A 251,769-nucleotide genomic window follows, 5' to 3' on the forward strand; every position below is an offset into this window, starting at 1 on the left:
CTCCCCAGCAAGAGTTGAGGCTGCCTCATTTCGTTGCAAGCTCACTGGCCTACACCAGTTGCGCTCAGACAGCAGCAGATCCCAGACAGTCCCTTCCCGGGGCAAAGAGGGTAGTTAAAGGAGAACAAACACTACAAGCATTCTGCAGGACCACCGCAGCTTGGCAAGGCTGGCACATCCCAGCATCTTCTCTCCTTTCCAAACTCTTTTAACTTTCTTCCCAACCATGGCAGACTTGCATGGAGTAGCCAGTAAACAAATGGGGCACCAACCAGCTAGCACTTCCAATCCAATACCCAGCTGCACACTGACACAATTGGAGTCATCTGCGAGTAATTAGAAAATATAAACACTCACAACAGAACTTGGGTTCCTATACTCAGCAAGACCTTAATGGGCTTTTCTTCAGCCAGAAAAATCCTTATTACAGTGATAAATTATTAGCCTTTTTTCCTAAACCAGCATGAAACGTTACAATGGAAAAATGACAAAAGGAGAAACATGCCCATTTTTGGCAGCGCCGACAGAGAGAAGGATGGGGGAGCGAGAGCCAGCTCAGCACGGTGTGGGGACAGGACGGAGCCCACCCCGGACCTCCTCTTCCCTAGTGCACCCTCACCCCTGGGTCCTCAGCCCCAGGCAACCCACATCACCCACGGGCACAGCAGCCAGTATGGGCCAGTGCATGTCTGAGCCTATAGCCAACCATGCCACAGCTCAAGCAGAGCCCAGAACAGCCGTGTGGCTTCTCCGCTAATATAGCTAAGCAGGCTCAGGAGCCCCCTTGCCCTGCACGAAGGGCACCCCAGAGACTCACTTGCCCCAACATCTCTTGCAAACTGTGTCCCTCTGCTATGGTCATCTGAAATGAGCCTCCAAAAGCAGACAGCAATCGCACAGTCCTTATGAAACGAGGATAACAAAACTGAAGGCTGTTTTAGGATAAGAGTGGCCCCAGTTTGGCACAGGACAGAGCATGAGAGATTGCAGGTGGGTCTCTGAGCTGTCACAGCCTGAACAAATGCAACCAGGAGATGCTGGAAGCTGTTGATGCCTCCATGCACATCCCTGCCTAGACAAACCGGTGCCCAGCCTGGCACTGCCCCACACGTTTGTATATAGTTTGCACATCCATGGGATCCATGGAAACTCAGAAGGAGGCATTGTGGTTTGGCTCCCAGAGGCATCCAAAGAAGTGTGATCTTCCCTCACCCCAAAACAAGTCAGGGAAATTCATGAGAACAGCCTTTCTTGTGGGTTATTCTGGCAGCGGTGGGGCTGGACAGGACCAGGAGTAAGATGACACAGGGCCATAAAACATGTCAGAGCAGCAGCCACATGATACGAGTCTCTGCGCTGGGTGCTCAAGCCTGACCACAGCCTGAGTCAGCCCATCACCACCGACCTGCCTCCAGCACACTCTCAGCTTTGGCTCAGGCAACGCAGTACCATTAACCATCTCCAGTCTGAAGGATGTCTCACCATCTTCCAAGACCAAGTTCTTGCACTTGTGCTGGTTGGGTGGGTGCCTCCCGGGTTCTAGGTGCAGGCACCAGCCCTCCCGCAGAGCCACCCCTGGGCCAGCAGCCGGCCCCAAAGCCCACCCCAGTACCCAAAGCAGCAGAGATACAAGAAATCCTGTGCAGCCCAGCCAAACACCAGCCATGCCCAAAAAAGCACTCGGTGAGCCAAACCTACCCCCTGCCCTGTTCCTTTCAGCCTGAGCCCATCCTACAAACCACTCTCCTGGAGAGGAGAGTCTCACCCAGGGTCTGCAATTATCGCTGGTCCCATGTGTTAAATGACAGAGCATTTAATGCCTCATCTTTAGGGCTTCACGCAAACGAAGAGAACAAATGACTGCCGGGGGAGATATGGTTTGCATCATTTAATCACCATTTCCAATAAAATGGTACAGCGGCTCTGCGGAGGGTAAGACAGCCGAGTTCAGCAGATTTTATCAATAACATTGCAGGATCCCTACTGCGCGGCTAAGAGAGTTGCCATGGTTATTATGACAGATTTACTATCATTGTAACTTAATGCACCATAATAAGTATCTGCATAGTTATTATTGTTTTACAATGATAACTATAATTCAACCGCAGCTTTATGACTAAATTTGTAACATTACTACGATGTTCTGGGAAGAATTGGAAGCAGGATAATTCACATGCTTTCTCAGAATATAGAAAGAAAGAGATCCTGGTCGGTGTCTTTTTCTTTCCTTTTTGATTGCTGCTTTGAGAACAATTTTTGTGGTTTGGTTACTGTTGGTTTGGGAGAGGGTGCTCTGTCAGAGGCAATGCACAGAGGTAGATGAAAAATGGGATTTTTCCACTGCAAAATTGATCCTGGAAAAAAAATCCCCATAGCCTTTCAACATAAAGTTGCTAAAAAATTCCCAAGTGCTGCCAATCAGGAAACAGATACAAAGTGCTGGCAAGATGAACAAAAATGGTCAGGTTTTGTTCAAAAAAGAATGACCAGATCATCAAAAAATGTTGCTGAAAGTGACCCTGGTAATCAGTGGAAAAAAATTGATGAAAAAAAAAAAGTCTCTGGCACCCCCAGGACAGAGCCAGCCTCATTGCAGCCACACACCCCTCCGCTCCAGCAGGATGGAGAAGGCTCTCCACCAACTTTGAGCCGGCACAGGCAAATGCTGCAGAGCAAAGCCAAGCATCTTCTCCCAGCTCCGTGGATGCAGCCCCATCACCTGTCCCACTGCAGAGCCCAGCCCACCCCAAGCTCCTGGCAGCCCCATGGTGAGACAGTCCCCTCCTAACAACTCAGCAAGCACAATGTACTGCCAAAAAGCTTGAACTGCGTTTACCAGTGGATTAGCCTGCTCAGACATGGAGTGATTTGAGGAATCAAAGCTTCAGATGAGGACTTTTTGGCAGTCCCCAGGGCACAGGACCCACATCAGGGGTCCCCCACATCTGCAACCCCAGGAGGGGAGAACAAGTCCCACCTCGGCTGAAGCCACACAAGCAGTTGGTCCTCAAGGGAAAGCAAAGGAGAACCTGAAACACAACCAGGGTTTCCAACAGGCTCCCTTGCACGCTCCTCCCAAAGCTCTCCCCTCTGTGAGGACTTCGCTCCTTCTTGTGTTTCATAGCAAGTGCAATGCTGCCAATTACCCCGCAAGTTTATGGGGCAGTCTAGGGGTTTACATCCCTCTCTCATTCTGCCCATGCAGCCCATTTCCCCCGGTGGCTCTGGGGATGGTTAACACTCCCTGTATACAAGGGGCACCTACACTACCTAGGCTGGCCAATTTAAAGCAGAAAAGGGGCTCCAGCCCCTTCTCACTATCCCCATTATTCTGCCCACTGGCGCTTTAACCTTAACACATCAAATGCATTTCCTGGATGGCCAGCCCATTCCCTCCACCCTGCTTGCAGCAACAGTGACAGCATGGTCAGGGCTGTCCCCAGATAACCTGAGCCATGCCTGCCTGCTCAGCCCCCTCCTTCCCTAGCCTTCGGGTTGGTAACACCATACCCCCTTCCTCCGGAAGGTCCTATGGACCCTTCCTCACCCCAGCACCATCATGGCTGGTGGCTCGCATTGGTCACAGGCAGAGCCTCAGTCACCTTCAAGCCTCTGGGGAAGGATCCAGAGGTTTTCCAAGGAAGGTAAACCAGGCTGTGCCACCCATGTGGAGGGCCTCCAGCTCACACCTCCTGCAGGCACCCCAGACCCAGCTCCCTACCATACATCAGCCTTCTTAAACCAGCACTAACACAGGGTGGACAAGTCACACCACTTCTGTTGACCAGAAGCTGGCACTGCTCAGACAAGGCTTAGGTCAGCTATCTGGGCTCTGGGACTTGGAGTCTTTTGGATTCCCAACTCATTTGCTTTCCTGAGTGATTTATGGCCTTTTCCCATTTCTCATCCTGATTTAACCAGGGATGGAAGTTTCCATAGTCCCCCGTCCTGCAGGATGGGACACCAGACAGAACAACCCTTACCCTATAGCATCAAGTGCCCCTTTCCAAGGCTCCTCAGCTACTCTTCCTCCACAGGGACTTCAGAAGTGCTCCCTTCTGCATGGGGAGCCCCAAAGCTTCCTCACATCAGTGGGAGAAGGTGGGAAGACTGGTGGAGGCAGGACTGATACTCACAGCAATGCTGGGCACTCATGCCCTCCCCTCCCAGCAGTGATGTGTGTCAGACCAAGCTTACATCATGCTCCCCCGCCGCCACCACCACCTCCTGCTCCCGTGGCTGATATATGAGAGTAGATATAGGAAAATCTACTCATAAAATTAATGGAGGCTGCATGAACTCACAGATCATAAACTCAGAGGGGTTTGCAGCTTGCCTTTTGGGGAGGGGGAAGGGTGAGGGCTCAGAGGCAATTTAGCAGAAGGGACTAATTCACAGCAGCTGTCCCATCACATCCTGCACCCCCTCCCCACACTCAGGAGGATTTAGGGGAACACAGCACCGAAGTCTCACAAACACAGCACTGGAGCTGGCATCCGTCAGCTTGAGGTCAGACTCGGCATGGCTGAGACACTCGGTCTGCTCCCAGCCGAGGGATCGTAGCCAAGCTGTGCTCTCAGTGACAGGCCTCCTGCCCAGAGCATAAATCACAGACACTGAAGGCCAAAGCATGAGCAGATCCATCCCATGCTCTGGGGGCTGCAGATGACACGACATATGTCTTGGGTGGGGGGTTGCAGGGAAGTAGGCAGAAGAGGTCTTCCCAGGGTGATGAAGAGGACTACATCATGGTCCAGCAAGATGAATCCAAGTTCCTCAACACACCAAGCACTGGGTTCCACACTGGGGATGAAGCTGATGATGCTCTTCTCTAGCCTAGCTTGGGAACCTCCATCTGAAACCCGTTTGATATAATCAGGGATATTTGGGACCAACCCTCCAGAGGGAGCCTTACAACACATCCTTAAAGCCCATTACAGGATCCCAGTTCTGGGGGCCACCAGCTCTTCCCAGATCAAACACCAGCCCCAGGGGCTGGTTTTCACCTTCATCCCATCCACAACCCAACTTCAACACTGAAGACCTTTGCCCACTGCTTGGTCCTGAACCACCTCCACACAGATCTCCATACCTCTCCGCAGTTATTAGCCCTGGCACCAGCGAGGCCAGTCCCTGCTTTCAGGCACTGTTGCTCTCTGCTGGGTTAGATGTCTTGTGGAGTTACCTGGGCGTCCCATGGCACAGCCAAGAGCTTCAGGCAAAGGGAAGAAAACAACCACTACTGCTGGAAAACCTTCCCCCACATCCCATTTCTCTCCAAAACATTGGCTTACCCTGCCCGGGAAAAGGCCAGCCCCATGGATGGAGCAGGTCCCCAGGCATCCACCTGCCCAAGGCAACAGCTCAGTGGAGTGGAAGAGGAGGAGCAAGCCATTTTCTACATCAACACAGCCCAGGACTGTCCAGGCACTGAGACCTCCCTCAGCCACCAGCCTTCGGGAGGGACACAACTGTTCCCTCCCATTCCCCAAGCAGCCTTTTGGCCTGGCCCTGCTCAGGTTTTCTCTCAGTGCCAAGTGCAGCTTTTGCTCTTTTCTGTCAAAAAGCATCTTGGCACCCGGCTGCTGCCCCAGTGGCTCCAGCAGCCATGACTCACAGGCTCTGCCCTAACCTCAAGGCTCCTGCTTGCCTCCTCCACTGACTCAGAGGCAGAAACGATCAACAGCCCTGGCACCTTTCAAGTGGTTTGGACAGCCAGCCAAGGCACCATGCTCACCAGAGCACCCAGCCACCTCCCACCCTGGGGGGCTCACCAGACTCATCTCTGGGGCACCATCCTGTCACCCGGCTGTGCCACCACTGCTGGCATGGGGAGCAATCACCAAGCAGTAATGGCATCCAGGTCCTGGCACATCACCCCATATGCTTTCTGCCTCTATTGCAGCCAGCAGTCCCCTTCAGCGCACCCCCACTTCACATACCTGCATCCTCAAGGCACCATTGGACCACCCCTGCCACGGGGTGCCCCTTCTGCATCCTCCCTAGCTGGCAGAGGGGACTTTCCAGTAAGAGCATCCCTGAACACCGTAGCCTCTTCCACAAGGGCAAAGCTGATAAAACAATGCTGAAAATAACCCACGCATTCCCTAAAGGGGGTGATCCCCTCCCTGGGGAGGCTGGCTGCAGCCCCCCTTGCCCCATCCTCCCCCAGCACCCACCACTGCCATACCTAAAAGAGGGCAAGTCCTCCTCCCTCCCCTTTTATATCATCCCTTAGGTGACTCAATCAACCTCTGCTGGTGCCTGGCCCAGGGATCATCCTGCTGCCAACCCACACCTGCTTTGCAGGGAGTTGATTTACTCCCCAGGTGGACTTGATTCTCCGGTGAAGCCCCAAGGGCAAGGGCCTGCCATGCTGACAATGGGCTGCGGTCTCCAAAAAGAATAGGTGAAAAGGAGCAGGATGGCAGGCCCTCTGAACAAGAGCTGGTGCTTGGACAGACAGACTTGCCCCCTCCTCAGACAGGATCCATAAAACTCTGAGATACATTCCCGAAACCCCCACTGTTTCTGCTCACAGGCGCCCATGGGAAGGGGAGCCGCGCTGCCTCCCGGCTCTGGACAGTGGTGAAGTTGGTGGAGAGACATCTGTTCCCCATCCAGCAGGCAGTGTCTTCCTGATCTGCCTCTTAAAAATTACAAGGCAATTTGGAGTTTCTATTTTGTACTTTTGATTTGCCCAAACACCTGAAACATGAGCTCTCAATCCAGGATCAAAGGCTCTCTCTGGAGCAACACAGACGGCTATATCCACCGCCGTATTTATGCATGATTAGGAACGCCTGCATTGGAGAGGGGATTTGGCACGGGTGCCTGCGCTGCAAAGCCTGAAACTCCATCTCCTCCAGAGAGGGAGAAGGGAGGGAGCCAGGGGCAATGTCCTGGCAGGTCAGGGTTAGCATAAGCCCCTTCGGCATGGGGCAGCGCCTTGCAGCGGGGGTGGCTTGCCTGTGTCACTTGTCCCCTGTCACCCCTGCTCAGGTCCCATGCCTGTTTGTAGGACTGAGACCTCTTTTCTGGGTGGGATCTCTTATCCTTGCTTTGCTCCGTCTCAGGGAGTGTCTGGGTGGACACAAAAGATGCAGTCGGACGCAAAGGGACACTGCAACATGGATGTGATCCTGGTGTTGTGGGATGAAAGGCACTGGGGATAATGCCAGGCCAAGCAAAAGGTTAATAGCAATTAATAAAAGTCATTAATAAGCTGGAGGGGAGGGGTCTTCCCAGGCTCTTTCATTCCAACTTGTCCTACTTTGAAAAATCCCAGACCCTGGGCTCCCAAGGGCTGGGATTTTCCATCATCTAAACTGGAAGAGGTTCAGGCTTGTGAACTGATGTGGCCAAACCCCTGCTCCTGTAACGAGCGTGGCTGCGTTGCTCTCGATAACCGATTTTAAAAGCAGAGGATCCGCCACCTCGCCCGACACCACTGGGGTGAGTGCAGACCTGGTCCCTGGAGGGACCCTGGCTCCGGATCTGGGTTTCTGCTTCTTGCCACCATAAACTGCTTCAGAAGAGCAAGATGGGGTTCCCAGAGTAAGGGAATAGTAGGCAGGGCACATTGTTTATGGGAAAGGCAGCAGTAAAATCAGGAGGATGTACAGAAACCTGCCCTTACACAGGTAGCAGGCCAGAAAACATCCACACGTGTCAGACAGAGGAGTGCCTTCCCCTTCTTTTCTTCTCCTTTCAAATCAATTCAAAACATAGGGAAATGCAATAAAATGCCAGATGCCTGTGCCTTATGGACATAATTATTTTTAGAGAATGTGTAATGAATCAGCTTAAGTCAAAGTTACCTTAGCCTAAGGCTAAGATACCTTTAACTCCTCCCTTTTCAGTGAAAGCCTCCCTCTGGGGTACTCGCTGTTTGTAATGAGTGTATGGTCAACTTTCATTATGCCGAGGAATAAATCAGTACTAACAAAAGGTACATTAAATGGGTAACGCGTGACAGGGCCGTCCTAGAGCTGTCTCCCCCAAAATCAGCCACCTCACGGGGATTCACTCTCTGCTGCCATAGGAGGGAGCAGCAAGTCACCCCATCATCCATAAACGTCAACCCCAGGATGGGCAGGGACAGCTGAGACAGCAAGGTCTCTATGAAGTCTTTTCACTTTTAAGCAAGTCAAGCTGATGGAGATGAGTCGCACCTTCCCATTATACCACATCTCCATTTACAATCAATAAACTGTCACTAAAACAGTCTGAAAGTACATGTGACGCAACCCCGGGCGCTCCTTTATTGGGAAATTTGTTGGGGTGGGGCTTTTTTTGCCAGTTTCTTCACACATTGAGGGACCTTCAGAGAATTGCTGGGAAAAGGCACCCAAGAGCTCCGCAAATCACGGCGTGCTCGTGCCCTGCCAGTTCGCAGGCATTTTGCACTGGGAACAAGCTGGGAAGAAATTTTGCCACAAATATTTTCAGCAAATTATAAAGTCTTGGAAAAAGCAGAATTCCCTTCTACTGAGAAGCTGCTGTTTTGACAGATGTTTTAAATATTTTTTTTTAAGAATTTTATTTTTTTATTGAAACTGAAGGAGGTCCTGAAACCAAAGACTAGGCCAAGAGAAAAAACCTCAGAAATATTCTGCTTTGAAAACGTCTAAGCAAAACGTTTCCCTTTTCCCCCACTTCCCCAATTCAACAATTTGGGGAATGGAGATGAATTCACAGAGTTTCTCCTTCTCTAAATCCATCCTTTTCACCTGGAAAATGTTTTTGACCAAGAAATGCCTTTCATGCCCCATTTAGTCTAAGTCCTTTGAAGGCCCTAGAGAGAGTGGGTCTTCCACCTCCAGCACCATGGTGTGGTTTCCATGTAAATCGCCTGAAACCAGAGATTTCCGGAAGGTCGGAGATTTTATAAAACCTGCAGGCTACCAGCTTATCACATGCAGAGCAGCACCCGGGGCAACGGGTTCACCCATGCCGACCCTCCCTGGGGCAAGTAACCGATGACACAATCGCCCCCCACAGCCCATCTCAGCCCTGCCTTGGGACCGGGCAGCTCATCGGATGTATCCTGCACCCCCAGCTTGTCGCCACAGTTTCTCACGCACCAGTCTCGGGGTTCAGGGCCAGAATCAGAGGTGTCAGGGTGAACTCGCCGGCTCCAGAGCATCCCGCGGTGCTGTGACACCTCCTGCGCTCGTCGCCTGCTCGGCAGTGCGGCACACGTGCTCACGAAAGGAAGCCTTTACAATCTGCCACTGGAAACTGCACGGTGTTATTCAGTGGGTAGCTGCTTTCCTTCAACGGGCCATAAAAATCCCATTTGGAAATGCAATTGCCTTGCTCCCCTCCTGCATCACACTGCTATTTAAAGTGGGCGCGTCCGACACATTAAAACACACGCACACACGCAAAGAAGGACCAGGATCTACTGAACCTTAAAACAATTATTATTCTTTGCAACCCGTACGCCTTCCAACACTAACATTATTCTAAGATGCAGGTAACATGTGACACGTTTTCTTTTTCTCTCCAAAGTGCAACACCCTTCCCTTCTTCCATCCCTCCTTCCCAAATATCAATCATCAGCAAAGACAAGGCAAATGAACTTTTAATCAATAACAGCTACTGTTTCTTGTACCGGGACTGTTTATGATTTAAAATGGGAAAAAAAAATTAAATCAATCCTGATGTGAACATTTTCCCACTTGGAAAAACAGCCCAATCCTATATCAAAAGGTTTGGGTTTTTATATGTTTTTAAAAGGTTTAAAAGCTAAATTAATTTTAAATTGTTTTTACATATCTTGCCTATAGACAGAACCACATCATATGATGAGGAAGGGTGGTCCATGGTTTATTAACGTTCCCAGTAAGTACTTTAGCACCAGTCTGTCTGCTTTACACACATTTAATACCATTGCCATCTAAAAATCAAGACTACTCTAACCACAGTGTGTCTGTCCAGGCGTGCTAGCTGGCAGCCTGTCCCCTTTCCGTCCAGACCAGGTACAACAGACCACTTCTGCTATGTCTGCAGACAAACTCCACCGTCTTCATACCAATGCCGGCAGCATCCAGGGAGTTCCTGACACTAAGTGATGTTTTTATCAAGAAAGCACCAAGAAAAGGCCCACTCCTTCTGGCTGTGTGTTCCCTGGTCAGGACAATGCTGAGTATATGTCCTAAGCAAACAAAAAAAGAAGCAGGAGCTTGTTCCAGTATCAAGGGAGTCCATAAAAGCTCCCACAGGAGATGGACTTCTAACATACCTTTTGGAGCTGGACCTTATTATCTAAAAAAATGAAAGACTGCAAGTAAGGCTCCTAACTTTTTTTTTTTCTTTCTTTCTTTGTTTTCAAAAGCTTCCTATTCCCAGGGCCTGAACAGCCAAGAGACTGCGAGTTCATTTTCATCTTCATATGCCACATCATTTGGAGTAGCTCAAATGGCAACATGCTGGCTCCAATCCAGATTTATCTGAATGCGAGACACGAACCCAAATGGTATATGAAATGGCATCCACCAAGTTTTATGTGAACCCCAGCTGGGTTCATGTTGGCCCCTTGCAGCAACAGATTGCCCTGCTGGGCAGTCGCTCTGACCTTTTTGTGCATTCATCAACAGAAGCCATGCTCTCTCTGTGGCCCCACCTTCCCCGGTCCAGGCAGTTTTGGGGGTCCCATGGCTTCTTGTTTTTACGTGTTGAGATATCCTGTGGCCACATGCAGCTTGCTGTTTCTCACTAGGCTCTTTCCGTGAGTGACGCATCACCATGACTGACCCCCTCAGGGCCAGGTTTGGGACAGCGAGAGGAGAAGTCTCATTTCAGCAGGGTGATGGAGCAGCCCAGCCATGACCGGGTCTGTGCAGGACAAGCCAGGAGCTCTGGACACACCTGTGGGGACAGCAAGTAGAGGGATGCCACGTGTGAATGTGCCTGAAGCAGAGATGCTGAGGTCCACTGATGGCGGAGAAAGGGGCAGGCTTCACCCTCACAAGGATGACTCGTGGGGAGAGGATGTTCCCCAGATGGCCAAAGGGAAGCGGCTCAGACATGCATTCCTGACGGCCTCTGAGTCACTGGCCAGGGATGTCCCAGATGGAGAAAGCGGGACGTGGCCAGGCCGGCCCGGGGCATGTGGCCGGTCCTGCTGGTGCCAGCACTGCAGGACTCGCAGCCCTCCCCACTCACCATGAGCACACGATAGAGATCCCAGCAGGGAAAGTGGTTTGGTCCCTCCATTTCCCTATAGATATCAAAACACATTACCCCCACCTTTACTAGGTACATCCCCTCTGCCACCACCCTCACACAGTATTTTGCCCCCACCCTCCCTTCGTGATGTGCCAGGGGCCAGGTGCGTAGTTTGCATGGGGACAGAGAGGCATATGGGGTTGTGGCCGTTCTTGAAGCCCTCTCTTGCCCCACCTGCCCACCAGCCCTGCAAGCCAGCCCCAGGAAGGTAGGAAGGTCATTTGCTCAGTTCATGACCAAAGGACAGTCAAGAGGGAAGACAGAAAGGTGAATTCTAATGTTTCCCATGGTACCATGGGATCAGTTGCTGAACCAGAGACAGGACTTTGTGTTTCTTCATTTCCCGCTTCTTCCACGAGGCCTCCAACCCCTGGTGAACATCTCATGCTCTTCTGTCCCCCAGGGCTCTTGTATCATCATCCCCATGATGAATGCAAACACCTCCCAGTTGTGCACCGAGGTGAGTACTCACAATGTACCCGCTTTCTCCTCTCAGCAGAGAGGACACACCAGGCAGCTTTTTAGGATCAGAAGAGAACAGAAGAGAATAGAAGTTTCTCCACTTACAATTCTGCCAGACTTTAACCGGGCTCCAATTTTCCATGCTGGGTTTCTGCCTCAGGCTGTGTTTTGTTTTGTATTTTTCAAAAAATTCCATGACTCCATTTCCACCAGCCCTTTGAACAAGGTTTAGGGAGGTCTTTTCTTTTTTTTATTTTTTCTTTTGCCCATGTTAAAACATTATTACAACCATTTTACTGAGAAGCAGCAGTGCCTCTAGGCTTGGCAAGAAGTGTCCCTTGAGTGAGAAGACGGGCCTTTCTCCATCCCCGTGACAGCACCCGAAGTCGGTCAGATCACGAGCCTCCAAAATAGCAGAGGCTGGTTGGAGTTTGGCAGACGGATGAAGCACAAGGTCCATCTGCACTGAGCACTCTCCATCTTCTAACGGACCTCAATCAACAGTTTCACAACAACACATTGGCCAACTGCATAAACACAGGGTACAGCTTAAATATAGTCCTTGCCTTGACGAACAATCAGCGCTGAAAGAGAAGAGCATCTTATGCAAATAAACAAAGGTCCCGCAGAGCTCAACTATTTGGACCAAGGTCAGAGGAGAGAATTCATGATAGGGGAAAATATTGAACCTAAAAGAACACAAAAGTTTTCAGATATGGATTTTGTCTGATGCGAAGTACTAATTCAAGTGGACTGGACCCCTCTGTGGCTTTGGGCTGAATCCAGCAGATCCTAAATCCAAACAGTCGCAACAGGAGAATGGAGGAGGAGACAGGGAAGTGAGGAAGGCCAAACCAAAACGCTTCGTTTGGGGCAGATCGATTAACCTGAAACCCTTTTTTGTTTGCTTCACCGGGAAGATGGATGTGTTCTGCTGACTTGGCAGGACGTTTTCTTCTTCAGAGCTTTGAATCCGCCAGTAAAACAAAAAACCCTGCGGTTATTCCGGCAACTGCAGCTGAAGTGCGATCCAGGTAGCCTTTGCGCCCGCAGTAACCGTAGCGCCCCGTGGGACCATCAGCCAGATCTTGCATCCACAGGTCTGTAAGCATCATACGCACCACCAGCAAGAGCCCGCTGGGGCCGTGGGGGTCAGACCTCCCCGGTGCAACTCCAAGTGGATCAAGAGACCAGTTTTGGCTGCAGGACCCAGAGTCTGAAATTAGAATTGCCTGATGATGTGAAACAGAGAGGGAGAAAAAGGCAAAAGCAGCAGCAGCAGACAAACCAACCCCAAAACCCCAGCTTGGGGCTCCAGGAAAATCAAATGGGAAGAAATGTGCCTGCTTTGAGGTAGGCTGAGCAAGGGTGAGGGGCGGGGGGGAAGGGGGCTTTGACTAAGCCCAGCTCAGTGAGAGTGAGACCTCTTCCGAAGGGTTTAGTGGTGAATGGAGGGGCTTTGGCATACCTCTGTGATTGCCAGGCAGGAAAGCCCCAGCACTGGAGGCTCCTGCTCAGCAGAGAGCAGCCAGGCCCCAAGAAGGGATGGCATCTTCTGGCAGCTCCTGGGGGCTGGGTTTCAATCCGCATGGTCCTAGCTGAAGTCCATGTTTGTCAGTCAGTGCACAGACAGGAATATTCCTCTGCTCTGCTGGAGAGGTTGCAAGGTGGCCAGAGAGTAGGAAAAGCCAATGGGTAAAACAGCTGCAGCCTTACAGTACACAGGAACAGGGTCATGTCTTGCCTTTAGAGCAGATTAAATTTAAGACCTGTCAACCTCAACAGCACCTAGGTCAGTTTTTTTCCTCTGCCTTGACGGGGAACAAATTTGAAGCCCTGAGGTGTCATTTCTGCACGTCATGCTTTGACTTGCTCCCTTCCTTTAGCATGACAGACCTGTTCCATTCCTGAGGATGATCATTTTTCAGCCAAACATGTGGTCGTTCGCATTCCTGAGTTATGGAGCACACAGCTCACCAAGGGAAATGTGTCCTGCTGACCCCACAAATGCACCGTAGAGCTACTGGCCCCCACAAATGACACCACTCCAGGCCAGGCCATTCCCCAGGGGAAGGGGCTCACCCCCATGGAGATGCTGTGGTGGGTCAGTTACCTTCTGCCTACCAACTTTCCACTTGCATTCACTGCTCAGTATGGGCAGATGTGTCCCAGCCAGGCATGGAGTGGTGTTTCTACAATGTCAAACCGCTGGAAGCTCCCAGGCTCAAAGGCACCATGTAAAGCCAGAGCTGTTTCCTAGACTGACCTTTTCCATGGCCTGCAGGGTTCAGCAATTCCCTTTTTTAAACCAGGGTTTATGGCCTGTGCCCCACCACCAAGTTGAGATACTGCAAGCTACTCCTACGATGAATGAGGAATGAAAGTTCATATATGCTCAGCGATTATACATGGAGAAGAAAATTCTAAAGGAGGTCTTTAAGACTCAAGAAAAAGATTTAGGACTCCAAAAAACATAGTAGGTTGAATAATTGGGCTCTCAGCTTCCACGAGCGTTTGTCCCGTCAGTTCAGAATGTACTTCTGGGTGCAAGCATTTGATTGTAAATACCACTGTTGTGGAAACTTGGCTGAAGGGAATAGAGAGACTGTCACACGCACTGAAACGGACATGATCATTATCACGACTTGAAAGAATAAAGGGGCATGACTGGGAACAGATGGTTTTGAGCTGATACGTGTGTGTGGGAGCTCTGGGAAAGACGCACAACTCTTGCTATCACAGGCACCTTTGCTTTGGCTGATAAATCCCATTGCTCATAAGCCTGAGAGGGTTGGAGAGAGCTACATTGACCTGAGGATCTGAACTGACTTGCTGTGGTGCCAGGTGGCCAAATCTTCAAGCTACAGAAGACCCCCGCATGCAGCTGGGTTAAGACACATACTGTTGAGGGGAGTCTTCCTGGCCAGGCCAAGGGACCCATGCTGTGTCTAGACGAGGTTATCCCAGAACGCTTCCCAAATCTTAGATCTGGAGGCATGCTTTGGCTGCATCCCAACTCCAGATTGGGTATGTACCAGCAACCCCAGAGCCTCAGTTTGCAGACAGAGAAAGCCCAGATGGGAATGCTGGCGCATCGCAATAGCTCCCTACTCTGCAGGGTCTGGAGACCAAGAGGCAAGGACTGGTTAGCATAGACAGAGCTCAAGTGACCTGTCTGGGCACGTAGAGCTTTACCCCTCTCCCTACTGTCTGCCCATTTCTCCAGCAACGATCAATCCCTCTTATTAATCGGACCCCTGCAAGCTCCCATAAGGAACAATATCATCCAGGCAACATCTCAAATTTCCAGCTGACTCAGTCATAGAGCTGTAAACCCAACCCCAACTGCACTGGTTTTGTACAGGGATGATTTTTTTTCTTTTTTTATTGGGATGACATGCAGACCTAAGTCAAGTGCCACACAAAAAGCTGAGCGGATGATGCTACCTTGTCAGCTAAGGTCGTTATCCCATCACAAACAGTAAAAAGGCTCTATTTTCTCTGAACTGCAGATGATTGACATTAATTACATGACATACAATGAATCTGTATGGACTGTGCTCCATAAACTGTGTTCCATATTGGTTTTTCTTATGATCGCTCTTTCTGGATCTACATCCTGCCAAACATAGCTTGCTTTCATGGGCCATCTTATTTACTGCCCTATTAGTCTGGTGTTAGATTTTCCCCCCAGTCCTCTGGAACTTCCCCAGAGTTCCCAGAGTTGTTTAAAAATCTCCACTAATGGTTCAGAGAGCTCTTGGGCCGATTTGTTTATCCTTTGATGCAAGTTATCTGATCCTGCAGAATGTCTAACTTTAATCACTGCTGTTTAATATTCGGCTTCGTCACTGGTAGAATACAAAGTGTTTCATTATCTCCGTAAAGTATGAATGTGTCATCCTACTTCTTTCCAAAGAGAAAAATAGACGTTGAACAAATAACTTTGTCTCTTCTACACACAGGCTGAACATTTTCCCATTATTGTCTGGGATGTCATTATAGAATTTGGCTTTTCTTCATACATTTAAAAGATTTCTTATTATCATTAACCCTCGTGGCCAGAGATTTTTCACTCCTGCCTTCAGCTTCACTTCCCAGGTGTCTGCATGTTCACACCACTATCAGACTCCTCCTTTTTCATTTACCATTAACATCAACCATTAACATGCATGAACACCGGTGCTAAATATTTATGCCCATAATGCTGTTTATCTAAGTATATATATACGCTAAACCTACAATACCGCTGCTTCCATCTTCTCTCTTAGCTGGGCTCGCTTAAGCAAAACAGCATTCACGCTTCCCAGATTAGCAGTTATCTTACAGCATCTCACAAAACAGCCTTAAACACTTCCCAATTATCATCCATTCAATTTTGTTTAAATAATTCGTTCTACTCCTTAATTTTACTCCTAATTATTTGCAGGACAGGCAAGTTGTTCTTTTTTTCCAGAACCAGGGGCTGGAGCTGGGCACTTCTGTGCTTTTAAAAATCCGGTCCCTCATCACATATAAATAGCACTGGTCAGAGTTTTTCTGGGTTTGCACGTAGTGTCATGCTCGCTGGCAAGGAGACAGCTTGGGAATAGGTTATGGAGTCCTTGCCTATCATGAGATCGGAGAGTTGCATACCTAAAAGGCAGAGGAAGCTGGTTTGGGTTGTTTTGGTTTTTTTTTGGGGGGGGGGGGGTTGGGGGGAGATGTATCCCTCCTCTGCTCCCAGGCTCAAGGAGAGGGGGAAAAGCCACCGGGGACCGAAGACAGCTTTCATCAATTGAGATGTTTTATTTTGTGTTGGCTTTTTTTCTTAAACATCCTTTGTTTTCTAACAATAAATCATATCCTGAGGCAAAAAGCCTTTAAAAGGACCGGGCATGGAGTCTGCTTCCCTTCCCTGGCTGGCAAGGCAGGCCACCAGCTGACAGCAGTCATCAATCTGCAACTCAGCGATCAATCCATCTTTATCTGTCAGCGCGGGGACCGGCGCAGGAGGACCCCAGCTGTGCCAGCCTGCCATCCCCCGCCAGCTCTGGCAGTGCCCAGGGGGTTCACCAGTGCCCGGGCCCAACCTCCCTCACCTCCCACTGCCCAGGAGCAGGCTCCCACCATCTCGGGCACCATCCACCCCCATGCCCCCTCCAGCTCCCCGGCATGTTCTGCAGTTGGCAGGCTGAGCGCACAGCGGCTGAACCATGTAGGCCTCAGAGTCCCCTCCCGTGATCCACCAGAGAGCGGGCACCCCACCCCCTGCCCTTCCGAAAAGTCATCAACGCTAAAGAAGGCAATAGCATCTTTTCCAAACAGAGGGTACGACCAACAGCCGACTCATGGGTAAATCATTCCATGACGTTTCAGAAATCCCAAGCCATTCTTGTTTTTTTTCCATCGGTGGCTATTTCTACCTCCTGTTGTTTACTGCCCAAGCTTCTAGGTTTGCTTTTTAACATTTGTGCTGCCAGGAGTCAGCAGTTTATGGTGGCGCCTACGTCTTCTGTTTACCCTCTTAATATTGTTCCCCAAAGATGTTCCATTAAAGCCCTCTTAACTGCTCTACCTCATTTGTTATCCAGAATATTGGTTGCTCTCCCAGGGAGATGGAGGTGGTCCAGCTCATATGCTCCCTCAGAAAGTGGATCCGATGCTCCATGAACTAAAACACCTCCGTTTTACCTCCCCTTTACCCCTTCTGCCCCTCGGTGGTCTCCCTCCCCTGTCTGCTTTTGCTTCCAAGATGTGAGGAGGGATCTTGCCGCCAATCGTCTGAACTTTCCTCTCCTTCAGTTCCCTCCTGAGATCCCTCAAGTTCTTGCTGATCTGAGAAGTATTTTATGAGGCAATTTCGTTCATGCCAAATGTGTCATAACCAATGGATCCCTGCCTACAGTCATCAGAGCCCCGTTCAGCCTCTCAGTGATGTGTGTTGTGCTGGAGCCAAGGAGACCGCACACAGGCCCGTTGTCTTTCTGTCCCCTCTTCTGCATCTGGCTGGGCAGAAGATTTGTGTCTGCCTGCATACGTTTGCTCCATCAGCCATTACTTGCACTCATACTCCCCTTGAGTCTGCAGGGATCACGCTCAAAACAGGCCACTGGAGACTGTGTCTATCCGATGCTGATTTGGGATCAAAAGCTGCTGGTCCAAGAGCCATGCTTCAGTACCTCATGTCTTCTCCACTAGCACAGGCAGTGCCTTGCCCTCTGCCCACTGGCTTCCATGCAGCATGAAGAACGTGGTACTTTTTCCTTGGGGGTCCCTGCTCAGACCCCATCCCCTGAAGTGTTCCAAACCAGGCTGGATGGGGCTTTGAGCAGCCTGGTCTAGTGGGAGGTGTCCCTGCCCAGGGCAGGGGGGTTGGAACTAGATGATCTTTAAGGTCCCTTCCAACCCGAACCATTCTGATTCTATGAAATGGCCTCAGAGCTCTGGGGCACGTTCCCCTGCCCCCTTGCACTGCTGCCTGACACCATCTATGGCAGCCACAGCCACCAGACCCATCAGTTGAGATGATTTGTTCCCCATCTTGTTGCAGTGAGACTGCAAACATCATGTTTGCATCTTGAAGTGATGTGGCAGTAGACTGGAGAGACTTACTGTCCCAACGGGGCTGGCCAACCTAGCCATCCCTACTTCGTGGCATGCTATCTGTGCTTCTCCTTCCTTGGCCAGGAGAAGACAGAGCCTGCAGGTGGCATTGATTGCTTCAGGAACCAAGCACTGTAGCTGCTGCCCTTTCCCTAGGTTTTGTGACTCTGCAGGTCCCTCATGCAACAAGAAGGATGGTGTCCTCCATCACAAGATGGGGTCATGTCTCATGGGATGAGCACGAACCTTCGTTCTATAGATGAGGCTGCTCTCCTGCCCCACTGCAGAGCACTGACATGGCAGGCATCACCCAACAAGTAGATATGACACGAAACCCAACCACGAGCATCCCCCAACCAGGACTGCATGTCCTGGCATGTCATGGATGACCAAGGGCTGATGCTGCCCCCAGGCAGGGTTACGGCAGAGGGCCCCCAGTGACTCCCTGATGCTACTGATGGTTCAGATCTGCCCTTGCAGTCCTCAAGCTTTTCCTCCTCATTGGTGCAGGACCGTGTCCCAGGAGAGCTCTGTCCCGCTTAGAGAAGATAAGGCAAGGAGGTTTGCCCCATCTCATAACCCCAGGAGAGGGATGGAACCACAACAAGGTTTCCTCTGGCCCTTGCTCTGTGATGGGGTCGGAGAGGATTTCAGTGTTGTGAAAGCACCCGCTCGGGGTGGGCATTTCAGGGCTGGGGATGGTGGAGCAGCGGCAGCATGGGGATAGGAGGAGGTAAGAGCTCCTCGAGGAAAGTGAGAAACCTCCAGCCTGTAAACCCTTTTGTTCCTCCTGGGGCAGTTCGGGGCAGGGGGGAAGGCACGGTGGGATCTTGACATGGAGCTGCCTGGAGCTGATGTCCTGGCCTCTCTTAAAATGTCCTCGAGCGCTTGGATTTGCCTCAGATTAAGTCCAGTTGCCCAGGCTGGCGTGTACCCCTACACGGGCTAAATGAGAACCACCCGTCACACCTCCCGTCCTCCTCGTCCTCCCTCCTCCTCTCCCGCGCAGGTTCATTAAGGCCTTCCCCAGCGAAAACAGGCTGCATTTCGGGGGGAACGCTGAAGCGTTTGATATTTTCCACTCTGCGTGTCAAGGGCATTTACAGTCGGCGTCAGGCTGTTCCGTCAGTCTGAGGGAAGCACTTTGAAGTGTTTGTGGTAGAGGCCACATGTGCAGTCAAGATGTGCTGCAGCGGCTGGGCTCCCCAGCCTCTCGCTCCCTTTGCATTCCCAGCACCATGTGACAATCAACAACACGGCTTAACCCTTTCGTGCCGCTGGCTCGTCCCACTTGGAGATGGGGGTCAGGGTCCCCATCCTCTGGTGCGCCTTGGTGGCCATGCCAAGGAAGCCTGTGGCCACCCTCCTTCGTTTCAGAGAAGCAGTGGCACAGCTCAGACAAACACGTCCGGTGAAGGTGATGGGACGGAGTTGGGAGGCCTCGAAGCTTCTGGTCCAAGGGAAGGATCTGATGCTAATCCCCACACATGCTGCCAGAGGTCCCGCTTTGATGATGAAAGTAGCATCGCTTGCCACGAGCAGCTGTGGAGCCAGCTCCCATCCTCGCCCGTCCTGCAGCAGGACCCAAGAAGCCACATGGAAGGAGTCTCAGCGGCTGTGACACACCAGGGATGTCCACGATGATATTACTGCCTGTCCCTCCAGCGTGACGGATGGCACGTGACGAAATGGGCAGCAGTTGGGCTGCATGGCTGCTGCCCGGGGACCTTCGGGCATGGGGTGAACAATTGCAGCCACTTCGCCTCGGAGGCACTGGTGTGAGCCCAGCGGTCTTTCGAGGAGCTCTATGCAGGGGCAGCGGTCAGGAATGAATCTAATTTCTTTGGGTAAGGCTTGCACAGTAGTCACGTAGCTACAGGCTTTAGGTTATTTTCATGCTTAAAAAGAAACACGGGGATCAGCAAGCACAGCTGCTCTTTGAGGGAAGGAGAGCAGCAGCCTCCCAGGCCATACGTCTCTCCTCGGCTCCCTAAAAGTAGTGTCAGAACAGAGTGGAGAAATTCAAGACACATGGTGCCACCAAGAGATGCTTCCCTGGTGCCTGGGAAGCGCCTTCTCTCCTGGCTCTCCACAGCATCCCCAGGCAGGAGGAGAGTGGGCTTTGTTCCTCGCGGGTGGATTTCCATCTTCTGTCGGGAACCTCTGGCTGGTTATTGGGAGCTGGGGTTGGCTCTCACCTTTGGAAATCCCTTAAGACAGAAACTCAAGCTTCACAGCCCCACAAGCCTGTCTCTGCCGGGGGCTGAGCTACAGCCTCCATGGGGTGGTTTTAATTCTGAGCAGATTCCCAGTCTGATCTGCACAGCCTGGACCCACTGCAGTGATAAAAAGGACATGGAAGGCAACAGGGGAGGAAAAAGCGCAGTGGAAAAGGCAGAGGCCTTTCTGTGCAAGCTCAGAGCTCAACAGCTATGAGCTAAGGAGACAGGGATGTGAGCTGCGGAGAGGCAGATCCCACCCTTTGCTGCTGTCTCCAGCACAGCAGTGGTTTTCGGAGGCCAAGACGGCGCTGCTCCATCCACTCGACCCTGCATCCTCGGAGCAGGGAGCAGAGCCAAGGCTGCAGGCACGTTCCTCCACGGCACTGCCAGTCTGCCGTGGCAGCGTGGATCCACCACAGGAACGCCGCTCCAGCAGCTGCAGCGTTAATGCGTGGCACAGAAAAAAAATAATCTTCCTTTTCAATTATTGCATTACAGAGGGTGGAGGCCCGGGGGAAGGGTGTCATTGTACTGGCTCTCACTTGGCAGGGAAAACAAGTCTTTTGGGCCGCAGCTTCCTAGAAAAGTTGAAGCCAAGGTATTATCCAGCATAACTGACCTCTCCTCCTTCCATGAAAGCCCCCTCCCTGCAATTAATTTGCGTCCTGGAAACCCCTGCCTTCCGCCCTGATTTCCTAGCCCCCAGCAAAGCGTCTGACGCATCCCTCTTGCCACAGCTCTTCTCTACTGAGACAACTGACTCCATCACCCAGGGAGGACTGCGCTTTCCTGTTATCAAGACGATTGATTAGACAGCCCCGTCCCTGTATCTCTTTGTGTGTGTGTATGTGTGTGTGTGTGTTTTCATGTGCTTTTGTGCTCAGCCGGCACCGGGACAAGAGGTAGCTTGAAGTTACAGTCTGCTCTGATTCATCAGACCACTTTGAAATCCAAAATCCTTGAAATCTGCAAAGTCAAAATTAAACAAGTGACTCCTGGTGCTGCCCCTGGCACACCACCCGTACAACCTGATTAAAGGAGGACCCGTCCATAAAACTTTAGCCATCCAAACATCACCTGCTTAGCCTGAGTTCATCATCGGCGCAGTGGCGAGAAGGGGATGCAAGATGGCTACATCAGGTGGGAACGGCTGCCCCAAAACAGCCTTCTAAACACTAGGCAACTGGAGCGAACACTGGGCTGGCTGGAGCTAGGAGCCCCGCGCTGGGCTGCCTTGCAGCTTGCGCTGGCTGTACACGGTAGAGCTGGTCTCTGCCGCCCCTGGGAGCTGCTGCTCACCAAGGAGCTTCAATGCTGAGCTGAAACAGGGCAGGTGGAAGGGGGCTTGACAGGTTTTCAGGTCAGTTTCCTAAGGAAACACCACTGATGCGCTAACCCTCTATCTGGGCTTCCTTATCAGTTTTGAACTGGTTGGCAAGTCTTGAAACCCATTTGGTCAAAGGAGCAGACATCTCAGAAGCAGTAAATTAATGACAATAAAATACCCTTATGGTGGAGAGAGATCCAAAGTGGGGGCCCAGGTGAAAGGAAGATGAATAACCTCACTTTTATTAGGCACCAGGAGGTAGACATAGGAAAGCTGGCTTCATCGATTTCGCAGACCCACTGGCTTTTATAGCTCTGCTTCAGTGTGAAGGGGAAGACAAGTTTCAAAACTTAACCAAATTAGTAAGTGCGGATTAGGCCTGTTTATCATTCTTATTCTGATCCTAAACTCGTCAAGGCAGGAGTCAGAGCTTCCTATGAGTCTGCCAAGAGCTACCTGAGTCACACAGACACGGGGATGGATTCTGCCCTTCTGATGGCGACCCCGGAGCAATCCGGAAGCAGATCCACAAGCCCAAGGAGCAACTCCCTGCTCAGGGCAGCTATTGGGGCTGTGAGCCAGCAGTTCCCTGACCTTACTCCTGCCCACGGCTCTACACTGCTTTCCAAGTCGCTGTTGACGACTCAGTGCAAGCCTCATGAACTAAACCCAAAAAAAGGCAGAGACACCATGTAAGCAGTAGCCGGTCACGCCTGCAACACGTTAGGTTTTTGGGTTTGAGGGATCTTTCTGATTAGGCTTGTTGTCCATTTCTGCTGGAATTCATACCTGGGGTAGAAATCAGTTTCTTTAGAATTCTTCTTTTTCCTCCCCCATTCCCCTCCCCTGCTCTGCACGGCACCAAGGGCGGGTGGATTTCCTTCTACCTTGCAAACCCCAGTGAGGCTGGCTTCCTAAGACCCTAATGTGCCACAGGCCCCATCTGTCCATCACCCACCCTGAGATTCATCCCTGTCAGCACGCCAAGCCAAGCTTCGATGCCAAGGATATGCGAGATAATTCTGGTTCGGGTCATGGTTGGGGAATGAAGACAGCTTCCCCCATCTGTGCTCATGACACATCGTACCCACTTACAGCCCAAAAGGTGCATACAGCTGCAGTCTGACCTTCTGGTCGCCAGCACAAGGTGTATTAAGGGCAACATTTCACCCTTGAATAAACCCTTTACTCAGAGGATCACAAAGTGCTGTGCAAATGCTTGCTTATTAATCCTCACCATGGTCTGCGAAGAAATAAAAGACACAGGGGAATCACCTCATTTGCTATGGAGAGGGGGGACTTTCTGGGGTGAAACAGAGGCAATTAAAAGATGAGAACAGTGCTGGTCAATATAATGCACCAACCAGAAAAGAAATGAATGGAATTAAAATCATGGTGAACGAGGGGAAGCTTGGGCAGGAATCATGTCATTAATCACACTGAAACTTGGCTAACGCAACAGCGAAAGGCGCCATGTGATTTTTATCAGGCTGTGTCAGTGCTCCGTTCGTACCCCGGTGTGACAGGTAATGCAGCATCCCATGAGGACAGGCTGGGGTGGCAGGATCAGTTACTCAGCTTGGGAGGGCAAGGGCTGGGCAAAACTTCCACAAGCAACAGCGTTATGGGTTGTTGGACATGACCCACTGCTGTCCATCAGGCCTCGGGCGGATGCGCAAGGCAGCACCTCTACTGATTCACCGGCTGTAAAGTTCTCGCTCCTTGTGACTGCAGGGACGTGGGGCTCTCAGCCCATAACCCATGACAATGTTGTCACCTGCTGTTTGTGTCACACACACACCCCCTCCTTGCACCAAAGTGCTTTTTGCCATTCCCACCGCTGAACTCGTGTTGTTTCAGGCAGACAAGACAAAAGTATGCCTGGTCTTTACCTGCAGCTTTATTTTCTCATGGAATCTTTGCACCTTGGACTGCCTACCTCTCTTCAAACCTACCATTCCTTTTGAAAGGTCCTCAGCCCAGCCATACCCTCCAGTAAGCTGCACTTGCAGATCATTTGCACAAAATCCTCACTACTGATGAATCTCAAGGTGGTTTACAAACAATCCAGAAACTATACTCTTCAAAGTGGGATTCTCTGAAAAGCCAACTCTACACAGTTGCAAGATGTACACTGCCTGGTCCCCAAAACAGAAACATCCCAGATGACAATACTGGCAAGGAAGAAAAGGTCAGTTAGAGACAGTTTTCTCTCCAAGATTTCATGAGACATGGATTTGCCAATCCTTCCGTTCTAACAACTCGCTTCAGTGTAGGTTGTACAAGACTGAAGGATACTAACAGGGACTGGGCGCACTGTGTAAACGTGTATCATTTTGCAAATTCTACCAAATCAGCTCTACACGATGGCAGGAGGTGGAGGATGAGATCGTATAACTTGAATAAAGCAAGAGCTCACAGGTTTTTTTTCTGGGCACTGATAGCTCTACTAATTATCAGTGCCAGCTCTGCCAGCCCTGTGCCTCTCTCCAGGCCACATACCACTCTGAGGTGGCTTTTGTATCCTCATTGCAATGAAGTGTTTTATCCCACTAGGGTTTATTATTCTTTTATAGACTGAAGGGCCTCAGCCTAATCTTTCAACAAACAAAAAGAATCTTTCAACATTTCAATGCTGTTGTAATTGGCTCCAAAAATAGTACCCTCAAAGCCACATTTCTTAAGCTTCTCAAGTCCAAGGATTAACCTTTTTTCAGAAAAAAATAATAATCCAAAGACCAACTTGTATGTTTTTCATACATCAAATCAAATAAACAAAAGACTAAAATTTGAAAGTTAATCTATAGTAGCTCTAATTTTCTCCCATTTTGTTTGCGTGCTTGCTTCCGTGGCTGTCGGAGGGGAGGAGAGAGGGTTTACTATTGTTTCACGAGCCACCACTGGATGTTTTATAGACCACCAAAGGCCCATGGATCACAGCCTGAGAAACACTGCTTTAGAGATAAATAGGCTCGTTACGGGAGGCCCTTGCTCTCTGCTCTGCTTTATGGCTCATGCTGCAGCAGACTGCCACACTTTGCCTTTAACTCCTTCACGTTGCCCACTGAAGGGCACCAGTTGCCTCCCCTGGGGACCAGGTGCTCTGCGCTGCTCAGTTCATGCCGTCCTGTCCTTGCAATTATACTGTGCAATCACTTTGTACCCCTGGATCCATGCCATGCTCCATGTACTCCACCCAGGTCAGCTCCATCGCAAAGTACCCTTGCCCAAGGGATGCAGAATAATGCCAGCTTGTTCTTAAAAAAGACAGTACGTGTCTTCTTGGAGAGGATGAGTTGTCTCCACTGCTCCTCTGTTATGGTAAATGGCTTTTTCTGCCAGGAAAACTGGCCTCGGTGCAGCCCTCTCTAGGACACCCACAGCTCTCTCCAAATTTTGCAAGCAGACACCTTGGCATCCCCACTTGCCTTCGGACTCTGTTAGTGTTGGCTGGCTGGGACTGATAGCTTCCCTCTTCTTTCTCCTTGTTTCATTAACTGTCACGTTGGGGGGTTTGATCTTCCCTGGAACCAAGCCCTGCCAAAAGATTTACCCTACTGCGGTGCTCCGTTTCACATAATTGCCAGAGAAAGCTGTGCAGTTGGTAATGACCAAGGTAAGGAAACACACTAGATGCACTCAGGATATAGTGTTCACATATTGTACTTTCATAAAGGTATAGCAATGGAAACATTCCCTATTTTGATTGTCCCAAAGCCACAGGAAAAAGGGAATTAAGGGAATTGATATGTCTGGGATAGGTGCCAGCTCTGATTTACTCACATTTTTACCCTGATCTGAAATACCTTGGTCAGAGATGGAAAATTTTTATAGAAGACATGAACCAAATCAGGCCCTGCAAGTGCTGGTATCCAGCTAAGAGCTATCATCTCAGCTGGCACAGTCTGAGAAACATAAAAACAAAAGAACTGGGAATCCAATGGCCAACAGCAGCTCTGTAAGAAATTTCTTCTCTTCCTGCAGAGGGTTTGGACATTCCAGCATCACCACGGCTAATACCCGCATTTGCAGTCTGCCTTCTGACCACAAAGTGCCTAAGGTACCAGAACACCAGTGAGTTAGGATGTAGGGGTTGGCTTGGCTCCTGGAAAGAGGATGTGCTTTATCATCAAATCCCAGCATGATTTGGTATGGAGAGGCACAGAGCGGTCAAGCCAGAGTGGTGAGCCCAAAACAGGGTTGCCTTTGGAAGCAGTATAAAAAGAAAATATCTTTGCTAATATAACCTCGCCTTCTAGTTTAACCTCCATGTTCCCTCAGAGAGTGCAAACATGCCTGCACATATTTTAGGCACAGCAACTCACTTAGGAAGACTCAGATGTAGCGTAAGTCCAATTAAAGCAAAATGGAATGAAAGTCCCAAATTATTTCAATGTGTCAGAGTGAGGAGTTTGCAAATCCACTGGTTATTGCAAAGTTGTTCTGGGAAAAATAATTTCTATATAGATTCCATCCCACTATGCTGAACTCCATGGGAGTTTTGCCATCAACTTCAATGGGAGAAGGACCAACATATATAAGCACGCTTTAGCCATGCATTAATTAATTGTGCTTCAGGCCAAATGCATTTGCTCTTATGCCCAATCCTGCAATGAATTTTCTATAGAAAGATCCCTGTCCCTGCAGTGGTATCCACTGAACTTGCACTAGCAAGGTCTAATACAAGATCCCATTTGATTGTCCAGAAACCCATAAGAATATATATCTGCATTAATCTTGCTGAGATTAAAATGAGTTCAATCAAGAGTAGAGTTTGATGAAAAGATCTCACTACATATCAAGCTGGAAAGTACATCAAGGCTTTTTTTTTAGCTCACTAATAAAACAAAACAGAAATAGCACTGCAGAGGAAGTAGCTTGCTTGTTTGTGATGGCTCCGTGCTTTGGGAAGGTGAGCACAGAAACCACAAAATTATTACTGCTAAAATAACCAAAACAAAACACCAAATTAGACAAATCCTTAATGCAGGATATCATCCATAATCCCTTCTCTCATTAAAATTCCCAAACATCAGACAGTGTGGATGAAGTGTTCTGCCCACATCACTCACCTCCAACCTCTGTTCAGAACAAGGGAAAATAATGAAGGTCTTTTCTTGATTTATGAAGCAAGGGTTGTGGGTTTTTTGCATGTATTTGAATATTAACAGAACCCCAAATTTCTCTGTGTGCCACCCCAAAGATGTGCCCATGGCTCCTCAAAGGCTGTGCTCTGGAGTTTAGCTCTCTGCTCTCTAAGGCTTTCTAACACAGAGTTACCAAAGGGCAGATACCGGCATGTTTCTTTAAACTTGCTAGAAAGCCATTTGCTCCCTTAAATGTGATTTATGTCGTTCAGCTAGAAAGTTTGTTTTCAGTACAAAATACTTTTTAATCACCTCTGTTAAGTCTTTCTACTTCATCTCATCTGGTTCCTATGGAAATCGTAAGTCTTCCAGAACTGCAAATTCTGTTTCCCAGCCAATGTTAGGAAAACTGATTTTTTCCACTACCTTCTGAGATAGTATTTGCATATAAATACCGTTCAGATCTCAGAAAATATATTTGAAATTATTCTTATTAGTCATTATACTGGAGACCTTCCATGTTTCCACAAGCAGCCGTTTTATTTTTTCTCCGTTTCCACGTAAGCAAAAAAAGACCTCCCGTTTGCTTCTTCATTAATCCTCAACTCCTTTTTACATGCAGCTCTCCTTCACCGGAGTTCTTGTTATATTTAAGAAATCAAAGAGAAAATGATAAAAATTGGCATCTTTTTGTCCCAAACAGAACTTCCCACCCTTGATCCATGGATGGGTGGCAAGGTTATAAAAGTTTGTAGTCGGTCTGGAGAACCAACTATTCTTAAAGACGCTCTATTCAAAGTTTAACAATGAAAGTGTAAGTGCTCCAAAAGACATAAAGAAGGTTGACAGGGATCTTTGCCACAGTTTGGGAACCTCTGTGCCAAGAAAGAGAGAAAGAGCTGTATGTCTTTTCTGTGGATGACAAGCTAGAGTGAGCTGAACAAAACGACAGATTTCATTGCAAGGGTGAACATCTCACGTGTTAATGACGGGTAAAAAAGACTCGAGTCAGCCAGAATCAGTAAGGCTGCTCTCTGCTACATATCACGCATTTCACAAGCACACACATTATGCATTCACTGAGCTTCCTGGGCTTGTTGCTGGTGCTTTTGCTCACCTATTCTTTCTCTCCGCTGTCTGCCTGTCCTGTTTTGGGGGCTCCATCTCACTGCTGTGTACACACTTAGGATAGCACTTTCAGGCGTAAAATGAGGCTGAAACACAGGAAGGGACAACACTATCCAGCAGGCATGATTACAGGTGGATAACAGAACTGTCAATGCAAGCGATGTGCAAGCCTCTTCTTCCAAGTCTTGTGAAGAAGCTTCCTTCACCTGTACTTGGGAGGAGGACCCAGAAGGGGAGATGCAGTTGGAGCAATCTGTTTAGCCTGGGCAGGGTGGGAAACAGGAATATTCTTGCTCTCCCCTATATGGATCACTTTTGAAAATCCCACTTGTTCTGAACACTGTCCCAGGCAAGAAGCAGGCAGAACACAGCACCATATGACAGCCACACGCTGAGATCAAGTGGTGAAAATCTTTTCTGGGTCTCTGCGTCTCTCCTGCAGGGCACCTGAATACCAGAGATTCATGAGCATTTGCACAGGATTTACTTTCTCAGCATGATCATTCTCGAGATTAGCACTGAAACTTAACATAAATTTCAGCTGTCCCCTTATTACTGCCTCACGCACCTCGGGATTCTTCAGGTTCTTCTCAGTTGTTGACAAAGAAGTTCTTCTTTAAAAGAGCAGAAAAATCTGGTTTGTTACTGTCCTCACCAGGTTGTGAGATATAAAGAATTCTTGAGAAGATCATCCCCTCTATCCCTATAAGGCAGCTATAGCACTAGCAAACATCCTGTGTCTTTTTGTCTGCTTCCTTAGCCACATTTTGGAAATTTTCAGGGCTTGTGCAGCTGGGAGATGGCTAAAACAGTGCTAAGAAGGGCCATGGGTCTCTGGGTTTTGCAGCCACAGCACCCACGGAAAGAAGACCTGACATAGATGCTGGCAGTCATGGGTGAACCTTCTTTCAGAGGAAATGGAGACGCGCTGGGAACATCCCAAGAGAGCAAAAGAATGCTTCCAGACAGTCAGGTGGAGCAGCCTGCTGGCTCCATCAACCTGACGGACTTGGCAGCCTCTCCTGCTCAGCTGGCCAAGATCCTCAAGTCTGCAAAGCCGAAGGCAGAATTTCTGAATTATTGGGAGAAAACAGATAGCTGCATAAGCTTATACACAGTGATACACACACACATATATATCTCTCTATATACCCATGCACATACCTTTATACACATCATAGAGTAAGCAGCACCTCCTTCAGTAAGCTTGCAGGATATATGAACTCCTAGTAGGACTTAAACCGCTATGCCTTATCCTATAATGATTAAGTTGGTCTCTGTTTTGGGCATGTTAACTCTGCAGGAGAGCTCTGACATCGTCCTGGAGGAGACTTAAGGATGTATTTTTATTAGCTTTTGCAGAAGAAGCACTGCCTAAAAGCTCCTATCTGAAGCTTGCCCAACAGCCTCACATTCCCTGGGTTCCTCTAAGTCTGAGTCCTCAAAGACTTTCTGTAGCAGAGTCCAAATCCCAATTCCAGCTCCAGCTGAGGCACCAGGCTTGCCTTGCAAGGCTCTTGACTTCTTCAGCCCAGAGCAGAGTTCCTGCTTACGTCAGCAGTAGTTGGCCAAGAGAAAAAGAGAATAATACAGCCTTTATATATTGACAATATTTCAATTTACTATAAATTATGCAGTATATACCATGGCTCAGGGAGTAATTTGTCATTCTTTGGGATCCTTGCGTTTTTTATCCTGTCTTTCTCTTCCTTCTCCACCTTCCCTTTTTCACTTCTCCTCCCTTCAACTTCTATCTCTTTACCTCCTTTTGTCTCTCCTTTCTGCATTTCCTCCCTTCCAACAGTTCCAACGGCTCCACTCCAATCCCTACCTCTATGTTATCTGCTAAAATCACTGACAACAGAACATCTAAGCGGAGATGCATTCCAGTGTCCTGGAAAGGGATGCACAGAGCAAAGAGAGCAGGACTCGAGAGGTACGAGGACTGAGATACGCAAGAAGAGTTATAAGCAGGAAAGTCCTGGGGTACATACATTGGTACAGGCAAAGGAGAGAGCTCACCCCCAGCAGTGGCTAAAAGCACTCTCTACAGCATTTCTGCCTGGAACTGTCAGTTCAAGAATAATTATATTTCATAGTCAGAAGGAGAAAAATAAATAGAAAAGTGTTTGATCTTTGCAGTGTTCAATATTTGATCTTATCTGAAATGAGTGTGTGTGTACATGTGTGCATACGTCACTGTTGTTATTTTATTACAGACTGCTGCATAAATCTTCCTTTTCAGACATGTGGTCACCAGTTTAGGGAATATTTACTGTTAAATGCCTCAATTTTTGCAGACCCAACAACTACTTGGCATAACCAGAGCCTTTGCCACAGATGTCCCAGACGCTGCTCTTAAAAAAATTATCCTGGCCAAAATTGGTGCTTTGGCCTGTGTGAACTGCTAAACATCATCACAAAACAGCAATAAGGCTGTAAGTTACTTTGCCTCTTCAAAACTTAATATTTAGGTCACATGGAAGAGTGTAGTTATGGACACAAAAACAGCACTCATAGATTGTGCCATATTTGTTCAAACTCATCTTTGGTTCTCTTCCAAAAGCCAGCCTCCCAGCTAACATTTGATGTGCTGCTCGCCTTACCTGGATGCCTACTCAAGGAAGGAGAAATCCCTTCTCCACAGCAAGCACAGGCCTTGGTCAATTCACTCCAGAACTTGAGCCTCCACCATTCAGGAGCCAAACGACTCCAGTGCTGAAAAGGCCCAAGTTCCCTGTGGACTGGCCACCTGCAACACCAGGGAGCTGCTTGTCCCAAGCCAGGACCTGGAAGATGCCATGCAACCTAGCAAAACTTGACTGACCCAGTTACATTCCCATCTAGCTACCACAAGGTAGCCCTTGTCTTGTTAAGTTCTTGTTCTGTCAAGGTTATCTGACAAACAAAAACACTTTCAGAAAAGAAAACGCCCTTGAGCTCATCCATTCTGTTCTTGTGGTCAATGCCAGCCCATGGTCCCCTTTGCTCTTTCCCAGTCACCCAGGACAATATTTCTACGCCCCTCATTATGTATAAGGACATGCTACCAGGTCCCAGAGGAAAGCACAAACACACACAGACTCACTAGTATTAAAGGTATCCTGCAAAGGATGGAAAACCTTCAGGACAGTCAGAAGAGATAACAACAGACAAGATTAAACCCACAATCTGCATGCCCAAGGCCCTGAGTGCACCGAAAAGCTCTGCAGTCTCTTCCCTTTCCCTGGGGTTCGGCAGCCTGCACTACAGGCCAGGTCCGATACAGTGCAACCGCAAGCTGGGATCAGACGGCTGTGAAAAACAATATGAAATAACTGCGAGCAGCCTCTACAGGGCCCTTTCCCACTTCATGTGGAAGCTGCCTTCAAATTCGGGCCTTTGCCCTTGGTCTTTGCCTCAGATACCTTGTAGGTCTGCCTGTGCTCATACACCTTCTTGATCCTGATCCTGGTTGTGGGGGGAGAGGTGTCCCCTACCGCCCTTGGAAGCAATCAGATCGAGGAGCTGATGCCCAGGTCCTCCATGCTGCAGTGCACTTACCCTCCTTGCTGAACAGCAGGAGGAGCAATGTAAGCAGTCACACTGGTCCAATCGCAAGCGGGTGATGATCTTGTTCTTGAGGCCATCTTTTCAGACTGGAATTGACCCCAGGCAGAACTGTTCATGACACAAGCCACTTTACGTCTTCTCCAGGACGGAAGCAAGCTGAAGATCAGACCGTTGCCTTTCAGAAGACACAAACAGGGAACCGTGTCAAATAAAATCACAGGGAACTTAATTTCACCCTCATTCTTCCTAAAATCACGGGGCTCTTTGTGCCAATGTTATATTTTGACATCATGTTTCCTTTTTTTACAATTTTCTTTTCAGCATAAAGTGATATGAGAGCACAGAAACCCACTATAAGGATTGGAGATAGTGCAAGCCCTTCTGGATCATCTGTTTCGGAGCAGGTCTCTATCCATCCCCCAGTTTTCACTTGCTGGAAAGTTACCCAGCCATATGTTTGCAATTAAATTCTCAGTTCCTCACAGGCTCATGGCAAATAGTCTGCTTCACCTGGGTCACATCTCTAAAGGGAATTCCCCCAGACTGGATTTGCAGGCCATATTCGGTGGCAGCCCTGACACAGGTATTAGCCATAATGGAATCCATGTCAATTATGAGTTCATCCATTCATTTTTCTATCCAGGCCTCCCACTCAAATTTCAGAGATCTCCTTCTAAAACGCAATTTGACCCATTTTGGAATGGAGAGAGTTCCTTAGTCACTCCATTTGAGACCAATTAGGCTGTTTGATTTGGGATCCTTTATCCCTCAGCGCTCTTAGCCTGTCTGTTCCAATAAACGTTGCAAAAAATCCCAGTGTCTGAAATCCCTGCATGTTTCACAGACCCTATTTCCTACCCCGTAACTGCACTCCCATTACTCCTCTTTCACCGACCTGAGTCAATCGCAGACTCTGGGGTTACTTTGTGCGTACCAGCTCCATCTCCTTGAACTGCCCTTCAACTTTGTGCCTGTGGAGGCCATGAGGCTGAGGAGATGTGATTGACTTGTAATGCTTTCTCCTGGCTTAAGAGCTCCAAGCAATCTCTTTTGCCACTAACCCCCTATGCGAACGTGCTCTCAGAGTTCACTTTTAATCCACCTCAATGATTTGCTTGGAATATTGATCAAATCATAAATGCTGCCTTCCCAACCATCCAATGGACAGTCCAGTCAGTCCATGAGTTTGGGGAGAATTCCAGCTTTCAAACCAAGGAGCAATCACAGATTTGTAGTGATTATTGGAGCTCGAGGCTTTTGTTTTGTGTGTCATTCCCAGTGTTTCCAGCCCCTCACACCCCTGTAGAACAAGTCAATGGTGTGGATTCGAGGCTGATAATGGAAACAAGGTCACAGGTTGTGAGAAGACATCTACCTGCTTTAATTCAACAGTCTTTAGAAGTTCTCCACATGTTCCAAACCAGAACAGCCTGCAAGGTTTGTGAAATCAGGGTGCACCTACAGTACAGAAATAATTTAAACCTAATATAATGTAAACCTTTGATTGAGGAATGAGCCTGAGCACATATTTAACTGTCATCACAAAGAAGACGGCTTTCCTCATTAGGGGCCCAGATGAATTGTTACAGTAAGTCCAAGACCTGTTAGAGGAGAAGGGCTGGAATGAGCACTTCCCTCCTGAGCCTCTGGGAACGACCCTGAACTTTCGGTGAGGGAAGTTTTGTTTCAGAATCCAAACCTGAACCTGACTCTGAAGTTGGATGCTTGCCCCCTCTTCCGCGCCGCAGACCTAGCCCAGCCGAAGGCCTCCACGGCCTTGTGCTACACAGGGAGTTCAACATCCAGATTTGGATTTTGCAGCCTGGGATCATCTCCGACTTTCCCGGCTTCAGAACCGCAATTCCATTTGCTTTACATCACTTGCCTGTTTGCTTTGGGGGAATATATTAAAAAAAAACCCCAACCAGTAACAATCGAAAAGACAGCAACGCTGTCCCAGCAACATTCCTCCTCGCAGAGCAAGGAAGAAGACAATTAAGCCCAGCAGTACCCACATCCTTAGCCCTTTGGGCCTCACAGCATTTTCTCCCTCTTTCCTCTGTCTTTGTTTTGGGGGTTTTATTTCAATTTTTATCACTTTGGCTCATGCTGCCGGAGAGGCAGGGGACCTCGGTGGTGTCCTTGAAGTGTTTACTCAAGACTGGAGCACACCCAAGAGGTGGTTTTCAAGGCCCCTGTAAGCCTCTGAAAGCCCACACTGCGTGTGTGTTTTGCAGAAGGGGACGGCTGCAGCTGGCTCTGCTGAATTTGCCCTTGGGGACAGGTTTGCCTGCCAGTGACGGAGAGGTGCTGGGAGCAAAGCACGTCATCTTCATCCTCCTCCTTTGTCAGCGCTGCTCTGGTATTTGGCCGTGGAGAAGTCGTCGTGCTTGAAACCAGGCTCTGCCCCTATTCTGGAGGATCTCCAGGTTTCCAGCAGCGCACAGGAACAGTGCTCCTTAGGTTTCCTGAGTCTACAGCGCTGCCTGCTTCGGGGGCCCTCCCTGCACCTCCTGAAACCAGGAGCTCTGGTATCACCCCACGGAAACTGGACCTCCAGGCCTCTGTGTCTTGCTCACGCTACTAATCAAAGCACACATATCCCCACCCCTGCAGCCTTGTAGGAGCTCTAAATTAGGGATCATCTCTTCAGTGACATGACAGTCCAAGCCCATGACATGCAGGCTTTGCAAAATTTTTTAGCACTGTTACTGGTAGGTTGCGTTCTGGTAGGTTGTGTTACTGGTAGGTTCCCCACACCAGGGAATCTACCCTGCAAGCAGCTTCATCCTGCTTTTGTCCCTTTTCAACCTTGGTGGCTCTTCACTGTTTCCTTCTGCTTCCTTCCTAAAGCCTTCTCCTCTGTTTCTCTTCAACGCAACCTGCATTACTCTTCTTTCTGGTCCTCCTGCTCATGAGCTTTTTCCATGATTCGGAATTCCTTTGCTCTTCCAGAGTGGGTAAAAACATTTTATACTGGTGATAAGGTAATATTTTGAAAATAAACTTCTCATAGTCAAAGTATATTGATAGATACATGAGCACGTGTTACACTTTGACGCTGATTTTCTGAAACATTCAAAAAATATAACCAAATACATTTCATACTGGAAAATACAAAATTTCAGAACACTCAAAACCTCTGGAAACAGAATTTTCTCGCATTATAAAAATGTTTAATTTTGGAAAAGACTAGGTTTACTTTGCTTTTCTTTTCTCCAGAAAAAATACTCAAAACAGGTACTTCTTAATGTTTGTGCAAAAAATAACATGTCTTGTTTAAAAATCTTCTAATGAAAAATGTCCAGTAGGTCCCAGAGCTGGGTTCATTCCATGGTCACAATCCCTATTGATGGTGGTGAGGTTAGTTACGCTTGGTAAGAGATACAATGAAGAACTAACAAACATCCTTGCTGTTCTGCGCTTCTCCCAGCTTTCCTCCACTGCAGGCCCCCCCCCGCGCTCTGATCTCTTGGTAGGAGGGAACACAGTATTTGTTATTGGTTTTGCACTGACCATGGAGCCTCATTTCTTATGCAGCCTCCCAGGACAATCCCGGGTTCTTATGCGCAAATGAAATATGGCTCTGTTGGTGCATGCTGACGGGCCCTCTCCATGGGCAGCTTGCAAGGAAACTCACCCGTGGCATTCTGGCACCATTCTGAGCCCATTACCTCTGCTCCTGCTGCTTCTGCTTCCTCTGGCATTTTCAATGTTACCGTGGAATGAGGAGTGAGCCCCAGAAGAGGCACATACCTAGAAACACAGCACTTGTTCCACTGCTGCTAATAACTACCGACACTTGGTTTTCCACACCTCCACATAGATGAATTAAGCTTTTTTTGTTGTGCAGAAGAGCTCAAGCCTAACCACCAAAGCGAACGGAAACTGGATTCTGGTGATACTTGGATCCGAGGCTGGAGCTGCACCTTTGATACTGCAGCTTAAACCCGTCTGCACAAACAGACTTGGCTCTCTTCCCACTGCAGTTTTCTATGCTGCCAAACTCAGCATTGAATTAGGAGGCCGGCACGAAGAGCAAGAGAAGAAAGAAAAAGAGAGAAAAGAACAAGAAACGTGACATGTTTTTACTGGTCTTCTAGGTTTTGTTAGGCTTTCAGGTGCAGATGTCTCACTGTGCTAGAAATTTCTTCTGCAATCAGAAGGGCTAGGAATATAATCTTGAAAAATGGAAAACCTGAGAGATCTGAATAATCACACACTATCAATGACTCATGAATAGCCCCAAACCTGATAATGCACCTCTAGTTAGCAACATCAGGATCTGTAACATTTCCCCATCACATCAGTAAAAAATGTTTTCTGTTTGCAGAGCAAACTTGCATCCTTGAGGTAAGAAACACGTGGTAACGCAAGGGTTGTGAAACATTTGTCAGCAACCTCTCTTTTAAATAGAAGTCAGCATGTTGCAGCGAAGGCCACAACCATTTTGCTAAAAAGTGAAGTGATTCATGATGCTAATATGCAATAATTAAAAATTACTTATTAAAGGGGATTATGAGCCAGTTTTGACTTGGGTAGGGTATTGCCTAGTTGGATCGAAAATCTCTGGGATGTTCTTTAGGGATGCAGCAAGGTACAGGGCAGAACTGGCCTTTGAACAAGGCCCTGTGACTCTATTGTAACAACAAAACATAACAGAAGTAATCACATCTCAGCAAGAGCTCCGGTCTTCTGGTCAGAAACACTAAAAATCCTGAGCACTGAGGGTCGAATTTCCACAGTCACCTTGTATCAGCCTGACTCTGCTCTCACGGCAAGATCAGTCACTGGTGGCAGGAAGAACAGCCTGTGCTTCTGAAAATCCCCTCTCGGATTTACTTCAGACTGCTATAAAATGCTTTTTTAACTTTTACATCAGCCTAAACATCCATTCTTCAGAAATGGCTTTGTTCTCCATTCAAACTTTGCTTCCCAGCTATCGGAGACACAGGAGCAAAGTGGTCTTTGGCCATCAGAGCCAGGAGTTTGGTTCAAAGCAGATCCCTTACTCCACCATAGGGCCCAAGCAATGTCAGCTAACGCACCATGCCCGAGCTCCTCATCTCACTTGCTGGTGCCAGTCATTGGGAGTCCACTGGCCAGGATTTCAGACATTGTATTTAAGCTAACAATGAGCTCAAAGGCCATTCCTCTGAATGTCAGAATTAAGCCCTCCTAAAGAAGCCATGAGCAGCGCTGAGGAAACTCAGAAATCCGTCTTTGCAAACTAGTGCAGGAATTTTCCCTTAGTAACAAACCCCTTAGCATCTTTTGTTTTGGAAAGTATGAAAATGTTTCCGTATAAATTTTTCCAAAATGAAGCCCTCAAGATTCTCATGTTGCCCCGATGCTGAGAAATCCCTCTGCTCGCCCCAGAAAAAATAAAAAAAAAAAAGGATGGCCTGTGGAGTGTCTGAGAGATGGCAGCATCCTCAAGCATCCCTAGCCTTGGGGTAAAAAGCTAAGCCTTGTTATCCCTGTTTTGATCCCAGGTTCCCAGGGCTTCTTGCCAGGTTGTTGGGGGTCTGGCATCTCTGGGGGGTTCGTCTGCATTCTGGGGCAACGCTCCGGATGTCTGTGGGCTTCCCGTCCCACAGCAGGATTGAACGCAGCACAGGGGCCCCAAGCCCTGGAAAACAAGGCAGCCGGCTGGCAGGAGAGCAGGCTGCGCTCCCGCAGACTCGTGGCTGGGGCCGGGCTCACCAAAACAGAACCACTCTCGAGAAGGATTTCAGCAATGACGAAGGACGATTTCCTGGCCACGAGGAAAGCTTTCCATTAGAAATGTCCCAGACAGTCCCAACCCGGAGGCAGGATGACGCTCTGGCAAGGTGGAAAAGTCCCCCGCGCAGCCCAGCAGCTAGACCATGAAAGCACAAGGCTCAGGGCTGGTGCTGGGCAGACTGGGACCCTTTCCAACCAGCTTACCGCCTACCAAAGCCCTGGGGTTAGCTATCGAGTTGTTTTGGCTCCCTCTGTACCTCTCTGCAGAGATGCTCCCTCCTAGGAAGTGAGTCACACCTTACAGAGAGGCTGAGAAACCCTCTGGAGGTGCCTGTCTGTGTGTTGACTCAGAAGGAAGGAGATGGCATTTGTCTGCCAACATTAAATGTCTGTATTGGGCTGTGCTGGGGCAGTGGGTTCACGCTGTGCCGACCCTAGGCAAGCATAGGGTGCCTGGCTCACCCAGCCCACAGCGTAACAGCTTTTTCCCCCTCCAGCTTTTTCACACCTCCCCGTTTGCCTGCACCTCAGCATGTGCTCGCACATAAACAGCACGGACGGCGGGTGGGTCCCCCCGATTACGAACAGGGCCAGACTAGCAGTTTGAGCTCATCACAGATGGCCTCCATGCTCTCCTAACAACAAGGAGAGCACGTGGGCGGCAGCCACCACGTAGGGAAGGGAGTTTGCTTCACAAACTCCATAACTATCCAATAACAAAAAAATGACAGGCCAGGAACCCCTCCAGGCATCTCGGGTGGGTTTGTAATGCAACATTCGGGCAGAATCTTTGTTCCAGGTTTTGCTTTGAGTTGATTTCTTAAGCACATACACATCCAAGCTTGGGCCACCAGCCCCCCGGCTTGTGCAAGAGCTCTTTTGTATGTGAAGTCCCAATGTCCATGTTGCAGAGCTCTTCTGCACTGTACGGTGGGCTCTGCACAACGCCTGGCAGAAAGAAACGGTACAAAATCTAATGATAGATCATCTGTGGAAGGCCTGAACTCCAGCCAAGACAGATAAAAATAAAAGAAATTAAAATAGTTGTGTGTGTGTGTGTGCGCGCGCGCGCGTGTGTGTTTTATGAAGGGAACATTTATATTTTTAAACTAGGAGTAATTGTATTCTGTATCTGAAATGGCATCTGAAAGTGATTTAGTGGAACAATGTGGTTTCTGATTGGTGCTTGAACTAGTTCCAGAACATTTTTTATAATAAGCATCATAAAGATCCCAATTATCTGATCCTTTTTCCTAACATGGTCAGAGAGGATGTTTCCAAAGAAACGGCTTTTGGGTTGTTTTTTTTTTTCCTTTGTGGCACTGATCCTGCAAACATTTACATACACGCTTAATCTTGTGAGTAGCCCCAGAGAAGTGAACCAAGGCAGCCCTCAGCAGCAAAGCTAATCGGAGAGTAAACTACTAATGTTCAGATTTGCTAATCAGGGCAATCCATAGACTTTCAGGGAAAGGTCTGCTTGTTATTCCGAGAGCTGTTCAGGATGCATTTACGATTCAATAAAGGAGGCCCCAGCATTACCAAAATAATTACTTACTCAAACAAGCCTGTAAAACTCAAGGACTGCCCCAAATAAAAGGAGGCTTCCCCCCCTCCAGTTTAATAACATAAATCTAGTGAAATGCATCTTGCTGCCATAAAATCAGTTCTACATGCTTTAGAAACCATTGATTTACTAAGTGGCCAGGGAGGTCAGATCCTGCTAGGGACTCAGAGGGCTGAACATATGGAGAGAAGTTTTAAATCTGAAAGTTTTGTCCACCCACAGAAACAGAAAGCAGTTCATATCTTACCCTGTAACTTCACTCTCCAAAATAAGACACATAAAAGCAACAGGCAACGCTACAGATTAAAATGGAGCCGTTTTAATGATCACTCAGTAAAGGGGATAAGCAATGACCCTAAAACCCACTGCCTGTCCCAAGGGGGATTGTCCCCGCCTGACTTTACGTTGGCAGCATCCCCCTTGCGCTGTGCCCCTTGCAGGAGGGCTGGCTGTCACATCCTGGGCCATGCCTTTCCCAAGCAGCCCTCACCAGGCTACAGGCACAACTCCCGCACCGCACAGCACCCCAGACCTCCTGCCACGGGCACTGCAGGGCCAGGCGTGGACCAGGACGGCAGCAGTTACTTAAGGCAGCAGGCTGGTAGGAGCAGCGACAGGGCCTGCTACAGGACAGATGATTTCTTCCTGACAGAGACAAGAGTCTCTGCCATCTTAGAAACATCTCTTCCACTTTTCACATCACAAAAAAAGCCCTTCTTTCCTGAACTGACTGGCTTTGGCTATGTCCTTCCTTCCACACAGCACAACAGGGGAACCACAGGTCATCCAGGTGTCTGTTCTCCTTTCAAGGACCACCTCAATTTCCTTCTGTTTTCAGCAACATGGTGTTTAATGTGCTGCAGAGGACAGTTGGTTGCCACCCCAATAGCCACATGTGGTAACGAAGAACCTGCAGAGGTTCTTGTGTTAAAAAGGGTTGCATGTGACATCACCCTCAATGTCCTCTTTCTCCACTTTGTTCTTGCCTGGAAGAAGGAAACTCTCCTCTACACAGCAAAGAAGAAATTTCCAAGAAGAGAGCAAGGGAAACTTCCAGGCAGTTGTCCTCATTCAGACTAGCTATAGTTATGGGAAGGTGTGAGGTATTAAGCAGCCTCATGCAGCAGGGCAGCCAGAGCTCCAGCAGTGGGTTTGCATTTGTAGTCAAGAGGAATAGGAAAACAGCTTTAAAAAATGCCAGCTGACTGCTGGTGGGTATGAGTTGATAGAGGCCATAAACCATTCCTCACAACACTGCTCCACGCTCTCTGCAAACTCACACTGAAGCCTACTGTGGTTTTGCAGTACTTCATCCCCTGTCCCGCATCCACCCCACCTATGAAGTGTTGTCAGACCAAACCCGGAAGGTGCTCAACCCACGTAGCCCCCAGCACTATGCAAGGGTAATTAGCCTGAGTGTTTGGGTGGACCTGGAAGTGTCACCTAACTGCGGCAGCCACCTCGCTATCAGGCTGCCCCTGGTCGCTTGGATCATGTTCTGATGATGTGTGAACACAGAGGTGGCCAAAAATAAATAATAGAAGACGCCTTACTCCCCTGAGCACAGAGGCTCTCATGCCAAGAAATATTCTCGCTTCTTGCTGCCTCTTTTTGTGGTGGTTTTCCTGAGACTGAAAACGCTCCTCCACTACAGAAGATGCAAAAAAATTCCTGCTGACCTCAGCATTGAGTTTCATCTTTTTGAAGCTTTGTTGCGCCTCTAAGATAATTTATGAGGTGTCAGGATTTTCCGACCACAAATGTCTTGAACGAAAACCGTTTTTATACTACAGATGCCATGAAAAAGAAGCAATTTCAGTCTGTTTTTTCTACGGCACTGTCTGTGTCCACAATGAAGCATGGGTTCAGAGCTCCTGGAGATTATTTGTGTAAGAGTTGTCCGGGCCAGCGCTCCACTGAGACTCAGGCTGGGTCTGATTCCCCACCTTTGCCTCATTGCCCTGATCTTCTCTGTTGGGAGGGGAACTCCCATTTCCTGGTGCTGTGCCACGAAAACACACGCTTGCCAAGTTATTCTCTGTATGTGTGTATGTGCGCGTATGTGTTGAACAAGCCAGAAGTACCAGAAGTAAAAAGATCCATTAACAAACCACATTTTGCAACATCCACAAGGATCCCCAGATTTCTTGTCTGTGGATTTCTCTTCCCCGTGCTTTAGATTTTCGAGGGGAAAAAGGAAACCAACAAAAAACCCCAAGAACCGAGCTTAGCCGCCTCTAATCCAGTATGCACCTCAGTCTCCATGAAAGTGTTCTTGGGACGACAGCAGTATTTCCCTTGGCTGGAATGCCCAGCCTCCTGGCTCCTCCGGAGCTGCAGAGCTGTAGACATTCCGCTGAGTAGTTTGCAACCCTGCCTGCCAGGAAAACCCAATGTCTCCATGGAGAAATCTCAGCGGAGGAGTTTGATACTCAATCAGGGATGGAAAAGAAGGGAGTTTATGCCTCCCTGAGACCAATCCCTTCCCTAAAAAGAATTTAAAAGCAAGAAGAAAGAAAAGAAAAGGGATCATATTCTTACAGACGTGGGCCCAGACACCCTAGTAGTATTGGTGTACAGTGTATTGCTTTGTGTCAGGATGGGCCCAAGTCATGGAGGCTTGATCCAAATGTCTGTTAAGGTCAGTGGGAGTCTATCGACTTTGGATCAGGCCTAATGTTTGGATCTGGAGCTGAACTTCCAAAAGTCTGGGCATGCTTGCATCTTCTGGTGAGGGGGGGGCTTGGTTTGGCCTGGCTTTGAGATAGGAACCAGCTGCAAATGTAGGCCTCCAAACATGTTCTAGGAAAGAGGTTATAAAAGATCCCCTTCTTGCTCAACGCATTTATTCCCCATGGGCTAGATTCTGACATCTTCATTAACACTGAGCAGAACCTCGCTCCAAGAGCAGTTACATTGATTTCAATGGGGCTATTCAAGGAGTCAGCAAGTACCTAATGTCAGCAAGGGCAGAACTATCTAAGGGTCACATCTGTTTGCTTCATTGACATAAATAAGTTTTTTCTCTTTCCTGCTATTAGCACACAGTGCTACAGAAAAGGCACATTGGGTTCCCTTCTTCCTGGCTCCTCTTCAGCAAAACGCTGGTTGCAGATTCTTCCTTACTGGTAACGTGGTAAGAAGCAAAAAAAGTGCAGGAGCTAAGCTTATAGTTCTAACAGCTAGAAAAATCCTCCTGTGAGAAAAGAAAGCTGTGATGAGAAGGTCAGAGCATTGCCTTCATCACCTTTAGTCTGCCTTCCCTCCCAGACTGAAAAACAGTGCCTGCATGTGAAGGCAGAAGAAGGATGTTACTGCCTACCTACACCTTTATGCAGCCATCCCTTTCTAGAGGTCATTCTTCTGTGAGCCACAGCCCTACTTAGTCACTTTAAATACTAAGTTTGCTGTTTTGGATCACTTTTACAGAACCGGGTAAGGGATTACTCCTGTGATTGCTGATAGAGGCAACTAGCCTTCTAGCATAGTGCTTGCGATGGGCAGGATGTATCAGCCTCATGACTTGCCTGTCTTGCCACCCTCAGTTCCGAGAGATCTGAAAACTAGCTAGTTCTGAAAACTAGCTTTGAACTGGGCGCTTAAGACTATTAGACAGCTGAATGAATCCCAGATTAAGACAAATCGGTGTATCTGATTCACACGACTTAGAAGTTGTGCTCCTAACACTTTTGAAAACCTCACTCACAACACCCAACACCTGCATATGTGATTTTCTTCCTTCCAGGACAGTGACCAGCTCTTAGCCCTACCTGTTTCATTGATGACTAATTGCAGAAGAGCAAAGCAAAGCAAAATCCATCCCCTCTGGATTCTCACACCATTTTCTCCATAACCGCATCAGGTCACCTCCCAGTCAGGTAACTAAGGTTTGTCACAGGTAGATTTTCTTTTTCCTCTCCTTTCTCCAGGGACGTAAGGGTATTTGTACTGTGATGTTAATATGAATCATCATAACTATTTGCATTATACCTCCTTAGAAACAAGGCTGCTTAAACAGAGTGGCTGTGTCTGTAAGGACAGCCTAGCCAGTGTTAGAGTCTCTTTCCAGTCAGGAAGAATGCTAAATGTGCAGCTCCCACAGGCTAGCATTTGCAGAATAAACGCAAATGATTTTACTAGTGTCAACAATGATCTGGTACCTGATAGTTGTGTGCAGTGCTGCAGTGAGCCCAAGCAGTCCCCAGTTCACCTTACTGAAAAGGAGGGAAAAAGTCTCCACACTTAACGGTTGTCAGCTTTCCTCACACTTCCAGCAGTTTGCATGATTTTTTAACTCCTTTTGTATAAAACTCCTTCTTTCATGACATTTTTCTTGGACTTCTACACAGTGTCCTCATGTATTACAAACAGCTATCCAAGAGTCTGCTGCTTTTCCAGCAGGAACTTCAGGATATCATGTGGGCAGCAAATTCTCCGTTTCCCTGGTCTCCCTCAGAAAACTAACTTGACAGTGTAACGAGAGTAAGTGATAGACTGTTGTTTGTCAAGAAGGACCTTCTGGGAGAGGTTAAGAAGAGGATAACCTCTGCTCTTTTAGGTTCTACTCTGAACGGACAGATGAGCAGAAAACAGTTGCCAGTCCGTGGAAGTACAAGGTCTGAAAGGGAACAGCTGAGTTCTGGAAAACCGCTAGCAGCAAAACTGGTCATTTATAGGTTGGGAGCGAACACAGTGGCAGGACATGGAAGATGATGAAATACTTTGTTTGCGTAGGTTTCACATGCAGGAATGAGTTTTATATAAGCAAAATATCCTCAGGAGATGGTTCCTGCTTAAGACTTGAGATCTGTCCCCATTTTAGGGGATGTGGAGGGATGGGATTCTAGTGTTAAACCCTGGTCTGGTGTTCCCAGAGCCCAAAGGCTTTGCAATGCAAGTTCCAAGGGAGCTGGAGACTAATATATGTAAACACAGGGAGAGCTGAAACACTTTTTGGAGACGGAGAGCAGGTTAAGCTGTTTTGTAAGATATGTAAGCTAATGAAAGACCATTGTTGCCCTGAGGAGAAAGGAAGGGAATTGTATTATTTATGTATTACAAATGCAGCCACTAAGGCATAAACAAAGCAACTTGCACAAAACCAGACAAAGGGGTTCGCCGCGAGTCAGCAGTTTCAACTCAGGTTTCCTGTGTCCCAAACTAGCACTTTAATCATCTTCCTTTGCTGTGAGAGAGAAATGAGTATCAGAGAACAGAGTAAGTCTCCACATTTTTCTAGCCCAAGACAGAACTGTGTCCATTGTTGGGACTAGCCCCCTAGGAGGAATTATTTCTATTCAATTTGTGTGTGTCACAGCCAGATAATGCACTGGGTGGTATTTCCCTCTCTTCCCCCAATCTTTCTCTTTTATGACCACATGACTTCACCCCCTCGTGTGAGTGACAGTACCCATTAGACTAGACTCTGATGCAAAACAGCTGTGTGGAGAGAAGGGGAGGAAGGGAGTGGGGAACAGCAATTTAGAAAACAATTAAGAACATCAATTCCAATTCATTTGCTTGGCCAGGATAAGTAATTTCTAAGAGGTAACTTGATCTGTAGCGGACCGAGATTAAAGGCGAACTCCATTATCTCTAGTTTACAGTCTGGAGGAATTTGTTTTAACTGGTTACCAAGGAGGCTGCATAAAAAAAAAAAAAAAGAAATAAAGAAAAAAAGAAAAAAAAGAACCTTTGCCTAAAAATGTCTGAAAAATCCTCCTGATTTCTTCTGTTAAAGGGCACGCATGGATTTATTAACTCTCTCAGGGTACTGTTGCATTGCATTGCAGGAGGACCAGTTCAGCTTTTGAAAACAGAATCCCTGCCTGCAGGAGCTCAGAGATGCATTTTATCAAAACCAGTTATGCCAGTTTTAAACTGCTGTTTAGATTTTGATGTAAAGGTAGACTAGAAACATAAGACATGGGGTTCAGAAGCAGATTCATCACTCTGCACAGGTAGCAGCAGGGTCTGCAGGAGAACACAGTGAGCTGAGCATCAGGCAGCCCCAAGTGTTCTCCTTCTGGCTTTGACACTGCCACACTCTCTGGCTGTGAAAGGCGATTCCCCACGCTGTTTTAGCAGTGCTGTGAGTGAAATGGTGGTAAAGTACTTGGACACCTCTCAGAAGCGCTGTGAGACTCCATGAGTAAATACCCCAACATCCCTTTGAATACTGAGGCACAACATAGCAAGGGGTTGTAACCCAGCAGACACCAAGTTTTCTCCTGTATTCACGCTAGCACATGGGATGACATGAAAAAGCAAGTATGTGACTGGGAGAGCCACTGTTTCTCTACCATGAAAACCCCCCACACTTTAGTGCTCTCCCCTTCCACCTTCTTCAGCTCTCAGCACTTTGCCACAACCTTGTGTCTCAGTCTTTGCTGCAAAGCCTGCAGGCCTTGATCCCTCATCCTTATTTTGCAAAATGCAGTGCTGTCAAGAAGCTAAGGTGCCCTGCAACTCCAGACCATCAAAATGCTTTTCAGACCATTGGAGTTATCTCTTGGAAAGCCCTGGTACTCATCCTGGGCATTTCTCCTGGCAACCCAGAAACATCAGCCCTTGTGCTTACAGGAACATAGAGGCCACATGTGTCTCTGGATCTGATGTGAGGAACTCAAGGGTGGGGTAAAAGCAGACATGGAAAAAACCATCCGTGAGCTGGCTCGAAGTTCAGAGTTGGCCTTGGGTCTGCATTTCCCTGGCTGGACCCAGACTTCTACCTCTCCTGTGCAACTTTGTTTGTTTTAGGGACAAACCGCATTGCTGCCATCGTGAAACAGCCAGCCTGCACTTTATACAGCTGCATCCCTGTTAGCTAGCTAAGACTCCGGGGTGATGTAATCACCTCAGTGGAAATAGGAGCTGAAGAATGTGATGTGACGAATTTTCCCGGACCACCAAATAAATTAAAAAGTAGGCTCCCAGCCCAGAAAGGTTACTCTCCCAAATAAACATGTCCCAGCCTCCCTTCCTCACACACACTTACCTTCTTCCATACCAGGAAGCTGAGCTCCTCACAGACTCCATTACAGACCCAGAATGAACAGGTTCTTCCAGCCAGTCGGCATCTCCCATACAGTAATTGCTTCGGTATGGGCATCTGAGAACAAGACAGAACTGTATACACTAGAAATATTCTCTTTGCATAAACTTCTCAGTAGACTTACTTTTGTCTTCTTGCCAGGAAATGTATTTGGGGCCTCTTGCTAACTTCACATTTCTTTGATTAGAGGGACATGGGCAGTTTGTTCCGACAGTTACAGGGAAAACAGTGATGAGAGGAACTGAGAAACTGGAAAGCCCTCTCTAAGGACATCAGTTCTTCAACAGCACCTAAGACCACCCTACTCCACCATCCTTCTTGTGACAGCCACAATTCCAAGGGTTGGAAAGGAATAGGAGGAACCCATCTTGCAAATGTGCTTCTCCAGAACAGGGAATGTCATGGTAGATAACCTTACAACCTGAGATCATTTAAACAACACAATGCAGTGAGGCCCAGGGTGAAGGAGGGGCCATTCCACAACCAAGAGCAACAAGTGACTAGGGGGAAGCAGCGAACAGTCAAAATTGCTTGGTTGGGTGGGGCAGGAATTTAAGAAAGCAAGAATATAGTCAACCAAATTGGAGTGCGGCCAGGAAACGTGAGTTAACACCTTTCCTCTGCCAAAGAACACCACTAGGTCTGTACTGACAGAGAATGGCCAGGGCCTCACAATCTGCTCAAAAACCTGGGTAAGGTGGGACATGCCCGTTCAGATTATGATTACTTTGCAGCATGAGGCAAGGCACTTGGCTTCTCTCAACCCCAACTTGTCTGTGTGCACAGCTCCCTGGGTTAGTGCTCACCTCCCTCCTGAGGCTCAGTAGCACTTTGTTAAATGCCTGGTTCTCTTAAGGTGATCCAGACAGTGCAAAGTACTGTAGTTTTTGTCCTGGAGAAACCAGACCCTTTCAGAGTCTCACTCATTAAGACAGCAGCCGTTGTAATCCAAGCTCCTTTGATGGAAGGGGTAAGTGGAGAGATTGCCAAAGGGAGGATTAGCTGATGGATGTCTTGAGCTGCAAGAGTGTCTCATATGGATTTGTGCAGGATTTTCACCTAGCCGTCCTGGCTGGAACTCCTGTCCTACCGTACCAAGACACTCTCCTTGCAGGCCCTGCTCTGCCTCTAGCAGCAGCGAGGCCCTGGCTGAGCGCTGGTTGCTAGCTGTCATTCTCAGCTCCCTTGTGAATTCCCTTGGCAGTGTAATGATAGGACACGGGGTAATGGCCTCAAACTGAAAGAGGGTAGATTTAGATTGGATATCAGGAAGAAATTCTCTCCTGTGAGGGTGGTGAGGCACTGGAACAGGTTGCCCAGAGAAGCTGTGGCTGCCCCATCCCTGGAGGTGTTCAAGGCCAGGCTGGATGGGGCTTGGAGCAGCCTGGTCTGGTGGGAGGTGTCCCTGCCCAGGGCAGGGGGGTGGAACTGGGTGATCTTTAAGGTCCCTTCCAACCTGAACCATTCTGTGATTCTGTGGCTCTGTGAAGGAAAGACACACAGCATGCCAAAGAAAACCTAGCCCCAGCCTGTGAAAAACTTACTTGTACTCATAGGGAAGTGGCATCTTTGTCCGCAGACAGGACTGATTCAGGTGGGATTCGTAACTTCGCGACTCAGTCATGCGATGCTCCGGGACATTGTTTTCACTCCTACAGTAGGGATTATCATATGCTCCTCTCTGCACTGCACCCTTTGTGACCTATGAATGAAAGTGCTGTAAGATGCTTTGTGCTTTTAGGCCTAGCCTTGCATAAAGACATTCAGAAGGTGCAGTTCCAACACATCTTCCTAGACGATGCGATAGGCAGCAAATACCTCTCTATTCCCCAGTGAAAAGGAGTGGCACAATCCCTTGTTTTCTCCTGTCTATGACTCTGCCTCCTCCTTACTTGTCACCTTTGTCTTGATCTTTGATTTCTGCCATTGTGCTTGTATGGATACATCATGCTGTTTGTTAGCACTCATTGTTACGGGACAGAAAAGAAGGACAATCTGCAAAGGCAGGTTAGACCCACTTCTACATTCTCTAGTTATGTGAGAATTTTCATTTTGAAATAACAACTTTCTAACCTTTGCGGTGCAGTTAAGCCTTAAAGGGTGTTAACTACAAACCCAAGATCATTATTTCCCAAAATGTCATTATTTGAAAGCCATTTTCACAATGGGGTGTTTGAGGATGAAAATACTCCAGCCTGTCAAGTCTCCTGCTTTCTATGTCAAACATCCTGCTCCTTTCCCGTTACCACCTTTGCAACTCACACATGCCCAGCATAAAGCCACAGCCTCTTCTTTCAGGCTCCTGATCCCAGGTGCTAGATGCTGCTCTGTCCACTCTTGGCTGACAAGGAGCGCACAAAGCTGGAGGGGAGCGAGGCACTCTGCTGCTCTCTGTGTGCCGCCAGCTGCCCTGGCGCTTCTTTATCACACAGGATTACAAACCCATCCATGGGGGGGTGTCCACTCCTCTGTCACAGGACGCAGTGAAGCAGGGTATAAGACTGCTTGTAATGTTATTGTTAAGAGGTTCCCTTGGGTTGTTTTGAGCAGAAATTTGAGTTGCTTGTTTTCCAGCAAAGGATCAGTTACAAAAAAAACATCAAGCAGAAAGACTTTTTTTGAGACTGAGGGCTCTGTTTACTGTGTTAATTTCAGGGAAAGTTATTTGGGAGAAGGGAGGAAGTAGTTAAATTCTTGTTTACTATGCTGGAAACCCAAATCCCCTCAGTTTACACAAATAAGAGAGAAAATGGCTTGTGGTATGAGCACATGGCTGTGACTAAGGAGAGCTGGGTTCTGTTCCCTGCTCTATTGCATACAACTCTCTAAGGCCCTTCTCTCAAGGTGAGATTCAACTCATTTAACGTTAGGTATATGGTCCCAGCTGAAAACCAAATCACTGATCAGCAGAGAGAGACAGGATATTCCTCATATCAGATTTGTCCACTAGCATCGGATGGACTGAAAAGGCTTGCAGAGGCCTTGCTTCCCTGATTATTAGGCAGTCGTAACAATCAGTAGGACTAAACAGCTGAAGTAAAAAAAGATGAATGTAACTCTTGCTTTCTGGGGTTCCCATACATGCAATGAAGCTAAATAGTCCCTCCCCAACTGATAGTAGGGTAGAAAGGATCAATGTGATAATCAATCAATTATTATAACATGCTCTGATGCTGAAATCCTGGAGGCTATAAAAGCCTGACTGTAAGTAGATTTGTCTACCTGAGAAGGCAGCGATGGAAAGCAGTCCGCTGGTTCTTAGATCCTTTCTGTTTGGTATGTGCGCCTGTCCTGGCTGTTGCAGGGTTGGTTTGGGTCACCGCAATGATGTGCTCAGCCATCTTTTGTGAGGTGGTATTTCTCTCCTTGCTGTAGAGAATGCAGGCTGCTGGGGGAGACAGGACAAAGCCACTTGTGCTGAAAGAGCCCGGAAAAAGAGATAATTAGTTACTGATCTCAGCTATGTTACGGCAAAGGCAGGGTTTGCTCTGCCCACTGAAATCAAGAATTACTGCATGCTGCAAACTGAAGGCGCTACCAGACATCAGTCTGGAGATCTGCAAGATCTAAAAGAGAAAGAGACAGACTGAATCCTACCTGAGCAGTGAAATGAGTGTAGGGTGAGAAAGTACTCACTTGCTCAGGGTCCCTCTGCCTTGGCATCTAGACAGCCAGGGATGATACACAGCCTAATCACAGGCAGGGAGCAAGTCAGACAGCAGAGTGGCTCTACAGACACTATCCAAACAGAGGCCTCTTCAATGGCCTGTGTTTTGCCTTTGGTAAGTGGTCAGGGCTGCCTCTCTCACCAAATCAAGGCAGCCCAAGTATGGTTCCTCTGGGAACGTTAATGTTTTACTGAATGGCTTAGTTTCTCTTGATGATTGCTGCTTCAGAGTCTCAGTTGCTGGATCCCAGTGGGGATTTTGTTGATGGGGGTTTATTGACTTCTTGTTACCTTGAAGTTACTGCAGTGGTGGAAGTCACAGGTAACTCCTGAGGTCTGTTTATTTTATGGGTTGGATTTTTAAGAGTTTGCCAATGGTACCCTGATTTTAGGAGAAACCACTTGTTTATTTAGCAGTGCACACATGTACTGATCCATAAATAAGGCTAGTGTATTATTTAATAAGACCCAGTAGAGGGTCAGCCCTGGCTTATTGTTAAACTGATCAATCCAGAGTGCAAAAAGCACCCCTTAGGAAACTCATCGTGTCCATCTGGGGGAGGTACAAGTCAAACATCAGTATAATTTTGTACTCCACTGAGGAGTATCCGTGCTCATACCTTCTGAAAGGAAAATGCTAAAAGGTCCAAGATGGAGTAATTCCCAACTGCCTTCACTTTGGTCCTCAGTGGAGGCTTTCAGAGTTGTAAGATTTTTACAGCTGGGGCTGCAGATCTGAGTTGCACATCTATGGGAGAAAGAATAGATTTGAATGCACTGAAAACTAGTCTCACAGCGGGGTCCATGAATTCCCACACATTTGAGATGGAATTCATCTCACCTCACTTGAACACCTAAGAACGACTTGTATAAACCTAAGAGAGTCCTGTAGGCTCCTTCTGCAGTTGAGTATATGGGATAACCATTGCGGGAGGGAAGAAGCTTTCTGGGCAGAGCTGATCTCTCCCCAGTGACAGTCATGGGAAGTCTTGACAATTACCTTAACCTCAGACAAGTGTCTCTTAGATGTCCAAATTAGGTGAGATGCATCTCACACCTGGTGTGCCCTATGATTACGTGCAGCCATAAAGAAGGGAGCCACAAGGTCATTACCTCATTTTAGCTGATCCTACAAAAATCCTTACAAAATCCTCGCATGACTGAGAGGCAACTTAATTCAAAGAGGCTAGGGCAGATCCGCGTGAGTTTTACAAGTGAGACATGCCAGGTGTCACCCAAGGGATCCTGCCATGGAGTCCTGGAATGGAGCCGGGTTGAGCAGATGACATCCAGTGCTGATCCAGCAATAGTTGCCCTGGCAAACAGTGTTGGATCATTCCTTTGTGTGGCTGGGGATCCACATTACATAGCAGCCCCTGTTTCACTGCAGCAGATGTCTTGTGACAAGCAGGCAAGCCACACATATTCCAAGGACTGCAGGTCACTTTGGCTAATAGAAACTGCGTATATACTACGTGTATGTGTATAGATCTGTAAAACTTTTAATGGTGTGTGTACACACACAGAGAAATCTTCCAAACAAAGATTGTGAAGCTAGATCTGTGATTTTTGACTTTCTGATGATGCTGTATGTTTGTTATTCTGTTACTGGAGGAGCGTGGGAGGGTTGCCACACTGGAGTATGGTCCCAGCAGCAGTGGCAGCAGGAACTGAAGCTGCTCCCAGCAGCATCAGGCTGCGTGTGCACAGAGAAGTTGTTGCGTACCACTTTGTAGAGGCTTGACAGCACTTCGGGCATGTGTGCCATTGTTTGGGAATCTCTGATATACGTCTGGAAGAGAGTCTCTGAATCAGGGCATTGTCAGAGGTTAGGGAGAAGGGAACAATCAAGCATAATGTACCTACAAATCAGTTCAAGTCGCTGTAAAGTGGTGCAGTTCAACGGAGCTTTCAGAAGGACTTTGCTATTGCTTGGATCTGTAATACTTCTATCCCGAATGGGATGAATGCATGGGCCTGCCATGACTGTCTCCTGCATGGGCCAGTTTTTCTCCACTGACTGTAAAAAGAGCCTAGACAATTATCTTAGATGAGACATCTATATTTAGGTGTCTCAAATCAAGTGAGATTATTTGTACCTAAGATGCCTACATCTCCCTGAGGGGTTTTCAAAGACATGCTGATGCTAAACTTTGATTGAATTGGCCAAACGCTTTTGAAATCCCTCTAGATGCATACCTTCACTGACAGGCACTTAAATGCATTCAGATCTGGTCTCCTAGATAATTCTGGAAATGTAGTCTTGTGTGAAGCTGAGCCAAATCTTCAGAGACTTACAGGCATCCAAAGACACCAATAGGTATCTGCTAAGCCACAGTGCACTTAAAAGACTTCTGCATCTTCAAATGCCTCTAAAAATGTTATAGTCTCAGAAGCCTGAAGATACCACAACAGGTTGAAATGCCTGCAAATTCAACATTTTTGTAAGAGAGATACAGGGAAGAGAGACCTTCCACCAGTTTTCAGTCTTTATTTTTGCTGCAGACATACATCAGGTTGTTCTTCCAATGCTTTGAAAGGAACAGAAGCTGTTTATGTTCGTAAGCACAATGTTCAGCCTGAGCCCTCTCTTTGCAGGTCATATCAGGTTGGCCTAATAAGCAGGCTAATAACAACCATGCTGTTTCAATCTGCGGGAAGCATAACCAGAATAAGTTTATGCCTGCCTGCAAAACACTCTGTAGTTCCTGTAGTGGCCTGATTTGTGGAGGTGCTGATCACTCCCAGCTACCACTTAGGTAAAGCTGTAATGTGGCCCAGATCACCCATCTATGCCTCAGTTTCCTTATCCCAAACACACTGATAACGCATACTGCAAGGTCTAGGGTTGTATACTGTCATAAAAATATTGTTATTTATGGTGATGATGAGAACGTGAGCTTTATTTGGTACAAAGGTCTGTGAGTGCCTACTTGACATCAACTGAAAGAGACAGGTATTAACCTGTATGTTTGAAATACAGCGTGTTGTTATTGCTCTTAGATAAACAGAATTACCTCCTCTTAAAATCAAAGGTAATCTGTTTTACTTCAGTGAGAGGTGGTGATGTCCACAGAGAACAAATCATTTTTGGCAAGTGGAGGAGGGATTTTCTTGGCAAGTTGGAAGAAGCATCAAAGGAAGAGAAGAGGGATGGGATGCAACACAACTGGTTTTAATCAGACATAACAGTCAAGTTCCTCTGGACAGGTCTGTGGTCTGATATTCCATTGTAAACGCTCTGGGGAGCCTGGATTAAGAGAATGGAAAAAAAAAGTGAATGGCATAAAGGTACTCAGGGCACTCAGTGGAATAACTGGCAAAGCTTTTGTCAGTTGGCATTATGCAGTGATATATTGCTCCCATTAATGTAGTGCCCTGGGACCACGACTTTGATTTTTAATGGGTGTTTGGTTATCAAATTCCCCATGCCTTTTTCTGGTTTCGACAGTCACAGCTCCTCAGGACACGCTGCACTTCTGTTTGACATTAACGACGATAATACTGGATTGGTTATAACAAGGATGCACTTTTATTCCCACTGTCCAACCACCAGGGAGAGTGGATACTCTCTGAAATATCAAGCCAGTTCAGCTCTGAGGTGGTCTGAATTGCTCTGGAGGTGCCAGCTTCTTCTTCTTGCCTGTCAAAGAGCCTAAAGTGGCTGCTGCCTAGACCAGGCACACGGCAAGCTGCCTGAATGGATGGTCTACGTCTGGAGAAAAAGGGTTTGGGCAAATACTTCTTGACAGGACTGTTCCTCTTGAAATGACTGTTTCCTCTGGAAATTGCTGACTCGTTTCACTGAATTTGGGGACAGGGAATGTACTGTATTCTGTAGGAAACGATCGTTTCACTTCAACTATTACAATATTATATCATGTATTATATTATCTCATATAACATGTCAGTTTAGACTAGATTGTATAAACATCCAAACAAGAAAGTCAAACTAAAAATATCTGATATGATCATTTCAGTATTTCTGAAACAAAATATTTTACAACATCCATTCAGTGGTATGTTTCAAAATGATGGCTCTCTCTTCCAATTAGGAATGAAAGGACATTTGTAATGTGTGAGTTGCTTTCAGAACATGAACAGCTTCAGCTTTGATGGCTGGTGGAGCTGCAGAGTTGGGACTGCTGTTCAGACTGCTGTAGTAACTGCTTCCTTACATTTTGTTTGGGTTGCAGTAGCATTTGGGGGCTACTCTCAGGGCTTGGGGATCCCTTTTGCAAGGAACCTCATATTCATATAATAAAGATAATACTTGGCCTCCAGTCACACAGAATAGAAGCACCGGACCTAATATGGGGAAACGAAGCATTGCCAAGAGCTTTAGTGGTGACATGGCAGAAGTGGGCTTTATTGCACTTTGGCTAAGTGTTTACTTGAGTAGTGGCTGCCTGGGAGAAACATCCAATTGAAGGACTAATTGGGAATTTCACTAATTACCCATCAGTGGTGAATGAGGGCTTGAGCTTGAAGGACCTTGAATGTTCTGTGAACCTTGCTTCAGCCAGGGTCTTGATCTTGGATTAAATTTCTGGTCAGGAACAAATTTTAAATGAGCACCAAACAAATGGGATTCAAACTCCCACTGCAATCTGATGAGCTAAAGACTTCTTTAAATGCATGGTTTAAGTAACCTGAAAGTTGAGGCAGAGCATCTGAGTTGATTAACCGGTCTTTGAACACCAAAGAGCAACTGATACATAGATGATTTCTAAGCAAGATCTTCTGTTTGAAATTTGTGATTCATTATTATTATTATTATATACTATGGTAAAGTCCAGAGAGCCCTGAACTTTTAAGCCAAGAACGGCCCTTACCCAAATTCACGAACACTTAAGGATGGCCTACACTGGTTGACTGGGAGTTCTTGAATTAAAATATACCTTGGAAAAGGAGGAAACCAAAATATTATTCAGTCTGCAGCAATCTCATGCATTTAAGCCCCTGGAGGGCTTGTGTTTCTTTACTCCTGAGGTTTATTATGTCACCAGAAAAGCTTTAATATTTTACTGTGGAAGCAACATAGCCATGAAACATTAATTTCCAGGAATGCGGGGAACATGACATATGGGGTTTCCTACTAGATTAAGATTTTACTCGTCTCAGTTCTCACATAGTTAAGGGAACCAATTTTCATTATGTGTTTATGTATATGTATTTCACTGATAACAATACCAGTCATTTATATTCTACCTTCCATCCTAAACTACGTTACATTCTATATCCATCTTGGAACGACGTCTTTCATTACTGAACTGCACCCACTCTGGCGTGTTAAGTGAACAGTTGATATATTCTGCCCTGTGAGATGTGGCAGCTGTTTAGATTTGTATAAAATTGTCTACTTCCCTATTTCCACAATGCCATTCTCTCACCATTATAGTGACCAACACCATTCAGATATGCCTGGCAGAGACACGATTGTACCAGGATCTCCAGCAGTCCCCAAGTATTCTGCACCATGGCAGACGTCTTTGGATGAAAGAAGAAAATGGTGAAGGACAAATTAATTGGTAATCCACATAAAGGTCGTTTAAATATTCTCCTGTTATTGCTAACCAGTGTTACTAACTATAGGCCAGATGCCTCTTTCCTGTAAAACAAATGACTGTGTTTCCTTCAGATATCTGCACATACTCATATGCACGCAAAGATCACACCAGCTTTTAGCAGCCTCGGCAGAATGAAAGCATTGTGGTGGCTTAAAGGGGGATACATTTCTGTAGGGGCTTAGTTCTGGGGACAATTCCAGAATCTAACTGTTCACCTAGGGTTTTTAACAATGTTATATACTAAATTTACGTCCATTACCAGTTGATTAAAATGGAAGAATTAGCCAAAACATTCCAGAAGCATCTGTGTCATGGGAATCATAGGCTTCTAGGTTATATGACATGCCAGAATATTCACCAAATCACCAGGGTTGTTTTCCTTAATGCTACAATTAGCGATGGCACATTAAGAGAACAATTACTGAATAAGATTTGACCGCAGGAAGCCCTCTGCCATAAATTGGAAATTCTCAACATATGCAACCATATTGCTAGAGAAGATGAGTTATACAATTAAAACCAAAACTGGAGATTCATTATCAAAGGATGGCAAAGTGTACTAAAATCCAGCTGAGAGGTTCCCTGATCTCGTTATCTTCAGGCTTCTATGTGAGTTAATCTAACACAGATGACAATATCTGACAGAGATAATTGTGCCTACAGTCATGCGGAGGATGTTTTACAGAACGTCTTTCCATCACAACATGGAGGTTTGTCATAACGCAACCCTTTGAAAGGTCTGCTAAGTTTTGCCAGAATTTCATTTCAGGGGAATAAAACATGAAAAAAATTCTGATGGAGTCAGAACAGTCCATTGTAATGTTATCATTAATTTCTAAAATCTTGAACATGCCCTATTTAATTTTTACTGCATTTAATAATATTCTAAGTGCAAATTATTTTAAAAGTCCGATTCAAAAGAAACATTTGATTTTGTCCGAATGAAAAATTTTAATCAACTTGGAAAACTCTGCGGTTGTGTGGTTTTCCTTCATAAAGAATTTCAAAATTCTCCCTTCTTGTCCTCATTCAGAATGAAGCAGAATTTCAAATTCTGAATTTTTTTGCAAAATGAACTTCTGTCCTCCCACAGCATTTTCTGCGCCTACATGAAGGATACAAGAGGCTTAATGTGTAATTTCGGTGAGGCTTAAGGAGATGGTATGTGTGTTAGTATTTTCAAATCCAGGCTTATACAGCTGCTGTTTGAATATAAATCATAGATGCTTTTGGGTTACGCTAACACCCTCTGCAGTTTAGTACAGTTCTTAATTAATACAATACTGTATTAGTTCTTCATACAGTCTTACTATTAACACCCCATGAAATCCCATTAGCTCTGCATATGGTGCCAGACTTGTTCTGAATGTGGGAAAGAAAGAAATTTACAGTGGTATGAATAATAAAGAGAAGCTTTCAAGTGGTTTCCACTGTGAACATTTTGAAAAAATATTTTCCAGAATGTAATTTGCGGGGCAGTCTTTTCACAAAATTTCAATGCAAACATGCATATACTTGTCATCTAAGTTTTCCCCTGGAGTGTGAAAACCCTTACGCACCACTATTGTTCTGTGACAGAAACATCAGGAAGATAAAGTAGTTCCTAAAAATGGAAAATTAACCAGGTTGTCTTATTGTCCAAACTGACAAACACGGAAAAAAACACCCAAAACTGCATAGCTGATGCCAACAGATGGGTAAAACTTTCCTTACATTTTTCGTTTAAATATTTTAAAGTACAGATAGTGTATAGTCATGATAGTGATGACAGTCAAAATTTGGGTTGGTTTTCCAGAAGTTATTTGAATTTCCTGCTTCAGTGATCAGACAGATCGTTCTTGAATTCCAAGAAGATTTAAGTGCCATAGTAAAAAACGGGTTTATTTGTTAACACCTCGTACAGAACACTCCAAAATGTATTAGCCACTACAGAAACTTCAGACCTAATTATTTTCTATATTAGTTGAGTTTTGTCCAGTATTGACTCCTTAATGAAAGGGAGATCTGACAAGGAGCTGTTAGAAAGACTTTTAAAAATGGAGAGAATGATGAAGCAGGCAGGATTCAGAAGCAGACTATTCCCTGGAGAAGATGGCTCAATTGTAATTCCCCCTTGTTCCTTTAGGAGTTGCTGCCCTAGATTTGTAGTAGTAGCAGTGCATGGTTAGGAGGATTCTAGTCGATGCTTTTCTCCTTCCCAGTCCTGCGGTTCATCCATAGTCCAGTCTCCGCAGTCTCACTATGCAATCGGGAATGGCCAGGGCCTTTCTGCATGGCCAACATCCAGACAGGCACACACTGCTCAGGGAATCCCTCCTGCCTCTCCTCTTGTAGGATGGTGAGTCCACTCATTTCAATGAGGCTGTGGAGGATGTTCAGGTCTCGGATCACACTACTATCCAGACAATCCAGGGTACAGCCCTCCCTGGCTACATTGTCCTTGAGAATGATAACACCATTATCCTTCAAGCCATTCTGGCACCGGATGAGAAACTCCAGGAGATCTTTATCTGTCAGATATCCTACAGATGAAAAGACGGAAAATAGATCACTATTAACCATTCAAACAGACTCCCTCTGTACACATCAGAATGGTGCCTTGATCTGAGTCTCCATACCCTGTTTCTTGCAGGAGAAGTTCTAGTCCTGCCAGATTGAATTATGAAATCTTGGAAAATCAACGAGATCAGCAGTTACAAACTCAAATCAATATTTAGGATCCATATTAGTAGTAGCAACAGATGTGGACAGAAGTCAATGGGAATGGTGGAGAAAATACTGGGTGCTGAAGGGTTCTTTAATCTGGCGGTTAAAGTCATAATAAGAATCAGTGGCAGGAAGCTGGAGCCAAACAAATTCATATTGGAAATAAGTGACAACTGTTTAACAGTGTTAAGTAATTACCCATTTGAAACTACCAACAGAAGTGGTGTTTACCACCTCTTGAAGTCCTCAAATCAAGCATGGTTGAATTTCTCAAGATATGTTTTAACTGAACACAAACTACTGGCTCAGCACAAGGGCAATGGAATGAATACGACAGCTTGTGATATGCAGTAGGTGAAACTAAATAATCTAACAGTCCCTTCTGTCTTTTAACGCTACACATCTCTATAACTTTGTGTGACATTATGTACCCATCGAAGGAGTTCTGGATCAAAGACCCAGTGAGGAATGCAAGACCTTCCAAACTGACAAATAAACTCTTTATATTACCCCATACTGTTGTGATTTTTGCATATACCACATATATTTAAAAATAGTGCTTTTTTCAAGATGTTATTGAGAATGTGTATTTTATCGTTCCTTCTCAAAGATCAGTACTTCTGTTACGTTGAGATCAGTAGTGCAGGGCTCAGAGAAGAGCAAAATGAGAACTCTCACATGTGAAACATCTAAAATGAATTAACAAGGACAGGTGGTCAGAAACGGAATGAAAAACTTGAAAAAAAAAATCGTATTTTCTAGTCAAAATATTTAGTTTTCTTGATGGAAGATTTAAACATTTATAAATGGAAGTTGTCATTTCAAAACCACATTTTGACACAGCATGTCAGGTTTCTTTATCCACCCCCGCAAAAAAAAGAAAAAAGTCCCAAAGCCTAAAGCTGAATACCTTTCAAGTTGAAGGAAAATGGTAATTTCTATATGAAACGTAAACTTGCATTTTTATTTTTTCATAAAATAACAGTCTGTGCTCGTATACTTATGCATACATAAGACAAATCAAGATTGCATTGGCAAGATTCATTGAAGCTTTTGAACACCTAATTTGGAACTTAATGTTCTCTGAACTTATCTTTTATCCTACTTCCATAAGAAAACGAGATCTTTATGGTGTTGCTCTCTATCAGGTAGCTCTGCCCTCGCTCCACCAAAAAAGCAGTGAGCTTGTTGGCATATTTCAGCCAAATTCAAGATAGGGGTAGAAGTCTGATTAATACTTAAGATCACTACATATTTAATTGAAATTGATGGAGGAAGGAGATTCAGATCTGTGTCTATGCTAAAGAAAAGGCATATGCTCCCTTCATTAGCAGCGACATAGCTGATCAGCACAGCCTCAGACAAGTCTTAGCTCATTCAGTCTCATGTTGTCTCGGATTTGCTTACAAGATGAGGCAGGGGCTACACTTACTGCAATGACTGGTTGTTCAAGAAAAGCAAAAATACAAAGGAAAATGATACTTTTCTGAAGCAATTTGCTTGTACAGCTATAAAGACCTATCCAAAGCAGCTCAGTTTCATTAGTTTTTAAGACTATGTGTAGAGGACAAATAAGCGTTCCTGAATAAAACCATCTCCTGTGCTACTCTCTCTACCTTTATCTTTCTTTTTGCCTAGCAAGAAACTGTCTCTGGGGTTTTGTGGAGAAGGAGTTGTTCAGGCCTCTTGTGCTTTAGAATAATGACTTCTGACAGCTGAAGCTGCACCACGGACACTTAGGTTCACAGATTAGGAGAAAATCTTCTTTCTGGAAGGACAGTTAGGCACCTCAGCAGGTTTTCTAGAAAAAATTAAGATTTTTTTTTTGGTGAGGAACATAGCTCACATTATTTGATCACCAGTCTGCTGCTCTTAATGCTGCAGGGCATTCACTGGGGTGGCTGCAGGAGAAGAATCAGATATCTCTCATATGAGGGGGCACTGTGGGACATAGCTAGGTGAACCTGTTTGATAATCACCGGTGCACGTGTAAGACATGATCTGGTTTATAGGTATTGGTGATTTCACTATGGCTTTTTTCACATTGTTTCCTGAAATACCCCCAAGTCTTGATAATCATCAGATTCAGATATCCCTACTCCCAGGTGAGGACAACGCTGTGTATCTGTCTGCAGCACTGGCAATGAAGAAGGAGGATCCCTGCTCAAGAAAACCCATATATGAGGCCTACTCCTCAGCTGCACCTTAGCATGCAGGCTACTCTCCAAGAACATGTAACTTCCTCCAGTACATGACCTGAAAAAAACCAACTTGATTTGTACCCAGAGTGCATGTGGCTGAGGAGAACTCTCAGAAGTCTCTTCTGAGATTTTAGGAAGCAGTCCCAAAGATTTGAGAACCTCCTTTTACAGCTGCACCATTCTTTTAACATAAACTCTAGCATAGGCTGTATAATTCTCTGAGATGCCAGGCTGGATGAATCATGCTGAACTAACCTGAAACCCACTGAATCCAGATGACATCATATCTCTGTGGAGCTGGAGTAAATTCCTGGAGGCTTTTGCAATAATACATCTCTACTCTGTCCTCCTTGCCCTGCAGGTAGTTCGGGACCTCAGCCAGGAAATTCTCCATCATATCCACCAGTTCCACGCTCTTGAAAACTGGTAACAGGACGTGCTTGCTGATACGACCTATCCCAGAGCCACAGTCCAGGGCGCGGTTGGTGCCAGCTTTCCCCACCCCCTGTGGGATACAAGAAAATAATTTGAAATCTGAAAAATATCACCTGAAAGATCACAGCAACTGCGTTACCCACTTTAGGCTTCAGTCTACCAAGCCTACTGTCTTATTGGTGCAGGGCTGTTGCAAGATTGATAAGAACTTGGGACAGTACCAATACAGCTTTGGGTACCTATGTGTGAGCCCAGCTGGGCTGCTATGCTCCCAGGTTGCTCTTGATGGGACTTCCTTATTGCAGCCCTGCATTTATTGCTGTACAATAAGTTTTTGCTTGGTATAAGAAGAGACATTATCTTTCACAAGCTCCTCGCTTTCTCAGAAGATCCACTGGTCTTTGTAAAGTCCTTCCAATTTCATCTGTCAAATATTCATACCTCACAGCCGACTACGTGGCTAGATAAGCCTCTGAGCCCTGTAAACACCTAACAAAAAAGTAAGCGTATACCAAATACTGCATGCAAAAAGTAACTTCTGCAGCACAAAACTCCCAAGGTGTCCATGGACATGTCTGCAGATATACACAGCGTAGAATCATAGAATGGTTTAGGTTGGAAGGGACCTTAAAGATCACCCAGTTCCAACCCCCTGCCCTGGGCAGGGACACCTCCCACCAGACCAGGCTGCTCAAAGCCCCATCCAGCCTGGCCTTGAACACCTCCAGGGATGGGGCAGCCACAGCTTCTCTGGGCAACCTGTTCCAGTGCCTCACCACCCTCATAGTGAAGAATTTCTTCCTAATATCTAATCTAAATCTCCCCTCTTTCAGTTTAAAACCATTACCCCTTGTCCTATCGCTACAATCCCTGATAGAGTCCCTCCCCATCTTTCCTGTAGGCTCCCTTTAGATTAGAGTGCATCCTTGGGATCAGGGTGCAGTTTTCAAAACAAGCTGTGTTTCAACAAGGATCTTGGAGTTGTAGGTAACTTACGACAACTTGAAGAGTTTGGACTGGAGCATATACAGAATTTCTTTCTTAGGCATAGAGACAAGAAAGATGATTGAGTGGATTTTGCTTAACTGATCTTTTTTTCTTCATAAATATCATCTCTGGACAGAGATCAGACATGAAAAAATGTGGAACAAAGGCTATGTCTATGAGAAAATAATGAGTCACTGTAAAAGGAGCTTTATAATGAAAGCTGTATTTCACCCCTAAAGCTTCCATTCTAGCTATAAAAAGGCTCTTAAGAGCCTACTGCTGCTCTGTAAAACAGAAATTTTAAGTCTGTACATGCACTGACTGTGGGATTGCAGCTCCCCTGGCCAAAGTTATCTGTTGAACAAACATATTAAAAGCAAATGTAAACACCTTTTCCCTGTCCCCTGGAACTGAGTGTTGAAGTGAAAGCTATGGGCCACAGTCCCTGCTGCAACTTCACTGCTCTTAAAGGAAATAAGCCCAGGAAGAGTCTTGCTCTTCCTGCTTATTGGGAGACCCCCCTCTGTAATGACCACGCATAAATCACATAACTCACCGCTTTTTTTGGCCTTGCTTCAGTGGGTAATTCAGCAGATTATTAAGGTCAAAGGACAGTACTGTCAATGACATGACTATGAATAGCCCGGCTGAGCATCTGGTTACACAGAGTAACTGTAGAAAGAGCACAAGGACCTCAAAGGCTCTCACTAGTCTCCAGGGTTGCTGGTCACAATTTGTATACCTAGGAAGATTAATCTCCTGATGTGTGCAAGAGTCCACAGGCCTTCAACCCTATTGGACTCTGGAGACTACCTGTTTGTAGTTAGCCAGAAAATGTGAGACATTCTTCATTCCCAGGCTGCACTTAGGAGCTGGTGGCTTTTACTGAGAACCAGGCTAAACTGTAATACTGAGGTCATGAAAGGAGAAGGAACTGTATCTTGGATCTTTACAAGGTGGATTTCCATATTGTTTGCTGGCAGATACAAACAGGCCTACACTGATGTGCTTAAGTAAAAATCTTTGAGAAAGCTGGTGAGAAAACCAGGATGATTTACCAAAACAATAACAGAATTCAGCAAAAAGCCATATAACTTCTTTGACGTTTGTGCTTCAGAGAACCTATAGTCACAGTACCTCACTTAAACCGGGGAATTCATCTCCCATGATGTGTCACAGAAAAGACCTCTGATGACACATCTCCATTTGCCATCGAGAAGAAGGAAAGGGAACAATCGTGGGAGACGAAGCTTGATCCCAGACTTCACTGAAAGGGAGCAAGAGCATCAGGCAGTCAGTTGAGAAGCCCTTTGAAGCACCACGGCTCCATTTGTAATGAAAATGTTGACATAATTCCATGTTCAGCTAATATATTTTCAGTTTGGAAGTGCTCAGAGCTTTGACAGGGTATTAACATTTTCTTTGGAAGGCAATCATTTTCCCAAAAGCCTAATTGAGTTGAAATTCAGACTCCTTATTTAAAAAAATAGTGTAAAGGGAAATTTTAAGCCAAAACAGGCTTCAGAATTTAAGAGTGACTGCTCCCCTGATTACCTGCTTCCCACTACTCTGAATCACTATCATTTAGGGCACATACACACCCAAAAATTCTTCTGTAAATCTAAATAGGGCACTCACAAATTTCCTTAGGGACAAAAGAGCTGTGGAATATGTTCCTGATGCTACTTCAGGTCTTGGAAGGGCAAGAAGGCAGTGTAGATATGTAGGATGAAAAAGAAACCAGAGTCCAAGAAACAGAAAAAGAAAAATATCACAGTGGATTTCTTTCTAAATTAAAAACAAAAAAATAAAAATCACATTTCCAACAACGTCTCTTCCATCCCCTTGATCAAACAGGAGAAGAATCACTTTGGAGAAGCTTTTCAGCAAGTAACCAATCAGGCAGGTGAACTGAGGGCAAGAAAGGGAGAAAGGGTTTACGGCAGAAAGGGAGCTATAAAGTTAATATAATCTTGGTCTGTATTATTCCACACACTTAAAGCTCACAACTGCTCCTGAATTAATGACTTCTTTGTTTTCTTTATTTCCTTTTTTTACACATTACGTCCGGATTAGGCACTTGAAAACACAGTGTCTATGTGGACATCAAGGCTTTAACTGGCATTAATGCATTGCCATAAATATGCAGTGTTAGAGCTCTGCTGATAACCCTTCAAGTATGACTGTACCTAAGACAGACTATAGCTTGTCTGTACAGCACTGTTGGCTCAAGTAATGTTGCTTTTGGTTTGAGTTCTGCCCACACACACATAAAACCTCTTAACTTGAGCACAGTGGCACTTTTAACTCAGTTTTGACTCGCCTGGGAAGGAGGCAGGCTAAAATACAAGTGAAGTCCTTAGTCTTTTCTGTAATTCCTTCCATGTGCCCAGGCAAGATAAATTCTCCAACGGTAAAGAAATCTGTAGCTCAGTTTACAGTGGTGCTAAGAATCATGCTAAGAAATGCCATACATGAAGGTATGCAACATCAGTCATGTAAGGGAAATGTCACTGTGTGGCATTTCCACACCAGCCAAACTAACTCAGGAGGGGTAATTCGAGTGGAACTGGGCAACTGTTTTTTAAGAAGCACTAGTTTTGCCAGAAAATAAAGTTTTGGAAGAATAAAACTCTCTGTGAAATTGATATTTCAAATTTAGAGAATAGTTATAGCCAAAAAACATGGGAAAGAATGTTGAAAATGTCAAGATACTTTTTTTTCACGACTTTCAAGGAAAAAAATATAACTTGTCAACTTTTCATTTCTAAACAGCATCTTTTTTTTGGAACTGACTTGAACTCTTGAAAACAAAGGGGAAAGTTTTTCAGAGTAAAACAGGGTAAAACAATAAAAAATTTAAATGAAGTATGTTCAGCTGATCTGAAACTAATTTTTCTAATTTCTGATTTTGTTAAACTTCTCTTTAAAAAAGAAATTATAGTTTATATTAGGGTGAAGCAAATTGCTTTTTTCTGTCTTGATCACCTTATTGGAAAAAAAAATTACTCATAGAGCCATAAACTTGTGAAGACATAACTCAAATTAGCTTTACAATAAAGCTACAGAAAGCCAGTAAATATCTGTATCTGGTTAAGTAGGATTCAAATTGCAGTAGTAAGAATGGAAAATAAACCATAAGTAACATAACCAATTGACGGTATCTCAACAGGGGACAGGCTTTAACCAACTAAATCAGAATCAGCAAAACGTGCAGATTCCTTTCTGTTCCTTTTTTATTTTTCCTGTTTGATCTTGTCCATTCAGAGTATCCTTTCTAACCCTGGCTAATAATAGGAGTAGGAACACTGCTCTGGAGTATTTTGTATCTGTCATCACACCTGATGCATTGGGTATGATTTCTCTTTGGCATGTGAAACTCCGCTACAGACTGTACTTCTTTCCTTTTCAGGTCTTGGAGATGAGAAAGTGTAACAGTGTGATATAAAACTGCCGTTCAGGAAACTGAATCTATGATGTCTAGGAAGCGTGAAATCTTTCCCTGAGTACACGCTTATGCACTACTCGAATTCCACCAATGTCCTTCAAACAAGACTTATGTAAAATTTATGGAACATGCCTTGAGCTGGCTCTAGGCTTATAAATTGCATTTAATTTTTTTCTGAAAATGCCATTTTACCATCAGGTTCAGCTGCTTTGATGAATTTCATTTGTATTTTCTTATTTTGTGTTTGTAGAAAGCCTGATACAGCAAGGCTTTGAAATGTTGTGAAGCCTTTTTGCATTTGCATTAATACAAAGGACTGTTAATAAAAGAAATGTAGCTGTTCACTTGTGTTTTGCCAGCTCAGTGCTCCAAAAGCCTCGCTCTGTCAGGTACAGCAAACTTTGCCATCAATTGCCCTTCACTGCTATAAGGATTTCTATCTGTTGTTAAGCCACACTCATTTTCCATCCCAATCCATTTAAACTGCCCTTTTTTTATACACAACATCTACTGAACTTTTTTTTCCATAGTAGATCATTAATACTACAAAAAGGTCACCTGGCTATTCCAAATTTTTACACTTGAGCAGAAAATGAAAGATCTATGGTAGCATTATATAGAACTAGTCATTTTGTGAGCAGGAGAACTTAAGAAATTTGTTTTTCTGTAGCTTTGTAGGTTCTTTAGCATCTAATACTGTTGTTGAGCTAATTTAGTGGGCTTTTCCCCTGGGAAGACGGAAGGGCGGTCAGAAAACCATCAGGCAACACTTTTAAAGATTTGCAGATTCCCACAGACACATTTAGCCATCAACAGGATTTTTTGAAACCTAAGTGCCAAAGTGATATTGCTATTGTAGGTGCTTTTAAAACACCACTTGGTATCTCTTTGCGTCTCAGGTCAAAACAGACCTTTGAAGATGTTTACAGACCTTTAGAAATCTGCCTGCAAAGGTCCCCAGTGACACTTGAATGTTCAAGAAAAAATGGTTACGGGTAGCTTATTCTATATATTCCTAATGTTTGGGGCGGGGGGGAGGAGGAGGAGGGCTGGGTTTTGTTGCAGCATTCTCAGAACTATCTATAAATAAGCAAAACAGAAACTTGGCATTTAGTCTCAGCTACTTTCCCAAATGGACTGCAGGAATTTGCACAGACAAATCTCCCACTGAAGCCAGCAAGGATTTTATCACGAAAGGTCCCAGACTTGTGTTGAGAATTAATCTCCCACCCAAACACAGCTATAAGAACTCCTTGCACAATCCTCTTTGCAGCTTTGGAGCATAAGAAAAGGGTGCAAACCAGGGAAATAATGACATAAGGCCAGGCAAAATGTGCATTCACGATGACACAGAATACACTACTAGACCCAATGACAGTCAGTTATGACCCGTAACTGCGTATCAAATATGACATATGGTGCCATTTAAAATATATGTGACCAGGCGCAGTGCATGTCATTTATGACACATCACCACTGGTTTTTTGCAGAAGATGGGATTAAATGACTCACCCCAACAAACTTCCTGAGAAACTCCCTGGAGGATTCAATGTCTGTATTGGAGAGCTCAATGTAGTCTCCCATCATGCCCTCTTCTGTGGCTGGCACCTCCCGGTAGAAGTGTTTGGCCCTGGCGTAGAACTGCATCTCCCCATTGATAACTTGACTTGTCAAAGCGTAAAGTTTCACTGCAAGCAGATAAATCACTATTTTATTCTTAATGACAGATACTTCTCGTTTAGTTTATTGCTCTGGAGGCATGACCCCAGATCTATAAAATTAAGTTGAGCCTTCAAATCACCAAACCTCTTTCTCTAAAGCAAAGACGGAAGGTAAGGTGTTGGATTTAATCCTGCAAGACCCTGAAGTGGGACAGCCCCCTTTGGGTAAATTCAGTGCCTCCCAGGCTCAGACATTGGTTTTGCTGTCACACTATGTCTTCACATCAGTGAAAAATAATTTCAAGTTTGAAGTGAACATGCATGCCAAAGAGAACAAGGGGTTCGATTTGCTCCCAGAAAAGCTATGGGCGGCACTTATTGCTATGCAGGGTCATAATTTCCACTATCACAAACCTAACCGTTTTGCAGATTTCCATATATGCTTTCTAGCCATTGACAGCTGCATGGAGAGTGCACCAAGAAGAGAGTGGATGAATGAGGCACTTGCCCTGGTTTATTTTTAGAGATACTATACAGTCTGTGGCACTGCCAGTAAGCTGAACCACAGAGCAGATGGCAGTCTCAGGTCTAAATGAGTATACTGGGGGGGGCGGGGGGAGACAATTTAGAAGAGACAGTCCTAAATTGTCATCTGTCAGAGATCAAGGGGCAAGATAATCAGTGGGTGATATACTGGAAAGTTCCTGTGTGCCAGAAGCTTGGTTGTTTCTTTTCCTTGCTTGGCTATTTTGCTGGTAATATACAGCAATCATAAGTCTGAATCTGTTTTATTAAAACTTGTGAGCTTTGCTGGGTAAAGGGCTATTTTCCTCTATTCTTTAAAAAACTGAGGTCTATCCTCTGCATCCTGTGTTTTTCTATACTTGATGTGCATCAGCATATCAAAAGTAATTATGTTTTACAGCTCAAAAGTTTGGATGGAGGCAGGCCATAAGCAGTTTGCTTGGAAACCAGTACCTCTTACTATCTCATGCCCACATACAGGTGTCCGGGCACGTTCCTTTGTGTCCGACACACAGCTGTTGCCAGACAGACCTTCCAAGGAAAACACAACTACAAGCCTGTCTATGAAAACTAAGCAATAAGGAGGGATGGAGTCACGCTGGGAACAAATCTTTGCGAGCACCACCTTGCAGCGTGAGACCAGCTCTGCTGCAGATTCCCAGCCTGCTCATGGAACTGGAAATGAGCCGGCAGCAAAACATCTTTTGGGTTAATAACAATGGAAAGGGAGAGCTCCCTGCCAGCTGCGTACACAGAAGGACCAGGGAGCAGTACTTTGTCACCGCATCTTTAAACATCCATGGGAGGACTGCTGGTCGCTCTAGGAAGGGTCTGAACAGGCCATGCCTTGCTTATGCCGGCTGGGGAACAAGCCCTCCTCACAGAGGATGAGAGCTAGGCCAGAGGCCCTGAATATGAGCCTGGAATGTATTTATTGAGGGCAAGCAAGCTCAGCAGGGAATGATAAGTGTGTGCCTGCCCATCCTCAGCAGGAGAATGACATTTTGGAGGCAAATGAGGGGGGGACAAAGGAAGTAGGATGAGGAATAATTACCACCAAGGACCACTCGGAACAGAATAGTGCTATTGGGTTACACATAAGCAGCATGCCTGGCATATCCTTCATCCAACAAAAGCAGCATTACCAGCCCCTCTTGTCATCACCTGCTTAAGTCAACTGCCGAACGGATACTATTAAAGCTTTAATCCATTACACATTTATGTTATGCCTGAGAAATTTATACCACGAGAAGCACTGAGCCCAGCAAGGGTCAAACCTGGGAGTTTTACACACTCCACTGATTATATTCACATACTCAGAAGAAAACATTTAGCTGAAGAAGTTAATACCAAGGGGGCAGCAGCCAATCCCCAGCATAACTTGGCCAGGGTGGCTTCCAGAGTCTGGGAAAAAGACTCCATCGGTGGCTGTGATTCCTCCAGTAAGTGATGTCCATCTTCCTCCAGGAGTGGCACCATCTTGTTTTCTCTGTGTCTTTTTTTTCTCCATTCCAGATGCCGGCCTGTCTGGTGAACAGAACTGAATCCCTGCACGTTGGCTTTGCAAGATCTTCCATATAAGAGTCCAGCGATGATTTCTAGGGCTTGTTCAATGGACCTATCAAGGGACAGTGATTTAGCCCTTTCTGCTAGACTGAAGAGAAAGGCATTTACAGGCTGTTTGCACACTAGGACAGGGTGCTGCAGGCAGCTGGCAGCATGAACAACAGATATTCAGAGTCCTTCTACTCCAAACACGAGCCTGACCCGAGGCAACACATGGGGATGATACGCTGTGCAGAATATCAGATCTGTAGCATGTGCTCTCAGATTTCTCACTCAAAACCAGTGTCAGGCTCACAGAATGCCTGCCAGGACTTGCATGCATACACCAGCTGACTGGGCTCCTCCCGGGCCAGCTGGGGCCCCAGAGCCCTGCCTTACGTGCTGTCATCTGAGACCGGCTCTAGTCTCAGCATCCATAGGGTTTTCTCTACCCATCAAATTTTGTAAAGATCTTTTAATGCAAGTCTCCCACCTGAGGGCATGCAACGATACTGGCTTAAGTAAAGGGTGGCACTGTACCCCAAGTCTTCTGTGGACCCCCAGAGTCTCACTCATGCAGCGTGCAGATCTGTGCAGATGATTTCCACCTCTTGCTCCCTCAATGTTACTCCTCCCTCTCATAAATTTGCAACGCTGCCAACTCTCCCAATGCACAACCCAATTTTCCTGACTCAGCCAGTCAGTCCCAACTCTGATCTGCCTCGCAGCTGTGCCTGGCATGCAGGCTCCAGCAGCAGGACCAGAGAGAGAGGGAGGTTTGCCAGCTTGCAGGAATCTACCCTAAAAGAGAAGTGCGAGGAGGCACACATGTCCTTGGTGGCAGTTAGTATTGCAGCTCTGCTCCAGCGTGCCTCCTTCTCATCACAGGACTTGTCTAGCCAGAGGCATCTCCCTTTCCATGAGCCATGTGGGACTATCTCATGCATCAGGAAATTAAATACTTGTTACAGATACACAGCCTGATTTCAATGAACTTTGTAAAGTAGGGCACAGGCAGGACAGGATGATGGAGGCTGCAAGTCTCTCAGAGACTGGGCGCAGGAAGAGCAGCTTTCTCTCACAGACAAGGTTTTCAGTGTTAAGGCAGGTGACTTGTAAGATTTAAGGTTAGAAATGCATTTCTAGTAAAGTAAGAAGAAACTTTTTTCATGGCGCACTTGGTCTCTCAGCCTAATCTGCTGGCAAGTCCTCTGAGTGGAGATGGCTAAACCAAACCCACTGCAAAAGCAGGCTGAGAGCAGGAACTGGCTCCCTAAAAGTCACTCCACAGACATGAGATGTTAATTTTCAGTCGCTGCAAGCACAGTCTGGATGCAGAGTGTTGATCTACAGCTGAATGCCAACCCCTGGTCTAGACAGAGGGTATCTACCTAAGCCCTTTTGCCCTGCAAAGTCCAAAACATTATCTCTAATATTTTCTTATGGATCAGTTCAAAATTTTGTTTTCTAGTGCTTATCTAAATCTCTAGAGAAATGGACTGCTTAATACGTAAACCAGGGTGCAATCACTACCTGCAGTAGACTGTCTTACAGTTCTTGGTTGCAGGGTTTACTCGGCTAAATTTCCCTGGCAGAAGTAAATGTTGCAACTAATTTTTTGAAGTTTTTATTTGTGAACATTATTTTGTGGCTGCAACTGCTTTCTGCAAGATATTGAACTAATTCCAGTTTGGCTAAGCATTCCATTTTAAATGCAACATCTGCTTTGTGCATCAGTTGAAAAATAGTTATCTGAGTATAGGGTAGAATTCACCTCTCCATTGTGGCCTGAGAACCATTTAAATTCTGTTTTATAGAAGATTAACATCAGCCCACCCCCAAAGCAAATTTTACTTACACGTGCCTCACACATGGGAATATCTGTCTCTATGGACCGATCATCTAAGTTTTCCACTGCAGACCACACCCCACTGGCACCGAGTCCCACAGCCCGTGTAAACACATGCATAATTTCCAGCATCTGACCAGCTCTATTAAAGTCCACTGGGCTTAAGGGCATTCACACACATTTAAGTACATTGTTGGATCAGGGCCTAAAGTTACTCATGTCTTTTATTTATAAATGTTACCCTGTTCTGTAAAAGTGACATATTTCTCTTAACAGGCTGTGATACCAGATACGCTCAGCTCCTAAGCAAGCATGCCTAAAAGCGCTGCACCACTGAACCTAGCAATGGAGTGGGAGGAGCATGGAGTTAGCATAGCTTGAAGCAAGCTTTCTACCTTGCTGACCCTGGGCAGCACCGCAAGTTTCAATGTGAGGCTTGATTTCAGTGTTATTATTCATGTTTAGGGTTAAGCACACAACTTAACTGCTAGGTCACAGTCTTAGTGTTGCTTTAGTCGTTTAATACTGTTTACACAGAGGTATCTGGATCTAGTCTTGAAGCTTGAGAAGTTCAGTTCATTTCTGCTTGGTTCCACTCTGAACTGAACTGGAAAATGTCATTCTGCAGAGATATTCAGACCCACCACATTCTCGCCTCTCCACCACAGAGAGCACTGGATCACAGGATAATCCAGACTGGAAGGGACCTAAGGAGGTCTCTAGTCCAAACTTCTGCTCAAAGCAGGGATAAGACATGAGGTCAGATGAGGTTCATCAGGACTTTATTCAACTTGGTTTTGAAAGCCTCCAGTAATGGAGAACTGTAGACCTCCCTGGGCAACCTGTTCCAATGCCTGACTGTCCTCAGGGGGAAAGAGTTTTTCTGTATAGCCAGTCTGAAATTTTGTTTCCATTTACGCCACTGTCTCCTGTCCTCCTGCCTCACACCACTGTGCAGAGCTCAGCTCCATCTTCTTCATGATCTTGCAGGTACTGGCAGGCTGATATTTGGTATCCCTGAAGCTGTCTCTTCTGGCTGAACATGTCCCATTCCCTTAGCCTCTCTCCACAGGGTATGTGCTCCAGTTCCCTCACCATCTTGGAGCTCATCCAACTCACTCCATGTCATTTCCTGCATTGGGAGTTCAAGACTCCATGCATATCGTCTAAAGACTGCTGCATAAAAAGGAATAATCACTTCCCTTGATCAACTAGCTATGCTTTTGTCAATACAGCCCAGGATACTGTTGGCCTTTGCTTCCAGGACACACTGCTGGTTCATGTTCCGTTGCTGTCTACCAAACCCTTATCAGCAGGGCTGCTCTCCAGCCAGCTACTGCCCAGCCCGTGTTGCTGTTGCCAAAGGTTCTTTTTTTCCAAGTGCAGGACTTGGCATTTACCTTTGAATTTCAGTGAATGTGAATTTCACTAGGTTCCCACTGTCTCCTTCCTCCAGCCTATTTAGGTACCTCTGGATGGCAGTCCTGACCTAGAAATTGTGGACAAGTCCTGACAGTTGACTGCAATCTGCAAATGTGATGAGCAAGCAGTCTTTCACCTCCTCCAGGTTATTGATAAAGATATTAAACAGGATAGGTCCCAGGACAGACCTTTGCGGTACCTCCAGTGACCTCAAGATTTGACCACAACTTTCTGAGCCCAATCACCCAACCACTTTTTACCCATCCGATTGTCCACCCATCCAGACCATGACATCCTAGCATCCTGTGAAATTTCTTGGATGTGTATTCAGAGCGCCCAAGCTACCCCACATTACCTGGCCTTATGTACACTTTTACTCCATGACAATAACTGTGGAGTAACAGACATACTGCATCTTCACATGAAGGCTGGACTCACAGTATCTTTTCCACAGAGTCAAATTAATTTGGATATGCTGCCAATAAGCTGGAACACTTTTTAGTGAAGTTTTAATGATTCAGGTCATGAAAAACCTAGCAGAGGGGATCTTTAGTCTGACAGGAACAATTTATGAAGCTTGTTGGCTAGCAATGGAAGTTCAAATAAAATTCAGACAAGAAATAAAATACAGTTTTACAAGAGTGAAGCAATTAGGCCCGCAAACAGCTTAATGATGGACTGATGGATTCTCAGTCATTTGCAGCCCTTAAACCAAGGTATTTTTGTCTTCATAAATATATACTGCAACCCAGTCATAAGTTACAAACATGATGCAGGAACTTTTATGTGAAATTCTAAGCTAGATGTTCATAATGGTACCCCCTAGCCTTAAAATAATCTATTAGTACTTACACTAATAGTTACATTGTAGGAAGTCCAGATCAGTTTCTAATACGTTATTTTTCAAAACAAATGAAAGAATAACATTTTTGTAGACTTCTTGAGATTACAGCAACCCATAATTGACTTTCCTTCCTTTCTATCTTTCCTTCCTTTCCATCGTACACAGCTACCTACCACTAGGGGTAGTATTATTTACCTTCCATGTTTCATTTTAAATGGCTGCAAATATTGCTGTATGTAAAAAGCCACATCAAAATACTAAAATAACACGGAAATGCTTTTTCTCTTTATAGGACTCATGAATTCTACCATCTTGAGCAGTTCTCTGTGGAGTCTGTATAGTTTCACACAATCAGGTAAAATAATCTACTCGTCTAAATGGATCTTTCAATCAGGAAGAAGCTCTCAAGAATTCACTGTGAAGAGCACATCTTTTCCATCTCCAAGACGTACAATTCTCAGATTGAGTGGAGGCTGAATAATTCTGCTTAAAAACTGCCATGCTAACATAATACAGACTCAGGTGAAATCTACTTTTTGGCTATAGTCTCCTGGGGAAATTCTGGCTCTTATTCAGGGTCAAATTTTCATAAGAAATGCACATGCATTTTCTGCAGCTAAAAAAATGTCTTGGCATCCTGTACCTGAGGCTTTCGCTGAAATTTAGCTATAAACAAACATTTTAGAAGCATTCTTCTCCCAGATAACAAACAGCCTGCCGCAGAGATCTGGATTACAGAGACCGTTTAAAAAAATTTTAAAATCGTTACCTTTCAAGCACTTGTCCAAAACAATACATATGACAAGGCCAAGGACACACTGAATGACAACAAAACAAGGTATCAGGCAACAGAAAGTAAGGCCTGTCAGCTCTGCTAGTTTTGCATTTGTCCTTCTGAATTCCCAACAGGTCAATTAATGTTTTACCTAAACGGTGACAAAAAAAGGTACCATCATCCCCAAACCAAACTTTCTTTTACTCTTGTGGTGTCTCCCTTTCCCCCCTCTAACAATCTGTGGAGTATTTAGGTAAAACAACAGGGTACTGAATAAGAGGGAGCTGAGAGAGAGAGAGTACCAAATGGTTTAGCTAGCACTATATTCTCTCTAGCCAGGCTTCTCAAAACTACTACTTATTGTCATTAATGTGTCTGCACTCAACCATCTAACATGATACGTCTTTCCAGAGCACAATCACACACACACACAAACGCTTCTCCCCACCAGCTACTCACCCAGGGGAAGCTTTTCCAGCAGATAAAGGTAACTCTGAAAGAAGTCATTTCGGATCGCCCTATGCAAGATGAAGGACATACTGTGCCGACAGAGTTCTTCGTCTGTCTTGTGCCAGCGTGACTTAAAGGCCAAATGTGCTGCTTTATACGCCATGATAAAGAAGTTTTTTGCAAGGGTGGACAGTTTCTGTGGCTGGTGCTCTCTGGAGGATCTGTCCTTCCGAAGAGGCAGAGACAGCGTCATTTAAATTGTGGCAATGTGCTGTCATTCTATATCGGGGTGTGTGTCTAGCGCAGTGCAGGGGGTGGAGGCAGGCAAGAGGGGAGTGAGAAATGCTGGCTGTTGGCACTGGCTCAGAGTAATCTCTGGAGTGTCGCCCTCTGAAACGAGCAGGTGCTGGAAAGTGATAAAAAACTCAACCAGGAAATTGCTTAGCCAGGGTAAAAGTATATCTACTCCAAAAAAGAGTGGCTTTAATTCAATTACACGTTTCCTAATCTATTCAGCTTTCACTTCAAAGGAACTCAGATATAATCCAGGATCTCCCATTTCCCTCTTTTATATCTCACAGGGCAATTTTGTTTCTCTGTCTCCCCTTGCTATTTGTTTTTCAGTCCAGGGCACCCAAGAGGAAGGCCAGGAGACAGAAAATGGACATGTCTCTACACAAACTGTGTGTCCTAACAAACTCCATGCTTTGCCACTGTGTATGGCAGGGCAGGTCACTCTCTGTGCATTACAGTCTGCCCGGGTTCATTTAGTCTGTTTAAATGGTACAGACTATCTCATCATCAGAGGCTAGCTGGAAGAAATTGCTGTCTGGGAACACAGGAATGGTAAAGCCAGGGAAGGGTAAGAGCTTCTTCCTTTAGCTAACAAAATACACAGAAAAACAAAAGGACATAAACTGCCCACTAACAAACTTAGACAAATATATTAGCTGGAAAAGAGAAGGAGGTTCAGGCCACTACAGCAGGCAAAATTCAAGAAGAGGGGGAGTAGGGCGAGAAGATGAAGGGCTTCTAGGATGGAGAATGCTAAGCTGCTGAAGGGGGCTGTATATCACTCATCCCAGAGAAGGATCAGGCCCTCAAGGGACAAGGAGAGACAGGTACTGCTTCAAAACCTTGTTTGCCCCTTGGTAGTTCAGACACTCAGCGTCGTAGAGCTTCAAGCCTCCTGAGTTGCAAAGGTACCTGGCAAAGGGATGGGGACTTTGTACTGGCTGCACTGACCTCCACACATTGTGCTTGTGAGGCTTTCCCCTTTTCAAGCTGTTTATTCCAGCTGTCTGCAGTGTAGGCACACTATAACACAGCAACATACGATCAGAAAGTTGGATGTTTCCAACACAAAAGGGCTGCCATATGTCCTGAGCAGTACTGCAATTCCTGACAAACATCTGATCAAGCTTCTGCGAAAAGAACAAAGAAGATCCAGCCTTCACCAAGGAAAATAGCCAGTAATTTGACTGCACCAGTGCATTCTTTAAAGGGACCCCTTTTCTACATTGGATGATGCTAAGCAGAATTTAGCAATGCGTCAATTAAAACATATTTTCCAACATGACCTGCTTCCTTGGAGGAGTCAATCTCTGTATCTCTGCTTTGATATTACTTATTAAAAGTATTTAGGGGCAAAACCATCCCTAGGTATTACTACCTTTCTTGTTTCCCCAACTACCATCCTCGTTCTCATTGGCACGCTGCTCCCCCAGTTGTTACAGTTTACATGACAGGGCAAACGTGTTGGAGAACAGATCAGTGAATAAGATAATTCAGAAAAATATATTTATTTTTCTTCCAAGTTGGATCAGTTCTCCAATCCAGCCAACAGCTGACATAAGGGAATTTGTCATGTGCTACAATATGGGGGCTGGAACATTCACCTGGGATGGTGGTGTGGAGGAGGCAGTCATACAGCCACAATACACAGCGGCGTTATCTCCTCCCTGTATCGTGTCACAGAGGTGTGCTAGAGGTGGTTCCATGACAGCCAAAGGTAATCTAAGTACTGGAAGATATGTTTCTACGCTCCCCCCTCTCCTTGCTCACCCATTGCTGCTGTTGGGGTCTCCGCTGAGCCATTTCAGCTTCCTACATCAATTGGCTTTTTCTGTCTGGTCAGCACTGTGAACCAGCTCAGTGCAGAGCTTACAATTGCCAGCAAAGTGCAGGAAGGGAGGCAGAAACACACTTTGAGTATGGGGTGGAGAGAGTGGGGTCATGGTATTGATTATATCAGCTCTGGAGCCACTGCACCAAAGTCTGAGCCCTTCCTCAAACAGAGGGCTCACCAGCCTTAGAAACTTCAGCCATCCCTTTAATTACTCAGTCTCAAATTTCTGTCTGGCTATGTATCTATCAATCAGACAAGCATAAGGCTCTCTCCAACTAATTTTGAAATATCTGGACCCAGACACAATCCTGGTGTATCTCTTGGTCTTCTCACAAATCTGGCCCTTTCACTTTGCTTATCTATTTTCAGCCACTTGCCAGTTAGTGTGCCAGGAATGGACACGTCAAGACAGCATGTTAATGCTTTGGAAAGATGTTGCACAAGCTCACTTTGTCACCGACAAAAGACACCCAGAGGACCTCAGAGCCCATTTGACACCGCATTTGTTCCACATTTGACACCACATTTCACATTTGTCATGGCCGTAGTTTTGGCAATGCCCATTGTGTAACAAAGTGACCCCTGTGCTTGGAGTTAGCAGTGACTCCAAGCATGAAACCTAAGCCCTGACGTGTCCTAGTGGAGTCAAACGCTAGGACAGTACTATGTCCCAGCTGGGAGGGTGCTGGGACCACAGCCCCACGGCTACCCATAACTTTGACACTCATGAGGTCCACAAGCGCCTGGGCCTTTACATTTACTAGGAGGACGTGAAGTGCAAAAGCATAAAAGGGCACAGTTTCTCTTGCCTTCTGTGCACGAGTGGGGCTTAACTATCTCTTTGGGCTCCCTGGTGCCTACAAAGTGCCACAGTGACTGTGCCTCCCATGAAGTTCTGTCAACTTACACCCACTAATAATCTGGCCAGTTAGCACAGAGAATACATACACATGGGAAACAGGGCATATTTCAGGGTCACTCCCTATCTTTTTAATGCCCTGCTAGTGATCTTCTCATAACATACTCCTAGCCCACTTTCCTTATGGAAAAAGATATGTGCAATCAAGTTGTGTACATCTCTGTCTATGACTTCTATTACCCCATCACCAAACAACATTTAAACCGATCTATCTCAAACAAATCTCAGAACTACGTCAAAGCTTGCATCAAAACAGTAGTAGACTAGAAACAGGTCTCATCCTGGTGTCACTCAGCAAAGTGAGTTTTGCTCTTTTGAAATACCGTAAAACCCATAAGGAGGGATGAGTACATCTGCAACTCTCTTTCCGAGGTGCAATTCTCAGCCATCCAACGCAAACATGTCAGAAACAGCAGTTCCCAGGATTAGTTTTTCAGGCTAAATGTAGTTATAACTCTTTTTGATAAATTAGTGGTGGGTTTGACTCACAATAGTCCTGCCCCCCACAAAAAGAGTGAAGATCTACAGAAGGCTGCATAAACACTAATTCTATTTATTGTTTGCATGTGATCAAGACTAAATCCTTGTTCCAAACAGCTCTGTAATCTCTGAGTTACCGTGAACATGCACTCAGTCCTCAGATACTAGTGCAGCATCAAGTACATCACAAGAGCATCAAGCCTTTTAATGCACTTTCAAAGCACTTCCTATTGCTGTTAAAGGTTAGGCAGAAACATAAATGCCTGAAAAACACCACAGAAATAGTAGTTTTTTTCAAAAAGTGGATGCTGTATTCTCTGCCTATTTGTCAACAGCAGGCTCTTAATGTCTTCTGCTAAGAACAACTCACAACTGCTTCATGCTATCTTCTGAACAGAATTAGTATTCGTCTACCCAGAGGCTGCAAACAATTCAAGCACTATTATATACCCTACCTCTCCATTAACAAGAAGTGCAGGGCTTGAGTATGGGCATAAGGGTCCCCATACTACTTGTAGGATCACTGCTAAAATGTGAGTAAGCCCACTTCTTTAGTTTTCTTTCCCAAAAGGCTGTTTGATTTTTTATGAAGTTGAAGCCCGCTAGCCAGCTTTTTTCTTGGTAGTAGGGATGCTGGAGAGTCTGAGCCTCTGGATAAATGGAAGCCCTACACTACAGTAACAGTAGACACAGCCATAATACACGACAGTCATTGCCTGGAACAGCTTCTGATCTAAAATATGAATATGCTTGTATTTATGTGTGGAATCAAATAGTTCCTCCGTGTGCCGTCTTCTTCCTCCCTGTGAGATCAGGCAGTTCTAGTTTTATCACAGATTAAAATGAAGGATCAGCTAGAGTAGCTTCTTGTTAAAATACCTGCAGCTGATCTCTGCCTGAGGGTAGCAGGTTTAAATGAAGGTATTAGATGGCTTATGATGAGTCACTGCAGGATCCAAGGCAGATCTGACTGTTGGAGCATCAGGGTATTTAAAGAGAAGCTGCACTTACTTTTATATTAGTAGGTAACTGTCTCTGCAGATCTGAGCTAAACACGCTACTTCTGAAACAGATCAGCTGCACAGAAGAGAAAAAGAAAAACATGTGCACTAGCTCCACATATCATGCAGGTCGCAAAAGGTCAATTTTGCCTTTAAATTACTGTGTTCTGCTTACAAAACACCTGGTATGCAATCTGATTTCCACACAGACAAGCCATCAGGATTACTGTAAGACGTCTCTTTATCTTAAAAAGGCCTCTATATTAATTCTTCTCCCTCACGCTCACGCCTGGCATATGCTGTCAGGAATAATGCTGTTAAAGCAAGTAATTTTTGTTTTATCTTTGATAACAAGTTTTTTAAAGTTCCTGAAAACCACAGGATCATGTTGATAGAAGAGGCACAGGCAGAGAGCACACGTGCAGTTATGAGGGCAGTGAAGAACAGCTGCAGGTTGGATGGCAGGTGGTAACCTTTACAGCCGACTTTGCTGCAGCCAGAAAAGCAACTGCCTGTACTGTACTGACTGCAGCTTCAGTGGCTTATTCAGAGCAACAGTGTCCGCCAGTGCCTGGGTGTCAAGCTGGGAAATAATAAAATGACAATGGATGCACTAATTGTCTGACTTGCTGAAGTCCAGAACTCTTAGTCACAATCCTCACCCACCTAAACTCTGCTCATGGGTACAATTAGACTCAGCAGTCTTCAGAAGTATTACTGTGAAAATAAGCTGGTTTTGAGTTGAGTGTGGAATTGAGAAAAAGTAGTGTTTTGGGTTGACGAGAAACTGAAATATTTCTCTCTTCTCACCCCCAAAAAAAAATTTCTGTGTCAGGCCAAACAAAATGTTTTGTTTTGTTTGCAGGGTTATTTCCCTTCTTTCAGTTATTTGTTTATTTGTAATTAAATTTAGGTAAATTTAGTTTCAGAGTATCATTTACAAGTGCAAACAATAATAATGTTGTTGTCACCAGCAGACAAGTCAGTCTTGCAAAATCACTCTGTGGCAAAAGGACCCAATGAAATGCAGAGCAAAACAGGTCCTTAGGCAAAGACCCAACCTTAGGATAGGACTTCTGATCTCTCATGAGAAACCCTTGCTTTGAATCACATTTCCTAAGCTGAGTTCACTGCCTGTAGGTCAGGATGACTCACGCCCTTGAGGGCATATACTGCACAATTCCTGTGCGTTTTCATGGGTGCAGTCACAGCAGCAATCTGCTATCATTTATACAATTGGAATTTAGCAATCTGGAGTTCCATCTAAAGCAACAAAACACAGCATGTGAGCCCTATGGGTAAATACATTATAATTCATGTAAATTAAATTGGCCAGAGCTTTATCCCTATGGAGGGAATACACGGTTCTTCCCCTCTAATCCTCCCAGCTCTGGAGCCAACATTAAATTACATTTTTAAGGGAATGAGTGAAGCTACTCTTAGGTAGGAGTGGGAGCCTGTCTCATCATGTCTCAAGCACGGCGACAGTCACAGCGGGACCCTGATTTGGAGATCCATAAACAGTATGCTAACGTAAATAGCGATATTTGGGGAGGACTCCTGCATGCTTTGGCCGTGAGGATTTTATTTGGTTCTGGTTAGGGACTCTCAGTAGTGCTGAGGCTGAAGAGAAGGAAGGGCAGGGTTCCTGATGAAACTGCAGCAGGGGCTGCTCTGTTGTTCTTGATAAGAAGCATGACAGCTGTGCCCACAACATCTGGTTTTCATTGAACCCTAGTGAGAGTTCCTTGCTGAGTCTCTTCCACCCCATATGTGGTGGTTTAATTGATGGAGCCTGAGAAGGTTTTAGGTCCAGCATGGAATGCCGTCTTTCACTGTGATATGTGACTCCAGATACAGTAAGGGCTGGGCTGCTTAGAGTCATCTTTTAAAAGCATTTCTTCTCAATATTGAATTTTGTGTATATTGCCCTCTGTTGGCTCAAGTGCATGATAAAGCTCCTTTTCTAGGTGAAAGCTAACAAAAATCTCTTTCTGGCTGAGTGGCAGGGTTTGTGGGTTTTGGAAAATGCAGGATCAAGTTTGCTGTATAGCCTTCTGCGTGCGTGTATGCATAGTTCATATCCCCCCATAGCTCTGCATTTAAGAATTCAGGCGCAGCTCTTTAACCAAGGAGGAAGGGGGCCTGGAGACTGGGTGTCTCAGCCATTGTGGACTGCACATAAGAACAGAGTTTTAAGGAGTGACCAGAGGGGATAGTGGTTTGGTGAGCCAGGATAAGGAGGATGTTGCACACTCAGGAAACAGCGAAAAAAGCAATAGAGAAATGCCTGTGGGATAACTGGGCAAGTGGGAGATAAGTTAGTCTTAAAGTCTTTCAGCTCTGGCACGCAACTGCCAGAAATGCTTTGGTAAAAAGTCTCTCAAGGCTTTATTTTCAATTCCAAAGCAAAAGGAAGATGGCAACTCACACCATCAAAGCTCCTTCTGCACACAACACTGCCAGAAAAACATGCCTTTCCACTTCCTCTCAGCTGGATCCTTACTACCTAAGGCATATGACTGACCCATCTGCTCAGACCAAAAAGCATCGGGCCCAGTTATCTTGTCTCTGACAGCAAACAGCAGCAATGCCTAGGGAAACAGTCTAAACCCATTAGCCAGGCAATGTGCTTTGGCTGGTTCTTAGCACTTACATTCTGCTTCTGCACAGAGCCAGACCAGGTATTTTCCTGAACCCTTAAAAGGCCCTGGCATGAAAGGCCCCATCCTGGGTATACCAGGGCACGTGCTAGTGATGTGACATGAAAGTGGGGTGATACCAGGAGGGGACAGCCTTTCTTTGGTGTGTGAACATCATCACAAAACAGAAACTCCAACCCGAGGTAGAGAGTGCAATGGATAACAACATATCTGTAGAAAGAAGTGATGTGGGCAGACCACGCGTTAGAGAAACCATTTAACCTTTTGCAATATGTCTCTCTTATTAGAGAGGCTGAGATGTGAAGAGCCAGGCTTTCAGATCTGGAGCTCTGTGGACCCCTCCTTGCTGTCGGTTAGGATGGCAAACATCAGACTGGCATTTCCCTGATCTGGTACAGCAAGACATTTCATAGCAGTGGTGAAGAACATCTTTTTTCTTAGGGTAGTTAAAACTAGACTGGAAAATGTGTTGTTCCGTAAGCCACAGAGCAACATGACACTTAGTTTCTTTTAGATTTGTGTCTTACTGCTTCTACCTGAAATAAGCCACATGCCTCCTCTCACTTGCCATCTATCGTGAAAGACCCACCCTGGACAAGAAACTCCCTGTGCAGCAGCCAGTCTGGAGCTGCTCCAGGACACCTTGGCCAGCCTGTCCATCTGTGCTGTCTGCCTGGCTAGCGTGCACAGAGTGACCGACCCCTTGCTGCTGCCAAAGAGCTGAACTCTGCTTAACTCTCCCTCAGCGCAGTCCCTATCATGGGTCTCTCTCATCTACCTGGCAGCCAGAGCACACGAACCTCTAGGAACTTGATTAACTTTCAAACTCTGTGCACATCTTTCAATGGCGATTGCACTTGGCCAACATGTCATGAATTTATTAGAGGGAGGAAGAAGAGACCTGATGAATGCATGGATAGGTAAGGCAAGATAAAACTAATTTCCTGAGGAAGCCAAAGGAAAACAAGCTGAAAGGAAAAAAGAAAAGTTGACTGTAGTGAACAAATCTGACAAGTGACCTTGAAAGGCCTCTTCCACCTTTAGGTCCTGAGAAGGAACGGTCTGGCAGCAGCCGTGTGTGCGTGTCGGTGCACACTGGGGAAATTAGAGGGATTCAGGGGCTGTAAGCAGCATTTTTAGTGGATCAGTAAAAATATCAGGAGTGTACTACCCCCTGCATTTCAGATACACTGTATTGGTGACACTGCTGGCTTGGATAGCCTTCATCCTCAACTCATCTCTGAGCTGTGTGGAGTTTCACAATACCACGAACTAGCAGTTAATTCCTGTGCATGCCTTGGAACATTAGACTCAGTTTCTGGAAAACTAAGTGATAAGTATCAAGGGGCAAGAAAACTAGATTAAGCCCAACTCCTGGACAGCATAAACAAACAGGAACATGGATTGCAGAGACTATAAACACACCTCTTCTTGTGAAATACTGCTCTTACACAGAGGAGTGGCCCAAAATTTGCAAAAAACCACCTTTGTTCAGAACTGAAAGTAGAAACCTAAATGATCACGACTGGAAACTATTTGCTTTGCAAGAACACTTTCTATCTGAGCTCCCAGACTAGAGCCATTCAAAAGCCAAATGTATGTGTGTTGTCCTTTGGAACAAAAAAATAATCAAGACATGAAAAGTTTGAGATGGTTAAATGTTTCCTCCAGAGGCTGGGGATTAGAAGTCTGGGCAAGTAGCAGAGGAAGAAAAAAAGAGTAAAATAAAAGAAGAAACTCTTAAGTGACCTGACAAGGGAAACTTAAATCTTATTTTTAAGGGGTTAGGTTGTACTAAAGCTTGAAAAATTAAATCCACAGCTGTCTCCAGAGGACTATATCTCACTAAGAAAGCTTCAAGTAAGTTTATCATGTATCCAACACCTAGACATTGGACCTTGGGGACCACTAGGATAATATTTCCTCTGGATTAGCAAGAAAGCTAGCAAGTGACATTTGTATGAGACTAAGTTTAAGGGGTTTTCTTATTATAAAATGATAAATGAAGAATGAGCACACTGGGAAGGAAAGTTCTTGCAGTTTGTAAATCTAACACATCCCCACTATTTCTTTAAAAATGCACTGTTATCTCCTAAATTAGTTTTATTTGGTGACATCAGTAATTTGATGTTTTTACATCTATGATCCTCCCAGTGAGGATCAATGTGTTCTTTATGAGCAATATTTTTAATCTCATAATCCTCTTTATGAGGAATGCTTTTAATTTCAGGGACCATGAGCACTGGCATTGAGACAATATAATATATATGGAAAAAATTCAAGAACAAAACTTTAGGAAACACGGGATGGATCTGGCACAATTACAGTGCTTTCCTTCTTCTGGGATTCTTCACTACTAGCCAATAAAGCCCAGGATATGCTGGAATGCTATTAATTAACTCACCTCACTGTGCCTTGCCACGACAACTGATATGCCCCTGGGTTCCAGGGAAATCTTATGAATCATACAAGATGCAATACTTAGCCGGAGCTGGGTGAACTAAGGACAATTTTAATATGTTAACTTTGAAATCTGAAATCCAACAGCGAATTGAGATTTGTACAGAAGGCACAAAATAAAACTCAGATATCTACATAAATGCCAATGTTGGAGTTCTGTAGGATAAAGCACTTTTTATTTATGTATTTCGCACTTTCTGTGTCTGTCTAAAACATACCAGTGTGAGGAACAGACCACAGGTCCCCACAGAAAAATGCCTAGAGTCTGTGGATGGGCTGCAGTAATCTAGCATTAACCCTTTCTGCCCAAAAGCACATCAGTGACAATTGTGTTTTCCAGTTCTATGGAAAATCCTGAGTTACACACCCATGTGCTAGTCTGTGCCTGTACAGATGCATATGTAGGAAGTGTAATGAAGAAAAGGCACACATAGCAAAATTAAATGGGGAAAGTGAAATGAGGGGAATTACCTAAACAGCTTACAGATGGTAACTAAATTAGTTGAAAGCTGAAGGATTGTTTTTTCAACACACAGCTCAACAGCATTGTAAAACTTCCATTATTGTAACCCAGAAGCTCATGAGAAATAGTAATTACCAGAGCTGAACTCCTGGGCTGTCGTATTTTCTTACTCATGGGCCGGACGGAGCAGCCCCCGATCCTTCCTTCCCCCAGTGCTTTCCAGACTCCTGGAAAGTACAGCTTGGGAGGGTGAAGAATATTTCTGTGTTCCCTTCCACGTCTCAGGTCTCCTGTTGTCCCCCATACACCTTATTTTGAACACCGTCACCTTCCTCTTCTGATACAGTCTCTTCCAGGCACCCATACACTTTCCTGCCGTTACTTCACTGCGTTTCATGGCTAGCAATCCCTCTGGCTGTCTCTGCGCTGAGCTGGCTAGGACAGCACCTGGAATGCACTCTGCTCTAGAGCTCAGGCTGCCTGCAAATCACATCCACTCTCGTCAGAGGCATTTTGGAAAGCTCCTCAGGAAAAGATATCTTGCCTGATATCATTCCACCCAGAACTGATGGCCTAGGTGGAGTACGAGGTCTAGGCAGCAAGCAAGGGCAGCCTTAAGGCTCTCCTAACTGTGAGGGAAATGCTGCCACATCCCCCATGATGAGCCTTCACTCTCTGCATCCTGCTTGTCATCAGCTCCCAGCTGATTGTCACATAAGTTAACATTTTTTCTTACAACTCTCTCTGTTGTATACATTCTTCCAGTTTCTACCCTAGCCACATTGCCACAGATGATAGTTTTGGGAAGACCACTCAGGGTGAAGGTGTAAGTGCACTAAATTGAACAGAAGTACAGCATCTGCTTGGATTCCCAATGAGTCTAAAATTGACACATCATCCTTATCAATCATGATGTAAATAAAACAACTTAGTATAAGAACAGAACACATGAAAGAATTTACTGTACACTCATCATCCACATTCTCCTTCTTAGATTTAAAACCAGGAGGGACTTTCATGACCATCTAATTGACCCTTCAGTATAATACACAACAAAGACTCCCATCCCTTGATCCCTGCATCAAGACCAGCCTTATCATTACTAAGCAGAAGGATTACTTCATCCCCATAAACAATATGAACTCATCCTTCTTACCTATTCAGCATTGGAAAGACTTCAGGTGAAGTACTGTATCCAAGTATGGGCATGGCTCTTCAAGAAAAACACGGGTTGACTGAGTAGCTTTGATACAAAACCAGAATGGTTTTCTTGCAATAACAGCAATTCAGTCCTGGAATAGATTCCCCAGGAAGACTATAATGCATATCACTCAAGGTGGTATTAGGAATAATAGGGGTACAAATTATTTGGCTGGGGGCAGGGAGATAGGCTGAAAGAGGTTGCTTCAGCACAATTTGCTATAAACCTATGAGTCTGTTGAAGCTGAAGCATTTGTTTCACAAAGGCATCTACTCCTGACATAAAGACTGGTAATAATGGGAAAGCATCCAGTCGTAAATCCTAAGGTAAGTTATTCCATTGGTTAAGTGCTATCCCACTAAAATTTTATGCATGATTTCACCTAGCTTAAATGTTTCTCCTTGTGCTTCCACTCTGCTATGATTCTCATGTGCTTTGGTTAAAATTAAGTGGAAACAAATACAGAAATGCTGTTATCTGCAAAATGAGCTGATTTGTCATGATATGAAGAACAAGGCTAGTGTTGTCCAAGATAGTTTAAAAACTTAATGAAAAAGACTTTGGCTGTAAAGTGCTGTGCAAAAGCTTCACTTCTTCTAAGGAAATAGCCATTGTCTGAAATATTTTTATTACTGGAAATGGAAATTTCCCTTTTGAATCTGTTTGAAATGAGTAACTTGCGTTAAATCTGAGCAACACCTGAGCAACACCACTTCAGCTGAGGTACTCATTCCTTACTCTCTCTTTGCTTTTTTTTGACAAAAACTGAAAAAAAGGCAATTATTTTTGAGCAAAGTAGAAAGAATTTGATTATCACATGCAGAATCCTTTTCTTTTGGAGGGGAGGGATGAGGAAGAGGGGGAATTCCTGATTTATGATCAAATATAGACTTGTTCAAGTGTAAAGGAGACCCCTTCTTGAAAACACTTAAGCTGGCGCTTAACTTTATTACTGTGGCAAAATTAAGCATGTGCTTGAGTGGTTGCAGAGTCAGAACCATAAAATGTCATAGCCTTTATAGCTATGAGTCTGCTTTCTGCCTTCTGCATCTAATAAACATTAAGAGGTGAAATTCTGTCCCCATTGGGGTCAATGGCAAAACTCTCATTGACTTCAGCAGAAACAGGATTCTGCACAAGAAATCTCCATCATAGTCATGGGGGCCCGCAAGATGATATCGGCAGAGAGAATCAATCTGCTGACTCTTGTATGGACACTTTTATATTTAATCTATCTTTTCCTTAGTTTAGTTAAAATTAACCCAAAGTGAAAGCACATCATTGGCTCTTTGGATAGGGATACTGCATTTCAGGTTTTCTGTCAGAAAATAAGCAGAAATGAAATACACAAATTCTAGTGCAGCATACATACTGAATGCACACAGACACAAAACATGCTGATGTGTAGATGTGTCACTTAGGGACACAGTTTAGTGGTGGACTTGGCAGTGTTAGGTTTATGGTTGGACTTGATGATCTTACAGGTCTTTTCCAACCTAAATGACTCTATGAAAATACACAACATGTTGTTCTGTGTTCCTCACAGCAAAATTCCCTCTTAAAGGGAAAGCTCCCTCCCTCAAGGAAAGAAAAGGTGATGTAGCACTATTACAGTACACTTTATATTTCCCAACACTTCTTAGATCATCCTTGCTTAGGACACGGATAAACTGGTATTTTTTGCCTAAGTAGCACCCCTCAAGTCTCGAGTCAGACACTGAAAGTCTATGTAGATGGTTGTTTCGCCACATCACGAGCTGCAGCTGAGCTTGGGTACTGTATTCCTGCCTTGCAGGTTTGTGCAGGTCTGCACACGCAGAGTTTGTACCGCTCCAGCTGCTGAGGAGCACTGAGGCACAAGATGGCAGAGGTCAGTTTACCACCAGCTGGATATACTCACTCAGCCAAGTGAATGAGCGTACAAGGCCATCAAACAAGATCACTTTCATGGAAGTGAGTAATTCTGATTTGAATAAGCCAAGGGAGAAAACAGTACACCCTTTGCTCTATAATGTCTAGTTGAAAGAAAGCTCTGCTTCTCTACAAAGAGGTCTGCTTCTTTTCACATCTTTAAATTTTTCTTTCTACATCTGAAACAATGAAAACCTACAGTTAATTTTCTTCACTGGTTTAAATGAGCCACAAATTTACTTAGGTTGGTGTTGAATTAGATATATTATAAAATACAAATCAAGTTCTCGATAGAGACTCCTGTTTTCATTTTTGTGAAGTCTCATGTTCAAGGATAACAAGAGCACCCAGTATTTACCAGCACGATCATGTGTCATATAGAAAATACCCTTCTCTTGCGCAGATGTCCCTGTCACTGCTTATCAAAAAGGCATTCAAGAAACACCTTGATCTGTGTCCCAAGATTAATTTCATCCAGAAGAGTTAAGCCAGACTTTCACTTTGCATATCAGATTTTGCTTTGCTTCGTCTCACTTCTTCCTTCCAATATAAACTTTTAAGCCCAGGGTTTATTATCTCCATACCTCCATCACTTACTATGTGACAGCACATCAGAACATCACCTCTGTCCCCCACTGAGCAGCATAGTCTAATCACTTAACATGTTTCTCTGAAAGTCATCCTTTCAGATTGTTGTACTTTATTTTAGCAAAAAAAAGGCCTTAAGGAGTTTATACGTAGTTCATTTTTACAAGGTCTAGGAAAATATCCCGTATTCATTTTTCCATTGAAATCCACCCATATTCTTTTTTCCTGAGAGCAAGATGCAATCTTTGATGGCGAGATTAGAAATCTGAGGGTTGCTTTGGTTTCTTAATTCTACAAGACAGAAATTAATCTATTAGATTTTAACAATTCCACTTGCTATAGAAAAGCAATGTTGGTTATTTTGTTTGAGTTTTTTTTTCACAGTGATGTAAAAAATCTTTGTAGGATTCAATGAAACTTTGAAAAAATCAGACCCCTAGGCATTTTCAACATGCATTCTCGTGGTTATATACCAAAGGCCCGTAGAAAGCTCACTGAAGACAGTGGAAGCATCTTTTTTGAATTCAAAATCAGGCTCAGCATGCTACTTTTCAGTCAGAATGAATTTGTTTTATACTAAGAGAACAAATAGGAAGAAATAAAACTAAGTTACCATAAGACAGTATGGTGGATGTTGCTCCGATGTCACAGAGTGTATTCTGTTAAGAACATCAGGCCACAGCTTGAGAAAAAAAAGGAAAAAAAATCTCAATTTTTTTTCATAGAAGTGTGCTTTCTCAATGACATTAAGAAGGCTTTTCACTTTTTTAATGCAAGCAAAGAAAAAAAATGTTCATTTCTTCATCTACGCTTATTCTACAAAAATATTGTTGTCCATTTCTTCTACACTTATTCTATCATATATTTCACTTGAGAACACTCGACAGTTCCATCTTTCCTCTTGTTCTGCCTACCCACCTGTTTCACTCCTCTCTCAACAATCTTCTCTTCATGTAACTTCCTCTACCGTACTCTTCCTATTCTGCTTTTCTCTGCAACTCCTGTGCTCTTTTCCACCTTTATTTATATGCCCTCACTAAAAAAAATCTTTTCTTCTATCTGACTCTAGAATAGTATTTCTTACAACTACTCTAAGAAAAAAAAAACAAAACGCAAACCCACCCAAACAAAAGAAAAAAGGAGAAACACAGAAATAGTGCACATTCCAGCTTCTATTTGCAAACTGATCACCCTTCTGCCTCAAATACGACTCTTTCTTTCTCCTTGTGTATGCTTCTAACACGCAGGTGAGGGGAATCTCCAGTAATTCCATAACCCTCATCACACTGTAACAAAAGGGATGTAAGAAATTGTGCAAAGCAATGTCAACAGCTCAGGAAAAGGCTATGGAACTAGACCTTGGGCAGCATTTGTTTTACAATTTAATTTTAAAAGAATCTACCATGTTTTTAGTGCTCGCACCATGTGGTTTTCTAAACCCAGCATCAACTGGTTATCATGGACAGACGAAATTATCTGATCTTGGCGCTGCTTGTGGCTCAATTGCTACAAGGCTGAGGTGTTTTCATTTGGATTCTGTCAGGCTGAGACAGGCTCTGCTGTCCTTTCAGGCCCTGACAAACAGCCAGTTTTAGCACAAACATCGTGGCACACTTAACTGCAATAAATGCTCCTTTTCTCCTGTTTTTCAGGTCTCACATTCTTTTGTATCAGTCTCATCTTGTAATCTTTGACCTAGTTTTTCACAGGTGTCTAAATTCTCCATTTGTACGCATATGTGACCAGATTAAAAAACAAAATTCTCAGTGAAATAGATGCAGATTGTCAGGTACTTAGTACTCAGGAAACATCAGCCTATTTATTTATATGACTTCAGAGTTTAATGTTTGGCTCATGCTTATCTGAAGACCTGAAATCACGGAAGAACTGTTCTCTGATCAGGTAGTCATATATACTTTTTTCTTTATGACAGCCATTAATATAAAATGTTACTGTGATAAAAAATAGAACAAGGGTAGTAACAAAAGTGTTATGTTCTAGCAAAGTTTTGTAAATTCATTGCTTTAAGGTAGCACTTTATATTTCATGGGGCACTTTCTTTTTCCATTTTCGGTTAAAACAAAGGCAGGGCACAGTACGGATACCACAAAATATTTTTTGCTGCTCTGTTGCAGGTTATGAAAATTTAAGAAATCTTAGTGTTCAACAGGATCAGTAAACATTAAGTATTTATTCTTATTATTTATTTGCCACAATAAAAACAAAAGCTTAGTTACCTGAGTATTATTTATTTCTGTATTACCCCTATGACTCTGGGTAGACAGCCATTTCAGCTGTATGTAATGGAGCTGTAATACAGCAAAGAGCACTCCAGCAAACGACACATGCATGGATATGCCCTGCATCTTACATTCAACTGCTGTTAGTTGCTGCAGACCAGTATTGTCCTTTTATTCTGAAACCCAAAAAACTACTCCTGCTCCTCAGACAACTCTTGAAATAAACGATCTCTGACAACCCCACACAGTTTTATTGAGTTTCACAAATATAAGCAAAAATGAAACCCCTATTTCGAGAAAGTACAGAGAGAGTCATAAAGCCAGAAAGACACGGTGCCTCTAGTTCTACGTGTTAGTTTCTAACCAGATGGAGAACAGGAACCTTAGGCAGCTGAGGATGGGCCTGCTTTACCTCTATCATGGATATTAGAACAAATAGCCTAGAAGAATCTCCATTTGGGACTGGATGCTGCTTTTGTACAAACTTTAGTTGAACTACAACCCATTAAGATAATTTCTGATACCTCTTGGATATGATGCTGTTTGGTGGTTCTTTAAAGTGACTGGGAAACAAGGTAAACACACAAAGGAATCAGGTGCTGGCTGCAGAGTGTAACTTTTCCGACATGATTTTGGATTTCCAGCCACTTGCCTGAGGCTGGACCTACAGCAGTAACGCCCCCATCCCTCCTGCATGTCAGTGGCTGAGCAACAGTGCTGCTGACCCAAGAGGAAGATTACACTTCAAAACACCTTGCTGACCAAGGCTGCCTTAAGGTCGGGCTTTGCTAAGAGGTGGTGCTGAGGAAAAGTGACAGCTCAGATGGCCATAATGGGGCGGGACACCACAGCAGCCCTTCTTCAATTGTTCCCTAAATAATGTAACCAGGAAAATAAAATGCCCTTATTCCTGCTGCTTGCAGCTTCCTGAAGTACCAGGCATGAAAAAGCTGGGATCTTTCTGCAAGGGAACAACTGTTTCTTGACTCCCTCATGGCTCAAAACCCCGTGGCCGTGCCCCACCTGGGCCCCACTCCCCTCAGCACCATGAACTTTGCTGGGCGTCCAGCCTCACCCGGCCAGCCCTGCGCGGGGCCTGCAGGCCGCCGTGCCCCAGTGTCTCTCCCGTGATGGCGCGGGCAAACCCTGAGGCAGCGAGCGCGGCTGGCAACGGCCCCACCGGGGTGCCCTCGGGGGGGTCGGCTACACCCCCTGATCTGCGAGGGCCCTAGGCCCGGGGAGCTTACCTAGCACGGCGGGTGGAGGCCGCTGCCCGGCCATTGCACCCTGGAGGGGCGCTGGGAGCACAGCACAGCACGGCGCCTCCACGGGTGCCAGCGGGGCGGGGGGAGGCCGCCTCACACCTCCCGGCCGGGGCTTGGCGGGACAGCGCGTCCCCCGCGCCTGCAGGGGGCGCCCCGCCCGCCTCACCCCGCCGCGCGCTGCCGGCACCCCGTGCAGGCTGGGCGGCGGGGGGCGCACTGCGCGTGCGCGCGGGCCGCGGCGGCGCGTGCGCGGTGAAAGGCGGCGGGGCGGGGCTCGCGCTCACCCTGGTAACAGCAGCGCTGCGGGGCCGCGCCCTGCCGAGGCCTCTCCCCTGGCCGCCATGCAGGGCGAGGACGCCCGGTACCTCAAGAGGTAACCGGGGAGGCTGACGAGGGTGCGGGGAGGGGGTGGCTGTTTTGGGGCCGAGGCGCGGCAGGTTGTGGTGGGGGTTGGAAGGGGGCTGAGGCGCGGCAGGTTGGGGCGGGGGAGCTGGGCGTGGGGTTGTGAGGGGAGGCAGGTTGTCCTGAGGGGGTGGCGTGGCGTCGGTGGAGTGTGGGGGGGTTGTGGGGCGGGGAAGCACAAGGGTTGTGGGGCTGAAGTGTTTCAGGCTGTGGTGGGGGCTGAGTGGGAGGTTGTGGAGTAAGGGGGCAAGAAGGGGCTGTGGGGAGGTGATGGGGTGTGGGGCTGAAGTGTTGCAGGTTGTAGTGGGGGCTGGCCTGGGGATGGATGCATGGGTGGGGAGATGAGAATGGAGAGCGTTTTGAGAGGGGAAATTATGAGGTGACTGGAGGGACTGGGATTGAGGAGTGACTGGTTTGGGAAGGAGGAAGATAGGTGCGAGGTGTTTGGGTGCGTGGTTTAGGAATAGGTTTGTTTGGGGCAGGCTGAGGAGTGGCTCTCTAGTGTGGTGGCCAGGATGCTTGGATGGAGACTGGGAGGAGGGAGGTTTTGTTAGGTGTGAGTGAAGGTTTTTAGGTGGGTTTGGAATAGGCTATGGGATGGGTGGTATGCTGGTGGTAACTGTTTGGGGGAAGGTGGTAGTTTGGAGGGATGTACTGGTTTGGGGATGGCTGTGGTGGCATTTTACGGTGTACATTTGGGATGAGGCACTGAGGTGACAGCAAGTGGAGAAGAGAATAGATGTCATTAGGAGATGAGTGGGGAGGGTCATGTGGGTATTAGGGGCTTGAATGGGGCAGGTGGTTGCTTTGGGGAATAGGCAGGCCAGGAAGGGGATGTTAGGCAGTAAGGGTGGGTTCTGGGTGCAGCTGGGAGAGATGAGCTGATTTGGGGGAGGAGATAGAGCATGTCAGATTGGGGTGGACAGGTAATGAGGTGGGACAAATGGAATGGTTTGGGAGTTGGGATGGTAAACTGAAGGTGAGAGGATAAGTGTTGTGAGAAATGAGTTGTAGTATGAATCCATGTAAAAGCAGATGGGGAGGAAGGATGGGATGAGAAGGTGAAGAATAAAAGAGTGGATGGGGACTGCTGGAGTGGGTATGAGCTGGTTGTATTGAGCAGTGGGAGGGTAGGCTGTGGTTGGAGGAGAGGGAGCAGAGTATGATTTAAGGCTTAAAGATGATAAGGTGACAGAATGGGTGGCAGATGTAAAGAATAGCTAGGGATGGGTTGTGGAGGGGAAGTGTGGCTAGATGTTAGCAGCACAGGTAAGAAAAGATAGCAGGTGGAGAGATGATTCTGAGAGGTAACCATGGTGTATTAAGTGGTGATCTGTGTTTGATGTTAATGATGTGGTGATGAATGGTGCCTATATCTGTTTGGCAGTGAGACCATTCAGCCTAAAGAATAGTGTCTGAGCAGCCAGCTATTGGATCTCCATCAGTTGTTTCAGGGCAAAAGTGCTAGCAATCTCAAAAGATGTCAGACCATTTAGGGGCCTCTGTTAAGATCTGAGGTGTGAACAGTGTCACTTTCTCCTACCATGCAGGTGACTTTATTCATCACATCTTGAATCCTGTGGAGTTCCTGGTCTCTTTTTTTTTTTTTAACTTCTTTTCCATCTGATTAGGATTTGCAGAATTTGCTGTTTAGGCTGTCTGGGTTATGCTTCCCCCTCATCCCCCATGCTACATATTAAGACACATAATCAGAAACAGTGGGGGAAAAAAACCTCTTGATAATCTGTGAACACTAGTTCTGTCATATAAATGTGCTAACAGGTAAAAATCAAATGGCTGCCTGCAATTAAATGAATAGCTGTCACTTTAGAGCAGTGCCTGTTTTTATCCTTGTTTATCCTTTATCCATGTTCTGTTTGTGCCATTTTATGTGATCTTGGAGGAGTCGTCTTTATTTTGTAGTCATCCCCACAGCAAGCATAGTTTTCTCTCTTTTAGGGAGCATGAACCAAAAAACATCTGTGCTGTTTAACATGACTAGGTTTGTGTGCAAGTCTGGTACTTCTCTGATCCCTATTTCCCTTTGTCATTCTCCATGAGCAGTCCCCCTCCCACCAAGTCTGACTTGCTAGAATTTGTTATTGGATTTTCAGTCTTATCCATGTGCACAATTCGTGCCACTTGTAATTGGGATAGTTTGGTTTTGCTTTTTCCCCCTGAAGGAATTAGTTAATAAATTAGCACTCTAGCTTTGGTTATGTGAGCTCAGCTAGCACAGCTTTTGTCTGTAGAAAAGGCCTTCCTCTTTTAAACCTTTAATAGAGCAGGATTCTTGTTGACAAAGCAGGCAGTGAAGTGAAAGGATGGGCTCATGTGTGTGAGAGCTCCTCAGTGCATTGCTGTTTATACTAGTTATAAGAATGTCTGTATTTTTAAATGTTTTATAAAATTACTAGATGCTTACAAACTCAAGATGGACAGAAAATCAATAAAGTAGATGTTTGTTGAGTGTGGGGGGATTTTTTTTCTCAAAATAAAGATTTAAATTTTTTTGTGATGCTGGCAATCTGAGTGCAGTGGTTTACAAATGGAAAACATCTTCAGTGTCTGGGCAGTGCATTTAAGTGTAGGTCTTCAAGCAGTTCACAAAGTAAAATATTTTCAGAGGGGGAACTTGAATGTGAATTGATTTGTGACTCTTAGCTTGGAAACAGCTGAAGTAGGGAGGATGGTTATCAGTGTGACAGGGCAGAAAAATCACTGCAGCTGTAAGTTCTTCAGCTTACCCGTCTGTCCCTCTTAAGGAAAAAAACTAAATATGGGAAATGCTAAAACTGTTTAAGCAGTCTTAGGCTGAGGATTTGCTGGTCACTAAGCTCATCAGTAGTTTACTGCTGGCAAAAGGAGGAGGTCTCATGCCTTCCTCTTAATCCCTGCTCGTAGATAGAAGTGTTATTTCCTTTCTATAGCGCGCTTTAATTCTGTAAGCTATTAGTTCAGCTTAGTTCCTGTAAAATGATAGCAAACTCCTTCAGGCCCACTTGTTCTCTAGCCATCCTTTTCTTTATACCTGTAAATTTTACCAAGCTGTCACTTATAAGAGCTTTGTCTGTCAGGAGGAGCATTTGCAGTTGGGATCTCCTGGTAGGTCTAAATATGGGGGAAATATATTTGGGGTGGAGGACTGAGTGCTGGTTTCTTTTGAAATAGATTTGCCATAAGCTTTCTGCCCTGCAAGGCTGGACCTTGTGAGAACAAAGAACAGACTGTAATGAAGCATCTACTTCAAAGTACTATCAAAGGAAAAAAACGATAAGTCTCTTTAAAAAAAAAAATCTTAAGTGATAAATGGAGTTCTGCTACAATCTCATCAAGCAAGATGTTGCTCTTTAGCAGTGAGCTATATTTGTTTGCCCTGTAGTTTTGCATTCTTGTAAGGCTAGTAGTTGAACTAGATTTCATTTCCCACAGCAGACCTTTCTGTGGGTTTTTTTGGGCAGCTGTATCTCAAGAAAAAGGCATTTTTTGCACTTGTATTCTGCAGAAGGGAAGGCAGCCATCATAGCAGCTGCATAGATGGAGGCACACATTTCAAATGCTTTCTGAAGAGAGTGGTTACACTGAAGGCTGCTTTGGGATTTGCTCACATTTCCAGCTCTGTGAGTCTGAAGTAGTTTTCCCTGGTCTAATTGACTCAATGCTATAGCTGGCTGCTATCTCACTTATGCTGATACAACTACTGGTGAAGCCACCAATAAGTCTGTTTGTTGACATGATCCATGTGGAAAAAAAACCAACCAAACAAAAAAAAAAATCCCAACCCCCCCCCAAACAGACAAACAACCCCCCCCCCCCCCATGCCAAAAACCAAACCTGCATTAGGGACTTGTTTTTAATCTGCAGTGTTTTAGCAGCCTGGTTTATGGCATGACTGTATGTACTCTATTGGCAGTACCAAGGGAAAAAGGGGCAAGTGTCAGCTTTACTACCAAAGACAGAAATGTGTAACTGTATTCTCTGGCTGTGTTTCTGCCATCACTTGAAAACAGAAATGAGGTGTATCTTCATGGCCTTTATTTTAATCCAAGGCCTGTCTTCATGGCCCTTGTATCTCTGCATGGAGACGGAGCTGCTGGCACAAAGGAGGAGAGAGCAGGACAGGCCCTTTTGTCAGTGATGTACCCAGAGTGCTTTCCTGGAGAATGCTTTTCCAAAATATCTGTAGCTGTAGTAAAGCAGTTAGACATGCTTGACTTCTGCCTGTTGATGGCAGCTGTTGATCTGGCAACAGACACGAGGTGAAGAACAGTAGCAAAGAGATTTGTGCTTCAGGAGAGAATAGTTAAGTTGAAATTCAAATTATTTGCAATTCATTCTTGGTAGATTTTTAACTATAAAAATTTAGTGAAGAGAGTCTTTAACGAAAAATTTCCATTTGTAAATGACCACACTAGATCAATGCCATTAGCAGAAGATTTCTCAATACTGACAATGTAAGAGGGAATCAACTAGGAAATTCACCTTCTCTGTGAAATGCATCTTTTTCCTGATTGTAGTTCCTTAAGAGAGTTGGGAGACTTAAAAATTAAAAATTTATCCTGTTTCTTCCGTACTTTACTTCTGTGACTAAGGCTTGACCAATGGCTTGGTTGTTTCTGTATGGACAAGAATATGCCACTAGCACTAAGCTTTGGTACAGTTTTGTGAAATTAACTATGGTGTGGAAGGAGGGCAGTGCTTGGGTTTAGGGTTTGAACAGAACAGGAGGCAGGTTATTGTTACTGATCTATGTGCTGGTATGTTTTCTGAGCTTATAATTTGATCCATAATTAATTTTATTTTTCTTCATTGCAGGAAGGTAAAAGGTGGCAACATAGATGTGCATCCATCTGAGAAAGCCCTCATTGTCCACTATGAAGTGGAAGCAACGATTCTGGGAGAGCTGGGAGACCCCATGCTGGGGGAGCGCAAGGAATGTCAGAAAATGTAAGGTCATAGCAAGTTCTGATAGTTTTGTCTGTTTTTCATAGAGTCATAAATTCAACAACTCAAAGCACTAACAGCCTGTAAGAATTAACATGTTCTAATCTTTATAAAATTTAGTGCTAGGTTAGCAGAGAGTTTAGAAGCCAGGAAATAACATGTGCCTAGGAAAGTTAACATCTAAAACACATGTTGTAAACTGTTTTTCATCCATGTACTTAAAGGTGTTTCGTAAAGAAAAGTGATTATTCCCATTTTATGTGATGGGAACTTGAGGTAGGGAAAAGTGAAGTGATTGGTTCCTTCTCAAATGGCTGTTAATGTTGGAGCAAGTAATGCTATTGAACCTTTTGGCAGCCTTATGGTCTAGCTGTTGGCTCTCCTGTTGTTTTGATGTCACCCCTGCTAGTGATTGTACTACGGTATCTGCATTTTAGTTTTGCCTGGTATTTTTCTTTTAAGTGCATTAAAACATTCCCCATTGGAAAACACCCCAAAAGTTACCATAACTCTAGTTTCCAAGCTGCAAGTTTGGACCTTTCATAGATTTATCTTATGTCTATACTGAATTATTTTTGAAAATTTGAGTTGAAGTGGCTATCTGTGTGAGTGCATGTAAGAAGAATAATTGAGGAAGAAACAGAGAATCGTTAAATTGTTTTGGATTTTTGAAGATATCAGAAATGTTTGTCTGTTTGCAGATGCAAGTTATGCTGATTCATCTGAAATGTGGTGGAATTCCTTTTTGATCCATCTTATTGCTAATGCCCACAGAGATTTCTTCCTGCTCATTGCTTGTGGCTCTAACTGCAGGTCTGCCAGAGCAGAGAGAGATTCCTGGAAAGAGACACTCCTGGCACTGTAAAAGAACCTTCCTGTGTAGTCAACACCCGTAGCTGTTTCTCATTTTGTATTTTTTAGGTACTCAGTACTCCTTTACAGTCCTGTGCGCTTTTTTGGGGTATATTGCAAATAAATTACTGTCTGCTGCGTCTTAGATGGTTATAAGGGATCTGTTCATACAGCTGCATTTAGTGTTGCTGCTTGTCAGCTGATGGACAGTTAAGTTTTGTCAAATCTGTTTGACAGTGAGTTCCCATTTGGAGTTGTAGAGAGACACTGCTTTGACATTACCTTTGTAAGCCATGGCACAGGTGTTGGGGGTATCAGGATCATTTCTACTTCAAGAAATTAATGGTTAATTCGTTCATAAATCAACGGACTGAAGATAGAAAAATTTAAAAACTGAAGAGACCTATCTGTGTTGCAGCATTCGGCTAAAGAGTCTTAATGCGAATACAGACATTGCTTTCCTGGCTCGAAAGGTGGTTGAAGAATGCAAGCTCATCCACCCCTCCAAACTTGCAGAAGTTGAACAGCTGTTGTACTATCTGCAGAATCGCAGAGATGCCTCAGCAGGAAAAGGTAAACAATACAGGAGTAAAGTAGCCTGGGACTGGGGTGCTTCAGCACTGAACAACTACTGTGTGAGGTTTTTCTAGCTGAGGTCCTAACTTGCTTGATGTATCAGTTCTCAGGAGATAATGAGAGTGGGGAAGATGTATAGTTAAATCACACTTGGAAAAAAATATGATCTTGGAGCAAGATTGGAGGGAATTCTTTTAACAACCAAAGCTTTTTTGTTTTTGTTTTTTTTGTTAGTTGAACTTGGTATTGATGCTTCTTACTGGCTGCGATAGGACAGGAGGAAATGGCCTCAAGTTATGTATGCCAGGGGAGGTTTAGATTGGATATTGGGAAAAATTTCTTCACTGAAAGGGTTATCAAAGATTGGAACAGGCTGCCCAGGGAAGCAGTGGTATTGCCATACCTGGAGGTGTTTAAAAGATGGGTAGATGTGGTGCCGAGGGACGTGGTTTAGTAGTGGTTTTGGCAGTGTTAGGTTGATGGTTGGACTTGATCTTAAAGATCCCTTCCAACCTAGATGATTCTATTATTAATGTTATTTATATGTGTTGATTGTAACTGCTTGGTGTGTTTTACCCTCTTTTATTCTGTATATATGTGTCTTGGTGTATTGCAGGGAAGCTTTGCCACAGTGTACAAGCAGAATCAAAGCTGCTAAGGTATCTCACTGTGGAAGTGAGTTTTGTCAGTCTGGGCTTGCACTAAGATTTATTACCCTTTGTCTCCCCAGCTGACTGGACTGTAACTGATCATTTAGGCTGAAGAGTCAAAAGGCATCTGAGGGTTTATTTTGCTCCCAGTGGGCTGTTCATCTTCAGAAACCTGACATACCTTAGCTGTGTTAGTCTGACAGGTCAGCTGGACACAAAAGGACTTTGACCTCGATTTAACCAGAATGTTTACTATGAGAATACTGGATATGGTTTTTGTCTGTGAGTATGCATAACTTAACTGCAACCATGTCTTTTTCTTTATAGAAAAGAAAGAGAAATCTAGTAAGCCAAAAGATCCACCCCCGTTTGAAGGAATGGAGGTAAATATTCGTGTTTGAAGAGAAATGCAAACCTATTTACTACTTAAGCAGTTATATAAGGCGGGGGGGAGAGGAAGGATTCTGGGGGTTTTTTTGCTTCTTGTTTTTTAAACAAAGAACTTGGTTTGGAAATATTGCACAATGGAATAAAAATCATCTCCATAAAGGGTAAAATATTTGACTTGCATATTTCCCCCTCCAACTATAGCACGCAGCAGGACATCAAGTGAGGTCTGGAACATCGGACAGGATGCAGGGAGTCATGTCTGAACATCTTTTGTTTTTTGTAATTAAATCTTCTCAGATTTCCTGGTGTTCATTGGCAGTGATTCTGGATGTGTTGATTTTTTTTCCTTGTATTTTTTTCCTAAGATCTTAATCAAAGCTGTGCACTCTTTTGTCTTGCAATTGAGTAATGTCGTGATTGATTGTCTTGAGTTGACATCTCTTTTTCTCTGTGAAACCCCCGCTTATGACTGCTTTCAGATTGATGAAGTTGCCAATATCAATGACATGGATGAGTACATTGAGTTATTGTATGAGGACATTCCTGACAAGGTGCGTGGCTCTGCCCTCATCCTGCAGCTGGCTAGGAATCCTGATAATTTGGAAGAACTGCTTATCAATGGTAATTTTAAAAACCAAGGGTAACTTTTCTTAATGTTGTGCTGTTTATTTGTGGTGCTTTCTTCTCATAGGAAAAGTAGTTCACCTTTTATTTGGTGTTTTCTCTAGTTTACGAGGCTTTGCTTCTCAATACGTAATAAGCTGGCTGTCAAAGCCCAGTTGGATCTTTCTACAAATGGGTGCTTCTTAGACTGTTCTTAGGTGGGCCTAACAGAGAAATCTTCCTGGCCTCAATAGGCTTCAGCTGGCTTTTTTCTGATCCTAGTTATTTTGATGCTAAATCAACTTTAGTTGGCATTGCTGCTGGAGACAGGAGAATGTAGAGCTGTATCCTGAAGATCAGTAAACCTGCTTTGAAAATGGGATTTGCAGGCTGACCTAAGTATAGGTGTCCAGTTTCCAAGAGAAATAATAAATTGGATGTGGATGCATCACCAAAGTATTTCACTAGCACACCATACTCTTTTTGTTTATGGATCCATTTTGAAGTCTTATCAGAATGCACAATAGGACACGTTCACACTGCTGTCAGTTTGTGTCTGCATACATACGTGCTGTGCCACATGCGTTTTGAGAGCTACATCAGTGTGGAATAGTGTGTGTTTTGTAAATATGTACGCGTACATGTATATACGTTCTCATTTACTGTTGCCCCCTCTCTTCTGGGGGGGGGGGGGGGGCGAAAAAGGGACCTTATACTCTATAAAGGTGTCAGACAAACAAAAGGTAAGGGCAGTCCAAACCAGACCTCCAAAGTAATGGTAGGTTCATGTCTTGTTAACTTAGTCTTTTTTTTCCCTTGCTTCCTTTGTATCTTTTACTCTTCTACTGAGCCGTTATACCCCCACATTCCTTGAGTAACTGATGACTTCAGTGTGTACTCTACCCATCCTGCAATGTCAGCAAGCAAGATTGTTATAAGAATTGGAATGGGAGGGGAATGGCAAGCCATCAAATAATGGCTTGTCCCCATGAGTTGTTGCAAATGTTTCAGTGCTTGAAATTACCAGTTGCTGCCTTTCTCGTTCTGATCACATAACATAGTGTACGTGAAGAGGGACTGGATAGGGGAAAGTGAATGGAAAACATAAGTGATTTGGAGAGGAAAATTAAGCTGAAGTATGACAAGAAGAAATATAAACCAAATTATTAAATAATACAAAGTTGCTACAGGGGTGAAAATAAATACAAAGAAGTGGATGAAAATGGATAGTTGTCAAGGTAAAATTTAAAGGGGATTTGGAGGCGAACGTGGTGATGTTCTAGGTAGGGGCCACAGTGTAATGTGGAACATACAGCTGGCAGAGGCCAGAAGATCTTAAGGTTGGTGGTAGTTTTAAGATGACCTTAGTATTTGGTTGCAGTTTTCTTGTGTGTTGGCCCTTCTTAGGGTTTGTGATTGGATGACCATCTCCAAACAGAGCTTGTGAGCAGTGTTATATGTTAAAGTGAGATACCTCTGAAAATCTTCCATGAGAAAATTGATAGATGTAGAATAAGGTGTATTCAAATCCTGAGTCTCAAAAGACGAGGGAAGTGAAATGCTGATGCTTATCTAAATCTTGTTTCGCTTCAGAAACTGCCCTGGGTGCATTGGCTAGAGTGCTGAGGGAAGACTGGAAGCAAAGTGTGGAACTTGCTACCAATATAATTTATGTTTTCTTCTGCTTTTCTAGGTGAGTGCAAAGTCCTTGTGTATAAGGGATATAAGAACTTCTCTCTGCTTAATGGCTTTTTATTTGTTTTCTGCACTGCGTTACAAAACCTCACTGAAACAGGGAAAAAAAATAGTGGAGACGGGAACGCATTTGTTATAAATGACAAAATTGAGGCACAAAAAGAACCCCCATGGTGAGGTAGTGTGTAGTAGAGCTGAGAATAAACTAGTAAAGATTCTGACCCATAGCTTATAGGCTGAGCTGACAACTTCTATTTCCCTCAGCATTCCTACAGGGAAGAAATGGTATTCAAAATGGAAGTGAGTGCTTGCTCTTATTTAGATATGCCGGAGATTCAGCATACCCTACTTAGAAATAATTTGAACAGAATTTGCATTGTAACTTGATTTTAGACTTCTATTATGTTTCTCATGAGTAGTGGGTCCTGTAAAGCACTTAGAATATGAAAAGTGGGGCTGATTAAAAAACATTTTCCTTTACGCATGAAAATTGGAATGTGTTTTTATTTTGACTTGGAACAACACACTGTTGCTTGTCCTTTTACAATTTTGAAAAAAATTATTCATGTTTTCAGGAATTGTTTTTGTTTTGAAATAATTTTCCAATAGAGAAGTGTTATAATGGGGCACAGAATAAATACCTTTTTTTTTTTTTAATACTTCATGTGGTGCAGTGTTGGGACATTGCTACCATAGAAGTCAAAACAGATTTGAGGTTTGCATTTATTATTTTCCTCACGGGTGTGTTTGGTTTTTTTCTTCAATGTAGTTTTTCTCAATTTCATGGAATAATCACACACTACAAAATTGGAGCTCTCTGTATGAATATTATAGACCATGAACTGAAGAGACATGAGCTTTGGCAGGAAGAACTTGCTAAAAAGAAGAAAGCTGATATCCTTTTCATATGCTGGGGCAGCTTGATGACTTCTGACTTGTCTTGATAGCTGTTGTTGAGTTACAGGAGGTGAGCATACAGAAACTTCTGTGAAAGCAGTAGAATTTACTAGAAAGTGCAAAATATAATTGCAGATATTAAGAAAATCAAGAGTGAGAAGTTTGGGCTGCTGAAAAGATTAAGCTGAAGTTACTAAAACAACACAAGAAAAAAAGGTTTTATCAGCAGTATGTTTTAGGAACATTTTTGCTCTCTGTTGCTGAGGTGGTGTCTTTCTACTGGCTATTCCATAGTTTTCTTGCTTTTTACTAGTGATTGAATACAACTTTGAGGACAGTAGTCATCTAGACTGTATAACTTTTATCTGAACTCCTTAACTTCTGCAATTTACTTGATGAAGATCCTGAAAACCAAACACTGAAAAAGGACTATGAGAAAACTTATAAGAAATATCAAGGCCTGGTTGTCAAGCAGGAACAGCTACTCAGAGGTACCAAATCAAAATAGCAAATTATTTCCTTGTTGGTGAACATGGATAGAGGGTTCTATTGGATGCTTGTTACAATCAGGATATGTTAGACATATTGAATGTGTGGATGAATATGGAAGAGCATTGCCAAAGGATAGGGAGGAGATGAGTACCTTAGAAATTGTTAGCATGCTGTCAAACAATCTGATTATGTGATTTGTCAGTCTTAGAGGAAAAATAACAAAAGTGGTCCACTTAACTGCTCTTTTGCTCATGATGTTGTTTGGGAGGAGTTGGGTTTCTTGTTGTTTTTTTTAACTTTGGCTAGCAGCCTGTATCTGACTCAAGTTGAATAGCTTTCACTCTATCTCAGTTTTTGTACAAAGATATGTTTAATGTTAGATTGAAATGATCTGAGTGGCAAAGCTTTCCTGGAAGGGCATTTTAATGGTTCCCACTGGAATTGAAAGAAAAAAAAACATACAGTGATCATAATTATTTTTTTCAAAGCTGTTATTAGAATTAATGCTTTCTAAACAGGAATAAAAAGCATTCATAGTCAGTTTCCTTCAAAATGCATTGGGAAGGGAGTGGAATGCTTCTGAAAGCTTTGTCTTAAGCACTTAATGTGTATATAGAGACTTGTTTAGTTCTATTGTCTTTGATCTGTTGGTATGATTTGTATTGGACTTTGTTAGTTGCACTTTACCTGCTTCTAAATCTTGCTGAGGATACTCGCACTGAGCTGAAGATGAGAAACAAGAACATTGTCCATATGTTAGTGAAAGCACTGGACCGTGATAATTTTGAGCTGCTTATCCTCGTTGTATCTTTCTTGAAGAAACTCAGCATTTTTATGGAGAACAAAAATGATATGGTAAGGCTCATAGCACTTTACTGCAATATTGGAAAGGTATGGACTTTGAAAACTTTGTGTGGTTGGAGGGAAGAGGGAGACACTCTGTCCCCACCCTAAATATCTGTAGCACTTTTGTTACTAGTAAAATGAGCAAAAGGAAAGTAGTACAACATCCAGCCATAATGTACTGCAAACATTTTTGAAGAACTGTAATCCGAGACAGTGAAGCTACCTCAAAATATGATACATGAAATTCCAAATTTTGAAGTCAGCACCCAAGTCTTGTCATACCCCCTCTTCTGGAGATGCTCATGACCCTTCCCCCAAACTAGGTTATTTTGAGAGCATGTGTGTTGTCTCCGCCATGTATTGTCTTGGAAAGTGAGGTAGTTATTCTTTTGCAGTTTGCTAGACTAGTTTACTTATTTCCTAGGTCAGCTTGGTCTCCAAAGGCACCTCACAACTGTTCCTTCATGTTGCCAGTAGCTCCTAAGAACTGGAGGCAGTGTTATTCTTCATAAGCTTTTCTTAGGTGAAGTCTCAAACTTCTGAAATTGTAGTGGGTTTTTTGTGACTTTAACCTCTAGCCAAGTATCTCCTTTATTAATTCCCCATGGCTTTTAGTAGATACATGTTTTCACTTTTGTGCTTTTATGCCAGTTGGTTAAATGAAGATGATAAATTTTCCTTATCCAAGGGGTAATCTGAGATTAATGTTACATTTAAATTGTGAGAGGAAAAGATCTGTGTGAATGCAATAGAAAATTAATTGCATCTTTGTTACTGGAACTGTCCTTCACATGCATACGCACTGAACACTGCAGATGAGTTACCTCCCTTATTTATATATGGGTATCCTATTTCTTAACAAAAGTCAGACAGCAAGCATGCGTTTTTGGGGAATGTAGACTGTTTATCAGGTGATTGGTCATTGATTTAGTTTATACTTGTGTAGTGCCCTGAAGGACTTTATTAGGGAAAATAAGGATTAGCTCTCCAGCCCACTGATTTGCTGGCATACTTGCCGCATTCCATTTGATTTAGTGGAAAGACAAATGAAACAAATTGTTGAATTTATTGCAGCATGTTTTCAACAGTTTTGAAAAGACTTTTGAAAAGGTTTGTATGCTTCAGGTCATCTGTCTGTTTGAGCGTTCCTTACTGATAATAAAGATGATACTTTTTTTCTCCACGGTATTATTAAGGAAAGCTACCAAGAAAGAAGGAGGTGTTCTAATGTTTATATCAGGCAATAACACAAAAATGTCAAAGGCAGAATGAACCAAGATTAGTTGTGCAATGCCTGATTCTAAGTAAAACGGAATAATCCACATATATTTATAGTACATTCTTTCCTTTGGTATCCAAAGTGACATATTAAATTCAAAGCAGTGAAGTAGGAGTTCTTGCTATCTGATTGTTTTTGATCAAAGGTGTCCAGTCAGTTGTTTGATTATTGCACTATGTCATGTGGGGAGTGCTGTAGTTTCTTTTCTTTGTATTTATTCTGTGTGTATTTATAACTGGAAGGCTAGTTACATACATGCAAAAGTTTTAAGAATGCAAAGTAATTTTATGTGCCGCCTCCTGGCCAAAGAAGGTTCTGGGAAACAAAAAATGAATGCATTTAAAAGATTATGTCAATAAAAGCAGAGAAATGTTGCTTAAAAGATGATAAAAACTTTCTGAAGTCTTGCCAGTCAATGCTCAGATGTCTTTTCTGGCTGGTAAAGCGAACATGATCTCAGGAACTGATACCACTTCTCAGTTCCTGGATTCCACTTCTTAATTTGAAAGTGATACGTGTTTCAAGATTACTTTCATGCTTTTATTAAATTAACGTACAGGACAGCATGCTGCTTCTGAGAGCACATGCAAAGTTCTGTCTAGGGGTTCATTTGAAATTCATAATGAAAGGTCTCAAATTCTTTTTGGATGCCAATTTTCTGCCTTTTTTTGGTTGGGTATCTCTTTGACTCTGATGTCAGTTGCTCCAGGGTTGCTTGTGTTTTAAGTTTAAATGAGTTCCCCGCCCCCTAATCTAGTCTTACAAGTGATGACTTGACCACATTCTTGCAGTATTCCAACTGTGAGGAATATTTCCAAGACATCTGAACTGTTCAGCTCAAAAACTTTTTTAATCAACATTACCCAGTAACCCGATCTAGAAGAATTCAACCACATAGACATAAGCAAAGCTGTTTCAGATGAAAATGCACTGACAGTTGCTATTATGGGTACAAATTGGATATGTATTTGCATACATGTGCATGTGAATATATAACACACTGAGAGGGGTTTTATATTGAAGACAAAGCTAAGTTTGGATGAATTATGGATTTTCTTTTTCTTGATATACAGGTTGAAATGGATATTGTTGAAAAACTTGTGAAAATGGTACCCTGTGAACATGAAGACCTGCTGAACATCACTCTTCGACTGTTACTGAACCTTTCCTTTGACACAGGCCTGAGAAATAAAATGGTACAAGTTGGTCTGCTTCCCAAACTCACGGCACTTCTAGGTATGTTTTCTTTTGTTCTAACATGAACATTTCAGCAGGGACAGTGAAGCTGTTTGCATCATGACATAGTGTGCTTAAAAGTTGCTACATCACTCTTCTCTATGCCAAAGAACTTTCTCACTACTCCCAACTTTTTGTCATTCAAATCATCTTTTCAGATGCAGGTTTAAATGGAAGTTTAAACTAACATAGTTCCCAGTAGATTTATTCCTGTGTTCTCTTAAACTGTTGAATGAGTCTTCTGGTCTTTAAAAATGACCTTGACAGCTACCTGAAAACCATGTCAGCTGACACATGGGTGATGTTTGTAATTTTGGGGGAGCACCTAGGAAATATAGCTAGCAACTTCAGAGCTTAGCTGATGGAGATACCAACTATCTCTCTTTTTTTTTTTTTTTAAATGAAGCTTGGTATATGTGCTGCCTCTTATCACCTTAATGGTGCAGATAGATCAGAAATTTCCCAGCTTTGTCAGCTTCAATTCTAGGCAGACTGATTTTTAGATTTTCAGCTTGACAGTCTGTAACTTGTGTTAAGATCACGCAGGTACTTCAGATAGAAGTGAAACTTTTTGTTGTCCATAGGGGAAAGCCATGGAGACAATAAGGAGTTTGGAAAAAGCAGAAGATGTCTGATTTGGTCATTGTGTGCTGGAGTTCTGAGGAGGAAGTTTTTGTTGCTTCTTGTGTACTCTTTTGTTGATACTATTTAGAGGCCGCTTAAATGTTTAGCAGGATTTGGCCATAAGAATTGCTGAGTGCTCATTCTTAAGTGAGAGATGAAGATCTTGTATTATGGAGCCCTAAATGTGTGAAACACTGATGCAAGACATTGTTAAAGCTTTCTGAGCTTATGTTGGGTTTGGGATTTACTAAACCCAGTGCAGCTGGTGTATCCAGATGTGACTGGAACAAGTGGAATGCAACAGTGACTCGATGAGCTTTCTCCCCTAGCTTTGTATAGTCTCTTAGGATTGTTTGCCTTCTCAATCTTGCATTCAACTTCAACATGGCCTTATTGCTGTTTAGTATACAAGTTAATACCATGAAAATTTACACTGCTTTGGAAGCAGATATTAATCCTGTTGGTGATTAATATAACAGCTACCTGATATATCCTGAAATGCCTCAGATCTTTTTATGCTTTCTGCCCCACAGCCATGTTTGCACTTGATATCCTCCTCTGGGCTGAGCTAGGAAGAAGAAAAATGGCATTTGGAATCCCTCTTCTTTATACTTTTTTTTTCCTCCAGACAATGTTATTTGGCAGTAAAGTAAACTGATAAGTGGAAGCTGGTCAGGAAATATATAGTTCTCTCATTTGAGAGAGGATCTGACCAGGTAGTCTGGTTCAGCTTGGATTGTAAGCTTTTTGGAGCAGGAACTTGTCTCTTTGTTTGCACAGCAGCTAGTACTGTGGTCTAAGGCTAGGGCTTCTGAGTGCTTGTCACCCCAAGCAGTGGTACAACACAAATCACTGAGAAGTCCCTGCTCCTAGAAATTCCTAATTTAATGTTAGAGTCAGACTAGACTCATCAGTTAAATACCTGCTTTCCAGTGTCTGTATCTACTGAGAGGAGAATTTCTTTCCATATGACGTTCTCTTGGACTTGTAAATAGGCCTGTATGGAAGGCCGTTTGGCTCAGAAGAACCGGCTGCTTAAATTGCAGTCTGTTCCTGAAGTGGCTGTTAGGGTAATCTGCAGCAAGTTCTACTAGTACTTCCAGAAGCTCCATTGTCTGTCTGGCCGTACGGGCAGTTCCTCTTTCCTTGGCTTGGAAGTGTTCAACACCCACCCCCCACCTTTTTTTTTTTTTTTTTCATAGAGGCATGTGCTGTTTGCCCTTGCTCCTCTCTGTAGAATTGCTTGATAAATATTTTGCAGTGTGATGGTTAGAAAATGTAGGTAGAAATATTGTCTGTTACTTGTTTCTTAAGCCAGATCTGTGGTTTGTGAGACTCTTCTTGATACAGTGGTTCAAATAATTCTCAAATACATCACTTTGTGTGTCCTGTCTCAGGGAAGCCTGCAACCTTAATAATAAAATAATCATGTGCCAGATGCCCCTTTTATACAGGTTACTTCGGTATTAAACACACATTATTCAAGTCAGTACCCTTCGGCTTACATTTGCAGGTCACCTTAAAGTGCTAACACACCTCAATAGCTGTTGACAAGTTACCATACAGCTCCTAATGCCCAGAGGTCAAGTTTGTTGACTCAGCCTACTGAAATTTAACATTTGTGCATGCTGTGCCTTTGAGTCTTTAGCACTGGGTTTGAGTTGAGTATAAATTAAGTATAGTAAGTGCTTAAGAGGTGATTTGAGATTGCAAAGAATTAAAGGACAGGATTTCTCAAGCAGCAGTTTAGGACTGAGCACTGAGGTGGCTGCAGTCTGCAGTTCTGTAAGATGTGGCATTTTCCCAAGGGACACTTAGTGGCTTGGGAGCGGGAAGGCTCTAAATGTAAGTGGAGGCTGGAAGCGGAGGGGATGGACTGGCTTCAAATGAGCTATCAGGAATAGATTAAGTATGGCATGGATATATTGGAGAAGGACCATCTTCTTTCTTTCCCTCTCACTCCAGAGTGTTGAGGCCGCTGTTGAAAGCATGGACATGAGAAATTCTGCTTAGTCTTGGTTTCCATTTTAATTAGCCATTTCTTTTTAATAGTGCCAATGCCTGCTTCCCCGTGTAGCTTTGCCAGTCAACACCACTTGCTAGTTTTCGCGGCTTCTCTTCACAAGTCTGAACTATTGTATATGACAAGACTCCTCTTGCTCCCCCCAGGCACCCAAGTTAATCAACTACAGCTGATCTTTGTTATGCTCTGAATCTCAAAAGAACTGTGTGCAGTTGAGGGAAATTTAGCTTCAGACTTGAGATCAGATGCTGGAGCAGAGCTGTGAAGGCTTATGAGATACAGCCTGCTGTATTCAGGCTTGTCCATACACAAGCTGCTTGGGGAGGTATGAGAAGAGATTTTGTTGATTTGTGTGACTTCAGTTCTTTAGGAAAACCTTGTAATTGTGGAGTCACCAGGACGTTACGGAGAACATTTTTTGTACTAGTGGCTTTGCTTTAATACTTAAGAAATTATATTTACAGAGTGATCTCTCTTTTTTTCTACATTTTCTGTGTGAATGTTTTATGTGCCAGTTTACGTGAAGTACAGCTTCAGTGGATTAAGGTGAGAATCCATGTGAATTCACAAAGTGGTTTAAACTAGAGGTTTGCCTGAAATGTGAAAATACAGATTCAGTGCCCTCTAATCATCACCTTGGAAGGAGAGACCAAAGCAGCCTACTATAGACTATGAAAGGTTTGCTTTGCTCTTACAGCGTTCTCATTTTGCTTTGCATGGCATAATTCAAGTGAAGGGGAGTAGGGGAGTGACTTGCTCCAAATATAGTAGAGCTTGGTGCTTAGTGTACTCGCTTGTGAAAGGTATTCTCACTGAAGGGGGGGAAACATAGAGCTGAACTTTAAGAAAATAGATTCACATCCTTCCTTCATCCCTGGGAATGCTCTTCTGTTGGACAGAAGGAAGATGTTACTCTTTTTCCATAATTCTTCCCCTGGATGTGTGATTGGTTTCTAAAGTAAATGCCCTGGCAGCAAACAGAATACAACATTGTCTACAAGGAAGAATAAAAAAATCTCACTTCTTGTTTGGACCAATTCCACTTTGTTTTTCAGTTAACTGGCCAAACCAAATACAAAATTTTTAGTACAGCTCTCTTAAATATACTCACAGTTTGTGATTCACATTCTTCTAATAAGGGTGCTATTTTGTGCTGTGTCTAAGTGGTTTCTTAGCCTTTGTGAAGTGAGACAAATAGTTCTCCATTCTCCATGAGAACAGCAGGCAGTTTGTACAGCAGAACCAGCTGAGTGCTGCTGTGTGTGTTATGGCAGGCTGCAAAACTCTTCTTGGTGGAGCCCTGTTCAGAAGGAGCCGCTGGCAGTATGCGAGTGTGGCAGGCAGTACTGGGGTTTCTGTGTCCACCCATAGGTTAGTTACTTGTCTCAAAAGGGTCTAAATAATAGGAAATGGTGCAGAAGCTTATACAGTGGGAACTGTGTTGCTGCTCAAAGTGTAAAAGGAGTAGGTCTGTCTGCATGTAGAGAGTGAATGTTTCTTCTATGAAGATCTTCATCCCTTTGAGCTGCTGAGCAGTTCTTAAGTGTACTGCATGCATATTGCCTTGAAATGCCTTTTTTTTTATTCACTTCCCAGTGCAAGCCATGCTTAAAGAATGAAAACCCAGTATGCTTGGAATTCAGACTAAAGTGTCTCTTCTTGGTTGCTTGAAATTACTAGCTGCTTTTAAAAATCAAGGGCTGACTGAATACAGGTATTGGTGAGCTGAAAAGTAGGTGGGTCACAAAACAGTACAATTTGCAAATCAGGCCCAAATGGGACATGGAGTGCAGGAGGGTTGTGCCTATGGCTGTGGGAGTGTATCATGGTGCTAAGGTGTTCAACCTCAAAAAGATTTTAGGTGGTGGTGAATGTCTTAGGTTATGTTTTCCAGTACAGATTACAGTTACTGAAAGAAAATTGGCTTTGCGTATTTGTATTCAGCCAAGTAGGTGAGCATTTGTTATACAACACTCTGAAATAGAGTATAATCAGTCCCAAGTAGCAGTGGTATAGTTTTGCCATCACAGTATGTATTGAGCCTGTATGCCTTATTAATTGGAGCTTCCTGGTCTGATGTTCTCAATTTCTTGGTGTTCCAAGACTTAGCATCAGCATACTGAGAAGTAGTAGCCACCTGATCCTACATAGAAGCCTACGGGCTGTGCAATAGTTTGCAAACTCCAAAGTGGGTCAGATGTTTCTATTCTTTAAGCTGCAGATAGCCAGAGCAGAGGGTAACTTTGACAGTCTGATTTAGTCCTCAGTGAAGAGTGTCTTCACTAGGTTCATTGATAGAATTTTTGAGAGTTTTACTATAACTAAAATATTTTCTGGAATCTGCTGAAATTAATCTGATATTTTTCCATTCTTTATGTTAGGTTTAATGAGCAATCAAAGAATTGCCAAACACTTGTATGTTGGGTTTCTTAACAATCAAGTCTTGATACGGTATGCGGCCAAGCTGGATTATATGTTGACTGCTGTTTAAAAACCCAAGAAGTACTTTGCTCTCTAATTAACGGAGTGCTGTGGATTTTTAATGTTCTGTTCCTTTTATGAAAGTTTCTTTTAAGAAGGCTTAAAGTAGATGTGTTCTCTTTATGAGTTCACTTGGCCTTTTTGTAATGAACTACTTATGGAGCTTCACACATCTGTTGAAAAATGGAGCTTCTTATAGGCTACTGCAGTGTTTTTTCTGACTTTAATAGGCCTCGTTTATCCTATAAAGAAACATACATTTTCTTACCTGATCAAGTGAGCAAACAATAGGGGTCAGATGTGGCAAAGACCCTAACAAAAAGCACATGTCCAGCCATCAGGGTGAGGTAAAGTCATATCGGGATTGCTTGAAGTTATTAATGGCAGTAAAATTTATGCTTCCTCCTGTTTTCCCAATTAAATTGAGAAACCTTTTTTTCCGAAGGTGGCTCTGCAGCAGCTGGTTCCAATACTTGTTGTGTGAATATTGCCTGGGGTGTCTCCATTCCTTTATAGTAGAGGCTGGCTGAAGCACATTAAGTAACAGTTCAACTACAGGGACCAGTCTGTTGGAAAGCAGTAATTATTAAGGGATTTATTTTAATGGTAGGGTTTTTTTATCATTTGTGGTGAGTATGGCCAAGGCTTAAAAAAAAAAAAAAAAAAAAAAAAAACCCCATGACAACAAACAAAAAACACCAAAAAAACCCCACCAAAAAAAAAACCAAACGAAAAACATCTCTTGAATATTCAACTTTTAAATCCTTATTAGAAGTGCGAATAAACCTACTAAGTCTAACTGATTAAGGAGAGTGTTGCGTGCATGATGTGTCTTAGAACCCAGCACTTATTTAGGTATCTTAACAATGGCTTAGGCACCAAACTTTAGTATTATTGAAGAAAAATTGACTTCTGATGTTGAGAAACATAGAACTCAGAATAGAGAGACATCAGTATCGCTAATTGTATTTGAAGCAGAAGTAGAATCCTTACTAACTTTAAGGTAAAAGCCTTCACCATATCCATGCTTCGTGCTACCGGTAAATTGTAGTGAATTTTCAGGAAAAAAGAACTGAAATTCATAACATCATATTTTATATAATCTTATGAGTTTTTGAAGCCTGGAAAAGAGAGGAGGCTCCAGCAATACCTTATAGCAGCCTCCCCAGTACCTACAGGGGGCCTGCAGGAAAGGTGGAGAGGGACTCTTTATCAGGAAGTGTAGTGGTAGGACGAAGAGTAACGACTTTAAACCGAAAGAGCGGAGATTTAGATTGGATATCAGGAAGAAATTCTCTCCTGTGAGGGTGGTGAGGCACTGGAAGAGGTTGCCCAGAGAAGCTGTGGCTGCCCCATCCCTGGAGGTGTTCAGGGCCAGGCTGGATGGGGCTTGGAGCAGCCTGGTCTGGTGGGAGGTGTCCCTGCCCAGGGCAGGGGGGTGGAACTGGGTGATCTTTAAGGTCCCTTCCAACTCTAACTGTTCTGTGATTTGCTTGTGTAAGATTTTTCTGACTCCTTTAACACTGTCCAGAATTGGAAACAGTGTTTTTCCATTTTGTAGCTGTTACAGGTGGATCCTTGCTAATCTGAACGTTCAGCCTTTGACTGTTCAGGTGAGTGAAAGCTCATTGCTGTGCTGTGCTGCTCACAAGTGCACACGTGCATTTGGCTGTGTTATTAGCTTTTTTTAATGAAGAGGATAACTTTGGTGTAACACAAGAAACTAACTTCACGAGTGTTGACTGAAAATAGAAATGCTTATGTCAGCAACAAGGACAGGAGTGGAGAGATGGCAGCAATCTAAAGATGGAAGAGCTAAGTTTTTGGAAATTCACTGAAGTGATGAATGGGAAAGATCCCCTGAACCGGTATTTCTACTATGAAGCTTACATTATGTGACTAGGTAATTAATTTGATTCTTTTAATTGTTTCTTTGCATATTGCAGGAGTAAATTAATACTTAAAATAAAAAGTCTATCTAGTCTTCTGTGTGACATCTGAAAGCTTTACTGGGCATAACTTGGATGTCTAAAGCATGATGGAACAACCAACCAGCTCTACTTTCTTGGAAAATCCCCATAAAGAAGGGGTGGGGCACTTCTGCTAGTCTTCCTAATCTATGGTAAAAATCTTCATAAAGCCTGTATGAGGCCCAAGGCAGAAGAAAAAGGAGCACCTTTTCTAGAGCCCTTGTGAAACCTGCAGGTAGAGGGATGGTCTCAAAGGGTCAAGTGGAAAAAACTGGAGATGTGGTAGTCCCACAGATCCTAAAGTTTTAACAAGTTCAGATGTAAGGGGTAAGGTTACAATCCGCTTTTCCTTTTGGAAATTTTAACTCACAAGGTTCTGCTGTTTATCTAAGAGTTTCTCAGATGATCTTCTCAAGTGCTGGAGACCAACTGCAGATTCCCCATGTCTGCAGTTGCTAAGGTGAGAAATCCTTTGTCAGTTGACCGTATTATCTTCCGACCCTTTGAGCTGATGGGGGAACAGATATGCTAACATAAAAGAAATTAAAAAATTATTGCATTATAGTGAGTATAGTGCTGGTACATCTCTATACATTCAATTTCTGTTCCTTTGGTCTCTGACATACAGAGGCTTTGCAGGATGGCTTATAATTTTACATATTTGAGTAGTGTCATTGCAGAAAGCAAAACTTTCTTTGTGAGGCTGGAGCCTCAAATGTCCTTTTATTCCTTATGGAAAATCTATCAGATCTGTGAGAAACTTGTAGATCATCAGTGAATGACCTTTTAAATAACAAAACTGTAATGTTTTCACAATAACAATAATACAATATAATTGTTTACCTTTCGTCCAAGACTTTGACAGTAAGTGCGTGCTGGTGCTTGCATAGGAACAATATCTCTTGAATAATATGGAACTTAATTCTTGTTATCTGGAAGACTCAAAAGCTCAACCAGTATTTAACTTCACTTTTTGGGCTTAGTAGATTTGAACCTCAGCTTTGTACTTTAGGACCTTCAAAACATGGGTAAAACCAGTTTCCACTTCAATGTGGTAAATCATCCCATTCTCAAAGTGCAAGGTAGCATCCTGCATTGTTGGTTTTTTTTTTTCCCTCCTTTGAGCAGGAGCATTTTGAAGTAAATCTGCACCATTTATTCAGAACTGAGGCCGCTCTGCGGTGGGGCTGTGTACCCCCAGAGCCAGGAGCATGGAAAACCTCCACCTTTTCCCTTTCCCACTGAATTCCAAACAGAAGATTGGAAAGGTGTTCTTAGAGCAGAGAAGTCTGAATATTTTCTAGTAATTGTGATCTGTTTAATGAAATATAGTGCAGATGTGGCAAAAATTATGTGTGTCCTATAAATACCCATTTAATTGTATTGCATTTCATCTATGTAGCTTGGTTGGAGACTTCTAAAGGAACAGCTTTGTGTGGAATGTTTTCCACCTACTCTGGAAAAGGGTGGTTCTTAACTTGATTCAAACTAAGAACCACCTCTTCTAATATCCAGTTTCTTGTAATAGCAGTTAATTCTTTTTCTATCTCTTGCTTTCTTCCTTGGTCATATCCTGACCCAAAATGTATTTCTTTTGTGGAGAAAAGAGAAGTAACTTTATCTTCTTCCTTCAGGGATAACCCTGTTGCCTTCTGTTTTCTCTCTAATCTGAATTTCTAATTGATTTATCACTGGTTTGTGCAGTATATGGGATATTATAACAATCAGCTTCCAATTTCTGTGTGTGAGTTCAAGTATGATTGGTTGTAGGACATCCTAAATAACAAAAATGAATGTGTTTTTTTCTTTCTGTAGGAAGATCAAGCTTCAAAAAAAGGACTAAATTATGCAGTGTATTGTCTGCCTACTGGCTATACTTTGTTGTCTTTTATGAGTAGCAGTACTGCAGTGAGGTGTTTACTGTATATTTTTCAGTCTGTCTTGCATAGAGTTCCAGGCAAAGAAATTGAGCCTGGGGCTCCAGATGTGCAGCTTCATTTGTTGTCTATAGGTGTAACATTAAATAACCAAAATTAGTCATTTATTAGTCCTTTAGCTTAGGATTCATCATCATAATTCCTTCTTTGTTTCCTAGAAAAAAATAATTGTAGCCATGTTTCGGATGTGGCATGTACTTAGTTCTTTGGGGGAAGAAAACATAACAAAAAAACCTCAGCCATGGCAAAATCAGGGTTTTAAGTTAGGCTTATGGTTTCAAGCCAGTTTCAATTAACATAAAGGTAGCACAAGAGGGGTTATTAGTATGTAATTAATATTGTAATGTATTATTTACAGTGCCTGGTCTCCTTGAGTATAAGCAGATTTGAAAATTCTTTCAGGTTCTTGATAAAATAAACTGATATATCCAATATGATTTATATTTACATATGTAAATCAAACCACTATGTGTCTGAACCACACATGGAGTAACTTAGTCCAACTGTTTCAGAGCTGGTTGCAAGGAATAATAGGGATAGAGGTAAGCAGAGATACCTTTCTATCACTTTTCTCATAAGATCACTGCTAGTTATGATACATGTGAATAAACTCTTGATTTCAGTGTTTTCTGACAGCAGTGTGAGAGGGTGTATAAATCTGATATTCAGTTTGTGACATTCTTATCCATCTAGATTTCTTATTTGCCTAATTGTGCAGCAGATTTGACTTGAGAGTATCAGAGTTTGAAACCGAAACGAGGATTCACTCTGCCACTTTAATAGGTATTTACCTTCGTTTGTGTTCTGGTTTTGATTTGGTATAGTTAATGTTTTGCACATGAGTTGGATAGGGTATACTTCATATCTAATGTGGAGACATTGATGATTCCATTAGAAATGATGGCTACTTGAATTCCTGATCGTGTTACATTTGAATAATTTAATCCGTAATTTTTATTCTCCTTTTTACTTTAGCATTTGAAAGCTGAATGCTGCTGCTGCGACTCATATTGGCATTTCAGTTTTACAGCTTTAGGGTTTCTCTTTTGTTATCATGGAGCTAATGAAGGATTTTTTCATTGTAAGCTCATAAACTCAACCAAAATGTAGGACCTGATCTTGTGATCAAGAAATCGTATTGTTTTTCTTTAGCTTCTGCTACTTGTACCATTTAGATCTTTAACCTTAGTAAGAACAAGACACGGAATTCAGGCGTTGGTCCACAGAACTGGCACATGGCTTTTTATTAATGTTCAAAGGCTAAAAATCTGAAGCCATTTTGAACTCAGAACCCATCATGTATTTATTTCCCTCTCTAATTTGCAGAAAACTAGTTGTGAAAACAGCCCGAGGGACCTGATATTTTTCCATCCCAGCTGCTCCAGCTGAACTACAGCTGCAAAAAAAATCTAAGTATTGTTTCTATAAACTGTTGAGTGTATTTTATAACACAATAATTCCCACAAAATCAGTAACTGCAGTTAATGACCGGTTTGTTAAAGCATTAACTGCACTCAGCTGGGAATGACCAATTTCTCTGGAATGGCTGTATAAGAACTAAGGATAATTCAGTAACACTTTCAAATAATTATTTGGTTAATTAATGGCAAATTCTTGTGGAAATCCTATCAAAGTACTCATGACCCCCACATTTAATATCCAATGAGTTCATTATGATTCATGTTTTATTGCCATAAATACCAGAAGAATCATAATGACTAGGCCATTATTTTCCAGGGCTGCCCTTACTGCTTTAGGCTATTTGGCTATTCCACCTTCAATCATAAAAAGCTTGATGCTCAGAACTACCAGCATTTGTAGGCCACAACTTTCTGGCACCCCACCAAAACTTTGGTGATTTTTATGAACACGTTTGGCAGAGATCTGGTGGGTTTTTTTTCTTTTCTTTCGCTTGCTTTTTCTAGTTAGGGGAATAATTGATGCCTACTGTACCAAGTCATAAGGAAGTCTTTCTTGCAGTGTCTACTTTTTCATGTGTGGCCTTCAGTAGTGGTCAAAAATAGCAAAAAAAAGGTATCACTTCCATGCTTTTGAAAGTTATTCTCCAGCCAGGTACTGGGCAGGGTTTGAAATTTTTACATCCAGGTCTCTAAACAATGATCGAATTAGGGCTTTATTCATTAGCATTCAGATAAGTATAAAATAATAATTAAAAAAAAAAGTAAGCTTGCTACTGATATTCAAGTAATAGTCAATAGCTGCCAGTTTATATTTTTGGGAGTGAAGTCCCTATGCAAGAGGATAGCAGTTGACTTGGTGGATTTTTCGAACGGTCTGTCGCTTCTTACCCTTTTGTACCACCTTCAGCCTGCAAGATGATGCTTAGTGTTTAAAATGCTGTAGTTGTTGAATCTCTTCTCTTCCTGATCTTCAACAAACTAGTTATGCACAGTTTCCAGTCAGCTTTCAGTAGGCTGTATGCTTCCTAATTGAGCACGAGATTAACAATTGCATTAAATTATGCTGGCTGTGCTTAGAAACAACCACCTCCTCTTGATTTTTCCTAAAACGTTTGATTCTTTGGATCATGGTTGCCACTGTTTTGCATGAGAACTGAAAAAAGTCAGGAGGTTCTGCTTTTTTCTCCACCAAAGTGCTTCTACAGGGAAAATGGGAGAGTGAAACTTCCAGACATCAGCCCGAAATTCATCTCTTTCTGGGAAATTAAAATGAAATTAAACTTAAAAGTGCATACATCATTAAATACTTGAAAGCTAGTTTAGTTGCACACTGTTTTCTTTTAGCTCTAGTTCTGTAGTTTATTTTCATCTTCAAGTTAGCAGAATTCAGGGTGGGCTTTTTTTTTTTTACTCACAATTGAAAAATACTTGCTTGCTGAGCCTTTGCAATAAGTGCCTATGACTTAAATGCTCTAAACTCTTCTCTGTTCCCTGTGTTGACAGTAGGACAGGGGAATTCAGGGAAAAAGGGTCACGTAACTGAGCAGCAAGAAGGAATTTAAATTCAACTCTTCTTTTTGAAACTGTAGCTGTCTGTCTTTGCCATTTTTGTGTCATGAAATCTGCCTTATGGAAGATACTCTTATACTTCAAGAGAATGAATTAAGTGCCAGTCATTAAAAGCCAGCTCTTTAAGAGTCCATCCAGATAAAATAAATTGATTTGAATTCTAGATACTCCTCACACGTTGGGTAGTATCTAGGTCTTTTTGATTTTTTTGGTGGTATAGAAACCAAGGCAGTGCTGTCATTCAGCAGTGATACCCAGAGTGATGTTCAGGCTTCAGAAAGGTTATTGTGACAGGCTGGACCTTTCTAAAAAGGGGAGAGAAAATTATGCAAAGAGTTTCTGTTCAAAAAACAGAAGGCCTTTGCTACTGTAGTAAACTATTTTATTTGAAAATAAGCTACCAGTATTGCCAAATACCAGGAAACTGCTTTTGCTACCAAATGTAAGACTGTATCTTAGCTGATGCTTTATCTTAGCACAAGTGAAGCTTCCAAAAATAATGAGGAAAAAACCAGGTTAAACGGCTATAAAGTAGCATCATTCTTGTTGACTGCCTACCAGTTCATACCCGCTGAAGGTCTGGTCTGACTTCAATCTAGTTGGTTTTTCCCGTTGCTGTTCTGGGGAGCCGACTTTTCCTCCCTTTTATACCAACTTACCTTTTACTTCACATAGTGTTTCCTGCATTATCCAGCAAAGTGTAACTGAAATTTGATTCTTAAATTTGAGTCTTGATGTTTGAGTCTTAAATAGAGGCATGGAAAGAAGTGTTAAGAGCAGTGTAAACAGCTCTTTTTTCCTAGACCCATGAAATTTGAAGGCATAATTTACTTCTTAAAATTTTATATTTGCTTAGGAGAAGCCTTTAGCAGTATGTATGGGAAACTTTTTTCATGTAATTGTTGGATTTACAATGTTACTACGAGTGAATAGGCAGGTAAGATAACTAGTCACAGGAGAAGCCCAAAGATGATAAATGCTTCATCTTGATTAAAACAGAGTGTATATGCTTTAGCAACTATAGTACTGTCTATGCTTTTATTTTAATAATAGCCAGGGTAGCTTTCAAATTTGGGCATTATCCTTTCTCCGACTGCTAAGGATGCAGAAGGTTGTGATGTTTTTTCAAACAGGTAAAAATCCAGAAGGATCTGAAAGGTCAGCTATGTTTTTAGGTTTGGCATGGGAAAGAATATTTCACTGTTGTATGGCAACTGCCAGAAGGGTTTCATGGGTCTTGTTAATTCAATTTTGAAAAAAGGCACGAATGTGCATTCTCAGGATAAAGGCATCATATCCTTGCTGCTTAAAGGAAATTCCAGCTCCCAGTGATGTATGCAGAAGAAAAATGTAACTCCGTTGCTGTTTGAAGTCTTGATGCTTTGCCAAAGTGTTAAACAGATATGTTCTAACTTAGTTTAAATAGAAGTGGGAGGTAGGATATTTCTGATCAGTTCTGTAAGAACTGTGAATAAATTCTGAGTTGGTGACCTTATTGCATCCTGGTCTAACTAACACACATGTTCAGATGACTATTTTATGCCATATATAGCCAGTATCCTGCTAGTGCAGGACTAGAGGAGACCTCAAGAGAATGCTTACTCCAGATTTCAGCAGTGAGTCAGAATGAAATTCATCTGTGTTGTTCTTAAATATTTGTATATTTGTCTAAGTTGGTTTTATAGAACCTTTCAGTTAAATACTTCACAGCCTACTCACATGAATTGCCCCATTTTTTTTCTTGAGAATCTTTTTCTTTTTAGGAAGTATTAATGTGAAAATATACTAATGTTGGTTTTGAGATGTATGAAACTCAAAAGAATAATAAAACAATCAGTATGTGACTTACTTGAAAGGCACTGGATTCCTTCTACAACACTTTAGTGGTAGTTCTTATTTTTGTCTCTGGCATGGGTATGTTGTTTATCGTTTCACTTTGAGACAAGCTTGTTGTTTCAACAGGAATATCCATAGCTAAATCGGCGTTACATTTGATATTTAATTTCCTAGCTGGAAACTGATGAAGGCTTTCTCTCGATGGCCTGTCATTATTAAGTGTTCCTTTCACAAAATATATTCCTTGTAAAGTGGAGTTAAGGAAGCGTTTTGAGGTGCTGGGGAGAGGGGAAGTAGTTAGCATTGCCTTTGTATCCTCTTTGCACAAATATGTGGTTCATTTGGATAGGCCAGGCAAGACACTTCGATTAATGTTGCATTTCTGATTTAAATTTTTCATCTGTTAGCTAGGATTTTAGTGCTTTTTGTTTTAGCCTTTAAAGTGTTTACAGTACCTAAAATACTGGGCTTCTATTGATACGGATTTTTTTTTCTCCTTCTAGCAAATGAAAACTACAAACAAGTTGCAATGTGTATTCTGTATCACATAAGCATGGATGATCGCTTTAAGTCAATGTTTGCGTACACAGACTGCATTCCACAGGTATGTGCTTTTATGTGTGTGGAGATGGTTAAGACGCTTCTGTCCCCTCTGCTCAGCTTTTCCTCAGTCATAGCAGAGCTCGCACTGACACCCACAGGTGAAAGTGGGAACAACCACCATGCTGCGGAGTAGTGAACCACTTACTCATCCGGCAGTCTGACGGTTCTTGCTGTCCTTTAACGGTGCCCAGAAAAAGGAGAGGCGACATATTCTCTGTCAGTGCTGCTAACGCTTGAGCCGCATCGATGAATTGGTAAAAATACAGATGACCTGATGAATTTCTGCAGAAGATGGGGAATGCTTGAAAGAGATTAAAGCTTGTGCACAGCAGGTCCTTAGGGAACCTTGTGGAAAGTATTTCCTTTACAGTTTTAGAAGGCATTCTTTTCTGATCCCATTGGGTATCAAAATTTCAACGTCTCCAGTATTACAGGATATGAACTGGAAACTAGCCAAGCAGTGTTATGTTGCTACATGACAACTCCTTTTCCAACTGCAGGCGTGTACAACAGGGGAGACCTGAAGACTATGGAAGGCTCTTAACTGATCTTTCAGGCTACAGTTTGTTGCATAACTTTTTGTCTCCACTCATAGTCTTCGATCCAAGCACAGACACAATGTCATGGGGTCTGGGGTTTTGTGTGTATGTTTTCTGTGTGTTTTGTTGTTTGTTTTTTGTTTTTCTTTTAACAGTACCAAATCCTCTTTTATTGATCTCTTTTCTCAGTCCCAATGAGGCTGGAGTTGAGAAAGCCTGCGTTGCATAAGTGTAAAAGCTCTCTGGTAGCTCTTTCAGAATTGCACCACGATATCTTCTTTCCTGCCAAACATGTTTTTAACATAAAATACATGCAGAATGGGAAGTTGCCATGGAAAGTTTTCAAAATGTTTCTGGTCATTATCTCATGACAGAAAATGGTGATGTTTTCCCAAATACAGGAAGATTTTGGAGAATAGAACTCATGGGAATAACTAGTATATGTTACAAGATGGTCTTGTAAACATCCTGCTGACCGCAACTATATGTTAAGGCATTTGCATGATACAAGGGACCTGCTTTGTTCTGAGCAGTTACCGGCCAAACCAGAATTCATGCACTGTGTTTCGGGGCTCGCTTATGACGTGCTTTCAGGGAATCTTGGCATGGCTCTTAGACCCCCAGTGCCAAATGTAAGGAGCTGTTGGAAACTTCAGTGATATGATACTTTGAGCTTCATTGGTCTGACAGGCAGTGACTGCTGAAACTAGTGCTTACAGAGCTGTAACCAAAGGCTAATGGAGCAGGAAACAAGTCCGCTGCCTTCATTGGACTTTGGCTAAAACTACAAAATTCGAAGGATACCTGTGGTTATTGATGCTTCAGTGGTCAACGTAACAGATCACATCTGCTGACTGTTCAAAAAGGACAATCTGGACAACCAGCGATTAAATTTTATTAACGAATACTCAAAATTAGGGCAGTTATTAAGGAAGACAAATAACAGAAAACATGCGGAAGTGGACAAGGCATCAGGAGAAGAAAACAACCTTTTTTAAAAGGACTCCCTGCCATCTGATTCTACCCTGGAAACCCAAATTCTCTTTTCAATAGTGGGTTTGTCTCCTTTTGAGGAGAGGTGTATGTGTAAACTGGCAAATACTCAATAATGAATGTTTAGCTGTCGTAGAAAGTGATTGGAAAATCTGTCTGCCGTTGTCCTTTTGAACAGGCGAAGTACTTGACAAGGGCTTGCGCGTGCTGTCCCAGGTAAACATCCTTGTGGATTGCAGGAGTTAGTGGGTGCTATTCTAGTAACAGTTAAAAGTGAGTATTAACAGTTCATTCTTGTTTAGACCTCAGCAATGCGTGTTTTGTTTAAATAGGTGCAAATGCCATCCAGATGCTTATAAAAGCCTTTATTGGTAATAACCTGGCCAATCAAAGGGCATGGTTAGGCAGTGATGTCATGGTGATATTTAATATTTTACCGCAGAGCAGTGTGCAAGGTTCTCCGCAGCTACCCACATGTTTTCCACCACGGTTGTCCTGTTTGGCCCCTCTTTGATCTATAAGCTTCTTTTCAGCTTAATGCTGGTAAACGTCCTCTCTTGACAGCACCCTTTGCTCCTGTCCGCCATTATCTGCTGAAGTTCAGAAACCAGAGCATCACTTCAAACAGCAGAGTTAGGGAGTAGCCGGTCAGGAGAGATTCCTGAGGCATGCAGTTCTGGCATAATCATTCAAAGATGTTTGAGCTGGGCTTGGGGAGGGGGTTGGACAGAGGTGTATGTGAACAGAGAGCTGTGGGGGTTGGCCTCTGGTCACTGGTAAATAAGTGAAGGCAGGTGCCAGAGAGTCTAGACACAGTGATTTCAGTCCTGGTCTGTGGTATCTGATACTCAATATGGGACTTGTCTGATTGAACACTACTGCCTCTTCATTGCACATGCTGCAGTCTTTTTACTGCCTTCCTGTTAAATCAGTAAAAGATGACAATGGACATAGTAAAAGCAGAACAAATTTAATTTTAATATTTCCTATTTGGCAGCAATTACTCTTCCTTTTGAAGTGGCACAAGAAGCAATCAAATTAAATGAAGACATAATGGGAAACATGGAGCTCGTACGAAACTATTATTTTAAAATTTGAACGGCTTTAATTGAAACTGGATATATTTTTTCTTTTTATAGAGAAGTAGTTCAGTAATTAACAGTGTAATCCCATCTTGTTAAACATCTAATTTCCACAGATTTTGTATTGTGTAAGTAATGAGAATGTTTCCCTTCAAATTATTTGAAGGGTTTTAAAAATCTGTTTTTAAAGGTTTTGTAACAGAAGAATCGCAGGGGGTGATTTTTGAATGCTCATGTTCCACTTGTTAAGTGGCAACTTTCTTCTCTGGTTAATTCACTCTTATGTGACTGTCAGGACTACGGATTTAATAAACTAGGGATTTTATAAGTCCTTAAAACAACCGAGGGAAATCTGATTCTGCCTTTTTAAGAAAGGGAGGAAGAAATCAATGATAGCTTTTAAATCAGAACATGAAAGTCCTAGACAAAAAGATTAATAACTTAAGCTGTAACGTAGTTTATTCTAATTTATTTTACTTGGGTCCATTTGGAATGACAGCCTGCTATCTGATAATAGATAAATATACAGAATTGCTGTAGTAAAATACTTTGGAGTGAAATTCCTGCAGTCCTACTGTTTCTTTTTTTCCCTGTAAGTGGGGTGTTCACCCGCTTTCTCTAGTTTTTAATGCATTACAAACTGTCTTTCCACCAGGGGGCAAGCACGCAAATACTTAACAATTAATTGTTGCTTTCGTCTCCCCCCACCCTCTTTTGACACAAACTGAGCTATGTTTTTTGTACCTTATGTCCTGCTTGTCTTTATGTTCAGTTGTTTCTGCTTCCAGTAATCTCAGTCTTGTCATCATGCTGCTTTGCATTAGAATCTTGATGTGTCTTATGAACTGAGTAGACTTTAGGAGCAAATATGGTGATGTCCTGCAGCCCCTCAATGAGGAAGCCATGTGACTTGTCTGCTGTGGTTGGAAATGGAGGGGGAAAAAAAAAAGGATGTATTTGAGTCATGTTTGATTATTCAATATGCCACTTCAAAAAATGTTCATATTGAACAAAATGAGGCTAGATAGATAGCCTGTGATGTAATGGACAATATATGGACAAGTGTATAAAATGATGGCAATCTATACATTCTTTGCCTAAGGAATCATCCGTGAATTCACTGACGCTTACTAAACAGTTGGAACAGGATTATAGGCAATTGTCTACTTACATTAACTCAGGTTGTTCTGTCCTATTACCAAAAGAATAGGACTACTACTGAAAAGTCTTTGGTATATGGCATTGTTCAGCTCTAGCAATGGAAGCTGCAAAGATAAAGCACATTGCTACAGATACAGCTAATTTACATGTTGAGGAGTAATCTCAAAGCAAAATAGTACTAGAATTAATCTGCAATTAAATATCTCTTTAGAGTCATAATTTCATTAAACAACCAGGTATTAATCTGACTTTCTGTGGAACTAAGTGGTGGGGGTTTTTATCCTATGTTAAGTCTACCTAAACTTGCAAACCAAATTTATCTATTCAAACTTTAAAAAAAAAAAAATAGTAAAAATTTCAGTCGTAGCAATAAAATGTAACTAAGCTGAGTTAATTTAAGGTGATGAGTGACTGCCATTTTTGACACTTTATAAGCATTGTTATCCTCAAATAATGGAACCGTACATCTTGTACCCTCGACTTTTATGACTTTACTGTTCTTGTAGAAATGCTGAATATTAATATAAAGAAAAAGGATTAATGACTTAAGCATGCTTGTGTTTCTTGGCAGTTAATGAAGATGCTTTTTGAATGTCCTGATGAGCGAGTTGACCTGGAACTCATTTCTTTCTGTATTAACCTTGCTGCTAACAAAAGAAATGTACAACTTATCTGTGAAGGTAAGCGTACTGAGATTTCACTGTTTTCTTGGAGATGACAACACATTAGATAGATATATATATATTGGGTTTTTTTCTTACATATATAAACTGTGTATATTTGAGTTATTTATAAATATATCTATGTATATGTATTTTTTAAAAAGTAAAATGCACCTGTTTGGGTGATGGTTGCAAGCAAATGGCCATATCCTCCCCAGAATTGGTCTTGGTGGCAGGAGTGACACTGAGTAGCCACACGTGCCCACACCTTTCATGTGCATATAGTTCTGTAAAACACACTGATGATGTTATCACGAAACTATGTGGCTCTATGGAGAGAGAAAGATTTTGTTCTACCTGATGCCTAAAATCCATTTTCAGCTAATCAATGTTTCACCTGCCAGTACCAAATTAATAGCACAGTGATGTTTAGTTGCATCTTTACTTTTTTTTTTTAATTTAGCATCTTTTGGGTTCCAGTATTCTGTTATATGGTATAGATGGGTTCTGTATTTCATTCAGTAGCTCCCTAGATTGTTTTTAAAGCTTCATTTTTTTCCGTGCTGGCAGTTTTAAGTGGAACATTATTATTCACTAGCTCTAATTTTTATTTGTGCTCAAAATTTTCGCTATGAACTGCTGCAATAAATTACTGGACTTTAAAAGGGACAACTGAAATCAGTGGATTCTATGGCCAGCAATTCCACTTTAAAATTCTGTGCACAGCTCTGTAGAAGGGGAAACGGGGAGATCCAATTTTATATTAAAGGTACAAATGAAATTCAAGCTAGTAGCACACATTAGATAGGCAAGGTGATATTTTGGAAACCTAATGATGATAGGGGGACTTGTCCTGTATGATCAAGTACTTCAGATCTGTGTACATCTGGTATGTGTATTCCTACCTAATCATCTCCATGACTGGTAAATAATCTTTTAAAACAATGTATTTATTCCATGGAGTGGGGAGAGAAGTCTCTGAGTGTGAACCAACAGCTGTGCTGCATCTCCACTAACTGCACTTGATGATAGCATATTGATTTGGGTCTAAACCTTTCTTGGTCTGAATAAATGACTAAACGCACCTGAAGCATTTAGTTATTTATCTAAGTTTTTAAGTGTCCCACCAGTACATATGGTCATAGTAGTTGTTTTTGAGAAGCTATAGAGTTTATACAGAGCAAGTCTTTTCAACTTGAAACTTGGAAGACAAAATAGTTCCTGTCCAGATTCCTCACTTTTTTCCTTTTAAACTTTGAAAACTTAAAGCTGGGGTTTTTTTGTTTGTTGTCTTTTGATGGGCCATTACTTTACTCTTTTTTTAATTTGTTTGTTTCCTTTCAGGAAATGGTTTGAAAATGCTAATGAAGCGGGCTTTGAAATTTAAGGACCCATTGTTAATGAAGATGATCAGGAATATTTCACAACATGATGGGCCAACTAAAAGCCTGTTTATTGTAAGTACTAATGCAATCTCTGATTCTTCCTACTGGATAAGACTGGCTTTGGAGAGCTGCTGTGTTTTGTCTTTACAGGGTGTCCAGTTTAAATTTTCTTGGCTGTCATGGGTTGATTTATGTTTTGTCTTATAAGGCTATCTCAGTTGGTAGATCAGGGTTTGGATCCCTTACTACACGGAAAACAATCTTAAGCTGTGTCCAATAAGTCCCTGTTCCAAAACAAACATGCTAAAACAAGCAAACAAAAAAAATACCCCAATTGCTGGGATGCACATCATAACAATTAACAGTTATCGTAAATCTCTGCTTTTAGAGCTAGAGGGCAAAAAAAGTGGGTTTGTGTTTTTTTTTTTTTTCACTGTGCCAAGTGTTTTGTATAAATGGATATTTTAAAATTTCAAATACTTAATATTCACTTAACCATGTAAAGCTGACCTTTCAAAAGAATGGGGGAAAACACAACACCCTAATTATGGAAATTCTAAATGTACTGTTAAAATGAGGATTAACTGTCAAATTGTCTTAAAGCAGTATGAAATTAGTAAGTACAATCCATGATTCCCCTGGTCATATCCCCAGAAAATCTTGTAGTTATTTCTTAAAATCTTTGGGAAGAAGACTTCATTACTGTCACTAATGCATTGTGGCATTTGCTATCATTTCCCTAGTTTTCTTAAAGCTTTCTCAAACTGCGTGTAGTAGCTATTTTTGGAACATCTGAACCAAATGATCTGCAGCTCTTGAAAGTGAAAGGATGGAGACGAAGAACGTTGAAATATTTTCTTGGATTATTCTTCAACTGAAACTGCCTTATTAGCTCCTCATTTCAGGAGAAAAGTCTCCTCAGTGTTCTTCTGAGAACTAGTTTTGATTTGACCAAGTTGTGAGTTCTTCAGAACCCCACATTATTCACCAGTAATGTTTGTTGCTGTATTTGCTTTAGGATTATGTTGGTGATTTAGCAGCTCAAATATCAAATGATGAAGAAGAGGAATTTGTGATTGAATGCCTGGGAACACTTGCAAATCTGACATTACCAGATCTGGACTGGGAACTTGTGCTGAAAGAGTACAAACTGGTTCCATACCTCAAGGATAAACTAAAACCAGGTCTGTACAAAGTTTGGTTAGTCTTTCAAAGTAGTCTCTCTCAAAAAATAATTAGCGTGCTCTTTCAGAGTCTCTTTATCTTTATAATTTGTGACTGTTTGGGGAAACGTAGCACTGAAGAACAGAATCATATCTACAGATAAATATACAACTGCCACAAGATTATGAATTTCTAAAAGGTAATACTTTCTGCCTTCTGAATTACTAGGTTCTGCAGAAGATGACCTCGTCTTGGAAGTGGTGATAATGATTGGAACAGTTTCTATGGATGACTCTTGTGCTGCTCTGCTGGCTAAATCTGGAATCATCCCTGCTCTCATTGAGCTTCTAAACGGTATATTGCCATATTTGACTTTAGGTCTTGTTTTTCAGAGAAGTTTGACATAACTGTGCTGTAACTGAATGCACCGTTCATTTTCTCGTGCAAGGCAGGGGTAGGTGTTTTGTGTACGAAAGGAGGAACAATTACTCCATTGTTCATAGAGAGATACTGACTAGTGGTCTAATAGATTTGATTTTTCCCACACCTCCACAACTCTTGCTGCAGTCTGTTGTCTTTCTACTTGACTGGAGCAGGGAAGAAAACACTCATTTTTGTGTTGTCAGGAGCTAAAATCTCACATATGCCAATGAACTGTTTAGCTGACGTGAAAGAGCTGGGCTTTCTTTAAGCATCAAGAGCTGCTAGTGTGAGATCTGAACTTGTGGTTTGGTGTTTTTTTTCCTTGCAGCTCAACAGGAAGATGATGAATTTGTCTGCCAGATCATTTACGTATTTTATCAGATGGTCTTCCACCAAGCCACCAGAGATGTCATTATCAAGGAAACGCGTATCTTTTTAAAGATTAAACATCTAGAATTACAGTAACTTTATTTGCCATCACTGATGTTTGGCCTATATTTCTCCTGCATAAACCTCCTGATCTCAGAGGTTTCTTTGTAAATGGTTTATTTCAGCTGAAGAAAAAATCCAAGCAGCCTAGGCGTGTAGAGGGACTGCAAGATTAATAGTAAAAATTAAGTTAGCTTGTGTTGAAACAGGGCAGGGGGATAGGAAGGGGGGATCACTGGACCAGATTACCCATTAGTTCCTGTCCAATCTGAATTACAGTATGAATTTGTTTTGCAAATCATAGTTAAAAACATAGTCCATAGAAAAACTTACATAGAGCATAGACGAACTTCTTGCACTGCACCATTATACCTATATGTTGTGTAGTCTGAAGTTAGACGCATTAAAATACTTTAATAGCATTCTTTCTTATAGACAACATAAATAGTGCCTGCTCTGTATTTTTCTTCCACCTAAGTGTTGTTTGAATTTTATGTTTGGCATAAGCCTGCCATCTTCTTCTCACTGTGGAGACTTTGATTTCTGTTCCTGGCTTTCCTCTTTCTCCTTTTTTTGCCTGTCTGTTGATGACTGAATCTGTTCTTCAGTTTCCTCGTGTCATGGATCTGATAAATTTTTTTTTTTATGGTACTTATAACTCTTATTCATTCTTTACTACTTAATCTTTCAGTCACTGCTGATGGTTGAGCTCATTCAGATGATCTGAAAACTGTGGAAAGAGGCACTAGCTGTCTGTGGACCTTAACTGAATGTTAAATCTTATTGAAACATAAAGAACAGGTTGAATCAAGCCCTTGTAGGGATAGCAGCTTAGTGATTACTTTGATAACAGTCCAAGGACTGCTTCTTAATGTCCTTTTTCCTTTAAGCGCTGTGGAATATCTGAGAAGCCATTTGGGATGTTGTTCCTTGTCTCCTGTTTGGACTCCTAGGTGGCTAGTGTTAAAAAGTAGTAATAATAATAATTGTATCCCTTTTTATATCTGTAATGATAAAGCACCAATGTTTGAACAATGCTTTTCTCACTCAAATTGAGAAAGACTGGTATTAATGCTATCATTTGCATAACAGATTATCTTCAGTATTTTTGAGGAAAAATGCATTGGAAACCTGTTTTTGAAACAAGAAAACTCCCTAAAGATTACAAAAATAACAGTCTTAAAAGATTAAACTGTAGATTCCATAGAATTTATGCCTTTTGGACTAACCCAAACCAGGACACAAATTAGGTGCATGGATTTCCTGTAACAGATCAGAATGTATTTTCTTTGTAAGGGACATGCAACTTCAACAATTTTGAAGAATATTTGGGTATCTTTAAATGTGTGTGGGTGCTTTTTGTTGGTTTTTTTGGGTTTTTTTGTTTTTGTTTTTTTAAAAAGTGATTGTGGGGAGGCTGCTGAACTTCACATGTGATGGAAAACTTGTGAGTACAGTTCTTAATGAAATTTGCAGTTGGAAGAACCAGGGCTAAAGCAGCAAAGCAGCTTTTATCCTTAACGCTTTCTTTCCAGAGGCTCCAGCATATCTTATAGACCTGATGCATGATAAAAATGCTGAGATTCGCAAAGTTTGTGACAACACACTGGATATTATAGCGGTATGTCTGAATTTTTTTTTATCATCTGTCCTTCAAGAACCTCTTTACACGAGATAATTCTAAAATAACTAAGTAGCAGTAACTTGGAAATTGAGAATGTTTTTCATGTGTAACTTTCTAATCATGTAGGTGAAAGATCAGTTTTTATGGGACGATGACAATTGTTAATCTAGGCTGTGTACCAAGCTTCCAAAAAGGGCACATATACTTTGAAAATTCAGACCAGTTAGCTTTACACTACAGACACTTTTAAAGAGTGCTTTTATACTTAAATAAATTAATCACATTACATAAGTATGTCAAGCTTTCATTATGCTTAGTTCTCCAAACAAATGGCTCTTGTTACCCAGCAGCTTTTATTCAGCTTTTCTGCATCGCCTGATGCCAATATTTGTTTCAAAATGAAAATGTGGGCAGCAGTTCTGGAGCTGGTTCTTTTCTGCTTGGGGAACAATCAGTAGAATATTGAACTTTTAAATATTGTCTTCAACTCTTGGATAAATTTCCTTTAGCTGTATGACTTAGTTTGTCCAACTATCCATTGATCATAATAAACTTTTGGGACAGTTGTTTTGTATTAAACTGCTAACTTGGAAAAAAGAAAGAATACTAAATTATGAAGTGCTATTGCTTTATCGGCTCTTATAGCATGTATAATCCTTACATGTGGGGATCCTTGACTCTAGAAGCATTAATATTTTCTAGGATGTTCTTCATTGAAGTAAAGACACTGTGAAACTGATTCCACTTGAAAGTTGCATTTCATTGTTAAGAGTCTTCCTGGTCTGTTTATTGAATTCTATTGACAAAAAGAAATGTCAGTGTTTTGTAGTGTTTTAGGATTGTACAGACTGTACATCCTCTTGGATGTAGAGTAGCAATTATGAAATTAAATCTTATAGCCAAAGAGAACTTAACTGCGAGTTGAGTTGTGTCTTTGACTACCTTAATGTTTTTCCTGTCATCTACTTAGTTTCTTTTTCAGTTGAATTGTGCATATTGCAACTTCTTCTCTGAAAGGTTTAATACAGTGTAAGATGTAACTTACACTGCACAGTACTATAGTCTATTCTGTCTTTTTCTGTTATACTCATTAGTAATGCCTTCTAGTTTAATATTAATTTTAAAAAAGTAGTAAAAAGACATAATATTTTCTTTGTTGGAATTCTTCTGTCTGGCTCTGGTTTTGCTTCATGGAGGTATAGAATGAAAATCATGCTCTACTAGTTAGTGGAAGGCAAGATTAAGGGCAAGATTCAACTAAGATGAATTTGCACTTAGTACTTATTTACGATGGGCATTATGTTCAGCTTACCAAGATTAGTTATTTCCAGGGACATCTCTAGTGGAAACAGTAGAAAGATTTTTATCTTCTGGGTGAGGCCAGACAATCTTGATTGCTTCCAATGGTCGTTTTACCTGTGGGCCAGTGCCATTTCTGAATGTCTTAGGTGTTGATTTGTTCATATGGGGGAGCTTTACAACATGGTACGTAGTGGTATCTAGTTACTGAAAAATTATGTTAGTAGTATTATTAAGCAACATTTATAGAATCTAGAAGAATAAATACCTTAAGAGATTGCTTCATATTTAATATTAACATCTAAGTAAAATGTAGGTGTTTTTTTTTTTCCATCCTAAGAAGAGGTAATCTTTATGCTAGCCATGAGGAAATGAGAAGTGCTATGATAATAGATGGGAAAGGCTTCTCAACTTGCAAGAAGTGTTGGACAGGAATTCTAGGGCCTTGAAAAAGAATAAAGGGAGGAAATTGCATGTTACTGCTGTTATTGGCGGGTAAGGGAGAAGTTATCAAGCACATACTGAGAGTAGTTTGTGTGGTGGTAAATTATTTTTTTTCTTCGGTTGTGGAGCAGTGCCACACTTAGCGTGATGTTCACTGGGAAGTTAGGAGAGTTCCGTTTGAGAAGATCTTTTTAGCTTTATTATTTAGCTGTTGGATTATAAGTTGCATAAACCATAACTAACACCATACCCCTGTGGGGAAGAGGAAGGACAATATGCCCTCTTTTCTGGAAGACCGAGAGAACCACTAATTGATTGCTTTCTTGACACTGTTGTAAGCTGGTTGTACTTTGTCTCCCAGTACCAAAAATCATAGGCAAAAAAGGCAACGTATTCTGAATAGCTATGGGAGAAAATACAAAACAGTAAGTTGTCAGATCCTCAGATCTTTATAGGTGTTTTGCCATTCAGCTCAGAGGATATGTAAAGCAGCCTGTAAACACTGAGGTGTTTGGTTGCGCGGCAGTTTTACACAAGCGGTGCCTTCTGAGGTGTCTGAATGGACATAGTCTCTAAGATTGTTGAGACTCCTTATCTGTGCTAAATCCCCAACAAGAAAAACTTAAGTTTTCAGTTGTCTTGTTCCATACATGCTGACAGGATTAGTTCCTCTGATGATGAAAATCAGAAACTAAATGTTGGAGAATAGCGATTTGAAAGTAATTTTCTTCTCGGGGAGACAAATGCTTCTTTCACTCATCAATAAGCTCTATATAACGTGATTGAAATAACACTGAAGAAAATCAGATGCCTTATAAGCCTTAGGGGAGATATGCTTTCTGTAGTAAAGTAATTGTCACAGAAATTATGGAAATGTTACACTAGTGATGACTTGTTTAATATAGCTTGGCTGGACTCTGCCATTGATGAACTGAAACAGATGTGCTGCTTTAGCATAGTATGTGCTGGGGAATCTCAGCTTTGCACTGGTAGATGCAAGATATCCCTTTTGTCAAAAAGAAAGTCTGCGTTGATGATTTAGGAATGCCTCAGTCTTGTGTCATGTGCTGAGTCTTGACAACAAGCAGCTAGTTCAGTGTACTTGAACACCTGAAGCAGGACAGGACTCATGGCTCAGCTGAAAGCCTGGAATCAACAGCTGGTGTAGGAGTCTTCAGCAATTGAAGTTCCCTTTTCCTCTGCCTCAGAAGCCTGGACACCTGCAACTCAAAGCTTGTGGAAAGAAATGGCAGCTTACTTGAGATGGTTTTACTCTGTTCACCTTGAACAATATTATCAAGAGCTGAGGGGGTTATTAATCTCTCAGGTTTCTCATTCTTTTTCTGCTCCTAGCTCAGCCTAATGTAGTTAACTGATTTTCCTTATTTATTCAAGGGATATCTAATTAACCATAACCAGATCCGTGGGCTGTGTAGTCCGAGCCTTCCCCCTCCCCCATTTCCCCCCATTTTCCTATTTGGTGTTTTTACAGCTTTGAATCCATGCCTGCTTTACCATCTTGTTTCTCTTATGATCAAGAGTGGATCATTACGCTTCCTGCAGAAGCAAAACATCTTCTAGATAGCTACAGCATTGCATTGTCCGTGTGATTTAGGAAGGGCCTCATGCCTAAGGTGTTTTTCCAGCTCTCGTTCTTTGCCTCAAGTATTTGTAACAAATGCCAATAGCATTTGCCTCATGTGGAAAGCTGTGTTAATGAACGGTTTGCATCTTTCCATGTTAGCTAAGTGCCCTGACACAAATCTTCCAGGTTGGGAATGCTGGAATTTCACATAAGCAGCAGGAATGTGCTGTGAACCCTCAGTGCTCTGGGATTTGGGGCCAGCTGTGCAAGATGTTGGCCAGTACTCTTAGAATCAAGGAAGAGCAGACCACAGGGATTTGGTGTGGGCTTTATTTGAATAGCCAGCGTACTCTGAAAATAGATAACCTTTGACTCCAGCTTGGTGTCCTCTTTCCATGAAGAGTGCTGTAGTCACTCCAGGAAAAAAGGTTCTCCCTTCACTTATCAAGACTCCCCCTTTCTGTGGTGTCTCTTGTTCCTCTGTTATCCTCTAACAATCATGAATACAATGAAGTGGGCAGAAGAGCAGCGAGGGTGTGGGGCTGCAGGCTGAACTGTTGACATATGTTTTCACCGATCAACTTCTGCATTATTAAATTTGCAATCGGTCTGTTTTGGTGCTGGTAGCTTTTTTGTGGCAAAGAGCATGCACCCAGCAGCAAAGGCTCTACCTGGACTAGGAGAATAACCACGCTGCAGACAGCATTAGATGGAGCAGGTGTGTCCTTATTTGGTTTTGTCTTTGCATAAACTTAATCTTGGGCAGATTTCCTTCTTGCATTGGTGCTTGCTCTTTGGAGTTGTAAGACTAGGAAGGTGAGCCAAACCACTGATCTCTTACTTTTATAACAGCTTGACAATGAGATAAAATGGAAAAAAAAAATTTCTCTCTTCAGCTATAGACAATATAGGAACCCTGTGGACAGTCTGCATTTTAGGTAGACACCTAACTTTAGGGGGCACGAATGTTTGCTCTTATCTCTGCCTTGCCATTAGTTTCATATCCACAGGTTTCTATTGGCTTCCCATCGGAATACATTTAGTGATGAACCTGATAGCAAAGAAGCGACTCTGGGTTGCACAGGTATAAGTGCTAGAATGACTTTTTTTTTTTTGGGCCTGTGAATGAATTGCCCTCCAGTGGTACTAACCCTACAGGTAGGTGTCGTAGACACCTGCAGAAGGTGATCCATAACATCTGTTTCTCTCCTTCGTTTATAGAGGCACACAGTTCAAATGACATGCTTAACTTTTAGATAGCTGGACAAGATAAATCTTTTCTTTCTTAATAAATGGTTAATTTAACCTTGCATGTAAACTGTGTGTTTTAGGGATGGTTAAATAATGAAGAATGTAACATATCACCAAGTACAGCCTTGAACACAATGAGCATTCTACTTACTGTATAGCAGTTTTAGTTTAGTATGAGGAATCGCATCAAATGAACCCTATTACAGACCCAATTAAAGGGCAACCACATTAAAGTGAAAAGGAAAATCTGTTTTTCATCAGCTGTGAGAGAACACAAAGCAGATCTGTGTAGCTCTATGTTATCCTATAGTGTGTTAATCAGATACAAGGTGTGACGGAAGCCAGTGACAAAGGGGACCCCTGATAGGGAACAGACACGCTCTGATAATAGGCCAGTTAACGCTTCATAATATTTCAATGGTTCAGTAGTAAACAAAGTTGGAAGCAGAACTTCAAAAAGGATGGCACATTCCTCGCAGAGTTGAACCATACATCTTCTATGACACTTTTGGATTTATGGAAACCGAATGTTAAAAACAGTGATGTCAGGGAGCTCCAAAGAGAATAAAATCAGCCTTCAGGATTCCTCCTTTTATGTTTCTGAACATGCAGTATTTGAGAGGGGGGGTGGAGGCAGTTGGAGAATAGGCACATTCTGTCCACCACCTCCTTCCCCCAGCCGCCACTTTTCTAGTAGCCTAACATTTAAAAGGACTGGGGGGCACAAAGCTATGTTTGTATCTCCATGATGTTTAGTTCTCTGGTTTCATTTTTGCAGGAATTCCTTAGTAAAGACGGTGTGCTTCATGTGCTTAAAACACAAAACCCAACCAAAAACAAAACAAAAAAAAACCCATGACACAAAACAAAAAAAAAAATAAAAAAAAGGTTTTAAATAGCTCAAAATATAATTACTGGAAGACTTGCCATGTTTTGGGGAATTGTTTTGCTCTAAACTTCTTTAATTTGGTTTCTTTGTGCCTTTTGGCTCTATTCCTGCCTTTACAGCTTTTCTTCCATTCTGATGTTATTCCATTAATCATTTACCCAGTGGTGTTTCTGCACTTTTCTGTGGAAAATCTACAGACGTATTCCTGATCTAGCAGTACTTAAATGAACTTTTTTGTGCTGAGGTTATGTAAATCGTTCTAGATTATTGCAAATCATCCTTTTGTAGGATTGCTGCCAGAATGACACTCTTGACAAAACTCATCATTGATCTGATTCTGGTGTGATCGTTTCTTTGTCCTCGTTGCTCACTCATAGTGAAATCCAAGGTACAAATGTAACAAAGCAGACAAACTGCTTGAATGGATAACTTGTGATTTTTAAGTAATGTGCAGATATGCTCAATTTTACAGCTGCTAATTTACCATTCAGTTGCTAATCCTGTCTTCCAAAATTTAGACGAATGATTGAACTTGGGAGTTTTAAGCCTCTTAATGTAGGATGGGAAATGTAGAATACATAGGAATGTTCTGCCCTGTTGTCACTGTCTAAAGAAAAAAATCAGTCAGGATCTGAGAAATGCTAACTGATTTATTTTTGGTTTAGAAGGATATAAGAACTTCATGTCTATTTGTGACAGACATTCAGCATGTTCAGACAGTGGTGTGGAATAGAACAGTGATGTCGGGCAAGTGGGATTCATTTGGGATTGTAACATTGGGAAGACTAAAACTTTTTCAAAATGTATTTATTATAAACGTGAATTAGGTAATTTAGCTGCTAGCCTCTCTGCTTTTGAGAACTTTTAAAGGTAAGCAAGGTAATGTGAAAGGGATTCAGCTTTCCCACAGATAAGTCCAATTTGCTGTTTGTTAAATTTGATAATTTTCCCCTGCTTCTTTGCAATCGTGATTTCTGGGAATAGTTTTCTTAAGACTGCAGTATGATTTCTGGCAGTTACAAGGTGTTTCTCTAAAGCTTGCAAGTAATTCACAACTGCTGGAGCCTGACATAATAGCCCACAGTTTAGCTTTGGCAGATGCCGCAAAGGAGATGTTTCCAAGATGCTGGTCAGATGTCATCATTGAAAGTCATGCCCTTTCATTTTTTTTATGGGTCATTTTATAAATCTCAGTGATGAGCTTGCTTTTTCCAGGGAAACTCTTGTTTTGCACAGTTATTTCTAGCCGTTCCTTTTAATCGAGAATGGAAGTGGGGGAAAAGATCAAGAGGCAGAAATAGCATGTGATGTTTCTTTTTCCAAACAGTATGAGGCATAAGATGTGTGTGTTTGGTTTTTTTGGTGGTTTGGGTGTTTTCTTTTTAATTTCTCCCTACCTAAGCTTGTTGCATTACTGTATGGCTGACAAACCTGGAATTTTGCTTGAGGCTACCAGGCGCTGAGAGTATCTATGGATTCCACAGGCGATGCCTGCTCTGTGTATGGAAATTACGCATGACACCAGGTTTGGAACAGGACTGCTTGTGTGCCAGGATGGTGTGGAGGGGAATTAAAAAGGTCTAGTAATTAGTGCTGGTCACAGGTGGAACTGGAGAAATTTAGAGTAATGCCACAGACTGATCAGAGTCCCAGATCTGCAGGTACTTGCATGGATGCCTCATCAAAAGGGAGTTTACATTCTGCTTTAAGCCAAGAGAAACAAACTTGCCATTTTTCCAAGTAAAACAAAGTTTAAAAAAAATCCCTGCCATAGAACAAGGGTTTGTGGTTGCACAATGCAATATGATTCCCCATGAAGTCTTGGAATCTTTGGATACTCGTTAGTGGTCTCAGAGAAGCCAGGGCCAGCTGGTTTTTGTGTTAGTGACCAGTCAGAAGGGTGGAAAAGGCACAGGGCAGAGAGCGTGTTACCTGTGTCAGGTTAATAGCAGTGAAGACAAGGTAGGTTGAAGTCAGTTTAAAAGCTCAAGTCAGTCTATAGGGGTTTCAGAAGTTTAACCTGAGCTACTCAGATGACTTATTCTGTCTTCACTGATATTTTTTTGACCTTCGGTTATAGACAAATCTACTTTTGCGTGTCTAGCTGAAGCAGTTTAAGAAACTACCAGTTCTGCAGCCAAGACATTGTAGCTAGTTGTGTGAACACTTTTAACCCCCTCCAGGGCTAAGTAAAAGAGATTTTAAAAACCTTAAACTAGTCCAGCTAGGTCTCCAAGGAGAATCTGTCTAGATCACGTATTAACAACAGGAGAGTTAAGGAACAGTTTCCAGTTTTTCTCTCCTTTGTATTTAGATTAGAAGACAGTGAAGTGGGACCTGTTTCATGAGGCTCTTTCTTCGCACAAGTAGAAACACTTTAGTTATGAATGCTATCTTGTTCACAATCCTTTGATTAAAAAAGTACTAAACCATGCTGCGTTATTTGTGAATCTTCCCAAATTGATAACATCTGCAGATTTCATATGTTGATGAGTTTTCTATAGTCAGCTGTGCCCTGCCTTTCCAGTAACATTGAGAAACTGAGTATTATCCACAGGTCTGTGTTCCCTGAGTCGTAATTAACAGCCCACGTAGTCTGGTCTGTTTAGAAGAGCCTTCTAAGCAGCTGATTGCAGTGACCATAGGCTGTGTCACTTCCTTCCGATGCTCCTTTGTATTGAATACCGCATCACTTGAGAGCAATCAGGCTGGGATCCAGATCGCAATTTCATGCCTACATTTTGTTTCCATAGTGGCTGGAATTTATATCCTGTTTTCCTCAGCTTTCTAGAGAAGTTCTTCTCAAATTTTAGTTTTATATCTTGGATTTCCATGTCCTCTTTATTACAAATGTTGTGTACCATTTTTATGGGGATTCAATATTAAACACAGAAAGCCATTATAATATTTGACAGGAAGTTGAAAATTACATCCTCTTATTGGAGCTTGTGAAACAAAATAACAATTTATTGGTTTTATCACAACCTGGTTTTTTTGTATTTTCTGGTAACTACTTGTCCTAGTGAGTGCCCCTCTACTGAGGATGTACAGGGTACTTAGCCAGTGTTGGTAATTAATTACTGCAATCTTCCTGAAAATCAGCATTAATTGGCTCTTTTTGAAAACCAAATGACAAGACTGTGATGACAGAACTTCCTTGCTCAAAGCAGGAATTTTTTCTGGACAGTCTAAAGTTACAAACCATGAAGGGAAGATTGTACTTCTGCATGTACAAAACCAGAATAATGCCTAGCGCTTGCAAAACCATTCCATTGTTTGCTCAAAATACTTTGCAAACTGGATAGCGGATTTAAGTCACTGAGCCCTGAAACTTACATCTTTTGCTGACATTAAATTCCTCTGCCATTTACAGTGAAACCAAACAGCTTTGTCAATACTTCATCCTAAAATATTGTTTGGTGATTATTTTTTTTTAACAGGAATATGATGAGGAATGGGCTAAAAAAATCCAGAGCGAGAAGTTTCGGTGGCACAACTCTCAATGGCTGGAGATGGTGGAGAGTCGGCAGATGGATGAGAGTGAGCAGTATCTGTACGGTGATGATCCTATTGAGCCCTACATCCATGAAGGGGATATTCTGGAAAGACCTGACCTCTACTACAACGCAGGTAAGGGAGCATATATTGATACTCAGGACTGGGATTGTTACCTCCGTGTTTGGAACGGGAGCTCGACCTGGGGCTGTAGAGAAGTTCTGCTGACTCAAACCAGTGGGACAGTTACCCTTTTGTGTCACTGGGAGCGGCACTGATGCATGCTCACCAGGGATGGGCTTGTCCTTGTTAGCATGTTAATGATGGATTGAGTACTGCACATCCATGATTTTATGAAGCGTTACAGGTCTTGAGAAATATGAGTAGGCCCATCTCAGAGAGCTAGTGGACCATGATGATCGATGTGAATAAAGGTGCCCCAGCCTTGTTCTTCACACCTTGTGTCTTGTGTCTGTAGCTTGTTTGCTTTGCAAACACAAGCCTTTTCTCATCCCTGTTAAATTCACACCTATGGGATTTGATGCTGAATTTTGTTCTGCCTCGTGTGTTAGTTCTGTAATGGAATTTTTATTGCAGATCTTGATGAAAGACTTCCGTTGAGACACATCAAACTTGTAGGTTCCGTAGCAGAGGCAATCATTCTGTGACTTTCAGCTAACTTGTATGATTTTTGCTGTCATATATCTAGGGAAGTGCGTGAATCTCTTCTGTAAATACTTCTTTTTTTTTTTTTAGTTCCTCACATTAAAAAGTTTTATTATTTGACAATTTGAAGAAGTTGGCTAAAAAAACCCTAGAATTACTCTTAAGAAGAGTCATGTTCGTATTTGAGATTAATATATTTTCTAAAGAAAGAAGACATTTCTCATCATTTTGCTTAATCCTATTAGTAGTGCTTAATGGCACAGTTCTGGGGGATCTCAAGTGGAATCTGCTCTGTCTCTCTCCTTCTGTAAAGATTTTGTAATTACTAAGAAAATAGAAGCTGCCATACTGGATTAAGACACTGATATATCTAGTCCAATATTGCCAGCTGTTTCAGAGGAAGGTTCAAAAAACTTTGCAGGAGACAATCATGAAGTAATTTGCCCACCGCATGTATGTCTTCATAACTTTTCATAACTAGGATTTGGCTTATGCTCTCAAACTTGAGGTTTTATATCCTTTTCAAACTCCTGGATGACTGTGTGCGCATGGATTATTTTTTTTTTTAATTGATGGGTTTGAGTCTGTGGTTTTTTATTTTCCACAGAAGCGTCCAGTCCTTTGCTATGAAGCATGAGTCACAAAACTCTATGACTCTGGATGAATTTGCAGGAATAGTAATAGGAAAAACAAAACAACTAAACCCCATAAGCTTTACTTGTAGTTGCTGTGAGAAAATAATTGTGCAAGATCTCAGTAGCACTTCAAAAATTATTCCCAAAGGATAATAGAAATTAAGGATTTTTTTCTTCTACTTTTGATTACATATGTCAGAGACAGCAACATGCCTTTTTGGTGGTATAGAATCACAGAATGGTTCGGGTTGGAAAAGACCTTAAAGACCATCCAGTTCCAACCCCCTGCCCTGGGCAGGGACACCTCCCACCAGACCAGGCTGCTCAAAGCCCCATCCAGCCTGGCCTTGAACACCTCCAGGGATGGGGCAGTCACAGCTTCTCTGGGCAACCTGTTCCAGTGCCTCACCACCCTCATAGTGAAAAATTTCTTCCTAGTATTTAATCTAAATCTCCCCTCTTCCAGTTTGAAGCCATTACCCTTCATCCTGTCACTACATGCCCTTGTAAAAAAGTCCCTGGCCAGCTTTCTTGTGGGCCCCCTTCAGATACTGGAAAGCTGCTATAATGTCTCCCCAGAGCCTTCTCTTCTCCAGGCTGAACAACCCCTGTTGGTCCCTTTTCAAACCTATAGCTTGCTCTACTAGACCTACCAGGTTGGCAGGGTGAGCCACGTGTTGTATGGTACCAGGGTCTTTTATTATATCAAGTTTCCTTCAGGCTTCCTAAGTTAAAGATGTGCCCGCGTGCCTTTTGTAGTCTCCCCTTTACAGATCTTAATAATAAACCTTTGCTTATTTCATAGGGCCATTTCTTTTCCCAATAGCGTGAGCTAGAGATGGAGCGGCACCAGTAACGCTGAATTCCCTGGCTTTTAATCATTTATGTTACGGGCTTAATGTTATTTGAACAAAGATTTTTGTGTTGGAATTGACATTCAAGCGGGAAGGAGAGGCAGATTTCCAGTGATATGTTCTGCAGATGTTTGAAAAGTGCTTTTGTTTTTAAAGGTATAACAGTAGGTGATTATATTCAAAATATAGATTCACTTCTCAGGTTCCTTCTGACAAGTGCCAGTAAGGGTGTGCTTCTGGAGTCTGCTAGTTTATACTTTTGAGATGTGGCCAGAGAGGACATTTTCCTTTGAAAAGGCTGTGGATTATTGTACCCATTGGAACAGGCATTTGGGTTTCTGAAGGACAGAGTGTTACTTAGTCAGAAAATAACAAAAATACAAATCTTTGTGCGGTCAGAAACTAAATGCTTGTGCTTCGATTGATAATGTTAGAAATGACCTGCACCGATGGCTGACGCTTAGTACAAGTCCCTCCCCAGCCGTAATAGTTCCTGAGTTCTCTGATGGCAAGAGGAGTTCCTTATTGCAATGATACACCAACATCTCTCTTGCATAGTGATTTAAACCTACACGAAAAACTTAATAGAATCTCTGAAATTACCTTCATGAGCTTGGTGTCTCTCTTGCTCTGAAAGTACGTAACCCTAATTTATGTTGAAATGCACATAACAACAGATGTCCTTTAAGTGTGTAGTCATATTATACGCAGCTGATGCTCTCCATGTGCTTTCATTTTCCTATAAATTCATGTGAGCCATAACTCTGAGTGTTATGGTTTGAATGTTAGCACTCTTGATTGAAGACACTTTAAGTAGTGGTAGCTTTAGCCTCAGAGTTAAAATACAGTGCTTTCTTTATTAACATAAAGATAGTCGGTTTTAAGTCGCTCTGCTTTAAAATAAGTTTCAACCAAACCTGCCTGTTTAAAATACGTAGTCACTTAACTTGATTAGTTTTGATCTGAAGTGCTGCAGGTACAAAAGTGCTGATGCTCCCCCTCATTTCTTTTCTGTGAAAAACACAGGATAGGGAGTGAGATAGGCAAACTTGGCACAAGCGTTTGCAATAGCTGCTTCAACTTTCCTTCCTCTTCTTTGGCCACTTTACATCCATGTGATATCACAAAGCAGTCGTGTCTCGGTGAACACGCTGAAAGACAGCAATACCGATCTGTGCCAGATTACTTGCTTGTCAAGTAATACTCTTTCACATACTGTATACACATGTATACAATTAGAATCTAGCCATGTACAGCTATCTTATGCTGCTAAAATGTAGTCTGATCATGGCTAGCATTTTTCATTTACAGTCTGTTGCATTGCATTCAGTCACTTTCCCATGAGGTATTATCTTCTAAATGAATCTCTGTAGCACCTCATCAAATGTCTCTTCGAAATCTAGCTGTGTCAATTCTATTCCTTTTATCATTTGTCACTATATTATCTTCAAAAAACAGCAGGTAAATTCATAAAGCACAGGGAGATTTGTTTGAATGCCTGAGTCGTCATCTCTAAGCCCTTGTGTCTGTAAGTAACTTTCCACTGCTTCCTGCACAGGCAGTTTTAGTAGTTTTGAAACCACAGAGGTTAAGCTAAGTGGCCTGTGACTCCCTGGATCTTATCTCTCTCTCTTCAAAGTGGAATGGCATTTGTAACTTCCTAGTCATTAGGAATATCTCTCTCTCCTCTGTTAAACTATTAAAGTATCAGGCTGAACGTACCTGTTTCTACTGGGATACTTTCTGCACTGCAAGTCTGGGATCGTTTTCATACAGTAATGGAGACAAACTGAAGTAGGATCTGTTTTAACGAAGTGGCTTGTTTTATCTGATTAGAGCTGAATACTAATTACCAAGTAAGAAATGTGCCCTTAATATTAACAAGAAACGTGTTTTGCGAATGGGAACAGGAAAGAGTTAAGCTGGGCTCTCATTCAGCTGGGGTCAGTTCACTGACTTTACTTCAAAGACACTCTGGATTTACACTGATGTAACAGAGGGGAAATGTTAGCCCCTGATTTTCTTCTCTTCCTTGTAAAGCAAGGAGAGACTGAAGCCTTTAAGGAATACTACTGGCTTGACAAATGTCTGCATCTTCATGTGCTAGTGTTTTAGTATACAGGAAGCAAAAGAAAACTGTAAACTATGTTCTTGAGATGCTACCATGTGAAAAGGCCACCCTTTTAGGAAATAGCTAGAAGACGTTAAAATACGGTGGAGAGGAAAGAAATAGGTTTGCAGTTGCTTTCCTGTTTTTCTTAAACAGTTTTAAGAAGTACAGTGGTGAAGGGTAGAGTCTGAACAATTAAGACCTCTGCTGTTTTTCTACTTTTATGCTGCTGGCCCAGATTAATGTTTGACCCTTCTCATTACTTTTTCTCTGGGCTCATTTTCATGATGGGGCGGACAAGATAGGTCTTGATACAACCTTTACAAGCCTCAGGATGAAGGGGTAAGAGAATGTTTCTTAGGTACAGCTTTATTTCAGGGCAGTAGGCTGAGCTACTTGGAGTCCTGGTAAGGTGTTTGGTTTTTTTTAATTGAAGTTGCTGGTTTTCAGTATTATTGTTGCTTGATATTCCTCCCAGAAATATTGCAAGTTGCTAATGAATTCCTAAGACATATTGGCACAGGTTGTGTTGCCCACTTGCCCCGAAGTCATGTTGCTTCATACAGTCACCATATCTTTCTGGTTTTTATAGATGGCCTAATAGCCCCCGATGGAGCAGTGAGTCCGGATTTCTTCAGTGATTACCATCTTCAGAATGGAGACATCGTTGGGCAGCACCCCTTCTCTAGCAGGTAAGTTGTTGATCGTAAAGAATGCATATAATCCAGCAATGGCTATTCGAGTTTCCTTCTAGGGCTTCATTTGTGGTATTCAACAATTTTTGCCCTCACAGCGGGGGGAATGGTTTACACTGAAAAAGCAGTTCTAATCTGCCTTCTGAATGACATGTTTCTTTTAACATATTAACATCCATGTTGTAATACATCATAGCTTTCCAAAAGATGTTGAATAGAAAAGTAAAACTAGAACACACAAATAACTACATGTTACAACAATTACTCAAATACTATTCAGATATCGTTGTTGGGAAATAGATAAAGAAAGGCTTGAGATGCTGATTACCTAGAAGACTTTTGTTTCCAGTATTCTTAAATTGTTATAAATAAGTCTCTCAGCTGCCAAAACTATATCTGTGGGTTTGTTCTCTATTGTTTGGGGATTTTTTCCGTTAACCTAAATCTTCCCAAGGTATTCTCAGTTAAATTACTGATGGCACTTTGAAAATTTGCTAGATGAGCAAAAGATGTCGGCTTGACTTTGGGGAGTTGTTTCTCTGAATTCCCCCTCTGGTCAATGACCTCTCCTTGTCTGAATGTTAGCAAGCTGTTCCAGTCTGAATTTCTGAGTAGACTTCTCCCATGGGTTCAAAATAGAAAAGACTCATTTCAAAGGATGAAATCTTCACAGATCTGGTGAAGGCATTTAGGAAGTGCCTTTTATAGAGCATGAATTATGTATACTCATTAGCAGGAAATATTTCAAACACTTTACAGTCAAGGTACAGAATTAGCTTTAACAGGATGCTATTTGGACATGCCCAGCGCTGGGGTTGAAGTTGTTTCTTTCCAAAGGAAGAATGTTATTTTCACCACTTGCAACTTGGTCACCATTTGCAAAGTATAAGTAATTGACAGTATGTACAGCTGAAACAAAAAAGACTTTTCTCCCTTACTTTGGCTTCTTGTAATTTGTTAAAGGGTGGTGGATGATTACACTCATTTGTTTATCCTACCTGTCATGCACCAGAAAGCTGAACATTGAGCAAGGGTGGAATGTGGTAACATTTTTAAGAACAAATTAAACAACTAAAATGCTCAGATCAGGAAAAAAAGTAGGACTTAAGAGATGAATCCTTGTGAAGAAAGGAAGTGTTTATACTCCATAAGGATCAAATTCAGACTAGTGTGTAACCCCTTTCCGTGGAGCCTATGTTTGGGAAGGGGATTCTGGTGCTGATCCTTTCCAAATGCGCAACCTTCGTTTCGGAGCATGCAGGTGATAGAGAAACTGAGGGAAGTATGAGCTATGTGCCACGCTTGGTCTTACTATGTGACTCACTGTTTTCAACTTTAAAATAGATGCACAACCCAGGAGATGGCAAATTTCTTTATTAACCAGAACATTGTACAGGTATGTGGTCCCAACAGTCTTCGTGCCCCCCTGGAGGTGGGGGAAGAGGTGTGTAGGATGAAGCTTGCAGACTCCTTTGTTTCTAATAAACTTAGATATAACCCCAGTCAAGATGCTCTTGTTTTGCCAGAAAGCTGTCAGCTGGTGGGGGGGGGAATACTCTTGAGTGTCCTTGTGTAAAATACAAAGTAGATCGCTCAACCTCAAATTTCAGCCCCTTATCAGGGAGCTATGTTAGTAAGCTGCTTTTTAATATGATTGTATTCCAACTAAAATGAGTAGCAAAATATATCTGGTGCATAACTAGTTAAATTAAATATTTGTAGAATTTTTTGTAATGTCTCCAGGCATTTTGGAGGCTCACCTCAAGAAAATAGCGGAAAAGCTGCAGTTTGGCTAATGCCAAACTTGGTAATTGCCCGTTGATAATAGCCTCTGTAAATATTCAGATTTCTCATTAGAATCCTGGTTTCTAGGAAGACTTTTTTCAATATGATTGCTCCATGGATTTATCTGCAGTCCAGACACGCAGCCTAATTGGAAACAGTGTGGACTGCTGCAAATGTTCTGTCCTGTTTGTAACAGAGCAGGACTGAATTGTTTGATAGAATAGATACTGGCAGTCGAATGGCGAATCCTAGTTTTCAGATGGGTGTCATTATAGTTTTGAACTTCTTGGCGCCAGAAGCCAGGATTTCCTGATGCTTAGAGCTAATGTAAAATGCATTAGTGCTCCAAGGCATGAGCCATGGAATTGCCAGTCCCATGAGTTTGGAGAGTCAGACCCTCCCTTTTCCCAAATTTGAATTGGTGTTGGAAGGTAAAACCATACGTGCTAGAGAGCCTAATTAAAAATAATAGCAGCAAGTCAAGGCTCTTTTTATGTGTTATATAGTGTACATTTCATCCATACCAAAACATAATTCTAGGGTATTTTTATGCTTACAGTTTAAAGCTAACAAGAACCTTATGTCAAGGATTTATTTTTAACCAGTTCCAGCTTTTAATAAATCAAGATTTTTGTTATAAAAATGGTTCATTTTTCTATTATTAATATTTGAATATGTTTTCAGAAACTTTTTTTAAAGAAAGCTGAGTTATGATTTGCATAGATAACTAGTAAATCAGTTTACAGTAACATTTATTGTGAGCTCAAAGAGAGATGGCTGAGTAATGAGTAGATGTGTATTTTTGGTCTTTTCATTTGTTACACTTTTTTTATTTGTTACACATTTATTTGTTGTGCCTGTGTCTCCTGGTCTTGGCCTGGTATTAGGCTTTTTATTTCTGTAATAGAAACAGTTGTTTGCTAAGCAATGGGGTGAGTTCTGAAGGAGTCTTTTCTGTCATTTAAGACCACCCCATGAAATCTGAGGTAGGTGACAACCACAAGCTGACTTCTTGCTACTCAACTTTGAATAGTCTAATCCTTTCTTCTCCTTTCTGCGTTCCTATGAGGAAGACTTAGGATATGTTACCTCTTTGATTTCTCTGAGGCTTTTTCCTGTCCTTGCAACATGCTCGGCCTGGATCAGGACTTCCCCCTGTCTCCAGGAGAGCCTAATCAGCCAGAAAGACTTGCCTTTTTAGTGCCTGCATGTCACTGGGAAGCTGAGCTAGTGTTGAACTAGTGTTGGTGCCCCCAGGGCATTACCAGGGCTTAAGAGTGATCTCATGACCAATCTTGGTTTTTTGGAGCTGAAGAAATGGGTCTGTGAGGAGAGGTTTTCAAGGAGTGCAACCAAACTGAAGTTGCCTTGAAGATTTTCACTGTAAGCAGCAATTAATAATACCCGTGCAAGGGAGCTCAGCCCACACCAGCTGCTGTATCTCAGATTGTTATACCAGTTGTGCCGCATGGAGCAGATAGCGAAAACCATGTTCTTCCTTGGTCGTAGGATGCTAGTTCTAGCAGAGGTTCGGGGCAGCCTCTGCCATTGCAGTTCTACCATGTTACTTTCAGCATAATTGAGGGGAATTGGAGCAGCAGCCATGTCCAGATGCGCAATCGATGAAGTGGCTGACTTTCCTGTAGCCCAGCAGAGATATCACAACCATCTCCTATGGAGTCCCTGTCCCAGGAGGCACTGGACCTACATACCTAGATCTGCTGCATAGTCTTAGGTGGGTAGGGAAGTCCTTTTTTTGACCTTGAGTAAAAGAGGAGTTTAAAAAAATCAAGGTATCTGTAGGCACCTGCGTTCACCGGGTTAGCACATGGGGGGGTGTTCCCCCATAATTTTTTAAGATTGAAACATGAAGTAATAGTGTTGGCAGTAAAAACATCTACAGATCTGGCGAATTAGGTGGAGTATCTTAGGGGCTGCATTTTTCAAAGACATTGCCTTCCCAGAGTTTCTTGGGCTTTCCTTTGAAACCTAGAGTACTGAGTACTGTTGAGAATGGTACCTTGCGTGATCAATTCCTGCATCACGAAGTACAGGACAACTTTGAAGGGCAACTTTGAAGGGAATTGTAAAAGTATCTAGCCCTAAATTCCGTTTGTAGATCTGTTTGCATGCTTGCTATTCTGGACGTATCCTGAAGCAAGCAGAGATAATTCTTGTTTCTGGTACTTGTCAGCATTAAGGAGAAGCAGCACGTAAGTGAAGACCTGGAAAGTTGGCATTTTTCTAATACTGCCACCCTCACTTTAGGGACCCAAGGCATGCTCAGAAATAGAAATGCTTTGTTTCTAGTAATCTAGCTTGTGTGTTTTTGCAGCTTTAGTTTAGAGCTCTTCTTTCTGAACTATATTCTTAGAGGAGTTGTACTGTTGTGTATGATGTCTATAAATAGAATTATTTCAGGATATAGTGTACACAGAAGCAGTGATAAAATACATAAACAGCATCTCTTGTTTTCCTCAAAGGTTTGGAGCAGAACGCAAACAGATCATAAGGTATGTTTTCCATTCAGCAGAAAATACATGGCTGAGGACGTTGTTTTGACAGCTTGTATCCAGGTTTTTTTCATTGGCTAGCAAAAGACTTTTGTGATTAGATTACCAGCTTTGAATCATCTTACTGTCTTTCAGAAGCAGATGGGCATTAGGCATAGATTTGAAATTTTCATCTGTTATTAAAATCTGCATTCGAGGCCCCTGGTTCTGATAACTCTTAATATAGAGTGAAAGTTTTATGATTGTAGCAAACAAAAAAATCCCTCACCTTTGGCTAATGTGATGACAGCTTAGTGTCTGAGCTGCAAGGGATGAAGACCAGCTGAAAGACATCTTCAAGAATGCGTGGTCATTTATCAAATTTTAATCACCTTCTAGAGACTAATTACTTTCTTAAGACACAAACATAAGAGTGATGGCTAAATATTTTATAATAGAGAGATCCACAGTATTTTTCTTACCCTTTGGAGAAAATACCACTCTTTAACCTTTCCCAGCTATAATTAGATAATGGTACAAACTTTAAGTGTGAAAGCCCTTTTTTTGTTAATATCTTCATCGGAGTTCCCAAATCCTCTCTGTAGCTCTAGAAAGATTAATAGTTAGGAATGCTGGAGCTAGCGAAAACTTTTTTTTTTCTTCCTAAGGAAGTTTTCTCCAGCACAGAATCCTTTAACCTCGTTATAAAACGTAGCAGAGCTGCCATTGTGCCATTTTTGTTTTCACTAAGACAAGGTGTTTCTGTGTGTGTGCTGTTCCCAGCGTGTGCGCTCACATCTCCTCTCAACAGGGATCTGATTGAAGCCTCTTCTCAGGAAACAGTGAGGTTTGGCATGTCAAACAAAACCAGTTTTATGGGGTGACTGTCTGTCCTTGGTGGAACATCTTTCCTCTTGCTTGGATTTACAGCCTAAAACTGTAGCTGCATTTCTTTCTTTTTGCCGTGGCAGGTCATTGTGATATTTTGTGAGCGAGGCGTACGGAGCCAGGACCTTGCAGGCTGCTCTGCACTGACTTCAGTTAAGCGGCGGCTGTTGTTGGCAAGCACAGGCACGCATAACCAAGCTGTTGGGTCTTGAGTTGATGGAAACTGCGGTGACGTGGGCTTCAGTACCTTAATACATGGCCGTAGGTCCTGATGGGAAGACTGTTAGTGTGACTTGGCTTATCTCTAGCTAAGCTGCCCACGTGTAATGTCTGCATGTGCTACAAGTCCATATTGAATGGCAAGAATAGCCATAGCCACAGGCTTTTTTGTTTGGGTACCTTGATGAAAATCAGATGTGAATTTTCACGGAGGAAAGACCTAGGTATGTAGTCTTACGTTCCTCTTGATTCCTGCACTGTGGTGCAAACTGCCAGTCGTGTGTCGCAGCTGAATAGTCCCTGGTCGGGACAGGTACAGGAACTGCGTCAGGAGCTGGCACATATGCACTTTATGATTGTTAACCAAAATGTTTTTAAATGGTTGTACCTGTAAGTTATATCCCACGCTGATAACGTGCATGGTTTATTTAGTTTGAACTTTCCCTTCCCAGCCTTTCAGCAGCTGAGTGCCATCTTAGGCTGTCTCTGAAGGTGAAAAACTATTACATTAGTAGACAGCGAGCTGCCTCAGGCAACCCTTTACAGCCGTCGGTGGCAGAAGAAACTTTGTTCAATGGTTCTTGGGAAGATTAGCTTAGATAAAAAAACCTGCTCTGATGCAGGGTCTGTGCTACAGTAGAATTGAAAGTATCCACATCTCACTTTCCTCATCATTTGAGTAGAGGCAGTAATGCTTTCCTGTCCTATGGGTGAGTATAAAATACTTTAATTATTGGAAAGAAAAGCTAACAGAGTGTAAATTATTATTACAGTACAATTCTACTTTCAAACATTTTACCATAGTGATATTCCTTAGTTCTGTGCATTACTTTTCCATATTTAAACTTTAGTTAAAAAAAAACCCCAAAAACAAACCAAAAAAAACCCCCTTTTTTGCCTTTGCAATATGTTCAGCAGAGTTGTACTCAGCTTCTACCATTTGGACACTATTTAATTTGCATTTCCCAAGAGAATCGAATTAGGTTTTATTAGTAAATTGGGCCTATAACTTTGTAGGCAGGTTTTATTAGTTTATCACACATCAGTATTAGCAAATTGTAAATCCCACTGAAACGAATTTGAAAAGGCCTTAAAGAGAAGCCCAGAACCAATGAAGTTTCTGGAGACAAATAAGGGGTTTTTTGTTGTTGTTGTTTTTTTTGAATCCCACAAAAATGTCGTTAGTGGTAGTAGAGTCATATCTTTTTTTATCATATTCTGTTGTCCTAACTGCCTACATGTTTAGTTTTAAAGAAGTTAAACTGAGTATGGTCAGGAGGATTTCACTAAATTTCTGTTACGTATGGCTTGGCCTAACAGGGGTAAAACACACCTCTCATTCGGACAAGACAGCATTTGCTGCTATTCATGTGAAACAGGCAGGTAAGCTGCCTCTTGTTCATCAGTGCCTGTTCAAGTGGTACAAATGCTTGGAATCAAGATCTTGCATCTAAAAGATAGTAATAAGGAAGAAGGAACGGCTGCCTTTTGGAGGCTTTTGATCACAATCTGGGACGAGCTTATTGAAAAACTTCACTTGTCTTCTTCAGATCCTGGATCGTGGCCTAAATCAAAATTCTCTGTATAGTTGTTTTCCTTCAGTACTTGAACGTGGGAGTGGTGCTTCCAGAACACGAATGCTTCATCACGAAGAGCTCTTTGAATGTGAGCTTGAATTTCTTCATGTCTAGCTGATAATAATTTGTTTATAGACATTAAATACTGCAACCTGATCATATTATAATCCAGTTCAGATGCCACTAATATGTATTTGACCAGATTATGCTGTTATGATGTGGACAGTTATTGTAGCATTTTTGAAGACCAAGAGTCTGATTATTCAAGGGGAAGAAGACTTTTCCCTATGACCCATATTCATCACAATGAGATTTTCCCAGGGTTTGGAGATCTGTGCCTACTGCGGCACTAAAGGAGTAGGGCCCAGCACCGCCTGTAATTTGGGAATATCCAGATGAGGACAATATTCTGCATATACAGTATTCTTTATATAGCAACTTTTTAATGTGTTTGAGTTCTTATTTATTATTATTCATTTTTTAGCCTGTATCAGGAAAAGCTTCCAAGTAGCTCTCCCTGTATCCCCCAACACGCAGCAGATGTCCAGAGCGGAACAGGGAGAGGTGATGGTCAAGACAGGCAGGGAACCAAAGACAAGAAGGAAACTTACTCACCCAGAGTCGGGTGCCAGACCCTGGAGCAGAGCAGGGCTCTCCTGACGGCTCCCACAGCGTCCCAGTGCCCAGACCACACCATCTCTCCAAGGTGTGTGGTCCGTAATCACGAAGGATCACGTTGCACTTGTTTCATTTACTGTAAGAGCTGTTTAATTGCTCGGAACAATTACGCTAGTATGCGAAGAGATGAAATAGCTTGCTTGGGAATATTTTAAAGGTGCAAGTTTTTTCAGCAAGTTGCAGATGCCATTTGGGAAGAGAGTTAGCGTTGAGGTTTTAATGCAGTTCAGCTCTCTTGGAATATAGGATACTTGGGCCTCTTTCACTCGCAGTCACTTCTTTTACCTTTTTTTAGTTGCTTTTTATTTTACTGTATTCCACCTGCAGTTGGCCTCATTTAACCGACATGGCTTGGGTGGCTATTAAGAATTTTAAAAGAATACCAAAATGCTGTAGCAGTTAGCTCAAGTCCTTTGGAATGTCTTACCAAAAAATCCCCCAAACCTGGGTCTGTCTCTTCTGAAATGTAAGATTAATTAATTCCCACGTTCTGTCTGTTGCTCTTAGTCCCTCCAGATGTGCTACTAGGAATAGACTGGCTCCCTGGTTACAAGCCATCTGGGCTCTGTAAACTGATTTGCACTTATATTAAACAATAAGCGAACAGAATGCGGAAGAGTTATTAAAGCAAATGTACATTGCTTATAAATCTCAAAGTAAAATATTAAAATGTAGTAAACGGGAATGGAATGTGCAAATGAAGACCTGCTTGTTTTTAATGAGTTTAGCTGTGACCTTCTCGATTTCAACCAAAAGAAAAGAATTTTATTTTTCTCTTTAAAAAAAAAAAAAGAAGAAAAAGAAACTATAAAACTGCTTACAGAAGTATCCGAGACAAAAACAAGGAAATATAATGTTCTAAACTTGACTGGTCCAAACCACTCAAGCTGCTGTGACAGCTCATAAAACTGAGAGTAGTTTTTAACTGGACTCTGTTTTACATTGCCAGAGTGAATTTTCCTTGCAGGAAGTAGCCAGAAGGTTTATTTAGTTTCCAGACTGCTGCTTTGATCTTTCCATTCTGTCACTTCTCAGGTTACATAGCCCTTTTTCACTGCAGTAAATCTGCAACAGTTAATGAGAATAAAATTTCCTCCTTCTCACTGATCGCATGCTGTTAAATGCCAAACCACAGCCAGCAGCATATTTGCAGAATTCAGCTGCACTGTACAAAAACAGCACAATCAGTTTAATCTTGTTGGTTTTGTAATTCATTTTATTGAGCTTTCCTTTTTCAAGTGACCTATTTTATCAAGACAAGTGGTTGCAAGGCCAGACCTGGAAGAAAGATTTAAAACTGTAATAAAGTGAAGGGTGTTTTGTGTGCTATGTATAAGCATGCTCCCCGGATTCAAAATTAAACCTACAATGAGGAGTTTTAAAAAGTCCCGTATATCAGTGGGCTATTTCTTATGGTTATTAGCTGAACTGAACATGTGCTGCGAACAAGTCTCTAGTATAAAAATTAATGTAACATAGCAAATTAATTTATTTCCCAAATAGTTAAAATTGTTTTGATTCTAAAATTTGACTCTCTGAGTCTGTATTTATCAGCTTCAGCCATTCGGCTCTGACTGAGCCACCCTCGTCTTGTCCCTCTGGAAAACTAGAAGATTGTTTTTTTTAACCAGGAGATTAAAAAAAATAATAAATAAGTTTAGAGAGTTTATTTGCCTTCTGGGTTTTGAGCTTTTTTGATTGTTTTTTTTTTTTTTTTAAGACTCTCTGACCAGCTTTTGGCTGGAAACATTTTCTTTTTAGTTCATTTAATTAAAGTTGAATTTTTTTGCATAGTAATGCTACTCCAAGGTATAGATCTCCAAGAAAGTGTTCCACGTTTGTATTTGTATCTGGCTTGTTCCCTAATATATCCAGTCTTAGCCCTAAGAAAGCAAGCAGTAAGAGACATTGAGATTTATTTCCTTCTTGGTTTACACTAAAATCATCACTGATTTGGGATAGATTTCGACAAGACTTCACTGGGGCCCTGTGTTGATAGTTAAAAGTGATTGAAATCTGGACAATCATCTATGGTGGTAAAAAATATTTAAAGTTTATTCATCAGTAATAATGTTCCAACTGCATTTGCTGTGTGCTCTAGTGAACGCTGCAAATCCCCTAGTAATGTTAACTTTCAGAAAAGACTTTGAAAGTTTTTATTGGCTGCAGCTGTAAGTCAAAGCAGAACAGATTTTTTTTGACTCTCCCTCCCTCTTCCCTCCAGTGTCTGGATTATCGTCCACATTGAGTTGCCCAGTTCTTGGTGCTGAGCCCTGGAAACAGCACAACCGTCGGCCGGTAACCTGTTGGCGTGGCTCTTCTGGGTGTTTGGGCACAAGAGGGAACTTTTTTCCCCATTTTTAATGAAGCAGAGAGCTGAGTGGCAGTGCTTGGACTTGAGGAGTTTGTATAAATATTTAAAGGAATAATTCTTCAGCTAGGAGCACTTCAATGCAGGGCACTGAAAACTTGCATTTTCTACTTCAGCTGTTTATCTCAGAGTACGTTTTCACAGTGCCCCTGCTCTGTAACCTGGCATAGGAAACAAGAAACACTTCCCGTCTGGGAACGGGATGGTTAGTCAGAAGCCTGTGGAAGACATGGACCAGATCCTGAGCTGATTTAGTCAGTGACAGCAGTCACGTCACCTCTATGAAGTTGCCACTTCAGGATCTTGTTCTGCTCAGGCTGTTGGCGGAAGCTTCTGTACCCACCATAACACTGACATTGCTGGAGCTCGGTAAAAGAGATGGTTGAAACCTTCCCATGCCAGGCGTATTGCTAGTTTAAGATTAAGGCAAGGTACTCTTCGGTTTTTATGGGGTTGACACAAATACTTTGGACTGTGGAAAGAGAGAGGGGGAGGGAAGGTCATCATCTTTGCTTTTTATTGCCTGTTCCTCAGGGCTTTTTTGTTTTCGTTCTTAATTAATTCTTAAGAAATGGATATATCTAATCAGTGGGTTTGGCCAGTTGTTGAGCCAACAGCAGAGGAGATGTTTCTGTCGGGCTTATAATGGAAGGGCAGAACTCCTGGTTTCTGTTCCAGCTCTGGCTGTGCACTTGACCTTTTAACAAATCCTCTGCAGAGTAGCTGAGAAACTCCCTGTCCGTGTGGCGGAGCTGTGAGCCTGGGTGAGGGAACGCTGGTTGAAGTTAGCCTAAGGCCCTTCAAAGAAAGAAGACGGCTACATGAAACAACCTGAGCTCTTGAGTTGCTGTTTTGCCCTGGCTGATCCTGGATTTGTCGCCTTTCTAGCAGATCAGAAATATTTTTTTTTTTCCAATTTGAGAGGTGTTACAGAATAAGCAAAAGTCTTTTCTGTCTACGTCAGTCTAATTTGAGTCTTCTCACTGCTGTAGTTTGTCACGTGCTGTCTTTAATGTCTGGGGTGTTTCTTCTTTTCAATACTCCAGTGGGAACCTGAGGTCATGGAGAAAAGGAGCAACTTGCCCGGGATCACACAGCAGGTAACTGACAGGGCAAGAAACTGAGCCCAAGTCCCAGGCTGCTTTCATGGAGCTGAGATGGCAAGCTCTATGGCTTTCAAGCAAGGCTCTTGCTGAATTTGGCTAAGCAAGGTCATTTGGTTTTAGTTCAGTGCTTTCTTACTGTTCAGTTGGGAATTTTTTTTTTATTATTTTTTTTAAATGTTGCCTCCCCACCAGTGAATTTTGGCGTGCTCCTTGCTTGGTGCATAGCTGGAGCCTGACACAGAAGACGCAGCGCTCATTTCTCCGCAATTGTCAGATTTGCATTTGTTTATAATTAAATGGCAGAAACAGCAGTATTGTGCTGAGATACAACTGGGCACGAAGTCCAGAAGCAACTGGAAACTTTAAGTCATTAAGTGCACTGAAGAAAGCTGGATCACATGGAAGGAGAGACATAATCACATCCATAAAAGCTGTAGCGTGATGCACAAGGGAGCTAAAGTATTATTGCACAGGTTCATTCTGACATTTTCTATCTTTTGAGCAGATACAGTATTACAATTTAAGGAACATTAATATTGAATGTTAATGTAGAGATGGCCTTGGTATTTGATGCAGTGTGCACAGTCCCAGTCCCTGCCACAAAACTGCCCTCCCACTTGAGCTTGAGGGATAGAAAGCTTGGGAAAAAAGCTTCCCAGATAGGGGAGAAAAAGTTGGGACCATGAGAGGGAGAATTTAAGAGACTTGTGGTTTATAGTTTAACGTCATTACCAGTAGTGGGAGAATCTACAGTTACAGGACATTATATAAAAGAGACATTGTTTTTTCTAAGGCTTCTCAGTTGTGTGCTGTTTCTCCATAGCCCACGGTTTGTGCTCTTGCTCTGAAGGACAGAAAATTTATGGTCAGTGTAGCAAAACCAGAGGTAGCTGGCACGTAGAAGTAAATAGGATCATCTTCTCAATCGCTAGAGACTAAGTGAGGGAAAAGGCAACCAGCCTCATGCTACTTTCTGACGCCCTCCACTCTTTCATGACTGGCGTTATGAAAAAGGTGTCCCCTCCGGTGTTCAGCTGACAGCGAGTATCAGCAGATACGGGGTTCTCACAGGCTTTGAGCCTTGCTTGAAGTGTGGTGGTTACCTGCTACCTGCAAAGGATTAGCTAAATATTTCTTACTTGGAGATAATTTTAGAAACATGGAATTCAAAAACATTTCCCACCTCCTGTGCTTAAATGCACACCCTGCCGCAATCCTCACTGTACAATGGGTCAAGGCCGGAGGGAGGGAGCCGCAGCCTTCACTAACCAGTCTCCTAACTGGGCTAGCAGGACTGCAGCCTCTGCTGCATCCCAGATGTGATTATACTGCCCTGCACTGCAGTCGCTGTCTCAGACCCATGGTCTAGCACCTTTCATCAACACTTAAAAAAACCTCAACCAAACAAAAAAAACTCAGTCAGAGAGAAAAAACACAGACTTTGCTGCTGGCAAACTCCTGTGTCTCTTGTGGGCAGGTATTATAAACGGTAAACTGCATTTCAGTTGTACAGGTTATAATGTTGTGTTGTCTCAAGATTAGACTGGTGTGCCACCTCTATGGCTTAGGTACCTCCTGAGGGAAACACAGCCTTCACTATTCATCTGAATTCATCGTTTTGTCCGTTATACGCAGGAACTTGATATAGCATTATAGATTACAGGGGTTTATGGCATGATAGTTTATAAAGCAATATGGGATGGTAACTGTACCATATGTTATCAACGGTGCTGACACACACGAGTAGATTCACAGAAGGGAAACATTAGGACTTCAAGGATGTGCTGCATGAAATTCTGAATGTCTGCTTGGGGGTAAGGTGGGGGATGTTTTGAGAGTGAAGACAGTGTTTTTTAGAAACAATAATATAAGGTGTATAAAGGGAGAAGGTACAGAGGAAACAGAGGGGTTGCTGTGAACTTGTCATGGTTTAACCCCAGCTGGCAGGTAGAACCATGCAGCCACTTGCTCAGTCCCCCCACTTGTGATGGAGGAGAGAATCAGAAGAGTAAAAGTGAGGAAAAAACTCATGGGTTGAGATAAAGACGGTGAAATACATGGAGCAAAAGCCACACACGCAAGCAAAGCAAAACAAGGAATTCATTCACTGCTTCCCATGGGCAGGCAGGTGTTCAGCCATCTCCAGGAAAGCCGGGCTCCATCACACATAGTGGTTACTTGGGAAGACAAACACCATCACCCTGGACGTCCCCCCTTCCTTCTTCTTCCCCCATCTTTACATACTGAGCATGATGTCACATGGCATGGAACAGCCCTTGGGCCAGTTGGGGTCAGCTCTCCCAGCTGTGTCCCCTCCCAACTCCTTGTGCACCCCCAGCCCGCTCCCTGGCGGGGCTGTGTGAGGAGCAGAAAAGGCCTTGAGATCTTAGCAACAACAAAAACCACCAGTGTGCTACCAAAAGTATTTCTCATCCCAAATGCGAAACACAGCGCTTGACCAGCTCCTGGTAAAAAAGCTGACTCTGTCCCAACTGAAACCATGCCAGGCTTCTGAGGGATGCTCAGAGACTCAGAAACCTTCTGGTTTAAACCCTATTCTCTGACACTCAGGAGCAGTTCTGCAAAGTTGCAGGTGTGATCACCTGCCTAGTGAATTATAAATGTATAGATTGAATTTTTTAAAATAAAATAGATTTTATTTTTAATAAAATTATAAAACTTTTATCCCTAGGGGGTAGCTGAGAGCCTCTGAGCCACGAGGCTGGTATTAGCCTTGTTGATGCGGAGTAAGGAGGGAGGATTGACGGGGTTTTAGAACAGGTTTAGGATGAACGGAAATGCAGCTGAAATCATGGGTGTGGGGGAAGCACCGTAAGTGTTTAGCTTGGATTTCAGGGTGCTTTAAGTTTGGGTTACCAACCATGAAACTGATATGTAGAAAAGGATGAAATTTTGGCCCTAAGGTGTAAGCTCCTAAACTGGTATTCCACAATCTAAGGTGAAGACTTTTCCTGGGCCACTTTTCCCTGCACAGGCAGTCATAGGCTTTTACAGTACAGTCTGGTACGATTATTGTCTGGCTGCTTCATGCCTCTTTCCTGACGGCAGGCCTGTTTCCCAAGCAGGGTTTCTTGCTGGGATTGCTCTGAGATCCGTGTGTCTTACTGAGGGATTTCCAGTTGGACTTCAAGGGGTTAGTTTTGAGCAAGAATTTCCCCAGTGACCCGGGACTTGCCTTTCTGAGGCCCTGCTTGTGCCGGAGGAATTAGTAGCCGTTTTAGAGCGAGTTGTCAGCACCAGCCCTAGGAACACTGTGAGCGCTGGTGCGGACAGGCTCAGGTGTCTATCGCATCAGGAGAACTTAAGGAAAGCAGCCTTGCTCCGTGGTCAGCCTGCACGCAGGTGCTAATTATCCTACTCGGATTAAGCTCAAGAGCCTCTCTTCCTGCACTGAGCAGTCACGCGCAGCAAAGCTACCGCGAGGGGAACCCCAGCAGAGGGATGCTGGCAGAGTGCGCCCTGTCTGAGGCTGCCCAGTCTTCCAGACATACCGCAATGACTGTCTACCCTCTGAGGCTCTGGATGCGGGAGGGAGTTAAGGAAAGTTAAGTATTTTGTGGAACACAGTGGGTTGTGGGCTGGCATTTCCTGCTGTGAGGGGGGACACGATTGGTCTTTACATTTTAAATTAGGTCAGGGCACCTAGGATCCTAGATGGGCATATTAATTTGGATGTCATGAATCAAAGTATCAATAAGCAGAGCTGTTAAGAAATCTCTCCTCACTCATGCACATCAGGAACGTTTTCCTCTCCGGCATGTGTTCTTCAGTTCCCCAGCAGTACAAGCAAATTGGAAAGTTCAGCTGTCATTTGGGGGAAGGTCATAGATCACACTAGCAGCCTGAGTAATCCAAGAGGTTTTAAGTATCATAGCATTTAGTTTAAAGTGAAATTTGCTCTGACAGGGGCTGGCAGACCAATAGGAAAAAGAAATATTTGTGCTTGGAGAAGTGCATGTGTAGAGACCGCGAGTATAACTGATGGCTGGAAGTGATTTCAGTCTAAAAAAAACAAATCATTAAGAGAGTGCATAGGGGTAAAATACACAGTTCATATTTTAAAGGGTCTCAAAATGAACCAGTAACTGAGGTTAGCAGTACGTAGTAATTAGCTGGGCTGTTCACTGTTTAACTCCATCAGCTCCAGACCTGGTGGTATGCTTTGCACAAGGAAGCAGTTGTGCGTTGAGGACATGGTTAGCAAGCACCAATCCCTCTGTGTGCACGCGTGCAATTTTTTGAGAGAAAACTGCCTTAACTCGCAGACTAAGGCAACGGCCAAAGTCGTTTATCCAAGGAGTTCGTTGTGGTGGTGTGTGATGTGTATCCACTCTACAGCTGCAGGGATTGCATGCACCTCTGCTGGGGACCGAGCTGAACAGGGCTGACTAACAGGAGGAAAAAATACCAATGGGGGGGATGAGTGTTGTTGCCTCAGTGGCATAATTATGTGTCCCTCACTTTTTGGGAAGACAGGCTGATGCTTGCTCTGCTCAGGACTGACTTTCCCTGTATTAGGCCAACACCGCGTTTTTCCTGGGAGCAAGTTTTGAAGTTGATTGCTGGTATAAATCTAAGAACACATGCCACAAATCACGAGCTCAGGCCAATCGTTACCCAACAAGTGTTTACAGCCGACAAGCTACCATCTTTCCTGGCTCTACCCTTCTGCTGTTCTTGGCAGAAGTGGCAGGGATTCATCAGAACTCGGTTTTTAAGCCCCTGTCTCCACCTTGGTAGGTTATGCTTGCAGAGTCATTGCCCTTGGCCTGCCAGCCTCCTGGGTGAGCCAGACTCCGGTCTCCAGACGCGTGTTTGCTGTTTTGTTGCCCTGCCCCTCAGTTACCTCCTGGCCTCCAAAGCCTTGCCTTCAACGAAGAGGACGAGCTTTTTGCTAGGGGCTGCCAGTGCAAACAATCAAATAGGCAAAGCTGGTATGTTTCAAGAGCACTAACATGGGAAAATTAAGCCAACTTTTTTTTCTGAAGCATGGACAGGCCTTCATTTACTTAAGAGAAATATTTAGATAGGAGAGAGTGGTGATTTGATCAAGGTGTTTTAATGTGATTTTCTGTTCCTTTCTTTTTATTTTTTTTTTTAACTGTCCAAAGCAGTTATCAGCTGATCCATCTCTTCCAGTTTTCTACAGGACACTAACATATGTCTAAACCATTTGGAAATAACTGATACTCCTCAAAGTTTAAACTCTAGGGATCTTTACCTAATTACTTACACATTTATAAAAAAAATATAAAAAAAAATGATTTGCTGAGAATGTGATTGAAACCATATTTTCCCTGCTCTCGTTATCAATTTAAATACATTTAAAAGTTCTTTGAATAAGGATTACTAAACTGGAAGTAGCTGGGAAAGCTCTGCCTGGAGGGATAGAGACCCATTGCCACCTCGTGGCTCAGGGGCGTTATTACACCTCACCCCCCAAAACCCCAATGTTGTTTTAGTTCGGTAATACAGCATGGAGTGACCAAAAGAAGATCTTGAAACGCTGCAGCCATCAAGAGAAGCCACACGTACATTTAAGAAGAAAGTCCTGCTTCGCAACATGTCTCAGGCTGCTGTATTTGTTGTGTCCTTCCCTGCCACCGTAAACCTGCGGATGGCTACTGTTGTCAGCCCTGTAAGCCAAGGCACAGCCCCTACGAGCTTGACTTGCCGTCAGCGGCATCCCTGCCTACAGCACTCACAGCTACTGACTCACAGCCTACTCGCTCACCTACAACATCTTTCCAGAATGAAGTTTTCTGTAGTTAGCAGAAACGCAAAGAGGCCCTATTCTACCATACTGGTAGTAAACACAACTTACCTGCAACTAATGTTGTTATAGTCACAGAAAAATACATTGAAAAATAAACCCAGAAAAGTGTTTTCTGTTAAAATATCTTTTTGTTATACATCAGTCATAGATACTTTAAGGATCTTCAGAAGACAACAATGGAATTCCTGGTTTAAAGGTAGCCTGAAAATATCCTGCTTCTCTGCAGTGTTACACATGTGGCATCACTGACACCAGGGAACTTGTAGTAGCACAACAAAAGTGGCCTCTGCACTTCCAAATCCCACTACGGCTTTAAGTATGTTATTAACTTCTAATACTAACAGTATTGAAATAAGCCTTTTAAAGAATCGGCGTTGTTTTACAGTAGTTATTCAACTTGTTGGTTTTCTGAACTGCCAAAGAAATTGGTCAGCTTCAGGCTAGGTCCTCGTTGGCTTGTTCGGAAGAGCTTTGTGGGCTGTACGCAGAAAGCTGTACCTAATGGCAGCACACATGAGGTCTGTCTAATCCCATTGCACGTTGCAAACCAGGAACAGTGGCAGAAGTGGGGACCATCCTCTGACTAAGGTGGGTGCAGGGTTTGGTGTTTCTGGAGATGAGGGTTAGGTACAGACAAACTAACAGGATTGCTCCTAATCCCTTCTTTCAGGCATCTGTTAAAGCCTCAAGGCTGCTAATGAGAAAGCTGCTCTTTGCCAGGTACAAAGGAGGGACGTGGAGAAGGTGCCTCAGAGGTCACCAGCTCGTTTCATAATGGGCTTGGAAAAGAGTAATAGGACTTTGGAGGGGATACAGGAAGGAACGGGTGGCCAGAGGAAGGTGTGGAGCCAGAGGCATGTGTTGGCATAGCTTTGCACCACTACAGGGTACCGCTGCCACTCTGCTTCTCTCTGCCGTGCTGAAGGGACTGATCCGCCTTTAAGGTCAGACTGATGGCTCTGGGTACGAGGGACAAGACGGGGCATCGCTAATGCAAACACAGACAAGCAGATGTGGACATAGCAAAATCCTTTCAGGGCGCTGCATTTCTCAAGATACATTCAGGTGAAAAAGAATTATCTTCTCTGCGGTTTGGCTTGTCGACTGTGTCCCCTCCCTCCAAGAGGACAAATCTCAGTCTCAGACGTTCCACCTTCACGTGATTATTGGAATATCCCAGGAGTGAACAAGTTTCCTGAGAAACCAGGAACCTAAGGATCCTTTTCTAGCACCTCAGGGAGGCATGATCCGAGGAAAGGATCTTTGCAAGGACACGGAGTGATGGACATGGTCTCCCACCACTTCAGCGGAGCCCTTTCAGTCCAACCGATTGAGCAGCGCCAGCTTTTTGCTGAGCCAGGGCCTGGGGCCCACCCATTGTACATCTTCTGGATGGGTCATTCTTTCCCAGCCTCGACTGTTGCATAACCCGTGTTCCATATGTCTAATTGGCGGTAATGAGGTTCAGCTTTTCCCCACTCCAAAAGCACTTTGGTTCTTTGTGTTTTGACAGTCTTCAGAGGGGAAGTTCAACTCCTTTCAATGCATCTTTAGTCAGACAATAAATCAGAATCCTTTTCCATTTGTCCTTCTACTGAAGTGGAAGTTAAAAAGTGACATAGCTATGAATAGGCAGTAATCCAGTATCTTAGGCAATGTTCATTTTTCCTCTACCTCCTGCGTGAGTTATTGTTGAGCATGAAATATGTGCCACTTTTCCCTATACGGTTCTTGTGTTTTAGTATCTAATTCATTGCTGTGGGACTTTTTAGGTGTAAAAGATGCTGTTCTGTATGAAAAATGAATTATTCTGTCTCATTAGTATATAGCCTTTCAGTGTATGATGAATTCTTTCTGCCATTTGGCTGTCAATCTCGTATCCCACCAGAAACACTGTCCTTTGCTGAACTATGTTGCCGTGCCAGATACTCTCACTTTCTCATTTCTAGCTGGTATTTTCCCAGGGGCTTCAGAAATGTACCGAAGGAAGGAAATCGGATTATTCAGATGCGCTGTGTAGGGTAGGGTTACCAGTGGGCTTTGCAAGAAGCATTTCCTGAAAGACGCTAACTTTAATGTACAGATAGAGAAACTGAGTCACAGAACTAACGTGCTTTGCCAGTGAATACATAAAAGGATAGAAGAGATGATGTCTGTCTCTTGTGGGATTTCTGTTTGACCTGAAAACCGTTCCTCGACAAGAGTTGTGTTGATTTCTCTGCAGCATTTCTTTTCCCACCAGGAGAGGAGGAGACGGAGCAGTGCTGGCTAGAAGGGGAAGGCAGCTTGCGAAGTTGCCTCACAAAATTATCTGCATGGCAGGAAAAGTTGGAGACACCAGCACTAGTGCACCTCCCCTACCATACAAAAACCTACAGTTTCTCTCTCCTCTTTTTTTTGTAGCATGGGAGTTGATGGATTTGGTCAATCACCAGGGGTTCCTGGCCGCCCAGCGACTGCCTATGGCTACCGCCCGGATGAACCTTACTACTACAGCTACGGAGCACGATAAAACAGCCCCGTCTGCTGCCCAGGATGCTGCCACCTGCCCTGGAGGAATCAGCGTGGCCGCGGCCGTGGCCGGCAGTAAATCTATCCCTTGGTAATGCATGATTGTACCACGATGGGTCCATCACTACGTATCCTTTGGCGTGTGTAGCTCCAGATAAAGCTAGCCTTCCTGGGTCCAGTGTTTTAGTGACAGTGTTTGCTCTTTGGTTGCTCTTTGTTATCATTTTTGTACAGTATTTGTTCTGTGACTTGAAAGCAAGAATTGGAAAGCTACTGGACTGGAAAGTGTCACATTATGTATATTAAGCTACTAATTTAATTTCTATTAAATATAAAAACCTGTGTGGTCAGTGGCGGTGAATGTGTTTCTAACCGATGTTTCGTTTGTTTTACAAGGCATTTAAGAAGAATGTTTCATGTGAAGCGTGTTCAACATGGACTGTTTCCCTCTAACACTTAAGCAACAGGAACACTGTTAAGCCCCAGCATCTCCTGGCGCTGCCCTAACACGTAGTTAACCAAAGTCCAGTTGTGGGTCTGAAGACTTTAATAATGGAAAGATGGCACAGATTCACTCCCCTGGAGCTTCAAACATTTACAATCTAGTTTAAATGCTTGAAAACACTTAAAATTAGAAACTACACTACAACAGAATACCTTTACCACAGTGTTTAAATAGAGTTCTGTGGGCTGAGAGGTGTCAGCCACATCCTGAGGACTAGCAAGAGAAAAAAAACCCACTGTAACTTGGTTGAGAATCCAGATGCAGAGCCTTCCCCCCAACTTCCCCATGCTGAAATACAAACGCGTCCTGTCCTGTGTGGTCACAGGGGTTAGGCTGGATCATTGACTGAGCAGCAGAGACGGGCCAAGGCACCTTCACGCTGGACTCACGGTGATTGTGTTAAGCCGCGTTCTGAAACATGCCGCGTGCAAACAGAGTTTAGGCTAAAGCTGTTGTTGTGTACCCCTGCCCATAAGAGACAGAAGAAAGTGTACAGAAATGCCCTCTACCACAGACATCAAGACAGCAGTTCAAATTTTCACTTTTTAAAAGAAAAGCTACCCCCACCTCATGATTTTTTTTTAAATGGCTACTGATTTGCCATTGAATTGTTCCTCACCTTTTTCCTCCCTCATTTCTGGCTTAAACAGAATATAGACTTGCATTGGGGGGCCGATACTACTAAACCAGTAGCCAGTAATCCCGTAAGACTGGTGTATGTGCTAGGAAGGTGATCTTCAAAGGCATGGCCTTGTTTAGGAAGCTGACAAACTATTAGTCTTACACTTTACAAATATTTTTGAAATCAAGGTTGTTTTTAAAGCTTGCTTTATCTTTTAAAAGTGTGCAAGTACTTTCATATGCACCATTACTCCCTGTGTTTCATACTGCATGACTGGAAGCGATTCTAAAATTAGCCATGGTATTTCTTACCAGCTTTCAGCCTCCTCCCTGCGCTGACTTTGTGTTCATGGCTTCACTTACTGGAGGTAGGTGGAAAAACAACATTGCCAAGATTAACTAGTATTTTTTTAAATCATTTTTAACTAATTCTTACGCAGTTTCTTAGAAGGTGTAAAATCTTACTAGAAACTTGCAGAAAAACTTGAATTAAACTAATGGGTTTCCAGTGTCATATCTTTTGAGATTCTTTCCACTGGTCTGGGCCCACGCTTTATCTGCCCAGCCATTGTGCCACATTTACTCAAAAGCTTTCAGATATTTTTATAGTTATAGCTGTGCGAGAGATTACCCAAACTGCATATTAAGACACAGGCTTTTCTTTTCAGACTGGCACTCGATCGTCAGGCTTTTCCAGAAAATTAGTGTGAAGTTATTTAAAGCAGTTGCCCTTCTCGTGGAATGTGTTTTGGGGAAGAAAAAAAAATGAAGTGGGTCCTTGGAGTATATGCAAACTATCAATGAAACTGAAGGAGCCTTTAATTGGAAGCTTCAGGTTAACGAGGAACTAGAGTTGAGCTTCAGCAAAGGGGTGGGTGTCTGTAATTGTAATACAGTTGTGACCATGCTGAGAATAAATGGCAGTGGAAAAATCTCTGGCTGCATTTTTAGCATTCAGTGTTAGCAGTTTATGAGAAAAGAATAAAAGATCAAGTATTTGTAGCTTTGCCTGGCAGCAGCTAAGAGAAGAACATCATTTATCTGCAAGCAGAGCTTGGTAAAAATTACTCAGCACTTAGTAGCCTGAGGACAGAGCCTGCTAGCCAAGATGAAAACCAGCTGTGCCACTATACTCTCTGAGGCAGGAGAGAGGCTGATTTTCCCTTTAATTACGGTTCCTGAGCCAGAAACGGGAAAAAAGATATGAGCACATAGACTTTTCAATCTATATCACATTTCCTGTGGGTGTCAGAGGGAGACGGGAGAGTCTGACCTGTAGGGTAACTTTTTAATTATCTGTATTTATGGATTCAGTCCCTGAGTACTGTATCCTGCGTAAAATGGGGCGAGGAGGGATCGGCTTTCTTTTAGCAACTTCTACAACTTCTGTCCTTTCTTCCTTTTCCTGGTTTCTCTCCCTGACTTTGTATAGCTCCTTTTTTCTTTCCCTACAGCAGCAATCCCTAGCCATCCCAGAAGTATCCTCTTTCCCAGTCTGCTGCTAATTAATTAATGAGTTTGGTTAGGCAGGTGTTTTAGATATAATTAGGCTGTAAAGTTAATAGCACAATGAAATAAGCATAGGCTGAGAAGTTCATACGTCTGTTAGCTATTATTCAGGCTTTCTGCAGCTGTACAGTGTAATTTCAGTGAGCAAACTATCTACTTAATGCGGCAGCCTAAGATCTTGTTTTAAATTATTATTTGTACCACACTAGTACTTAGGAGCTTACTAGGGCAACAGGGGGTGAGGAAAAGCAAAAGTAAACAAGTATCCTTGGCCCAGTGAGCTTATGAAGGACCTGATTCAAATTTTTTAAATACCGGTGTGAGCGTGGAGCTGTCTGATAACAGCTTAACATGTGCATTTCATTCTGAAATAAGTCTGCTATGATTCTGTTTAATTTAATCCTCTCTGGATTAAATGAAACAGGAACAAGATGTATCTTCTTCTGGAATAAGCAGGACAAGCTCTGTTTAGATACAAGAGATTTCGAGCTCCTCTGGCAGATTCCGTAATGGAATTCCTGTAATACGCCACTGGTAAGCTCAGCTGTCCACTCTTCATGGGAGAAGGCTGAGAATAGCCTCAACCTTCATTCCTTCCATGACCATCCTCAAGAAACATACAACACAGTGAAGCTGGCTTACTGGTGCCACTTAGGTTGCAGCTGTCAGCCCTCAAAGTTGTTGTGATCTGCTCTTTTTTTTTCTTTATGAGGTTAAGGAGAGAGCTCTGAGGCAACAGGAGAGGTACGGGAGCCGCCTGCCTGTGGCTGACAGCGCTGCGTTGCACCCAGGTCACAGGTAGAAGGTGACGTTTGCAACCAGTCTGTCTAGAAACCCACTTGAGTGAGAACACGGACTTTTCTGGAGTTGGTATGTTGGGGTCCCTGCCCCTAAAAAGAGAAACCCACTTCTGTTTATTAAGAAATTGAGTACTTGGGAAATACCTTTAGCAGCAAAAAGCTACTGTAATGCAGTTGTAACCACCATGTCTGTACGGCAGGAGGACATCACTGGAATAGACACCGGCTGCAGTTCAGGTGGGTGCTGGGAGCGCCACCCCAGCCCTGTTTCTTCCCTCTGCCTTTCCAAAGGCCCTGTGGCCTGGAAGAGGAGGAGCTGGGGAACATTTCTACACTGCAGACAGTGACTGCAGCATAGCCTGCTGGACAATGCTCCCCAGTTGTCCTCTTACACCTTACGGGCTCTATTCCATAGATAACGCTTTTTGCTCCATCCTCTTCTACTGTTACTAGCTGTCTGTCTCTCTACTATGCCAATCTTTTCTTGCCCAATCGACATAAATAACCAGTTACAAACCTACGGAGGCACTTGCTGAGAGCTCTCTAATCCTGGTAGTTCCCTGTCTATTCTTCTGCCCTTGAAAGAGGAGGAAGAGGGTTCACTCCTACCTCATTACGTCCTGAGTTATTCTCTGGAGGAGCCTACATTGGCTGTTCTCAGGAAAAGGCAAACTGCAAAGTCTGAAGGACAGAAGCCCAGCTCGTGTGTGTTTCCACAGCGGCACAGTAGGGCCCTCAGCAGGGCGCGTGCCTCAGTACCTCTTCAGTTCGTATGGAACAATGGACTCGCACAGGAAAAGCAGATCGAGGGAAGGAGTGCTTCTCCACAGAGGCACTCCAGCAAAGTAAATACACTGTAAATGATGCACAGCAGCCAAAGTTTGCTTTTGTTTCCTGAGAGCCACATGAATTACACCACAGCCTGAAGCCAGAGCCAAGTGCTGTGAGTAGAAATCAGTTGTTGCTTATTAAGAATTTTTTGTCTTTACCTGCAGTTGTTCCAGTCTTCTGCCTTTCCCCTGCCACAAACACACAGAGGACATATAAATCCATGCTTAGGCCCTTGAATAAACCGCTGAGGAATGTTCACAGTTCCCCTTATTTTGCATTTTGGGGCCAGGGTCCATTGGTATGACTGTCCCATTTGGGCCAAAGACTCTGGATCTTTCCTACCTTTGAAAGAGGCATATCTGAACTTCATTTTAGTTTCTGTTCCTGTATGCATCACGTTACCCCATAATAGGTGACATACTTTGCCTCACACACTGTGTGTGACCCATTCTACTTTTCTGCACCCTCCTCCTCCTGTCATCTTTCTGCTTTATTTAAAAAGACACAGATCATCCAGCTGCCAATATATCCCTCTGCCAGAGGAGCAGAGTCCTCCTAGCCCTCTGCCCTTTCTTAATCCCAACGTGACAGTTTATGGACCTCCCAGTGCGCAGTCATAGAAGAAAGCCTACCTCTTTGCTTGCTGAAACAGATTGCGAAGCTCAATTGAACAGAGTTTCAGTGTGAATCTGAAGGGATTCCCTTTTTCTGTCCAGATACCCGTGGCTTTGTTGCGCTGAAGGGACTCTAGCATAAACAAGTCACTGGCCAGCAGACCTGTGTCTCTGGGGGCATCTGCAGGGTCCACGCTCTGGGCACGAACTGGAAGGCTTCGCTAAAAAGTGGGGGAGAAGCGTATTATTGGTAAAGAAGTCTACAAGTTCATGCCAGATTTGACAGCACAAAATTTAATGCAGGCTAAACTGGTGGAGTTTAGTTACTAAAGAAAGCCAAGGAGTTTGCACAGCTTAGACCACCTTTGTTAAACAGGCTGACATTGCCATTAAACCTTTGTCTAGACGAGGCCACGGGTACGGGGTGTGCTGCTGGGCCCCGCTCGCTCCAAGCGTTAGGTTCAAAATGACTGAGCAAACCACATCCTAATGCCCTGGCGCGGCATGAAACTGGAATAACACTGGCGATATGAAAATAGTGTGTGAAAAGCCCAGACCTCCCACTGCACTGTAGTAATTCCTTTCAACGTTCATTCTGCTGTCCAAAATACTCACGTGAAATCTCTCCCCAGAGCCACTTTAGTCCGCAGCACAGAGAGCGATTAGTTTTAATGGCATTAAATAGATCTCCTTATGATGCACGGGTTACACCACCAAAGCAAACGCGCGGGGCTCGGGGCGATGGCGCGGGGCGATGTGTCAGACAGACCACCTGCCTCGCGGACGCCGTTTTCACCCTTTATTTGGGCTGGGCAGGAAGCCCTTGCTCGACCCCCCATAGCAGCGGTGTGGGGGCTACGCAGGGAAACCATGGAAGGAAATTAGCCCACAAAACGCGGCTGTGGGACAGGACGCCGCTATGCATTCGAAGGAGGGAGACACCTATTCCCCAAGCGCCCGAGAGCCATAAACCACAGGCAGCACTGCTCGTTTCCACACAGGAAAGGAGTTTGAGGCGTAGGGCCTGCCGTGAGGCGCCGAGCAGCAGGAATGGTGCCGGCCTTTTGAGACAGCCCGGCCGCTGGGGTGCACCGCGGTTCAGTTGCTGCCACGATTCCCGAGGGACCGGGTTGAAGGAGTTGGGAGCGCTGGCAGCCTCGGGCAGGGAGCGGGCGCTCGCTGCCGGTACCGAACTGCCGCGGGAAAGGGCAAGTAGCGGCCTGAGGGGAGATTCGCCCGCAACCAAAATGGCCGCCGCCGCCGCTGCTTCGCGGGGCCGCGCCTTCGCGCAAGATGGCCGCCCGCCGGCCCCGCCCCGCCTCTGCCGGCCCCGCCTCTGCCGGCCCCGCCAGCCGCCAGGGGGCGCGCACGGCGGAGTGGTGGCGCTCTGCCCGCCGCCCGTCAGACTCAACGGTGCCGCCGCTGCCGGAAGCGCCAGTCGGCGGCGGCGCTGTGAGGGAGGGAGCGGCCGGCGGGGCCGAGGCGACGGTACCCCGCAACCGGGGCGGCGGGGAGCAGGTGGGGAGCGGGGGCCGATGGCGGAGGCCGGTAATGGGAAGCGACAGGGGGTAATGGTGGAGGCAAGTAGTGGAAGGTAGCAGGGGCCGATGGCGGAGGCCGTTAATGAGGGGCTGGGGGGGGGGGGTGGTGGTGGTGGTGAGGCGGTGATGGGGGTGACCAGGGCTGCGCTCCCCAACCCGCTCCAGGGCGCCGGCGGTCCCGGGGGCCCGGTGTCGGTGTCCCCGGCGGTGCCCGGCCTGGCGCTGGCCGGGGCACGGGCACTCCGCCCGCGCTTGGGCCGGGTGGGTGGCTGGGGCTGGAGCCGGTGCCTCAGGCCTCGCTCGGGGCAGGTGCTGCCAGCCCGGCTCGGGAAATGGTGACGGTGCCCTCCCTCCGTGCCGGGGTCGGTAACTTGCAGGTAAGGGATGCGTTGAGGGCAAAAAGCTGGCTTTTCTGGGAAAAAAGCGCAAATACCTGTAGTTGTGTTTGAGTGCGCTGTGGGCGCTGGTGTCACGCTGGGGTTTCTTGGGCGTTTTAATGCCCTCTGTTAAAGTGCGTGCGCTTTTCCCCACGCCTGGTGTCCAGGGTTGGACAGTCCATCGGAAGGTGCAACAAAATCCCGCTTCCTTGCCCAGGGAGGCTGTTGCCTGTTGATCACCCACCTGCCCGCCTTCGTGGCACTGCTTGCGCAAGGTGCCTTTCAGTTGCCGTGTTGGGAAACCTCAGACTTTGGTTCATCACCTCCGACATCCGCTTCCAGGGGCTCTGCCGGCACGGGAGGTGGTGGGCAGGGCGAGCGGAAAACGGGGAATTGCCTCCCTCTCAGCTGTGGAGCGACAGGGCTTAGTGTACCTGTTTCAGGTTAGATGCCTCTTATGCAGAGTGTTATCACTCCATAAAGGAGCTAAATTGAAATTCCAGCTCTTAACACAGTTTATGGTAGCAAACCCAAATTGTTCTTAACCACCAGTCCCTCTGTCTTTCCCTGATGGGCTCCACTCCATCTCAAGGTGCACTATGTGTTACATTGAATGTTCATGTTTACAATTTATTGAAAATAAGATATTAAAGGGTTATAATGTGGGTAATGCTCTTAACCCAGAAAGCATACGTGGTCCTTGCACAGTGTAGTGCGACTGACAGTTTATTTTAGCATCAGGAGAATTTCTCTGTGGGTTTTAGCCACACCTGGGCTTGCACTTTTGCAAATGTTTTTGCCTGCTGGAGTTTCAATGGCCAGTGTGTTTTGGAGTGCTGTGACAAAGAGAAGAAACCAAGCAATAGTTTTGCGAAGCTGACGTGTTCCTGAAAAGTGTGGCTCGTGGTTCCACAGGCTGCTGTCGCTGCTTGGGTGTTCGAAGCTCCTCGCTTCAAGGTGCTTGGCGTTTGATACAGAGAGTTGCTGGGCTCCTCCTGAGGGACGGTTACCTGGCGTGGGGGATGCTTGTCTGGAGCTGGTTGTCATACAGTGGCACTGAAGGTAGATCGCAGTTATTTGAATGACTCTGATGTTACGATATTTCAGAACTGTGGGCGTCCCTGAAGCTAAATTTGTAACCGATGAATATGTCCATATGGATTTGGAGTAACGCGAGCCACTAGGTCAGTTCAGGTGCTTTCAGCTGTCCTGTGCAAAATCTGACTGAGAAATAATTACAGTAGAGCTAGCAAACAAAGCAAAGCTGAAAAAAAGCAGAGAATGCGGATAAATGCTCGGCCATAAACCGATTCTCCAGTTGCAAAAACCGTGTGGGGGTGTGCAATGGTTTTCCCCACTTTTCCTAAAAACTGAGATTTTGCTTTCTCCTCTCAATACTGAAGATGGTTTGCTAACTTCTGTATACAGACCGGTATTCAGGGTCTCGCCCGTAGCCTGTGATGACAAGCCTGATTACAGAGCATATGCTCGGTCCGTGTTTTCTAAAAGAGCCTGTGCAATCAGCGTGTTTGTTTTACCGGTTTTGTGTGCGAGGAAGCAGCACAAAAATCTGTGTCAGCCTCTTCCTGACAGAGGCTGTGGGAGGAAGGAAGGCTTGGCAGGCAGACGGAATATTTGTCAGATGGAGAGAAGGTAATGCAGGAGGTTACCTGAGCATAGCTTCGCTGAAGTCCTCTGTGGCTCGGAGAATTGAGGAACGGCTGCTTTTAAGAAGGCTGGGGGCTCCTAAGGCACCGCTGTGTTCTAAGGCGGCGTCAGTCACAGTTCCTAACTGCTGACTGGGCTTGATCTGAATTAAACCTCTGGAGGAGGTGTCTGCACGAGTTGGGGTATTGGTGGATCCTGGGTTTGGTGGATTCTCGGTTTGGTAGCCAGGTCGAGGACTAGTTGTGGATGCCGTACTGTCTGTTTATCTGTGGCGGAGCTGGTGAGGTCTGGTGGTGATGCTGGCACAGATGCCAGCGCAGTCCTAGCTCCACAGCTAGAGAGCTGCTCGCCTGTTTATCTGAACCCTTTCGTGGACACTCGGTTTCCCTTACAATGGATGGGAATTTTATTCTTGTCCTTTAACTGAGGATACTGGCAGGACGAGGTTTTTCATGGCTGTCTCATGCTTTTCAGAAAATGCTCTGAAGGCGAACTGGACAGTGCCCGCCAGAACTGAATCTGCCTGAAAAAATCTTCCTTCACCCAAAGGCCTGTTTGGGAACCTCCACAACGGCCGAACTCTGCGAGTGATGGGCTCTGAGAACAGCGCTTTAAAGAGCTACACACTAGAAGAGCCGCCATTCACGCTGCCAACTGGACACACAATTTATCCGGCCGTGCTACAAGATGGCAAACTTGCTTCGGTCTTTGTGTACAAGCGAGAGAATGAAGATAAAGTTAATAAAGCTGCCAAGGTACCGTAGAGCGCATGCCTGGGACAAACTCATTTTTTTCTTGGAGGGATGGGAATCAGTTAATGAGGTTCAAACCCCTGGGGAGTAAGGGCAGGAGAAAAGGTTGAAGTTGACCCTGGCTGCAAACAGCTGCCATGCAGGAGGGGAAAAGAGGGTCAGAAGCTGCGACGATCCTTGCGTGCCACACGATGGGAGCAGTGGTGGGAAGTGGTGTTTGGATAGCAACACCTGTGTTACTTTGTAGAGTACTGGTCTCCTCGTGCAGACCTAAGTCAGAGAGTCTTTCTTAGGTGGACCCCAGCCAAAATACTGTGTTTATTCTGTGTAAGACTTTATGTAGATGAATTATAAAGGGTTCTGCAATGAGTGAGTCAGTGTGCTGAGTGCATGGTGAGCAGGGCTGGGCTATCTAAATGCAAGGAGAAAACATGGCTTAAAGTACAAGGCTAAGCTCTGCAGCCAAAAGAGGTTGAGATTGGAAGAAACTGGATGAGCTTTAACAGATGTCTTTGTTTCTGGAAGCACCTGAAAACCTTGCGCCACCCTTGCCTTCTGCGCTTCCTCTCTTGTACTGTGGAAGCAAATGGGATCCACCTGGTTACAGAACGTGTGAGGCCTTTGGAAATGGTCCTGGAGACACTCTCTTCTGCAGAAATCTGCGCAGGGATCTATGACGTGTTGCTGGCGCTCATCTTCCTTCATGACAGGGTAGGTACCACCGGCAGCAGTTGTCAGGCTTTGGTGGGAGCCAGATGAAACATGACAGGAGAGCGTTGTACCTGGGCTTGCCTGGATGACTGTCTCATGCCTAGTTCTTCACAAAAAGGCAGACACACACCCCGGAACCTGCTAAAATCATTGGTTGCTTTGTAGGAGGAAGCTGAATTGCTGTGGGTTCTGGAAGTAAAGGAGCAGTTCCCAAATCGTGAATTGACATCTGCTTGCAGTGCTTCTTTAGGGAAATGGATTGCTTGGCCTTGGCATTTATTTACAGCTGTTGCCACGTGTCAGGGATCAGTGTCACCGCTCCCCTCTTTTGGCACTGTGTGTTTGCCCAGGACTACAGTTAAATTGCCAGCTCAGAGTGTAGCATTTGAGCTTTGAGTTCATAGTTGGAGGTCTTCTCTGCATTTACAGTTGCATTGCAAGGGCTGTGACAATTAGAGCTTTGTCTGCTCCGAAACCCCAGCCCTTCTGCCAAATACCTGCTAATCACCTTCAAAATCCTGAAGGACCTGTAGAGTTGTGTGCTTTTTGGCTGCTTTTCCTCAGGTTGTGGCAGCACTTAATTAGCGCTGATTAAGATTTTACTTCCTTATCCATCCCCAAGTCTGTTACCCCTTTTTTTTTTTTTCTTATATATTTTAGGGAAACCTAACACATAACAATGTCTGTTTATCATCTGTGTTTGTAAGTGAGGATGGGCACTGGAAGTTGGGAGGAATGGAAACAGTCTGTAACTTCAATGAAGCCACCCCAGAGGTAAGAGTCAAGCAAAGCCCACCCTCTGATGCCCGGGCGAGAGCTCCTGGCCTGCTGAAACTGGCCACCGATGGATGTGAGGGCCCAAATCCTTCCAGTTACTTGCATTTACTATTAAGTGTGTGGGCCTACTTCCAGCTCTGACCTGAATTTTTGCTCTAAAGACATCATGACTATAAACTACGTCTACACAAACAGAAACTAATTCCCCGTTAGCCAAAAAGCAGCTATTTTTCTAAGGGAGACTACTGGTTGGAGGGTAGGTTAAGACTGAGAAATCTTTGCTGCTCTGGACTGTTTAAAACAAACTAAAAAAAATAAAAAAGCTTTAGTGTGAAGCAGGAAGATCCAGGTTGAAATGAATCAATAAGAAAAATAATTTAAATGACCTTTAGCTTTTGTGCTGGCATCTTCATTGCTTGTTACTGGTCTTAGCAGAAAAATTCCTGGTTCGATTTCTGCTGCATGCTGTGCAGAGCCATTGCTGCAGCCTGGGACCGTGCTGTAAATGTATATTGCCTTTTCTCCCAGAGGATCTACAAATCCTTCACCATCAAGTGTCCCTGGCGCATATCACCTTTCAGAAGGGATCAGGCAGACACACAACTGGTGCACAATAATGCAAAGAGCACGGCAGTAAAACCTGACTGCTAAAGCTCATGAAATCCTTTTCCCGTCCAGATGGACCATGTGGGACGATAGGACTGAGGACTAAAGGGATGAGTTGGCTGTGATGCCCTGAAGTTGCTTTCTGTCAGCTTGGTGCTTCACACCTGGTCCGTTTGTGCTTCCCCTCTGGGCAGAGCAAAGCGCAGCCTGCCCTGGATGGCAGCCAAAGGGGACAGGGGCAAAGCTCCTGCCACACGGGGAGAGCCTGCTCCTGCTGCTTGGCACAGATAAGCGATTGAGGCAGCTCACGTCTCTCCTCTTCTTCCAGTTCCTCTCTCATGTTAAGTCAGTACGAGACGAGTCGTGCATCCCTTGCGAGGAGATGGTGAGTAACATCACTTGCTGGAGGAACTTCTTGCTGGCAACAAATAAAAAAGTGCAATGTTTGGGAAGTAGTCTTCATTCATGTGTTTTATTTCCTTATGCCTGAATGGGAGGAGGCGGCTGCTGGATAATACCTGAGGTTTACCCTCTTCATTCTCGGCCCCCTTCCCTCCCATCCCTGGTTTGGGTACGGTGTTGGGCACAGGGTAGTGAAAATCTGAATAAGGAGTGGTGGGACAGCAGGCTGTCATAATATTTTTTTTCAAATACTTTGTGTTGTAGCTTTGACGCTTCTAAATCACCAAAGCTTTGCAAAAATTGCAGAGTAGCTGCTGAGATTGCCCAGATCACTGCAGTCACACGGTTGCGTAACTCTCACATACAACAGCCTTCCTTTTTTTTCCACTTGTTAGTCACCTCTGATCTATTAAGTCCAATGAGTTGCTTATCTTAAAGGAGCGCTCACTTTCTAATTAACACCTGTTTCCATAGAAATGCCAAGTTGTTGACTTGCAATTGCTGCATGCATTCATGGGGGAATTGTTTCATCATGATGTAGTTCCTCTGTGGGTTATAAATTCCCTGGTGGAGTTTTTTTTAGTGTAATATTCTGCTTGTAGAGTCTTTAGGGGAGCTTTGGTGCTATAAAAAGAATCCGAGAGCGTATTTGGTGGGGGAGGAATTCATGGAAACTATCAAGTATTTCATAAACTCCTGCTTTGCTGATCTTTTTGGGTTTTTTGGCTTTTTCAGTCTGCAGATTTCAAAATTCTGCCCAACAGCTATGGGCACGCAAGGGATGCCTACGCGTTTGGAACAATGGTTGAAAACCTCCTGACAGTCCTAAATGATCAGGGTGAGGAATGACACGTTTATTTTGCCGTCAGCAGCTTATTCCTCGCCTGTGTCAACTGAGCCATTGGCCTTCTGTTGCAGCTGACAGATGTGCTACAGGTTCAGCGGCCATCGGCGTTCTTCGTGTTGGCTAGGTTAAAATACAGGCTTCAGCTTCTCCTGCATTCCCCTCTTCCTGCATTTGAATGTGGCGAGATGTGGCTGGAGGTCACCAGCCTGCGAAAGGTGATCTCTGCCAAATCTGCTCTGTGGCAGTCAGAGCTTCGCTTGGTCTGTGCCACAGCGGAGCAAGAGCTGCTGCCTTCAAGCAGAGAGGGAGCAGGAAGCTTCTTGGAGGACAGTAGCACTCTTTGGTGCCCCAGTAGCATCGAAGCTTAGGGAGAGCAATGGAAATGCCGTTTTCCCTTTCGGACGTATATGAGCAATTTTGCTATCAAATAGAGCTTCTAAAAATAAGTTTTTTGGGAGGGTGCATAGCTGAACATAGCTTGTTCAGTGCTGAGCGAGAAATCTAACTGTAGGTGCTCTGGCTTTCAGTTTCAGCAGACATTCTCTCCAGCTTTCAGCAAACCTTGCACTGTACACTGCTGAATCCAGATCCAAAGTGTCGTCCACCACTGTCCAGCTTGTTGTCTCATGAGTTCTTCAGGTAAGGAAAGGAATATCCTGCCCCTCTTGCTATGTCTTGATACTGCTTATTTCTGTTGCAAACGTGTTAGTTTTGTGAAGGGGTGTTACCTATCAGGTGCGAAGTGCAGACTTAATCCCTACCTCTTACAGGGATCTTTGACAAAGAGACTCCTTAAATTAAGAAATCATTGTCAGCCTTCCAGACGAGGTGCTGAGCTAGCAGTGGTGACAGAAGTGTGTCCCTTAGTCACACACAGTCAGTTGGATCTCCCCAAGCTCATGGGAGGTGGTGAGAAATGCACTAGAAGATAAAATCATCAGCGATATCGCTTGAGCAATGCAGAGAGCTGTGTCTGCTGTCACCTGAGTTCTTCTCTGGGTGGCACTTCCTTCTCATTGCCCCAGGAAGGTGGTCAGAGGTGGCAGATGCCGTGTTGCCCAGGTCTCCCTGTGAATTGCTGACTAAGTGCAGCCCTGCACAGGCACAGATACCGGGTCAGACCCCCATGCCAGCGTTCTTGGTCCACCAGCATTTGTCTTGTGTTCCTCTGTCTAGTTCCACCTGCTAAATGAAGGACTCTTAGTTGTGATCTCTTAGTTGTGGGTGGTTTAAGTATCAATAGCTTGACGGCCTATGTTTTTGTCCTTAGGAATGATTTTCTGGAAGTTGTGAACTTTCTGAAGACCTTGACGCTAAAGTCTGAGGAGGAAAAAACTGAATTTTTCAAGTAAGTGAAGGAACTATAATCTGAAAGCTTCTTATTTCAGAAATACTCTGCCAAGTGGGACTGGGGAGGAACCTGGGAAGGCTAGTGGCCAGAGAGGTAGTTCCTCAGGTGCCAAACTTTGATTGCTTTGGCAGAACATTGTTTGCTCTGCAATATTTTAAGTACTTCAGCCAAAGTAATGATCACATCAAATAGGAAACCGTCCACTACCTCCTTTCCCAGTTTGTTGTGAATGGTTTGGTGTTTGGGAGGAGCGGTACCTGCTGGGATCTGCATTATTCCGATACTCGCCAGCCTCCGGAGTGATGCTGTGCACAGCCGTACGGAGAGCAGAGTTTTTACCTGCTACAGACCAATTGCTGTCGGTGGAGAATCGGTCAGAAACCGGACTGTAGTGACATGCATCACTTCAGGTGTGCTTTTCTGAATCCCGCCTGCTTGCTCACAGCTGGGTTGAACTCCTGCAGGGACAGGAACAGAAGCTTTCCCAGGAGTACAGGGATATGAAAAGGAAATAATTTTTCAATTGTCCATGTTCTAATTGAGATAGTGCACTTTGTGGGGCATAATGCTGATGTTATTAGCAGAAGTTTAAATTATTCAGGTTCTCTTCTGCCCACTTTAGCAGCGCTGTCCTGTCTCCCACTGCACTATGGCTAAGCAGGAATCACTTGAAAAGCTCACTTGTGTGCTGTAGCGTTGCGGGGAGCTGTCACTGGAGCTGTTGCGGGCCCCTGTTGCTTTACACAAAGGCTATCTGCTTGCTCACTTAAAATATCAGAGAGCTCCTTTCAATGTGCTGGAAAAAAAGAATCTTCCTCTTGCCTCCTTCTGAGAAGTAGCTTTATTTTAGATGTGACTTTGCAAAAAAAAGGGAAATCTAGCACCAGGCACCTCTTGAGGCTGAATTTTTTTTCCATTTAGGCGGGTCTTCTAAACTGCTAATGAGAGAGTTTTCAGTAAGACTTGTTGTGTGAATTAATCTTGGGGTGCCAGCCCAGTCTGGGTAAAGCTGTTGTCTGTAATGGATGTCTCGGCTGCAGTAGTGCAGCATCTGCAGGAAATCCTATTGTCATGGTCCCCAGGAAGTTTTCTGTAAGAAGGGAAGCTTCTGTGTAGTTATGGCATTATCTGGGCCTGAAAAAGGGAGAAGCTGAATTTTTCTTTCTTTTTTTCCATATAAAAAAGCCTGTGTGTTCTTACAGAGCTGTTTTCCTGCCTGTTTTATGCTTCTGTGGTCGCCATCAGTTGCAACGCTACTTTGATTTCACTAGTTTGAGACTAAGCGGAGGAAGTATGAGGACAAAGGGGATCTTAGGAGTGTTCAGAATGGTTCCCACTATCTCTGCAAGAGCTGTGTTTACTGAGGGAGGGAACGAATACTTTGCCTGAAGATGTGGCAGTGTTGCCCCTTTATCAGGCAGACAGAGGGGCTTTCACAACATCTACACTATTGCTCTTAGTTTCCTCCACGCCTAAAAAAAAGCAGTAACTGTTACTGATATTTTAAAAATGAAAATCCTACAAGGAAAAGCAGTTGCACAAAATCAAACTTTGTCCAAACCCAACTCACGCTTTGTTGGCCACCTCTAAAATGTATTCGATGGAAGTGGTTTCAAAATGGGGTTCCCTTTTTGCAGGGGAAACTTGGGTGGTGGGTAGAACAGTCTTTGCTTAAGCTGTAGGAAAACCCTGGCGAGGCACCAGATTGTGGGGTGAGAGGACAACTTGTTTGCTGCAGTTTAACGCTGTAGCCCTTCATACCAGCTCAGAGGCAGTTTGATGCCTCAGATGTTTCACAGGATGTGTCCCTGGCTCCTGCTTTCTGTTATCTCTGCCTGAAAGCCTCAGGCAGGAGCAGAGCCTTGACCTTCCAGGTTAGCACACATGCAGAGTGAGAGGCTGCGATGGGACTTTGTCTCTAGGAGATGAAGCAGACATAAAGAAAGGGGAAAGCAATATTAAGGGAAACAGTTGTAAATGCACGGAAGGCTGCCTTGATGCTAATTGCTCTCTCCTGGAATGCAGATTCCTGCTGGACAGGGTGGCTGGCTTGTCAGAGGAGCTGATAGCGTCACGGCTGGTGCCTCTTCTACTCAATCAGCTTGTATTTGCAGAACCTGTAGCTGTCAAGAGCTTTCTTCCTCATCTGCTGGGTCCAAAGAAAGGTGACCTTTAAATACTTTTATCTCTACAGAATTAGTTACTGACAAGTTTGGAATGAATTCAGAGTGATTGCTCCATTGAATCGAGGGAATAGTGGGGTTTATTTAACCAGAATAAATACTGTAACATACAGAACTGGAAACAACAGCTATGTGTGCTTCCATGTTTAGAGTACTTTTCACTGCTCTGCTGATGCTGGGAAGAGAATTAGGAATTGCCTGGTCTCTTTCCCAGGTTTATGTGTTACCCCACCTGCCCAGCCTGGGCTTTCTCTGTGGCTCACGGCACATCCCTCTTCTCACCGTTCCCCTACCCTCCCTGACCTTTTTTCTTCTGCCACTGCACTTGTTCTCCTGTAGGTGCTCAATCTCTTCTCCTTTTCTCTGTAAGGGGTGTTCAGCACATCTTGCTGTATCCCTAGCTATCTCTGTCCCTGCTCTTTGCCTCCCTAAACAGCTACTGGTGTTTCAGCCAAGCAACGCCTGTGACTGTTTGATCTTCTGTGTTCAGAGCCACTGCCATCGAGCAATGGACACTGGCACTGCTGCCTCTCCTCCCTCCCGCCTCTGACATGCCAAGCAAGCTGTGTTGGCAGCTGACAAAGAATCAGCTGTGATGGTTTCTCAGTGAGTAGCTTTTGGGTGAACTGTCTCTGGTTATTAAAGCAGCCTTTTCCCATCTTCACCTCTCTTCCCTAGAGCAAACTGGAGAAAGCCAGACCAGCTGCCTCCTGTCACCAGCCTTGTTCCAGATGCATGTCATTCCTGTGCTGCTGAAGCTATTTGAGGTTCACGAGGAGCACGTTCGAATGGTGTTGCTGTCTCACATTCATGCCTACGCAGAACTGTTCTCTCGGGAGGAGTTGAAAAACATCATATTGCCACAGGTTAAGGCCAGCAAAACAATATGCGGTATATCCTAGAATATGGGATTTCTACCGGTCGGGTTGGTTCTTAGCTTGAAGTTAGGATATCGTAGTGCTGGCCACAAACAGTTTGCAACCTCCTTTCTACACAAGCCCTAACTCTCACACCCCATTCTGATCTGGAGTACTGGTTTTATTAAACCTGACGCCCCCTATCACACACAGCACAGTCTGATACCTGTCAGCCTTGACTGGCAGCCTCACAACAAGAGACTGTGTTTCACACCACAGCTGTTGAGAATAGAGGAGTCTAATGAAATCAGTCTAAGCTAAGGGTGCCTGGGAGTTCGGGTCCAGGGCTCACCAGGTGCAAGGATCAGCCGCCCTCTTTTAGCTTGTAACAAAAAGTGGAAGGCTGATTTTATGCTACACAATAATGTCCAGTATCACCTAAGAACTCTGGGAGAGCGCAGAAGTGAAATGTGTTGCAAATACAACATTTAAAGGGGAAAGAAGTGAGAAAGCAGATTTTTCTGGTTTTGGTAACGTTATCGTGTTCTTGGTGTAGGTATTGCTGGGCCTTCGAGATACCAGTGACTCTATCGTTGCGATAACGCTGCACAGCTTAGCAGTTCTCGTCTCCCTGCTTGGACCTGAAGTAGTTGTAGGTGGAGAAAGAACAAAGATTTTCAAAAGCTCTGCACCAAGCTTCATGAAAACTGCTGATCTCTCCCCAGAAGGTAAATGATAAGAGTGCTCTCGAGATTCTTGCCCATTCTGGCCAAGCAACATCCAGAATTTCTTGGGATGATTAATCTTTTGCTGTTGACAGGTTAATTGAAAAAAGCCAATTTGCAGTTAAACTTTAATTCTGAATTAGGTGCTGGCTGTTTGCAGATACAGAATTGATGTCATAAGAAGAGTTATATAAAAGTATTCTAAATGTAGGAAATATATGGGGGAAAAAATTTTAAAAACCCTCTTCATTTTAAGAATCTCTGTAAGCAAAGGAGATTGTGTGTGTTTGTCTTTGGAGGAAAAACTGCTGCCCTTCTAAAGGACTTAGGTATTTATCCAAATAGTTGTTAATTATTCCCTCTGTCCTTCATGGTTTTAACAATAGTAAATCTCATCCTCTTCCCCCAATTTCTATTCATAGATTGGAAAAGGAATACGAACTTCCCTATTTTCTCAGCTCTCAGGAGGCTTTTCAGCTAATCCAAATGAAGAAAGTCCCTGCACCTGCTAGAGAACTTGGAACCAAGTGTACTAAGGGAAAGCTTTTCTGGATATTCAAACTAAAAATGCTTATAACTGGAGGGAAGAATCGGCATTTGTTCTACTTTAGACATATAGATACCAAATGAAATGCATGATAGAGGTTAACTTAAGTATAAATGTTTTCTTCCAATGTGTACTGACAGCTACCACCCCTTTATTAAAATATGTGGATGGCTCATTGCATTATTTTCCTTTATGTTATTTTAGTAGGCTATAGTAAATAAAACCCTTTGGATTGCATGCTAAAACCAGGTTTATTTTTCAGAATATATTTAAAATTAGACCTGATTAAACTATTGACAAAGAGCAAAAAAAACCCACCTTCGTCCTCAAATGTGATTGATGACCTGCAAAAAAACAGTACTAGAGGCTGAATAAGCTGTTTGCTTAATTCCCTAAAAGGATGTACCTTTTATCAAGGGCACTTTGGGGAGGGGGTGGGTTTTGTGTGTTAACTGCAGTCCTTCCCTGTGCCAGGTGCCGTGTGTCTCTGGCTGTGCTGGTAAACGCTAGCCGGCTGGGCACATGGGTGAGCCACGTGGAAGCAGATGCAGCACTGGCCCAAACCATGCTGTTCTGGGCTGGTCGCCACAGGGCCTCACACAGCTGAGTCTGGGGCTGGTGAATTACTGCCACAACTCCCCAAAATGAACTGGAACCAGGTCCTTACCAAGCTTTTATCACTGGGTCAGGGAAACAAACCTGCCTTGTGCAGCTTCAAAGTGTGGCCTTTACTGCCTGCCACCTCACCCCAGGTATGGTACGAGGGAGGCCGTTGCACAGCCTTCAGGGTAGAGACTCTTGTTCCTGTAAGCTGCTTCGCTTATGCCCACGCATAAAAGAGGGTTTGTGCTGTCGCGTGAGTTTGGTTATGGTTTGGATTGTTGTGACTATCAGTGCTGTGCTTTTGTATGAGAGGCAGATAACAGAGGACTTGTGATGCCGTGCAGTACAGAAACTGGGATTTTGGATCCGTCCAGGTGGCAGACAGCATTTTTTTTTTTTAAGCATCTGTTCTGATCATAATCGGTCTGTTCATTGTGTATTTCTTGAAAGAACATATCAGCAAAAACTGACCACTTAGAGTTGCCTAAGCTTTGTACTGGCAAGGGCTGCAGATGTCAGGAACAGAGGAGTATTGTGTTATCTACAGCTGAAGAGGTGCAGCTGTTGCATTGTGGGGCCAGTCTTCATTCAGTATTGCTTGTCAGTGTTGTAAATAACGTTCCAATGCTGTAGGCAGTTTCAACTAAGACTGACATCACACCTTGTGGACTGGGTGTCTTGTCTTTTCTCCCTGCAGACTCCCCCAGCCACGTCGTAATCAATCAGAGAAATCAAACCTGTCGGCCGTTGAAGAACAATTCTAGTGCATTCCCCATCTCTGGCAATATACCTGTCAAGAAGCTTTCTGTGCGACAAGACAATCCACTGGCTTTAAAGACAGGTAAAACTTAGCCGCAGCTCTTCATTTTTAGAAATCAAACGTTCTACAAATTAAGTGGTGCTTGAAAAGATGTTAATTTCCCCCATGTGCTGATCTGAAAGATTCAGTGACCCAAAGAAGATAACAGTGAAAGAACAAAAGTGTGACCTTTGACTTTCTAGGGAAGTCTTATTTGGGAATCTGATATACAGACTGCTGGCTGGCCTTGAATTTCTGTTTCCTTACGGTACATTCTCTGCTGTGCTTTTTCACCCTTCCCCTAGCTTGGCAGATACACTAGATTTATAGGTGAGCTCATTCTCTGGCCTCAGTTTACTTTCATGGCCTTTTTTCAGTCACCTATTGCTTATCAGCAGCCATGGCTTTGAGATGAATACCCCACCTTTTTCAAGCAGGAAGGTGGCTGTGCTTCCTAATACAAGACAAGCTTAGCACTGGAGCATCTTTCCCATCAGTGTTACTGGCTTATTTCCATGCCAGGTGCTACCTGTGATGTCAAGTTTTAGGCATAACTCTGTCTTTACACTTGCTCTCTTGAAATGAGTATGTAACACCTTGTCTTCCACAGGTAAGCAAGACATTCAGTGCCCCCTGAATGGAATATCTGGAAGCATTAATACACTAGGGAGCAGCAGGAGCTCTTTGACTACCTCCGAAAAGCCAGCAGAGGAGTGGCCAGACTGGAGTGAGCCAGAGGAGACAGAAACTGAGAAAACTGTGAACATTCAAATTCGGCCCCGAGAGCCACAGGGCAGCATGGGACCTTATTTTGCTGAACATGATGTAGATGAAAAGCCTTGGGATGACTTTGAGCCCAGCAGCCCTAGTCCTGACCTGTCTTCAGGAAACTGCCTCACTGTGACACAGACTGATGCAGTTGAAACACCGAGGCCTCTGCCAGGTACCCATCAACTGAGCAAAGAATTCAAAAGCCTCAGACTGAGTCCCCCCCCAAAGTCCTGCCCCGGGAACAGCTGGAGCAATGACAAGTGGGACCACCAGGAACAACCGGGAGGAACTGTGCTGCCAAAAACAACCCTTCAGGAGAGGTTGAAGTCTTCATCAGAGTCTGGCCTAGGAGAAGAATTCACAATCAAAGTGAAGAGGAAACCTGTGCAAGACCCTGAGCTGGACTGGTTTGCTGACATGATCCCAGACATTAAACCTTCTTCAGCTATCTTGATTTTACCTGAAGCAAGGACAGAAGCGGTGGTTCCCAGTGACTCTGGTGTAGTATCCAGCAGAGAAGGTGCCTCCCAGAATATGCTGTTTTCATCCAAATTTGCAGCAGCTGATGTTATCGAGGTAAGAGGCTACATAGGCAGTGGGGTTTAAATGACTGCACACTTGAGAGGATCCTAAAGCGTGTGCACAGCACAGCACGCTGTTGTAGCACCAGCTGGCTCCTTACTCAGATGGTGGGTAACCTGAGGAAGTGTCAGCAGCATATGCCTGTACAGTTGAGTCTTCACCTGTAAATACAAGATGCTGTGAATGATGCATCTTCCCAGGTACTGGGTAACTCAGGGGGCTGTTACTACAGCAGCAAGAGAGCTGTGTTAAGAGTCAGTGAGGGAATGGGCTTAACTTGTACAGTACTAGAAGCACTAACTAAGGAATTTTAACTCTGTCTTTTAATTTGTGATGCTGTATCCTGGATACAAGGATAGGGAGATTAAGGAGGCTGGACAGGTAAAAATAAGGCTGGATCCTGCCTGAACAGGCAGGAGCCCATGCACAAACAGAAGGGGGCTTTCAAGCACAGAGGATGTTCAGGAATTAGTGTTGCTCCTGGCTCTTCTAGGAGAACCCAACAGCATTGTAAATACAGGACCAGGAAACCAGAACCTCTGGATTACAGAGTAAAGCTTTTTGGGTGCTTTGTTTTCATGAAAGAATAGCTGAGACATTTCTGTTTCAGAGAACCAGGGGGGTTATAAAATTGCCTTCTTAAGTAAGCAGCCATCACAGAGACTGCAGAGACTGCTGCTTTTTCCAAGGAGGGGAGAGGTAGCACTCCCAACGCTGCCACCTGAACATGTACCTCCATTAGGGAATAGGTGTTGATTTCAAGTTGTTTTGCCAATTCAGCCTCAGGAGAGCTACCACAGGGGTAGCAGGTAGCATGGGGAGAGGAGCCTTGGATGTAAACTGAAGTTGTTTACAACATTTGAAAAGGGCACACTTGATTTTTAAGAAGCACTGTTGTGGTATCAACCCCCTTCTTTGAGGGGTCACTCACTGTAATGCAGTCAGTGCTGTGGAGTAGAAGAGCTGCGTCAGTGGACAGGTGAGATCAAAGTCATAGTGTTAGAATACAGCAGGCCAACAGCTGTTTCCTAGAGGGAAAGAAATCATCTAGTTTCTAGCATCCTGTTCTTCATGGAAAGTGGTTTTGGTACAAACAGTTCTTGCTTTAATTTTCAGAAAAAAATACAAGACTCTCCCTGTTAATTTGCTATTACGTTTAAGGTGTTTCCTTTTGTAGTTAAAAGTTCTTTAAGGCAGAAAGCTGCAAATACTGGCACTTCGTTTTTGGTCTTATGAGGGGCTTTTTTAATTCTGGATGAATGTCTTGCTCTGCCATTGCAAGCCACACAGGCTACTGCCTGGCTCCTGGGGCTGTGCTAAGTACAGAAATATAGTACAGGTGGCCTTACTGTTGATAATTTTACGTGATTCTAGGCTGAAGCTGCAGGCTGGGGTGAAGAAGAGGAGTTGAACTGGGAAGATGATGCTAACTGGTAATGGGACTGAAAGAGACAAAGACAACCTGCTTCCCCAGTACAATGGATAAGTACCTCAGCACTGCTTTTGCCAGAAGGCAGGCGCTTGCTGCAGCAGCCAGCAAGATCCCGTGGGGCCTGATCTCTTGCAATGGATGCTCCTTTCCAGTCTGTGCCAAAACCTGCAGGGGTGAGGCGTGCGCTCAAGCAATATGCCCAGCTGTGGTACGTGCCACTGCTACCAGAAAGAGGAAGAGTGCGATGGGTGTGTTGGTGCTGACGTGCTACTGGAGGCCAAGAGTGGTGTAAGCGATTGTTCCAGAACTCATCCCTGCTCTGAAAAACTGATGACAATAAATGAAAGTCACACCGAGTTCCTTGGTTAATGTGCCTTTTTTTTTCTTCCAGAAAAGTAAGGCCTTAGAAATGGCTCCTTTTAACTTTTTAGCTAAGAGATGATTTTAAGATGAATGTACAGTTTACTCAACTTATTTATTTTTGTTTATATAGCTCTGTCAGTGGATGGCACAGGAGGTGCTAGGACCTGTGCGGTGAAGGACCACTGAACATGAACTGCTTAAGCACTGCATTCTTTCTGCTCTTAACTGTCTTAACTGACTAATAAAGATTATTTTTAAAAGATGACCTTAGCGTGGAATGGAAGCAACAGCAGAGGTATGTTCAGAGAACAGTATAGAGCCTTAAAATTGTTATTCTTGAGTGTATTTTAAAATTAAGATAAAAACACCTACTGCCTCGTCACCTGTTATGTGACAGGAACAACAGTAACTGTTACTTTCACAACAGATTCAAACATCTTAGTATTCAAAATACAAGATCATGAAATGTTTATCACCATACAGTAGCTTAGGAGAGCAAGCTATACATTGGCAATATACAAAATGACAGCTCAGGTGCACAGTAGTGTCCATTAAAATGTATTAGTCCTTCCAGCCAGTTATTATGAAAGATGGGCCAACATCTCACACCTCAGTTCATTCTGGCACATTAACCGATACCCAGCAGTACAGTAGAGCATCACCCTGTGTCACAGCTTTTTCTTCTCCAGCAATCATGGTACAAAGGCATCTCTTCCCTCAGAACAGGGAGCTGAGCTGTTTTATTGTCTCTAAAACCTGTAGAGTGCCTTACCGTACACTGTCTCTGAGGTTGGCTATAGCCGTATGTAGAGCCTCCAGTCTCACCGCAAGCCAAGCAGGGGGTGACCCTTTCCGGAGCAGCAGCTTCACAGCCTCCACTGCCCCCTCCATCGTGCCTACGGCTGACTTATACTGCTCCTCAGAGGGTGGGTGACAGGCTCTTTTTGCCAGAGGCTGCAGATTTAAGTAAACATGAGACATCATTTATAATGCTCTACAGAAGTGATCAGTCTTCATCCAAATGCAAGAAAACCCTTAGATGGAGGAGAGCTGCAAGAGACTCCCTGGCCTTGTGAGAGTTCTTGCTGGCTGTCAGGCAGCACGCAGAATTCAGATACAAAATTAAGGGCCAAGAGTGCACGTGAGCTATTTTCTTAGGATATGAAGGGCAGCAAGACCATCTTGAACCTCTTTAGCTACTTCCCAGAACTGACTGAAATCAACAACAGAGCCCAGATAGTCTAAAGAAGTCACATACCTCTCCTGTTGACTCCAATTCTCCATCCTTTTTCATAAGCTGTGCGCTACAGGTAATCCTTTCTTGCTTCAGGCGTTCTATTCGTGCTTCTGTTGTCTCTTCTACTTGCCTCATCTAGGGAGAAAGCCACAGGAGAGGTAACTAAACCAAGGTAGCATTACCAGCCTCCACAGGCTCAATTTATATGCCAGAACAAGGGGGAGGGAGGGAGATCTTAACATGCAGTTCAAAGTGAATCTAATTTCCTTCTGAGCAGGAGATTGAAGTTATCTACAACTTTAGTGTAGCATCACAGGCAGCTATCAGTTCTTTTCCTAATTATATCTGCTTGTCAAAAACTGCTCATCCAGATAGCCCTGCCTTAGGTCGCAGCATAATAACCACCTCTTCTTTCCCGCTGTCTGTGTTTCACATGAATAGCCATCTGCTCTGAAGAGAATTTTTTTCCTAACGTGCAAAAAGGACTTAAGATGTTTCATACATGTTCGCTTGGCTTTCAGAAACTGATCCAAGAGAAATGGGGAAGGAAGTCCCACAAACTGAACAATGCAATCCCTGTCTTTTTAATAGATAACTTCTCTGCAATTTAATAATTTTTTTGTTGTTGTTCAAGGAGGGAAAAGCAAAGCATTTAAATCAAAGTGATAAAGTACTGGAAGAGCAGCATGCATAGGAATGACAGTTGTTAATTCTGCTGATTAAAGCAAGTAGAAAAGTTCAACCAGATCCCAGTTAACAGAATTTTTAAATTTTAAACTTATTTAATCGCCATGCGGGTGTAGACATAGGCCATGTACTGTTTATAACGGATGTGTACAACATGAACTAAGAAAGCAGTAAAATGGTTCTGAGAGACATACCTTAGCCAGAAAACTAACAACTTTGTTCTTAGTTTCTTCAGAATTAAGGCACTGAGGAACAACATCTTCATGGCTTGTTTCCTGTCAAAAAATGTTGAGTAGTATTTTTTTTTACTACATTCATATTAACAAAGGAATAGAAAATGTAAAAAATGTTTCTATGACAGACCCTTCCCTGCTGCAACCAATCTAGGCAACCAATGCTTCACCCTCCTTCACTTCCAGCTCCCAACATCACTTACATCTGCATTAGCCCTCGTTACTTTTGATGTGCAATAGCATCTGTAATATTAAGACTCAAACTGGGCAGTGAAGAGCAGCAAACGTTTAAGACAGAAGAATTTCTGTACAATAAAAGTTAACAGAGCCAAATACAAGCATCCAGAGTTCTGCTTTGCTTACCTCCGCAAAATGCGTGAATGCCTCCAACGCATGCTGATGAATCAGCCAGGTCTGGTCAGCCAGCAGAGAAGCAAACAAACATGACAACTGGGGTACAACTTGCCTCTGAAAAAGGAACAAATATCTATCAGTTCCAAAGAGTTAGTTGTGCATATCTTACTATCACAATTTATTGTTAAAGAGTTGCTCTACGGTCAAGGGACAGGTTTATGAAATGCAAGAGTGCTACTGCCCTGTCTGGCAAAAAAAACCCAAACCACTGTTAAGGCAGGTGACATATTCTATTCTTTCTCCTCAGAGGTTCAAATGTCAGAGTCAGTCCTTTCTAACTGGTGAGAAGCAACAAGCAAATGAATAAGCCGAGCATCTTACATGCACTCAGCATGTCTCAATGAAAAATAAAACTGCCGTAGACCATTAATAAGTCTCCAAGATGATTATGTCATGGCACTCCTGTGTGTATTTGATGACCTTGACCCTTTAACTTTATATTTAAATAAACAGCATATATTTTCATCAAAAGACTGAAGATTATCTAAATAAGGCCAAAATTCTATTTACCTGTGCTTCTTGTGGTATAAACACCTTTCCCATAGAAGAGAGAAAATCCACCATTGCTAGACGAACGTGATCTGGGGGATCCAACCGGAAAAGGGAAGACTGCAGAGCAAATACCTGCAGAAAACAAACCCCAGTGAAGCTCCATCAAGCAGACAGCAGGTGAAAACTGTTCTGTCCCCTCTTCAAATCTGAGGACATTGACTTCTGAAAACTGAACTCGAAACAAAAGAAGGCTTGATAGACCTTGAATGAAACTGGCTAGGATAATGCTGCAGTGTGTTTCAGAAAAGAAAGCAGCATGCTCTATAGCATTTCCATATATCTCAGTTATCATACAGAGTAATGAGATTCTCAAAAGCAATGTTAACCAAAATGCCATATAGTTGATTTAAAGACCAGGAAAGTAATCAAGGAAGAGATCAAATTAGGAACCTCCATGTGTTAAAGAGAAGGCCAGACCATAAAATAACTCATTTGAGATTTCAGTAAATCACAAAGAACTTGGTTTTCATGAAGCAAATTATTCGTAAGAAGGTTTTGTTTGGTTGGCTTTTTGTTTGGTTTTTTTTTGTTACCTGAGTAATCAGTTCAGCATCTAATGCTTGGATGAAAAATTCCAAAAGGTGAAGTAATAAACACAGTGCCTGCTGGAGACTTGGCTCCTCTGAGACCTTCAACAGATCACAAAATATTAGTAACATTATCTTTTAGCTTACAGAGTAACTACTTACGAAAGACGCTACGTTACAGCAGTGTTCCAAAATTCTTAGCCTAACTTTACACACATAAACCAGAAGAAAGTATTAAAATAGCCACGTATCATTATTTCGAGGTAGTCGTATTTTACAAGATGCTTTTCTTTGATTTTTATTATAAATATTTCTTATTCCTCATCTCCTTCCGCCACTCGCTAATATAAGCGGCTAGAAGTTATCCGAACTATTTCTTTTCACTTCAGTTGCCAAATGTCTTCACGGAATGGCTGAGGTTGGAAAAGAGCTCTGAAGGGGCACGTTGTTGGCTTTTCTTCACCCCCCACTCTTGAACTTTCTTTTTTAATCTGGAATATGAACCATGACAATCCTTTTATTTCTTTACTGCAACTGCAGACATGAACAGGTATACAGTCACAAGGGAATTGCATTACCCCCTTGTTCTCAAATACGGGAGGAAGGTTACTAGCTCTATGGGTTTTCATGTGCTGATGTGCTATGTACTAATTAAATCACCATAGATTTTGTTCCTATTCTAATGAACATTCAAAATAGGTATTTTTGTGTGTGTATATATATATATTTGTAACTAGTATGAATCAGAATGAGGTATTTCTGACTTCTTAAGCATCTCTGAATCTGACACTGATGGAGTAACAAGGAGCCATATATGCAACATCCAGAAGAATTCAAACTCTGCTTCCCAGGGCACACGCCTGCCTAATACACAAACCAGCTGAAAGCAGATGGGCAGCACAGTTACACTGTGCTTTACAGAAACGGCCCAATCCAAGTAAAACAACTTAGTATCACACATATGATGAAACAGCACCAGTCTCTCAGAGACATCATCCTGTCACCATTGGAGCAGCAAGTTCTCTTACCTGTTTGGCCTGGAGAAAAGTCCAGAACTGACCGAGCACTCCCAAGACAGATGCCTGAAGTTCTGCCTCCAGAGTGTCACCAGCAAAATTGCAGGCAGCCAGCAAGACAGAAAGAGCAGTATTCTAGTAGGAAAAAAAATGTGTAAGACAGACCGAAAGAAACCCTACACGTAGAATGAACCAAAACCCCAGGCTTACATTAAACATCTAAAATGATACAAGATGGCAAGAAGCCCGGTGTGCTGTGTAGCTGTACAATACAGCTAATCCACCAGGCCACTGGCCAATACAGCTTCCAAAGCGAGGAAACCATCGGTTACTTCCATGAGTGCTGTAGTCATTAGCTCCATTAGCAAGTAATACTTCACGTGGAAGTCTGATTTCTCACACTCCTCTCCTTCGCCAAGGAGACCAGTGAGCATCCTTCGGGTTTGATGCCACATAAAACCAGTCAGGACTTTAAATCTTAAAAGTAATTTTATGACATAGTATAAATCAGGAATTCTAAAGAAAAATACATCTGCTCACCCAGAGAGTAAACAACAACTAGAATAACTAGCAAACCACAAGACCTCCACTATCACCACCCTCAGAGTAGAGGGTCTTATGGTGCTGTGTACTAGAAGAAAATATCAAAGTGAGAATTCTTGCTCATGCATTTGCCAGTTAGGCATGGAAAAAAAAGCTGTGCAACACCAAAAGAAATAAAACTGAGGTGCCAGCAACAGAATCCTTACAGTTTGGAAATCCAGAGTTCACTAATTTTTACAGAGAACCAAATCTCCTTTACCACAGGTCGGAGCTCTCCCAAAGCACGCCTGCTATTCAGCCATTGCCTGCACTGCGCCAGCCCTGCCACGCAGAGCTGACACGCCACTCGCTTCCTAAGATCAGGATTCAGGGCCTTGAGGGATATGTGCTGCCACACAGCCAAGTTCTCCACTTCTTCTGGAAGAAACTTATGAGCAAATTCTACCTGCAAACAAAAGTTAATAAGAACTAAACAGACCCGAAGACAATTTGATAATCTGTCAGAAAGCTGAGAAACCAAAATGCACTGCTAGTGTGCTTTTTGAAATATTACACAAAAAAATTGTGTAAAACCTTTCCTTTAAATAAAACCCAACTTCATGTAAAAACCTTCTAGAAATGCTACCTCCCTTGTCACCTATCAGAATGATTAAGCAACTTACTCTTTCAGATGTTGGAAGCAATGGCCCTGGCAAGTAGATGAAAGAGCTTTAGCCTTTCCAAGGTGTATAGGCAAGCACTGATAGGAAAGGATACTTCTCTTTATATCTGATGACATGAGAACACTCATGAACATCAGCTGCAGATGCAATGACAGGACATACAGTTTCAGCACATCTGGGAGACGTGCCCTTTTCATACTTAGTCAAAAAAAGGACTTTGTTGCTACCCAGTAAGACCACTCTTAGAAAGGTGTATGTGCCTTTCTTGTTCTAGACAGCACATCTGCACAAATTAGGATTCACTAAGACAAAGTAATATAACAAGTACAATATCAAGTACAGCAAATGAGCACTCAACATCTTGTCATTTCTGAAGAACATAAAAGGGGATATTTTAACACAGGCCACTGATTCAAATCTCTTCTATTAAAGACAGAAGATACTGGTGCTACACTTGCCTGATGATCTGGAGCCATCAAGAACAGCATACGCCTCAGCAGAACACCCAAGGCAGAGACCTGGTAAGAGTCACTGGGCCAAGACTTTATCTGAATTAGGACAAAAGGGTAATGCATCTAATTAAATTAAGGAAAAAAAACCCCACCACTCAGCAAATGAATTCTATACAGAATGTTCTGACAGTTGTTGTGTGGGACCACAGCAGTAACACTCTAAATAAAACAATATGGGACATGTTGGAAATACTAGGCATATCGTTTCATATTTTCACAGTACTGCTTTTGCTAATTATTAACCCAATTTGAAGAATTAAAACAATCTCCATTTGTATTTGGAAAAAAATTAAATTCCTGTCTTGGGTAATTTGGAAAGTTTGCCAGTAGAACTAGGATTAAAATTCGTGCCAAAGTGCAAACATCACTGTGGTTCTTACCAAGTGGGCGATCACAACGACGTGGTGAGCACACAGTTCAGCTGTTCCATACCTGGAACATGAGAGACAGAAGCTTTGAGTCTGTACTTCCTACTCTTTTGCAGACTAAATATTATAAATCTTGTCTGAGAGACAGACATTTCCTCTAACATATTTAACTTCATATGCACAGACACAATTTACTTGAGAGAACTATTCCAAAACCAATTATTAAATAATAGAAAAGGTATGTTCCCGTTACTTGTATGAATGTAAAAATGGCTAAGCCATTTCATTTCCTAATTTTCAAAATATGCTCTGTTGTTTTCTATCTGAAAACAATCCAATTCTGGGATAATTTTGTCTTTAAAAAAAAAAATATCTCTCAAGGAATTATGTACAACAAGAGAACTAACTGGATCTGTGGAAATCCTGCTTGACCTCTAATAAAATCATCTTACCTGGCAAGGAAGCACCACGAGTCCATTGCTAGCAGAGACGTGATCATACTAGAACCCAGCACAGCATCCAGCAGAGCATACTCCTGAGGAGGAAATATATATGAAAATTCATGCAGAAACAGATTGCAGACCTACTATTACTTTTACTCCACTAATTAGGATAAAACCTAGGAAGATTTTCAGCTTATCCAATTTAAAATGTTTTAAGAACTCATTTTCATACTCTATATTCAGCTACACCATTACTTTTGCATACTTTGAATGTATGTGTACATTCATTTCAATGGGCTGAGGATCCTTCACTTTTCAAAACGTTTTATCACATGCATCCCTTCTTTGCAAGGCAACTTTTATGAAACAAATACTATTTTTTAAAAAAAAACAATGTATTGCCAATTTTATTGCCAGCTTTCTTGGCAGCTTACTGAAAAACACGTAAAACCTTTTCCTCTTTCAGAACACAAATTTTATCTGAAAGAGGAATGTAGCATTCAGAAAAAAAACCCCACACCTAAATTGGGGCTATAATTTTTGTGACAGCTCTTAACTTTATAAGGGTTTACATTTATCTAGAGGTTCTTTTGTCTACGTGCAGTAAAAAGTGAAAAACTTAAAACATTATATAATGTAAATCAAAGCCCAGAATACTTCTCTGAAGTAGAAAAAAATTGCTTATTACATTTTATGGTATGCTCTTAGCTGAAATCACAATACAGTCTACTCTAAATATTAAATGCCACATTATTACTTCACAGTATAGAGTAACAAAACCAGGTAAATTTAACACAAATTGAACACTGCACAAAAGAAAGCACCAAACTTTTATAACAAATTGACCTCCCCCACTCCCAAAGAGAACAAAAATTTCCAGTGTCACCGAGGTTCTCAAGAACTTGTATGAAGCTTTATTTTCCCCTTTCACACAAGTGACTTTTGCTGTGTAACTGAACTCCAGCCACGTAACTATCACAGCTGCTTTCTACAGAACCAAATCTTACCTAAGCATCTCTTTAGAGCTAGATCATTAGAAAAAACCTTACGATTGTTTAAATAGTAGCTACGCATCACAACAGCTGAAGAGATGATAAGCAAAAACCAGTCTTACCAGCTGAGGAAAGTGCGATGGGGGTGTGGAAGCAATGAAGGAGCACAGGTGGACACAGACATAGTGATAAAGGGTGATGGGAGCTGCTGGCTGTCCTGTACTGATCACCTCTGGCAAACAAACAGGAAGAGAAAGCTCACCAGAACATTGCTGGAAACTGAAGAAGAGAGCTGAAAACAATGACAGGCTGCAAGGGTAAAAAAAAAAAACAAAAAAAACAAACAAAAAAAAACAAAAAAACAACAGTTGGGTTATGGATATGCAATTCCCAAATTCTGCAAGCAGCATCAGTACTTGAGAATCTTTGTCTTTAACTAGAAATGATGGCAGTAACTTCAATGCTTTTACGCTAAATTTACATTCCTGACTACCTTCCTCTTTTACAAATTCAGGTGATTATTAGAAGGTTCAGACATAAAAATGCAAGATTTTAACTGAGTGAAGTATCAACAAATTACATACATATCTGTCTTATCCTGGAAGTACTCTATAAACTATTCCTTTCCTGAAAAAATAAAGACACCCCTCGGCTCTGTATCCTTCTCTCTTGAAGCACTGAATGTCAGAACCCAATTTTTCTTACATCAGGATGTAAATCCATAGAGTCTGATAAATTTTACTATTCAGTTGCAAGCTCAGCAGCTGAGCCCCTCTGTTTGCCTGTATAGACTGATTGCTGTGGTGAAGAACTACAACGAAAACTTTTTTAGTACCTTTTTCCTATGTTCCAGAGAGTTTGCACTTCTTCAGGCTGAGAGGACAGCTTGTCCATTATGGTAATCAGGATGAGACACTGGGGCAGCTGCTGCTCAGCAGGGAGATCTGTAGAAGTTTGGAGTTTTTGTTTTTTTAAATGTGATGCTAGTTGCCTTGGTAAATATATCGTGTGTAAACTGGCTTTTAAGCAAGTGACAAAGAATGAATAACTGGTGAAACACAAAAGTTCCCAGTAAAACAATAAAAAAATCTCTTATAGACATAGCAGGGGAAAAAAGGAACGTTTCATCATGAACATTGCGTTTGAAGAGTTACAATCTGGATGCCTCATTCTTCCAGTCATCTTGAAAACACTGGATGCCTCAAACACTGAAAACACGAAGTTTTCTTCTAAGTGTGTCAGGAAAATCACAAGGCCAGAGCGCACATGTGGGAGAGAAGTCGGCTCTCTCAGAATTATGACATGTTGGTCAGGGTAGAAATTGGGGCCAGGGGACATCTTATAACAAAAAGCTGACCATTTTCCAGTTTGAAGACATTCTGCTTTTCACCAAAAATACTTAATTTAAGAAAAAATACCTGTCCTCCCCCACCAACAGAACAGCAGAAAAATTTCAGCCTACTTTGAAAGTTTGTGGCAAGTGTGGATTGAAATTACGCAAGACAGCAGAATTGATCGGATTTCTGTTAACCAGATTAATATTGAAGTTACTGCAAGTACTTTGGAAAAGATGCATTCAATGGCAACATGAACTATCTGTCATAAAATTCATCCACGTTAGCATGCAACTGGCTATATCACAGTACTTAGAAATGAATTAGAGACAAACAAACCAGTACAGAATATTGCTTGTGGTCCAAAAAGTCAAACTGTCAATCCTGATCCCTGAGAGATGGTTACATAGTACTATAGCAGTGGTAGTGGTATTTCAAACTCACCTAACTTTTCACTTAACACTTGCTCCATAAAAGGGGTAAAGGGAAGAAGCTGGCTGATGAGAGGGTCCAGAGCCACAAGAAAAACCCGAGATATTTCATCTCGATGAACTTCTGAGATCTCTGGAGCATAGAGACTGGGAGGAAATTTGCTGAGGGGAGAGCAGAAAAAAAAAAGTTAAATATTCTCAGTAGCATTTTCAGTAACATTAATTTGCATTTTTGCAGTTCTTTTGAAAAGTAATGATTTCCTTGTTATTGTGGAATAAAAGACAGAAAAGGCTCCCCATTTTAGAGTATCTATTATAGCTGAGAGTTACAACTCTACATTCAGCCTTTAAACTAAGCAATGCAATCCAGTATTTTACTACACACTGAAAGAAAACCTTACAAGCTCACAGAAAATGCATGTAAAATACACATCATTTATAAGAAGAAATAGACCAAATCACAAAAATGGCAAGCAATGAAAAGCCTAGAAAACACCTGTATACACAATTTGATAGTAATAAATGTGACAGCACTAATTTAACACATGACACTAATAAAAGGGTACCACAATTTCTTCGAAGAGAAAAAAAAAACAAAAACAAAACCTGGGCAATAAAAGAAAAAAAGAAGTGATATGAGACTAAAACAAGAGAGATCATGAAATGAAAACCTTCTACTCCTGCAGCTTATAAAGTGACTGTAAAAATGCTACCTTCCTACTCAAAAGTCCTGCTCAGTTTTGCTGACTGAATAAAAGTTTACAACCTTCCACTTGAGAAAGACCTACAAGGTAAGTAAAGTTAAAAGAGGAAACTCATAAAAAAAAAAATAGCTACCCAATCTTGGAGTGAAACATGCAGCGAACTCATGCGCGCATCTCACCACAGAATCTGGTTTCAATTCCAAAAGAATGACTATTACAAAGTCCACTTTCCCCTATTCTTCCCCACTATTGCAGCAAATAGAACAAAACTTTTGAAAGAAAAACGATAAGCCGCTTGCAGACCGTTATCCTTCATGAGAATAACAATTTAAAAAAAGCTTTTGCTTCTAGGAGAACCATAGAGTCCTTTTGTGAGATTTCACAATATTATAAACACAACAGTAAAGCTATGAAAGATTTCAGGATACTCTGTTTCTGATCCTCTTTCCCTTCAGGACAAAAGTATGGACTTTGTCTTAAAATAGAAACGATCTATCAAATGTTGCTGCCAACACCTGTATTTAGTCTCAGGTGTTTTCTTTCACTAGAATTTAAGACAGAAAAAAGAGTACATGGCTGTATATGAAACAGAAGGAATTAGGATCACTAGCGAATGTAATTCTGAATTGCCTTGACTTTGCACAATTTGACTAATATCACACTACTGTTTGTTTCAAAGTAGAAGGTACACTGCTGGGGTGCTCTGTTTTAGGTCCACCTAACTGCTTCATCGCAAATCCTGCCTTCAAGAATTTTAACTTTAGGAACAAGAATTTCCAAATGAACTTGCATAAACAGACCCAGTGTCCAAGACAACCAATCTGCCTATTCTAAACACAACTTAATAAGAAGTGTTGACATTAGCAATTGCAAGAAAGTTAGTGGTTTGTCAATATCAGACACTCACAGCACTGATCAAGAATGGGGTTAAGGTACTTGTATCACACAAAAATGCCCAATTTATTAAAACGGTATTTTAGAGTTATGTACATGAAAAAAGAAGGTAACAGCTGTGGAACAAGAACTGTATTTTTACATCTCAAAATACTTGTAACTTTAAGAATGCAATATGGAGATATTAAGATACTATCAGTAATCAATTATTTGTACTTCACTTACCTGTATATCTGAAGAAAGAGCTGATGCAACTGAGAGCACGAATCAGAGAAGAAAGAAAGAAATTCCTGCAAAAGCCATTAATTTCGAATGGTACTTTTAATATAAAATACATGATTAAATATGTTTTCTTTCTGTTCTGCTATATTGGTGTGTAAAGCACTACACCACAAAAATTGGTTAATTTCTAACAATCCACAGCACAAACCAAGTGCAAAGCAAACCATAAACAAAGTATTCCTCAAGTAAATTGCACTACACATATACATATTGCAGGCAAAACAAATTTATAGGCTTATTTAAAATAATAATAATTAAAAAATATATTGTAAGTACAGTTGTAATAGCCATAGAGAGCTGCAAAAATTTAAGTGGTCTCACACATGCTGGAAGGCTGTTTTATCCTGTCACAATGCTATTCATTTTGTGCCAAAAAAACCCAAACCCAACCTCAACAGAACAGATGCAGAATGCACCGTCACTGTTATTCATAGGAATCAAAATTTTTTCAACATACATTCTTAAAATGGGTATGTTTACAGCATGTCTTCTAATAATGAGAAAAATAAAACACAGCAACAAAATAAAAGGGCCATGAAAAGAGCAGCAAGCTAGTGTCAGAGATAACAACAGTACACAGGCAGGCATTTATTTCTGTTAATGCCACATCATTTTCCATTGTTGAAACAAGGAACAATTCCGAACACTTGGTGACAGGTTTCATCTGTTTAATTCTTCCAGGAAAAGTTACTACTGCATTGATTCAAGGCTGCCCGTAAAGACTGTGCATCTCCCACCAACTCCTCAGTGACACTGCCTGCAATAGCTATTATTCTTGTTCATTATTCTGTTAAATCACAGCAGTAATTCTGCTTAGGCTTGGGGTTATATACAGGTGGAAGAACTATAAGCAGGTTATGTGTGGACGTTAATTATACCACCCACATGGTATAGTCATAAATTCTTAAGATATTACGCAGTACAAAATTATTCCACTTGCAGACCAGAGGCCTAAATTTAATACTAACATAGAATTCAAGTACTAAAACCTACCTTGGTGTAGTGTACAAGGGAATTAGCAAAGAACCTGCACAGTTTGACTGTCTTCTGGAACAGCCTAAGGTCAGTACCCTCCTGTCCAAAAAAAACCAACAACGCCAGTTCTAAAACTTAATATACAGAGCAATACAATAAAAAAGAAAGTTAGGTTTTGAACATTGTTAGCAATCGATTTCAAACTTGATTCTCTGCAGACTCTGTAGCTATGGGGGGAAAATTTAAAAATCCTCAGCATGCCTCAGCATTTTTATAGCAATATTCAGAATTGAAATGTTACCTTTTGATTGACCTTTAGGATATTGTCAGTTTAGGAAATAAAAAAAATTCCCATAGAGTACAGTGGAAACTTATTTTCAGCACCTCACTAAAACATGCACAATCTAAACAAAGTTATGGGCCTCATTTTCACGTGGTTTCAAAAGAACAAGGTATTCTGCCTACCACATGGTTAAAAAAAACAACCAACCAAAACAAAACCCAACCCCGAACCACTCCAAGCAATAATACAGCACAAAGAATTTATCTTCCTCAAGTTCAACGGCAGCTTTGGGATATTTTTAATTCACCTGTATCTCCGACATCTTCATTTGCTCAGCCAGTTGCAAACAGGATTGAAAAGAAAGAAGAGTGTCCTTGCAGAGGCCACTGAGTATGTCGCTGTGTTTCAGATGGCACTGCAGCAGAGAATGATGCTTCAGGCTTTGCCTAAAAGATAGGAATAGTGATCATGCAATGAGTTAGCACAAATCCAAATAACTAATTCTTCCATTGAGGCTTTTACACAATACTAATTGGTGCAATATCCACATACACCAAAACCAGAAATTTAGAGAGAACAACCCTCTTCATAGCCACGACTGAAACACAGAGGAGGGGCAGGATGAAAGCGCGAGGCAGCACAACTCAAGCCAAAAATGCCTACAAAATTGCAGGTCAAACCTATTAGGATTATTTATTCAGGCAACGGTGTTTCACATTTTCTTCTGCATTGTAATACAAGAAGTCAAGCCTCTATTAATTTTCATGCACTGACAAGTGCCTTTAATACTACTTAACTAGCCAAATTTCTAAATTTACTTACTAGCTAAATAGCTAAATTGAATTCTCTAATTTCATTTTATTTGAAACTCTGAACACAAAGCTATCAAAACACTGGTTATTTAAAATTACAGTCTGTTTATATTTCAATAAATTCCAAAGAGTTCAACGACATACTTGATTATGAACTTCCACGTATTGGCATGAAGAGCGTGGTCCATATTGGAAATGACAGAGCATATCTCCAGCACAGTGTGGATTACTAAGGAGGAAATAGATAACAGCAACAACAGTTAAATCAGATTCCTGAGTTCACAGCTATGCTACTCTCCCAGGAAAACAGCAGCAATCACAGGCACTAGAGAATACCACTGCACTGACACTGAATCGGGAAAACGTCTCAGTGCTGCCCCTTTCCCACAAACCTACACAATATGCCCCATCCCACAGAGAAAGTTTCAGGAGAAAAATGGAAATATTTCACACTGCAAAATGATGCCTCATGAAAGGCCAGTCAGCAGGAATGGAGCATGCTCAGAACCCTGTTTTAAAAATTCAGGCATACTCTCCATAGAAAAAAATACTGAGCAAGACTAAAAAAAAAAAAAGTGTTAGATCCACATATACCCGACACCATATCTGTGATGTTATCTTCGGTAGAAGTAGAGTCCATGGAAATCATATCAAGTAGTTCCATCAGCTGCTTCTGAAGAGAGTAAGTTTCCTTGAACATAGCTTGGAGGAGGTCAGAAATCAAGTGCAGATGCCCACAGTACACTGATTCGCTGTCCTGTAGGAAACAGTGAAGAGGAGGTTCAAAAAAAAAGTTCAGGAATCACAGCCTGATTTTTCACATCCTGAAAACACAGAGAGCTTTGTCATACATTTCACTGGAAAAAAGAACAAGGCAAAGACGTACCTACTTTAACTCAATACACAGCCAGATCTGTAGCTTTTGCTACCAACCTCTGTTTGATAAATATAAAATGCTATTCACCTGCAGCCTCATCAACAACTAATGAACTCTGCCTGGCTCTATTGAGTTTAGTGGGCTTTGGATTAGGCCTCCATGTATGAACCTAAGATCATCTTTCCGAACAAAGCAGTACAATGTTAGCAACAAAGAAAGTCGCATTCCAAATATTTCTCATTACTTTCAAATTAGAATTATTAAAGGTATGGCACCTGAGTTTGAGTCCTGACATGGAAAACTGATGTAAGTGTTCCCATAAGAAAAACTGAAAAGTGAAAGATTAAGGCCAACCGAAAGCTATTGCATCCTTACAATAACCTTGTTTTATTTTCATTGCTCTAGAGGGAATTACTGTTGCATCTGAAAATCCAGATCTGAAACTGATACACATTACTCATCGTAACCAACAAAGATCTGAATCACAACTTTCAATCCACTTCAGAACTTGAACGGAAATAAGGTAAGTAGCACCATTTTGGTAACCATTTGTAGGTCTGAAAATACTGCAGCTATTGGAAGTGCACAGATGTCACAGAGAGCCCACATTCATAAGCAAAGTGTTCAATTGACATCGACAGGAAATAGCAGCCTGCCTCTCACTACCGGGTCAGGTTTGCTGAGTAGACAAATAGTACAAAGATGATTTTTCATCTAACAACTAAATTGAAATTAAAAAAAATAATAATTTGACAACAATATCATTTCAATATAGGATCTTCTTACAAAGTGAGTGTTTCATGAAAGCCAACCAGTGCAATAATTTTTCCTCCTCCTAAGACACAGACCTACCTTGCAGTGTGTAAATGTGCTCTTTATTACATAAAGAACGGAGGATGGAAGGGTGCGGATGCTCTCCAGAGGCACACACTCCTGCAGCGTGCAGACGTATCGTACACAACCAGTCAGAGTTTCCAACAGTTGCACCATAGTCTTAAAGCAAGAATAAACAACAACAATCCAATGTTTTTCACTCCTGCAATAATTTCAAAAGCATCTTTTCTTAGCTGAATTGCACCTAGATTTTTATGCCATTTGAAGTTCAGTGCTATTTTCATAAATAAGTAGCTTGTTAAAGATCAATGAAGCTCCATAGAATAGTATCAAGCAATTCCAGAGCTTTTCTCCAATAGCACGTACTCTTTGACAGCTTCATATTTCTTTTGACTACTGTTACTCAATTTACAAAAATTTTAACACCCAGAATTAAGTGACTGTATAAATAGATGCCAGATTCACTCTTTAAATATGGAGAATAACATTCCAATTGTGTAATGAACTTAAGCAGAGTTTGAGATTATTATTTTTTTTTAATTATGAAAGATCTAGCATCGCATGCTAGATGTAACCAAATCATTCACAAAATGTTAATTGAACTCCAACTGCTATGGAAGATCGAATTACATTTTAACCACCTGGTTAGTAGCTGGCAAAAATATTCTAAAAACCTCTTAACTGTTTAGGTAAAATCAAAGAATAATGTAAACATTCCTCTGACAGCTTATTTCATGGGACTTGCCTGTAGAAGATTCCTTACAGTACTGCGTAACTCTGTATTCTGGCTGGTTAATCCTTTGGCCTCACTGGATAATTCATACATCAAGTTATCAAATAACTGTAGAGTCTGTCAGAAAAAAACAAAACTTAAACATTTTATTTATAAGTGTACACACACAAATAGTAACACCATTCCATAGCTGCTTGCTTCCTTGGCATGGAGTCACATGCTACCAAGATGATAACTCACAGGATAAAATGCCACTTTCTAGGATTTGAATCATAAAGCATAATATATCAGGAAGCAAAAATAGTCTTATGGTTTTCCCAAATTACAGAGAGAAGCTACAGTAGCTGTTACTTTCTCTAAAATTTGTTAGTAAAATACTTTCCAGCTAATTCACTTGAAATATATACCTCATTCTAATGAAGACTTTTTACTTAGTTAAAGCCATGTAATTTTAAAAGGATTTCCGCTTCGTCTCAGAAAAATTGGCTTTTTTTGTTGTTGTTGTTGTTAAGAATGATCATTAACATTTTGAATACATAAAAAATTAAGTCTATGACCTACAAACAACAATAATTTCTACTTTGGTTGAGGCCCTTGGATATTTGACAAGTGTTACTGCTGAGACTACAAAGACAGTGAGGTGCTTCCAGGCATGTGCAGGATACTACATAAAGTGGTATAGTACAGTAATCCTTGGTCAGGATATGCCCATTATGAGCCATTTTTCTTATACTCTCCAAAATTTGCTAAAGGACATAAAATAAGAGAAATGGAAATCAAGTGGCCATTTTTACTGGCTTCTCAAAATATACAAGCTGAGGCCTGAAACTTAAATCAGTCATTTGGCACTGCTTTACTTCAGTTAAAATGTAAGCACTGAAGAATTTTAATACAACTACAGCACAAAATTCTTCATCGCCCTATCAAAAAAGAGAACATGTGCTAGGCCCCTATTGTCTAAAAGTTTATTCACTACATTATTCACAAATTTCACATTTATTCATGATATATGAGTGTTAGACTCTTTGGTTTATTTGTCCTGAGAGGCCACCTCATGTAAAAATTTACCTCGGTGATTTTATAAAAAGCCCAATCTCCTCAAAAAGAAATAAAAATCAATTCTATTACTAAATGTATAAAGTAGAACATAGTGTGCTCAATCTCCACTGTAAAGAACAGTAACAATCACAAAAACAATCCAACACAAAGTTGTTAAAACTTTTAAAGGGTCAAATTTTAATTTCAAGTTTTATATCCAAAACAATAATTATATTGTCTGACCCCAAGAAAAAAAACAACTGTATTCTGAGCAGCCTTTAACACTGGATTGACTGAAAATTCCACACTTAATTGAAGCTGTCATACCTTAGGTAATACTTTTGAGAAAAAAGTTTGTTCCAAATCTGTGAGGCTGATATGGGGCAAAAACATTTCAGTCAGGATCCTCAAAACACCTGCAAAACAAAACATTAAGAAAAACAACATTTGATTACCAGAAATATGTAGCAACCTACCAGATGAAACAAAGAACTGCATCAAGCAGAAACAGATAAGGTATTTGATTTTGAGAGAGGAGACATAACATTTACCACAGATGCCTTATCTGACAAATCACGTAACAATAACAGCTCCAACATGCATAAACCCATCATTAATAGCACCACACCTGACTACACTCAGTTGAAGGCTGAGCAAAATTGTTTGCCCATGGAACTAGAATTTTCCACATTTCAAACTGCAAATAGTGGCACATTTAATTTGCTGCTGGCACTAATATGCAACTTAACAGCAAACATTAGCAAGGCTCCTAAACAGTTACATATCAGACTCATTTTCTTATCACTACTAGGTGTTCCCAGAGTTTTACCACCTGTAAGAGAACAGCCTAAAAGACAATAAAATTCAAGATAAAAAGCACCATTCTTTCAAATATCTAAAAATAAGAAGCAGTGGGAAGGAAAAAGCAGCCTTACACATGCATAGCTTCTTTATGAGCTTTTATAAAGCTTATTCAACATGCAATTCATGCAATGTGCAAGGTCCAGAAAGATTGCTGAAGACCATGAAAATCACTAAGTATTTTTAAGTAGCGCAGAATTTATAATGCAATTGCAATACAAGCATCCACAGGAACAAGAGGCACTTCTTGGCCACTACTTACGAATATGCTCAGTCCAGTCTTCAGACTCTTGATACAGAGAGTAAAAACGTTAAAGAAACTCAAACACCTTCTGCCATCAAGCTTATCTTTAAAGCACCTGCAGAAAGTCGCAGCAGCTTCTCTCACGCTGCCCTACATATGTTTCAGCAATATGAAATTGGCAGGGATGCTCCATAACCAGCGTGGGCAGATATACCTCAGTACCTGCACGGGTATTTCTGCAATGGATTAATGGATTGGGAGAGGAAGTCTGGGGGTTTGTTTTTGGGGGCATTTTTTTGGGGGGAGAGGGCGCGTTATCTACAGCGCTAAATGAACCGCACGCTATTTTCTACCGTGAATCTTTTTATTTCGGTGAAGGGCAGCGCTCATTTCCAGCGAGAGAGGCGGCACCCAGCCGTGCCGTCCTGCGCCAGCCCTTTACGCAGGTTGCACCGCTTCCCCTCCCACAGGTCCATTCGCTGTGCGGTACCGAAGGACGAACCCACCCCCGCCATATCGAGGTGACTCCCCACAGCCACCTCAAACAGCCGAAACGAAGGATATAAGGAGCCGCGGCAGGACGGCGGGCAACTCCCGGCGGCAGAGCTCCCAGTCCCAGCCTCCCAACTCTTGCAGGAGCAGCTCGGGATCCGTTTGAGACATGACGACACTCTCCCTCACCTCAGGAGCGGCCAGCGGCGGGAAAAATCGTCCTCCGCTATCCCAGCAGCCTCTGCGCCCGCGGTGAAAAAGGGGGCGGGGCGGCTGCGTCCGCAGCCGCCCCGCCCCCTTTTTCACCGCGGGCGCGCATACGTAGAACGGAAGCGGAAGAAGCCGCCGCTCCACGTGGGAAGACGCGATCGCCTCCGGTAACCGGGGATCGGTACAGACACAACGGGGGGGGAGTTGGGTTTTAAACCGGGACTGGACCCGCCCTTACCCGGTTTACGTACTTCGGGTGCGGGGAAGGGGAGCTGGGCTTTAACCGGTCTCTGCCCGCGGTGTTTACTGCTTCGCTTGAAACGATACGTCTGGAAAGAGACTTAATCCGTTTTACCGGAATAAGCACCTACCGTAGTTTCCCCGCCTGTTCCCCAGATGAGAGATGCGATCGCTTGTAACACTTTTCAGCAATGTAAACGTTTATAAAATTTACATTTTTAATGAAAATTTGGGTGCCAGACGGTTTGTTTGTCCTGATAGTTGTCATTTCAGTGACAAGCAAAAACTATTCCCTCTATTTTCTATTTTCCAGAAGCAATTCACCTGATTCAGCTGCAAAACGTCCCACATTCCACCTGCAAAGCACTCTTCCCCATAGCCATCACTACAAAAAACAACCCACAATAAAAAAATTTGCCTCAGTATTGCCATTAGATGAGATTTTCTGGCTGTAATAAATTAATTTAACTTTTTTTTACTGTTATTCCTGAAAATGGATTTTCGGTTTAATTTTTTTATTGATGAAAATGAGAACAACAAAGCAGACACTCACGATGGGATGGACTCACGGCTACGCTCTCCAAAATGCTCACAGGAATCCACAGAAAAGAGCGAACAAACTGCGGGTCCCGTAGCAGGCTCCAGCCCAAGGCTGGGCACCGATAAACATGGAGATGAGACACCATCCAAGAAAAAGCTCTGCTTTAAAGCTGCCAAGGAGCATGATATTCCTGAGGACCTTTATAAAGTATTGGAAAATAAAGTCATGGAAAGAGCATCAGACCTGTATTACGTCAACATGTCCGTAGTGGAAATGACATGTCTGGATGATGCCGACAGGGAAGGCATTGTGTCTCAAAGCGTTACTTCTCACTCCGATCTCATCCCGGGGGTCTACGAGGGAGGGCTGAAAATCTGGGAATGCACCTTTGATCTCATAGACTTTTTTTCTGAGGCTGAAATACGCTTTACCAACAAGAGCGTATTGGATCTTGGCTGTGGAGCTGGACTGCTGGGAATAGTTGCCTTAAAGGGAAAAGCTGGAAAAGTCCATTTTCAGGACTACAATAGCACAGTGATTGATGAGATCACCTTGCCTAACGCGGTGGCTAACTGTGTAGATGAAGGCAGTTGGATGGGCGGTGGTGGAGATGGAAAAACTCACAAACCTCCTTCGAAGAGGCCCAAAAAAGCAGAGTGCTCACCCGACGCACTCACCACATGCAGATTTTTTTCTGGAGAGTGGTCTGAAGTCAGCCAGCTCCTGTTAAGCAGCAACAAACCCTTTTCAAAGTATGATATCATTCTCACCTCTGAGACCATCTATAACCCTGACTACTACGGTGCTTTGCACGACACCCTGGCAAAGCTTCTGGATAAACACGGCCGTGTGTATTTGGCAAGCAAAGCACATTATTTTGGGGTTGGTGGCGGTATCCACCTCTTTGAGAAATTTGTCGAAGAGAGAAAGGTGTTTAAGACCAGTATAGTTAAAATAATTGATAAAGGACTGCAGCGATATATTATGGAAATGGCCTTTAAGGATTCCAGTTAAAATTCAACCCCTGGCCCTTCAAAAATATCTTAAAGACAAAATGTTTTAATCCTCATATCTCTTTGCTTTTTCCTCTGTTGAGTTATTCTGGTTTGACAAATTAAGGATGCTGGTTACGGAAATGTTTGACAAATCCTGATGTTTGACTAGAAGTGAAAGACTCCCCTGATTTTTGCGTTGAAAAATGGAGTTCTGCTTGAAGCAGCATCTGTTTATGCCAATTAATTGTCATTTAATGAAGCAAGTCATTGTCCCATTCTCAGGCAGTGCCAGAACTGTATGTCACAGGAGTGGCTGCTGCATTCAACTGCAGCCAGACATTTCGGAATTGAGAGCACACCTGCGCACTCTGCTGCATTGCCACCAGAGGGAGATGCCACAGTATTTGTCACTTGTGTTCGATTCTGCTGGCAATCTCACAAATCCTTGTTAATGTTTCCATATGGCTTTTATTCAAGCCTTTGAAAAAGCGTGCCAGGGAATACTCACTCCTGCAGTCTGTGAATTTTCACATTCAGATTTTAACATACCACTCAAAGAAAATTTCTGCAAGTAATTGCAAAAAGCCATACTGTTTTTAGAAATAATAAACCCAATTTCTGTTTTAGAAGCTGAGTTGAAATAAGGTTCTACATGAGGAGTTCCTTAAAACAACCAACCAACAAACCTACAAATGCAGTCCAGGAAACTGCAGGATGACAGAGCTGAGCTTTAGGTGACAAGTGGGAAAGGAGAGAAACTGCACTATTACAGCAGAATGCTAACTAGAGTGCTGTCCTGGTTTGGGGGGTTTGGGTTGGTTTTTGGTTTTGTTTTTTTTGTTTGTTTGTTTTAAGATATTTTCCAGAAATTAAACTGCTTGTACAACTATGGCCGTTTTCAAAATTTGCTGGGGGGGTACTACTGAACACTCACACATCTTCAATCTTTTCATCAGTTTGGCAGCCTGGGTACAAGTCACTCCCGTGTCCTAGGCTGAAGAAATTACCTTACCAAAAAATGCAAGCAAACCCAAAAAACTACACCACCTGGTCCTGAGTGCTTTGTATCACCAACAATTCACACACACAAAAAAAAAAAATCCATTGCACTTTTTGTCTTAAATAAAACAAGACAAAAAGCTATTACACAACTCTACCAGGTACATCAAAGCTACTGCTTATCGTCTTGCAGTGCTTTATTGGGTGCCCTTGCAGAAATATAAACCTAGAGACAGTCAACCACTACAGTAAGCTGGATGCGAGGATACTCCATGTAGGGGAGAAAGGACAATAGCCTGAGGGGATGGAAAAAAAAACCTTATTACAGCAGTGACCTAAATCACTTCAATTACTGCATAAAGTTCCCGTCATTGAAGGCTATGAAAGTCTACTGCAACATTCCTGTTTTGACAATGTTGCTATTATGATAGAGTCATAGAGGATTTCCTGTACTTTATGGAAGATCCTTAACAACTACTGCTGTTTCAAAAACAATTTTAAGTAGACTATTTTAAAGGGATGCTTTGGAAACTAATGAAGTTGTTCTTTTATAGGAGAGCGCGGGGGAGGAAAACGAGTCAGTTGTCCATGGCTGTGATGGCACTTTGGAATTTTTGTGCGTGAGCTCCAAGACTTATGATAGATAACTGCTGGCTACAGAGTGAGGAACAGAAGGAAGTTTTAGCTTTGGCAGATCAATGTTAACGGTTCTTTTTCATCAAAACTGGGAAGTTGGAAACAAAGTGACTACCACTTGCCATTTTTCAAACCTCAATCATAAGACAAATCATGGCTTGCACATAGTGACTGAATAGCTTGTTCTCAACCTGCTAGGTCTAGCGCTGTTTCAGAGTGCTACCTGAAGTAATACAAAATGTTGACCACTGTGACAACGAATATGGTTAAGAACAAGGATCTCATGTACTTTTTTGATTAATAAAGGCAGCACTTACAGTTTTCTACCATAATGCCTCCTCTTGAAAATACTCCATGATCAAACTCACTGTCGTGGGTTTAATACATTACTTCTTTGCTCAGCATCCTCGCTTTATTCTTGGATTACTCAAACATCACTGTTTTTGTGCAAACACAGAATCAGATTTTTTAGGACTTTCAAGTGAAGACTGCTACAGCCACAATCTCACAGTGATTACATACCTGCAAAACAGGAAATCCCACACACTATAATTAAGTTCCCGTTTCAGAATTACAGATGACAATTAATAAAGGCTGTTTTTCCTCAGGTGAAATCAGCAAAATCAGCATTGGGATGTCCATAATTCCAGATGAGTTCTGTTCTATTCTTAAGAGTCAGCAGATACATGCTGAGAAGCAGCAAAACTCAACACTTAGTTTCATAGGCTGGTTGTTCTGTTGGTGTTTCAACATCAAATACTGGTTTCCCTAATCTACATTAAGGCTTTTTCTACCTGCCAAATCATCACCACCCTAGTGACCAGCTTCCTGCTTCTCTTCATGATCTGGAATAAAGGAGGTCTTCCACTCAACTTGTAATACTTGTACATATTACTTAATAGCTAGGGAGATTAACGTTTCCCCAAATGACACTGCACTAGAAAAATAAAAGAACCGAGAGGTCCCTCAAAGTATTTTTTTTTTGATGACACAATAAACCCTTACATCAGGCCCAATTTCTTGTATGAAGAAACAAAGGCAGAGATCAGCTGGTAATTCAATTTATTAGCTCATTCCAGATTACCACCCCTTTTCTGCCCCCAGCCCATCCCCTCGCTTTTTAAAAGAGTTGTAACAATAAGAAATCCTGTCAAAATTATGTCTTTCCCATAAGTATTGTGGAGAGAAACATTAAGATCAGTCATAAAATGTCTCAGGAAACTAAATTAAAAAGCTTGTTTGTTTTAAGAGGCGCTACCCTTAAACTGATGACTTCCCTTTGAAGACTATTTGCTAGTTTTGGGAAATGAAGCTATTAAGAAAATCAGTTTTGTATACTGGCACAAATTAAATGGCATCCGTTACAGTTATTTTACTAAAGCTTAGGGGAAAAAACCCATGAGGAAAGTGAAGTGGGAAGTGCCCAGTTTGCAAATTATTGACTTGTATGCTATTCTTAGTCGCTAGGTACACAGGCATTTAATCTTGTTCTGAAATCAAAAAATCTTGTTAAGAAAAATCATGGCATTTGAAGAGGTGCAGCCAGATGACTGTAGCACAAGAGCATAAAGAGAAAAACAAACAGCAGATGCAAAAGCTCACAGAGGCACTGGAAGGGAAAGTCCAGGCTGCATATAGGGGGAAGCAGGTGCCAACCAAGAGACCTGCAGCACCAAGTTCAAGAGATCCTGCTCCCAGGTGATTACTGGGATGGAGATACCTGGAACTCTTTAATGAGGAACGGACTGAAAGGGGCCTGAGGATGAGAAGAGGAAATTCCTCTCTGCCCAACCAATCAAAACAAAGATACAGAAAGGTGACATAAGATGGATAATTAGTGTAATAAGGCAGTAACAGCTGATTTTTTTGTGATAGAAACTGGAGTAAAACCTCTGAAATTTCATAGTTTGTATTTTAAGAGTCACATGCACATTGAAAAGAAAAAGGCACTCTACACCACCAGATACTGGTAGATAAGTGCAGTAGGAGCCACAGCAAAGGGAAGAACCAGGACTTATATACAAATACCTGTTGAAGACTGCAAGTTAACAATGTAAGCATAAGAACAAAAGGTACTTCCCTTGAAATCCACAAGAGCATGCAAGAGAAGACAGGCAGGAGACAAAAAAGTGAAAACTGTAGCAACTAACTTCACAACAAATGAAGGGGAACATCTTGCCACAACAGGAGGAAGCAGGTGCTGTAAGTTAATTACACTACCTAGGTGTACTGGGTCTGGCTGGGAAGTAAACTATAAGATAATTATTGCTATAAAAAAAAGGAAAAAGCACCATTGTACTCATGGGGAATTAAAGTAGTACAGAGGAATCAGAATGAAGCAAATATTGGCAGAATTTGACATTGTCATCAGTCTGCTATAGGGAAAGACCTTAGAAGAACACAAAACATCTTGATCATTACTTGTGTGGAACAAAAATATTGACTTTTCAAAACCATGGAGTAAATAAAAGATTTAGAACATTGGTAAAGAACTGTAACAGTCAACCCTACCCCAACCCCCCTATTTTTATAAACTTGTGTGAGAAAGTAGAAAAGCCTGAAAAGCAATAGAAAATAAAGGGAACAGAAAATACTGCAGTCAAAAGACCAGGGAACAGGTTTGGTCCTGTGGTGTTTAAGCAGATGGCAAAATCCTACAATGTATCAGTGAAATGGGATTGGATGAAAAACAAACTGGAGGTAAGATGATGTGGGAGCATTTCATTAGACGGCATGTCAAGAAGAGCAGGAAAAAGGCTTAGAACTGCACATTCTGCACAAAGGAATGATCTGAAAAATTAGATATATCTGAGGATTACTAACAGCATTATAAATTAGAGCAGAGTCCAGTTTACTCCAGATTTATGGTAACATACAAAGAAGACACATTCAATTTTATTTATTGTAAATAAATTACAGAGTTACCAGTTTTGAACTGCTTGTTGTGTTGATAAGTATTTTTTCTTGTCATTTATTGTCATCTTTTCTTGTCATTATTTCTTGTCATCTGACCATGTAATTTCATAATCTGTATACACTTTTTTCAGTATCTCTACAGTTACTGAATGATCTGCTTTTCCATAGCCCTGCAAGAAAGAACAAGCGCTTATAAGACATGTACAGAAAGTCCACAGAACCAATGAGTTATCGTCAACACAAATCAGGCAGTTATTCGATACTTGTAGTAGCTCACGTACAAATCTAGGTATACAAATAGAGGTTCTAAAGAGTTATTCTTTCTGTATCAGGTTAAATTTTTCTGTTATCCTTTCCAATTCCCTCACCCTCATCTGTAGAAAATAAATGAGATAAGGTCCGTCAATCTCTAGTAATAGAGGATGCATTTTTCACATCATGATCCCTCCAGTAAAAAGCTTGTATTAAAATGTTCCCAACCCCTCAGCTACCATATCTCTTGAATGTTCTTTTAAACCACAGTGATTACACTGACACACTTGAATGTATGAGCATAAAAACAACCAGCTTGACTCAGCTGAAGGAAAAGGGAATAAGCCACCACACATGCGAACATTTGAGTACTCTTCTAGCCACTAAAGAAATCAGTCTTCATGTTTTATTTATTTGCCATCTTGCCTTAGCTGGTAATGGCATAATTTTAAATATCTGTATTCTTCAGTCACTGCAACTCCAAACTAATGCAAGGTCAGATGACCCATCTGATTTTTGACCCTCATTTATATCACTGATCACAGTGTTCCTCTTTCACTGAAATTTAAGAAAGCTGGGGTAGAAGGCGCCTTTCCATTATTGTCTTACATGACTTAAGTTATCTTCATTTCTTATTTCAGAACTACAAGTTTTTTGCTGTTCAAGAGCCTTTACCGCACAACAGTGCAGTCTTCTGATAAAAACCTTTGATTTACAGGTTACTTTCTTTTTCCACTGATATTTCATGTGAAACATTTAACTCGGAAGGCTGAAAAGAGCTCAACATTGCATTATCAAAACATGTACTCTTATTCATCACTGGCTCTGCCCCAAGAGGAACAGCTTAAGTAAACCAGCATTTAAACTACACGTTAAAATTATCGCTGCATTATAAAATGCAAACTTTTCAAAAATACCAGATAATATAGTTATGTCAGAAACACAACAGGTTTATACTGTCAGTTGTAAAGCAACAGACCTACAGATCACACTTGCACTTTGAAGACCCCATCCGGCTTTGCAAATAAATAGCACAGCATCTTACTTCAAAAGTCAATGACTTTCTCTGGTTTTTGTAAAAAACCAAGATGATGCCATTTTGGAGTCCGACAACAAATCTCCCACTGAAGAGAAGCATTAAACCCATGTAATTGATACACTGACTTCTGATCTGCTACTCAGGTCTTCTGAACCTCCAGGTCTCTGCCTGACAGAAGCCCTCATCGTAATAAAACTCTGCTTTTACCTGGTGCTCATCTGTAAGCATCAAGGTACCAAAAGCAGAGAAACAAGGTATATTCCACGCACATTGCCTTACAAGAGGAGGAGTTGATCACTGTGCCTAACACTAAGTTGGCAGATGAATTAATAATAAAGGCATCAAAATCTAAAATGCAGTTATGATGGGCACAAGACTTATTAGAATAAGCATTATACAGTGCCTCCCCATGCCATATAAATCCTAAAGGGTTCTTTTTTTTTGCCTTATGATTTCAGGTGGCAAGAGTCATCTTGGAAGACAAGTAGTACTAACATTTAAAAATGCTTAACACATTCAAGGCCCAACCTTCACTGCTCATCCAGTTAAGGTAAGCAGATTTGAAATAACCATCACTTTCTATGAAAAATTCAATAACTTGAGAACTTTATTCTTGTCTACACTAGAAACCTAGAATTTTTACTCACAGTATTACTACAGAAGTAGCTACGCTTCATCACAGAGCAACACCAGAAACAGATTACAGCACATTGGCTAAATTCAAGAAATCATTACCACTTACTGAGTCTTCCATAAAGGAATATAACTTACACAGAAACGTAACAGGTGACAAAATGCACTAGCTTCCATACTCTTGGAAGTTACTTTTATTCCCACAAAATGCATTTATGTGAAACTACATCTTCACCTACTAAAAATTCACCACAGCTAAACTGGGTCTATGCTTCTCACCCACCACACATACAGAACATCATGCACAATTTAGCCGGTCAACTACCAAACCAACATTTTTGTTGGCAAATAACAATCCCACAATAGCTGGATCAAGACCCCGGGGCTACATATGGGCTATTTCTGCTCTAGCAGTAAGACTAACAGATTCCGAGTCAAGAAATGCTAACATCCAGTTTTAGTCTTGATTATGACTTAATGCTGATATTACTCAGCATTAAGTTATTATTTTTGCTTTGGTCTCCTGCCCTTAAAAACAGTGTTTTTCTGATCTATCTCACAAGTGAGCCAGGCAAGTTTTCCAGTTAATGTTTACACTAAGATTCAAATTGCTGAAAGCTGCCATGCTACAAAACAAAAATCCCAGAACACTGGAGGCAAAATGATTTGAAGGAATACATGAGATGCACTTACTGTAGAGAGCCCAAATACCCTAATTTTCTTGTCTTTGCTATTATGGTCGATTTTCCCTCCTCCAAGGCACTTGCATTCATATCCCAGCTTTTCCATCTCAGGATTTACTTTTTCAAATATGTGATCTGCACAAGAAGAATGGTTAGGGCCATTAAAATAGGCACGAGGCATCAAATACTCTAGAACTCTTCTTTTTCAGCTATTTTCCACTCATTTTCCTCTGGTTCCCTTCTTTCACCTGCAAGAGGGGGACGTTTCTCTTGACTGACATAAGAAAGCTGTAATTAAGGTTCTCTGTTTCAGTCTTTTTACTCAGTTAATACATCTTGTTCTCCTAAATGGGCTTTATCAGGTTTGCAAATGGCACCTTGACAGAGATATTGACCCCCACTTTTCACGTTCACGCGAGGCACCTATAAGGGGGAAAGAAGGGGCTTGCCCGCTGACACCAGCCACCGCAGGCCGGCGGCGCCCCCACGCCTCAGCTTCGCTTGGGATCCGGCGGCCATGTCCCGCACCTGAGGGACGCTGCCGGGGGGGAGGCCCCGCTGCCGGTCACTGCCCCCCCTCACCCTCACCGCCTGTCACCCACTGTGGAACTCGGCCGCCTTGGTGCCGCGGACGATGTCCCGCTGCTCCTCGCCGCCCGGGCGCTGCAGGCGCACCAGGATGTACTTGAACGTGCCCTCGGGGTCGATCTCCACCTCCCGTACCGCCGCCATGGCGGCGCCGCCGGCTTCTGAGGGGACGGCGCCGCGCGCGGGCGGAGCCACCACCCTCGGCGGCGGGAGGAGCAGCCGCCGCCCGGCCGTTGGTGGTGAGGCGGGAGGAGGCGGCGCGGGCGGATTCTCCTCACAGGCTGTGAGGGGACGGCTCGGTGAGACCGTGGGGGACTCGTGCAGGTTGCCCGTTGAGGCCTTCAGCGTGTCCGTGCGCCCCTTCCCTGGCCGCCATGACGCCTCCCCCCCGGCTGCCAGAGCTGGGGCCTTGCGGCGGGCACCCGCCATCGCCGGTCTGTGGCGGGGCAAGGCAGTTATACCAGGGGAGTGAGGGCCGTGGAGAGGCAGATAGCTCGACTCCTCAGCATTCTATAGGTTGCATTTTATAGATACTAAATAAGAAATACAGATTTGCCTCCTGTTCCCCTTATTTTATGGGTTCCACTTGAGTTTGGCAAGCTCCAAACAGATTCATCACAAAGTCACAGATGCCTAGGATGAATGGGATACACCAGTTCACTGAAGACTGGATCTAGGATACTTACTAGAGGAAAAAGAGTTGCTTCTTTGCCACATTGAAGTAAGAGCACGGATGTGCTCTCTCCAAGAAGAGGTAATAGGCACATTTTAAAGACCAGAAGTTTTTTTTAAAAAGGTTTCAGAATGTTTCCACAAATGAGTTTCAACATAGCCACATCTTTTAGGTGCTAACATGTAGGCTACTTTCAGCTGACCTATTAATGTATGCAAATACTAGAACATTCTTGACATGAATTTCTCCAACTCTAATGTAAAAGCTGCCTAAATACAGGCATTATTCTATATAAACTAAGATTAAATGCAGGAAAAACATTAGAAGAGCATATCATCTAAATACAGCAGAGGTGCTTAAGATATATATAATTTCTTTATTAGAATTCAGTTTGTGACTTATTACTTCATTATTAAACTTATTTACTAAGCTTCTTTATTATCCATCCTATATCTTATAAAAAATTCTAATATTTTATCATTTTAGATATTATTGTTTATTACCTTTTTGAGCACCGAGTAGCACCATCACTGTGAGGAAAACAACCAGAGCCCCAGTAACATAAGCCAAATCCTCATTATCTGTATTTTAGGAGAAGAGATGAGAAGGGCTTTAAGTACAAACCAAGCCCACCATCTCAGCTGTTCTGGATTTGCCAGGGTAGGCAGGGAAAGTGATAAAATCTGTGTCTTAGTGCAGTGCCCTTTCAGGTCATAAGGCTGAGAGAATTTTGTGGAGCTGAGGTGGTTGCTTTGTTTCATTCAGTAGTAAAGACCTGTAGGATTGTTGTAGTGTTAGTTCTTTAAGCTTCTTTCAAGCAGTCTAGAAGGTCTGGTTTTGTTTTGGTAACTTTTGTGTATACGGCTTATTCTTTGATTGTTTTGTCTGCTAATTTAGCCAAATGCTGATACTCTTACGTATATTTTCTTGAAGCTTTAGGATTAAGAAGGCTTCACGGAGCTTGCTTGTTTGAATGAACCTTGCCTTATCATTTTAAACTGGAATAGGATACTTCATTCCCTTAAGCATAGATGCCTGTTGCGTGCTTATGGCCATGGAAAACTTTATTGCCCTATTTCAGTTATGATGCATGGAAGGAACTAGCAACAAACAATGGTAGCACTGATGAGCAAGAGCAAGGATGGCAGAGGAAATACTTTTGGAATACCTCGGTTAGAAGCTAAACTTTAAAGGAATTTGTCCTCAACAAGGAGAGCAGGCATCTGGCTTGACCTGACACAAGTTTGAGCAAATAAGTTTGTAACTTAGTAATAGGCAAAGCAGAACTTTGTCCCATTCTGCTTAAGGCTTTTGTCTTCCCGAGCACCCACCTTATCCAAAAGTATTTTCATAGGTCATGTTGAGGTATATAGAAGGTTCGCGTTGGCTTCTAGGCTGAAGACAGAAATCCCCTGCTGTTGGCAGTAATTGTTAGTGTGTCACTTTGTGGGCCTCAGGGGTCCAAAGAGGATGGCAAGGGGCAACAGGGGTTTCAAAACAGAGCCAGCCTGCCTGCAATAAAACTGCATGGAGGGACTTTCCTTTTGTAATGGGATTACTCATATCTGACTGTAGCAGTGAGTTTGGCATTATTTTCTGAAAAATATGGTTTTTTTATTTATTTATTTGGCCAAGTGACATCTTGTCTCTTCACAGTAATATCCTAAAAACATTATTCTGAGGAAAAGTATTATAAATATCTCAAATGTGGAAACAATGAACCAATGTGGTGGTAATTAAGACAGGACAGTAGATATTTTTCTTGAGTAGTTGTAGCCAGACTATAGGGGTAAGTGTTGTGAGTATTTTTTCGTCTTCTATGTTACATACGGGTCTTGTTTGCTGTTACGGTTTGCAGGCTTTGGACTGGACCCAAATGACTATAAAGTTGCCCTGCTGTTGTTTATGCACTTCTTATCATCAGATTGTTTTAATCTACATGGCCTTGTAAAATTCACCTGTCCTTACATTAGATTGGGATGTGCCAATATTGCAGTGTATGTTGCAGTGGATTAAACTGTTGGTGTATCAGCATTTGTTTGTCGATGTGACAGAATGTGTGGTTAGGCTGTTGTTAGGCTGAATCTGGGAAACCTCAACCAAGTTACTGGTTGACCTAGTGCATCTGAACTTGGTCAAACTTCTCCATGTATTCCAGCAATTGGAGAGATTAAAAAGAAGCAACAAAAACATTTGACATGATGTGATAGCTAGGTGTAACTATTGTAGCTATCCCAGTTGATTTTCATAGAGGTATGAGATTTCTTGGTATCTGTCATATTTTTATCTTCTAAAAGTACTTTCTGAGTGTCTTGAGAGGGATAAAGCAGATAATAGCCTTGTGTTCTCTGTTGCATCCCTTCTGAGAGGGTCCTGTGACTATGCTTTTCTTGTTTAAAAACCCTTCAAAGTGTTAATAAGTGTCAACTCAAATTGCGATCACGACAGAGATATCAGTGTTACTATATTCCTACAGGTTTGATGTAAATAGGTGGAGAACAGAGACACTGTGACTGTTCTTGCTGAGGGAATGGATTCCTGTGGTATCAAGTGAAATATTCTCCCTGAGGAGAAGGACTTGGGGGTGCTGGTGGATGAGAAGCTCAACATGAGCAGGCAATGCACACTTGCAGCCCAGAAAGCCAACCGCATCCTGGGCTGCATCAAAAGAAGCGTGGCCAGCAGGTCAAGGGAGGTGATTCTGCCCCTCTGCTCTGCTGAGAACCCACTGGAGTACTGTGTCCAGCTCTGGAGCCCTCAGCACAAGAAGGACATGGACCTGTTGGAGCAGGTCCAGCAGAGGTCCATGAAAATGATCCGAGGGCTGGAGCACCTCTGCTATGAGGACAGGCTGAGAGAGTTGGGATTTTTCAGCCTGGAGAAGAGAAGGCTCCAAGGAGACTTTACAGCAGCCTTCCAGTACCTAAAGGGGGCTACAGGAGAGATGGGGAGGGACTCTGGATCAGGGAGTGTAATGATAGGACATGGCGTAATGGCCTCAAACTGAAAGAGGGTAGATTTAGATTGGATATTAGGAAGAAATTCTTTACTGTGAGGGTGGTGGGGCACTGGAACAGGTTGCCCAGGGAGGCTGTGGATGCTCCATCCCTGGAGGTGTTCGAGGCCAGGCTGGATGGGGCTTTGAGCAGCCTGGTCTGGTGGGAGGTGTCCCTGCCCAGGGCAGGGGGGTTGGAACTAGATGACCTTTAAGGTCCCTTCCAACCCGAACCATTCAGTGATGTGCGTGATGGAAACTGCTGATACAGCAGATACATTCTTCTTGTCACACTTAACTGCATTTCTGCTGGGCTCTGTGTGGTGGCATGAAGGCTGTGATATGTGTGTCTTGCTATAGTAAATTTCTAGAAATATTTTTCTTCCTATGTGCCCCCACCCTCCAAGAAAGTTCAGGAAGTGAGTATGGATACTGAGCATTCTTTTTGAATCTTTTTCCCAAAGTTTCATATTTTTTTGCCTACTCAGGTGGACAAACGGTCTTCAAATAATCTTGGAGGAGGTTTACACTTGTGAGTGCAGTGCCCTTAAAAGTTAGCTCTGGAGTGTTTACTAGATGTAAGCAGTAGTTTGACACATCAAAATACTGCTACTTTATCTTAAGCCTTTATATCCTCTAGCCTTATACCACTCAGTAGCTCGAACTACAATTCAGATTAGGGTTTTCTTCTGAAAAAACTGGAAACTCTGACTTTATGTACATGGATTGTTACATGAATATGCTAGTTTTTCAACAAATACGGATTCTGAATATAGTTTAAGGAATCCAGTTATGTGCCAGTATCAAACCTAACAGCAGAAGAATGTGCTAAAGGCATGCCAAAAAAATGTAAAAATATTCAAATCAGTAGCTTAAATGTGTTATGAGCAAAGCACAGGTGGGTAATATAAATGCAGCTGCATTTTATTTCTATCAGTCCAGCTAGAGCAAGCATAGAATATCTGCAATAAAACAGATACAGTACTGTCGTTACATCAAGTGGTAGGTCTGTATGAGTTCCTGAAGCATAGGAGGCATAGTGCAAGGCAGGTGTTGTCTTATTAAGGATTTCCAGAGCAGTTCTGCCTGGATATCCATTTCTTACATTTGACCTCTTTCCCTTCTCTTCTTGCTGGGAGTATACCTGAGGCTATTGTAGGACTTACATCTGCAAACTGGATTCATAAAATCTTTGCCATAAAAGCAGAAAGGTTGAGTGTCTTACTAGCCTTCTCTTTAAATATCGTTGAAAAAGCTGTAATGTACGAAGCAAGGCAAATCACTGGAGGTTCTCAAGATGTGTTTGGACAGGGTGCTAGATCTTCTCATTTAGGCTCCCTTTCCCATGGAAGGTTCGACCAGTGATCTTTTGAGGTATCTTCCAACATGGGCTATTCTATGAAATTCAAGTGCTAAGGTTACTGAAAGAGCAGTGAAAAACAGTTTTGTTTGTTTCTTTAACTTCAGGTGTGTGTGCTTATGAACGTGTAAACGTTTTCAGGCATGCAAAGATTAAATCCTTACAAAACGAGAACCCTGGCAGTTAGAAGGCTCATAGCTTCTCCCTCCATTTCTCCAGATCACTTCTGTAGAGTCAGTAACAGTATTTTTCAATCAGACTTGAGTCATGAACCTACTTTTAAAATTCAGGCAAAGCACTACGTACAGCATTTCAACTCCTCTCCTGGGCTGAGTGGGAGGAGTTCAGATGAGACTAAATTACATTTTGACTCACACTGCAACATTCAGATAGGTTGAGTAGCTGAAGTGACTCCTTTCCCTTGCATTATGTTCTGTGTTTTACAGCCTTCAGCTAAAGTCACTAAGTGGCATAGTCTAGTGTGCAGTAACTGATGGTTACAAATGATAACACCCTGGCTTCCCTTTCTGAGTAGCTTGCTAACAGAAAGGATCCCTGAAAAAGCCAGGGTTGAAAGCCCAAATGGGCTAACCCTCGAGTATGATGTCTTATGAGGTTTTCCAATCTTTTCTAAAAGCTAATTTGTCCTCGAGTGGAATTTTTGAGAACTTGTTATTGACAACTGTCACTTGTTTTGTCAATTTGGATTGAAATGAGGGATGGGGAAGAGAAGGTGAGGTTGTACTGCAGCTGTATGTGGAAATATCAAAGCCAGTTGTAACCGAACAAGTTCAGGTAGCAGAAGCTATCTGCCTGCAGAAACACAGAGTTCAGATCTGACTGGCTTACTGTGCCAAAACCCAGGATCAATTTACTGTGCAGATCTCAAACCTGCTATTTCTAGCTGGCTTTCAGTGCCCAGACTATATTAGTTAACTTGCATGACAACTTAAAGGGAAAAAACTGGGTTGTGGTTAAAGATCAAATGTAACATTTCATTTGAGAATAAGCAAAAAAACCTGCAAGCCAGGAATATTTTAATGTCAAAACATCCCCATATTTATTTTGCAATTTAGCCTCTGAACAGCAAGTGACTAGAAAAGGAATATTAATATTATGCAAATGTGTTAAATATACATTGTGCTGCAGTGAAGCTCACCATGGGATTCTCTCAAGCCATTATGCCAATCCAGGTTACCAGAGTCAGGAAAGGGAAACAATCAGTTTGAATTCCAGCTTTATAAATTTTTCCTTTTATTGAGCTCTTTGACAGGAGGGCACAAGGTGTAAGGATATGTTTGGCCCATTGTTGTATTACAGGAAAATATTAAGAGAATAATTTTGAAGTAGGTAGTTTCCATCGTGTGTAACTCTCACACAAGAGAGAAAAGAAAATGAGGATTAACTTTCAGCTGTACTTGCAATTTTTTTATCCCAAAGTGAGAGTACGCCCTTGAGTTGAGCAGAAGAATGCCTAATACACTGATGCAAATGAAATACTCATGTGAATTATGACTATCGTGGACATCAAAGATTACAGGTCTGCTCTGCTGCTTGGCCTACTCATTTAATAGTCTTTGAATGAAGATTTTCCTTCAACAACTGTTGGTTAGCAGCTCCTCAGATTAGCAATGAAGACAGAACAAATGCAGGATAATAACATTATCTGTCTTGGTATTTGCATCTTTTGGATCTGTGTGTGTATAATCAGTTCAGAAGCCACAGTCTTGGTTTGTGCACTGAAGCTTAAGAATCCAAGCCATCTTTCAGCATGCAGGAGTGTAAAGGACCTCTGCTGGGTCCTTTATACCTTGATTTCATGAATAATGCTCTCATATGATCCCTTTCAGAAACTGAACAAGACCTGCACGAAAAACAAGTTTTTTTTGTTCTGCTACTCATAGAAGGCTGTTTTATAACCCCATTGCTCTGCTGGCTAAAAACTTCCTCCTAATTTCCATTCTACGTTTACTCACAGATGGTTTGTATCCATTTGGGGTTTTATATCAACTTTATCATTTTACATACAGAAAACTTCTGATCACCTTCTTTACTTCTCTGGTACAAAGAGTCCATCGCATCCTTTCTGAGCCTTCCTACCTACTTCTTCTTCCCCAGACTTAAACACAAATTTCTAATAGGCATCTGGGAAGGTTTTTCTTTAGAGGGGACTTCATGTAATATTTCTTCTGTTTGGACAGTCTAGAGGTTCCTACTAGGAAGACGCATCATTCTCCTGGCTCTTCTTCTTAATGGCCATAAATATCACCCACCTGTCATAGGATTGCTGGTCTAACCCACTTTGAAGTACTGAACACATGCTTTCCACCCTAGAATTCCCTTGGTCAATGAAACCAATCTGCTGGGTTTGTTTTTCAGGGCTCTGCTGTCCTTTGGTTGTCTGTCCATGCCTTACAGCATATGCTGGGGGCACGATGAAAGCATCACATGCAGGTGATGATTCCAGAGTCCCAGCTGTTACTTTGTGGTCTGTAGAGATGAACAGTGTGAAAGAGTTGTTTAATTGATCAGAGTTCACTTCTGTGGGATCTGTAACATCCTGACTATAAGGGCCTTCCAGCTGCAGCCATTTTTCTTCAAGATGCATTTGTATTTATGGAACGGAGATATGAGGAAACCGTACGCCCCTCCTTAGTCACAGCGTTGGGAGTGCAGTTCCCTAGGTAAAAATCAGAATGAAGAAGAAAAGACGGATGGGAAAAGTAATTATATGAAGTCTTACTTGCAGAATTCTGGATATAAATTGAAGGAAAAAAAGTAGATTCTTTCTATTTCTCGTAGTGACCTACTAATATTCTTGTCTGTGGACTGGTTTAGCTACAGCAATAATTCTGCTCTGAGAGAAGGGACATCACATGCAGAGCAAAAGAATGAAAAGCTGCTTTCCCAAATGCTGGCATTCAGAGAGTGCCATGCTCAAGGAGCAGTGTTTGGTATACATAGGAATGTATTCTTGTTACTCCATGTTACTAAATTACATACTCTAGTAAGTGAGGGAAATGCCTTTAAAAGGGCATCTACACTGTTTATTTCAGGGGAAGAAAATTGAATCCTGCCTTAGGGGATAGAAGCAAACCATAGAATTGGTGGTTTAACTCTTATTGTTTATGTAGTAGCTAATGGCATAACCTGAATAAAAGATGAAAAATTACAATACCATCAGTTTTGTTCTGAATTCTTTTCTCATTGCTTTAAGCATGTAAGCAAATATATTTGCTTTCGTTGTTAACAGCGAATGGATCTCCTTTGACTTAACCTTTAGATAAACCTTTGTCTGTCTTTGACTCTAGAGGGTATAGACAAACTGCACTCCTAATTTACTTCAGGTAGGCATAAGTCTGGATCTTTCATTTTGTTTTGACAGTAGGGTAGCTTCTGTTTTGTGTTTTATATACCCAGTCTAACATTTGTTGCTTAGAAAAAGTACAAGTAATCTGAACTGTTAACTGCTTGAAATAAGAATGATGCGTGCAAGCCCAGTATTATTTTATAGATGATAAATGACAATGCCTTCACTTCCTGCTGATCCAATACCTATTATGAAAGTAATCTTTGCTGATTGTGACTCCTGTGGTGTAAATAAACAGACTCTGCTACTGATTGCAGTCATGTGTGGCTACAGAAGATGAGTAAATGCCTACTGATAAATGAGAGGGAAAACCCCAACTAATATGCACCAGGAAGGATAAATATAGAATCATAGAATCAATTGCTTAGGTTGGAAAAGACCCTTCAGATAATTGAGTCCAACCGTTACCCTCATACTACCAAGTTCACCACTAAACCATGTCCCTAAGTGCCATGTCTACATGTCTTTTAAATACCTCCAAGCATGGTGACTCAACCGCTTCCCTGGGCAGCCTGTTCCCTGCAACTCACCCTTCCAGTGAAGAGTTATCAAGGGGGTGGAGGGCACATGCTTTGCATTTGAGAAAAATGACTTTGTGGATTGCTTTTTAGGCTCAAATATGAAAGCGCAATAATTTCAGGGTAGGTGACAGACTCACCCTTCCTGAGGAGTCGAGAAATCTAGAAGTGGCAGAAGAGGAAAATCTTCACTGGAAAGTTAAAGTATTGTTCTCAGGCCCAGGAAATAAGGAAAGTCTTAATGATTTTGACACCAGTTAACTGGAACTTTAAAAAGCTTAGTGATGCTGATTTTTGTCTGGAAAATGGTAACATTGAGCCATATAACACCATTGCTTTCAATGTTAGTGATGAATTTCTTTGTTCTTGAAAAAACTACTATATGTATCAACTAAAGTACCCGCCACTAATGATTTTATGTTAAACACAACTGTACTAAAAAGCAATTACTTGTCCAGCTGATAGAAATAAACTTCTTGGAAGTTCATGGACTTTATGGTTGTGGCAAACTTGTGGTGGAGTGGCTAGAATGCTTCTGAAAGAGTACTTAATTCAAGAACTTCTGTTCTCTCATGGTCTACTGACTGAGAAAAGTGATGAGTAGCATGAATGATAATGTGTTTGCCAGCTGTTCGTGGGTCAGGTTTAACTTCTCAGTGCTGTGCAGTTGTTCCTTGTACTTTGGTCTTCTGCTTTGAAGATTTCAGATACCAAGTGGTAAGATCTCATTCTATAGAATGCCAGTAGGTTTGGTGATGGACCTTTCTGCTTCTTGGTTTTATAAATGTTATCAGACAGTGATGACAGTCTCTGAGGCTTGGCTTTAAATACAGAGGTCAGTATCACCAAAGCACCTTTTAGATACATGATCCAAAATTTCTAGATTCTTCAAAAATGTGGTGCTCTAGTTTATGATCTTGTGCAGATAGCACTTGGAGAGCTCATTTATGGCTTGTTTCCTAGTAAAAAAATAAAGGACAAAAAAAAGTACTGGCCTTCTCTAAAGCTTGCTTAGCAGACATTTCTTGCTAGAGCAGTACAGCTTCTGGGGTGGGCAGTTTGGACTGAAAACTTATGGAGAAATGTGAGAAATTACAATATTGAAGTTATAAGGTGCTGTATTTAATGATTAAAAATTTGTTGTTGAACTTTGCTTTAGCTGTGTACTCAAACACATTAAATATTGTGTCCATTGATGTATAAAAATTATTTACCTGAAACTGACTTAAGCACTGAATATAACAGACCTGAAGCTTGGAGTTCATAAACTATGTGAGGTGTATTAGTAAGGAAGTGAAGCTACTGCCCTTTTTGTAGTCTATCCCTCATAATACTGCAAATGGAGAATGGAAGGTCGTGTCAGCACTCCATTGCTACTGTTAGTTCACATGCTACCCAATAAGTCAAAACAATATTTTCTGGGAACAGAGCTAGGCAGAAGCTAAGCAAAGAATCTGCAAAACAAAACATTTCTTGTGATGACCACTTTCACAGAACCAACCACCTACTTAATCTCCTAATCCTGAAACTTCCTCTCACTCCTCTCATTTGCCAAAAGCTGTAACTGTTCTCTTCCTTGGAGCCGGCAACCCCATCAGTGGCACATCTGGGACATCTCACCTGCTGAGAGTAAGGGTCTATGGAACAGACCTGGACAGTAAAATGAACAGTGCTGGGTCTATGCATGGGTTATGTAGTTCTTCTTTCTTACATGTGTGTGAAGGGTGGCGAGGCTTCAAGAGATTCTCTGCCATAATTTCCAACAGTGGAATTAGAAATAATCAAGCTCTGCAATAGTAGAATTAAAAATAATCAAGTTCCATCTGCAACTGCAGACAGCCAAGTATGCACAATGCTAAGACCAGCCACGCTTTTTTCTTAACTCAAGGTGCGAGTTGTTTCCTCTGCTCCTTTGTTCTGTTTTGTGTTTCAATGCACTGAATCACACCTTGCCAGTGCAAGTGGTCCCGGGCCTCAGGTTAGATTCTTGAATGTGTATTTTTGCCTCTTTGGAGGAAATTGAGCAGTTGAGTCACATCAGCGAGTTCCCGAAATGAGAAGCGGAGATAAGATTTTCTGGCTCCTGAGGTTTCAATCCAGACAGAGTGGAGACTGACTTGGGCAGCCTGAGAAATTCCGGCTTCTGTATTGCCTGTCTTATACTTAATGAGACACAGAGGCCTAGGGATGAGTACGTTTTATGGAAATTATCTTTTCTTCCCATCTAGACCTTGGGGAAAACTTGTGCCTTAGACCTTTTGTCTCTGAATTTCTAAAGAATTAGTGTTTCAAGCTCTTCTCCAAACAGGAAACACCTTCACTACTGGCACCAGAACTCCTTTTCCCCTCAAGGCTGGCTAAAGCTCTTACTCTTCCTTTTCTACTGAGTGTTACTGTGGGTGAAGATGGGTTTTTTTCCATGACTTCAAAATTTCAAGTAGTTCTACAGCTCTTTGCTGTGGGATAAATGTCTGCTATACAAACTATTTTGATATAAATACTTACAAAGTGTTTTAATTTAGGAATGACAAATATAGCTCCTAGAAGAGAGGTGGAACTGGATTATTCAAAGGTACTTAATAATGTATTTTTGTCTGTTGACATAAACACATCATTAAAATATTTAAAAAAGAAGACTTAGAAATACGTAAATGGAGGTATAATCTTATAATGTAGGTAAAGAACCATTCTTTAAAACAGACATGGAAAATTAATCTCTGTCTCTTTCTATGTGTCCATAGGTACACATATATATTCTGCTTACCTGAGATCTCACCATATTCTGTATTTGTATTATTTTTGTGATTTCATCAAGTTCAACAGAGAACTTTAGACAATCTAAAATAATTTCCTACTGCATCCCATTTTCATAAGCTATTGATAAAGGTATTGACAAATGTTTCTCAAATCAAGACTTAAAAATCTCCAACAGAAGGCTGGACTCTACAAAACTCCTGTTCTCACATTTCATTGCCTCCTTATTTAGAAAAAATTCCTTTAAAACTTTTTTGCTACAGATCAATCCAACCACTACTTGTTATGCCCCAAGTGAACATAAAGAACTGTTGATCTACATGCCTCATAGGTACTCTAAAATACCTTTTAGGTTTTAGTAGATTGTATAGATTTCTTTCCTCTATCATCCATTTCTACATAAAACAGTTAAATGCTTTGGGTGTTTGCACATGAGCCACATTTTCTGAGCATGTGTTACTTGAACTGTGATCTGTGGAAAGCAGATAGTTGGGAAGATTAGATCACTTAAAAGTCAGACAAGCATTCATGTATGTTTTCAGGGAAGCAAACAAAATGTGGGTGTTCATAAGAAAATTAGTAAATCTTAGAATCTTTTTGGTTTTGTTATAAAAACAGTGCAGGGTGTCATGATTGTATAAGATGGTCCTAGTTTCTTTTCAAAAAGAGAATAAAACTTTGATCTCATTCTAAATAATGTATTGACTGTGGTGCTCAGGATTTGATTATATTTTGTCTGCCTGTATCTTTCCAAAACTGTGGTACTTAAGATTAGGTGCAGTACACCAGAGGAGATTTGTCAATGGCAGATTGGATGGAATAATTGCAAATTTTGTCTCAAATAATTTTCGTTTTCCTATTCCTACATAGAAGAACAGCATTTCCTATTTTTAAAAATGACAACAAATCATTAACCCATATTGAATTTGTCATCTGCTATAACTCCTAGTTCCTTTTCTACAATTCTCCTGCCCAGCCAGCAGTTTCCCATTTTGTTTCTATGTTTTTGGGGGTTTGTTTTCTTTTGTTGTTTGTTTGTGTTGGTGTTTGGTTTTTTTGGATTTTTTAGATTAAGACTGTTGTGTCTGTTTCTATTGATTTGTCCTCATTTCTTCTGGATCACATCTCTAATTTATCTGAATCTTCAAGTCCTACATTTGTCCTTTGGAACTCTTGCAATTCATCAGAGCCTGGTGTCATCTGCAAATTTTCTAAGCGTTTTAGATGATAATTTGCCACCCAGCTTAAATTAGCTGAAGTTAATTCAGGATAAGCCCTTGCAGGGCGCATTTCTATAGTCCTCAGACTGAGAGTGATCTTTGAAAAACTGCCCTTTGAGTAGTGGTTACATCTTTTGCATCTTCATTTTATGGCAATTTTGACTAAGTACTATTTCACTTGTTTGCTTATAAGAGTGTCTCATGGGACAGTATTAAAAGTCTTAATCATAGCAAACTGTAGCATGCTATTGTTTCTTTGTTACTCACTCAGCCTTGAAGTACAAACTAGATTGATCTGCCAAGAAAAAAAATCAATCATATCAATGTCAGCTGTTCTTGACAGCATAGTAACCTTCTGATGATTTTTCAATTGTTTTCTTTAAAAAATTTTCAGTATGGTTCTGGTATCTTTTGTAGGTGATTACGTGGAAGGCCTGGCTTCTAATTACCTTGATCTTCCTTTCCGAGATAGAGAGGGGCAATATTTGCTTTTCGTCAGCGCTCTGACACCTTTCCCCGTACTCTCAAAGGTAATTACTGAGGGTTTGGATCCTTAAACAGTAACTTGATTGGCTGTAACTAATCTAAATAGTCTTCACTCCGCTCTCTCCATACTCTGACTTGTTTTCTTTTCCCAATGTGTAACACTATTACAGTGAGTATTTGTTAACTCTTCTTTGTATGGAAAGAAATGGCAATTTGACATGTTCTCTGTCAATTGCTGTCCTTTAAATAGCAGACCTCAGTGGTTTTTGTTATTCTTACTACTAATGTGTTTATATACTCTTTTCTTACCTTTTATGTCTCATAGTGTCCTACCAAGTAAACCTTCCAACTTAGTTGGAAACTTAGTTGCTGGTAGATAATCCTTGGTAGGCTCCTCTGTTTCTAAGGGAACAGAGATGATCTGGAGGGGTATTCCCATTCATTGTGGGGGGGAGGGGGGGGGGAAGTCTTTCACTTGTGGAAAGGAAGGTGTGGAGTGTATGGGAATAAGAAGTGTTCAGCATTTCTAAAAATGTGATTTAATTTAGGTTTAGAGTATCCCATTTTTCTGGCAGAGAGGAATTGGGTTCATTTTAAGGAACTATATCTGTGTTTGTGTAGCACAAGAGGAGAGTGGGCAACTACACCCAGCTCAGTACAGCACAAGAAAACAGGCTCTTGTATTCTCAAATCAATTGCCAAACGAATTAAAAAAGCACAAATGTGAAATAACAATGAGAAGAGAATAAATCAGTAACATGGAAACCAGCTAAGAGGCCGGCTGGATGGTATTTCTCGTTTGAATATCTGCAGATCAACCTAAGTAACTGTATCAGAGGTATTTTTACTGAAACACCTATGTAACTTAGGATCCAGTATGAGCTTTAGCTCACAGGAATCCCAGTCTTCCTGAACAACAGGATTGAAGTTTTTAAGTGCCTTTGACTTTTAATAAAGAGATCTTAACTTCTGAGTTGGGTGCTTTTGAAAATGCTTTTCAGGCTTTCTTTTTTTATAAAAATTTTGCATTTGTATTTATCTTCCATTACATTTAAAGAAGATAAAAATATATTCTGTGGATAGCAGAATTCCCTGGGAAAAACCAAAGAGAGCCCCATGTCAGTGATACATAAGGGAATACTGCCAACAAAAAGAGGCAGTCTTTTTTTAGGCTGGAGTTTTTACAGGCATATTGCTGTTAGGCTTTGGTGTTCTGTTTTTTTCTGTGTGGTTTTTTTATCTGCTGCAGACAAGAGGTCTCATACAGCCCCTGTGAAGGAAGACTATTGTGAACTGTGACATGCTGTCTTCCTTCCTCCGGAGATTCCACTGGCAAAGTGATTCTGATAGTTTTCCCCACTCAACTTCGGAGCTTTGGCCACGATGAGGATGAACACTTACCAGTAGGAAGCTCATAAAATGACTTGAAAAAGTGAATCTCCAGGAAAAGGTGTCAGATTTTCTGCCTCCTGGCTCCAGGAAGGATATAAACTGTTCCCGCGTCTACAATTCTAACAGCTGAGCAAGGTTTTAGGGAAAAAAAAAAGACTGCCCTATCAAAACTCACTAGTTTGTATTAGGAGAACATTTACAGGACCCCTGTGAATTTAGGCTATGCTGCATGAAGTACTCTACAGGTGCATTGAAAATACCAGCCTCTGTTAGGAGGGTTTACAATCTGAAGAACACAGAGAAAAGTTGGCAGACAGGAAATGTTTTCACTCCCAATGTACAGATGAACAGCTGAAGCTAAAGAAATAGCAGTCCTGATCCAATGCTCCCTGTAAGTCTCTGGACATCTGGTTGTTCTGAGCGAGGCTGGCCCAGGCCTGGGCTTGCAGAATGAGTCTGTGACATAGCCAAGAGTTAACCTCAACTTTCCGGAGTTTCTTGGTGGTTTGTATGTGTTTCTAACTTTGCTGGTTCGCACCTGCTAGAAAGTGTTCGTCTCCCTACAAATATTCAGTATGTTGTTTTTAATCCTCACTCCATTCAGTAACTGACTCGGACATGCTTTCTAGGACTATTGCAATTTCTAGTAAACTCATATTTTGATAGTAACTGAGGCTGTTTTAGAATATGCTCTTTATCCTCTTGTCTGTGATGGATTTCTTTGATGGGCAGATCTATTAAGGTATGGCTACTTGAAAATATTTTTTGTGGAAAAAATTGTTAATTGATACCAGCTAAGATTTTAGCTTTGTATCCAGGAGCTACCAATCTTTATTCTGTAAGAACAGGCTGAGGCTCCAACATAAGAGCTCCCACATGCACTGTATAAACTATAACTATGCTCTACAGGTATGAATTGGGTGCTACCCTGTGTCCTTCTATCACTGACAACCCTTGTTGAGTCCTTTGAATGTTGAGCCTTGTTAAACCTCACCCATAATGGTGAGTCCTTATGTCTGGGATACCAGTTTGGCAACTGGGCTGTCTGGTGGAGTCTTCGTAGTAAGTGCCTCAGTGGACATGGAGCAAGGGGTGGGGTGACATGGCTGATCAAGGCGCGCAGGAATAATACCACTTTGTGTCAACCAGGGTTGGGAGTGCTGGGGAATGTGGACTCCGTGACAAGCTTCTAGTGTTGTGCCTTTGCACAGGGTTGACAACCGAGCTAATGTGTCTATTACTTGGGATGCCCATTCCCTACTTATAGCCCTCAACAGTACTTGTGAGACCTCCTGTAACAGAGGCGAGAAGGATACTTAAGTGAGAATATCCAAAACTACTGTTGCACATAGAGTGGTAAGTTGCTCATCACTGAAGTGGCATACATGTGAGGGTGCATATGAGGATCAAGGAGTGGAGTGGTGCAGCCAGCATAGTATTGTGCAAGGAGCCAGTGATCCTCACGGTTACTGCCTTCTCAAGTGTGCTCTGAGTAGCCTGTGACTGCTTATCAACCCACTATATCAAAGCGTCCGTGATTTCTCAAGCGTGTGTCTCCATACCATGGACACCCTGTGACTGCTCTCTGCAGTAGTATAATTCATCAGTGTACACACAATAAATGTGCATGATTTCAGTGTGAGACGAGTGTATTGTCTTGTCCACCTGAAATATTATATGCACCTGTTCAGGAATTGTAACTCTATTGAGGTAAGGAGCATATTGTCCGAGGGACCTTTCAAAGTTAAGTCCACATATCAAGCTTGACTGCTACCAGGTTGATGAATCTGTATTGTGAACAAGACTCTAGAAGAGTACTAGCAATCCTGGGGCTGGCAAACCTTACCACAAATGAGAACTCTGCGCAGCATGCTGTTATCCACAAGGAAGGGCTTCTCCAGTGCTGCAGTTTCTATCTTTTACTCAAACTTTGTTAACCAGCTTTGAGTGTTGATGCCTTTCTTACTGAGATCCCAAAAGAACCGGCACATCCTTGGTTCAAAACATGATGCTAGGTGAAAACTTGGAATCTGCGTCTTCATGCAGCTAATTCAAACTAACTCCTCATGTCCTGGAATTGTGTGTTTCTGTCAGTAAAACTATGCAATGCAGCACTTGGCAGTTTGTCAGCACCGTGTGTCTTTGTGAGAGGGTTGATTTGGCAAGGGGAAGTGTCAGGCTTAATGTGTGGGAGGGCCAGATCCGGGATTTTCCAAGATATTTTTTTTCCACACGGAATTTCCCGTCGCGTGGAGGACAGGCCAGTTGAGAGAATAAAAGGCCGTAGTAAAGGCAGGGGATTACACAGTCCAGACACTTGGAGCTGAACTTGAAGTCTGTATTCAGCCACTCAGCAACGGAAAGCAGTCACTGAGAAATATTGCAGAGGACTTTTGCCACCCGGACACCACAACTGCAACCTGTGAGTACAAACGGCGTGTGCTATTCTGTTTCATTGCTCAGCTAAAGGAAAACTGGACAGATGGAATTCTGTTTTCTTGTCCTTCAAAAGCTGCTTACATTTAAAAGCCATCTTGATATTAAGAACTGTTTTGCAATGAATAATTTCTTAAAAATGGAAAACTACTTAAGTCTTTAGAATAATGGTTTAAAAGTATGTAGAAAAGATTGCATTTACAGTATTCTATATTGAATTGTAAAAAGTCAGTATTTGTTCTTTACAAATGTGTTCCTTTGATCTTTCATAGCTGTCTGCTTGAAAGATAAAGAGAAGAGAAAAATCCCAGAAACATGAATTGCTTGTGGTTTCTGTCTCTTCTTGCTTATGGTAAGTGTGTACGACTGTAGAAAACTAGTCAGATGGTAATATTGGTGTGCCTGTTCTGTTTGAGCTCAGAATTAAACAGAATTTTTGAACCTGACCCAATTAGCTTGAGGCTAGGTTCACAGAGAAGAGCCTCTAGCTGCAACGGCATGTTTCCTTGCTTGCCTGTCAAATACATAATTGGCTCCTGTAGTTTGCTACAAAGTCTGCAAAGCTTTGTGTGATCAGACATAGCCTCTTTTGAAGCTTGAGAGTTAATTGTTTATAAAATAATTGCCACTACTTTTTATGCAGTTTCAGATATTGATAAGTTTGCAATATTTATAGAGCTTTATATATCCTCTTCTAGAGAGAGAGGAGGGAAAAAGACAGACACCAACTTTTTTGACATCTTTTCATTCTAGGACTTACAATACTGCAGGGAGTAAATTGTTGGACATACCATTATTCAGACACAAACATGACCTACAGGGAAGCAGAGCTGTGGTGCAAAAAGAGGTATACTAACATGGTTGCCATTCAGAATAAGGAGGAAATCAACTATCTCAATAACTTCTTACCCTTCAATCCGGGTTACTACTGGATTGGAATCAGAAAAGTTAATGACGTATGGACCTGGGTTGGAACTAACAAAGAACTGACAGAAGAGGCAAAAAACTGGGCTTCAGGTGAGCCAAATGGCAAAGGGAACAACGAGGACTGTGTTGAAATCTACATCAAAAGAGGGAAGGATGATGGCAAATGGAATGATGAGCAGTGTGAGAAAAAGAAGGTCGCCTTGTGCTACACAGGTACAGTATGATAAAGACCATTCTAGTGTGCCCCTAGGGAGATGAGACGGTGGGATGAGTTGTTTGTTCAACCTAGTCTTACATATTAACTACCTGACCCTGTAAGCACTTGTACACTTATCCTTACAGGGCTGAGGTTGTTTTTGTTCTAAGAGCTGGATTGATCTCACTTAGCTTTTAGCACACAGAATATTATACATCTTTTATGAGCAAGTCACCAGATCTTTTCTATAATCAGTGGAGAGAAACAGGCTTTTCCAGTTGGTGACTTTCATCCCACTCTCAAGCGCATGTCTCAGCTAGATAAGAATGGCTCTTTTGGAGGCATCTGTCTGCTGACTGTAGACCACTGGATTAGATTAAACACTTTGTGTAGAGGTGGCTAAGGCTAGGTCAAAAAATAAAGGTCCAAGACAAGTATCAGCCAAATTAGAGCTGTGGTGAGTTAATGAAGAATGTACCTGTTGAGGATTTCTACCTACGCCATAGTATCGTGTTCTTTTTGCAATTTAAATATTGCTAATAGATGTCTATCTGAGAACAACTGGTCATGGAGTTTTCCCACCAGTAGAATCCTTTCACTGTGAGCTGGTCCGTCAAAGGTGTTGATTACTGAAATGCTTCTGTGAAATCACAGGGTAATCTTATGTACCAAACACCCTGCTTTTCTTTTGCTATAGAAAGTGCTTGTTTAATGCCAGAAAGATAAAGCACTCACCAGGCTTCGTTAGTGGTCATTGCTGATTCTTTTATAATTTGCTGTATTTTTTTCTTCTTTTTTTTTCCCCAGCTTCTTGCAACCCATCTCTCTGCAGTGGCCGTGGAGAATGCGTAGAGACTATTAACAATCACACCTGCCATTGTAACCCTGGATTCTATGGACCTGAATGCGAGTTTGGTAAGATTACTCCATCCTGCTTTTCAGCCAGGGTGATGTTCATGCTAGCTAGTGTTCAATTTGTCTGGCTCGTTGATTTACCTGCTCAGCCAATGAAACTGTGTACCACCTTCTGTTTCTTTGAAGTTGAGAGTTGTGATCCGCTAAAGAAACCTGATCATGGGAGCCTTGAATGCAACCATCCATTGGAGAACTTCGGCTACAACTCATCCTGCACAGTTCAGTGTGAGGAAGGCTATGAACTGACCGCACTGGAATCTGTATACTGTACCTCTTCTGGGGCCTGGTCTGCCCCCCTTGCAGCATGCAAAGGTGAACTTCTCAAGCAGTGATAGATGAACTTTCTACATAGCTCTTTAAACTTCAGCGTTGCTCTGTTAGTAGGTACAAATTGAAGTTCTGGCCCATTCGTTTGTAATTAATTATGTGGTGAAGGTGCTATTTTATTGCAGCACACAGGTTCCTGAAGGGATGAAATAAGCAGGATGAATGTTCTGGCCCTGGTCTAGATTTCCTTGTATGGAAAGACTTTTCCACCTCTTACTAAGGAACAGGGAATGGAGCTGATCTAGCTGTGAGACGTCTCACAACAGGCCAGTTACTCCTGACTATAGGAATTATTTTTTGAGACGTTTGGCTTAGAATAAGCTGCTGTTTGAAGCAGATAAAAGCATCAAACATCACCAAGCAGCAGTCAGAATGGGAAAATTTTGAATTGTAACTAGTTGCTGTCATGAGCTGCAGATGAATTTATAGCCTTGCCTTAAGAGTTAGTCTTCCGTTTTGAGATCTTTCCACTCCTATCTGCTTTCTGAAATGGCAGCACAGTAGATCTCCATTCTAAAGCTGCTTCCATTTAGCGGGTATGTTGCTAAGTTTCAGGGAAGAAAAAAAACTTTTTATGGTTTGTTCCAAGCTAAGCTCTGCGCTGTCTCTCTTGCTTTTCAGCTGTGACCTGTCCTGCCTTAGAAATGCCTGCTCATGGTGCTGTGAACTGCTCCCATCCCTCTGTGGAGCTCACCTGGGGTACCACCTGTGAGTTCACCTGTGAGGAAGGATATGTTCTGACAGGACCAGCCACACTGCAGTGTGGGTCTTCTGGGGCCTGGGACAGGCAGCAGCCATCCTGTGCAGGTACCTTTCCTTACCCCTGCTCCCCTGACCACCTGGGGTTGTCAGCATTGGCGTGTTGAATTCCTGAGACATCTGTGCTGATTGCTGTTGTGATCTGTGTGTTACAGCTGTGAGGTGTGAGGCTGTAACCTGGCCAGAAGAAGGCTTTGTGACCTGTGACCATGCTCCTTCAGATCTCACCTATCGCTCACGTTGTGATTTCCACTGCAGCGAGGGCTATGTTCTGGATGGTCCCTCCAGCATTGAGTGCACAGCACAGGGACAGTGGTCAGAGCCAGTGCCAAAATGCAAAGGTAAGACTTACTGGGTTGGAAATAATCAATTAAAGCTTCAAGTAGTTTGAATAGTCTGAAAAAACTTCCTCATTCAAGTGTAGTCAAGGAGTAACAGTTATCCCCAGCGAGTTTATAAGACTTTTCATAAGCAGATCTCAACATGGGGATCATTTAGCCTGCTGTATTAAAGAGGAAACAGCAGTGCAGGGTGACAAGCAACACTCAGGAACTGTGTCCCCAATGCATATGATAACAGGCTTTTGAAGTTAAGTGTTCTGACAGGAAGTCTTTATTCCTTACACTCCAAATGGGAGCCAGTGTCTGTTTCTCCAGTCCACTTGTGGAGTATAATCTGGAGCCATTCTCAAGATAGCATGCATGTTTAAGGGTTCAGGCTGCACTGTGCAACATGCTGAAATCCCTGTTTCCTGAGAAACTGCTAGGTCTGAAAGGAAGCACTATGGCTCTGTAGGGAACAGCTCCAGGCAGGGCATGTCCTCTTGTCAGCTCAAAGAGTGTTTATCTTAACCCACTCCAAGCTAAGCTCTGCGCTGTCTCTCTTGCTTTTCAGCTGTGACCTGTCCTGCCTTAGAAATGCCTGCTCATGGTGCTGTGAACTGCTCCCATCCCTCTGTGGAGCTCACCTGGGGTACCACCTGTGAGTTCACCTGTGAGGAAGGATATGTTCTGACAGGACCAGCCACACTGCAGTGTGGGTCTTCTGGGGCCTGGGACAGGCAGCAGCCATCCTGTGCAGGTACCTTTCCTTACCCCTGCTCCCCTGACCACCTGGGGTTGTCAGCATTGGCGTGTTGAATTCCTGAGACATCTGTGCTGATTGCTGTTGTGATCTGTGTGTTACAGCTGTGAGGTGTGAGGCTGTAACCTGGCCAGAAGAAGGCTTTGTGACCTGTGACCATGCTCCTTCAGATCTCACCTATCGCTCACGTTGTGATTTCCACTGCAGCGAGGGCTATGTTCTGGATGGTCCCTCCAGCATTGAGTGCACAGCACAGGGACAGTGGTCGGAGCCAGTGCCAAAATGCAAAGGTAAGACTTACTGGGTTGAAAAATACAGTTTTCTTGTCACTGGACAGCACACTGAAAGCCATATTCTTATCGGGTCCTGGCTCCAAACTAAACTCTGTGCTGCCTCATGTTTTCAGCTGTGACTTGCCCTGCCTTAGGAATGCCTGCTCGTGGCTCTGTGAACTGCTCCCATCCCTAAGTCAAAATGAATTTGAAAATAAAGTGTACATCAGCTAGAGCAAAAAATAGGGCCAAAGACAGGAAAGTCCTTAATGACTTAACCATTTCTTTCTGTATTTCAGTTGTACAGTGTGAACCACTGAGCTCTCCTGAGAAAGGCTCTATGGATTGCTCACATGGTGCTGGGAACTTCACATACAACACAGCCTGCCACTTCAGTTGTTTAGAAGGATGGAAGCTCAACGGTTCTCATGTTCTCGAGTGTGGTCATTCAGGAAACTGGAGTGCTAGTCTGCCCACATGTGAAGGTATTTAACCTGTGACTAGCCACAGAGAGATGGCACTGGGGTTCTAGTCAAATGAGGTATGGAAGGGTGGAGGAAGTAACATCAGCCAGTGAGCTAGTACTTCTAGGAAAGTCCATGAATTATTTTAAAACCCAACAAAATCTTTCAGTATGTTTTTTGAAAATAGATAGGGGAAAAATTCCTAAAAGGTCTTGGTGAAAAATGTTGATTTCTTCTCCAAAACCAAAAGCCACAACCTGATTTTGGGTTGGATGGTTTGGTTTTTAATTAAAATATTTCTCATGTTGAGCTTTTTCCATATGAATGAAGAAAAAAAAGCTTTTCTAGAGAAACAGAACCTTGTGGGGAAATTTGCATTCATAAGTCTGTTTCTCAGAGGAAAAGTTCATAGATATCTTAATTTGGTGTGATAGTTTCTTGGGAGAACAACCTCAGTCAAAAGACCTCACAGAGCTTTTCTGTCAAAGGCTGTAATTTTACAGGACAGAAGTCTCAGCCTTGCCTTCCTATTCAAGGCAGTAAGAGTTCTGTCGCGGTCCTCAGTGGGAACATACTTGGCCTCACTGAAATGCTTTTGCTTGAGGTCCTAAAAGCTCAACTCCACTTAATTTTCTTGAACAGAATCTAGATCCTTGAATAATTTCATTGATCTCAACAGGATTGCTCAAAGAGGAAGACAGCACAGTGAGAATTAAAATATGAACTGAAACATGAAAAATGAGGAGCATAAATTGTCATGTGAGGTAGAGGTTAGACAGACCCTGGTATAGCTAGCTTGTTGCCTTGCCATTGCTTTGGCAATGGGTGGAATAATTTTTAGTATGCAGCGTTTTGTCTTGTGTACAGGACATGTACTGTCTTGGCAAGAGAAAACTTAAGGGTTACAAGCTTCAGTTCTGATTCCTCTTGAAGGGCACAAGGGAAAGGATGAAGTAGAGAGGGCTTCAGAGACCTCACATGCCTTTTGATCTCACTGAAATTTTTTCATCCTTTCAGCATCTGAACTAGTCAGCTATGTCTCTGTGGGCATAGCAGCCACAAGTGCTTCTCTGTTGTCCACAGCATCATTCCTCCTTTGGCTTGCAAGACGTCTCCGAAGAAAAGGTGAGCGATTGGACTGGGTCCACTGGTTTTATTCACCTTCCTGAAAAATTTTCAGTGGAGAAAAAAAAACCCACCACCAAAGCCCAATACCATGCTTCTTGAAAAAGTGAAAATTCCTATACTTAAACGAATTCTGAAATTATTTTCAAGAAGCCTGTGTGCATGTCATGCTTGGATTTTGGACGAATATTTGAAAATCACAAATAGGAAACCCCAAATGTTTAGAAAACAAGAATTAGAAGAAAAAGAACAGCATTCTATTTATCAGTAATTACTGCCAGGGAAAGTGAATGGGAATTTGAGATGGGGCTAATGATAACGCAGTATTAACTGCCTCTGAGATTTATTGCTAGGTAATGGCTTTTTATCAGATATTCAGAAATGAGAGGTTTTTTAATAGAATAAAATGTTTGCATGAGGGACTTTCATCTTGAAATACTAATACCTTTTCTTATTCTTTTTGTAGCAAAGAAATTTACTCCTTCCAGGTAAGTTGTGTCTCAAAAAGCAGTATGAAAAACACTGCAATCACTTTGCTAAAATCCATTTGATATAAACCATTTGTCATTAAAGTACTTTTCATTTCTGTTTTTTATAGTAGCTGCCAGAGCCTAACCACCGAAGGTAGCTTCCAAAGTGCTGGCCAGAATGTCTAACTCCACATGTTTCAGGTAAGCATGTGAGATTGTTTGTGTGATTAAAAGGAAGAGAATTTGTAAGTGCAGCTATCAGAGCTGTTAATTGCTATTGCTATACAATTGCTGAAATAGCAATATGTGCTTTGAGGTACTTAATATGCATCTTGGCATTGCTTGAAAGTTCCTAACAAGACTGATGGATTTATTGCTTTTGAAATGGTTATTCAGCTCCTTAAGGATCATTGTGCTTAGCATTCTGTCCAGCCGCATATAGTATTAAGATCACTTTTGTGCATACAAATTCCTCTGAAATGAGAGCAAATACAAATCTATGCCAATTTTCCAATTTATAGAGGAATTTTGTTCTCTCTGCAGGAATTGAAGCCATCTTTACTTATGTCTCTGAGACTTCCCGGAGAATGAAACTGCATGCAAATCAGCAGCTGTCCAGATGTTTTTACCTCTTGCTGACAATAGGATTGGCCTTGTGTATTGCTCAGAAATTTTGAACTCAAGCTGCCTGGTATTTCCATTGAAGACAAGCAGAGAGTAAAACTCTGGCCTTCTGGCAAAATACTGTCTACATTCAGTCATGTAGTTATCATAACTGGGAGCTTGCCATCTCTTGTCCAGATGGTGAGCAAATAGTAAGCTGCTGCCTAAAGAGGAGGCTGGTTTCTCCTCTGGTCTACTCAAAGGTACCTAGGTGAGGTGAAGACATGCATTATTTCACATCACTTACTACACTGCTGGAGATGTCTTCTCTGGAGACATATGGGTTATACTTGCAGAAACAGAATAATTGGGATGAAAAATATTAATTGAATAGCCTTGAAACCATTGATCTGGTTTATTGTTGAAGTCAGTTCATTTTAAGAGGATGACCCAGTCAATAAATATGCCTGTACTGTTATGGGCAACTGTTTGGGTTTCTGCTGCATGTCCCAGAAAGCTTACGGACTTTAAAGTCTTTTTTTTTTTTTTTTCCTCTAATAGCACTAGGAATCATAGTGCTTGTACTAGGTACTCTGGTTTCTGAATGCAGCAAGTAGATCTGAAATGATCTCATCCCTGTGGGATTATGCACTGTAATACAGGTGTATACATAAATATTTAATTGTGCAATTTTTACTGTGGATATTTCTTTGCTGTTAACTGTAAACTATTGTAAAATACCTGTTCCTGAGTAGGTCTGTGGCCATTGATCTGGGCCTAAGTAACTTCAAAATAATTCAGAGGTGTTTGTAAGGATTTCATGCCTGCATATTATTTACAAATACTATGAAATTTGTGAGATTTATGTGTGTATTGCAAGTATGATTTATCAAGCTGTTAAAGCTTTGACTATAAATGAGAGTCTTTCTTAAGTTATGTTTAAGTTATAATCATAAATTAAGAATCTCTGACTTAGCATCTGATATGTATTGTCCTATTTGTAACAGTATTTAATAAAGTGTTTGAAATGTAATGCTCCCTTTTTGGAAACGTACATCATTTAAATGATTTGGGTCAGCCCTGTCGATATGGTTTCAGTAGCAGAATGTGAGGGGTTGGGGGAAAACTGGCTAAATAGCAAGGCTGTCCCTCATTTAGCTTTCCATATTTTCATAGCAGTCAAGGAAAGAGTAGCCAGCAGATGGCAGTGGTTGCCTGGGAGCTAGAACAGCCAGAGCTGGATCCCAAACCAGCATCCCCAGTCCTGAAAGGAAGGAGGAAGTCTCAGTGATGTGTCCCCTACAGCGGGTGCCTGGACCAGCAGTGAGCTTTTCAGAGGCATGCTCAGGAGGGAGAGAAGAGCAGAAAGAGAAGCAAGTAGGTGATCTTGGTGAATAGTTAACAGCACAAACCCGTAAGCCCACGCAGGTCTTTTGCAGCCCTTTGTGCTGGGAAGTTAGCAGATTGTGGGAGACCATGGGCTAACAGGTGAAAGCACAGCTCTGGGGATTAGTGGTGACTGCTGTTAGGGACCTCTACTCCCACCCTGCCTTGGGCTGTAGCCATGGGCTAGTGCTGGCTAGGTACCAATGGTGTCCAGACACTCTTGTTGGCTACCCTTCCCCAACACCTGACATAGCCAAGGAAGCCACACTGTAGCTCTCTGCTTCCAGGAGCCAGCCCTTGATGATAAACCATGAGATGCATTTGTGCTCTAGGCAATGCTCAAGAGAAGCCATCAGGCCTGTGAGCAAGGGAGTCAATTAAGAGGTGCTGTGCCGCAGTGGACAGGGCCCATTGTGGTTTATTCCAAACCGATTAATGAACTGAGAGCGGCTGTCAGCACTTCCCCCGCCTTGACAAGGTGGGGCCCAACCCTGTGAGCAGATGTAGAGCAGTAATCCTTCAGGTTCCCTGAGGGGACGTAGAGATTAGCCCGAAACGCCCTGCTCTGAATCCCTGCAGGAGCTGTTTTGAGAGCTAAACCTCCACATGAGTCCCCCAGCCTGTCCTTGTTGCTGTCCTCTATGTGCATAGCCCTGTAGCATCCTCTGGAGAGAGCTGCTCAGGCCAGTATGGCTCCCACCCTGCTGCAGTCAGGGCGGCCCAGCTACTCCTTTCCTGGGCAGAGGTGGTGCTTCTAGCAGCTTTCCCTGGGATCTTACAGGGGCTTTATTGCCAGAAAAGGGATTATAAAATTCTCCCCTCTCTTTCTCCAAGCCTTCATCCCTTGTGACTTCTACAGGCAGAGGAGTGAAACCCTATTTGGGTGGGCTTAGTCCTCTATCTCTCCCATATGTAGAGTCATAGAATAGAATCATAGAATGGTTCGGGTTGGAAGTGACCTTAAAGATCATCTAGTTCCAACCCCCCTGCCCTGGGCAGGGACACCTCCCACTAGACCAGGCTGCTCGAAGCCCCATCCAGCCTGGCCTTGAACACCTCCAGGGATGGGGCAGCCACAACCTCCCCTAGGCCAGACAAAGACCCCCTGAAGGGGATCTCCTCCCTTGCAGTGACTTACAGGTTACATCGATCCACATAATGTTAGTCCAGGGCACAGGCAAAACCCTAGCCTGTCCTTGTCCAGGTTGCTTGATTCTTGGTGCTCTCCTGGCACTGTTTTTTCCTGCTTCAGGATATGACTTACCAGTTATGATGGCATGGTACGTCCAGGCCTTTAGGATCTTCAGCAAGTAATTTTATTTGCAGTGGATGTGTTTGTCTCAGTGCCTGTGAACACAGCTCTTCTGTTGTTGGTGATCTGTATAGTTCCCATGCTGGCAAGAATGGCCATGGGAATACTTGCTGCCAGGCGGTCATTTAGTAACTCCATTGTATTGCTCCTCTATATGGTCCAGTGCTGTGCGACCACTGAAGGGCCACAGGGTTTTTGCTGGAGGGACTTTCCTTATTTCCTATTGTTCCATTTCCCTTAAATTCTTCAGCTCTCCCTGGGCCTGTGGCATTGTTCGGAATGGGATCTGTGTTTGCCTGGCATCTTATTTCGGAGCTTGTGCCGTGACCTATAGAAGCTGTGAAGGTGACATTAACTAGAAGGCACGCATGTCCTTTCGCAGCACTGCATGTTTGCTGCTTGGCAAGGGGATGGTTTTTGTGGCATAACTTAACACATTCCTGATGAACCGAGCTACCCGGGTGGCTTTAGCTTTTTTACACCTGCAGTCCGACAGAAGGGGACTTGGAAACAAAATTTCACTTAAAGTCTCAAACAGACTGGTAGTGTTTGATTTCAGGTGGGTGTTTCTGTGGCCCTTGGTGATACGGACAGTATAAGACCTGCCCAGATTGGGTTTGTGCCTTCTGTTTTCAGAAGCAATTAGCCATCAAACAAGCAGTCATTTACCAGGGCCTGGCTGAAGTTGCCTTGCAGAGCTCCAGTTTTCAAGGGTTGGACTGGACCCAGCATTTGGCCAGCAGTTCTTCACTTACGAAGATAAGTCACTGCTACAGGCCCTGGAGACTGCGCCTCTTTGCAGCTCCTTGCGTGCTTTGCTGAGGACTGGCAGCACAGCAGGGACTTTGAAGCAGCAGCTCCTGCAGGAGTCGGTGTCGTGATCAAATCACTAACCTGCTCAGCTCCTGCTCTGGGAGCTGTCAGAGGGTATTGGGGCCAGGAGGCCAGACTGCAACGTACTCAAGCCTCTGTGAGTCTGGTTTCTGTCCTGAGTCTTGTTCCTCTTTGAATTCCTTTGGTTCTTGCAGGGGGCCCGCTCCCTCCTCCTGGCTTGAGCACGCAACTAATGTGTGGTTGGTCGTGGGTATTTGGTGAGGGAAATTCAGCCTGTAGATCTAGAGGAGCAAGTGGCCGTGGTGAACTCTTGGTCAGGGCCAGAAAGGTCCACAAGATCGCTACTCCCCAGGAGCCATAACTCGTATCAAATGAGAAATACCGCACGGGCGTGCCCGTGGACAGGCAGGACATCCTCCTGTTGGTAGTGGGCAGCAGAAGCTTCATGGAGGGCAGAAAAGCAGGCATCAGAGCTCAGCCTGTCAAAACATTTACACAGTTGTACTATGGAGCTCCCTAGTTTATGCCCTCTCTTATACACACCTTTAGGGAGAAATAAGCAAAATTACAGGTTAGATTTGACCAGTGGAGCCAAAACCTGCTGGATGGTTATTGCTACTCACCTGGCCCTATTAAATCTCACCTAGAAGGGAGGTAGACTTGGCCAACACAGGTCAGCTGTGGCCCCAGTGGTGAGAAAGAAATCCACAGCCCAAAAAGAATATCCACAGCTGATGATGGCCAATGCTTTTTCCAGCTCAGGAAAGCTGCTGCCAAGAACAGGACAGCATGCAAAAAGCACAAATACTTCCTCAGCAAGGAAGCAGATGCCCCCGGGCAGCTGCCAGCAGGTTTTTCTACCTGCCTCCCTACTTCAGGGAAGGACATTCTCTGAAAAGTCCAACAGTTGCTTTGACTTTCAGCCTGGGCCAAGTGGGACCTTCATCAACTTCTCGCCTCGCCAGCTGCCATGAAAGCAGCGATGGCAGGTGTGAAATTGCAGGTGACTTGCTTGCTTCTGGCACTCCAGTGCTGTCATTTTGGGCTTTTGACAGCCTCCGAGTGGGCAGGAGGAGGGAATCCCACTGAATCCATGCCTTCTGGAGCAGGCCTTGGGTCATAAAGCGCTTAGGTGGAAGGAAAAGGGTTAAAGGGGAAAGAGGAAACACTTTGTTCAGGGCTTATTCCACAGGATGATTTCTGAGAAAGGAAGGGCTGCAATCAGGCAGGATGTATTCACTTTGGGATCTTGGGAAATCAAGCCCAGCCTGGCCTAAACCAAGAGGAAAATACAGCGCAGCCCACACCGCACGAAACAGCGACGTCCCCACTTCACCTTATCTTGTGTCAGCACAAACAATCCAGATAACATAAAAATCAGACATGGTGAAATGCTGGCATCACATGAACAACCAAGATATCCCATGGGGAAATGATACGGTCTGAGCAGAAAGACAGTAGGGGTGGTCCTAGAAAACCCTTTCCTAAGATAGAGAGAAAGGTCCCTCTCCAGTCCTCACTGTATTTCCTCCTCCTCCCTTGTCCCAGTTGGTACCAGTGACCCCAGGTTGGTCCCTGAGTGGAGAGCAGGGTATGCTGTCTGTGTCACGGGGCTGTTCCCAGACTGGAGTCTGGTCTGGATGGCCCTCGAAGGCAGCAGAGGAAAGCTCTGCAGATGAGTTAGGAACTGCTGGGACATTGTCAGAGCATGGAGATCTTTGCTACTTCACAGCAAATCACTTTTGACCAACGTAACGCCTGCAAACAGCCAGATGTAGCAGAGTTTCATCTACTCTGTCAAAGGCACTTGTGAAGAAAAACTCACCTGTGTCAGTAAACTCTTGCAACTAAAGGCAGAGGATTTGGCTGAAGCACTTGATGGTGATGAAGTAGCCATCATGGAGCCGTGCAGGAGGGAGCAGGGAGACAGCCCACATTCTCCACTGCTCTTGCTCCTTTCCCGGAAGGACGAACAGCTCCATCTCTGTTTTGCAAGACCCTTCTTGCCTGCTACTTGTGCTCTTCTCCCTGGCTTTTTTTGTGGGTACATGGCTTGGAATAGAGGTGAGAGACCCTCGCCACGTGCCCTTGGAGGGAAGAGTGGCAGTTCGCATTGCGCGGGCAATTGGCAAAGCCACAGTGAATTTTGCACGCACTACTCAGACATGCAGAGTTTGCTCAGGTTTATTTGCACTGAGGCCAGGCCAGCCATTCACCTGAATGCATTTGTCACTGCTCTTTTGAACTGGGGCAGCTGGATATTACTGCTGAGGTCAGTATGGGTTGATCTGGTTCATTTTCTTTTCCCTGTATAAGCTCTTTCTTCAGGAATATTCAGTGTTCTGATTAATTTGCCCTGCCTGAGTAGAAGGTTTCACTTCTGGTGTAAAATCCCAGCTGACATGCCAGGAGGAGAGCACTGAGGACATTAAAAAATCCATGCCTTTCCTAAGATTGAGTTTAAAATCTGGATTTTAAAAACAAACTCGACATAAAAAGTTTCTTGTAAAGTAACTGTAATTACTTACAAACAAGCATCTGGCTCATTGAAGTCATGTAAGCACTGAAAAGAAGTCAGACATAGATCACCCTTTTCTCCAGGCTGCAATTCATTCCGTTTGGCTACATTAAATTCAGAAGTGGTTCCTTTAGGTGCTGACAAAAGTGTTTCAAATGCGGCCAGACGAAGCTAATAACATACACACATGCCCGCACGCACATGCACAATGGGTCCGTCAGTGCTTTTGTTTTGTCACTTTTCTTCTTGTTGCCTTGCACACACGCAGGGCAGATTTTGGTTCTCAGCCTATTAAATGGTGAATGACCCTTTGCGACATCCTTCCCTGTCTACTAAGCGGGAGCAAGTCTTGGTGACAGAAATCGGTGATCGAGACCCTGTGGACTTTTAAAGTACTTTATTCATGTTCCTGCATGAGCAGGGGAAGTGGAGAAGGTTGCAAACAGCAGACACACTCATTGCTTTTATGTCGACATTGAAGTGTAGCTCCAGAAAGTGATTCTGCCTCAGAGAAATGCACTGTGCAAGGATGAACCATCTGTCTTGGACTCCCCTGGCCTTTGCAATGAGCAAAGGTAACTCTGAAAAGCAGGTTTCTTCCTGAGCTTGCAACTGAGGAAAGAACTTGTCAGAGGATCCTAGGAAACGTGATTTGACGAGCCTTGAGAAGTCACCTACTCTAAACCCCTGTCCCAGGCTGTGAGTGATACTGCAGGTGGAAACTGATGCTGCGCATCCTGTGCAAAAAGCAGGGGCTCTCTGAGAAGAACCTGGGTGGCCCCCAGTGCAGTGGCACCCTGCATCTGCAGGGATGCTCTAAGCAACCCCAGGGATTTGGGTGTGCAGGTCCCAGACAGTGGGCTTGATTCAGTGTCTGAATCTCTTTGACTATTTCAGAAATCCCAGGCTGGGGCTATTAGCTCTTATAACTCTGGGGTCATGGCCTGGAAAAATGAGCACTTAGTTTAGTTTCCCAGCACTGCTGATGGCTAAGTCTGGGAAATTCGTGCCTCTGCCTTGTGTCTAAAACAGAATCATAGAGTCATTTGGGGTGGGAAAGACCTTTAAGATCATCGAGTCCAACCATAAACCTAACACTAAACCATGTCCCTAAGCGCCACATCTACGTGTCTTTTAAAAACTTCGAGGGATGGTGACAGAATGATACTGAACTCTGTGGAGAAGAGCTTTGGGACCTTCCCAGGAAGAGCAGAGCACCTGTAAAAGGGGAATGACAACATGTCCTGTTCTTATTCTCCTGCCCTCTCTGTCTGCTGCTGGATATGAGGCCAAACAGGCTTTTGCTCTGATCTGGGACAGCCGTCCTTCTGTTCCCATGTCTGGAGCGAGAAAACTAAGCCTTCAGGGTGTTTGGATGCTGTGGGAACAGGTGCGACAGAGGACCTAAAAAACAACAGATCAGAAAACATATGGGACCGCCCCAGCTCTTAATTAACCTAATTGCTGTAGCTTCCACAAAGGTCTGTATGTTTGCCTAGCATGTAGTTTCCGGTGGAGGCAAGCACCGGTCCCTGTGATAGAGTGCAGACACGGTAATGCTATCAGCAGCCCCTTCCTTCCCAGAAGGGGCTCAGCAGGCCAGACCACCTCCATAAAACCCAGCTGGTGGGCCCAGGGTGCAGGTTCTTGTGCCTAGATGTGGAGCCCATCCCCCCGAAGGGGTGCTGTAGGCTTCTCTGGAGAGAGAATGGGGGTGAGGAATGGTTTTTGAAAGCTAACAAGGGTTATTACAGCTCAGCGGTTTGACTTGTCTGCCTGTCCTCCATCAGAAGATGTTACTTGCCGATTGCTGCTGCAGGGGCAATGAGTCATTCAGACTGTAGGTGGTCGGCTGGTAAGCGTATCGAGCCAGATCATCTGCGTGTTCGATGGCACAGTAAAACCACTAGATATTTATAGAAAGAAATTGCATCCTGACTGGTGAAAACAGAACACTCTAAATGTTTTTTGGTTAGCTGTAGTCCTTTCTTTAGGACTTCAGACCAAGAGAAAGGGTAGTCAAGAATCTTTACTAACGTCTTTTCGTGCTCAGACAACAGCAATTTTTTTTCATTTCAGAGTCACCCTTCCTCACTGAAAGTATTTGGAGAACAAAGTTACTCACAGGTTAGTTAAACATTTGTTTTTTCACGTCACTGAATTGTAAATAAAGCTGTGGTCCTAAAAATACTACAGATACCTCAAAGTTTCCTGAGGTTCGAAGATGTCCTCTTAACAACAATCTTTGTGTTGCGTTGCAAGTTGAAATTTGAAATCAGTTGTCCAGATGTCTGGTATAGAGCAGCCCAGCCTGCTCTTTGTAAGGGAGCAGCTATTCCCGCATCCGTGTTTCACTTCGGCAGAGCCTGGATCCTCTCTGAAGCTCAGGGGCTGGAGACTTGAAGCACAGCAGAAGGAGCTGCCTTGAGAGGTGCAGAGATGCTAGCGAGCGAGGAGGCAGCATGCAGTATCTGATGTGGGCACGTCTTGTCTGGCCAGCCAAGCCAAATGTTTATCACCTTTGGATTCACCATGCTGCCCAAAAAGCAAAACAGACGTGTAGTAGTGTTGGCAATCTCTCTAGGAACCTCCTGTCTGCCAGATTCTCTCTCCCTGCCCTCCCAGCAGGTGCCAGCTGGGTTTTTGCTTTCTTTCATCCTATGATCATGTTTCATCAAAGCAAGCACAGTCAGGGGATGCAAAGCCCAAAGGCTTACTAAAATTAGGCCTGATCTTTGGTCCTGTTTGTAAGTCGTTTCTAGGCATGGTGACGTCTGACATACAAACTGGCTAAAATCAGGGTTTGCAAGTCCTAAGTGCAGCTATGTTTGTATTATTGTTTGCAAAGTCCTTTGGAGCAGCTGTGTGCCTGTTAGAACGAAACAGCAGCACCCAGGCTTGGATCAAAGAGCCCCTGTGAAATAGATTTCACCAGAGACAAGCAGCCTACGCTACCAAACTGGCTGACAAAGGAGGATGATGGGAGAAGCACTGCGGCTGTGATTTTGACACCATCAAACCGTGTTCCGTGCCTGTGACTCAGTATGGGAGTCACACAGGTTCACTGTGGAGATCTCTGGGTCTTCTGCAAAAACAACGAAGGAACAAGATGTTAAGTCCCAATTAAGTTAATAGGGCTTAAACAAATCTTTCTAGTTGAATGTAGTGGTTTGTGTTTTAGTGGATCTGAATCTTGCTACAGCTTCCCTTCCCCCTTCTTCCCATCAGAGCCACTTAAATAACAGTGGTTAATAAGGAGGAATGACGAAGAGCAGGTCAAACCCCAAAGCGTGACCAGAATAGGTGTTTGGAATGGCTGTACAAAATCCCTTCAAAGAGGGGATGAATAGACAGCAGAAGCAAGGAGGGAGAGCGAAAAGTGTGGTTTGTCCCTGTTTTGTAAACTTAGTTCATGCAGGTTTTTGAATGAAGAGGAAGTGTCGATGTCAGGTCTCTGGTTTGGCTGATTGCCTGTCATGCCGTGGAAATCTGTGCTGGTCTCATACCTGGGCTAGAAGAGCATTTGTTTGGTGCTGGACCAGAAATAACAAATCATCCCAACTCTGGTCCATTCTTTGGGCAACAGGTTTGGTCTAGTTCAGGTCTTCGTGGCCAGCAGCGCTCTGCCAGGCTTGTGCTCAACCTGCCTGCTGCGAGATGAGCTTCTAAATGGCATGAAACAAGGCAAAGCTGATCTCATTTTGCAGCAGCCTGGGTGCATCACGATACACCTCTGGTACAGAGCTCTCTGTTTTCCTTTTCCCTGCTACATGGTGTCCCCATATGCTGCAGACTGTGAGAAGGAAGGGGGTGTACGAGGTGCATCATGCCCCAGAAGGGGGATGGAGCTCTGGTCTAGGATATCCCTGTGGAAACCGAAAGGATGCAAGTTCAAAATAAATAAAAGGAGGTGATTCTTCACTCTTCATTCACCTGTCCTGGAGATTGCCCTCCCAGCAGCTCCCTCTCTGCCCCAGGGAGACACAGGGGAAATCCTGGGGTCAGTTCTGTCTTGGGGTAAGGGGCAGTTTCTGAAATGGGCTGCTCCCAGACTCTTAGGAGCTTTATAGGCCAAACCCAACATCTTAAAATTTCACCTGAAAACAAATTGGCAATCAGGCTTAATGAACACACTCCCAGGAAGCTTTGCAAGTCGCTTTTATTGCGACTCTGACTATAAAGGTCTACAGCCTCTCATTTGATAAACAGACAACACCAATTTTTTTCCTCCTAACAAGGTTTCCTTAGAAATGGATTCACTGCTGAATCCTGAGTCTGCCTGGCATATTCCGGGGGACATCTGGCGTAAATTCTTCATTATTAAATTACATTAGTTGCAGCAATAATCATTCACATGGGATTATTACATCCAAGCTTGTCTCATTGCCTTTATCCTTTCACACATTGTCTTTCCTGGTTCCCCTTCAAAGGGCTGTTGTGAGTCTGTGTCGGAGCAAGAAATTAACTCGTTAGTAATTTATGCATCATTTCCTCCAGGCACATGTATTTAGGGCAAGATCAATAAAATATAATAAGGAAGCGGGTGTGTATTGTCACTGTGGGGCTGAAATAATTCCTTTGGTATCACTGTAAATCCTTCCCTCACATATGAAAGCTTGCAGTCCTGTCCATCATTAGCTTATTTTGCTGGCCTGTATCAACAGGACATTGATTTGGCTCCTTTGTGTGCTTGCAGAGTTCACGTCCTGCTACTTCTGTGCGCAGCTGCGCAAAGTGCTCTGAGCAGAGGTTAAAGAGTTTGAAAGAGCAGCATTTCATAGCCTTTCTTCTGGCTCCCGTCGTGTAATTAAAGCCGTGCCACCTAACACCGCAGATTTGTTTCTGGAGTGGCTCCACACTCTGGCATCTGCTGCGATATGTTAGGTCTGGGAAAGGGAAAGGGACAGCAAGAGGGATCCAAGCATCACAGCTCAGGGCACAGAAAGCTTGCTGTCTTTGGGAACTGGGGAGGCAAACCTGAGTGGATCTGAAAGGTCAGTGGCAAGTCCGAGAGGATCTGGAGTCCCTGACTAGTGGGGGGCAGCCCTTCCTGGGTAAAAATGAGAAAAAAAAAAAAAAAAAAAGGAGGAGTTTGGATTCATTGTACCCACGGCAGTGTAAGGATGTCAGAGGGGCAATGCCTGTAGGGAGAAGGGACAGCAGACAGAGCACGCTGGCTTTCTATGGCTCCTAAAGAGGGTCAGAACTGATGCCACAGGGTGTCTTATATTTCCATGTCTATTTTCTCACCTCCTGGCTCCAATCCAGACTACCCTGCAGGGTTTCAGCTCCGTAAGAACTTGAATTTTTGGGGAATTTGTCGCAATTTCAGATTAAGAATTTCCTGAAAGTGCAAGCAAAGTCAAACTAGCAATTCAGCACCCTTGCTAGCTCTGCCTGCCTGGATTCGCTGTGGCTGTTTCTCCTGTGGGAGATATCCCAGAGGTTCGCACTGATGTGGAAGGAGCTGTGGGGCCCACCTTGGCTTTAGCAACTCTCTGTCTGCTGATCTGAGGGGATTACAGCAATGCGCAGGCTCCAATTTCTGAAAGTCTCTGGAAGGAGAAGTCTTGAGATCACGCTGCACTCTGGGCCCTGTATGTTTTCTTGCTGTAACGTGGAGAAATCTAGGAGAGGGAGGTGGTTAAAACCCCCTGGCAGGTCTGACTCACGTCCCAGAGGAATATTCTTTGTGGGGTTGTGCTGGGCCGGGCAGCACACAGTGTACGGGATGAGGCAGCGAAGTCGGAGCAATCCTGCCCTCCCCAACCCTGGCGATGTTGACACAGCCTGAAGGGGAGCGCAGGGGAGATGAGATCCCGAGATTATCAGTGCAGACTGAGGAGAGGAATGTTGTTTGCTTGTAGCTCCTCCACCAGGACTGGCAAAATCCAAATACAGGGGGAAGATGCAGGGGGACGCCCATGCAAGGTTTGAGAGTATAAAAGACGTAAGCAGGCTCAGGGACAAAGCCAGGGGCTTTAACTTCAGCACAAGAAAAACTGGTCGCAGCACAGGCTGGTTGTCTTCTGAAAACATTCTGGAGACAAGGGTCTGTCCAGGTCACTTGCAAGCAGCTAGTGACGCCACCCAGGAATGCGTACAGGACATTCCTCCCTTGTCACCTGCCCCCACGGTCCTCAGACAGCTTTGGTGAGTCAATGGCCAGCTACGCCTGGTCCCCCCTGGAGTCCAGTGGTGATGTGGCTAGCACTACCACCCTCTCGATGGCAAAGTTTGTTATCAGATAGAGTGGGTAGGCCTGCAGATGAGAGAAAAAAGACCAACTGGCAGAGAGGAGGAGGAAAGCAGAACCGAGACAGATGCTCAGACAGGATGGCAGTTGTTTGCTTGTTTTTATTCCTTCAGGAAATCACCTCCAGGAGACATTTTCTCAGCAAAG

General features: G+C 43.0%; 7 protein-coding genes across 12 annotated transcripts; 4 read left to right on the plus strand and 3 right to left on the minus strand.

The window, feature by feature from the left end:
- Positions 1 to 9,794: 9,794 nt before the first annotated feature.
- On the minus strand, positions 9,795 to 74,318 carry NTMT2 (N-terminal Xaa-Pro-Lys N-methyltransferase 2). 5 transcript variants are annotated; one of them, XR_010072300.1, is made up of 11 exons: positions 74,041 to 74,179; positions 68,497 to 68,764; positions 66,473 to 66,648; positions 60,346 to 60,595; positions 55,007 to 57,705; positions 50,234 to 50,361; positions 49,169 to 49,363; positions 47,491 to 47,648; positions 45,890 to 46,003; positions 31,590 to 31,773; positions 9,795 to 10,875 (listed from the first exon to the last, which is right to left on the minus strand). XR_010072300.1 is itself a non-coding variant. In XM_063344402.1 (4 exons), the coding sequence occupies exons 1-4, from the start codon at positions 74,282 to 74,284 to the stop codon at positions 57,359 to 57,361; spliced, it is 1,017 nt and encodes a 338-aa protein (XP_063200472.1). In that variant the 5' UTR covers positions 74,285 to 74,318; the 3' UTR covers positions 51,963 to 57,358. The 5 variants fall into 5 exon arrangements, 1 of the variants encoding a protein (XP_063200472.1); XR_010072298.1 differs by lacking the exon at positions 68,497 to 68,764 and having other exon boundaries at positions 74,041 to 74,318; XR_010072299.1 differs by lacking the exon at positions 74,041 to 74,179 and having other exon boundaries at positions 68,463 to 68,752.
- Positions 74,319 to 91,590: 17,272 nt separating this feature from the next.
- KIFAP3 (kinesin associated protein 3) lies at positions 91,591 to 165,572 on the plus strand. The gene is made up of 20 exons (XM_063344819.1): positions 91,591 to 91,723; positions 96,568 to 96,699; positions 97,967 to 98,121; positions 99,102 to 99,157; positions 99,644 to 99,785; positions 101,361 to 101,460; positions 102,232 to 102,356; positions 102,752 to 102,850; positions 103,528 to 103,706; positions 106,050 to 106,212; positions 120,577 to 120,677; positions 125,023 to 125,131; positions 126,458 to 126,570; positions 127,517 to 127,682; positions 127,891 to 128,016; positions 128,414 to 128,512; positions 130,050 to 130,135; positions 139,047 to 139,236; positions 143,959 to 144,058; positions 163,378 to 165,572. Exons 1-20 carry the CDS (start codon positions 91,692 to 91,694, stop codon positions 163,484 to 163,486), a joined length of 2,382 nt encoding a protein of 793 aa, XP_063200889.1. The 5' UTR covers positions 91,591 to 91,691; the 3' UTR covers positions 163,487 to 165,572.
- Positions 165,573 to 169,733: 4,161 nt separating this feature from the next.
- SCYL3 (SCY1 like pseudokinase 3) lies at positions 169,734 to 186,485 on the plus strand. Its single transcript, XM_063344820.1, has 14 exons — positions 169,734 to 169,883; positions 172,426 to 172,706; positions 173,229 to 173,414; positions 174,075 to 174,188; positions 175,126 to 175,182; positions 175,935 to 176,037; positions 176,574 to 176,685; positions 177,317 to 177,394; positions 179,423 to 179,562; positions 180,259 to 180,446; positions 180,994 to 181,165; positions 183,010 to 183,153; positions 183,722 to 184,458; positions 185,839 to 186,485. Exons 2-14 carry the CDS (start codon positions 172,542 to 172,544, stop codon positions 185,899 to 185,901), a joined length of 2,259 nt encoding a protein of 752 aa, XP_063200890.1. The 5' UTR covers positions 169,734 to 169,883; positions 172,426 to 172,541; the 3' UTR covers positions 185,902 to 186,485.
- Positions 186,120 to 205,554, minus strand: FIRRM (FIGNL1 interacting regulator of recombination and mitosis). The gene is made up of 26 exons (XM_063344817.1): positions 205,531 to 205,554; positions 205,312 to 205,483; positions 204,766 to 204,805; positions 203,970 to 204,058; positions 202,617 to 202,721; positions 201,890 to 202,030; positions 200,755 to 200,917; positions 200,305 to 200,389; positions 199,656 to 199,794; positions 199,084 to 199,164; positions 198,034 to 198,062; positions 196,224 to 196,372; positions 195,281 to 195,389; positions 194,568 to 194,754; positions 193,463 to 193,545; positions 193,023 to 193,074; positions 192,589 to 192,678; positions 191,728 to 191,913; positions 190,938 to 191,060; positions 189,916 to 190,011; positions 189,341 to 189,454; positions 188,780 to 188,884; positions 188,378 to 188,458; positions 187,518 to 187,631; positions 187,032 to 187,213; positions 186,120 to 186,223 (listed from the first exon to the last, which is right to left on the minus strand). The coding sequence occupies exons 2-26, from the start codon at positions 205,408 to 205,410 to the stop codon at positions 186,205 to 186,207; spliced, it is 2,661 nt and encodes an 886-aa protein (XP_063200887.1). The 5' UTR covers positions 205,411 to 205,483; positions 205,531 to 205,554; the 3' UTR covers positions 186,120 to 186,204.
- Positions 205,530 to 209,729, plus strand: METTL18 (methyltransferase 18, RPL3 N3(tau)-histidine). 2 transcript variants are annotated; one of them, XM_063344821.1, is made up of 2 exons: positions 205,530 to 205,616; positions 206,003 to 209,729. In XM_063344821.1, exon 2 carries the CDS (start codon positions 206,183 to 206,185, stop codon positions 207,242 to 207,244), a length of 1,062 nt encoding a protein of 353 aa, XP_063200891.1. In that variant the 5' UTR covers positions 205,530 to 205,616; positions 206,003 to 206,182; the 3' UTR covers positions 207,245 to 209,729. The 2 variants fall into 2 exon arrangements, with proteins under 2 accessions (XP_063200891.1, XP_063200892.1); XM_063344822.1 differs by having other exon boundaries at positions 205,604 to 205,630.
- Positions 209,730 to 211,705: 1,976 nt separating this feature from the next.
- Positions 211,706 to 215,149, minus strand: LOC134520046 (14 kDa phosphohistidine phosphatase-like). Its single transcript, XM_063344958.1, has 3 exons — positions 214,986 to 215,149; positions 214,394 to 214,518; positions 211,706 to 211,946 (listed from the first exon to the last, which is right to left on the minus strand). The coding sequence occupies exons 1-3, from the start codon at positions 215,113 to 215,115 to the stop codon at positions 211,854 to 211,856; spliced, it is 348 nt and encodes a 115-aa protein (XP_063201028.1). The 5' UTR covers positions 215,116 to 215,149; the 3' UTR covers positions 211,706 to 211,853.
- A 16,936-nt stretch (positions 215,150 to 232,085) lies between these two features.
- Positions 232,086 to 240,128, plus strand: SELE (selectin E). Its single transcript, XM_063343772.1, has 14 exons — positions 232,086 to 232,161; positions 232,448 to 232,527; positions 232,929 to 233,315; positions 234,106 to 234,213; positions 234,340 to 234,525; positions 235,162 to 235,347; positions 235,455 to 235,640; positions 236,194 to 236,379; positions 236,487 to 236,672; positions 236,954 to 237,139; positions 238,136 to 238,243; positions 238,710 to 238,731; positions 238,842 to 238,914; positions 239,257 to 240,128. The coding sequence occupies exons 2-13, from the start codon at positions 232,491 to 232,493 to the stop codon at positions 238,897 to 238,899; spliced, it is 1,836 nt and encodes a 611-aa protein (XP_063199842.1). The 5' UTR covers positions 232,086 to 232,161; positions 232,448 to 232,490; the 3' UTR covers positions 238,900 to 238,914; positions 239,257 to 240,128.
- Positions 240,129 to 251,769: the final 11,641 nt, after the last annotated feature.

Source organism: Chroicocephalus ridibundus, chromosome 8 (assembly GCF_963924245.1).
Source record: "Chroicocephalus ridibundus chromosome 8, bChrRid1.1, whole genome shotgun sequence".
In the NCBI taxonomy this organism is placed as follows: Eukaryota; Metazoa; Chordata; class Aves; order Charadriiformes; family Laridae; genus Chroicocephalus; species Chroicocephalus ridibundus.

Excerpts from the sequence above, each read along its gene's own strand:
- FIRRM (XM_063344817.1), bottom strand. The coding sequence starts at position 205,410 with ATGTCTCAAACGGATCCCGAGCTGCTCCTGCAAGAGTTGGGAGGCTGG. Across the intron at positions 194,755-195,280 it reads CTCTGGAACATAGGAAAAAG|CCTGTCATTGTTTTCAGCTC; the intron begins GTACTAAAAAAG and ends TTACCCTTGCAG. Across the intron at positions 189,455-189,915 it reads ATGCTGAACTGATTACTCAG|GTATTTGCTCTGCAGTCTTC; the intron begins GTAACAAAAAAA and ends TGTTTTCTGCAG.
- LOC134520046 (XM_063344958.1), bottom strand. The coding sequence starts at position 215,115 with ATGGCGGCGGTACGGGAGGTGGAGATCGACCCCGAGGGCACGTTCAAG. Across the intron at positions 214,519-214,985 it reads CAAGGCGGCCGAGTTCCACA|ATCACATATTTGAAAAAGTA; the intron begins GTGGGTGACAGG and ends CTTCTTGTGCAG. Across the intron at positions 211,947-214,393 it reads GGGTATTTGGGCTCTCTACA|GGCTATGGAAAAGCAGATCA; the intron begins GTAAGTGCATCT and ends TCTTTCTTGCAG.
- SCYL3 (XM_063344820.1), top strand. The coding sequence starts at position 172,542 with ATGGGCTCTGAGAACAGCGCTTTAAAGAGCTACACACTAGAAGAGCCG. Across the intron at positions 173,415-174,074 it reads TCATCTTCCTTCATGACAGG|GGAAACCTAACACATAACAA; the intron begins GTAGGTACCACC and ends TATATATTTTAG. Across the intron at positions 179,563-180,258 it reads TCTGCTGGGTCCAAAGAAAG|AGCAAACTGGAGAAAGCCAG; the intron begins GTGACCTTTAAA and ends TCTCTTCCCTAG.
- METTL18 (XM_063344821.1), top strand. The coding sequence starts at position 206,183 with ATGGATTTTCGGTTTAATTTTTTTATTGATGAAAATGAGAACAACAAA.
- SELE (XM_063343772.1), top strand. The coding sequence starts at position 232,491 with ATGAATTGCTTGTGGTTTCTGTCTCTTCTTGCTTATG. Across the intron at positions 234,214-234,339 it reads TGGACCTGAATGCGAGTTTG|TTGAGAGTTGTGATCCGCTA; the intron begins GTAAGATTACTC and ends GTTTCTTTGAAG. Across the intron at positions 237,140-238,135 it reads TAGTCTGCCCACATGTGAAG|CATCTGAACTAGTCAGCTAT; the intron begins GTATTTAACCTG and ends TCATCCTTTCAG.
- NTMT2 (XM_063344402.1), bottom strand. The coding sequence starts at position 74,284 with ATGACGCTGTCTCTGCCTCTTCGGAAGGACAGATCCTCCAGAGAGCAC. Across the intron at positions 60,596-66,472 it reads TTCTCAGGAAGTTTGTTGGG|GGGGTGGGGAAAGCTGGCAC; the intron begins GTGAGTCATTTA and ends TGTATCCCACAG. Across the intron at positions 57,706-60,345 it reads CTGGATTCAGTGGGTTTCAG|GATATCTGACAGATAAAGAT; the intron begins GTTAGTTCAGCA and ends TTTCATCTGTAG.
- KIFAP3 (XM_063344819.1), top strand. The coding sequence starts at position 91,692 with ATGCAGGGCGAGGACGCCCGGTACCTCAAGAG. Across the intron at positions 98,122-99,101 it reads AGATGCCTCAGCAGGAAAAG|AAAAGAAAGAGAAATCTAGT; the intron begins GTAAACAATACA and ends TTTTCTTTATAG. Across the intron at positions 130,136-139,046 it reads ACACACTGGATATTATAGCG|GAATATGATGAGGAATGGGC; the intron begins GTATGTCTGAAT and ends TTTTTTTAACAG.